The sequence below is a fragment of the Sus scrofa genome, chromosome X (assembly GCF_000003025.6).
Source record: "Sus scrofa isolate TJ Tabasco breed Duroc chromosome X, Sscrofa11.1, whole genome shotgun sequence".
Lineage (NCBI taxonomy): Eukaryota > Metazoa > Chordata > Mammalia > Artiodactyla > Suidae > Sus > Sus scrofa.
Window position 1 is genome coordinate 43,992,356 of NC_010461.5, and position 205,377 is coordinate 44,197,732.

The following is a 205,377-nucleotide window of genomic DNA, read 5'->3' on the forward strand; positions in this document are numbered from 1 at the left end:
GACTAGAACTGAGGCAACACTCCTTTTTAGCCCAGTATTGACTTTTCTTTTCTTTTCTTTTCTTTTTTTTTTTTTGTCTATTCTAGGGCCGCACTCACGGCATATGGAGGTTCCCAGGCTAGGGGTCTAATTGGAGCTGTAGCTGCCAGCCTATGCCAGAGCCACAGCGGCTCAGGATCCATGCCGCATCTGTGACCTACACCACAGCTCTTAACCCACTGAGCAAGGCCAGGGATAGAACCTGAAACCTCATGGTTCCTAGTTGGATTTGTTAACCACTGAGCCACGACAGGAACTCCCAGTATTGACTTTTCTGATTCTTGTCCTGGCAGTTGCTGACTGTCCTGAGGTGCTGGTGGCTGTGTCATTTAAGCATGCTAATATATTACAATGAGTGTGTAGTGAAGCTCAAGGTCTACTGGAAGTCAGATCTTCCACCACCTTGGGCCTAGTTCTTGTTTTTCTCTTTGCAGCTTCCTCCTGAAACTTAGATAGGAACACTTGGTTTCCTTCGAGGAAGGGGCAAGGGTATATAATTCTGGGGCATCTACCTTGGTAACAGATATCCAGTTGCCCCAGTACCATTTGTTAAAAATAACTGTACTTTCTCCACTTAATTACCTTGGCATCCTCATTGGAGATTAATTGGCTGTTAATGTGAGAGTTTATTTCTGGACTCTCAGTTATCTTCTATTTACCTGTATGTCTGTCCTTATGCCAGTATCATATTTTGATGATTCTAGCTTTTTAGTAAGTTTTGAAATCAAGAAATGGGAGTTCTCCAACTTTGTTTCTCTTTTTAAAATACTGTTTTCTTTTCTTTTCTTTTTCTGTCTTTTTGCCTTTTCTAGGGTCATTCCCTTGGCATATGGAGGTTCCCAGGTTAGGGGTCTAATTGGAGCTGTAACCTCCAGCCTATACCACAGCCACAGCAACTCGGGATCCAAGCCGCGTCTGTGACCTACACCACAGCTCACAGCAATGCCAGACCCTTAACCCCCTGGGCAAGGCCAGGGATTGAACCCGTATCCTCATGGTTCCTAGTTGGATCTGTTAATCACCAAGCCACGATAGGAACTCCTTAAAACATTGTTTTGACTATATTCTGGGTCCTTTGCATTTCTATGTGAATTACAGCATTAGTTGATTTCTGAAAAGAAAGTTGAGATTTTAATTGGGATTGCATTGAATTCGTTGGTTAATTTGGGGAAAATTGCCATCTTAACCATATTAAAGCTTCTAGTCTATGAATATGTGTTTTGTGCTGGTTTCAGCCTGTTCATAACCAGTGTTTTCACTGGACCTTCCCTGTGGTTATTTTTATGATTGCAAGATGCCCTCAGCAATAACCATCAGTATTTGAAAGAGACAAAGTTTTTTGTTTACAGGTCCTGGAAAATACACAGCACACCTGGGGCAGGATCAAGGGTCAGGAGAGAGTGAGCAAATGAGCAAGCCTGGGGTTCTCCTTTTATTGAAGCTGAGGGTGGGAACCTAGGGTTTCTGGGTCCCACTCATTATTGGTGAATTTAAAATACAAGAGTGGAATTTGAAGCTAGAGAGGAGAAAAAGCAAGCAGCCCAAATGGTCAGTTAGCAAAGTCTATCAAGATCACTAAAACAAAGGAGTAGGAACTGGGGTGGGAGTGGCTAGCAGTGTGACTTTTGAGATAGCCACCTTTGAACTGGTGCCTCTTTAAAGTGGTTATCTGGGCAATCAAGGCTTAAGTCAGATCCTTGCATTACAAAAAAGAGAGAATCCAACTGGAATGTCTTACCCTACAACATGGTATGTCTTTCCATTTATTTAAGTCTTTTCAACAATGTGTTATAGTTATTAGAGTATAAGTTTTATATTTCTATTGCTACAAGTATATTGTTATAAGTATTGTAATAATACTTATAAATATGGTAATAATATTTATATAACATACTTATAATACTTATATAACTTATACATATTGTATGTATAAGTATAACTATCATAACTACCTATTTATAAGTATTATAATAATACTTATTATTCCTAAGTATTTTGTTTATTTTTTTAATGGAGCCATCAGTCTTGATCACTTTCAATTCCTTTCTTATAACTTTCAATTATGGCCTTGTAAGAAGGTGACTTATTAAGTCTTGTGAATTTTACATCTCAGATATTTCTTGAGTTGGCATTCTTATCATAATCTCTTCTACCACGGCCCAGGTTTGAGGTCTCCTCTATTGCCTAGATTACTCTAGTACTTTCCTAACTGGTTTACCTATCTTCAATCTTGTTTCCATCAAATTCACCTTCCAGGGAGTTCCTCTTGTGGCACAGCGGAAATGAATCCGACTAGGAACCATGAGGATACAAGTTTGATCCCTAGCCTCACTCAGTGGGTTAAGGACCTGGTGTTGCTGTGAGCTATGGTATAGGTCATAGACATGGCTCAGATCTGGCATTGCTGTGGTGCGGCCAGTGGCTACAGCTTGGATTCGACCCCTAGCCTGGGAACCTCCATATGCCTCGAGTGTGGCCCTAAAAAAAAAAAAAAAAATTCACCTTCCATATAACCTCCAGAATGATTTATTTAAAATTCTAGATTACAGTACTAGGTAAGATGGTTAAGTACTTGCTACTCTTTGTCTGTCCCTGAACACAATCTAAAACCTGGACAGAATTCATGGCACAGATCTTTGAGGATTCTGAAAAGAAAATAGCTGCCTGGAGATGGATGAACACCAGAATTTGAGGAACTGGCAAACCAGTGGTGAGTTTCCCACTCCCCCCACCTCATTTCCCAACCTGCACTTAGTGTATTTGGACATCTGGAAGTGAGTACTGTAGTACAGGCAGAGAACTCCAGGAGAAGCCCTCTAGTTCTTGCTTGAGAAGTGAGGGGGGCAGAGATCCAACATTTTAAGAAATTTCTCTTCTCTCACATCCCAACCCCCAGGCAATCATGCAGTGGCAGCAACAGTGGCAACATGAGAGCCTTCGGGAACCAATACTCTTGGAGAGGGGAAACCTTAGTAATTGTCTGGTGGAGCTGTGGGCCACAAGAGCGCCCAGCCACACACTGTTGCTTTTTTGTCTCTGTCTTCCTACTGCTTGTTTCCCAGATGTGGTCCAGTTGCAGAAGTGAACAGTCTCCAACTGGAGGACTGGAAGTCCCAGGAATTGGGTAGCACTGAGGTAAATGTGGAGAGGTAAGGAGTTCAGGAAAATGACCTCGTGATTTTTTTTTTTTTAATAATGAGCTCCTGGATACCCACTAGTAACCTGTGCCTATTTTGATCATATCCCAGTTAGCGTACCAAAGAATGAAATGACAAACATCAAACATCCATCTAGATTCCATTCTGACCACTTGGTCTCCCTCCCTCTCTCTCTCTCCCATTCTCTCTCTCTCTCTCTCACACACACACACCAGACAGATCTGAATAATACTGCAAAAGCTTTGAAAACTGAACTGACATTGGACCAACAGAAGGCTGGTGGGAACATGTCGCCTGAGTCTAATCACACTGACTGCTAGAGCAAAAATATATATGTTTCCCATGTAATTCAAGCAAGACTTAGAGTTTTATAATGCTATATTGAAAATGTGCAGGACACACTCCAAGATTACCAGGCGTACAAAGAACCACAAATACTTCAACTTGCATGTTAAAAGACAGTGAATAAGCATCAACAACAAGAGGATGCGGATGTTGTGATTATCTGACAAAGACTTTAAGTCAGCTACTATTAAAAACTCAAGTGAATAGCACCAACACTCTTGGAACAAATGTTAAAATGCAAAGTCTAATCAGATAAGTTGAAGTTATAAAGAAGTAGCAACGAAGTGGATACTTCCGAATTGAACAATACAATAACTGAAATTAAAAAAAAAACTTACTGGATGGGCTTAATAGCAGAATTGAGATATTAGAGGAAAGAGTTAATAAACTTTAATGTAGATAAATGGAAATTATGTAATATGAACCACTGAGAAAAAAATATTAGAAACAAATGAACAGTGACTTAGGGGCACATGGGACAATGATAAAAGGCCTATCAGTCATGCCCTTGGAGGCCCAGGAGGAGAGGAGAAAGACAGCCGCACTGAAAAAAAAATCTGACACAATAATGGCTTGAAAAATTCCCAAGTTTGGTAAAGGACGCCAACCTATAGATTCAAGACAATGAGAAAGTCCCAACCAAGATAAGCCAAAAGAATCCCATTAGATCATAGGAAACCCAGCATCATAAGAACACCTCTGAAAAATAAAGATTAAGAAAAAAATCTTGAAAGCATTCAGAGAGAAATGATGCATTATGTACAGGGGAATAACAATTTGAATGACTGGCGATTTCTCAGTAGAAACTCTAAATCAGAAAGAAGCAACAATTTTTCAAGTGTTGAGAGATTTCTTAACTCAGAGAATCCACCAAAAAATATCCTTCAGGAATGAAGGAAGATTTAAAACACAATTTTGGGTGAAGGACAACTAAGAGAATTCATAGTAAGCAGACCTACTGAAAAGGAATTCCTAAAGAAATTTCTTCATATAGAAGTGAAATGATACCAGAAGGGAAAGTGGAACATTACAAATGAAGGAAGAATACAGGAGTGGTAAAAACTTGGGTAAATTTAATAGACTGTTTTTCTTCTCTTGAGGTGTTTTTTTTGTTTGTTTGTTTTTGTCTTTTGTCTTTTTAGGGCCGCACCCACAGCATATGGAGGTTCCCAGGCAAGAGATCAAGTCGGAGCTATAGCTGCCAGCATACGCCATAGCCACAGCAATGCCAGATCCAAGACCTATATCACAGCTCATGGCAACACTGGATCCTTAACCCACTAAGTGAGGCCAGGGATTGAACCTGCATTCTCATGGATCCTAGTTGGGTTTGTTAACCCCTGAGCCACGACGGGAACTCTGAGTTTTGATGGAAATCATGGAATCTACTAAAAAAAGAAGGAAAAAAAAAACCCTCCTAGAACTAACATGTTTGTTTAACAAGGTAATAGAACACAAAATCAATACATCAAAATCAATCACATTTCTGTACCTGGACAATGTAAAAGGAAATTAAAACTTTAAAAAGCCATTTATAGTAGGTCCTCAAAATGAAATGCTTTGGTTTAAGTCTAGTAATACAAAATCTTTGTGGTGGAAACTAGAAAATGCTGATGAAAGAAATCATGTAAACTGAGAAATGTGGTGTTCATGGAATGGAGGTGTCAACTGAGTAAAGATGTCACTTCTCCATTGATCTGTAATTTTACCTCCATACCACTCAAAATCCCAGTAGGATTTTTTTGGTAGATGTAGACAAAATGATTTTAAAATTTCATGGGCAAATGAACTAGAATAGCTAAGGCAGTTTTGAAAAAGAATAAAGTTGGAAGAATCACTCTAATTTGAAGATTTGCTAAAAAGCTATAAATATGAATATGGCATGGTTATTGAGGAAGAGAAAGAAAAATGCAATGGAGTCCAAACTTAGACCCACACAGTTATGGCTATTTGATTTTTACAGAAGGTGCAGAAACAATTAAATGATAAAAGCAGTCTTTTTTTTTTTTTTTCACTTCATGGTGTTGGAACAATTGGACATCCATATGCTAAAGAATGAACCTTCACCTAACCTCATTCATTGTACAAAAATTAATTCAACCTGAGTAACTGATCTAAAAACAAAACTATACAACCTTGAGAAGTCAACATAAAATCTTTGTGACCTGGGTTATTGGGCTTTCTGAGCAGCACCATTGACCTTTTGGACCTGATAATTCTTTGTTGTGGAAACTTTGCTGTGCATTGTAGGACATTTAGCAGCATCCCCAGCCTTTACTGTGAGAAACCAGTAGCACCATGCCCCTCAGGTTGTGACAACCAGAGCTGTATCCCGGGGACAAAGTCATCCCTGGTCAAGAACTGCTGAGTGGGAGAAAGAGTTTTATATATAACACACAAAAAAAGCATAATTCATAGAAGAAAGAAATGATGAATTGTTCTTTTGATAAAAATGTAGGAGTTCCTGTTGTGGCTCAGCAGTTAATGAACCTGACTAGTATCCATGAGGACGTGGGTTTGATCCCTGGCCTTGCTCCACTGGTTAAGGATCTGGTGTTGCCATGAGCTGTGGTGTAGGTTGCAGACACGGCTTGGATCCCGAGTCATTGTGACTGTGGCATAGGAGGGCGGCTGTAGCTCCGATTTGACCCCTAGCCTGGGAACCTCCATATGCCGCGGGTGTAGCCCTACAAAAGACAAAAGACCAAAAAAAAAAAATGTAAAACTGTTCCTCTGAAAGATATTGTTGAGAGAATGAAAAGCCAAACTGTGGACTAGCAGAAGATATTTTTAAATCATGTATCTGACAAAGAGCTTGAATCCAGGATTTATAAAGAATTCTGAGAACTCAATAAGGAGTAAATGAAAAACAATTACAAGAGAAAAGAATTTGAGCAGCCACCTCACCCAGGAGGTTTTAAGAATGACAAATAAGCACATGAAAAAACATTTAATATCATTAGCCATTAGAGAAATGCTATGGTGAGATGCCACTAAACACCCATTAGAATGGCTAAAATGAAAACTGAGTTCCAAGAGCTTGCAAAGATATGGAGCAAGTGGAACTTGCAAGCATGGCTGGTTTGGATGCAAAATGGTACAGCCACTCTGGAAAATAATTTGGAAGTTTATTGTCAAGTTAAACATGCATTTACCATACAATGCAGCAATCACACTCCTGGGCATTTATCCTAGAGAAGTGGATAGAGTAACCTGTAGATAAATGTTTATAGCAGCTTTATTCATAATTGCCCCAAACTGGAAACAACCGAAAATTCCTTCAGTGGGTGAATGAACTGGTAGATCAGTACAATGGAATATTATTTAGCAATAAGAAGGAACAAACTGTTGACTCACATAACAACTTGAAAGAATTTGAAAGGCATTATGCTGAGTTAAAGAAGCTTGTCTCAAAAGATTACATAGTCTATGACTTTCTTTCCTAAACTGTAGGGCTGGAAAACAGATCAGTGGTTAGAAGTAAAGTTAAGATGTGGCTATAAAGGAATGATACAAAGGAGATTTATGGGATAGTGGAAACTTCTGTATCCTATGGTGGTGGTTGTTACATGACTACCTATGTGTATGAAAATTCACTAAATTATATACCAAAAGAAAAAAAATGATTTTTTTTTGTGTCTTTTTAGGATTGCACCCGCGGCATATGGAGGTTCCCAAGCTAGGGGTCCAATCGGCGCTGTAGCCGCTGGCCTACACCACAGCCACAATGTCGGATCCAAGCCGTGTCTGCAACCTACACCACAGCTTATGGCAACACTGGATCCTTAACCCACTGAGCGAGGCCAGGGATGGAACCTGCGTCCTCATGGATACTAGTCAGATTCGTTTCTGCTGAGCCATGACGGAACTCCAAAAAAGCGATTTCGTCGTATGATAATTGAAAAAAGAGACAAATTCAATTCTGATGGTATTTTATTAGCTTACAGGATGTAGTCCAAACCTCTTAACAGGCATTACAGGGCCCACCCTGGTGGTAGCTCCTCAGCAACAGGGCTGTTTCCCTCATAAAGCCTAAGGATGTAGTTTTTACAGGAATAGACTTAAGTGTGGCCATGAAGGTCACAACTGTTTTGTCTCTTAAGAGGCAGTTTTTAAGTACAAGAAAGTCAAGGATTTAGAATACCCAAGTTCTCATGCTGGTGTAGCCTTTTGTGGAATTCTGGTTGAGTACAACCTCAGTGGCCTCCCCATTAAATGTGACTAATAACTGGCTCCCCTAGGGTCACTTTTAGTAGGGCAGAAATTGAACCACTTTGATCCCAGGCCTAACCAAGGGTTTTCTTTATATTTTTAAATTTTTTTCTGTTTTATAATGATTTTTAATTTTTTGATTCTAGCTGGTTTACAGTGTTCTGTCCATTTTCTACTGTATAGCATGGTGACCCAGTTACACATACATGTATACGTTTTTTTTCTCACATGACCATGCTCCAACATGAGTGACTAGTCCAAGTCTTTAATTGCTTGACTGTTGTGTTTAACTAAATTCTTTCTTGCCCCCCTTTGGCCACACAAGCAGCATGCAGACGTTCTGGGGCCACAGATTGAATTCGTGCTACTTCAGTGACAATGCTGGCTCCTTAATCCACTGAGCCACCAGGAAACTCCAAAATACGTGTCTTTTTTTTTTCTTTTTTTTTCTTGGCCATATCCATGGCATGTGGAAGTTCTCAGGCTAGGGATCAAATCTAGGCTACATCAGCTACCTGAGCTGCTGCAGTGACAATGCTGGATCCTTAACCTGCTGGGCCACAAGGGAACTCCCAGGTCTAGCCAGAACCCTCCTTCCCATTTGAACCCTTCTGGCTGGGAGAGGAGTATGTGATGTATGGTTTAGGGGAGCATATTGTATTGTTGAAAGCTTTTCAAGGTACTTTTTGCATTTATGCATCTATTCAGTAATCTGGGCTGTACTCTTCTACCTCACTTCATCTCTCTCGGAACTAATTCATTTCATTGGAATCTGGATCCTGCAAGAGAACCAGCTTCTAGAACAAGTACAGTGGCAAGTATTTCCCCACAGCATTGTCCCGAGTGGTTTTAGGTTTTAGAATATTTTTGTGGCAGCCGTTTTAGTGTTATGCTCACCCTGATGGAGAGTAGTGGTTTGTGCACCTGCTGCCCTCCCCAACCTGCCATCCCTAAACGCACGTGGCTTGTTTGGACCTTGGATAATCACCCACGCCCACTCTCCATTTCCATCACCATTCAACTCCTCCTGTGCGAATGTCAATGATGAGACACCCGTGTGGATTACATTTCTCCATTTATTAAAATACTTTAGGAAGCAAAACTTAGTAACTTTGAGGACTGGTGTTCCATTTCATGGGGAGGAGGAATAGGCACACTTTGTGGACCTTTTCTTTCTGCTTTTTTTTTTTTTTTCTGTTACACCATCAATACCACAGTTTCCTCCCCCAACCAGCCCCTGGCCCTGCTGCTTTTTTGCAGGGGCCTCCGAGGAAACCAAAAAAACAGAGAAAATAACATAGAATAAAGATTAGCAAACAGACGAAGGCAATTCCACAAACCATAAAGCCAATCAAGGTCCTTTACAGTATGGAAAGGTGCTAATGGGTTTGGTTGCTTTGGTATCAGTTTCTACTTATGAAACTAAAATTCTTCTATTTGTTTCCTGAGGGAAGTTGATGTTGATCCCAACTGTGTCTCCTGATGAACCTTTAACCTGATTTGTTAAGTTGACAATGCTTCCTTTTTTTTTCCTCCTTGCCCCTTTGGATACAACATCGGCCCTTTTTGGTGAGGGGACCGATAGCTGCTGACCCCCTGTGGTACTGACACCAAAAGCAGTTGATGACACTCCAAATCCACTGGTGTTCTCCTTCCCCAGTGTTCTTCTGGCTAGGAATTGCCCACTCAATCCATCCCTCAGGAAGTGCTCCAGAGATGCAACCAAACCCCGGAACGTTGGCTCCTGATGGCGTCTCTGTACATAATTGAGATGGACAGTGTGCGTCTGGTCCCACCACCCGAATAATTAAATTGTATTCCGGCAGGTAGTTCACCATGAAGTCCTGAAAGGAACTCATGCTTCCAGAGGCTGAGCCAACTCCCTTGAGAAAGAGATCACCACTTCCTGCTTTGTTTCCAAGCTAGTACGCGCAAGAACGGGCACTCAGTGAACGCTGTCTTCCTTATGGGGAAGCAACTGCTAACCAAGCAGGTTAGGAAGTAACCAAGTGATTTGGCAAGCCCACACTTGCTCCTGGGCCTTATCCCCTAGTAGGTCTGCTCTGTGAGTTGACTCCAGCCCCCAAATCCCAGTGGTTTCATGTACTATTATTCTGACTCAGGGTGGGGGGACAGAGTAGGTGAAGGGCAATCCCGATGGTACCACAGAGCAATAGCATTACAACGTACAAAGACGTATAGCAAGTCAGCAAAGCAAGCACAAGAGATGGAGTATAGTTTACTGTCATCAGTGATGAAAGTAATTACAAGACAGCTCTGCTTAGGCATTGCCAAGAAAAAGCTACCCTCTCCCAGGACTTCCTTTTGTTTCCTTAAATTTGCTCATTTGGAAATTTGTCATTTTGAAAAAAGGCTCTTCTGAGAAAAATGCAACTTGGTTCCCAACTCTGTGAGGGAGCGTGTGCGCAGCTGTTAACGTGTGTAGCCACGGAGGAGCCAAGCTGGGCTGCCATGGTGACCTCACTGATTTGATCTAATAGCTCTTCCTGGGAAGAAAGAGTAATGTAGAGAAAGCCAAAGACACAGCAACAGCATATTCCCCATTGAAATACGTACAGTAAGTTAACATATTCTGATGCTTAAATAAGTTTTAAATATTTTTTTTCTCTCAATGTTTTTTTTTTTTTTCCATGAGCCTTCTTCTCTAGTTGTAGAGCTAGGACTTTTTTTGTTTGTTTGGCACAGCAATCAGACGTCTGGGGACTATCCCCTTGTTTGTATTTTTCTCCTCACCCCTGCAGAGGTGGAACACAGGTGGCTGGTTGAAGTGGGCTAGGCTGGTGGAGTTCCAGAGTTGAGAACCAGTGCTTAGAGTCTGGATTGTGCACCTCAATGAACCAGCCATTGGACTGAATCAGGTAATTGAGCACGCTAAGTTTGTCTGAGAAGTGGGGAGAGGCCAGTTTTCTGGCTTGCTCTTGCTAAGTGGGATGGGACACTTACCCAAAGGTATCAGTTGAGGGTGGGTGGGGACAGAAGGCAGACTAGAGAGAACCACTGGAGAAATACTGGAGTTCAATTGGATTTGCCTGACTTGGGCACAGGCATTCAAAAAAAAAAGTGAATTGGGGTTTGGAGCAATTTTGGCCTGGTTTATTTTTGTGAGAAATTTGGAAGAACCATGGGAGAAGCAGAAGCTTTTGGCCTCCCTCTTCCCAGGCCCATGTTCTTGTCACTCTGGATGTCCCCCTGTACTCAAGGGAAAGGAGCAAGAAAGGGGATTCAAAGGTGATTTGGGGGGACTTAACCCAGAAGACGCAGGCCAAGATGGAGCTTGTGGGGAAGGGCCTAGGCTGCGACTTGATGGTCAGGCAGCCCCTAGCTCAGGCATCTAAGTCACAGAGCTCAAGGCCTGGTTGCTCCATATAGTCTTTATTGGGGAAGGGGACAGCACAGTTTGGGGCAGTTGCTGATGTAGAGTCCAGGACAGAGCAAAAAAGGCAGCATGCCAGCTTAGCCCCCTTCTCTAGGGCATTGGTGTTTTTGTTCCCTTTTCTGTAGCCTGGCTCAGAATTTTAAGGGGGCGTCAGAATCAGCTGGGCCATAGGTAGACCCCAGCCACTTCTAAGACGCTGAAAATGCACCAAAAGATTTGAAGCTCCACCAAGAACTAGGGCAGTTGGTAGAGGCCTATGTGTGTGGGGGTAATGGTGGGGTAGGGGGTGGGATCAGGGTGGGGAGGGATTCCTGGGTTAGCACAATAAATTATAGGGTCACTTAGAGGTCGAGTTGTATTTTCAGTTCTTAAAAATATATAGATATATATATAGAGATATCTATATATATATAGATATATATATACATATCTTTATATGTCTCTATACATAGCTATATTGCAGCACAGCGGCAAAACATTTAGTTAAAAAATCCAGCAAGAATGCAGGCAAACTCTCCATGGAGGCATGCAGGCTAGGATCAAGGCAGTAGGAGGGGAGCTTGTATGGTTGCCATAGGGGTGAGTTCCAATCAATGGGCCCACCCAGCCACCAGAGCACCACCTGGACGTGTGCAAAGACGTACATGCGCACATGGAAAAATATAAAGGGTTTGCAGAGAGAGAGTGGTCACAAGAAAAGATTTCACATGGTCACAGGCAAGTGGACAAGCCCCCAGGACCTAGTTCTCACCTTAATAAGCCAACTAGAAAAGACCTCCTGAAGTCAAAAGTTGCAAATTGGCAAGGATTGGGGGAGAAACACCACTAAGCCTGGCTGTCCTGACCCCTCTCCTAATCTCCCTGAGAGTATATCTTTCATTCATTCTCTAACATCAATAGTTTCTCTGTCAGAGAAAAACATTCCAAAATCCCTGAAAAGGTGAACTCCCTTGAATCCTTTGTAGATCCCAGGCCATTCACGAAAAGCTTATCTCAATTAAATATTGTAGTTGCTTAAGATGAGCAAAGAGAAGGAGAACTGAACAAGACAACTCAGAGCAAGAATCTTTGGCCAATGAGAAAATGTTAACCTCTAAGGAGACCTGATTGAGTCCAGGAAAAAATATTAGTGTAAAGAATTGGAGGATCTTTCTTGGTGGTGCTCATATTTGTTCTGAAATAATTTAGTCTTGCCTGTATTGAGGTTTTAAGAGTTTTTAGCAGAATCCTAAATGTTGTGAGTTCTCCTTCCATCTAGCCTTCAAGGACTATAGTTGAGATTCTGATGATGTTGGAAGATCATCATCTTTTGCTTCATCTCTGCGATGTCTGCGATGCCACAAATTACCTTTAGAGAAAAAAGCAAGGTTAGAAATAGTGTTGAGGTTAGCACATTGCCAGATGTCCAAATGTATGGATCCTAAAGAGAGCAGACAGAGTCCTTTAGGAGACAGACTGGTTTGTTCCTATTATGCCATCTCTGAACCATCTTAGGAAACCACCTGCCACCATGCGAGCCAAACACCAATGGCATGAGTTCTCAGAAGCTGATAATCCATGAAACTGCTTCAGCGTCTTCAGAAAGACTCTCATGCACCATGGTCTCCCACCTGGCAGATTCTTAGGGACTCAGACCCATTGGACCAAACCTGAGAAAACATAGTTTGGTCCTGGAGATTCTCTCTTGGCACCTGTGCAAACTCTCAGTTCCTCAAAAACAAAACTGTCGCCTTCCATCCGTCCCCCGCCCCCGCCCCCGCCATGTCCACTACTGTTCTCTCTCTCAAGCTTCTGAAGAAGGGGTGGAACCAAAATTTAAATAATGAAACAGAAAATTTGCATTTCCAGGGATCTATAACACATAAGGCTTAAGAATGTTTAGACAGGTCATGGAACCCTGTAGGGTCCCCAGCACGGACAATCCCAACCCATCTCAAATAGTGCTGCCTTTTGGAGCAGGACCAAAAGCTTGTAGCTGTATTAGACTGGGAGAGAGATCTAAGTTGGACTGTTTTGCCATACTTTATCAACCAAGGAAAGGAATGGGTCAAGCAGAAAGGTAACTACCTGTTCTCATTTTTCTCTTCGGCTGTTTCTATCACAACGACCACACAGCAAAGTTGCCTCGAAGGTTCTCTTCCTGTCAGTGTCCCTATCACTTTCTAACACACACCTTGTCCAAGAGACTACTTGGGATCACCTAAGGTTGGCTCCCAGCTGGCCACCTCCTCCATCACCTCCATCCCCGTGTGCATTTCTAATGGGAGCTTCAGGCCCTTGGGAGGTACCCAGGCTGCTCGGGGGACATCTTCACGATCTCTGTGTCTGTCAGGGAAACTTACCAATAAAACCCTGGATGCCTTGGCCTGATTTAGGCCTGTCTTCCTCTTCTGGCTTCTTCTTCCCCAATTTGGGGAACTTAACTTTCAATCTGAGGCTTCTACTGTCAGTGTCTGAAGATTTTTCCTGGCAAACCACAACAAGAGGAAGGTCGAAATGTTAACTGCCTAGTATTCAGAAACAAGTCCTAGAGGCCTGGCAAGGTGGTGAACAAGGACAGCTGTGGAAGCAGGCAGATCTGTTATCTATCCTGCTGTGGGAGTTACTCCTAATCACTAGTCCCAGGCCCCAGAAGGCATCTGATCTTTATACCAAGATCCTACAGAGTGCCAGATGCTCTGCTAAATGCCTGCCCCCCCACTGCCCTGCTGCCCTTTTAAGGCCACACCTGGGCACATGGGAGTTCCTGGGTGAGGGGTCAAAATGGAGCTGCAGCTGCCGGCCTACATCACAGCCACAGCAACACTGGATCTGAGCTGCATCTGTGACCTACACTGCAGCTCGTAGGAATGCTGGATCCTTAACCCACTGAGCAAGGCCAGGGATCAAACCCGCATCCTCACAGAGACTATATCAGGTTCTGAGTCCACTAAGCGACATTGGGAACTCCCTCCCCCTTTATTTCCCAGTCCACAGGTCACATACCTCCGGAATGAGGATGGAATTCATCCAGTCAATCTTGGATAGCTTTTCGAACTCCTTACTCATGGCATCCAGGGAAGTTTGCAGTGTGGCCTCATATTCGGCATTTCTCAGCTGGTGAAGACAGGAAAAAGAGTGAGTATCCAAGGCCGACCACCCTGCCTTCAAAGACTCTTGCTGTCTCCCCAACTCCTAGTCCCTGCTAGTGGCTGTGAGACCACAGGGTGCCAACCTATATCTCCTTTGGCCAACGGGGTCACTGGAAAGTATAGCCAGCTCTTTACCTTGTCAATAGGGACACCCAGGAGACAACTAGATAGTGATACTTTCCTTGGCACTGGGAATGCTCATAGTTTGGCAAGCATTAAGTTTGTACAACTTAACACTGAGTTGTACCCCTACAACTTAGGGTCCAGGATAAGGGTCCTACCCTTGACCCTCAAGTCCCTGGAGACATCTAAGTGCCCCCCACCACCAGTAATAGCTACCAATTCCTGAACATATACTATTTGTCAGGCACTGTGCATACGTGATTTCATTCCATCTTTTCAATAGCTTTAGAATACCTTACAAAGTATTACTGTTGTCATTTTATAGGCGAGAAGACAGACTCAAAGAAGCTCAAGATCATATGGCTAGACAGAAACCCAGATCTATTTAACTCTATACCCTACCCTCTATATCACACTGTCCCAGGAAGGCAGTGTGTGCTGGCTGGATACTGGGGGTGGGCATCTTTATGACACAGTTACTGTAAGTTAAAGGAAAGAGAGAGAGATTGGCTCAAATTTTCCCTTACTTGCAAAGGGGGTCTGCCTCTGAAGGCTGTGCTTTTATCCCCTTGCTATTCACTTTGAGTAATTGAGAAATAGTTCTAGATGGCTTGTCCCATGGGTTCAGGAAACAAAGTTTAATCATTTCCTGGTTACCCCCAGACCCGAAGGATGAACCCTATATGGTCCATGGAGTGTTAAAATATATTTTTCTGGGGCCATTTCCCTTGATAGTTTTTTTTGTAATTAAAAATATGTATTATGCAGGCAACATTGTTATAGCAAAAATCAAAAGGAAGAATTCAGTACTAATTCTATCTCCAACTCAGAAGAACCAAGTTCTAGACCAATAGCATAGATGAGACAGTTCATGTTCCACTGAACAGAAAGCTGGAAGAACAGATGTGTGCTGCTATTCTCATTCCTGACATGCTTTCCAGCCCACCTAACTTGGCTTCTTCTCTCCCCCCTGGCACGCACCCTACTTTCAGTCTGGTACTTTTGTGCCTCCTCCCTGTGCATGGGCCAGCCGTAAGTGGAACCTTGCCAACTGTCACAAATGGGCAGCAGGTGGAATGAGCAGGGGATGGGATCAGAGGTTATGATCAATCAGGATGGGATATGAGAGGGGAACGAGTCACGCAGGAGAAGTAATCTCTTGCTTTTGCCTTACAAGTAATGATTTAGGATAGTACAGAGTAGCTCAGATGCATAGAACATGTGTGTGCCCATGGTGGTGGGATGGGGAACAGTGGTGTCAGGTAGAAATGGCCATCTATTCAAGAGAAGGGGGAAAGGGGCAGGGAGTCCTTAGGGGCACACCAACCAGCGGAGCTCAAAAGGGATTTGGTAGTCAAACCCAAAGACACAGAGAAGAAAGAAGAATTGAGGGCCTTAGAGAATGATTCCTAATGATAACAGGAAAGGGATAAAATGGCTTTCTAATGACTTCCTATTTGGCAGCTAAAGACTTAGGCTCTGAGAAATAGTATGTGGGTGGGCCTGAGTCTCATGCTCTATTCTCTTGTCCTTCTGGCTCCACTGGAGACTTTGTCCAGGACTCTTCTCTGAGATAAGTGTGCAAACTAACTCAGAGGCCTTTGTTGTTCACTTCTTGGTTCCTGTTATAATATATCACTAAGCCAGTTTGCCAAATAAGGGAAGCGGGAGGTACTGGATGGTAGTTTCTTCATCAGAAGGCTGCATCCCACTCCCAACACTGAGCTCCCTACTGTCTTCCTCCTTTAAGGGGAAGAACAACAACATTCAGATGAAATAAGCCTTATGTCCAGGACACCTCTATGATATGGCCTTTCTGGGGACACATGGTCATTCTTAGCTGCCATGTGCACCCAGGTCTCATTTAGATGTGTGTGTGCGTGCACGTGTGCGTCAGGGGATCCTTACTGGGTTCTATATTAAGTGTGCTATGTGTTCATTTGGGGCTATTGGCTGGTACAAACCAATTTTCATGATCCCATGAGCCTTAAGAAAGCCTGAGTGGCAATGAGAGGCCAAGCTCCCATATTTCCTGCTGGCCAAATTGGCGAGGCCACAGAGCTCTGCCTATATATAGAAGGTACTTCTGTCACAGCCACCAAAGGCTTGAAAGACTCTAACCTGGGGCTCAGATGCTGGGACAGCCTGGCCTGATTGCTTTAGCCACTCTGCCACCTGTGCAGTGTGCCAATTAGATGTGCAAATGGAAAAGGGGAAGTGGATGCACTTCTTACAAAATCAACTCAGAGGCCCCTCTTCAAATAAGCCTTAATTAGACGAGAGGCAAGAACAGCACCTTCCTTGGGGCCTTAGTGGCGAATCTCAAAGTGGGGTGGTCACGATCAGTTGACTCATTAGAGCACACTCACCAGGTGAGCCGATGGGCTTTGCAATATGAGAGATAGCAACTCTTCCTGTGGCTCAAAAACTGAGCCTCAGTCCATTTTCCCTAACACTAATACAATCTACCACCATTCAGGCTGCTAGGCAGAGTGAGGCCCTTAACATGCAGTAGTTTAATCGTCACAATGACCTGGCGAGGTAGAGATTACTGTCCTTATTTTGTAGGTAGGGAAACTGAGACCCAGAGAGGTGTAGTTGCTAGCGTTGTGGATTCATTTGTGTCCCCTCCAAAAAGGTGTCTTGAAATAGGGTCAGTACCCTCAGTACCACAATTATTTGAAAATAGGGTCACTGCAGATGTAATCAGTTACTCAGATGAGACCATTGGCCTGGTCTGGACCCTGGAGTAGGGCAGGCCCTGATGCAGTATGACTGGTATCCTTTAAGGAGCTGGCCATATCAAGACAGGAAAGACACAAGGAGAGCAGTGTGTGAATACGGAGGACTGGAGTAATGCGTCTACAAGCCAAGGAACACATCAAAGATTGCCCGCAAGTCACCAGAAGCTAGGAGGAGGCAAGGAAGGATTTCCCTACAGGTTTCCAGAGGAACGTGGCCCTACTGACACCTTGATTTCAGGCTTCTAGTCTGCAGAATTGTGAGACAAGAAATTTAAGTTGTTTGAAGTTACCCAGATGTTAGCATTTTGTGACAGCAGCCTTAGGAAACGAATATAGTTGGTAAGTGACAGATTTGGGATTCAAACCCGGAGCCCCCCTGACCTTCCCCACTCTTCCATACTGTCTGTCTGCCAACATGGCAAGAGATGTATGTGGAAACTTGGGAGATGGAGAACTGCTCAAAAAAGCTCACCCTTTTCTTCTGAAACTGTATGAGGTATGATGACAACACCCTGCTTTTGTTTGGCCTGGTCTGGACCCAGGAGACATTTGTCAAAGGAGAAGGAGAGACTTTTCTTCAATGATAATGGTAGTCCCTATGGATTAGCATAACCTAGGACGTGACACAACCAATGACAATTCTGGGTGAGGATGACACAGCATGGACTGCCAGGTAAGCATCTGGCCAAAATGCTCCTACATGTCTCCCAATGCCCTGGAACCCAGCACAGCCCGTGACCACCTTCAGATGGGACACTTTGCCATCCCTCGTTCCCACCCCCTCCACTCACCAAGTTTTCATCCAAGAAAGCTTTGGTGTCATCGTAGAGCCCTTTAAGACTAAGTGTAACATCGACTGCGTCATTTCTGGTTAGCGTCTGAGAGGAGAAGAGAGGGGAAAAAAGGAAGGGAGAGAGCCAAGACAGGAGTTGTTGGTTAGTAAGCATGCAGCTGGCTTCTCTGCGGAGGTGAGCAGGCTAGCAGGACGTGGCTGTAGGTGAAAAAGTAATATTCGCAATATAGCACAACTAGTAGTACAGCATGGATGCCGACCAGTCAGAACTGATGCCAGCTGCGAACTACCAATGCAACTGTCTTGGTGTGTTCTATGTAGCGGCACAGTACAACCTGGCATTTGGCATCATTGCTGAGTGCTGGGGGTACAGGGAAATAAGAACTATGCAAACCACAGAGGCCACCTATGGCCACTAGGCCAAAGCCACCTTTCCCATGGTAGGTGGAGTTAGGCCTAACCATCTCTCCTCTTGAAACTCCGGGCCTTGAGCTCCAGTCCTCCTCCAACCCAGATCTGGCCCCAGATAAATAGGTAACCTACGTTTTAGGAGGCCCTGACCCTGTATGTGGCCCTTTGGTATTGTTTGCCTAGCACTAAAGTTACTTTTACTTTTTAAATTTTTAAATTTTTTCCATTATAGCTGGTTTACAGTGGTCTGTCAATTTTCTACCATACAGCAAAGTGACCTCATCACACATACGTATATACATTCTTTTTTCTCACATTATCCTCCATTGGGCTCCATCATAAGTGACTAGATATAGTTCCCAGTGCTATACAGCAGGATCTCATTGCTTACTTTTTAAAAGCATCACTTCAATCTTCTGCCAGTGGGTAAAGTCATGAGATGGCTCATTTAAATAGCAAGTATCCGCATCTGGACCTTTCCCTCAGGAGGGAAACCAAGGCAGCCTAGAGCTGAGGTTTCAATGACAAGTGTCACCTTGACAGGTTATACAGGGATCTACCTGGGATGAGGAAGGGCCAAAGCCAAGCTCCTCTCCATTCACAGGCTATTGCTCCTAGAGCCAGTGTTGTAGATAGCTCTCAGGCTGATGACATCTGCTGGGGGATTCTCCCAGTACCCACTCTGGACCTGTAACAGGTCAAGGAATACCTGCCTCCCTGTCTAACTCTATCCATCATTTTCCTGCCGTATCATTTGCCCAGTTTCTCTATCCAACCTCTGGCTCCCCTCCCTTCCCTTCTATTCCCTTTCCTATTTGGTTTGACTTCTTTCCCTCATCTGCCCCTCCCTCCCTTACCTCAATGGGAGTGCAGGAAGCTGCACCTGCCTCATTGGTGCTGTCTTGGCTGTAAAATATGTTGTTTAAGATGTTAGCACTGGCATTCACAGAATCCATGAGGACAGGCACATGCTGGTGGACCTTGCTTAGGTCAGTAAGTCTGTAATAAAGTAAGGACAGATAATTGAGCCTAGTGTTCTGAAGGACTTCTGGTCTGAGGTGCTGGGGAAGGTTGGGATTAAGGGTAAAAATGAAAGCCCTCGGTCCCCAAATTGGATTCTTTATTTTCTCCTGTTATTTCTACTCTCCTCTAGGGAGCCACCTGTGCCAGAAAATGTTTCTGCTCTTCTCTAGGTATCCACTTTTGTCTATCCTTATCTCACTTCAATTCGATCCTGGGTGCTTTGGGAGAGAGGGAGGCTAGAATAGAGGAGGGCAGCTGTCTCCAGGAACTCTAAGGCCTTCTGGACATTTGAGGGAAAGGATAAACATTTTTTTTTTTGGCCACACCTGTGGCACATGGAAACTTCTGGGCCAGAGATCGAATCTGAGTTGAAGCTCCAACCTATGCCACAGTTGCGGCCACACTGGATCCTTAACTCACTGCGCTGGGCCAGGGGTAGAACCTGTGCCACTGCAGAGACAACATGGATCCCTAATCTGCTGTGCCACAGTGGGAACTCCTAGGATGAACATTTTTAATCCTGTTGGGTCTGGGGCAGCAGGAGGAGATCACAATTCATCTCTGGGCCTAATGGGAGAGGTCCAAGCTGGGTTAGTGGTGACCACAAAGACTATTCTCTATCTGGATTTTCAGGGTCCCTGTCCATCTCCACCTTTCTGAGGCCAGGCTCTCCAGTAGCCAACAGACACAAATTGGCTTCTTCTCCCTATCCCTTCTTGGGATTTCCCCATCCGTATCTGGGTCAGTCCACTTACCTGCTGATGAGGTTTTCTGCAAGCTGAACTAAGCGCTGCATCTGGGCATACTCCTCATCAGAGAGGCTATCTTGAGATTCCTGGGAGTCCAGCTGGGGTTGAGAGGCAGCTTGGATTTCAGAGTGCTTGCACTCCCACATTTTCATTGAGTTCTCCAAGTCCTGGAGATGAAGACAGTGGCAGATCTTAATGACTGCCGTAGCCAAGAGGGCACGTGACAGATCTGAGACCGCAATTTGTGGGTACAGTGGGAAAAGGTGAAAGAGGGCCCCATCCATTCCTCCATACACCCATCTCCACACCAATACATCTGTCCAACATTTTATTCAATGCCTCTTTCATCCTAAGCACTTGTAGTTTTTGCTATTGCTGTGTTGTTGCTGTTATCATGCTAAGTCTTGGGACAACAAACTTGAATCAGACAGATGTCTGCCTTCCAGAAGCTCCCATATGAAGGCATTATGATCAGTTAAAACAGTGGAGTAGCTTTCATGCTCCCCTCTTTGCCAAATCTAGGCAATATGTTCTCATGGATTTTAGATCCATATTTAGACACATCATTAGAGCCATATTTAGAGACATATTTAGTTTAATTTTTTTCAGTTGTACAATGATCATCATAATCCAATTTTATAGGATTTCCATCCCACAACCCCAGGAGAGACATATTTAGTTTAATTTTGGAATCATGCTTCTGTCCTGTACTAGTTGTGTGACCTTTAGTAAAGGATCTAACCCCTCTGGTCCTCATTTTCCTCACCCGTAAAATGGGAATAAGTATATCTACCTCATAGGATTGTTGAGAGGACCTACTTGGAAGAATACATGTAATGTGCCCGACACAATGTAGGTAGTTTATAAACCAGCCATCCCATCCCTTCCCTATTGCTATTTCTATGGACTGTGCACAGGCTAGAGTGGAAGGAAGCCTCCAAGCACCGAGCATCTGATTGATAATGGCTCCTTGCTGGCTTTAGGTTAAAGGTTTAGCTGAGGTGGGTGACATTTGGGAATGGAATATTTTTAAGATACCCTAGAGGAACCTAAAGCCCATAGTCAATGAAACATCTCTTATTAAGGGAGCAGATTTCTCCATAACCACCTGAGGCCTTTAGCTCTCGGTGCAGTGGAGGGAGGAGGACAACTCTGTCAAAAACCACAGGAGAGGGTGTCTTGTCTCACTTTCTTGGACAGTAGCTTGCAAGTGACTCTATATATCAGCATGTCTGGGGGCACGTGTCTGCAAACGCAAGTTCCCAGGAACTGCCCATCCCCACTTGGATTCAGTGGGTCAGTGTGGGGCCTGGGAATGTTCATTTCTAAAAGGCATCCAAGGTGCCTCTGATATAAATGTCATGCAGACCTCCCTTTGAGGACTTTTGCTTGACTGGAAGTATTTAGTACTCAGGTGATAGATACAGATAAGATGGTAGAGGAACCCAAGTCAAGCCTTTCCCTTCTCACCCGATCTCTTGTTAGCATCTGGGCAGCATTCTTGTATCTAATCTTGATAAGGCCTGGCCTCTGAACCCAGGCCTCCCCGTCCACCTGCACTGGGATACCTTCTTCGCCATCAATGGTTATCATCACCTCGCGGCACTGCCAGAGAAGAGGAGGAGGGAGAATGGGGGAGAAAGAATGAGGCAATGTATAGACTACTCTGATGGCCTCACAGTCATGGTCAAAATGAATATCTGTAAAGGACTGGCAAAAATGTGAATTAGGTTATCCCAGGGAGGAAACCCATGTTTCCTGTGGGCTTTTTGCTCCTTTGGTCCCTACCATCTCTGTTTCTAACCTCGGCCAACACCTTGTTGCCCACCAGATTATCTGCTCTCCTCCACCCTGCCATTATTATTATTTTTTTGTCTTTTTAAGGCTGTAGCCTATGGAAGTTTTCAGGGTAGGGATCGAATTGGAGCTGCAGCTGCCAGCCTACATCCCAGCCCATAGCCCACAGCCACAGCAATGCGGGATCCGAGCAGCATCTGCTACCAATATCACAGTGCACAGCAATGCCAGATCCTTAACCCACTGAGCGAGGCCAGGGATCGAACCCGCGTCCTCATGGATAATAGTTGGGTTCATTACTGCTGAGCCACTACAGGAACTCCCACCCTGCCATTCTTATATCTGGTCAATTCTTGGGGCTAGCCCACATCCTGGGTTGTAGTCACAGAGCTCAAACCTTATCTGGTGCCCACCTGGCCTGTGCCTACCTGGGCAATGCGATGATGATGCAGGTTGATGATACGGGACATTGCCATCTGTACGGAACCAAAGATTGCCACTACCTCCAGCTTCCCATCATCTATCGCAGGAGCCTCATATTCCTGAGGAGGAAGAACTGGGTCACATATCTCACTCTTGAGAAACCACACCTTGTCTATTGCAAACAGGTATGCTTTGAAAGCTCCTGGTGAGAATTTTTCTAGCTCACGAAGAGCAGAGAAAATACTACATATTCAGAGGGGAAGGATGAAGTTAGGAAGCCAATTTGGGAAAAAGGCACTGAGATCAAAACTCAGCCCCTTTTGAGATCACAGCTCTCAACTGGTTCCCTCTCTGTCCAACCTAACATCGTAGATCCCCAAGGCCAGTCCCACTGGTCTCATATGGCCTTCCTTCTTGGGTGAGCTCAGAGGAAAGGAGTCACAGCCAATGTCCCAGGAGATTTTATTGACAGACCTCCTTAGAGAAAAGAGCATGGTCTAGGAAACCTTTCAAGGATCTGTTAGGCCTGAGGAAAGAAGATCCAAGGCCCAGGTAACATCTAAGAATTGATCTGATCCTGAGTTTCGGGATTGATTCTTGTGCTCTGGGGTGGTAATTGCCTTTTTTTAAAAACCTGATCATATAGTTTCTGCTAATAAAGGTTCCCAGCCCACCTCCTCTTCTTCTATGCTCTAATCAGTTCAGTTCTCTTTTCTAATAGACTTTAGAGGGGTCAAGCCTGTCTCCCTCTCTGTTCCCTGTTCCATACTCACTGTTGTTGCTGTGCTGCTTCCCCAAAAGTTGACGCCTCCGGCATAGCTGGTAATGTTGAGCACTACAATGCCTTGCAGGTTTGGCAAGGAGATGGCTTCTCCATCACACTGAAAGAAAAGAGTAACCCTTATTGGCTGGTGCTTTAGATACCAAAGTGAAGAGACATTTACAGAGATGGGGGCAGGGCTCTGTCCTCTCTTTATACTATCATTATCTTCTCCATAAAATGGAAATCTATCTTTATGCCTTCCTCCCATGAACTGGGTGTGAGGATCAGAGTTAAAGCTTGGGAAGAACCAAGGATATAGAGGAAAGTTGATTCCCAAGGTCATGATATTTCCTTTCTTCATGCCCAGGAAGGATCGCTCTCTTTTCCACTCACCTCCAGGTGCACTCGTTCTTCCAGTTTCCTGTAAGAGCGCTGAAAGAGTTCCTTGCTTCCCAGAAGGCCATACCACATCTTGTTCTTAAGGCGGCTGCTACAGGGAGGAGATAAGGGTAGAGAAAAGTAGTCAGTGGGCAAGTAGTATAAAGATACATGGATGAAGAAAAGTAAGAGGAGACATCAAGGGTCTTATAGGGAGGAATCATGTTCAATGGTAACTGGACGCAAGAGGGAATGTAGGATATTGTAACTGGTATTCTCATAAAAACACCAGCTACAATGGGTTCCTGGGTCTCCCTGAGGCCTCAGCATCCCATTGATTTGTCACTTTTACTTGCTGCTGATATTGGTTTAGGCTTGGAAGAGACAGGCTATACATAGAAAGTAAGACTCATAAAAAGCTGTGAGCATAACTGGCTGGTACACACCAGCAACCCTGGCAAGTGCCACTCTAGGAGCTCAAGATTTCAGCTGCTTGGAATCCATTTCATTTGAAACATGTGACTCTTAGACTGTAATTTCTTTGAAGCATAACTTTTCTGGCATGGCAGAGGGATTTTCCATGACCTATATGTCAGACAAAATTCAATGCTATAGAAAAGAGCTAAGCTTACTGGGCAGATTGTAGAGGAGGAGGAGCCACCAGTGGAGAGAATATGGGACAGACAAAGATGTCAGGAGACTTGTGGTGGAGGTGGGAAGGACAAGGTCCTGCTTACTGTGCAGTCTGATAAAAATAGGCTAAAATACTTAAAATCACTAGAAAGGCTAGATAGTTAACTGTGAGCTTTTAATTTTTTTGTAATTTTTTAAAAGTCTAGTTGATTTATCATGTTGTGCCAATTTCTGCTGTACAGCAAAGTGACTCAGCCATACATTTATATACATTATTTTTTATATTATTTTCCATCATGGTCTGTTCCAGGAGGTTGGATATAGTTCCCTGTACTACACAGCAGGACCTTGTTGCTTATCCATTCTAAATGTAGTAGTTTGCATCTTTTAACCCCAAATTCCAAGTCCATCCCTCTCAACTATGAGCTTTTAAAGTAGAGCCACAGAAATGAGCCACCACAGGACATGAGTTTTGAAATGTAAGAAGGCTAGCACAAAATTATTTGGACTCTGCTTTAAACTGTAAGTTTTTGGGACACATTAGTTTCCTTATCTATGAAACTAGTTTAGTTATATGGAAATGCAAAATACCTAGAACAACCAAGACAATTCTGAAGTAAGAACAGAGTTGGAAAACTTTCATCTCCCAATTTCAAAACTATAAAGCTACAGTTATCAAGGCAGTGTGGTACATACATAGGATAGACCCACAGACCAATGCAACAGAAGTGAGAGTCTGGGAAAAAACCCTTACATTTATAGCCAATTGATTGTCAACAAAGGTGCCAACACAATTCATTGGAGGAAAGGATAGTTTTTAAAAATGGCACTGTAGTAAATGGATATCCATGTGCAAAGAGACAAACTTAGATTCTTACCTAATTCTATACATAAAAAATTAACTCAAAGCAGATCACAGACTTAAATGCAAGAGCAAAAACAACAAACATTTTAGAAGAAAATATAGCAAAATTTTAAGACCTTGGAGTAGGCAAATATTTCTTAGATGTGGCATCAAAAACGTGGTCCATTAAAAAAAGGGACTGAAATTCAAAAGTTTTCTATTTTACCATTAAAAAATGAAAAGACAAGCAACTGGGAAACTCTTTGCAAAACGCATATTTGATAAAGTAGTTGCTACTCAGTCCAGGCCTGCTCTGAGAGAGGAGTTCTGGTGGCATGTGGCGGGGGTGGTGGTGGTAGTGGTGGGTAGAAGGTGTGCCTCTTTTTATTTGTAGGCCAACACTAGATAGAATGAAATCAGTAGGTGAGGGGAACCAGGTTAGGAATACTAAGAACCAGTAGGGCAATCTTTGATATTTTACAGCCTTGCCAAGCAAAAACAGACCTGAAACCACCACTGGGACCTTGGCAGGTTCTCAGAGACAGAACAAAGATAGGTAATTTGCCAAATCAATTCACTGTAACCTGTTTTTGTTAACAGTAACACAGTTAGTTATGTTTACATAGCAGTCCACAGGTCAAGACTAGGAAGGCAGCTCCAAGTTCAGGATGCTAGTGCAGAGTCATCACACATCCAGTCAACATATGGGGCCAACTATCCCACTAGGCTAACCTTGGACCAATGTTTTTTACTTCCAAAAGATGAACCTCTTTCTGTTGCTTGTCTTTGAGGTAAGGGATGTAGGGATATATGCATGTATTGCAATTGTGTGTCTGCATGTAGGGAGGGGAGTTTCTTCTCCTTACTTGTATTGTCCTGGATGTTCATCTCTTCTGGTGTTGAATTCCAGAGAAATTTTAGCATCTAGTCCAATTCCAAAGTAGTTGTTCATGACACACCTTTCTTTGAAGCGTCTGAAAGTAGCCAAAGGAAAGAAGAGAATAGGCATTGGTGCAGGAAAGAAGTACTGTTATTACTGGGCTGCAGACTTTATCTGCATGATCAAAAACCATTGAGGAAAGGCCTCTACGTTAGGCACACGGCTAAATGTTCTTGAGAGGCAAATGTAGAAGTCCTATTTATGTTAACAACTAGCTTATTAGCTGTAAGAGAGGATACCCCCCCCATCTTTGGGAGTATTCAGTGGGATTGGGACTCATAATAAAGAAGTCACCTTTTGAGACTCTCAGATATGAGTGGCCAATATTTTCCCCACAATAAACGGAAATAAGAGTCATTGGCTTATTCCCATAAATAACTTAAATACCTCAGATAAAAATATATGATGAGATTGGATTGTGACAATCATTGTACAACTATAAATGTAATAAATTCACTGAGTAATTATATATATGTGTATATATATATATATATATATATATATATATATATGATGAGAATAAAGTCTGCACTACTATTTTCAGAGATGTATGAACTCCTCTGTAGTATTTTCACATCAAAGGGCAAAGTAACCATACATCTAATGGGACAATAAAACTGATAAATGAGGGTAGATATTTATACAACAAAAAAAGCCAAGCAGTTTTTTGATTCTTCTGCGTCCATCTGGGGTGTCAACATCAAAACCAGCATTGTGCTAAAGCCAGTTCATACCAGCTTATGTAAGCTGATTATGCCCATCACTTCCCAACTCTGCACACATTATATCAGTAACTTGAAATAGGCCATGATGGGAGGGTTTATACCAGGAACAAATCAGGGCTTCCTCCCGCCAGGAAAGCTGGTTGTTAAACATTTTTCAGCATACCATTGATCAAAGCTCATTAGGTAGGTCTATTGAGGCCTCAGATATGAACTTAAAATCAATGGTAAAGTAGAGGGGAGTGGGGGTTGGGATAAGAATAAATGGGAAGTATAGGAAACTTAAATACTTGCTAGCTATGTTTTTCTTTTGAGAAACTGAAAATAGGTACAGTTTAGCTACTTAATCCCAGATTTTTAAAAAATTCCTTACTAAACTGACCCTACATCTCTCGCATGAGATTTGCCTCCCTTGACCATAGTCTAGAAATTGGGGTTTCTCTAACTGATGTAACTGATCTTCTTCATGGAACTCAAAATGAATCAATGGGGTGGAACTTGGCTACTGGGGATATTCTAAAGAGGTAAGGCTACTGAGATGGATGTCTTTAGATTTGCTACCTAGTTCCCTAAATGTCCACTTACTTCTTAGCAACTCCAATCATTTACTGGTAAAGGCAACAGTGAAAAACAGGTCCTTTGAAATGACAATAACATTTATAATAACTAAAAATAAATAGTTATAACACATAGTATGTAACTATGGGTGCCAAACACTTCTCAATGCAAATACTTTGCATATATTAACTCAATAAATGCAGTAAACCTATGTGGCAAGTTCTACAATGACCTCCATTTATACAAGAGGACACTGCGGTTTTGGTTGAATTACTTGCGTAAGGTTATACAACTAGTAAGTAGAGTCAGCAGTTGGTTCTGGGTATCCTTAGAATATTCTCTCAATTAGAGAAAGGAAGAAGCCATGAAGAGGTGATAGGCCTGAATACTTACATCATTTCAGGTGTAAAATATAAGTGTTCCAAATTGAGGTTTTCTAGGTCTTCACTTTTGAGAGAAGATATAGAAGACAAAGTACCAAGACGAGAACCTAGACACAAAAGATATCACGTTGGTGTCAGATACAAACAAAAAGCCCTTCCTCCCACTTGCATTTCACCCTACTTTCTCCATTGGAGCAGAGTCAACCTCAGTGACTTTCTCCTAGATAATATTTATGGTTCTCGTTCCAAAGAGGGATCATTTTGGATGGACAGGAACTTCCACTGAGAGACTAGTTAGGCTGGGCTACTTGCTTGCTGGCAGTGAAACAGCTTCACATCTTGGGTTTCATCATGCCAGCCTTTTCAAAGTACCTAGTGGGGTCATTACTTCTGGACATGGGCATGGGATCCTATAGTGTGAGGTTTCTGGAGAAGGCGCGATATCTTCTGCAGAGCAGGACTATGGCTCAAGGAAGATGGATAAAAATACACATTTATTCTCTGGGAACTAGAAGACAGAGCAGAGGTGAAGCTTAGACTAAGAGGAGAAGAAAAGGATCCTTACGGTGTCTTGGGCTCATCTGGTTAATATCTTCTGAGTCATCTTCCAGGAAGAAAGTTGAACTAAAGTTCTTAACTGATATCGTCTGTCGGCTTTGTTCATCAAGAACTATAGAGAAAAAGCAGAAGGGAGGGAAGGAAAGGGAGGAAGGAAGAGAGTGAGGAAAGGAGGGAGGGAGAATTGGTCACATTTCTTGAGCAATTCTTAGTTAATTTCAGTGTGTGGGGCGACAACAGAGACTCTCATTTGATCATCACCTCTCCGTATTGCCCACTCCTCATATCCATGCCCAAGCTTTCTCAATTTTACTTGATATTCTTTTCCTGTTATCCAGTAAATGTGGCTATGAGTAGAAGCTCTGGGCCAGGGGTAGGGGGAATAGGGTGGGAAACCTTCTCTTTTACCTCCATTCTCACCTATTTGTTAATTCATTTACTCACATGACCTTTGTTCTAAACTTAACCCTCTAGGACCATGCCATTCCTCCACTCAAATGTCTGATAAATACCCAGAATATTTGAGGAGTTGCCTTCCTTTCACCAGCTTATATATTGAATAGCTCAGATGCTCAGCCTATGCTAAAGCTCACAGGTTCAATCCCTATTCTACCTGGGGTGTGCCTTTCTTTGTCCCAAGGCCACAAGCTGCACTTTTTTTTTTCTTTTTAGGGCCATACCCTTGGCATATGGAGGTTCCCAGGCTAGGGGTCCAGTTGGAGCTACAGCCACTGGCCTATGCAATAGCCACAGCAATGCAGGATCTGAGCTGAGCCAAGTCTTTGACCCATACCACAGCCCATGGCAATGCTGTTTCCTCGACCCACTGAACGAGACCAGGGATAGAACCCACAACCTCATGGTTCCTAGTTGGATTCGTTTCTGCTGCGCCATGATGGGAACTCCACACAAGCTGCACTTCTGACTTATGTACTGATGGAGCAGACAGGGTTAGTTTTAACAGGTTTATGGCCATGTTAGATTGGTGTGATCTCTTCTACTTGGAAATTACCTGCACAAATAAAGGCAAACTGGCTGTTTAATGATTTCGCAAAGCAGAAGAGATATTTCCTTTCTTTCTTAGAAACTTGGCTGAGGTTTTACCTAAAGGTAGCAAGGCAGGAGAAGGTACCATAGCTTAAAATCAAAGGCCAGCCAAAGGGACTTCCTTGCTATGTGAACTTTTGCTCAATTCCAATAGCTCAGGTAGAACACACTTGCTGTTACACCATTTTCTGATCTGTGCTTCAAAGAAGCATTGTGGAGAAGAAGTGGGAACCAAAATGTTAACATAAGAAGCTGGAGGAGTTGAAGGAGTTTTCATACTGAGTTGGAAGCTTGCAGATTGTCATAAGTTATGGGAAATGGCAATCAATGCCAGAGCTGACAGGACCATTTTCAGGGCCCTTGTAACTGATTAATACTGTGTAAGACATGCAGAGATAAACACTATTTTCTTTCTAAAATCATCATAGGCTTAGTGGTTGGAAGGGAACAGGAGCAGGTGGAAAAAAGTTCCATGTCTGGAGGTGGAAGTTGACGGAGCTTTGAGCTAAGCCACTTAGCAGCTGTAATTATTTAGGATGAGTGTTAGTTCCAAAAATAAATAGGTAGCAAGAGTTGAGTGCCTGGGAGGCAGAAGAAGTCAAAGGGGCAGCTTATCGGGCTGAGGCTTTTCAAATCAGTAAAGTCAGAAGATTGATTTTGGATGCTTTATGAATACAGGATCTAGTTAAATTTTGGTAGTAGTGTCAAATAGCAGACCCAGAGTGAGGGAGAGGAGTATACCATCCACAGGAACCTTCTCTTTCCTCTACCTCAATTGCCACAACCCTGGGACCCTTACCTTGTTCAACTTGGAATATGATGAGTTTCAAGGACTTCTGGAGATTCTGGGCCTTTGTGGCCAGCTCCATCTTGCACTTGGCTATGTGGTCAATTTGTGGGACGAAGGGCTTTCCATCTGCTGTGGCACTGTCTGCATATGCTGTACTACTCTTCTCAACTGCTGCATCTTCAGCAAGGATATCAATCAGGACACTGAGCTTGTCATACATTAAGTCGCTCTATGTGGGGAAGGAGACAGGGCATTGTTATGAGGGATTCATGCTCGAAAGGACAGAATGAGGAGTCAGATGGTATGGAGAGAGGTGGGGAGGAGTTAATAGTTGGCAGGGAACATTGACCATAGAAAGCTGTATGTGGGGAGATGAAAGTTTAGGGTAAGAACTACTTGGGTAGATGTAATAAGATAACCAAAGGGTGTTAAGGGTTCAAAGAGACATTTGTTTGTGAGCAGCTGCAGGCATCAATGCATGTTGCCTAGTCTTTTTCATGTCACAGTGGCCTGTAAGATGATGTGTAATATGGCAAAATTGAGGAAAGATAAACATTTCTGGATTGGTGGTTTCATGGGCTTGCTCCTATGGATGTGGATATGGTTCTGGATGTGTGCCTGGTGTCTGCCTTTGTCTGTGTGGATGTTTGCGGGGGTGTAGTGTGTGATTATGGCTTGATTCCCAGCTCCATCACTTACTAGTTTGTGAGTGGAGGCAAGTACCTTAATCTCTTTGCATTTTTATATTCTAGGGTAATTGTGAAGATTAAATAAGTCATACATTTTAAGTGCTTAGAACAGTGCCTGGCACAGAGTAAGTGTCATGTTAAGTATTAGCTATTATTGTTACTATTGTTGTTATAGAGGCGAATGTGGGTATATTTCTAGCATGTAGTTGTATATATTTTGGAGCATGTTCTGGTATACAGCCATGTTCATGCATGCTTGGTGCACACCGTCTAGATGTGGACAGATGCTTGGCATATACTTTGGTACATGGTACATGGATAAGTATGTATAGTGCCACCCTTCATTTGGTGAAGGGTGAAAAGTTTTGCACCACAAAGAGTACAAGAGAAAAGAATGGAAACTTACTTTCAAAATCACAGACTCTATTGCTGTATTGTTCTGTTTTATCCGGCTCCAGGCCTTTACGATATCAACCACAAAATCTTCCACTGCTGAGCACAGGAATCTGGAAAGATAAGATAGATGGCACAATGTAACATGGACCATGAGGTCCAGAGCCCTTCTCTCATTATGTTAGTTTCTATATTCCTCCTCTTCCTTTTCCCTCTCTCTTTCTTGATCTCTCCTCTCTCCCTTTCCTTCTCTCCCTACTCCCTCTCCCCTCTTTGTTTATTCTGATTCTTCATGTGCATATGGTGAAATATGCTAATATTAAAGAGAGTTTAAATAGCATTTCTTAGCCCAAATTCTGAATTTCTGGAAAACAATTCAGTTGGTTCAGCTTGGGTCAAGATTTCATCCTAGGTCAAATCAGCTATGGTTCAAAGATCCAGCTAATTTAGTAGAGACAAATGACTTTGGAACTGTAGGGAGTGTTTCTCAAAAGAGAATGTGATATACTTGGTGAGAACCCACCAGAGTCCCAGGAGGAATGAATGACCCACGTATTTAGAGGGGGAGATTGTGTTGCTCAGGCTATGAGAAAGCAGCTGTAGTAGGTACTACAGAGAGTTATCTAGGAATCAGATGGAAATCTATCTTTGAAATTTTGTCTTTTTGGAATAGGAGGAACCTTCACCCCAATCTCATCTTTTTTCCCCCTAAACTTTCCATTCAAGAAGTTTTAGTTGGGAGAAACTCTACTTGGAGAGGTAAACATGCTTTCCTTGGACATAACCCCCAACATATTAAAATGAGCCCCATATCTGCCTAAGAAATGGCTCATGAGGGGCAAAAACACCCCAAAGATTGAGAGCCAAAAGAATACTGACCTGGTTGCGATGATCATCTCTGTCGGATACTTGGCCTTCAGGATTTTGTTCAACTCAGTGGTTGCAGATTCTAAGTGTTGGATGGCAGCAGCCTAGGGGGGAAAAGGAGTATTGAGACCTAGAATCTTAGCGCTTTGATAGGGTGCTACCCATCCTCACCCTTTCATCTCCTACTGATGCTCTACCTGCAACTCAACTACCTCTCTGAAAATAACCACAATTAAAGAATTATTGTTGAAGAACTCCACAGATAATCTTAGATCTGTGGTCATTCTAAAAATAAGAGGTGCATATTGTTTCCTCTATGAAACTAAACACTCAAAAATTGATATGAAGGAGAAACTGTTTGTTCCATGTTTCAAATGAACAAACAAATTCATATTATATAGCTAGTAAATAATAAATCTGGGATTCAAACCCACATCTTTCCAACCAAAGTGTCACCTCTTATATATAAAATTAAAAATAATAATAGGATCCACTTATATAGCACTTACTATGTGCCAGGCTCTTTTCTCAGATGTGTGTGTGTGTGTGTGTGTGTGTGTGTGTGTGTGTGTATTTTAAAGTAATCCTTTAAAAAATTCTATGAAATAAGAACTATTATCCCCACTTCACAGAAATGAAAACTGAGGCATAGGAAAGGGAGAGCTGATGAGTGGCAGAACTAGGATTTGATTTCAGGTAGTCTGGATCTTTCTTTTCTTTTTAGGGCTGCCCCTGCAGCATATGGAAGTTCCCAGGCTAGGGGTTGAATGGAAGCTGCAGCTGCCAGCCCACACCACAGCCATGGCAACGCCAGATCCAATCTGCATCTGCAAACTATGCCACAGCTCACGGTAACACCAGATCCTTCACCCACTGAGCAAGTCCAGGGATCGAACCCACATCCTCATGGATACTAGTTGGGTTCTTATCCCATTGAGCTATAAGGGGAACTCCTAGTCTGGCTCTTAAGTCTGCTCTCCTAACCACAACTTATATGCATCCCTCTCCATCGCCCCCTATATTCAAACATCTACCAATTCCTGATGATCCTATCTCTTCAATAGGTTTTAAATATGTCCACCCACTTCTCCTTATCTCTATTACCACTTCACTAGTCCAGATCACCATCATCTTTTGTCTATACAATTACAGAACTGCCTATCTTTTTTTCCTTGTCTCTAGTCTTTGTTCCTTCAATTGTTTCTCCACATACCATGGGGATATTCTGCTTAAAACCTTTCTATTAGCTAGCAAACTAGATAGATGGATAGAAATGTGATTAAGAAAGTATAGTAAAATATTAATGGTAGAAAATATCAGTTAAAATTTCCTACTGTTTAAACATTTCATAATGGAATAAGAAAAATCCTCATGTATTTCTCATTGCTCTTAGGACAAAAGTTCAAACTTTTTTGGGGAAGAGATCAAGGTGGTGGATTAGGAGGACATAGAACTCATTTCCCCCCATGGTCACATCAAAAGTACATCTAAAATGTGGAGAAATTATCACAGAAAACTAAGTGGATACTGACAAAGAATTTTCAAAAACCGAGGCTGTAAGAAAGATGCACACAGAATTGAGTAGGAAGGGAAGAGAAGCAATCAGTTTGGAACCTGTGTCCCTGGGAGGAGACATAGAAGAGGGATGGGATTAAAAAGGCAGAAGCCTTTTTGGGGAGTGAGCAGTTCAAGCCACGTAATGGGCACCACAGCCCTTGGATCTGACACCAAACGACAAGTCCCCTTAGCTGGTTAGATTACCAGTGGGACTAATAGGAGGGCTGTAAGAAACCTAGACTCAGAGAGACTCAAATCAAGATGGTAGAGTATGAGAATATGAAACTCACTTTACCCCACGAACACATCAATATGTGCAACAGTTCTCTTTGAATACTAATAGGAAACTGGCAGAAAAACTCCTGTACAACCAAGACTGTAAGAAAGATGCGCTTGGAATCAGATAAGAAGGGAAGAGAACCAATGAAGTTGGGACCTGTTCCCCTAGGAGGAGACTCAGAGGAAAAGACAAACACCCACCCTGGGGAGTGAATAGCTTGAGCCACATATTGAGCACCCCAGCCCTGGGGTCGAACGCAGGGAATATAAGCCCTCTTGGCTGGTTGGAGAGCCGGTGGGATTCAGGAGGGCTGAGAAGCCTGACTATGCTCATGGAGAACCTGTGAATGTTAGCTAGCCTCCAAAGCAGGGCAGAAAGCGTGGATTAAAATACCCAGCTGGATGACTGGTCTCCTGTGATGACTCTGGTGTGTGCCCCAGCCTGAGCCAAACAAATGCTCCAACACCAGTTGCTTCACATAGAGCTCCACATTGGACTGAGGGCTGCCACAAGCAAGGAAGAAGCTTGGCTGTAAGATGCTATGATATAATCTATAGTGGAAAAAATCTGAAAAAGAATATATGTATATATCTGAATATATATAAAGAATATATTTTTATATATTCTGAATATATATAGAATATTTCTCTATATATCTGAATCACTTTGCTGTACACCTGAAACACTGTAAATCAGCTGTACTTAAATTTTTAAAAAGATGCTACAGTGGATCAAATCCTGAGTGGCATCCAAGCAGGGAAGGGGTGGCCATTACTGGCAATTGCACATATCAGAGGCAGACCAGATCTCTGATGGCAGCCAGACCACCACAGCTCATGCCTTGACCCCCCCGCCATGAACACCCACCCCAGCCTCTTTTGCTCCAGTACTGCTCTGCTCAGGTAAGGGTACCAGTGCTGGGAGAGGGAAGAGCACACACTTAAATGCATCAAGCAGATCTGACCTGAGCTTTAGGGCTTTTGATCCAGCAACTCAGGACTTGATCCTACTCCCAATAGGGCAGTGATGTCCACTGAGCAGAGGGAAAGCCCTGAATCACACTTGGCTCTGCCCTAGCACCTCTATCTCCAGCCTCACCTCCTACCAAGGTTTTACCTACCAGCACACCTGAAGAAAGGTGATTTTTACTCATATCACATCTAGATCTACCACAAAGCCACTGGGTACAAGCAGACTGCATAGGAACACTCCTACATAAGGACATCCCTTCAAGACCAGCATAGGTATTGACCTAATTTCATAGAGATAGAGAAAGATAAGCAAAATGAAAAGACAGGGGCCTTTGTCTCAATTGAAAGAGAGAGCGAAAAGCCCTGGAAAAACAATGAATGAAACGGAAATAATTTACTAGATAAAAATTTTAAAGCATTAGTAATAAGAAAGATAACTGAATTAGGGGAAAAATAGATGAACGCAGTGAGAGATTTAACAAGGAACTAGCAAATATAAAAGAACCAGTCAGAACTGAAAAATACAATAACTGAAAAAACACACTGGACGGAATTAACAGTGGACTAGGTGATACAGAAAAACACATAAGAGATCTGGAAGATAGAAAATGGAAATCACACAATCAGAATAGCAAAATCTATATATATATATTTCATATAATATTGGTCCCAGAAGAAGAGAGAGAGAAGGTGGTTGAAAATGTTTTAAATGAAATTATAGCTGAAAAGTTCCCATACCTAAGAAAGAAACAGATATCCAGATATAGGAAGTACAGAAGGTCCCAAATAAGATGAACCCAAACGGACCCATACCAAGACCCATCATAATTAAAGTGTCAAAAGTTAAAGAGAGGATTCTAAATGTAGCAAGGAAAAATAGTTAGTTACAAGGGGACCCCTGTAAGACCATCAGTTGATTTCTCTATAGAAACATTGTAGGCCAAAAGGGAGTGGCAAGATATATTCAAAATCTTGAAAGGGAAAAACCTGTAATGTAGGATACTCCACCCAGCAAGATTATCATTTAGAATAGGAGAGAGAAAGAACTTCTTAGACAAGCAGAAACTAAAATAAATGAGCAATACTAAACCTACTCTAAAAGAAATATTAAAGGGTCTTCTCTAAATAAAAAAGAAGAATCCATAGAAAAGGAAAATTCCCAAATAGGAAAGGCAAATATATAATAAGGATTTATGATAATTTAAATAAACAAGCACATAGATTAAAAGAAGAAAAAATGTAAAATCAATTATAAAGACAACAGTAAAGGGATAAGCATGAAGATATAAAATATGACTTAAAAAATAAAATGTTGGGGGGAGTAAAAATGTAGATCTTTTAGAATGTGTTTAAATTTAAATGACTATCAGATTAAATAAAGTAGATATAATTATGGGTCAACATATTTGAACCCCATGGAAACCACAGATCAAAAACCTTCAAAAGATAAACAAAAACCAAAAAGAAAGGAAATCAAGCATATTACTAAAGAAAATTGTTAAACTACAACACGAGAAACAAAAAAGAATAAACAGAGAACTACAAAAACAACTGGAAAGCAAGTAATAAAATGGCAGTTAAGTACATACCTATCAATAATTACTTTAAATGTCAGTAGACTAAATGTTCCAATCAGAAGACAGTGGGCTGACCAGATTAAAAAAGTCAGACCCTTCAATATGCTGCCTAAAAGGGAATCTATTCAGAGCTAAACACACATGGAATAAAGGTGAGGGGATAGAAAAAGATAATTAATGAAAACAAAAATGACAAAGTAGGGGTTAGCGATATTCATATAGGACAATATAGACTTTAAAATGAAGGCTATAATAAAAGACAAAGACAGAGAAGGGTATTATATAATGATAAAGGGATCAATACAAGAAGAAAATATTACACTTGTTAACATATATGCACCCCAAACAATAAGGTCCTACTATATAGCATGGAACTATATCAAATCTCCTGGGACAGAACATGATGGAAAATAATATCCTAAGAATGTATTTATGTATGAGTGAGTCATTTGCTGTAAAGCATAAATTGGCAGAACACTGTAAATCAACTATACTTTAATTAAAAAATATACACCCAATATAGGAGCACCTAAATATATAAAGCAAATACTGACAGACATAAAGGGAGAATTTGACAATAATACAATAATAGTAGAGGATTGTAACACTCCTCTGACGTCAATGGATATATCATCCAGACAGATAATAAGAAAATAGTGGACTTAAATGACACAATAGACTAGTTGGACATAATAGATATCTACAGGACATTCCATTCCCAAACAACAGGATACACATTCTTTTCAAGTGCATATGGAACGTTTTCCAGGATAGATCACATGCTCACATGCTAGGCAGTAAAAAAGCCTCAACAAATTTAAGAGGATAGAAATTATATCAAGTATTTTTGCATGTGTGTGACCAAAACAGTATGAAACTAAAAATCAACTACAGAAAGAAAAATAGGAAAAACATAAACACGTGGAGGCTAAACAACATGTTACTATAAAACTAATGGGACAATGATGAAATCAAAGAGGAAATCAGAAAATACCTCAAGAAAAATGAAAATACAAATATAACTTTCCAAAATCTATGGGATGCAGCAAAAGCAGTTCTAAGAGGGGAGTTCGTACCAATACAGGCCTTCCTCAAGAAACAAGAAAAATCTTAAAAAAACAAGAGTTAGAAAAAGAAGAACCTACTACCTAAAAGAGTTAGAAAAGAACAAATAAAGCCCACAGTCAGCAGAAGGAAGGAAATGATAATATCAGAGAGAAAATAAATAAAATAGAGACAGAAAAAGCAATAGAAAAGATCAGTGAAACCAAGAGCTAGTTCTTTGAAAAGATAAATAAAATTGACAAAACTTAAGCCAGGCTTACCAAGGAGAAATGAGAGAGGACCCAAATAAACAAAGTAAGAGATGAAAGAGGAGAAATAAAAGCCAATACTACAGAGATACAAAAAAAAAAAAATCAGATTATGAGCAGTTATATGCCAATGTATTGGAAAACTAGAAAAAATGAACACATTTCTAGAAAAATTCAGACTCAGTCAAGAAGAAACAGGAGTTCTCTGGTGGCCTAGCAGTTAAGAATTGAGTGTGGTCACTGCTGTCACTCAGGTTTGATCCTGGCCTGGGAACTTCTGCATGCTATGGGTACAAATAACCAAAACAAACGAAAAACAACAACAACAAAAACCCCAGACAATTTGAACAGACTGATCACTACTACTAAAGTTGAATTTGTAATAAAAAAAACTTCCAGCAAACAACAGTCCAGGACCAGACAGCTTCAGAGAGGAATTCTAACAAACATGTAAAGAAGAGCTAATACTGATCCTTCTTAAACTATTCTCAAAAATCGAAGAGGAAAGAACACTCCCAAATTTATTCTAAAAAACCGCCATTACCATGATACCAAAACCAGACAAAGAAGCTACTGAAAATTTATAGGCCAATATCTTTGATGAATATAAATGCAAAAATCCTTAAAATATTAACAAACTGAATCCAACAATATGTAAAAAGGATATACACTAAGATCAACTTGGATTTATTCCAGGGTCATGAGGGTAGATCATATTAATTGATTTGGCTACAAATCAATTAATATGATACATGAGTTTAATGAAAGGAAGGATAAAAATCATGTGATCATCTCAATAGATGCATAAAAAGCATTTGACAAATTTCAACATCCATTATAAAAATTCTCACCCAAAGTGGGTATAATAGAGGGAATATATGTCAACATAATTAAGGCCATTATGATAAACCTATAGCCAATATCATACCAACAGTGAAAAGCTGAAAGTCTTCCCACTAAATTTAAGAACAAGACAAAGATGCTAACTCTCAGAAAGTTCTAGCCACAGCTTTCAGAGAAGTACAAGAAATAAAAGGCATTCATTTTGGAAGAGGTAAAACTGTCACTATTTGCTGATGAAATGATCTTTATATAGAGAACTCCAAAGTCTCCATCCCCAAATATTAGGGCTAATAAATGAATTCACCAAGGTTGAAGAATACAAGATTAATATGCCAAAATCTGTTGCATTTCTATACACTCATAATGAGCTATCAGAAAAAGACAGCAAGAAAGCAATCCTGTTTAAAATCACATAAAAAAATACCTAGGAATAGACTTAACTAAGGAGGTGAAAGACCTATAATCTGAACAGCGTAAAACATTGATGAAAGAAACTGACGATGACTCAAAGAAATGGTAAGATATCCCATGCTCTTAGATTGGAAGAATTAATATTGTTAAAAATGGCCATTCTACCCAAAGTAATCTACAGATTTAATACACTCCCTATCAAAATACCTATGATATTTTTCATAGAACTAGAAAATAAAAACCCATATAGAACCACAAAAGACTGAAATTGCCAAAGCCATCTTGAGAAAAAGAACAAAACTAGAGGTATAACCCTCCTGAGACTTCAGAATATACTACAAAGCAATAGTAATCAAAACATCATGGTATTGGCAGAAAAACAGACACATAGATCGATGGAGCAGAAACGGAACTGGAAATAAACCTATGCACCTATGGTCAATTAATTTATGACAAAGGAGGCAAGAATATAATGGAGAAAATACAGTCTCTTCATCAAGTGGTACTGGGAAAACTGGATGGCTACATGTAAAACAATGTGACTAGAACATTCCCACAGACCATATACAAAAATAAATTCAAAAAGTGGTTCAGGAGTTCCCATCATGGCTCAGTGGATAATGAATCCGACTAGGAACCATGAGGTTGCAGGTTCGATCCCTGGCCTTGCTCAGTGGGTTAAGGATCTGGTATTGCCAGGAGCTGTGGTGTAGGTTGCAGATGTGGCTCAGATCCCACATTGCTGTGGCTCTGGCATAGGCCAGAAACTACAGCTCTGATTAGACCCCTAGCCTGAGAACCTCCATATGCCATGGGTGTGGCCCTAGAAAAGACAACAACAACAACGAAGCCAAAAAAGTGGTTCAAAGACCTAAATGTAAGACATAACACCATAAAACTCCTAGAAAAGGACATAATCAGACAACCCTTTGACAAAAATCATATTTTTTGGGTCAGTCTTCTAAGGAAAAGGAAATAAAAACAAAAATAGATAGGACCTAATTAAACTTAAAAGCCTTTGCATAGCAAAGGAATCCATTAATAGGATAAAAAAATTATGAAAGTGGAGAAAATATTTGTAAATCATGTGGCTGACAAAGGGTTAATATACAAAATATACAAGCAGGTCATACCACTCAATATCAAAAAAAGAAACAACCCAATCAAAAACTGAGAAGAGTTAAATAGACATTGTCCTGAGGAAGACATAAATATGGTTAACAGGAACAGGAAAAGATGCTCAACATTGATAATTATTAAAGAAATGCAAATCAATACAACAATGAGCGATCACCTCACATCTGTCAGAATGGATATCACCAAAAAGTCTATAAATAAGAAATGGTGGTGAGAATATGGAGAAAAGGAACTCTAGTAAACTGTTGGTGGGAATGTAAATTTGTGTGGCCACTACGGAAAACAGCATTTCCTCAAAAAACTAAAATAGAACTACCATATGATCTAGCAATTCTACTCCTGGTTATATATCCAGAAAAAAAAAAATGGAAACGCTAATTCAAAAAGATATATACATCCTAGTTTTCATAGCAGCACTATTTAAAATAGCCAAGACATGGAAGCAACCTAAGTGCCTATCAACATATGATTGGATTAAGACAAACACACACACACACACACACACACACACGGGAATATTAGCTATTAAAAAGAATGAAATCTTCCCATTTGGAGCAATGTGGATGGACCTAGAGAATATTATGCTTAGTTAAATATATCAGACAAAGAAAAAATACTGTATGATATCACATATTTAGAATCTAAAAATATATAAATGGATATATATATATACATATATATGAATGGAAACAGACTTACAGATGATAGGAAGCAAACTTGTGCTTACCAAAGGAGAGAGGGAGAAATTAGAGATACGGGATTAACAGGTAGAAAATACTATATATAAAATAGACAAGCAACAAGGATATACTGTATAGTACATGGAATTACACACATTATCTTGTAATGCCTATAATAGAGTATAATTGCAAAAATACTGAATCACTATGCCATACACCTGAAACTAATATAATATTGTAAACCAATTATATAATTTTTTTTTTCTTAAAGAAGTGGGTATCTAAAGGAAAGGAAAAATCCCACTAGTCCAGGCAAATACATGGTAAATGCTAAGGAATAACCACTTAAATAAGCTAGTACAAAGAGTAAAAGAAGAAAAATTGTAAAATCAACTATAAATACCATAGTCAGTAAAGGGATAAACATGAAGATGTAAAATGTGACATCAAAATACAAAGTATGGGAGAAGAGAGTAAAAATGTAGCTCTTTTAGAATGTGTTTGAACTTAAAGGGCTATCTGTTTAAAACAAATAGTTATCATTATAGGTGAACATATATGAACCCCATAGTAACCAAAAATCAAAACTCTATAATAGATTTACACACAAAAAAGAGAAAGGAATAAAAAAAATAACACTATAGTCATCAAATCAAAGGGAAGAAAAAATATAAAGGAATAAATAAGAATGACAATCCCCCAAAACAGTCTTCAATTTCACTGCTGGGTATATATTCAAAGAAAATGAAAACACTAATTTGAAAAGGTAAGTGCACCCCAATGATCATAGCAGAGCAATTTACAATAGCTAAGATATGGAAGCAACCTAAGTGTTCATCAATAGATGAGTGGATAAAGATGTGGTGTATGAGTACACACACATACACAATGGAATACTACTCAGCTGCCATTTGCCACAATGTGGATGGACCCTGAGGGTATTATGCTTAGTGAAATAAGTCAGAATAAGACAAAGACTCTATTTTATCACTTATATGTGAATTGTGAAAAAATTAATTTATATTTAAAAAACAGAAACAGACTCACAGGTGTAGAGAACAAACTAGTGACTAGCAGTGTAGAAGGATGAGGAGGGGCAAGATAGGGGTATTGGACTCAAAGATACAAAGCACTATGTATAAAATAAATAAGAAAGTTGGATATATTGTACAGCAAACAAATAAACATAGACTCCTCTAGTGCAGAGCACATATACACTTGCTTATTCTTGAGACAAGGCAGAAAAAAGCAGATTGAAACTGAATGAGACTCTGAATGATGTCCTGCAACCACTCTGGCACAGGCCCAGCCTGAGCCAAGTGCCCATTCTACCCTACCTACTTCACAATAGCTGTTCTACACTAGGGTTAGAGCTGATGTGGCTGAAGAGAGTGCTCAGATGTGAGGTACTATACCAAGACAAATGAAAATGGAAATACAATTTTACAAAACCTATGGGATGCAGCAAAAGAAGTTCTAAGAGGAGTTCATACCAATAAATGCCTTCCTCAAGATAAGAAAAATCTTGAATAAATAACTTATCCTACAACTCAAAAGAGTTAGAAAAAGAACAAAGCCTAAAGTCAACAGAAGGAAGGAAACAATAATATTAAAGTGGAAATAAATAAGAGATCCAAAAAACAATAGAAAAGATCAATGAAACCAAGAGCTGGTTCTTGGAAAAGATAAGTAAAATTGACAAACCTTTAGCCAGGCTCACCAAGAAGAAAAGAAAGAGGACCCAAATTAAATAAGAAATGAAAGAGGAGACATAACAACCAATACCAAAAAGATACAAAAAGTCATAAAATATACAATGAACAGTTATATGCCAATGATTTGGAAAACCTAAAAGAAATAGACACATTTCTAGAAACGTAATCTTCCAAGACTGAATCAGGAAAAAATAGACAGTCTGAACAGACAGATGACAAATTCAACTTCACTGATAGTAGTGAAGTTGAATTTGTAATAAAAAAATACTCCCAGTAGACCAAGGTCCATGACTGGGTGGCTTCACAGGGGGGTTATACCAAACATATAAAGAAGAGCTAATATATATATTCAAACTAGTCCCAAAAATTGAAGAGGAAGGAACACCTCCAAATTCATTCTATGAGGACACTATTATACTGATAACAAAACTAGACAAAGACACCATGAAGAAAGAAAATTACACACCAATCTTTGATGAATATATATGCAAAAATCCTCAAAAATATTAGCAAACTGAATCCAATAATATATAATCATATACCATGATTAAGTTGGATTTATTCTAGGGATGAAAAGATGGTTTAGTAGTCATAAATCAATCAATGTGATACACCATATTAAAAAAAGCCAGGGAAAAAATCACATGACCCTCTCTATGGATGCAAAAAAATCATGTGACAAAATTAAATACCCATTTATGATAAAAACTCCCATCAAAGTGGGTATAGAGGGAATATATCTCAACATAAATTAAGGCCATTATGACAAACCCACAGACAACATCATACTCAGTGGTGAAAAGCTGAAAACCTTTTCTCTAAAATTAGGAACAAGAGGAGTTCTTGCTGTGGTGCAGTGGGTTAAAAATCCGACTGCAGCAGTTTGGGTTCAATCCCCAACCCAGTGCAGTAGATTAAAGGATTTGGAGTTGCCACAGCTGTGGCGTAAGTCACAGCTGCAGCTTGGATTCAGTCTCTGGCCTGGGAACTTCCATATGCTACAGTTGCAGCCATTAAAAATAAATAAATAAATAATATAATAAAATCAGGAAGAAGACATGGATACCCACTCTTGATACTTCTATTTAACATATTATTGGAATTCCTGGCTATGAGAATCAGAGAAGAAAAAAAAATAAAAGGCATCCAAATTGGAAAGGAAGGAGTAAAACTGTCACAATTTGCAGATGACATGATACTATATATAGAGAACTCTAAATTGTCTACCAAAAAGCTATTAGAATTAATAAAGTAATTCAGTAAAGTTGTAGGGTACAAGATTAGTATACAGAAATCTGTTGCTTTCCTATACACTAATAATGAACTATCAGAAAAAGACAGCAAGAAAACAATCCTGCTTAAAAATCACATCAAAAAGAATAAAATACCTAGGAATAAACTTAACCAAAGGAGGTGAAAGACCTATACTCTGAAAATGATAAAACCTTATTGAAGGAAATTGAGGATGATACAATGAAATGGAAGGATATCCCATGTTTATGGATTGGAATAATTAATACTGTTTAAAATATCCCTAGTACTTGAAGTAATCTATAGACTTAATGAAATCTCTGTGAAAATACCCAGGATGTCTTTCACAGAACTAGAAAAAAATAATGCTAAAATTTATATGGAACCACAAAAGAACCAGAATTGCCAAAGCCATCTTGAGGGAAAAGAATAGAGTGGAAAGTATCACACTCCTTGACTTAAGACTATACTACAAAGCTACAGTCATCAAACAGCATGGTACTCGCACAAAATAGAAACAGAAATCAATGGAATAGAACAGGGAGTTCAGAAATAAACCCTCACTCTTGTGGCCAGTTAATACACAACAAAGGAAGCAAGAATATACAATGGAGAGAATATTGTCTCTTCCATAAATGGTATTGGGAATACTGGACAGCCACATGTAAAAGAATAAATTCAAAATGGAATAAAGACTTAAATGTGAGACCTGAAACCATAAAAATCCTAGAAGAGAACATAGGCTGTATAATCTTTTCATAAATTGTAGCATTATTTTTTGGATCTGCCTCAAGTCAAAAGAAACAAAATTAACAAATGGGGTCTAATTTAACTTAAAGATTTTTGCACAGCAAAGGAAACTTGACAAAATGAAAAGACAGAACCTACTGAATGAGAGAAAATATTCATATATGGTATGACCAATAAGGGGTTAATACCCAAAATATATAAACAGCCCATACAACTCAATATCAAAAAAGGACATGCAGGGAGTTCCTGCCATGGCTCAGTGGTTAATGAATCTGACTAGCATCCATGAGGACTCAGGTTTGATCCCTGGCCTTGCTCAGTGGGTTAAGGATCTGGTGTTGCCATGAGTGGTGCAGGTCACAGATACAGCTCAGATCCTGTGTTGCTATGGCTGTGGCATAGGACGGCAGCTATGGCTCAGATTCAACCCCTGGCCTGGGAACCTCCCTAAACAGCAAAAAAAAAAAAAAAAAAAAAAAAAAAAAAGCCAAACATGAAAATGAAATCCCTATGAAAATTAAATACTGATTAAAAATGGGCAGAAGGTCTGAATAGATGTTTTTCCAAAAAAGATATACAGATGGACAACAGGCACATGAAAAGATGCTCATCATCACTAATCATTAGATAAATGCAAATCAAAACCACAATGAGATACTACTTCACACCTGTCAGAATAGCTATCATCAAAAAGAGCTATAAGTATTTGTGAGGATTTTGAGAAAAGGGAACTCATAATAGACTGTTGCTGGGAATGTAAATTGGTTTAGGCACTATAGAAACAGTATGAAACAGTATGAAAGTTTCTCAAAAAACCAAAATTGGAACTACCATATGACTCAGAAATTCCACTCCTAGGAATGTATCTGAAGAAATGAAAGCACTTATGGGAAAGATACATGTACCCCAGTGTTATTAGCAACATTATTTACAATGACCAAAATATGGAAGCAACCTATATATATGTCAATAGATGAATGGATAAAGATGTAGTGCGTGTATTTGTGTGTGTATACACTTAGTGGGATATTATTCAGCCATAGAAAGAAAGAAATTCTGCTATTTGCAACAATGTGGATGGATCTAGAGGGTATTATGCTTAGTGAAATAAGTCTAAAATTATGTTGTGAGCCACATGGGAAGTCCAAATAAGTCTAAAATAAAAAGACAAATACTCTACGTTATCACTTATGTGTAGTATTTAAAAAATAAAAAAGATAAAAAATTTAAAAAGGATGAATATTATAAAAACAGAAATGGATTCAGAGATATAGAGAACACACTGGTGCTTACCAGTGGGGAGAGGGAAGGTGAGAAAGGCACGTTAGGGGTGTGGGATTAAGAGATATAAATTACTCTGTATAAAATAAAAAAGCCATAACGATATGTTGTATAGCACAGGGAAATGTAGCTATTATTTTGTAATTACTTAAAGTTTAAATAACAAAAAATATTGAATCACTATGTTGTATACCTAAGAGTAATACCGTAAATCAACTACACTTAAATTTTCTTAAAAAAGTTTAAACTTCCTGCTATAGTTTACCAAGCCCTTTCTGGCCTGGCCCCTGATTACTTTTCCAACCTCATCTTTGGTTACTTCCCCTATATACACACTCCCTGGCCCCTATGCCTTAGGCATTATGAATGCATTTATGTTCTATGACTATTCCATGCTCTCCTTTTCCTTTGTAACAACACATACTGTTCCATCTAGAACAGGCTTCTTCTTACTTATCCTGATTAACTCCCTCTGGTCCTGGAATCTCTTTTGAAATGACTCTTCTGAGAAGTTTTCCATGATCTCCACCAGACCGAGTTAGGTATACCTGCTGAGTCTTCCTATTCTCCTCTATTTCCTTATGTGCTAACACTCATACTACTTTAGTAAACTATTTTTCTAGCACTGCAAGTTGACTATGGGCTCTATGACAGTATGGACTGTGTCATTCTTCTTTATCAATTTAGCATAAGAATGGCTCCTCAAACAGTATCTCATGCATTATAGTTAATCTATAGTTTCCATATATATATTATGAGTGAATGAACAAGTAAATGGCTGACTGAATTATCTCCCCAATACCTAACACATTTTTTGGTAAATAACTGCTGATTGAAATGTCCTCATTCCTCAGTGACCTCATCCTCATCAAGCCTATGGAAAATACAAAAGTTTCTCTCTGGGTTTTGCCTATTATTTCAATGTGTAATAAAGACGTCGGGGAATTCCTTTGTGGCTTAGAGGTTTAAGGATCTGGTATCCCTGCAGCGGCTTGGGTTGCTGCTGTGGCGTGGGTTCAACCCCTGGCCAGGGAGCTTCCAGATGCTATGGGCATGGCCAAAAAATAAAGATGTTGGTCTGAATTGTAGCTAAGTAGTAGTTACCTCAAATCGGGGTACATCCATTTCAACTTGTCCTCTTAGCAATGGGGTTTGTCTGGGAGTCTCACGGATCATTACACTCCATCTGAAATAAAGTTTAAAGACAGATATTTAGGGCTCTGTTTCTTCAGTGGCTGGCATCAATGATTCATATGTCATGAAAGAGGTCAAAATGTTTATGTGGTGAGCAGTGATGAGTTATAGGGGATGCCCAAGTTATCTCAGGTCACCTGACTGCAAGGTATTCCCCAAGAGGGTCCTCTGCCTCATGACTTTTCAAGGCAATGTGATGGGAGGATTCCCACCATGGGGTTCTCAGAGAGCAGTGCTTCTCAAGGAGTGGTAACTAGCAAGATCACCTGAGGTGCTTTTGTAAAATGCATATACCAAGGCCATACCCAAGACCTACTAAATAAAAGCATTTGTGGTAGGGCCCAGCTTGGTACCTTGAAAAAGCTCCCCGGGATATCCTTATGAGCAGCCACAAATCAAATAATATGCCCCCACATAGAAAGTCTTTCTTCTCAGAAGATTGGAGGGCAATAATCTCTCTTCCCTGGGGCACAGATAATCTAGGCCAATTGTTTAAGAGCCCCCCCCCTTTTGGAGTTTCTTTGAGAACCCAATGAAACTGTAGAATAATTTCTCTACTATCCTAGAACAGAAAGATGGAAACTTTCCCAAGGAAAAAATATGCAGACATAGATAATTAGCTATGCAATTTGAAGGAGCTTTATGGAACACTTGAAATTTACCAGTGGGGGCTCCTGCTCTAGGATCTTTTAAGTTTGAGGAGGGGCTTCGGTGATGTTTATAGGCTACATTGTAGACCCTGGCTTCTTAATAGACAAGGTCCCCCAAATATCCCTGCACTGAAGCCAGAAAGGCAGTGAGGCTCTGTGAGGGAGTTTAGAACATTCCTGATTGAGATGACATAAGTGGGAGTAACTGGCATGGGACTGGAAAGCCACAACAACCTGATCTTTCAGCCACTCACCTGTCTAGAATCCTCACGCTAGCTTGCTCCACTCTGTTGAGGATGTTCAGAGGTGACTTGTTTCTGTTCCAGAACGCACCCCAGCCTAGGACACGGGCCAGATCATTACCGGTTCCAAGCGGGATGACTGCCAGCTGACACTGCAAGAACAAAAACCAGACATCCTTTTCAGACAATCCTACCAAGATGCACCCATAAAAGAAACAAGGGGGCGCTATTTGGGAAAGAATAAGGTCTCAAAGCCAGTGGCAATAAGGGACTCATGATTTTAGGAAGCATAATAGGAAGATGTTTGAAACTGAGTGAAATTTTTCTCTAAGGAGTTGGGTCCCACTCTTGGCAATACAGAATCAACTCAGTAAGGGGAAAAGTTGCTGGGATATGTCAACCTGTATAGCCATGCTTATAAAGGAGAAATACGGCCACACATTTCTATCTAAGCTGGGCCCAGGAGGTGAGGTGCCTCAAGTAGACAAAGCTATTGCAGCCAGAAGAGCAGGAGGCTCCTTGCATAGGGGGTAAGGTAAAAAAACATTTTTGCTACTCTTGAGACTCAGGGAAGAAAACCAGTGGCCTCAGGAGGGCTAGGAAATTGGGGGCTGAATGCTGCCTGATGCCACTTTTTTTTTGGCTTGCTTTCCTCCCCTTTAAATATTCACTTTGGGGCTTGGGGGATAGAGCACTGCTCATCTTTTCCTGCTAACTTCCTCACTTCTCCTTTCCACAGATAGAACACCAGAAAATGGTATAGGTGTGCAGGCTTAGATCGGGAATCTACCAGTCAGGTTGACTATGAAACCAGTGGGAAATGGATATTTTCCAAAGGAGATTAAAGCCCAGGGACCTCTTGGGATAAGTAGCTCCACACCCCTAGTCTCTCTAGCAATGGGTAAATTAAGTCAGCTAGAGACTCACCCGTTCATTTAATTCAAAGGCATCAATCAGAGACAGGACCCAGCTCACGCTGCCATCGCCACCACAAACCACGATGCGAAAACGAGCAAAGTTCTTGAACATGCAGAGCCTGGAAAGGAAGAGGTGGAAAGGGAGTTATTTCATGAACTGATGAATTTTATAACTTCCCTACAATATGCCAGGAGCTAAGGACCGCTGCTTCTGCACCCTACTATCAGGCTACCTGGCATCTTTCCCTTAACTGGAGCTCTCTGTGTACCTAAGATCACAGGCAATCTGGAGATCAGGCCTTCCCTCAACCCACACTCTTCTTTGCCCAACCATGTTCTGAAAGCTACTAGTCAGCCAAATCTATTTGTTGAGGCCCAGAAGAATGCTTTGCACAGTTGCCAGGGCTGAACAGTCAGATGGGCCCCAAAGAAAACAGGCCTGTAGTAGAAACATATCTATTTGGCCTCAGGAAAAATTGAGTGACAGGAAAGGTAGAGGGCAATATCCACTTGCCTCCTCCTCTGAAGTCAGGAGACACAGTTTTTACTTCTTCTAATCAGAAAAGGTGAAACCAATCTGAGGGCAGGACATAGGCTTGGAAGAATTTCTGGGAGAGGGCTAAAAGTCCTCTAACCAGCCAACTCAAAATGCTCTGGATTTGTATTTGTGTCCTAACTTGAGATCATAGATCTTTCCTGCCCAGATACGACAACTAATTCTAGGAAGCCTATTCTAGTCTAGAATATATATGGAGCCGGGGGTCCCTTCTATATACTCAACTATATTATATCCCTTAACCAAGGCTTACCCGGCTTCTGGTCCACCCTTCGACAGGTCAAACACTTGAGACGGGTTGAGGTATTGCTTGAATTTCCGGAGGAAGACGATCCCCTGGTGATCGCCGCTTTTTGAGTTGATGAAGATGAGAAGGGGGCATGAACAGGCTGAAGACCAATCAAGATTCCAGAAGTCTGAAGATACTACTAATTGGCCTAATATATGCACACAACAGAGAAAAAAGGGAAAAAAAGCAAAGGGCCGTTGAGATGGAAGCAAAATACACCTTAACATCAAATTTTGCAGACTTTGTAAAAAGCAGCTTTATTGAGGCATCACTGATATCCAAAGAACTGCACATATTTAACGTGTACAATTTAATGAGTTTAGACATAGTCAAATACCCATGATATCACACCACAAAGTAATAGAAGTCCAACACTTCCCACAGCTCCCTTGTACCTCTGATACAGGAAGAGAGGGGAAGTCGGGATGCAGCCCCAAGGAACTTTTATTTTAAAAAAAGCCAACAAAAGCTGGTCTTTGGCCCAGCTGCTGCCAGGCAACCAATATTTGCTGAGCAACTACTACATGCCAATCATCATGTGAGATACTGCTAGGTGTCTAGCTCTTGCCCTCAAGCTGGGGAGACAGATTCATACACAAGAGTATATTGGAACACAAGAACAAGAAAATTGCCACCATAACCAGAGATCAATAAAATCTCAAGGGGAAACTGAGGAAGGAGAAGGCTGAGAGCCTAGGAGGAGGATCAGCATGCCAACTAGTCCTTTCTCTGCCAGAGATAGCTCGGTTCTCACACTGAGAAGATATCAGGTCTGGAGAGATGAGGAGGAAAGACTGTCTTTCAGCCAGGAGCTAATGACAGAACATATCAATGTAGGGTAAAGTTTGGAGCTTTAATCACTCCTCTAAGGCTCTGGCAGAGCAATCTAAGTCATCACACCAACTTCCAGAGGAAACAAGTCTACAGGGAGATTGTCTGGACAGGAGAGAAGCTTTTAATAATCCCCAACACTGAAGTTCCCCATAGAGAAGTGGAGTTACAGCAGTCTAAATTGCCAAAGCCTGCCAGCTCATGCCGAGTCGTAGGGCCTGTTGGCAGGGAGACAGGCAGTGAGCAATGGTCTCATAGGAGATGCTAGGCAAATTGTAAGCCCCCCAAACCTCTAAGCTTGTGGCTTGCCAGAGATGCCCCAGCAAAAATAAATTCAAAGGAGAAAAAGCATATGGCTAGCTCCTGAGTGGTGTGGGATGGGGGTGGGGGGGGAGGTGGGTAAAAATGTCCCATTTATTGTAGCCTGGGTGAAAGGGAGCCTCAAGGAAGACTGCTGACTTAAGCAGATTTTGTGGCTGTTTTGCCTGGAAAAATCTAAAGCAGGCTTCCTCTGTGGGCCAATTTCTACTCATTGGCCATTAGAGCTTGAAGGTATCCTGAGCCAGCTAGCCTGTTATGTACCAAACTCTCAGGGCTTGCCAGGGTTCAGTGCTACAAGCGGAGTCTGCTCTGTCCTTTCAGTAGCATAACTTGGAAGTAGTTACTCTCCCTGATCATGTTACCCTGTTCTAACATTTTCTTTTTCTTTCTTTTTCTTTTTTTTACAAAAGGTAACCTATTAACACAATGGTAGTTAAGACATTTGTTCATTCACTCAACAAATATGTATTGAGGGCATTCTCTGTGCCTTTTTCTGTCCTTGTTATGTCCTATCTGTCACTGACAAGATAGAAACAATATTTACTCTTATGGAACTTATATTCTAATGGAGTGATACATACCATAGCAAATAAACATAGAAAATAATGCGCTATGAAGAAAGATAAGGCAAGAAAGGGGGATGGAGACTGAAGGGGGTGTTATTTTAGATAGGGTATTCAGGGATGGCTTCTCTGGGGGAGATATTTGAGATGAGATGGGAATGAAGTGAGCAATGCAGATATCTGGGGGAAAAGTTTTCTGGGAGGAGCAGGAGGGAGAATAAGAAGTCACCTAGACAAAGTGGACTACATGGGATGTCTGGGGACAGTGAAGAGAAGAGCATGGCAGCTGTGGAGTGAGAGAGGGAGAGAGTGATAGGACATGAGATCAGAGAGGTGACAGGGACCAGATAAAATAAGATGTTAGAGGAAGCAGTTCAAACTGTTCAGTATGGAATTGAAACCTTAGGGGTTAGGTCTTCAGATACATGAAGAAAATAGTCAAAAGATGGTATCTTTTTATGTGCTTGTTCCCCTACCAACCAACAGCATAGGCCTCAAGTCATGGCCTGGACAGTTTTACCTCTCCTTTGTCTTAGAACCTGATTCTGCTTGTGTTTCCCTTCCTTACTAAAGGGATCATCCTTGCTGGAATATAGCAATGTTAGGCAGATTCCTAACCAGGTAAGTGATTCTGCCCATAGCATTGCTTTTGAATGGGCTGATGTTAATTGTAAGGGAATGTCCTGTACTATTCAAATTGTTGCTTAAATTGCTAAGCAATTCAAACAAAAACAGAGAAGGCCAGCTTTTCAACTTTGAAGCTGGAGGGAAAGCCACTGAATGACAGAATCAAGATTGAAAAATGACCTTAACAAGCAGCTGGGTCAAAGTCAACAAACTGAAAAAGGGATAAATGTGAATCTTGGCCTTTAGGCTCAAAGACATAAATTGCAGCAGAACAGGACAGTAGGAACTTGCTTTGGCAGCATCAAGTGTGAAAAGGGCTTAGGGGATTTACTTGACTTTAAGCTCCAGATGAGTCAAAAGCCCAAAAGAGCCTTTCAAAAAAGAAGCTCATTCTTCTTTGAGCTATATTAATATAATCACAGTACCCAAAACCAAGGAGCCAGCAGTCCCTCTCAAATTGTTGGGTTCATACCACAGAAGGATGTTGAATTAGCATAAGGTTGTATTTTAAAATCTTCTTTTACAAATGTTAACTCATTTAACCATCATAATGCACCAACTTTTACTCTCTGTTGGCAGAAAACAAATGATACATGAGGCACAGAGAATTAAGTAACTTGCCCAAGGTCACAGAGTTAGTAAATAATGCTCACAGGACTAATAGCATCAGTATCATCTGGGGACTTGTTAGAAATGCAAATTCTTGTACTCTACCCAGATCTACTGACTCAAAAACTCAGGAGGAGGGGTAGGGCCTAGAATCCTGTGTTTTAACATACTCCTAAATGAATACGATGCATTCTCAGATTTGACAAATACTTCATTATACTGTTTTTCTTCCATATGAATCAGGGTTGCTGTCTTAGTCATATCTTATTTTCTACATTGCTCATCACTGAGCCTTAAATATAGGCAGCATTCAGTAAATGTTTTAATGAATTCACATAACAATCTTGACTTGCATATACTATGTATCCAGGTTTGAGTTAAGTGCTGGAGATACAGAGAGCTCAGTCTGGAGTGGGAGACATACATGTGTGTTAAGTCCTCTGAGATATGTGTTCTGAGTTTATAGCAAAGGAAATAATTTATTTGTCTGAAGAACTGGGGACAGGTAACTACAGAAACTTCCAAACTAGAGATAATGTTTGACTTTGTTTTCATCCTATAGGATGAGAAAAGAAACTTACCAAACAGACTGGGTAAGAAAAAGGGTAATTAGAAGACATTCTCAGAAATTAGTTTTTTGACTGAACATATAATAATGAATGGATGAGTGCTACTCAACAATGGAATCTGATTCCTCAGAAAGTCATCAGATGGATGTTTCCACCGTGGATGCTAAAGAAGGGATTTCCTAGCTTGGCCAGAGGGGTTGGGCCAGATCATCTTTAATGACATCATCTCTGAGATTGATGGGACTTCCCAACAGGGAATCTATCCATTAAAGAGCATATTTTCCTATACCAAAAAGCTAGAAAGTGTCAAGAAGATATGGAGGTTTTAAAAGACATTCCTAAGACATGACAGGCCAAGTAAAGCATGATAGAAAGAAGGGCTCTAAAGAGTAAGGTTCGGTTGGATCAGGATTGCTGATGACTAGGATGAAAGGCTAGTGATGACTAGGATGAAAGGCTAAAAGCTAACTTGTGGGGAACTGTAAGAGACACTACTCAAAAGAATTGCTTAACACAGGTGCTTCTAATCTATAATATGTCAGTGGTGGAAAGCAAAAGAAAGTAGTAATGCTATTAGTTGGCCATCTATAACAAGAATAAGAAATTACATAGGATGGGAAAAATAAATTTAAAACCCCCACTTTCATAAGGACAGGAAGCACAGAACTTGTTGGGCCAATTGCAAAGAAGTGACAGCCCCTCAACAGATATTTGGGGTGATTTGTGAGATGCTGAGGTGGCCATCCTTCAGTTTGCCCAAAGACATCTTCCCTAGGTCACTGTGGGATGAGCAAAGTCTCAGATTCAAGATTTGTTGACTTTTATTAGCTGCCTGAGTATGCTTGGCTGACTAGTTTGCTACTTTTTCTCTACTGTCAACTCTATCTTCCCCCAGTCCCTTATTTCTCCTGGCCAACCAGGTATCTCTTATTTACCAAGTCATCTCTCTCATCACCTCCTTAGTCAACTTTGTGGTAGGTGACTCTACATGGATAAATATTTGAGTAGATCTGAGAATAATATATGCATGCATCTCTGAGTAAGGGATATGTCTGTGCATGTCATTATGGGGACATATGAGTATGCTTTCCTGCAGAAAACTGTGAGTGGTACATTCCATGCACCAATGTCTGTCTGTATCTGTGTTGGTGTTGGGAAATGAACTGTGAAAGATTAGATTGGCTTAGAGTGGATGTACATGTATGTGAACACATGTACACATGTTCTATGTCTAGTTCTAAAACAGTTGTAATGGCTATAGGAATCCTTGCCTTATTCTATTCTCTGACTAAGAAAACTGTATACTCTTCTTTATGTTCCTTTCTTTGTTCCTAGATAATGCTGGCTTTTCCTTGGCAAAGAAGTAGGCAGCAAGCAATGAGAATTATTTCATGGATTAGCTAGTGTCCAAAAATCATTAAAAAGCTGAAATCAATCCTGATCATTTGGAAACAATTGTGACAGAGGCTACAGAGAACATGTGCACATACATATACACCATAAACATCAATATCCACCATTCCAAAGGTCCAAAGAAAAACATGAGCTCTCTCTAAACATATGCACATTTGTACTCCCATAAATGTTTAACTTGTTGACCATATTAATTTAATTGCAGTCCTTTTCCCCAGGCTTTGCACATTCCCTCCCTCCCTAATGTATTTTTGAGGTTAAAGTTTAGCTACTCACCATCACCTTTGGGGTCGCTGAGGGCAGTGGGAGGAATGACTGATGATCGATGACTTCCGAACCAGCATTCCTTGGAAAACCGTCTCCTGCAGTCATCATGCACCTGGAATGACACGAGAAGAAAGAAAAAACATGAGTGGGACAGGAAGCAGATAACATAGATCAGTATTTTTTCCAATTCTAAAATTTAAGTACTCAGTATTCAAAACTCCCTGGGTGCCATACACATACCCCTGACTCAACCTCTCTCCATCTCAAGCCTGCACCATCCCTGAAATGTACCCTCTGAACTCTGTTCCTTTCAAAGGTGGTTTTCAGAATATACTCATCACAGGCACTGAGTAGATGCCAATCCTAGGGAACGATTTTAGTGGCCTACAGAATGGGAAGTTTACTTGCAGTATAAGAGTGTTAATCCTGATAATATATTATTATACTTCAATCCTTACAACAACTGTGTGTGGTAGGGAAGACATTATTAAGTTCATTTTCAAAATGAGGAAACCAAAGTTTGGAGATGTAAAGGATATTGCTCAAGGTCAAACAACTGGGAAGTGAAAAAGCTGAGACTCTGCTGCCTTCTGCATTAATGCCATACTTCCCAGATTTATGATATCTTCAAGCACCAATTCCTGGAAAATTACAGAGTTCCTAGAGGACATGAACCTGGCCTAATTATATGAAAGCATTTAAAAGAGATCCAGAGGACAGCCAGCATTGTCTTCTTATTGTGATATACTTGAGATACACATTATATTAGTTTCAGGTGTACAACATAATGATTTGGTATTTGTATATATTATGTATGACTGCCACAAAAAAAATCTAGTTAACATTCATCGCTATACAGTTACATTTTTTTTCTCATGTTGAGAACTTTTAAGATTTACTTTCTTAAAGGACCCAAACATAATGCTAAAGGAATACATCAAAACACAAGGAAAGAAACCAAGAGAAGAACAGAGAAGAACTACAAAAACAACCAGAAAAAATTAACAAAATAGCAATAGGCAAATACCTATCAATAATCACTTTAAATTTAAATGGTCTAATGCTCCAATAAGAAGACGTAGAGTGGATGAGTGGGTACAAAAACATGGTCCCTATATATGCTGCCTACAAGAAACTCACTTCAGATCTAAAGACACATGCAGACTGAAAGTGAGAGGATAAAAAAGAGTATTTGATACAAATGGAAATTAAAAGAAAGCTGTGGTAGCAATACCTTATATCAGACAGATAGACTTTAAAACAGAGATTGTTAAAAAAAAAGGAAGGACATTAAATCATGATATAAGAGTCAATAATAGGACATAACACTTGTAAACATTTATGCACTGAACAGAGGAGTAACTAAATATATAAAGTAAATATTAACAAAAATAATTGAATAGGCAGAAATAAAATATTTGTAGGGAACTTTATATCCCTCTTAAATTAATGAATAGGTCATCCAGACCCCCCCCAAATCAATGAGGAAACACTGGCCTTAAAAACACATTAGAAAAGATTACTTTAATAGGTATATATAGAACATTCTATCAAAATTCAGTAGAATATATATTCTTTCCACGGGCATATGGAACATTCTCCAGATACATCACACGTTAGGCCACAAAAGAAGTCTCATTAAATATAAGAAGACTGAAATCATATTAAGTGTTTTTTTATGACAACAACACTATGAAACTAGAAATTAACTACAAGAAGAAAACTGGGGAAGAAATATTAACACGTGGAGACTAAACAACATGCTGTGAAACAACCAATGAGTGAATGAAGAAACTGAAATATACCTTGAGACAAATGAAAATGGAAACACAACTGTTCAAATTCTATGGGACACAGCAAAAGCGGACTTAAGAGGAAAATTCATACCAATACAGGCCTACCTCAAGGAACAAAAATCTCAATTAAAGAATCCAAATGTACATTTAAAGGAACTATAAAAAGAAGAAGAATCAAAGCCCAAAGTTAGTAGAAGGATAAAGTAATAGATCACACAGGAAATAAATGAAATAAAGACTAAAAATTACAAAATTTCAATGAAAGTAAGAGTTGGTTCTTTGAAAGGATGAACAAAATCAATAATAGTTTAGCCGATTTCATTAAGAAAAATAAATAGAATCAGAAATGAAAGAGCAAAATTTACAACTGATACAATAGAAATACAAAGGATCATAAGAAAATACTATAAAAATTATATGCCAACAAATTAAATGACTAAGAAATGAATAATTTTATAGATCATGTAATCTTCCAATACTGAATCATGAAGAAATAGAAAATCTGAGTAGATTGATTACTAGTAATGAAAATTGAATCAGTAAGCAAAAAGCCCCCCAAACAAAAGTCAAGGTCCAGGTGGATTCACCAGTGAATTCGACCAAATATTTAAAGAAGAGTTAACACCTATCATTTTCCAATTATTCCAAAAATGAGGACAAAGAAATACTCCCAAAGTCATTCTACCAAGGCCATCATTACCCTTATACCAAAACCAGACAAAAATACTAATAAAAGAAAATTACAGGCCAATACCTTTGATAAATATAGATGAAAAAATGCTCAACAAAATATTAGCCAACCAAATTAACAATACATTAAAAGAATCATACACCACATACAAGTAAGATTCATTTTAGAGATGCAAAGATGTTTTAACATCTAGAAACCAACCAAGGTCATGTACAAAATTAACAAAAGGAAGGATAAAAATCACATGATCATCTCAACAGATGCAGAAAAAGCATTTTACAAAATTCAAGCATTTTATGAGAAAAATGAGAAAAACTTAACAAAGTATGTTTAGAGAGAATATACCTCAACATAACAAAAAGCCACATACGACAAAATCACAGCTAACATCATACTCAATGGTGAAAACCTGAAAGCTTTTTTTTAAATATTAGGAATGAGACAAGGATGCCCTCTTATGCCACTTTTATTCAACATGGTATTGAAAGTCCTAGCCACAGCAGTGAGGCATGAAAGAGAAATAAGCATAAAGATCAGAAAGGAAGAAGTAAAGCAATCACAATTTTCTGATGACATAGTGCTATATATATAAAACACCAAAGACTCCACCAAAAATCTATTTGAGCTAATTAATGATTTCAGAAATTTGCAGATACAGAATACACAGAAACCTGTTACATTTCTGTACACTAATGATGAATTATCAGAAAGAGAAATGAAGAAAACAATCCCATTTATATTTGTGTCAAAACAATAAACAATACCTGGACATTAATTTAAATAAGGAGGTAAAAGACCTGTAGCCTCAAAATGATAAGAAACTTATTAAAGAAATTGAAGACAACACACTAAAAAAATGGAATATGCCATGCTCATGCACTGGAAGATTCAACATGGCTAAAATGTCCATATTACACAAAGCAATCAACAGGTTCAATGCAATTTCTATCAATATACCAATGGTGTTATTCACAGAACTAGGAAAAAATAAATATAATTTTTGATGAAAACACAAAAGAGTCCTAATAGCAAAAGCAATCTAGAGACAGAAGAACAAAACTAGAGGTGTCATACTCCCATACTTGAAACTATACCACAAACTTACAGAATTCAAAACAGTGTGATACTGGCACGAAAACAAGGCTTATAGATCAATGGATCAGAACAGGAAGTCCAGAACGAAATCCACAATCATATATTCAATTAATGAATGATAAAGGAGACAAGAATATACAATGGGAAAGATAGCCCCTTCAATAAAACTTGACAGCTATATACAAAAGAATGAAACTGGGCCCCTTCCATATACTTATATAAAAATAAACTAAAAATGGGTTAGAGACTTAAATATAAGGCCTGAAACCATAAAACTAGCAAAAAACATAAGAAGGGCACATGCCCAGGACTATATGGGGAGGGCTTTAGCTGTGCTGAGAAGCTGAATATGGGTCTATATGCTCCTTATTTACTCCAATGTTCTTTGCATATTGCTGTGCACTTCAGACTAAAGTGAAGATAAAGAAATTGCAGAAAAGATGGCAGGGTAGAAGGACCTTGACCTCACTTCCTCTCACAAGAATACTGAAATCACAATTAACTTCTGAATGACTATTAATAAAAAAGATTAGAATCTACCAAAAAAAGATATTCTGCATCCAAAGACATATAGAAGAAACCACAAGACAGTAGGAGTGGTGTACTCACTATATAATCAATCCCATACAACCCAGGTAGGTGGCCCACAAACAAGAGAATAATTATATCACAGAAGTTCTCCAATAGGAATGAGAGCTTTGAGTCCCAGCCAGGCTCCCCAGCCTAGGGGTCCAGTATCAAGAAGAGGGGCCCCCAGAGCTTTTGGATTTGAAGGACAGCAGGACTGGATTACAGAATCTCCATAGGACTGGGGTAAACAGACTCTGCTCTTGGAGGGTGCACACAAGGTCTTGAACATACTAGGTCCCAGGGCAAAAGCAGTGACTCCATATGAGCCTGATCCAGAGCTACATACTGGTCTTTGAAGGTCTCCTAGGGAGGTGGGGGTGGCCATGCCTGTCTCTGTGCTCATAAAAGCTGGTGGCAAACATAGTTGGGACCTATGTGAACTCTGGCTGGAGACAGACATCTTGGATCCTAGGTTCTGAGACCTGGCCCAACCCAACAGCTTGTAGGCTCCAGTGCTGGGATGCCTCAGGCCAAACTACCAACAGGGCAGGAACACAGCCCCACCTGTCAGCAGACAGGATACCTAAAGAATTCTTGAGCTCATAGCCATCTCTATACATGCCTCTTGATATAGCCATGCCCACCAGGGGGTCAAGACTCAGCTCTACCCACCAGTAGGCAGGCACTGGCCCCTCCCATCAGGAAGCCTACACAACCTTTAGACAATCCTCACCAACCAGGGGGAAGACACCAGAAGCATGAAAACTACCATCCTGCAGCCTGCAGAACTGAGTCTGCAAACATAGGTCAGAACCTCCCCTGGGACCAGATGCTGCCTGGCCCATGGGTGATGAAAAGGTAGAGCACTTCTGGTACACATAGGATATCCCCTATAGAAGGGGACTTCTAGGAGGTCAAGAAATGTAACTAAGCTACCACATATATAAAAATACAAATGGAGGGAGTTCCCATCATGGCACAGTGGTTAGCGAATCCAATTAGGAACCATGAGGCTGCGGGTTTGATCCCTGGCCTTGCTCAGTGGGTTAAGGATCTGGCATTGCCATGAGCTGTGGTGTAGGTCACAGACACGGCTTGGATCCCATGTTGCTGTGGCTCTGGTGTAGGCCGGTGGCTACAGCTCTGATTGGACCCCTAGCATGGGAACATCCACATGCCGTGAGAGTGGCCCAAGAAATGGCAAAAAAAAAAAAGACCAAAAAAAAATACAAATGGAAATTAAAAAAAAAATTGAGATGGGAAAGGAATATATTTCAGATGAAGGAACAAGATAAAACCCCAGAAGAACAACTAAGTGAATTTGGGATGGGCAAACTACCAGAGAATGAATTCAGAGTAATGATCAAAAAGATGATCCAAGAATTTGGGAAAGATACAGATGCACAGAATGAGAAGTTACAAGTTTTTAAGCAAAGAGTTAAGAAATATAAAGAACAACCAGAGTTGAAGAATACAATTACAAATGAAAAATACACTAGAAGGGATAAGTAGCAGGATAAATGAGGGAGAAGAATGAGTCCAGTGAGCTGGAAGAGTAATGAAAATCATTGCTGCAGAACAGAATAAATAAAAAATAATGAAAAGATGACAGTTTGAGACCTCTAGGATAACAACGAATACAACACCATTCTCATTATAGGGGTCCCAGAAGAAGAGGGAGAGAAAGGGCCTGAGAAAATATTTGAAGAGATAATAATTGTATGTAAAGTTCCCTAATATGGGAAAGAAAACAGTTACCCAAGTCTAGGAAGTGCAGAATGTCCCAATAGGATAACCCAAGGAGGAATAAGCCAAGACACACAGTAATCAAACTGATGAAAGTTAAAGACAAAGAGAAAATATTAAAAGCAACAAATAACAAACAAGGGAATCAACAAAACCTCATGGAAACTGTGAACCAAAAATATATAATATATTCACACACAAAAAAAGAAAAAGGAATCCAAACCCAACACTAGAGACAGTCATCAAATCACAAGAGAAGAAAACAAAAGAGGAAAGGAAGAAAAAGACCTATAAAAACTATTCAAAAGCAAATGACAAAATGGCAGTAAGAACATACATATTGATAATTGCCTTAAATGTAAACAAATTAAATCCTCTAATAAAGGCATAGATTGGCCAAATGGATACAAGAAAAACATCCATATATTTGCTGTCTACAAGAGACCCATTTCAGATCTAGAGACACATGGAGACTGAAAGTGAGGGGTGGAAAAAGGTATTTCATGCAAATGGAAATCAAAAGAAAGGTGGAGTAGCAATACTCATATCAGACAAAACAGACTTTAAAATTAATAATGTTACAAGAGGCAAAGAATAACACTACTTGATCAAGAGATCAATCCAAGAAGATATAAAAATTATAAATATATATGCACCTAACATAGGAGCATCACAATATATAAGGCAAATGCAAACAAGCATAAAAGGAGAAATTAGCAGTAACACAGTAATAGGGGAGAGACTTTAACACCCCACTTACACCAATGGACATCAATGTCATCCAGACATAAAATTGACAAGGAAACACAGGCCTTAAATAACACATTAGCGCAAATGGACTTAATTGATATTTATAGAGCATTCCATATGAAATCAGCAGAATACACATTCTTTTCAAGTACACATGGAACATTCTCCAGGATAGATCACATGCTGGGCCACAAAGAAAGCCTCAGTAAATTTAAGAAAACTGAAATTATATCAACCATCTTTTCCAACCACAACACTGTGAAAATAGAAATCAATTACAAGAAAAAACTGCAAAAGACACAAATACGTGGAGGCTAAACAATATGCTACTGAAGAAATCAAAGAGGAAATAAAAAAACTAGAGACAAATGACAATAAAAACCACAATGATCCAAAACCTATAGGATGCAGCAAAAGCAGTTCTGAAAGGGACATTTATAGCAATACAAGCTTACCTCAGGAAACAAAAACTCAAACAACCTAACCTTATGCCTAAAGCAACTTGAGAAAGAAGAACAAGCAAAACCCAAAGTTCATAGAAGGAAAGAAATCATGAAGATCAGAGTAGAAATAAATGAAATGGAGATGAAGAAAACAATAGAAAAGATCAATAAAACTAAAAGCTGGTTCTTTGCAAAGATAAACAAAATTGATAAACCTTTAGTCAGACTCATCAAGAAAAAAAAGGGAGAGGGCCCAAATCAATAACATTAGAAATGAAAAGGGAGAAGTTATAACCAACACCACAGAAATACAAAGGAACACAAGAGACTACTATAAGCAATTGCATGCCAATAAAATGGACAACCTAGAAGAAATAGACAAATTCTTACAAAGGCACAATCTCCCAAGACTGAATTGGGAAGAAATATGAATAGGCCCGTTACAGCTACCAAAGTAGAATCTGTGACTAAAAAACGAACAAGGAAAAGTCCAGGACCAGAGGTTTTCAAAGGCCAATTGTATCCAACATTTAAAGAAGAGATAACACCTATTCTTCTGAAACTATTAAAAAAAATTGCACAGGAAAGAACAAATCCAACCTATTCTATGAGGTTACTATGACTGTGACAGCAAAAATAAAGATGCCTCAAAAAAAAAAAAAAGAGAGAAAATTTAAGGCTAATCACTGATGAAACTAGAGGCAAAAATTTTCCATAAAATACTAGCAAACTGACTCCAATAATATATTAAAAGGATCATATGACATGATAAAGTGGGACTTATTCCAGGGATGAATGCAAGGATTTTTCAAATCTACAAATCAATCAGTGTGGTATATATCACAGTAACAAATTGAAGAATAAAAATCATACGATCATCTTAACAGATGCAGAAAAAGCTTTCGGAAAAAAAAAAAAAAAAGGAGTTCCCATCGTGGCGCAGTGGTTAACGAATCTGACTGGGAACCATGAGGTTGCGGGTTCGGTCCCTGGCCTTGCTCAGTGGGTTAACGATCCGGCGTAGCCGTGAGCTGTGGTGTAGGTTGCAGACGCGGCTCAGATCCCGCGTTGCTATGGCTCTGGCGTAGGCCAGTGGCTACAGCTCCGATTTGACCCCTAGCGTGGGAACCTCCATATGCCGCGAGAGCGGCCCAAAGAAATAGCAAAAAAAAAAAAAAAAAAAAAAAAAAAAAGAAAAAAAGAAAAAGCTTTCGATAAAATTCAACATCCATTTATGATAAAAAAAAAAAACTCCAGAAAGTGAGCATAGAGATAACCTATTACAACATAATGAAGACCATATATGACAGACCCATATAAATGGTGAAAAGCTGAAAGCATTTCCTCTAAGGTCAGGAACAAGATAAGGATGTCCACTCTACCACTTTTTAAAATTAATTAATTAATTAACTTATCACTCTTGTGGCATGTGGAAATTCTGGGGCCAGGGATCAAACCTGTGCCACAGTGGTGAATCAAGCTACAGTAGTGACAATGCCAGATACTTATTCTGCTGAGCCTCAGGGAGCTCTGCTCCCCACTTTTACTTATCAAAGTTTTGCAAGTACTAGCCATAACAATCAGAGAAGAGAAGGAAATAAAAGGGATCTATATTAGAGAAGAAGTAAAACTGTGACTGTTTGCAGATGACATGACACTATACATAGAAAATCCTACAGATGTTAGAAGAACACCACTAGAGTTTATCAATGAATTTGGTAAACTCTCAGGATACGAAATTAATACCCAGAAATCTGCTGCATTTCTGTACACTAACAACAAAAGATGAGAAAGAGAAGTTAAGGAAACAATCCTATTTACCATCACATTAAAAATAATAAAATACCTAGGAATAAACCTAAGGAGGCAAAACACCTGTACTATGAAAATTGTAAGATGCTGATGAATGAAATCAAAGATGACAAAAAACAGATGCAAAAATACACTGTGTTCTTAGATTGGAAGAATCAATATTGTTAAAATGACTATAATACCCAAGGCAATCTACAGATTCAATGCAATCCCTATCAAATTGCATTTCTATATACTAACAATGAAAGAATAGAAAGAGAAATTAGGGAAACCACCCCATTTACCACTGTATCAAAAAGAGCAAAATACCTAGGAATCAACCTATCTAGAGACAAGATTTGTAGTCTGAAAACTATGGGACACTTATAAAAGAAATCAAACAGCACAAATAGATGGAAAAATATACCGTGATTTTGGATTGGAAGAATCAATATAGTCAAAATGACAATACTACCCAAGGCAATCTCCTGATTCAATGCAATTCCTATCAAATTACCAATAACATTCTTTATGGAACTGAAACAAAATATTTTAAAATTTGTATGGAAATACAAAAGACCTCAAATAGCCAAAGCAATGTTGAAAAGAAAAAATGAACTGGAGGAATCAGGCTCCCTGACTTCAGACTACTACAAAGCTACAGTCATGGCAACAGTATGGTATTAATACAAAAACAGAAATATAGATAATGGAACAGGATAGAAAGCTCAGAAATAAACCCAAGTACCTATGGAAAACTAACCTATGACAAAGGAGGCAAGAATATACAGTGGAGAAAAGATAGTCTTTTCAATACGTGGTGCTGGGAAAACTGGATAGTTACATGTAAAATAATGAAATTAGAACATTCTCTAACACCATATACAAAAATAAACTCAAAATGGATTAAAGACCTAAATGTAAGGCCAGATGTTATAAAACTCCTAGAGGAAAACCTAGGCAGAATGCTCTTTGGCAGTAAATCACACAACATCTTGTTTGACCCACTTCTTAGAATAAAGACAATAAAGATGCAAATAAACCAGTGGGACCAAATTCAACTCAAAAGCTTCTGCACAGCAAAGAAAATCATTTAAAAAATGAAAAGACAACCTAGAGAATGGGAGAAAATTTTTGCAAGTGACTCAACTGACAAAGGTTTAATCTCCAAAATATACAAACAACTCATACAACTAACAATAACAACAAAAACACAAATGGAGTTTCCATTGTGGCTCAGTGGAAATGAATCTGACTAATATCCATGAGGACACAGGTTTGATCCTTGGGCTCACTCAGTGGGTTAAGGATCTGGTGTTGCCGTGTGTTGAGGTGTAGGTTGCAGATGTGGCTCGGATCTGGCACTGCTGTGGCTGTGGCATAGACCAGTGGCTACAGCTCTGATTACGATCTGACCCCAACCTGGAAACCTCCATATGCTTCAGGTGCAGCCCTAAAAAGACAAAAACAAACAAACAAAACCCAACAAACAACTCAAGTTAAAAATGGGCAGAAGACCTAAATAGATATTTCTCCAAAGAAGACATACAGATGGCCAGAAAGCACATGAACAAAAATGCTCAACATCACTAATTATCAGAGAAATGCAAATCAAAACAACAATTAGGTACTACCTCACACCAGTCAGAGTGGCCATCATTAACAGGTCAACAAACAACAAATGCTAGAGAGGATGTGGAGAAAAGGGAACCTTCCCTCACTCTTGGTGGGAATGTAAATTGGTACAACCACTATGGAAAACAGTATGGAAATACATCAGAAAACTAAATATAGAACTACTGTACAACCCAGCAATCCCACTCTTGGGCCTATATACAGAAAAACTTTTATTGAAAAAGATACATGCACCTGCATGTTCACTGCTGTACTATTCACAATAGCCAAGACATGGAAACAACCTAAATGTCCATCAACAGACAAATGGATTAGAAAGATGTAGCACATATATAGAATGGAATACTACTTAGATATAAAAAGGACAAATTAATGCCATTTGCAGCAACATGGATGAAACCAGAGACTCTCATACTCAGTGAAGTAAATCAGAAAGAGAAAGACAGATACCATATGATATCACTTATATGAGGACTCTAAAATATGGCAGAACGATCTATTTTCAAAACAGAAAAGATCATGGACATGTAGGACAGACTTCTGTTTGCCATATGGTAGGGGGAGGGAGTGGGATGAATTGGGAGTCTGGGGTTAGTAGATGAAAACTGTTGCATTTGGAGTGGATGGGCAATGGGATGCTGCTATATAGCACAGAGTTCTATATACCTAAGCACGTGTGATGAAACATGATGGAGGATAATGTGAGAAAAAGAATGTACATATATGTATGACTGTGTCACTTTGCTGTACAGCAGAAATTGACAGAACATTGTAAATCAATCATAATAAAAATTTTAAAAAATTACCAATGGAATTTTTCACAGAACTAGAGCAAAAGCATTTTTAAATTTTAATAAGAACACAAAAGACCCTGAATCTTGAGAAAGAAAAATAGAGGTACTGGAATCACCCTGAAACTGACAAAGGATTAATTTCCAAAATATACAAATAGCTCATGCAAATCAATGTCAAGAAAATAATAATCCAATTAAAAAATGGGCAGAAGATCTATATATTTCTCTAAAGAAGACAAACAGATGACCAAGAGCCACATGAAAAGATACTAAATATCACTAATTATTAGAGAAATGCAAATGAAAACTTCACCAGTCAGAATGGCCATCATTGGAAAGTCTACAAATAATAAATGCTGGAGAGGGCTTGGAGAAAAATGGAACCCTCTACACTGTTAGTGGGAATGTAAATTGGCACAGTCACTATGAAGAACAGTATGGAGGTTCTCAAAAAACTAAAACTACAGCTACTATATGATCATTCAATCCCACTTCTGGGCATATATCCAGAGAAAACCATAATTCAAAAAGATATATGCACCTCAATGTTTACTGTGGCACTATTTATAACAGACAAGACATGGAAGTAACTTAAATGTTCATCAGCAGAGTAATGGATAAAGAAGATGTGGTATACAATCATATTCACATACATACACACACAAAATATGAAATAATGCCATTTGCAGAAAAATAGATGGACCTAGAGATTACCATACTAAGTGAAGTAAGACAGACAGAGAAATACAAATATCATATGATAGCACTTATATGTGGAATCTAAAGAAAATACAAATGAACTTATTTCCAAAACAGAAAATTTTTTCCAGGCATAGAAGACAAACTCATGGTTACCAAAGAGGAAAAGGGAGTTTGAGCAATGAATTAGAAGTTTTAGATTAACATATGCACTATTATATATAAAATAGATAACCAATGAGGACCTACTGTATAGCACAGGGAACTCTACTCAATATTTTGTAATCACATGGACTTGGAGAATAGACTTGTGGTTTTCTAGGGGGAGGGGAGGGGGAGGGAGTAGGATGGATTGGGAGCTTGGGGTTAATAGATGCAAACTATTGCTTTTGGAATGGATTAGCAATGAGATCCTGCTGTGTAGCACTGAGAACAATGTCTAGTCACTTATGATGGAGCATAATAATGTGAGAAAAAAGAATATATACCTGTATGTGTAACTGGGTCATCATGATGTACAGTAGAAAAAAAATTGTATTGGGTAAATAACAATAAAAAATATTTTGTAATCACCTATAGGGGAAAAGTATCTAAAATCAGATATATATATAGATAGATAGATAAAATGCACTGTTCTATATATATGAAACTAACATGGCATTGTAAATCAACTGTATTTCAAATAAAAAAATAAAACACACACAGGGAGTTCCCTTGTGGCTCAGCAGGTTAAGGATATGGAATTTTCACTGCCAGTCGCTGCTGTGGTGTTAGTTTGATCCCTGGCCTGGGAACTTCCACATGCTGCAGGGGTAACCAAAAAGGAAGAAACACATAGACAAAAAATAAAAGGAAACATAAACAGTAAGCTCTTTGATATATTTTTTGTATATATTTCCTCAGGCAAGTGCAAAAAAAGCAAAAATAAGCAAGTGGACTACATAACAAAAAGGCTTTTGCACAAGGAAAACACCAACTAAACAAAAAGACAACCTACTGAATGGGTGAAGATATCTGCAAATGAAATATCCAATAAACAGTTGATATGAAAATATATAAAGAACTCATACAACTCGGTATTTTTTTAAAAACCTGGTTAAATTTGGGCAGAGGACCTGAATAGACATTTTCCAATGAAGACATACATATGGCCCATAGGCACTTGGAAAAGTGTTCAACATCACTAATCATCAGTGAAATGCAAATCAAAACCACAATGGGATATCACCACACATCTGGAAGATGACTGTTGTCAAAAAGACAAGAAATAATAAGTGCTGTGAGGATGTGGAGAGAAGGGAACCCTTGTGCACTTACTGGTAGGAATGTAAATTGGTGTAGCCAACATGGAAAACAGTACGGAAGTTCTTCAAAAAACTAAAAATAGAACTACCATATAATTTGGCATTTCCATTACTGGGTATTTGTCCAAAGAAAAGGAAAACACTAATTCAAAAAGATATACGTTTTCCTATGTTCAATGCAATATAATAGCGAAGATATGGAAGCACTCAAGCATCCATCCATAGATTAATGGATAAAGAAGATTCAGTGTATATAAACAATGCAATAATACTCAGCCATAAAAAAGAATGAAATACTGTCATTTGTGGCAACATAGATGGACCTGGAGGGTATTACACAAAGTGAAAATAAGGCAGAGAAAAAAAATACTGTATTATTTCACTTATATGTGGAATCTGAAAAACCAAAAAATCACAAACATAAAAGAGAAACGGACTCATATGTACAAACTGGTGGTTGCCAGAGCAGAAAGGGTTGGGGGGATGAGTGAAATAGATGAAGGGGATTAAGAGGTATAAACTTCTAGCTGTAAAATAAATTACAGGAATGTAACACACATAGGGAATATATAGTCAGTCAATAATACTATAACAGCTTTTTATGGTGATTGTGGTAACTGCTCTTATTATAATAATCATTTCATAATTTATAAAAATATTTAGTAAATATGTTGCACACATGAAACTAATATAGTACTGTATGTGAATTATTAAAGCGAATTTTTTTAAGTACCAAAGGAATACAAAAACTACTCACTTGGCAACTTTCAAATACGCAATACAGCATTATTAACTGCAGTCATTATGCTCTACATTACATTCCCAGAACTTGTTTATTTTACAGCTGGAAGTCTGTACCTTCTGACTCTCTTCACCCATTTTGTCTACCCTGCTCCCATGTGTTACAACCACCAAACTGTTAATCTCTATTTAGGAGCTTGATTTTGGTTTTCTCTTTTTAGATTCCACATATACGTGAGATAATATAGTAATTTGCCTCTTCTGACTTACTTCACTTAGCCTACTATCCTCAAGGTTCTCCATGTTGCCAAAAATGGCAAGATTTTATTTTTTTATGGCTGAATAATATTACATTTTTTATATATACCATATCTTCTTCATAGATTCATCCATCAGTGGAAATTTATGCTGTTTGCCTATCTTGCCTATTAGAAATATTTCTGCAGCAAACATGGAAGTACATATATCTTTTTGAGTTAGTGTTTTTGTTTTCTGCAGATACATACCCAGAAGTGGGACTGCTGGATTATATGGTAGTTCTGTGGGGTTTTTTTTGTCTTTTTTTAGGGCCATACCTGTAGCATAATGAGGCTCCCAGGCTAGGGGTTGAATTGGAACTGCAGCTACCAGCCTATGCCATGGCCACAGCAACACAGGATCAGAGCTATATCTGTGACCTGCGGCAGAGCTCATGGCAACACCAGATCCTTAACGCACTGAGTGAGGCAAGGGATAAAACCCTCATCTTCATGGATACTGGTTGGATTTGTTACCACTGAACCACAGTGGGAACTCCTGTTTTCAATTTTTTGAAGAAACTTCATACTTTTTTCCATAGTGTTATACGAATTTATGTTATTACCAACAGTCCACATGGGTTCCCTTTTCTTCATATCCTTGTTAACAATTGTAACTTCTTCTTTAGATAATAATCATTCTAACAGGTATCAGGTGATAGCTCATTCTGGCTTTGGTTTGCATGTCTCTGATGATTAGTGCTGTGAAGCATGTCTTCATGTACCTGTTAGCCATCTGTATGTCTTCATTGGAAAAATATCTATTCAAATCCTCTGCCCATGTTAATTGGATCATTTGTTTTTTTTGCTATGGAGTTGTATGGATTTCCTCTTTTTTGGGGGGTCTTTATGGGCCACAGTTGGGGCCTATGGAAGCTCCCAGGCTAGGGGTTGAATCAGAGCTGTAGTCGTTGGCCTACACCAGAGCCACAGCAACACAGGATCCAAGATGCATCTGCAATATACACCACAGCAACACTGGATCCTTAACCCATTGAGTTAGGCCAGGGATCAAACCTGCATCCTTATGGATGCTAGTCAGGTTTGTTACCACTGAGTCACAACAGGAACTACAAGTTGGATGGATTTTTAATATATTTTAAATATCAACCTCTTATCAGATATATGATTTGCAAATATTTTCTATCAAACAGTAGGTTGCCTTTTTCATTTTCTTGATGGTTCTTTGCTCTGCAGAACCTCTTCATTCATTGTAGTCCTACTTATTTATTTTTGCTCCTGTTCCCTTTGTTTTGGTGTCAAATTTTAAAAAATCATCACTAACATTAATGTCAAGGAGTTTACTGTCCATGTTTTCTTCTAGCAGTTTTATGGTTTCAGGTCTTATACTCAATTCTTTAATGTATATTCAATTAATTAATTTTTTTGTCTTTTTGGGGTGGCACCCATGGCATATGGAGGTTCCCAGGCTAGGGGTTGAATTGGAGCTGTAGCTACCAGCCTATGCCACAGCCACAGCAATGCCAGATCCCAGCCACATCTGTGATCTACACCACGGCTCGTGGCAATGCCAGATCCTTAACCCACTGAGCAAAGCCAGGGATCAAACCTGTGTCCTCATGGATGCTAGCCAGATTTATTTCCACTTAGCCATGATAGGAACTCCTTGAATTAATTTATGTTTATGTCATACAATAGCAGTACAGTTTCATTCTTTTACATGTGGCCATCTGGTATTCCCAGAACCATTTAAGAAAGTGTCCTTTCCCCGATGTATATTCTTGGCTCCTTTATATTCAATAACTTGGCCATATATGCATGGGTTTATTTCTGGGCTCTTTATTCTCTTCAAGTGATCTATATATCTGTTTTTAATACTGTATTGATTACTACAGCTTTGACATATAGTTTGAAATTGGGGCCCATGATGCCTCAAGTTTAGTTCTTCTTTCTCAAGATTCCTTTGGCTATTTTTTTTTCTTTTTAGGGCCACACATGCAGTATATGGAAGTTCCCAGCTAGGGATCAAATAGGAGCTACAGGTGTCAGCCTATACCACCTCCACAGCAATGCAGGATCTGAGCCGAATCTGTGACCTACACCACAGCTCATGGCAACTGCTGGATCCTTAACCCGCTGAATGAGGCTGGGCATCAAACATACATCCTCATGGATATTAATCAGGTTTGTTTCCACTGAGCCACCACAGAAACTCCTGCTTTGGGTACTTGTGGACTTTAATAGTACCATAAAAATTTTAGGAATGTTTATTTTGGTAAAAAATCGTCCTTGGAATTTTGATAGGGATTACATTAAATCTATAGATTACTTTGTGTATAAGGTCCATTTTCGCAATATTCTCCAATTCATGAGAATGAAATATTTTTCCACTTAATTTCTTTCATCAATGTCTATAGTACAGGTTTCCACTTCTTTGGTTATATTTATTCCTAGGTATTTTATCGTTTTTGATGTGATTGTAAATGGAACTATTTTCTAAATTTGATGTTCTGATAGTTTACTATTGGTGTAGAGAAATACAGATTTTTTTGTATGTTGATTTTGAATACAACAACTTTAATGATTTTTTAAATTAATGCTAACACTTTTTTGTTGGAGTATTTATGGTTTTTTATATATAATATGTCATCAACAGTCAGAAGTGATCAAGATGGCAGAGAAGTAAGACCCTGAGCTCAACTCTTTGAACAGGCACACCAAAAATTACAACTGTTTATGGAGCAATTATTGATGAGAAAGACTGTAAGACTAGCATGAAAGTTTTACAATTAAAGATATAATGAAGGAACTACAACAAGATGGATAGGGGAGTGGAGACACAATATAGTCAAGACCCATATTCCTGTGTGGGTGACCCACAAATGGGAGGCTAATTACAACAGTAGAGGTTCTCCCCAAGGACTGAGAGGTCCAAGCCCCTCAGTGGGCTCCCAAGCCCAGGGATACTGTACCAGGAAGACAAGCCCCAAGAAAGTCTGTCTTTGATGTCCAGCAGGGGTTACATTCGGGAGGGCCAGAGGAATGTGGGGAAAAGAGACTCTACTATTAACGGGTGGATCACAAAATCATACATGCTCTGGGAACCAAGTCAGAGCAGTAATTTGGAAGCATACTGGGTCAAACCCACCTCCTCATCTTAGAGAGCAGCCAGAAAGGGGCAACTGAAGCTCATGCTGAGGACAGAGACACTAGCAGAACCCAGTTTTGAGAGCTCATTCTACCACATGGACATTGGTGTTGGTAAGGGCCATTCTAGAATTTTTCCTCCAGCTTATTAGCACAGGGACCCAGCCCCAACTGCCAGCCTCTTGGCACCAGTACTGATGCACCTCAGAAGAAATAGCTAGCTAGGCATGGACACAACCCCACCCAAAAGCAGAAGGGCCTCATTAAGATTCCCGGAGCCCACAGCCACTCTGTGACCTAGGCATTTCATCAGAGGGCCAAGGACCCAGCCCCATACACTACTGCACTGTACCTGTACACAGGGCCCCCTGGGAGCCCCCACAGCCAGCCAGGGACTCAGTTCCACCCACAAGTGGATCAGTACCAACTCCAGGAACACCAGGGTCTTGCATCCTGAAACCTCAGAACTGACCTATCCATCAGTGGGTACACACCAGCCCCAGGACACCCTGCCCTGGCCCTGCCCAACATCAGGTCAACACACCAACTCTGAGACCCCCAAGATCCTGCAGCCAGAGACCTTGAGACACAGGACATGAATCTATCCAACAATGAACTGACACTAGTCCCAGAATCCCTTGGGTCTCAGCCCTGCCCACCAGCATACCAACACCAGGTCCAAGACACCCTAGACCCTTCAGACAGTCACTCTGGGATCCAGGTCCACTCATCAGCTCACTGATATCAGCTTTGGAATGCTTCAAATTTGCAACTAGCTGTGTCTGGAAGGAGCCCTTCCCACCAGCAAGCCAACACTGGACCAAGGACCATTGACCCCTCAACCAACTTCCAAAGAACCCAGCTCTTCCAACTAGTGATATAGCACCAGCCCCAACACCCCATTCCCCCATGGATTGATAGCCAGCTGCTTCATGACCTGGCCCCACCCACCTGTAGCTGGCAGCCTCCACACAAAGTGGGGCCTGGAAACCAACCGGACTGGGGCCCAACAAGCTTGCCAGATTACCCACAGTAGTCATCCCACCACAACAGAAGGACCCATGCAGCTCACAAAGGGGACATCCCTAGAACATATGGCTCTGGTGACCAGAGCAGAGTACACTGCTGGAACACATGGGATGTCTCCTATAAAAGACCACTTCTCTAAGGTCAGGAAATATAACCAAGTTATAAATACATAGAAATAAAAATAGTAAATTCAGCAAAATGAGGTGAAAGAGGAACATGTTCCAAATGAAGGATAAGATAAAATCCAGGGAGAAGATCCAAGTTGAGGTAAGCAATCTACCCAATAAAGAGTTCAAGGTAATGATTGTAAAGATGCTCAAAGAACTCAGGAAAAGATTAGACGAACAGAGTGAGAAGTTAGAAGTATTCAACAAAGAGTTACACAATATAGAGAAGAATCAAGCAGAGATGAAGAAAACTACAATAACTGAAATTAAGAAATACACTAGAAGGGGAGTTCCCTTCATGGCTCAGCAGAAATGAAACTGACTAGTAACCATGAGGACACAGGTTTGATCCCTGGTCTTGCTCAGTGGGTTAAGGATCCTCCATTGCTATGAGCTGTGGTGTAGGTTGCAAACGTAGCTCAGATCTGACATTGCTGTGGCATAGGCAGGTGGCTTCAGCTCCAATTCGACCCCTAGCATGGGAACTTCCATATTCCATGAGTGTGGCCCTCAAAAGACAAAAAAATGATAACACACTAGAAGGAACCAGTAGTAGATTAAGTGATATAGAGGAATAGATCAGTAAGCTGGAGACTGAGTAGTGGAAATTACTGAAGCTGAACAGAATAAAGAAAAAAGAATAATAAGAAATGAGGAGAGTTTAAGAAACCTCTGAAACAACATCAAGCATAATAACATTAAAATTATTGGTGTCTCAGAAGAAAGGGAGAGAGAGAAAGGGGCAGAGAATATTTGAAGATATAATAGCTGAAACTTCTAGTTTGGGAAAGGAAACAAACATCTAAGTCTAGTATTCAGAAGAGAGCTCCAAGATAAATTAACAAAAAGAGGATCACAACAATATACATTGTAATCAAAATGGAAAAGTTAAGCAGCAAGGGAGAAGCAACAACTTATGTACAAGAGTACTCCCATAAGTCTATCAACTGACTTTTTAGCAGAAACTCTGCAGGCCAGAAGGGAGTGGCACATTATGTTTAAAGTGATGAAAGTGGGAAACCTAAAACCAAGAATATTCTGTCTGCCAAGATTTTATTCAGATTTTATGGAATGACCAAAAGGGCTGCAAATAAGCAAAAGTTAAAAGAGTTCAGCCTCACCAAAACATTTTTATGAGAAATGTTGAAAGAACTTCTATAAGCAGAAAAGAAATGGCCACAACTAGAGATACAAAAATCATAAAAGGAAAAATCTCATTGGTAAAGGCAATATATAGTAAAGATAGTAAATCAATGCATATAAAGGTAATAGGAAGGTTAAAAGACAAAAGTGGGAAAGTCATCTATATGCACAATAAACATTTAAGGGATACACAAAAGAAAAGATGTAAAATATGATGTCAAAAACAGTAAAGTTGAAGGAAAATTCAGCATTGCTAAAATGCATTTGAGCCTGAGAGATCAGAAACTTAAAATCACATATATACTGCTAGATCTAAACCTCATGATGCACTAAAAATCTGTAAGAGATATACACACAAAAAAGAGAAAAGAATCCAAATATAACACCAAAGATAGTCTTCAAATTACAAGGGATGGGAGCAAAAGAAGAAAAAAGGAACAAAAAGAACTACAAAAACAACTCTAAAACAATTAACAAAATATCAATAAGCACATACCAATCAATAATCACCTTAAATATAAATGGACTAAATGCTCCAAATAGAATACATAGAGTGGTTGAAGGGATACAAATACAAGGCCCATATATGTGCTGCCCACAAGAAACTCACTTTAGATCTAAAGACATACACAGACTGAAAGTAAGATAATAGAAAAGGATATTCAAGGCAAATGAAATTGAAAGAAAGCCAGGGTAGCAATACTTATATCAATTGGCAAAATGGTTTACAACAGACTGTGACAAGAGACAAAGAAGGACATCACATAATGATATAGGGATCGATCCAAGAAGAAGATATAACAATTGTAAATATATATATATACACCCAAGAGAAGCAATAAATACATAAAGCAAATATTAATAGACATAAGGGGAGAAATTTACAGTAACACAATAATAGGAGGGGAATTTAACAACCCACTTACATCAATGGACAGATCATCCATATAGAAAATCAATAAAGAAACACCGTCCTTAACACATCAGATGAAACGGACTTAATATATATAGAAAATTCCATCTAAGAGCAGGAGAATATAAATTATTTTCAGGCACACATGGAAAATTCTCCACAACAGATCGCATCCTAGGCCACAAAAGAAGTCTTGGTAAATTAAAAAAAACTGGAATCATATCAAATATCTTTACCAACCACAATGCTATGAGACTAGAAATCAACTAAAAGAAAAACCTGCATATTATATAGACATGTGGAAGCTAAACATCATGCCACTAAACAGCCAGTGGATCAAAGAAGAAATCAACAGTGTAGGAGAGTTCCTTCTATAGGATTCCTACAATGTTGAGGAAATAAAAATACCTGGAGACAAATGAAGATGAAAAAACAAAAAAACAATGAACCAGTATTTATGTTAAACTCTTTTTTTTTTTTTTTTTTTTTGGTTTTTAGGGCTGCACTTGTGGCATATGGAGGTTTCCAGGCCAAGGGTCTAATTGGAGCTACAGCTGCCAGCCTACATCACAGCCATAGCAACACCATGTCTGCAACCTACACCACAGCTCACAGCAATGCCAGATCTTTAACCCACAGAGCGAGGCCAGGGATTGAACTCGCACCCTCATGGTTCCTAGTCAGGTTTGTTTCCACTGCACCATGACGGGAACTCCAGGTCCAGTATTTTTGAAGATAAAAACACAGTGATCCAAAATCTATGGTATGCAGCAAAGAGGGAAGTTTATAGCAGTACAAGGCTACCCCAGGAAACAGGAAAAACTTCATATAAACATTCTAACATCACAATTAAAGTAACTAAAAAGAGAAAAAAACACACCCCAAAATTTGAAGAAGGAAATGATAAATATCAGGGAAGAAATAAATGAAATAGAGACAAAATGGAAAAGATCAATGAATCTAAGAGCTGTTTCTTTGGAAAGATAAAATTGATAAGCCTTGGAGTTCCTGTCATGGCTCAGTGGTTAACAAACCTAACCAGCATCCATGAGGACATGGGTTTGATTCCTGGCCTTACTCAGTGGGTTAAGGATCTGGCATTGCCATGGGCTATGGTGTAGGTCACAGATATGGCTCAGATCCCATGTTGCTGTGGCTTTGGCATAGGCTGGTGGCTACAGCTGTGATTTGATTCCTAGCCTGGGAACCTCTATATGCCACTGGTGCAGCCCTAAAAGACAAAAACAAACAAACAAACCAACAACAGAAGGCCTTGAACTAGGACATTTTAAAAAAATTGATAAGCCTTTAGCCAGAATCATCAAGAAAAAAAGAAAGCATTTTTTTGCAAAGATTTTCTCCTATTCTGTGGTTTGTATTTTCATTTTTTGATGGTTTCCTTTGCTGTGCAAAAGCTTTTGAGTTCAATTAGATACAACTGGTTTATTTTTGTTTTTATTTATATTATTCTAGGAGGAGGAGCAAATTAGATGTTGCTGTGATTTATGTCAAAGAGCATTCTGCCTAGGTTTTCCTCTAGGAGTTTTATAGTTTCTGGCCCTACATTCAAGCATTCAATCCGTTTTGAGTTTATTTTTGTGTATGGTGTTAGAGAATGTTCTAATTTCATTCTTTTACATTTAAGTATCCAGTTTTCCCAGCACCACTTATTGAAGAGACTATCTTTTCTCCACTGTATGTTCTTGCCTCTTTTGTCATAGGTTACTTTGCTATAGGTGCTTGGGTTTATTTGTGGGCTTTCTATCCTGTTCCATTGATCTATGTGTTTGTTTTTGTGCCAGTACCATACTGTTGCCATGACTTTAGCTTTGTAGTATAGTCTGAAGTCAGGGAGCATGATTCCTTCAGTTCTGTTTCACTTTTCCAATATTGCTTTGGCTATTTGTGGTCATTTGTGATTCCATACAAATTTTAAATGATTTTGTCCTAGTTCTGTGAATAATGTCATTGGTAATTTGATAGGGCTTACATCGAATCTGTAGATTGCCTTGGGTAGTATAGTCATTTTGATAATTTTGATTCTTCCAATCCAAGAGTATGGTATATCTTTCCATCTGTGTCATCTTTGATTTCTTTCATCAGTGTCTTATTGCTTTCAGAGTACAAGTTTTTTGTCTCTTTAGATAGGTTGATTCCTAGGTATTTTATTCTTTTTGATGTGATGGTAAGTGGGATGGTTCCCCTAATTTCTCTTTCTGATCTTTCACTGTTACTATATAGAAATACAATTGATTTCTGGGCCTGATCTTCAAAATATACAAACAACTCAACAGCAAGAGAACAACTCAATCAAAAAAATGGGCAGAAGACCAAAATAGACATTTCTCCAAAGAAGACATACAGATGGCCAGAAAGCACATGAACAAAATGCTCACCATCACTAATTATTAGATAAATTCAAATAAAAGCTATAATCAGGATCACTTTACACTGGTCAGAATGGCCATGATTAATAAGTCTACAAATAACAAATGCTAGAGAGGGTTTGGAGAAAAGGGAACCTTCCTACACTGTTGGTGGGAATGTAAATTGGTACAACCACTATGGAAAATAATATGGCGGTACTTCAGAAAAGTAAATATAGAACTACCATATGATCTAGCAATTCCACTCCTGGGCACAGAGCTGGACAAAATTATTACTAAAAAAGAAACATGTACTTCTATGTTCATTGCAGCACTATGCATAATAGCAAAGACATGAAAACAACCTAAATGTCCATGTACAGATGAATGGATTAATAAGATGTGGCACATATATACAAGGGAATATTACTCAGCCTTAAAAAAGAACAAAATAGGAGTTCCCGTCGTGGTGCAGTGGTTAACGAATCTGACTAGGAATCATGAGGGTGCGGGTTCGGTCCCTGCCCTTGCTCAGTGGGTTAAGGATCCGGCATTTCCGTGAACTGTGGTGTAGGTCACAGATGCGGCTCGGATCCTGCATTGCTGTGGCTCTGGCATAGGCCGGTGGCTACAGCTCTGATTAGATCCCTAGCCTGGGAACCTCCATATGCCGTGGGAGTGGCCCAAGAAATGGCAAAAAGACAAAAAAAAAAAAAAAAAAAAAGAACAAAATAATGCCATTTGCAACAACATCGATGCAACTGGAGACTCTTATACTAAGTGACGGAATTCAGAAAGGGAAAGACAAATATCATATGGTAACACTTATATGTGGAGTCTTCAAATATGGCACAAATGAACCTATCCTCAAAACAGAAACAGACTCATGGACATAGAGAACAGACTTGTGGTTGTCAAGGGGGAGGGGTGTGGAGTAGGATGGATTGGGAGTTTGGGGTTGGCAGATGCAAACTATTACATTTAGAATGGATAAGCAATGAGGTTCTACTGTACAGCACAGAGAACTATATACAGTCTCTTGGGATAAAACCTGATAAAAATAGTTATGAGAAAAAGAATGTATATATATGTATGACTGGGTCACTATGCTGTACAATAGAAATTGATGCATTATAAATCAACTGTACTCTAATAAAAATAAACTTTAAAAAATGAAAAAAAGAGAGGACCCAAATAGATAAAATCAGAAATGAAAAAGAATTTATGAATTATACCACAGAAATACAGAGGATCATAAGAGATCCCTATGAACAGCTATATGATAATAACATAGACAATGTAGAAGAGATATACAAATTCCTAGAAATGTACAATCTACAAAGGCTGAACGAGGAAGAAATAGAAAATATGAACAGACAAATTATGAGTAATGAAAGTAATTAATGAAACAACTTTCAACAAATCAAAGTCCAGGACCACAGAGATTCATGGGTGAATTCTACCAAACATTTAGAGAAGAGATAAACCTATACTTTTTTCAAACTATTCTTTAAAAATTGAAGAGAGGAGGAACACTCCCAAATTCATTCTATGAGGCCACTATTACCCTGATACCAAAACCCATCATAAACATTACAAAAAGAAAATGACAGACCAATATATTTGATGCAAAAACCCTCAACAAAATATTAACAAACAAAATCTAACAATATATAAAAGGATCATATGTCATGATAAAGTTGGATTCATTCCAGGGTCACAAATCAATCAATGTTATTATCATATCAACAAAAAGAAAGACAAAAACCATATGACTGTCTCAATAGATGTATAAAAATATTTGACAAATTCAACATAAAAAATCTCATCTAAGTGGTTATAGAGGGAACATATCAACATAATAAATGCCATTTACAACAACCCTACAACCAACATAATATGCAACAGAGAAAATATGAAAACCTTCCTGTTAAATGCAGGAATAAGATGGGGATACCCATTCTCACAGCTTCTATTTAACATAGTATTAGAAGTCCTGGACACAGCAACGAGACAAGAAAAAGAAATAAAAGTTATCCAAACTGGAATGTCAATGTCATTATTTGTAGATGACAAGATACACTATACAGAGAACACTAAAATCTCTGTACAAAAACAATTAGAATAAATGATTTCACAAGGTGCCAGTATACGGAATTAATACACAGAAATCTGTTGCATATCTCTACATTCATAATGAAAAAGCAGAAAGAGAAAGTAAAAAAAAAAACTCATTTAAAGTCACATAAAAATACTTAGGAATAGGAGTTCCCGTCGTGGCTCAGTGGTTAACGAATCCGACTAGGAACCATGAGGTTGTGGGTTCGGTCCCTGCCCTTGCTCAGTGGGTTAACGATCCGGCGTTGCCGTGAGCTGTGGTGTAGGTTGCAGACGTGGCTCGGATCCCGAGTTGCTGTGGCTCTGGCGTAGGCCGGTGGCTACAGCTCCGATTCAACCCCTAGCCTGGGAACCTCCATATGCCACGGGAGCGGCCCAAGAAATAGCAACAACAACAACAACAACAAAAGACAAAAAAAAAATACTTAGGAATAGAGTTTACCAGGGAGGTGAAACATAGTCTGAAAACTATAAAATTATGATATAGGAAATTGAGGATGAGTCAAAGAAGTGGAAAGCTATCACTTACTCTTGGAATTGAAGAACCATTACTGAAAAAATGGCCTTACTAGCCAAAGCAATCTACAGATTTAATGCAATCTGTATCAAAATCTCCATGATATTTTATGGAACTAGAACAAATAATCCTAAAATTTATATGGAAACACAAAAGATTCAGAATTACCAAAGCAACTCTGAGAAAAAAGAACAAAGCTGGAGGTATAACCCTTTCAGCCTTCAGACTGTACTACAAGGCTATATAATAATAATAATAATAATAACAATAATAATAATAATAATAATAATGTGTGGTAGTGATACAAAAACATTATAGATCAATGGAACAGAATAGAGAGCCCATTAATAATCCCCCCCACACATAGTCAATTAATCTATGATAAAGGAGGCAAGAATATAAAATGGAGAAAAGAGTGTCTCTTAAGTGATGCTGAGCAAACTGGAAAGCTACATGGAAAATAATGAAATTAGAACATTCCCTCAAATCATAGAAAAAAATACACTCAAAAGGTTTAAAGACCTAAATGTAAGACATGACACCATAAAACTCTTAGAAGAGAACATAGACAAAATATTCCTTGACATAAATCATAACATATTTTCTTAGATCATTCTCCCAAGGCAAAAGAAATAATAGAAAAAATAAACAGGACCTAATCAAACTTAAAATCTTTTGCACAGCAAAGGAAATCATCAGAAAAATGAAAAGACAACCTATGGCATGGGTGAAAATATTTGCAAATGATGTGACTGAGAAGGGGTTAATATCCAATACATACAAACAGCTTATACAACTGAATATTAAAAAAACAAACAACCCAATCAAAGTTGGGAGGAAGATCTAGAAAGATATTTTTCCAAAGAAGAAATACGGATGGCTAGCAGGCACATGAAAAGATGCTCAATATCACTAATTATTAGGGAAATACAAATTAAAACTATAATGAGGTATCTCTTCACACCAGTAATAATGGCTATCATCAAATGGTCTACAAATATTAGACATGGAGAGGATGTAGAGAACTTCCCAAGCTATTGATGGGAATGTAAGCTGGTACAGTCACTATGGAAAACAATATGGAAGTTCTGTTTTAAAAACCCTAAAACTAGAAGTACCATACGATCCAGCATTTATATTCTTGGGTATATATCTGGAAAAAACAAAAAAATCTAATTTGCAAAGATACATGCACCCCAATGTTAATAGCAATACTATTTACAATAGCAAAGATATAGAAGAAAACCAAGTGCCCATCAACAAATGACTGGCTTAAGAAGATGTGATATATATACACAATGAATTATTACTCATCCGTAAAAAATAAAATATTGCAATTTGCAGCAGTGTGGATGAACCTAGAGAATATTATGCTTAGTGAAATAAATCAGAGAAAAACAAATACCATATGATATCACTCTTACGTGGAATCTAAAAAATAATACAAATGTATCTATATATAAAACAGAAACTGATTCACATACATAGAAAACAAACTTATGGTTTTCAAAGGGGTGAGGAATTAGGGGAGGGACAAATTAGGAATATGGGATTAACAGATAAAAAGTACTATACATAACAGAGGTAATAATTTACTTTATAGCACAATGAATTATATATGATATCTTATAAAAACATATAATAGAATATAATCTACCAAAAATAGAATCATTATGATATACACTTGAAACTAATACAATGTTGTAAATCAACTATACTTCAATTAAAAAATAAAGAAAAAGACTAAAAAATGTGTAGATGAGGATGTGAAGAAATCAAAACCTTTAGAATGGAATATTATTATCCATAAAATGGAATAAAGTACTACATTCATTCTTATAACATGGATAGACATTGAAATCATTAAGTTAAATTAAAGCAGCAGTCACGAAAGGCCACTATTGTATGATTTCATTTATATGAAATGTCCAAAACATGCAAATCTTGAGACAAAATGTAGACTAGTCAGAGACTACAAGGAGGGGTCTTGGGAACTAACTGGCAATGGGTACATGGTTTCTTTTGGCAGTGATGAAAATGCTCTAAATTTGATTGTGGTGATGATTGTACAACACTGTGATATATTAAAAAAAACTGAATGTACACTTTAAATGGGTCAATTGTGTGGCATGTGAGTTATATTTCAATAAAGATGTTAAAATTTAAAAAATCCTAAACAAAGTATTAGCAAGCCAAATTCAACAATGCATTGTTAAAAGGATCATACATCAACATCAAGTGAGGTTTATCCCAGGGATGTAAGGATGATTCAATATCTGCAAATCAATCAATGTGATACATCATATTAACAAACTGAACAATAAAAATTATATGATCATCTTGATAGCTGTTTTAAAAGCTTTTGACAAAATTTAACAGCAATTTATGATAAAAACTCTTCAGATAGTGGGCATAGAGGGAACATACCTTAGCACAATAAAGGTCATATATTACAAGTCCACAGCTAGCATCATATTCAATGTGAAAATCTGACAGTACTTTCTCTGAGATCAAGAACAAGACAAGGAATTCCACTCTCGCCTCTTTTACTCAACATGATATTGGAAGTCCTAGCCATAGCAATCAAAGAAAAAGAAAGAAAAGGAATCCAAATTGGAAAGGAAGATGTAAAACTGTCACTGTTTCTATGTATAGTATGACATGATACTATACAGAGAAAGCCCTAAAGATGCCTTGAAAACACTACTAGAACTCATCAATGAACTTAGCAAAGTTGCAGGATACAAAATTAAGATACAGAAATCTGTTGCATTTCTATACAATTGCAACAAACTATGAGAAAGAGATACTAAGAAAACAATCCTATTTATAATAGCACAAAAGAATAAAATACCTAAGAATAAATCTAATGAGTAAAGACCTTTACTTGGAAAACTGTAAGACAGTGATGAAAGAAATTGAAGATGACACAAACAGAAAGATATACCATGTTCACAGACTGGAAAAATTAATAATGTTAAAATGACCACATAACCCAAGGCAATCTATAGATTCTATGCAACCTTTATCAAAATATCAATGCCATTTAACACAAAAATAGAACAAATAATTCTAAAATCTGTGTGGAAACACGAAAGACCTGAAATAGCCACAACAATCTTGAAAAAGAAGAACAAAGCTAGAGGTATCACCTTCCATGATTTCAAATCATACTACAAAGCTACAGTAATCAAAACAGATTGGTACTGTTACAAAAACCCATAGATCAATGGAATCAAAAATATATGAAATGAATGCACATATTATTTTGGCGTTTGATCTATGACAAAGTAGGCAAGAATATACAATGAAGAAAAGACAGCCTCTTCAATAAGCAGTGTTGGGTAGCCTTGGCAGCTACATGTAAAAGAAGCAAATTAGACTACTCTATTATACCATGCTCAAAAATAAATTCAAAATGGATTAAAGCCTTGGATGTAGGACCTGAAACCTCAAAACTTCTAGAAGTAAACATAGGCTGTAAGCTCTTTGATGTTGGTCTTAGCAAAATTTTTTTTGCATATGTCTGCTCAGGCAAAGAAATCAAAAGCAACAGTAAACAAATGGGACTTAATTAAACTAAAAAGCTTCTGCACTATGAGGGATACTATCAACAAAACAAAATGACCACCTACTGAATGTTAGAGAATACTTGCAAACAATATATCCAATAAGGGTTTAATACTCAAACTATACAAATAACTCATACAACTCAACATCATAAAAAAAGTGATTAAAAAGTGGGCAGAGGATTCAAATGGACATTTTTTTTCCAAAGAAGACATACAGATGAACAACAGGAACATGAAGAGATGCTCAGCATCACTAATCATCACGGAAATTCAAGTAAAAACCATAATGAGACATTGCCTCAAAACTGTCATGGCTTTTAAAAAAATACAATATATAACAGGTGTTTATGAGTACGTTGAGAAAAGGGCACTGTAGGTAGGAATGTACATTGGTGCAGCTACTACGGAAAACAGTATGGAGATGCCTAAAAATAGTAAAAATAGAACTCCAATATGATCAAGCAATACCACTCCTGGGTATTTATCTGATGAAAACAAAAGCACTAATCAGAACTATTGCCTTTGGAATGGATAAGTAATGAGATCCTGCTGTATAGCACTGGGAACTATATCTAGTCACTTATGATGGAATATGATTGAGGTTAATGTGAGAAAATGAATGTATGTATGTACGTACGACTGGGTCACTTTGCTGTACAGTAGAAAATTGACTGTAAACCAACCATAAAGGAAAAAATTGTTTAAAAAAAGAAAAGCCATATGCACCACAATGTTCATTGCAGCATTATTTTCAATATCCAAGATGTGAAAGCCACCTAAGTTGCCCATCCATAGATGAGTTGATATAGAATATGTGATATAGATACACAGTGGATTATTACTCAGCCACCAAAAAGAATGAAATCTTGTCATTTATGATATCATGGATGGACCTGGAGATGATTATGCTAAATGAAGTAAGCCAAACAGTGAAAGACAATACTATATGACTGCAATTATATGGAGAATCTAAAAAAGAAAACAAATGAACAAACCTAACAAAAAAAATAGAATTATAGATACAGGGGACAGACAGGATGCCAGATAGGGGTGGTGGGTGGAGGAAAGAAACAGGTGAGGGAGATTAACAAACTTCAAGTTGCAAAATAAATGAGTCATGGGTATGAAATGTATAGTGTAGGGAATATAGTAAAAAACTATGTCATATCTTTGCATAGTGACATATTGTAACTATACTTATTGTGGTGATCATTTTGAAATATAAGTATTGAATCACTATGTTAGGTAAGATGAAATAACAGTGTTATAGGTCATTATACTTCAAAAACAAACAATCCACAAACTCATAGAAAAGTATTCAGAACTGTGGTGACCAGAGGTAGAGAGTGGATGAGGGGTAATTGGATAAAGGAAGTCAAAAGGTACAAACTTCTCATTATAATATAAAAAGTACTAGGGATGTAATATACACATAATAAATATAATTAACACTGCTCTATGTTATATATGAAAATTCTTAAGAGGGTAAATCTAAATTATCTCATTATCTTCCTTGGAGAAATCAGGTCCTTTGCCCATTTTTCCATTGGGTTGTTGGCTTTTTTGCTGTTGAGTTGTATAAATTGCTTGTATGTTCTAGAGATTAAGCCCTTGTCAGTTGCATCATTTGACACTATTGTCTCCCATTCTGTAAATTGTCTTTTTGTTTTCTTTTTGTTTCCTTTGCTGTGCAAAAGCTTGTCAGTTTGATTAGGTCCCATGGGTTTATTTTTGCTCTAATTTCTATTGCTTTGGGAGACTGACCTGAGAAAACATTTGTAAGGTTGATGTCAGAGAATGTTTTGCCTATGTTCTCTTCCAGGAGTTTGATGGTGTCTTGTCTTATATTTAAGTCTTTCAGCCATTTTGAGTTTATTTTGGTACATGGTATGAGGGTGTGTTCTAGTTTCATTGCTTTGCATGCAGCTGTCCAGGTTTCCCAGCAATGCTTGCTGAATAGACTTTCTTTTTCCCATTTTATGTTCTTGCCTCCCTTGTCAAAGATTAATTGACCATAGGTGTCAGGGTTTATTTCTGGGTTCTCTATTCGATTCCATTGGTCTGTCTGTCTGTTTTGGTACCAGTACCACACTGTTTTGATGACTGTGGCTTTGTAGTATTTCTTGAAGTCTGGGAGAGTTATGCCTCCTGCTTGGTTTTTGTTTCTCAGGATTGCTTTGGCGATTCTGGGTCTTTTGTGGTTCCATATAAAGTTTCGGATGGTTTGTTCTAGTTCTGTGAAAAATGTCCTGTGTAATTTGATAGGGGTTGCATTGAATCTGAATATTGCTTTGGGTAGTATGGCCATTTTTACCATATTAATTTTTCCAACTCAGGAAGATGGAATATCTTTCCATTTCTTTGAATCATCTTTAATTTCCTTAATTAATGTTTTATAGTATTTGGCATATAAGTCCTTTACCTCCTTGGTCAGGTATATTCCCAGGTATTTGATTTTTTTGTGGTGCAATTTTAAAGGGTATTGTATTTCTGTATTCCTTTATACAGATGGCCAACAAGCACATGAAAAAATGCTCAAAATCCCTGATTATTAGAGAAATGCAAATGAAAACTACCATGAGATACCACCTCACACCAGTTAGAATGGCCATCATTAATAAGTCCACAAATAACAAGTGCTGGAGGGGCTGTGGAGAAAAGAGAACCCTCCTGCACAGTTGGTGGGAATGTAAGCTGGTACAGCCACTATGGAGAAAAGTATGGAGGCACCTTAGAAATCTATACATAGAACTATCATATGATCCAGCAATCCCACTCTTGGGCATATATCCAGACAAAACTTTCCTTAAAAAAGACACATGCACCCGCATGTCCATTGCAGCTCTATTCACAATAGGCAAGAGCTGGAAACAATCCAAATGTCCATCAACAGACAGTTGGATTAGGAAGATGTGGTATACATACAAGGGAATATTACTCAGCTTTAAAAAAAGAATGAAATATTGCCATCTGCAGCAACATGGATGGGACTAGAGACTCTCACACTGAGTGAAATAAGGCAGAAAGAGACAAAGAAATACCATTTGATAGCATTCATATCTGGTATCTAATACACAGCACAAATGAACCTTTCCACAGAAAAGAAAATCACAGACTTGGAGAATAGACTTGTGGCTGCCTAGGGGGGAGGAGGAGGGAGTGGGAAGGATTGGGAGCTTGGGGTCAACAGATGCAAACTATTGTTGTGGGATGGATTTACAATGAGATCCTGCTGTGTAGCACTGAGAACTATGTCTAGATACTTACAACGCAGCACAACAATGGGAGAAAAAATTGTGTATACATGTATGTGTAACTGGGTCCCCATGCTGTACAGTGGGGCAAAAAAAAAAGTGTGTTGGGGGAAATAACAATAAAAAATAAATTAAAAAAATAAGAAATTATCTCATTATGAGGAAAATGTTTTTTTATTTAATTTTGTATCTATGTGAGATAATGGATGCTCCCTAAATTGATTTTGATAATCATTTCATGATGTATGTAAGTCTAATCATTACAATGTACACCTTAATCTTATACTGTGCTGTATGTCAATTATATCTCAATAAACCAGGAAGAAAAAAATAAAAAATCATTTTCGGATTTTGGTGCATTTTGTTTCTTTTTCTTGCCTAATTGTGGCTAGGACTTCCAATACTATGCTGAATAAAAGTGGTGAGAATGGGCATGCTTGTCTTGTTCCTGATCTGAGAGGGAAAGTTTTCAGCTTTTCACCATCAAGTGTGATAATAGTTGTGGGCTTGTCATACATTGCCTTTATTATACTGAGGTACGTTTCCTCTGTACTCACTTTGTTGAGAGTTTTTATCATAAATTAATGTTGTCAAATGCTTTTTCTGCATCTATTGAGACAATCATATGATTTTTATCTTTCATTGTACTAATGTATTGCATCACATTGTTTTATGTGCAGGTGTTGAACCATCCTTACATCCTTGGAAAAAAATCTCAATTGAACATGGTATATGATCCTTTCCATGTATTGTTGAATTCAGTTTGTTAATATTTTGTTAAGTATGTTTGGATCCTTATTCATCTGGGGCATTGGTCTGTAATTTTCTTGTAGCATCCTTGTCTAGTTTTGGTGTCTGGGTAAATCTGACCTGGTAAAATGGGTTTAGAAGTGCTCCTTAGCATTGAGAACTTTGTCTAGATACTCATGTTGCAACAGAAGAAAGGGTGGGGGAAAAATGTAATTGTAATATATACATGTAAGGATAACCTGACCCCCTTGCTATACAGTGGGAAAATAAAAAAAAATTATTAAAAAAAAGGCAAGACACACACACACATACACACACACAAAAGAAGTGCTCCTTCCTCTTTAATTTTTTGGAAGAGTTTCTGGGAAACATTGGTATATGTTCTTCTTTGAATGTTTGGTAGAATTCAACAGCCAAGCCACCTGTTCCTGGACTTTTGTTTGTTGGGAAATTTTTTGTTACTGATCTAGTCCGGCTTGTAATCAGTCTGTGAAGATTTTCTGTTTCTTCATGATTCAGTCTTGGTAGGTTGTATGTTTTTAGAATTTGTCTACCTTTTAGGTTTCTAGTTAGTTGAGTAGTTCATAGTTAGTTGAGTAGTTCCCAGTATTCTTTTATGATCTTTTATTTCTTTGATATTGGTGGCAAAGTCACCTCTTGCCATTCTGTTTTTATTTATTTGAATCCTTTCTTATTTCCTTGGTATGTCTAGCTAATATTTGTCAGTTTTGTTTATTTTAGTTTCACTGATCTTTTCTGTTTTCTCTTTAGTCTCTATTGCATTAATTAATTGATTTTTGTCTTTTGAGGGCCATATCCATGGCATATGGAAGTTCCCAAGCTAGGGGTTGAATCTGAGCTGCAGCTTCCAGCCTTCGCCACAGCCACAGCAACACAGGATCTCAGCTGTGTCTGGGACCTATAGCACAACTCATGGCAATGCTGTATCCTTAACCCACTGAGCAAGGGCAGGGATTGAACCTGCATCTTCATGGGTACTAGCCAGGTTTGTTAACTGCTGAGCCACGATGGGAACTCCTATTGTATTTATTTCAATTCTGATATTTGTTATGTCCTCCCTTCTACTAACTTTGAGCTCCATATTTTCTTTTTCCTAGTTCCTTGAGGTGTAAAATTAGGTTGTTTGAAAAATTTCTTCTTTATTGATGTAGGCATTTATCATGATGAAGTTCCCTCTTAAAACTGATTCTGTTGCATGCCATATGTTTTAGTATGTTGTTTTTCCATTTTCATTTGTCTTGAGCTGTAGTGTTTTTATCTTTTTGATTTTTGACCCATTGGTCATTCAGTAGCATGCTGTTTAATCTCCATATATTTGTGAATTTTCCGGTTTTCTTCCTTTAATTGATTTGTAGTTTCATGCTATTGTGATCAGAAAGGATGATGTAATTTCAGTTTTTTAAAATTCATCAGGACTTAGTTGTGGCCTTGGAGAATGTTCCATGTGTACTTGAGGAGAATATGAATTCCATTGCTTTTGGATGAAATGTTTTGTATATATCTGTTAAGTTCATTTGCTATGTCATTTAAAGCCAATGTTTCCTTATTGACTTTCTTTCTAGATGATTGATCCATTAATGAAAATGGGATATTAAAGTCCCCTACTCTTTTTTTTTTTTTTTTTTGTCTTTTTGCCTTTTTCTTGAGCAGCTCCTGCGGCATATGGAGGTTCCCAGGCTAGAGGTCTAATCGGAGCTGTAGCCGCTGGCCTACGCCAGAGCCACAGCAACACGGGATCTGAGCTGCGTCTGCAACCCACACCACAGCTCACGGCAATGCCAGATCCTTAACCCACTGAGCAAGGCCAGGGATCGAATCCACAACCTCATGGTTCCTAGTCAGATTTGTTAACCACTGCGCCACGATGGGAACTCTGAAAGTCCCCTACTCTTAATATATTGCTATTTCTTCCTTTAGGTCTGTTAATGTTTACTTTATAATTTATTTTATAATTTAGGTGCTGCTATGTTAAGTACATGAATACTTACAAATATTACATCCTTTTGTGAAATTGTCCTATTATTCTATGATGACCATTTTTGTCTCTTATTACAATCATTGTTCTAGAGTTTTTGTCTAAGTACAGATGCCCCTGCTTTCTTTTAAATTTGTGCAAAAGAGATCCTTTCATCCTTTCATGTTCAGTATCTGTTTCCTTATATCTAAGGTGAGTCTCTTGTAGGGAGTATATAGATCAGACTTGTTATTCTACCCATTCAGCCACTTAGTCTCTTGATTGGAGAGTTTAGGCCACTTACACTTAAAGTAATTATTGATAGGCATGTGGTTATTTCCAATCTGTTAATTATTTGCTGGCTGTTTTTGTATTTCCACTCTTCTTCCCTCACTCTATTCCTTCGTAATTTGATAACTTTCTGTAGTGGTGTGCTTAGATTCCTTTATCTTTTATGTATCTACAATAGATTTTTGCTTTATAGTTACCATGAAATTTATGCTTAAGAACGTATTTATAAGTCTATTTTATGTTGAAAATTACTTAAATTTAAATGATTTCTAAAAGCTACACATTTTTTACTCTCCCCCTACAACTTTTTGTTTTTGATTCTACAATTTACCTTTTTATTTTGTGTATCACTTAGCAAATCAGTGTTGTTAGTGCTATTTTTATTACTTTTTTCTTTTAACCGCATACTAGTCTTATAAGTGATTAATGTACTACCTTTATAACATTAGATTAGTCTGAATTTTGCTATATATTTACCTTAACCAATGAGTTTTATACTTTATTTTCATGTTGGTGCCCTTTCATTTCAGCTTAAATAAGTCCCTTTAATATTTCTTGTAACGCCAGTATAGTGGTGATGAACTCTAACTTTTGCTTGTCTAGAAAATTATCTTTTTTCAATTCTAAAGTATAGCTTGTCTGGTAGAGCATACTTGGTTGGAAATTTATTTCTTTCAGCACTTTGAATATATTGTGCTATTCCATCCTGGCCTGTAAACTCTGTACTGAAATATCTGCTGATAGTCTTATGGATGTTCCCTTGTACATAACAAATTGCTTTTCTCTTGTTACATTTATAATTCTCTCCTTGTCTTTAACTTTTGACATTTTAATTACAGTGTATCTTTTTAAAAATGATTTTCATTTTTTCCATCATAGCTGGTTTACCGTGTTCTGTCAATTTTCTACTGTATAGTGAGGTGACCCAGTCACACATACATATATACATTTTTTTCCTCACATTATCATGGTCCATCATTAGTGACTAGATATAGTTTCCAGTGCTATACAGCAGGATCTCATTGCTTATCCATTCCAAAGGCAATATTTTGCATCTATTAACCCCAAATTCCCAGTCCATCCCACTCCCTCTCCCTCCCCTTTGGCAATGACAAATCTGTTTTCCAAGTCCATGATTTTCTTTTCTGTGGAAAGGTTCATTTGTGCCATATATTAGATTCCAGATATAAGTTATATCATATGGTATTTGTCCTTCTCTTTCTGACTTACTTCATGTAGTGTGAGAGTCTCTGGTTTTATCCATGTTGCTGCAAATGGCATTATTTTGTACTTTTTTATGGCTGAGTAGTATTCCATTGTGTATATATACCACATCTTCTTAATCCATTCACTAATTACAGTGTATCTTGATGTGGGTCTCTGGGATCCGCTTATCTGGAACTCTCTGGGTCAATGGATCTAGGTGTATGCTTCCTTCCTCCAGTTAGGAAAGTTTTCAGCTATCATTTCTTCAAATAAATTTTCTGCCACGTTATCTTTCTGTTCTCCTGTGACCCCTATAATATGAATGTTAGTCTATTTGATGTTGTCTCATAAATACCTTAAGTTATCTTCACCTTTTATCAGTCTTTTTTCTTTTTGCTTCTGATTGGATGAGTTCCATTGCCCTGAGTTCTCTTATCTTTTCTATTGTTTCATCTGTTCTGCTGCTGAAACACTCTAGTGTATTTTTCACTTCAGTTATTGTAGTCTTCAGCTCTATGGCTTTTTTTTTTTTTGTCTTTTTGCTATTTCTTGGGCCGCTCCCACGGCATATGGAGGTTCCCAGGCTAGGGGTCGAATCGGAGCTGTAGCCACAGGCCTACGCCAGAGCCACAGCAACGCGGGATCCAAGCCACGTCTGCAACCTACACCATAGCTCACGGCAACGCCAGATCGTCAACCCACTAAGCAAGGGCAGGACCGAACCCGCAACCTCATGGTTCCTAGTCGGATTCGTTAACTACTGCGCCATGATGGGAACTCCCAGCTCTCTGACTCTTGTTTGGTACTTTCTTTTCTTTTTTTTTTTGTCTTTTTGCTATTTATTGGGCCGCTCCCACGGCATATGGAGTTTCCCAGGCTAGGGGTTGAATCGGAGCTGTAGCTGCCGGCCTACGCCAGAGCCACAGCAATGCTGGATCCAAGCCGCGTCTACAACCTACACCACAGCTCAGGGCAACGCTGGATCGTTAACCCACTGAGCAAGGGCAGGGACTGAACCTGCAACCTCATGGTTCCTAGTCAGATTCATTAACCACTGCGCCACGATGGGAACTCCTGTTTGGTACTTTCTTATAATTTCTACCTCTGTTAAAATTCTCACTCTGTTAATACATTCTTCTTTTCAGCATGGTGAGCATCTTCACAGCTGCTATTTTGAACTCTATCAGGTAAATAACTTGTCTCTGTTTCATTAGGACTTTTTCTGAGGTTTTTACCTTTTTCTTTCATTTGGAACATATTCCTATTTCTTCATTTTCCTTGACTTTCTATGTTGGTTTTTAGCATTAGATAAAACAGCTATCTCTTGAGGGAGTGGCCTTAAAAGGGATGAATCTTACCATTCAACCCTCCCCTAGCTCTTGGTTGTTTTTCAAGCTTTTGTGATTGTCCATGCAGCCTATTTTATTTTAGTGCCTCCCAGTAGTTGAAGGTGTCCCAACATCAGTGTCCCAAAGGGGAGGATCTCAATCAGTAGCTAGATTCAGGTTAATTGGTAGCTAAACCTTTTAGAGTATGCAAGTATATATAAAATCTGTGAGGCTGAATGTTTAAGTTCTACTGGCCACCAGAATTGGATGACCTAGAAGTGTCCTCTGTGTGGCAGTTGCAAAAACTGGGGTGTCAGATGAGTGTTCAGATTCCTTTCCAGTAGCTATGCATGACCTGTTGTACATCAGAGGGAGAGCACAATGCTATCATACACCATCCTCTGAAAGCATCTCAGTAGGCCCTTCGATGTGTGTGAAATCAGAGGCATGCCCTTAAGGCCAAAGCTCCAGGACAAACAAATAGGCCTCTTTCACAGAAAGACTGGGATTGTGTTTCAATCTACTGTCTATGCTGTGCCCTTGGGGTGGGTGGTTGTTGGTCAAGAACTCTCTGTTATATTCCCATAGGACCCAAAAATGCAAGCTCTGCTAGACACAAGAGCCAGGAGATCAAGGGACATCCCCTAGAAAGCAGCCACAAAAGAGCAGAGCATAAGATGTGGGTAATAGTTCTCCTCCAGGAGATACTGGCATGCTGGATCATGACAGAAGAACATAAAATAGTACCTGCCTTCTGAGATCTCTGGAAAGGATTAGAGTTGGCTCTTAGATGTATGCTTAATTAAAAGCCTATTCCTCAGGCTGCAATGAAGAAGATAAGCTAATTGGCCTCTTTTTCAGAAAGATTGGGCTCCTTGGACTGTTGCCTCTTGCTGTGCCCTGGGGGTGATAGCTATAGGAAATCTTTCTTCATTTGTTACAATTCTCAGGGACCTGTGAGCATAAGCCCTGCTGGCCATCAGATCCAGTTGGTCTCTAGAGGTGTACCCTGGGGGCTTGTGCAAAAATCAGGGCACCTGATGGGGTACAAGACCCTTTCCAGGAGGTAATGGTGAACTGGAGCAAAGTAGAAGGACAGCACAAAGATGATGCTGACTGGCTGAAGCTAGGAAGAGAGAACCAGAATCTTCTAAGAACGAGCTCATGCTTTAGTTTCATATTGTCTAGAATGATCAGTTTTAAGGAAGTATCTAAAACACTAGAAAGTCTAGATCAGGGTTTCTCAACATTTTCACCATTGATATTTTTGGGCTAACTAGTTCTTTGAGCTGTCCTATGTGTTGTACAAAGTTTAGTAGAATCCCAAACCTCTACTCACTAGAGTCTGCAGCACACTCTTTCCCCTGAGACAATAAAAAAATGTCTCCAAGCAAGGAGATCAGCCAAGATGGTGAAGTAAAAAGACCCTGAGCTCACCTTCTCTCACTGGAACACCAAAATTACAACTATTTACAGAACAACCATCCATGAAAAAGGACCAGAATTTACCAGAAAAGATCTTCTACAACTAAAGATATAAAGAAGGAACAACAACGAGATGGGTAGGAAGGAAGTCAAATCCGACACCCCTGAGTAGCCAACCAACAAACAGAAATTTTAGAGTTCCTTCCATAGAAGAAAGGGGTCTGAGCCCCACATGAGGCTCCCCAGCCTGGGGGCCCTCTTCTGGGAATACAAGTCCCCAGAATGTTTGTCTTTGAAGGTCAGCAGGGCTTACTTTTGATAGTGCCTGAGGGCTGTGGGAAATAGAGGCTCCACTCTTAAAAGGCACACACAAAATCTCACATGTTCCAGGACCTGAGGCAGAAATAGTAATTTGAAAGGAGCCTGGGTCAGACCTAACTTCTGATTTTAGAGAGTCTCATGGAGAGGCAGGAGGCAACTGGAGCTCATTCTGGAGATATAGACAATGGTGGCAGCCATTTTGGGGAGCTTACTCTACCATGTGGACGTGAGTTAGCAAGCACCATTTTGTAATCATCCCTCCATCTTTCTAGCCTTAGGATGCAGCCCCACCCCCCACCCATAAGTACTGGAGCCCTATACACCAGCAAACATGTTGCCTTAAGATCTGTTGAGCCCACAGCCACTACTTGACATAGCCCTATCCACCAGAGTGTCCAGTACCTCTTCCCACATACAAGCATGAAGGTAATGGACCTGGGACCCTCAAAGCCCTATAGCAAGAGACCCAAGACCCTGCTCCACCCACCAGTTTGCAAGCACCTGCTCCTGAATGCCTGGCCCCACCCACCAGTGAGCCTGTTCCAGTCTCAGGAACAGCATCACTCACCAATGGGAGGACAACAGCCACAGCCTGCAGATTCAGCTCACCCAACAGTAGGGTAGCACAATCCCTGGGACTAGAGAGGCCATGGCTCAGCCACCAGCAGGCCAACACAAGCCTCAGGACATCATAGGCCCTGTAGCCAGTTTTCAGGACTTGGCTTTTCCCACTAGTTTGATGCCACTAGCCAGAAGACCTGGCTTCAATCACCAGTGGGCAGGCACAAGCTTCAGGATCTCTTGGAACACAACACTGACCACCAGTGAGCCAGCACTTGCCCCAGGGTTCCCTGGTGTTCTGCAGCCAGCTGCCTAGTGACTTGGGCTCACCAACCCACAGCTTGCAGCATCAATACATTGCAAGACCTGAAAACCAACCAGACCAGGGCCAGCCATGCCTACCGGACCACCCATAGTAGTCATCCTACCATAACAGAAGGATCCATGCATCCCACATAGGGGGAACCTCTAGAGCTCTGGTGACAAGAGGGAAGCACACTGTTGGAACACATAGAATGTCTCTTACAAAAGGTCACTTCTCCAAGGTTGGGAAACATAAACAACTTACCAGATACATAAAAATACAAACAGAAACTTAGGCAAAATGAAGTGACAGAGGGACATGTTCCAAATAAAGGAACAAGATAAAACCCCAGCAGAAGAACTAAGTGAAGTGGAGATGGGCAATCAACCCAAGAAAGAGTTTAGGATAGTGATCATGAAGGTGATCAAAGAACTCAGGAAAAGAATGGATGCATAGAGTGAGAAGTTAGAAGTTTTTGACAAAGAGCTGGAAAACACAAAGAACAACAAAGAGAGATGAAGAATACAATAACTGAAATAAAAAATACACTAGAAGGAATCAACTATAGACTAAATGATACAGAGGAATGGACCAGTGAGCTGGAAGACAGAGTAGTGGAACTCACTGATGTTGAACAAAAAAGAAAAAAAAAGTGAGGACAGTTTAAGAGAACTTTGGGACAACATCAAGAGTATGAAGAGTCACCTTGTAGGGGTTCCAGAAGGACAAGAGAGAGAGGGGCTGAGAACATAATTGAAGACATAATAGCTGAAAACTTCCCTAACATGGGAAAGTAAGCAGACATCCAAATCCAGGAAATGCAGAGTCCCATACAAGAGTAAACCAAAGAGGAATGCACCAAGACACATTGTAATTAGAATGGAAAAAATGGAGATAAAGAGAGACTATTAAAAGTAGCAAGGGAAAAGTGGAGTTCCCATCGTGGATCAGTGGAAATGAATCTGACTAGCATCCATGAGGATGCAGGTTTGATTCCTGGCCTCACTCAGTGGGTTAAGGATCTGGCATTGCTGTGAACTGTGGTGTAGTTCACAGACATGGCTCAGATCTGGCATTGCTGTGGCTGTGGCATAGGCCAGCAGCTACACCTCTGATTTGACACCTAGTCTGGGAACATCCATATGCTGCAGGTGCAACCCTAAAAAGACAAGAAAGAAAGAAAGAGAGAGAGAGAATAAAAGCAACAAATTACATAGAAGGGAAATCCCATAAGGCTGTCAGCTAACTTTCGAGCAGAAACTTCACAGGCCAGAAGGAAGTGATATACTTAAAGCTATTAAAGTGAAAAACATACAACCAAGACAAAGCACTTGTTTAAAATTGATGGAGAGATCAAAATCTATACAGACAAGCAAAAGCTAAAAGAATTCAGCACCACCAAACATGTCTTACAAGAAATGTTTAAGGGACTTATGTAAGTTAAAAATAAAAGTCCACAGCTAGAAACATGAAAATTACAAAAAGAAAAAGCTCATTGATGAAGGTAAATATATAGCAAAGGTATAAAATCAACCACATGCAAAATTAGTAGGGAGGTTAAAAGATGAAAGAAATTAAACCATCTATATCCACAATAAACAGTTGAGGATTACACAAAATAATTAGATATAAAATATGATGTCAAAAACAGTAATTGTGAGGGGAGGAGAGTACAAATGCAGAGTTGTTAAAATACATTTGAAATTAATAGATCAGTAACTTAAAACAATCAATTATATATATTGTTTGCTATATTTAAACCTCATGGAAACCACAAACAAAAAAAATCTATAATAGATACATATACAAAAAAGAGAAAGGAAACCAAACATGACACTTAAGAGTCATCAAACCACAAGGGAGGAGAACAAGGGAAGAACACGAAAGTACCATAAAAACAACCAGAAACAATTAAGAAAATGGGAAAATAAGTATATATCCATCAATATTTACTTTCAGTGTAAAAGGACTCAATGCTCCAATCAATAGATATTGAATGCTGAATGGATACAAAAAAGAGACCCACATATATATTGCCTATAAGAGACTCACTTCCAATCTAAAGACACACACATACTTGAAATTTAGGGTATAGGAAAAGTTACTCCATGTAAATGGAAACAAAAAGAAAGCAGGGTAGGAATAGTTATGTCAGACAAAAAGACTTTGAAGCAAAAACTATTACAAGAGAGAAAGAAGGAAATTATATAATGATAACGGGGTCAATCCAATCATTTATAATGATTACAAATATGTATTTATATGCACCTAACACAGGAGCACATAAGTGCTTAAAGCAAATATTAAAAGGCATAAAGGGAGAAACTGACAATGATACAATAAATAGGAGGGGACTTTAATACCCCACTTACATCAATAAAGAGTAAACACTAACCTTAAGTGACATGTTAGACAAAATGGAATACATTATATATACACACATACATATGAATATATAAACATATGTGTGTATGTGTGTGTGTGTATGATATTCCATCCAAAAGCAGCAGGATACACATATTTTAGAGTGTGCATGGAATATTCTCCAGGATAGATCACATGCTAGGCCACAAAGCATGCTTCAGTAAGTGTAAGAAAATTAAAATCATATCAGGAGTCATTTCTGACCACAAAGCTATGAAACTAGAAATCAACTACCAAAAAAATAAAAACCTTTATGTCTTTTGTTTTAAAGTCTATTTTGTCTGATATGAGTGTTGCGACTCCTGCTTTTCTGTCATGTCTATTGGCGTGAAATATTTTTCCCCACCCTTTCACTTTCAATCTATATGTATCCTTTGTCCTAAGGTGAGTTTCTTGTAGGCAGCATATTGAAGGTTTTTGTCTTTTTATCCACTCAGCTGCTCTGTGTATTTTGATTGGGGCGTTGTAAAAATGGCCATACTACCCAAAGCAATCTACAGATTCAATGCAATCCCTATCAAATTACACAGGACATTTTTCACAGAACTAGAACAAACCATCCGAAACTTTATATGGAAACACAAAAGACCCAGAATCGCCAAAGCAATCCTGAGAAACAAAAACCAAGCAGGAGGCATAACTCTCCCAGACTTCAAGAAATACTACAAAGCCACAGTCATCAAAACAGTGTGGTACTGGTACCAAAACAGACAGACAGACCAATGGAACCGAATAGAGAACCCAGAAATAAACCCTGACACCTATGGTCAATTAATCTTTGACAAGGGAGGCAAGAACATAAAATGGGAAAAAGAAAGTCTATTCAGCAAGCATTGCTGGGAAACCTGGACAGCTGCATGCAAAGCAATGAAACTAGAACACACCCTCATACCATGTACCAAAATAAACTCAAAATGGCTGAAAGACTTAAATATACGACAGGACACCATCAAACTCCTAGAAGAAAACATAGGCAAAACACTCTCTGACATCAACATCATGAATATTTTCTCAAGTCAGTCTCCCAAAGCAATAGAAATTAGAGCAAAAATAAACCCATGGGACCTCATTAAACTGAAAAGCTTTTGAACAGCAAAGGAAACCCAAAAGAAAACAAAAAGATAACTTTCAGAATGGGAGAAAATAGTTTCAAATGATGCAACCGACAAGGGCTTAATCTCTAGAATATATAAACAGCTTATACAACCCAACAGCAAAAAAGCCAATCAATCAATGGAAAAATGGGCAAAAGACCTGAATAGACATTTCTCCAAAGAAGATATACAGATGGCCAACAAACACATGAAAAAATGCTCAACATCGTTGATTATAAGAGAAATGCAAATCAAAACTACCATGAGATACCACCTCACACCAGTCAGAATGGCCATCATTCATAAATCCACAAATAACAAGTGCTGGAGGGGCTGTGGAGAAAAGGGAACCCTCCTGCACTGTTGGTGGGAATGTCAACTGGTACAGCCACTATGGAGAACAGTTTGGAGATACCTTAGAAATCTATACATAGAACTTCCATATGACCCCACAATCCCACTCTTGGGCATCTATCTGGACAAAACTCTACTTAAAAGAGACACATGCACCCGCATGTTCATTGCAGCACTATTCACAATAGCCAGGACATGGAAACAACCCAAATGTCCATCCACAGAGGATTGGATTCGGAAGAGGTGGTATATATACACAATGGAATACGACTCAGTCATAAAAAAGAAGGATATAATGCCATTTGCAGCAACATGGATGGAACTAGAGGATCTCATCCTGAGTGAAATGAGCCAGAAAGACAAAGACAAACACCATATGATATCACTTATAACTGGAATCTAATATCCAGCACAAATGAACATCTCCTCAGAAAAGAAAATCATGGACTTGGAGAAAAGACTTGTGGCTGCCTGATGGGAGAGGGAGGGAGTGGGAGGGATTGGGAGCTTGGGCTTATCAGACACAACTTAGAATAGATTTACAAGGAGATCCTGCTGAGTAGCATTGAGAACTATGTCTAGATACTCATGTTGCAACAGAACAAAGGGTGAGGGAAAAAAATGTAATTGTAATGTATACATGTAAGGATAACTTGATCCCCTTGCTGTACAGTGGGAAAATAAAAAAAAAAATAAAATGTTAATTCACAAAAAAACCTGGAAAAACAGAAACAGGTGGCAGCTAAACAATGTGCTACTAAACAATCAATCAATCACTAAAAATATAAAAGAGGAAATCAAAAAATACCTGGAGACAAATGAAAATGAAAACACAACAATCCAAAATCTAAGGGACACAGCAAAAGCAGTTCTAAAAAGGAAGTTTATAATGATACAAGATTACCTCTTGAAACAAGAAAAATCCTGAAGTTCCCATCATGGCTCAGGGGAAATGAATCCGACTAATATCCATGAGAATGCACTTTCCATCCTGGGCCTTGCTCAGTGGGTTAAAGATCCAGCATTGCCATGAGATGTGGTGTAGGTCACAGATGCAGTTCAGATCTGGTATTGCTGTGGCTGGTGGCTGCGGCTCTGATTTGACCCCTAGCCTGGGATCCTCCATATACCATGAGTGTGGCCCTAAAAAGCAAAAAAGAAAGAAAAATCTCAAATAAAGAACCTAACCTTACAAGTAAAGGAAGTAAGAAAAGAATAAACAGCCCTAAAGTTAGTAGAACAAAATTCATAAAGATCAGCCAAAATAAAGGAAATAGAGACTAAAATGCAATAGAAACAATTGATGAAACTAAGGGTTAGTTCTTTCAAAAGATAAACAAAAATTGATAACCCTTAGCCAGACTCATCAGGAAAAAAAGAGACAAGACAAAAACATACAGAATCAAAAATGAAAAAGGAGAAATTACAACTGACACCACAAAATGCAAGGGATCATAACAGATTTTGCCAATTTATATGCCAATAAAATGGACAACATAGAAGAAATGGACAAACTCATAGAAATTTACCATCTCCCAATACTGAACTAGGAACAACTGGAAAATATGAACAGATAAATTACAACTACTAACACTGAATCTGTGATTTAAAAACTCCCAACAAACAAAAGTCTAGGACCAGATGGCTTCACAGGTGAATTCTGCCAAACATTTAAAGAAGAGTTAACACTTATCTCAAACTCTTCCCAAAAACTGTAGAGTAAGAAACACTTCTGAATTCATCCTATAAGGCCAGATTCACCCTGATACTACAACCAGACAAAGATATCACAAAAAAAGAAAATTGTGGGAGTTCCCGTCATGGTGCAGTGGTTAACGAATCTGACTAGGAACCATGAGGTTGCGGGTTTGGTCCCTGCCCTTGCTCAGTGGGTTGACAATCCAGCATTGCCGTGAGCTGTGGTGTAGGTCACAGACGCGGCTCGGATCCCGCATTGCTGTGGCTCTGGCGTAGGCCGGAGGCTACAACTCCAATTCGACCCCGAGCCTGGGAACCTCCACATGCCGTGGGAGCGGCCCAAGAAATAGCAAAAAGACAAAATAAAAAAAAGAAAGAAAGAAAAGAAAATCGTAGGCCGATATCATTAATGAACATAGACACAAAAATCCTCAACAAAATACTAGTAAATTGAATCCAACAATACATTAAAAGGATCATATACCATGATCAAGTGATATTTATCTCAAGGATGCAAGGATTTTTCAATGTCCACAAATCAATAAATGTGGTATATCACAGTAACAAATTGAAGAATAAAAAAACATATGATCATCCCAATAGATGCAGAAAAAGCTTTTGACAAAATTCTACATCTATTTGTGATAAAAACTCTCCAGAAAGTGTGTATAGAGGGAATATATCTCAACATAATGAAGACCTATATAACAATCCCACAGCTAACATCATACTTAACAGTGGTGAAAAGCTGAAAGCATTTTCTCTATGAACAGACAATATAGACAATAAAGCTCACTCTCCCCAATTTTATTCAATATAGTATTGGAAATCCTGGCCACAGCAATTAGACAAGAAAAAGAAATAGAAGAACTCAAAATTGGAAAGGAAGATTTATAGTACCATGTCACTGTTTGCAAATACATAGAAAACTTAAGATGCCACCAAAAAACTACTAGAGCTCATCAATGAATTTGGTAAAGTTATAGGACACAAAGTTAATATACATAAATCTGTTGCATTTCTATCCACTAACAATGAACTATTGGCAAAAAAATTAAGGAAACAATCCCATTTATAACCACATCAAAAAGAATCAAATATCTAGGAGTAAACCTACTTAATGAAGTAAATGAATTATACTCAGAAAATGATACTGATGAAAGGCAGCACAGATGGAAAGATGTACCTTTTTCATGGACTGGAAGGCTTAATATTGTTAAAATGAGCATACTACCCAAGTCAATCTATAGATTCAATGCAATCTCTATCAAAACACTAATGGCATTTTTCCAGGACTAGAATAAATAATTCTAAAATTTGTATGGAAATGCAAAAGAACTTGATTAGCCAAAACAAACTTGAGATAGAAGAACGGAGCTGGAGGTATCACACTCTCTATCTTTAGATCTTAGTACAAAGCAGCTGTAATCAAAACAATATGGTATTGGCACTAAAATAGACACTTAGAGCAATGGAATAGAAGAGCCCAGAAATAAATCCACACACGTATGGTCAATTAATCTATAAAAAGAGGCAAGAATATACAATGGAGAAAAGACAGTCTCTTCAATAAATGGTGCTGGGATAGTTGGACAGCTACATGTAGAAGAATTAAATTAGAACATTTTTTTTCACACCATATAAAAATAAATGCAAAATGGTTTAAAGACCTAAATTTAAGACCTAAAACCATAAAACTCCTAGAAGAAAATATAGGCAGAACACTCTTTGCCATTTGTTGTAGCAATATTTTTGGATCTACCTCCTCAGGAAAAGAAATAAAAGCAAAATGAATAGGAACCAGTTAAACTAAAATGCTTTTGCACAACAAAGGAAACTGTCAACAAAATAAAAAGACAACCTAAGAAATGAGAGAAAATATTTGCAAATGGTATGAAAGATAAAGTGCTAATATTCAAAATATATAAACAGCTCATACAACTCAGTATCAAAAAAATCCACAAACAATCCAATTTAAAAATGGGCAAAAGACCTAAATAGAATTTTTTCCACAGAAGACATACAGATAGCCAATAGGCACATGGAAAGATGCTCAATATCACTAACTATCATGGAAATGTATATCAAAATCACAACCATATCACGTCATACCTGTCAGAATCATTATCATAAAAGACCACAAACAATAAATGTTGGCAAGGATGTGGAGAAAAGGGAACCTCTTACGTTGCTGGTGAGAATGTAACTTGGTGCAGTCACTATGAAAAACAGTATGGAGGTTCTTAAAAAGACTAAAAATAGAGCTACCAAATGATCCAGCAATTCTACTCCTGAGTATGTATCAGAAGAAAACAAAAATGCTAATTCAAAAAGATAAATGCACCCCAATATTCATAGTAGCATTCTTTGTGATAGTGAAGATATAGAAGCAAGCAATAGTGAAGATATAGAAGCAACCTATAGAAGTAGTAGGAATACTACTACTGCTACTACACAATGGACTACTACTCAGCCGTAAGAAAAAATGAAAAACTGGCATCTGCAACAACATGGATGGACCTGGAGGGTATTTTGATTAGTTCAATAGGTCATATAGAAAAACACAAATACTGTATGCTGTCACTTATATGTGGAATCTAAAAAATAAAAGAAACTAGCGAACAAAAAAGAAACAGATATAGAACAAACTAGTGTTTACCAGTAGGAAGAAGGAAGGGATCATGGATAACATAGGGGGAAGGGGTTAAGAGATACAAACTGTAATGTATAAAATAAATAAGCTACAAGGATATATTGTACAGCACAGAAAATATAGACAATATTTTATAATATATATAAATATAGTATAATCTTTAAAAATTGTTAATCACTGTGTTGTACACCTGAAATATACATATGATAAATCAACTACATCTCAATAAATAAAAATTCCATCAGAATACCATTGGATTAAAAAAAACTCCAGACATTGTCAAATGTCTCTCCTGGGGGGAGAAAAATACTTCCAGTTGAGAACCACTGGTTTAAAGGGATGGTAATATTGTAATTAAGAGCACAGTTTTTTAGAATTATGTATGAATCAAGACTCTTTTGTTTATTGGCAGCATCACCTTGAGCAAATCACTTAACTTTTCTAAATTTCACTTTCCTCTTCTGTAAATGGGGACAATGAGGCCTGGTTTAGGGTTGTTGTAAAGATTAAATGAGATCATGTATATAAACCACTCAATATATAGTGGCAATAATAACGTGATAATATTATTAATCACTATTAATTAACAATGATTACAATATCCCAGGAAATAGTGAATGAGGAAAGGAGAAAGTTTCTTAAATGTAGACTCAGAACTAATTTTTAAATTGCCCATATTGTCACAAGAAATTTCAGCTCTTCCCATTTGCTAGTAGACCTCACTGTTTAAGCCTATCAAAGATAAGAGGGAGTATTAAATCTTATTAAATCTTTCTCTCAAAGACTCCATAGCCAATTCTGGAAAGGCAGGATACTGAGCTCTATACTATGCAATCTGTATAATCTATTTGGGGGTAAGGGTCTCTGAGACGTCTATCTGTGTGTAGGCACAATTAAGCTCCAACCCACCCCTTCTCTAGAAATCTACTTCTCTAAATATCAAGGAGATGAGAAGAGTCTTACCGTAGAATTACACCAGAGACACCGGAAATCTTGAAGTCTCTGGTAACTGCCACAGTTCTCATGACATACTGCACATTGAGAACTGGCAGATATGTTTCCTTCTACCCACTGATGAGGCATAGTTTTCTGAAGGGTAAAAAGAGACAAGAGGTAGAAGTTAGAGATTTGAAGAGAGGAAAGGCCAGCTGAAATAACCATACCACCCCATGGAGGACACTAGGTAACCCCAAGGAACCTTTCTACCATTCTGCCCTCCCTACTCCAATGTTAGTGACCAATGACAGATGGGAGTAGGGGAGGGCTTCCATTCCTCTAGATTTGTTGGATCATGAGCCTGGATCAAGAAGCCTACTTGGGATGTCTGGAAACAGAAGAAGTCTTCCCTCCCCTGTATGTCCTGGCTAAAGGGGAGATGGAAAAGTGTGATTATGAGAAAGCATGGCTGGTACTCACTACTTCATCTGCGGGCATGAGGAGGTCATCAGTAATGGATAAAGTATTCCATTTGCAATCTTTGCTTGCTCTTAAAGCACATAGTCTGTGAGACTTGACTTTGCACACTGTGAAAAGAGGGGAAAAAATATGGATGTGAATCTGGTGACAGTGAAGATTCTGCTTCCTTCCCTAAGCTGCTCTTAAAGTTAGTACTCTCTAATCTTTCCTTCCCCTGCCAGCTTCTAACCACTTCTGATTCTAATTCCAAAGGCTTGTTTCTGTATAATTCAGCTTTTTAAAATTCTTCCTGGTTAAATTTTCTACTATCCAACCTAAATGGAAATTGATCATAAGAATGAGGTGATTTTCATTTTCCCAACTCTGTGACTTAATTATTATCTCATTCTCCTAGGCCCAATCCTCCCTTTTGATTCATGAGAATTCCCCCTCAAACCAGTCTCTGCTCATTTCCTTTCCTCAGTTTGTGAAGTGCCAGGGTTAACTTTACACTAGAGTTGGTGACCTAGTTTGAGTCAGTGATACTAAAGCTACATAAGCTCCTTCTTCCCTATCTTCACCCACTGAGCTTCACTTCCTAAAGAAATCAGAGAGGTACCTTCACAGATGATAACATTTCGAGAAAAGGCAGGAATGCTTCCCCGACAAACATTGCAGTGCTGGGTTCTGGAACTGTGGCTGGAGTACCAGTAGTGCATTCCAACAAGAAAAGGATTGTTTTCTGCTGCAGGTATCTAAAATAAATCAAAAAGAAGAAAGAATAGAAAGTTAAGCACAGAGGTGGATTAGGGAAGGCCAGAAAATCTGCTGCTAAAGTTGAAATGGCCAGCTATATAAGGTGTCAGAACATGTGAAGAAGAATCAAATTTGGAGCCAATGCCTAACAAATCTCCCACCTTTGTTTTTTTTTTTTTTTCTCCAGTGGTTTTAGAAAGGGAAAAAATAATGGGGATGGTAAATCCCAGAATAGAAACTGAAGGCAGGATTGAGGATCTTTATACTACTTGGCTAAACCACTGCATTGGTTTAGCTTAAGAAAAATTAGTTCTGTCAGTCTTGGCCTTGGCTCTCTTTGAGAAGTCAGCAAAAGGAGGTGATGAGTAGGAAGTTCAGTGATATCCAAGTCCTCTGGCCAGGCAAAAATGGAGGAGGCAGGGCTCTCACTCTGGGCTAAGGAATGCTTGTCAGTCTTTAGATACCTCCTGGAGATACACATTACCCTTCTTAGGCTTACTGCTGCCAGATGAGAAGAGCATTGCATTGCTAGGACAACAGTTGCATTTCAGAGGCTTCTGGCCCAATCATTCTTTTCAGAATATCATGCTATGCCTACAGCAGTTTCCTGGTTAGTTCATTTAATTCATTCGAAGTTTATTAAATATTTACTGAATAACTACTATGTGATTGGAACTTTTCAAGGCACTGGGGTATAGTGAAGAACAAGACAAGGTCGCTGCCCTCATGGAATGGCATTCTGTTTTGGGTTCTCTTTCATGATATTGAATTTGACATTTACTATTACTCCGCCTGTAATTGCTGCATTGGTTTATCACAGCCTAACTCTAATGATTGTAGGGCAGGCACAACATATACCAGCAACAAGTTTGGGGCTTAAGAGGAGAAGGGGAAGGGTGGGCACCAAAACCTCCCAAATTTGTTCTGGTTGTGCATTCCACAGGACACTTGCACCTTTTCTATAATTCCTGTAAATGTCTGATCTCTTCCTTCTTTGCCTTTCTCTAGAATATAGACATGGGTGTACAAATTCAGCCTTTTATTCTTGATGTTATAATTGCTTGGGTGTGTAAAGGCATAAGAATTTAAAATGAAATATATATTCTCCCTGACACTAGATGATCATGGTCCATTAGAAAGGAGAGAGTGAGAAAATACTGTTGAGAGATGTGGAAAATTTAGTATTCAACCTTGATCAGTTTATAGGAATTAGTCATATAAAACATAGCCTGTACATGGTACTCTCTAATCCTTCCTTCCCACTATGACATGCTATTTATGTGCTAAGCTCCTATTGGATTAACCAGAAAGCTTCTGGAAGAAAAGCTATTTTGATGAGCTAAAGGCTCACCTGGGATGAGATCACTTAGTGACTGCATTATTTTTTTGCATACTGAAACCTTGGAAAAGTTCCAAGATCAGAGTAGAGTGGAAATTCCAAAGAAGTGACATAGTCTTGGCTTTGGCACACTGAGCAAACAGCACTTTTTTTACTTCTCAAGCTACTAGATTATAACTCTACAAGTACCTTCCTTCCAACCTCCTTCTCTCTTCTAATAATTGCTAAGAGCTACTCTGTGTCATTTATAAAGGCACTAGATACAGAGATGAATGATCCATAGTTCTTGCCATCAAGGAGCTCATAGTCTACTGTAGGAGACAACTTCCTAAAAGATGATTCTAGTATAGAGTGACAAGTGAGCTCTTCCACAATGTTCAAGATTCTATGGGACAAATGGAAGAAATGAAGAACTCTGCCTGGGTAGAATATTGAATTTCATGGTCCAATTACCTACAGAATGTAAAAATATATAAAATGGACATTGTTTTGGTTCAGCAGTGGAGATGTGCATCCTATTGTATAAGGAAACTTTGATGCATACAACCCTGGATGAGTATGTGTTGCCTGCTGAATTGTTTCCTTGTCAAAATATGTTCAAGTATTTGGTACCTGTGAATGTACTGTTGTGTGAAAATAGGATGTTTATATATGTTATCAATTTAAGATGTGGTTATAATGGATTAGAGTAGGCCCTAACTAATCCAGTGACTGGTGTCCTTATAAGAAAAGGGAAATTTGGACACAGACACAAGAAAGAACATCATGTGATGATAGAGGCAGAGATTGGAATGGTGTGTCTACAAAACAAGGAATGCCAACAAGTGCCTGAAATCACCAGAAGCCAAGTAGAGGCAAAAGATTCTCTTCTACAGCCTTCGTGGTCCTGCTGATACATTGATTTTGAACTTCTAGACCTCAGAACTGTGAGGGAATAAGCTTCTTAATTCGCCTAGTTTGTAGGTTTGCTATGGTAGTCATGAGAAACTAACACAGTATGTCTTTACAGTCCTTTCTAGTAGTTGACAGATTAAAAATCAACTTTGAAGATAGATGAAGAACTGTGGTATATACAAACATTGATTTCTGAAAGCTAAGGAAGGCAGTCTGACCTAAGGCTTTCAGTGATGGCTGTTGGGGTCTGTGTTTGATTTTTTTATGTTCTCTACAACACTTAGGTTAATACATTCATGCAGAGACCATTGCTCTAATAGGATTCTTTAACTATTCTAGGGCAGCTAAGGCTGTTTTCTTCACATCCTGGATCCCTTTCAGCATAATCCAGAACACAGACAGGTGCATTAATTCTTTATCTATTCATTAAAGGAGATCCTATCAGTTCAGGTGTTTTGTAAATTCTAAAGTACTATCCAAATGTGAGGATTTAATATTAAGAATTTGTGAAGTGTGTAAAATCATCAGATGAAACATCCCATAAAGCACAAAATCTTCTAAAGATACATTTCCTTAAAAGAATCTTGTTTGGAAAACTTATGGTCTCCGGAGGAGACAGTTTGGGGGGTGGGGGGATGTGCTTGGGCTGTGAGATGGAAATACTGTGAAATCAGATTGTTATGATCATTATACAACTACAGATGTGATAAATTCATTTGAAAAATAAAAAAAATTAAAAAAAGAATCTTGTTTGGGATGGTTTATGTGATGAAAGGCTGTGTTCAGATAAAACAAAATTAATGGTTTGTGTTATAGCTTGAACTCAACTTCTTTTTATATCATGGTTTTGGTTACTATAGAATGTTAGGAGAGAGGACAAGATGGCGGAGGAGTAGGGGGACACGCTCGCCCTCTCCCACAAACACAACAAAAAAAGCACATCTACAGAAGAAATGACTCGCACAGAACAACAACCAATCGCTGGCAGAGGAACCTAATCTCCAATAACGGCAAGAAATTCGTGACATTATTGGGCAGAACGGGAGAAAAGAGGAGAGTGAGAGAAGGTGAATCCGAGCGGGACGGGCGCTCCCGAAAGGGAACTGCGGAGGGGAAAGGGATCCCGCACCCTGGAAAGTCACCTACCGGGCGAAAGATCAAACGAACCGGAGGAATCTCCAGATGCAGAGAAGAGTGTAGCAGTAAGTTGGAGTACGGAAAAACGATCAAGAACCCAACGGACCATCTGAACTACGGGCACAGTCACCAAAAATTGAGACGCCTGGGTGGGGGCTGGGCACCGAATCCTCGGCTCCAGAGGTTAGTCCCCGGGAAAGGGCCGGGGGACGCCTGGGTGGGGGCTGGGCACCGAGACCTCAGCTCTGAAGGTTGGTCCCCGAGAGGGGGCCGGGGACGCCTGGGTTGGGGCTGGGCACCGAGACCTCGCCTCCGAAGGTTAGTCCCCAAGAAAGGGCCGGGGGACGCCTGGGGGGGGGCTGGGCACCGAGACCTCGGCTCCAGAGATTAGTCCCCGGGCTAGGGGGCGGGGAAGAGCGGAAACTGCTTGGGAGGTCTCTAAACCATTTGACGGGGCAGAGACTGCCTGGGAGACTAGAAAACAAAGCTGTCGCAGAGGAAGGGAGCAATACTCTAGGGGCGGGGAAGGGGAAAGCCGCCTCAGAGGGAACCTGGGAGAAGAGCCTGGTCTGCGCCAGTGCTGGGGAGGGGAGAGAAGAAGGGGTGGGTCCCCATAGAATACCCCCCACGCCACAACAAGCTTACAGGCCCGCTAGCTAGCAGAAAGCTGTGCTTCCCAGTGCATTCCCTCCCCCCACCCCCACCACCCCTACGCTCTCGCCGAACCTGGGGCTGCCTGCCATCCAGGAGGGCTGGCCTCAACAATTGCCTGAAGCCTACCACCGCAGGGGCTCTCCCTGCACAGGCCTGCTTGCCCTTTGGAGGGGCTACACTTCCACAGAGCAGCACCAAACACCACCAGCCCCCTAAAAAAGGCCTGCAGCCCAGAAAAGCTAGAACAAGCCTAGCCAGGCCGTGAATAGATCGACCTAATTCTCTGACGGTTTTTCTGAGACGGGCTCCCCCGGGGAGGAGCCTCTTGAGTCTCCAAGGGCCTTGCTACACGCCCAAGACCCTAGGGGGTGCTAAGACCTAGTGGACCAGCTGCATAGGACTGCCAGCTCCAGGCAGGACCCCCTGCAGCCCAGAAAAGCTGCAACAAGCCTGGCCGAATCGGGAAAAGATCTCAGACGGTCTTTCGGAGTCGGGCTGTCCTGGGGAGGAGCCTCTTGAGTCTCCAAGGGCCCTGCTACCCGCCCAAGACCCCAAGGGGTGCTGAGACCTAGTGGACCAGCTGCATAGGACTGCCAGCTCCAGGCAGGACCCCCTGCAGCCCAGAAAAGCTGCAACAAGCCTGGCGGAATCGGGAAAAGATCTCAGACGGTCTTTCTGAGTCGGGCTGTCCTGGGGAGGAGCCTCTTGAGCCTCCAAGGGCCCTGCTACCCGCCCAAGACCCCAGGGGGTGCTGAGACCTAGTGGACCAGCTGCATAGGACTGCCAGCTCCAGGCAGGACCCCCTGCAGCCCAGAAAAGCTGCAACAAGCCTGGCCGACTTGGGAAAAGATCTCAGACGGTCTTTCTGAGTCGGGCTGTTCTGGGGAGGAGCCTCTTGAGTCTCCAAAGGCCCTGCTACCCGCCCAAGACCCCAAGGGGTGCTGAGACCTAGTGGACCAGCTGCATAGGACTGCCAGCTCCAGGCAGGACCCCCTGCAGCCCAGAAAAGCTGCAACAAGCCTGGCGGAATCGGGAAAAGATCTCAGACGGTCTTTCTGAGTCGGGCTGCCCTGGGGAGGAACCTCTTGAGTCTCCAAGGGCCCTGCTACCCGCCCAAGACCCCAGGGGGTGCTGAGAACCAAGTGAAATCTGCTACCATCGTGGGGTGGACCTCCCAGTCCTGTCTGCCCTCAGGAAGTCCTCCTTTGCTTCAAAGAAACACTGTTAGTCCCATCAACACTCCAGAAAAGCCACACTGCCTCAAAAAAAGATTGACCAACAACGACAGCCCTCAGGAAATATTCCAGGGCAGTGACAAGGCAAACACTACCCGATAACAGAGAGTACAACTCCCTCAGGAGAAAGAAGACAACAAGCAAGATGAAGAAGCTGAGAAACCACCCCCAGTCAAACCAACAGGAGAACTCACCTAAAACAGTCAACAATGAAACTGATCTCTGCAGTCTGACAGACCTGGAGTTCAAAAGAGAAATAGTGAAAATACTGAAGGAATTAAGAGAAGATATGAACAGCAATGCAGATACCCTCAGAAAGGAGCTAGAAAATATAAGGAGGAGCCAAGAAAAACTAGAACATTCATTTGCAGAGATGCAAACTGAACTAGGGGCAGTAAAAACCAGAATGAATAATGCAGAAGAACGAATCAGTGATATGGAAGATAGAATAATGGAAATCACTCAATCTGGTCAACAGACAGAAAACCGAATCAAAAAACTGGAAAGCAATATAAGAGACCTATGGGATAATATAAAACGGGCCAATCTACGCATAATAGGAATTCCAGAAGGAGTAGAAAAAGATAAAGGAATGGAAAATATATTTGAAGAAATTATCGCTGGAAACTTCCCAAATCTAAAGGATACTGGATTCAAGATACAAGAAGCACAGAGGGCCCCAAACAAACTGAACCCAAACAGACCCACACCAAGACACATCATAATAAAAATGGCAAAAGTTAGTGATAAAGAGAGGATCCTAAAGGCAGCAAGAGAAAAACAGAATGTTACCTACAAGGGAACCCCCATAAGAATATCAGCTGATTTCTCTACAGAAACACTACAGGCCAGGAGGGAATGGCAAGAGATATTTAAAGTGCTCAAAGGAAAAAATATGCAACCTAGAATACTTTATCCAGCAAGAATATCATTTAAAATAGAAGGGGAAATAAAAATTTTTCCCAACAAACAAAAACTTAAAGAATACAGCAACACAAAACCCAGGTTAAAGGAAATATTGAAAGGGCTTCTCTAAACCAAAAAGAAAGGAAGGAAAGGGAAGAAAAAAGAAAAGAAAAAAAAAAAAAAAGAAGAAGAAGAAGAAGAGGAAGAACTAGGACTGAGGAAGATACAATCAGAGAGCAGTCACTCAAATAAGCCAGCATACAGATTTAATCATGAACATGCTTCAAACAAAATAAAATTAAAAAGAAAAAAATAAAAGAGTCATCAAAACCATAAAATGTGGGCAAGGGATGTTAGGAGGTAAATAATCCTTTTTGTTTGTATGTATGTCTCTCTTCTTAATTTTAATATAATAATGAAGTGTTTGAACTTACAGGACCATCAGGCTAAAACACACAATTATGGGAAGGGGTTAGCATACTTAAAAAACAGGGCAACCACAAGCCAAAACCAAATATTGCATTTGCAAAAAATGAAAAAAAAAATACACTCAAGCAGATAATAACAGGAGACCATCCAACCAAAAAAAAAAAAAAAAGAAGAATGGAGAACCATAGAATCAACTGGAACACGAGGATCAAATGGCAATAAATAATCATCTATCAATTATCACCTTAAATGTCAATGGACTGAATGCCCCAATCAAAAGACACAGAATGGCTGAGTGGATAAAACGGCAAAAACCTTCAATATGCTGCCTACAAGAAACTCACCTTAGGACAAAAGATACATATAGATTGAAAGTGAAAGGCTGGGGAAAAGTATTTCATGCCAATAGACATGACAGAAAAGCAGGAGTTGCAACGCTCATATCAGACAAAATAGACTTTAAAACAAAAGACATAAAGAAAGACAAAGAAGGACACTATTTAATGATTAAGGGATCCATCCAAGGAGAGGATGTTACTATCATCAACATATATGCCCCAAACATAGGAGCACCCAGATACATACAACAAATATTAACAGACATAAAGGGAGATATTGATGAGAATACAATCATAGTAGGAGACCTAAATACCCCCCTCACATCAATGGACAGATCCTCTAGACAGAAAACCAATAAAGCAACAGAGATCCTAAAGGAAACAATAGAAAAGTTAGACTTAATTGATATCTTCAGGACACTACATCCAAAAAAATCAGAATACACATTCTTCTCAAATGCTCATGGAACATTCTCAAGAATCGACCACATATTGGGACATAAAGCGAATCTCAATAAATTTAGGAGCATAGAAATTATCTCAAGTATCTTCTCTGACCACAATGCCATGAAATTAGAAATCAACCATGGGAAAAGGAAAGAGAAAAAACCTACTCCATGGAGACTAAACAACATGCTACTAAAAAACCAATGGGTCAATGAGGAAATCAAGAAGGAAATTAAAAACTATCTTGAAACAAATGATAATGAAGACATAACCTCTCAAAATCTATGGGATGCTGCGAAAGCAGTGCTCAGAGGGAAATTTATAGCAATCCAGGCCTTTCTCAAAAAAGAAGAAAGATCCCAAATTGACAACTTAACCCTCCACCTAAATGAATTAGAAAAAGAAGAACAAAGAAGTCCTAAAGTCAGCAGAAGGAAGGAAATTGTAAAGATCAAAGAAGAAATCAATAAAATAGAGACTCAAAAAACAATAGAGAAAATTAATAAAACCAAGAGCTGGTTCTTTGAAAAGGTGAACAAAATTGATAAACCCCTGGCCAGACTCACTAAAAAGAGGAGAGAAAGAACCCAAATCACCAAAATTATAAATGAAAAAGGAGAAATCACAACGGATACAGCAGAAATACAAAAAACCATAAGAGAATACTATGAACAACTATATGGCAATAAGTTTGACAATCTGGAAGAAATGGACAATTTTCTAGAATCTTACAGCCTGCCAAAACTGAATCAAGCAGAAACAGACCAACTGAACAGACCAATCACTAGAAATGAAATTGAAGAGGTCATAAAATCACTCCCTACAAATAAAAGCCCAGGACCAGATGGCTTCACAGGTGAATTCTATCAAACATATAAAGAGGAATTGGTGCCCATCCTCCTTAAACTCTTTCAAAAGGTTGAAGAAGAAGGAATACTCCCAAAGACATTCTATGAGGCCACCATCACCCTCATTCCAAAACCAGGCAGAGATACCACCAAAAAAGAAAACTATCGCCCAATATCATTGATGAATATAGATGCAAAACTTCTCAACAAAATCTTAGCCAACCGAATCCAACAACATATCAAAAAAATTATACACCATGACCAGGTTGGGTTCATCCCAGGTTCACAAGGATGGTTCAACATACGCAAATCAATCAACATCATACACCACATTAACAAAAAAAAAGTCAAAAATCATATGATCATCTCAATAGATGCAGAAAAAGCATTTGACAAAGTTCAACATCCATTCATGATCAAGACCCTCGCCAAAGTGGGTATAGAGGGAACATTCCTGAATATAATCAAAGCCATTTATGATAAACCCACAGCAAATATAATCCTCAATGGGGAAAAACTGAAAGCCTTCTCACTCAAATCTGGAACAAGACAGGGATGCCCACTCTCACCACTGCTCTTCAACATAGTTTTGGAAGTCTTAGCCACAGCAATTAGACAAACAAAAGAAATCAAAGGCATCCATATAGGAAGAGAAGAGATCAAACTGTCACTGTATGCAGATGACATGATTCTATACCTAGAAAACCCTAAGGACTCAACCCCAAAACTCCTTGAACTGATTAATAAATTCAGCAAAGTGGCAGGATATAAGATTAACATTCAGAAGTCAGTTGCATTTCTGTATACCAGCAATGAAGCATTAGAAAAGGAATACAAAAATACGATACCTTTTAAAATTGTACCTCACAAAATCAAATACCTCGGAATACACCTAACCAAAGAGGTAAAGGACCTATATGCCGAGAACTATAAAACCTTAATCAAAGAAATCAAAGAAGATGTAAAAAAATGGAAAGATATTCCATGTTCCTGGATTGGAAAAATCAATATTGTGAAAATGGCCATCCTACCCAAAGCAATCTACAGATTCAATGCAATCCCTATCAAATTACCCATGACATTTTTCACAGAACTAGAACAAACAATCCAAACATTTATATGGAACAACAAAAGACCCAGAATCGCCAAAGCAATCCTGAGAAACAAAAACCAAGCAGGAGGCATAACTCTCCCAGACTTCAAGAAATACTACAAAGCCACAGTCATCAAAACAGTGTGGTACTGGTATCAAAACAGACAGACAGACCAATGGAACAGAATAGAGAATCTGGAAATTAACCCTGACACCTATGGTCAATTAATCTTTGACAAGGGAGGCAAGAACATCAAATGGGAAAAGGAAAGTCTATTCAGCAAGCATTGCTGGGAAACCTGGACAGCTGTATGCAAAGCAATGAAACTAGAACACACCCTCACACCATGCACAAAAATAAACTCCAAATGGCTGAAAGACTTAAATATACGACAGGACACCATCAAACTCCTAGAAGAAAACATAGGCAAAACACTCTCTGACATCAACATCATGAATATTTTCTCAGGTCAGTCTCCCAAAGCAATAGAAACTAGAGCAAAAATAAACCCATGGGACCTCATCAAACTGAAAAGCTTTTGCACAGCAAAGGAAACCCAAAAGAAAACAAAAAGACAACTTACAGAATGGGAGAAAATAGTTTCAAATGATGCAACTGACAAGGGCTTAATCTCTAGAATATACAAGCAACTTATACAACTCAACAGCAAAAAAACCAATCAATCAATGGAAAAATGGGCAAAAGACCTGAATAGACATTTCTCCAAAGAAGATATACAGATGGCCAACAAACACATGAAAAAATGCTCAACATCGCTGATTATAAGAGAAATGCAAATCAAAACTACCATGAGATACCACCTCACACCAGTCAGAATGGCCATCATTAATAAATCCACAAATAACAAGTGCTGGAGGGGCTGTGGAGAAAAGGGAACCCTCCTGCACTGTTGGTGGGAATGTAAACTGGTACAGCCACTATGGAGAACAGTTTGGAGATACCTTAGAAATCTATACATAGAACTTCCATATGACCCTGCAATCCCACTCTTGGGCATCTATCCGGACAAAGCTCTACTTAAAAGAGACACATGCACCCGCATGTTCATTGCAGCACTATTCACAATAGCCAGGACATGGAAACAATCCAAATGTCCATCGACAGAGGATTGGATTCGGAAGATGTGGTATATATACACGATGGAATACTACTCAGCCATTAAAAAGGATGACATCATGCCATTTGCAGCAACATGGATGGAACTAGAGAATCTCATACTGAGTGAAATGAGCCAGAAAGACAAAGACAAATACCATATGACATCACTTATAACTGGAATCTAATATCCAGCACAAATGAACATCTCCTCAGAAAAGAAAATCAATCATGGACTTGGAGAAGAGACTTGTGGTTGCCTGATGGGAGGGGGAGGGAGTGGGAGGGATCGGGAGCTTGGGCTTATCAGTCACAACGTAGAATAGATTTACAAGGAGATCCCGCTGAATAGCATTGAGAACTATGTCTAGATACTCATGTTGCAACAGAAGAAATGGTGGGGGGAAAAACTGTAATTGTAATGTATACATGTAAGGATAACCTGACCCCCTTGCTGTACAGTGGGAAAATAAAATAAAATTTAATAAAAAAAAAAAAAAAAAAAAAAAAAAAAAAAAAAAAAAGAATGTTAGGTCCTCCCAGGTTGGCTATTGGTAGGGTGACCACATTATCCAAATCAGGACACTATGAACAGTGAAAGGGGAACTATTAGTACATAATTATGCTTGGACAATAAATGTAAGCTCTGTTCTTCTTGAGCAAAGCACTAGCCGTGGAGATGCTATGCATGAGCTAGAGAGTCTTTTAGCCAACTTGAATCTATTGGTTGATCTATACAGCCTAGTTGTCTGGCTTAGTACTACTTAGTTGCCTATCAAACTACTCCATAAAAACAAGGGGTAGAGAATAGAGGAGGGGAAAAAAGATAATAAATTAGGCAGAATTTAAGATTTCCTTCCAAAAGCATGGATTAGGAGTTAGGTGATCTAAGATCCCAATTCTGCCACAATAAATTATGCAATTGCAGGTAAGGCAACTGAACTCCTCTGAGGTTCAATTTTCTCACCTACTTAATGAAATCTTAGAATCATAAGCTTTTCAACTTAAAAGGAATGCTGAAATTCACATAGCCTACCCAGCAGAAAACTAATTTGCCTTTTTTAAAAGTAAATTTAAAAAATTGAGGTATATTTGAGAATTAAAAATGGTATGTATTTAATTTAATGATTTGATATACATATATATTGTAAAATAATCACCACATTCAAACTAATTCACATATCTATCACCTCAGAGAGTTACCACTTTTTTCCTTCTTTGTGTGTATGTGTGTGTGTTAAGCATACTTAAGATCTTCCCTCCTAGCAAATTCTAGTATAAAATAAATGATTGTTTAAAAAATGGTCAGAAGATCTGAATAGATATTTCTCCAGACAGTCAGATGGACAAAAAACACATGAAAAGATGCTCAACATCACTAATTATTACAGAAATGCAAATCAAAACTACATTGAGGTATCACCTCACACAGGTCAGAATGACCATCATCAAAAAATCTACAAACAATAAATGTTGGAGAGAGTGTGAGAAAAGGGAACCCTCCTACATTGTTGGTGGGAATGTAAGCTGGTGCAATCACTATGGATAACAATATGAAGGTTCCTTAAAAAGCTATATATAGAACTATCAGATGATCCAGCAATCCCACTCCTCGGCATCTATCTGGAAAAAACCATAATTCGAAAAGATACACGCACCCCAACGTTCATTGCAGCACTATTTACAATAGCCAAGACATGAAAGCAACCTAAGTGTTCATCAACAGAAGAATGGATAAAGAAGATGTGGTGCATGCATACAATGGAATACTGCTCGGCCATAAAAATAATGAAATAATGCCATTTGCAGCAACATGCATAGACATAGAAATTATCATACTAAGTGAAATAAGTCAAAGACATATATGAGATCACATATATGTGGAATCTGATAAAAATTATACCAAGTAACTTATTCACAAAACAGATTCAAAGATTTCCAAACCAAACTTGCATTTACCAAAATGGGAAATGTTGGGGGGAGGGATAAAGTGGGATAATTGACATATCCACACTACTGTATATGGAATGGATGAGTAACAAGAACCTACTGTATAGCACAGGGAAATCTACCCATACTCTGTGGTGACCTATATGGGAAAATAATCTGAAAAGGAATGGATATACATCTATGTATAGCTAATTCAATTTGCTATACACTTGAAACTGACACAACAATGTAAGTCAACTATACTCCAATAAAATTAACAAAACAATACAAAATGATTGTTACTTATGGTCACATTATTGTACATTAGATCTCCAGAACATATTCCTCCTGCATAACTGAAACTTTGTATCTCTTAACTAATATCTCCTCATTTCCCAATTTCCTCAGCACTTGGTAACCAGCATTCTATTCTCTGCTACTATGAGTTCAACTATTTTAGATTCCACATATAAATGAGAACATGCAGTATTGTCTTTCCATGTCTGGCGTATTTAATTCAGTAAAATGTCCTTGAGGTCCATTCACATTGTTGCAACTGGCAAGACTTCCTACTTTTTTAAGGCTGACTAATATTCATATATATATATATTTTCTTTATTCATTATATATTTTCTAATATTCATATATATATATTTTCTTTATTCATTAATCCACTAAGGGACCCTTAGGTTGTTTCCATATCTTGTCTATTGTGAATAGTGCTGAAACAAACATGGGAGTGAAGATATTACTTTGATATCCTGATATCATTTCCTTTCTATATATACTCAGAAGCAAGATGCTGGAACATAAGGCAGTTACATTTTTAATATTTTGAGAAACCTCAATACTAATTTCTATAATGGCTGGGCCAATTTATACTACCACCAGAAGTGCACAAACTTTCTCATTTCTCCACATTCTTGCCAGCACTCGTTATCTTTTTTCTTTTTTAAAACTGATATATAGTTGACTTATGATATTGTGCTAATTTCAGGTATATAGCAAAGTGATTTGGTTATATATATATTTTTTTTCAGATTATTTTCCATACTTAATTTCTAATTTGGGGGACTTTAAGTTCTTTTTCTTGCCCAAATGCTCTAGTTAGGGTTTCTAGTACTGTGTTGAAAACAAGTGGTGAACTGGCAGCCCCAGGCACCTCAGAGGTCTGCAAAGAAGAGGGTGCTGCAACCAAACACCACCTTTTGTTGCTCTCACTCCCCTGGGAATGCACCCACCCTGCTGCTGCCACTGCCAAACGCTCTGGGCACCACCTACACCTTCATGATCACTGTTACTTCCTAGGGCCATGCAACTAAGGGCAGCCTGCACCACCTTCCATGGTACCTTGCCACTGTCAAGGGACCAGCAATTAGGCACTAGCTACTAGCCCTGCCCATTGCCTCCATTTCCATGGAAGCATGTAAAATACCCTAAAAATAAAAAGTAAGCCCAAACAAAATACCCAGGGGCACTCATGCACATGAACAGGCCTCCAAGACAGAATAAGAAAAATATAAGCAAAATGAAAAAGCTCAGGAGAATTCACATGAAGGAGCAAACAATGAAACAGACCTCTGCATTCTAATAGACACCGAGTTCAAAAAGGAGATAGTGAAAATACTGAAGGAATTAAGAGCAGATATGAATAGTCATGCAGATTACTTTAGAGAGGAACTAGAAAATATAAGGAGGATCCAAGAAAATTAGAAAATTCACTTGCAGAGACACAAGCTGAGTTAAAGGCAGTGAAGAGCAGAATGAATACTGCAAAGGAATGGATTAGTGACTTGGAAGATAGAATAATGGAAATCACCCAATCAGGACAGCAGACAGAAAACCAAATGAAAAAACATGAAAGCAATATAAGAGATCTATGGGATAATATAAAGTGGGCCAATCTATGCATAATAGGGATTCCAGAAGGAGAAGAAAAAGAAAAGAAATTGAAAATATATTTGAAGAAACTATAGTTGAAAACTCTCCAAATCTAAAGGAAATAGATATCAAGATACAGGAAGCACAGAGAGCCCTCAACAAGTTGAACCCAAACAGGCCCACACCAAGACATATTATAATAAAAATGACAAAAGTTAAAGATAAAGAGAGGATTCTAAAGGCAGCAAGAGAAACACAGACTTAATTATAAGGGAACCCCCACAAGGCTATCAGAAACACTACAAGCCAGAAGAGAGTAGCAAGATATATTCAAAGTTCTAAAAGGGAAAAATGTGCAGACTGGAATACTCTACCTAGCAAGAATATCATTTAAATTAGAAGGAGAAATAAAGATTTTCTTCAACAAACTAAAACTAAAAGATTACATCAATACTAAGCTCATTCTAAAAGAAATGCTGAAAGGGCTCCTCTAAATAAAAAATAAGTAAGAAGAAATAGAATGGAGGAAATTATGATTGGAAAGCAATCACTTAAATAAGCCAGTATACAGATCTAAAAGGGAAAAAAAACTATTGTAAAAGTGACAATAAACACAAGAAATAGCAAAAGGACAAACACAAAGATGTTAAAAAAGGCACTTCAAAATCATAAAATGTGGGGAAGGAAAGTAAGAAAATCTAGACTCTTTAAGAATGTGTTTGAGCCTATATTCCTATAAGGCTAAAGCAAGCAGATACAGGAAGGGGTTAACATACTTGAAAAACAGGGCAACCACAAATCGAAACCAAATATTACATTCACAAAAACTAAAAAGAAGAGGACAACAGCATAAAATGAAAGGAATCATCCAACCAAAAAAAGAAAGGAACAAAGGAGAAACATAGAATCAACTGGAAAACAAGGTTTAAAATGGCAATAAAATTGACAGAACACTGTAAACCAGCTATAATGGAAAAAATAAAAATCATTATACATAAAAAACCAAAACATTACAACCAGAAAAAATGGCAGTAAATACATATCTATCAATAATTACCTTAAATGTCAATGGACTAAATGCTCCAATCAAAAGACACAGAGTGGCAGACTGCATAAAAAAGCAAAAACCTACAATCTGCTGTCTACAAGAGACTCATCTTAGGGCAAAGGACACATATAGATTGAAAGTGAGGGGATGAAAAAAGATATTTCATGTGAATGGAAAAGACAGGAAAGCGGGAGCTGCAATCCTCAAATCAGACAAAATAGACTTTAAAACAAAGGCCAAAAAGAAAGACAAAGAAGGACAGTATTTAATGATAAAAAGATCCATTCAAGAAGAGGATATTACAACCATCAATATATAAGCCCTGAATATAGGAGCACCCAGATACATACAACAAATACTAAGAGACATAAAAGGAGAAATTAGTGGGAATACAATAATAGTAGGAAACTTTAACACCCCAGTTACATCAATGGACAGATACTCTAGACAGAAAATCAATAAGGCAACAGAAATCCTAAATGACACAATAGAAAAGTTAGACTTCATTGACATTTTCAGGACATTACATCCAAGAGATCAGAATATATATTCTTTTCAAGTGCACATGGAACATTCTCAATGATTGACCACATACTGGGGAACAAAACTAACCTCAACAAATTTAAGAGTATAGAAATTATTTCAAGTATCTTCTCTGACCACAATGGCATGAAACTAGAAATCAGGAAAGGAAATGAGAAAAAACTGACTACATGGAGACTAAACAACATGCTACTAAAAACCAGTGGGTCAATGAGGAAATCAGAAGGGAAATTAAAAAAACACCTTGGTGTTCCCGTCATGGCTCAGTGGAAACAAGTCTGACTAGCATCCATGAGGACTCAGGTTCAATCCCTGGCTTCACTCAGTGCGTTAAGGATCTGGCATTGCTATGACCTGTGGTGTAGGTTGCAGATGAGGTTTGGATCCTGCGTTGCTGTGGCTGTGCTGTAGGCCAGTGGCTACAGCTCCGATTTGACCCCTTGCCGGGAAACCTCCATATGCTGCGGGTGTGGCCCTAAAAAGACAAACAGAAAAAAAAAACCTTGAGACAAATGATAATGAAAACACAACCATTCAAAATCTATGGGATCCTGCAAAAGCAGTGTTTAGAGGGAAATTCATAGAGATACAGGCCTTCCTCAAAAAAAAGAAGAAAAATCTCAAATCAACAGCTTAACACACCACCTCGAAGAATTAGAAAAACAAAACCTGAAGTCAGCAGACGGAAGGAAATCATAAAGATCAGAGAGGAAATCAATAAAATAGAGATTTGAAAAGAGCGGTGAGAGTAGACATTCTTGCCTTGTACTAAATCTTAGAAGGCAAGTTTTCAGTTTTCCCCCATTGATTATGATGTTATCTATGAGATTTTCATATATGGCCTTTATTGTGTTGAGGTAAGGTCCTTATATACCTATTTTGTTGAAAGGCTCGATAATGAATGGGGATTGAACTTTGTCAAATGCTTTTTTTGCATCTATTGAGATTATCATGTGTTTTTATTTCTTTCATTTTGTTAAGATATTGTTTATGTATATTGAAACATTGTTGCTTCCTCTGGGATAAATCCCTCTTGGTTATGGTGTATAATCCTTTTAATATGCTATTGAATTCAGTTTGCTAGTATTTCATTAAGGATTTTTGCATCTATGTTCATTAAGGATACTAGTCTGTAGCTTTCTTTCTTTTAGTTATCTTTGCCTGGTTTTGGTAGCAGAGTGATACTGGCTTCATAAAATGAGTTTGGAAGTGTTCCCTTGACTTCTATTTTTTGGAAGAGTTTAAAAAGGGACTAGTATTATTTCTTCATTGAATATTTGGTAGAATTCACTCTAAAACCATAAGATCCTGGGCTCTTCTTTGTTGGAAGATTTTTTCATTGCTGATTCAACCTCCCTAGTTGTTATTGGTCTATTGTGGTTTTCTATTTTTTTCTGAGTTATAGTAGTATGTATGTATGTTTCTAGGGATTTATCTGTTTCTAGGTTATTTAGTTTATTTATAATAATTCCCTTATGACCCTCTTTGTTTCTGAGGCATATTGTATAATGTCTTCTCTTTCACTTATGATTTTATTTGAATCTTTTCTAAGAGTTTGTCAATCTTGTTCACATTTTATATAATTATCTTTAGTTTTGTTGACTTTTTAAATTTTTCCCCTATTTTATTTAGTTCTGCTCTGATCTTCATCATTTCCTTTTTCTGCTAACTTTTGGGCTTATTTTGTTGTTTTTTCAGTTTCTTGATGTGTAAAGTTAAGTAAGTTAAGTTGTTTAATATCTTTTTTATTTGTTTTTAAGGGCCATACCTGTGGCATATGAAGGTTTTCAGGCTAGGAGCTGAATCAGAGCTGCAGCTGCTGGACCACACCACAGCCACAGCAACATGAGATCCAAGCCGCATCTGTTATAACTGCTTTTGCTGCATTTCTATGTTTTGTTAGGTTGTGTTTTCATTCTTGTTTTTTTCAAGATGCTTCTTAGGGCCATACCCGTGGCATATGGATGTTCCCAGACAGGGGTTAAACCAGAGCTGTAGCTGCCAGCCTACACCACAGCCACAGCAATGTTGGATCTGAGAGCCGAGTCTGTGACCTATGCCAGGGCTCATAGCAACACCGGATCCTCAACCCACTGAGTGAGGCCAGGGATTGAACCTGAGCCCTCATGAATACTAGTTGGGTTCATTATTGTTGAGCCACAATGGGAACTCCTCAAGATACTTTTAAAATTCCCCTTGTATTTCCTCTTTGACCTAATGGTTGTTCAGAGTGTACTATTTAGTTTCCATGTATTTGTGAATATTTTTATTTTCTTGCTGTTATTGATTTATATTTCATTCTGTCAGAAGAGATATTTGGAATGATTTCCATTTTCTTAAATTTATTATAACTTGTTTTGTGACCTAGCATGTTATCTTTCCTGGAGGATGTTCTATGTGCCTTTGAGAAGAATATGTCTTCTGCTGTTGGATGGAAATTTCTGTATATGTCAGGTCAATATTGTTCTTCAAGTCAATTGTTTCTGTATTGATTTTCTGCCTGCATGCTCTATCCATTATTTTAAGTGGGGTACTGAAACCCCTATTGCTGTCAATTCCTGCCTTCAAATCTGCCATTGTTTGTTTCATATAGTTAGGTACTCTGATGTTGGGTGCATATATATTTATAATTGTTATATTTTCCTGTTGAATTGACCCTATTATCACTGTATAATGTCTCTTGTTTCTGGAGGAAGTTTTAGACCTAGAAAAGCCCAGGATCTGATGGTTTTACGAGTGAATTCTACCAAATATTCAATGAAGAAATAATACTAGTCCCTTTTTAAGCTCTTCCAAAAAATAGAAGTCAAGGGAACACTTCCAAACTCATTTTACGAAGTCAGTATCACTCTGCTACCAAAACCAGGCAAAGATAACCAAAAGAAAAGAAAGCTACAGACTAGTATCCTTAATGAACATAGATGCAAAAATCCTCAATGTTTTTCTGATGTAAGCATAGTCACTCCCGTTTTTTTTTTTTTTTTTTTTTTTTTTTTTTTTTTTGGTTACCATTTGCATCCAATATCTTTTTCTATCCCTTCACTTTCAGACTATGATGTCTTTAATTCTAAAGTGAGTGTTTTGTAGAAAGAGTATTGCTGATCTGTTTTTAGCAATACAGCCACTCTATGCATTTTGATTGATGAGTTTAATCATTTACATTTAAGGTAATTATTGATAAGTGAGGGTTTAGTATTGCCATTTTGATCAATGCTTTCTGTATGTCTTGCCATTATTTTGATCCTCTCTTCCTCTGTTGCTGTCTTTTTTTGTTATGTGATTTTTTTAATAGTGATCTGCTTTGGTTTTCTTTCCTATATCATTCATGTACCTATTATAGATGTTTTGGTGTGTGTGTGTGTATGCATGTGTGTGGTTTGCTCGAGGCCTGCATAAAATATCTTGTAGTTATAACCTTCTATTTTAAGTTCTCAACAACTTAAATTCTATAGCATATAAAAATACTTCTACTCCTCCCACCACCACTTATACTTTATGTTCTTGTGGTCAGAGTTTATACTATATATATATATATATATATATAGTATCCATTAATGAAGTTCTCTACTAACTTTTTTTTTTGTCTTTTGTTGTTGTTGTTGTTGTTGCTATTTCTTGGGCCGCTCCCACGGCATATGGAGGTTCCCAGGCCAGGGGTTGAATCGGAGCTGTAGCCACCGGCCTACGCCAGAGCCACAGCAACGCAGGATCTGAGCCGCGTCTGCAACCTACACCACAGCTCACGGCAACGCCGGATCGTTAACCCACTGAGCAAGGGCAAGGACCGAACCCGCAATCTCATGGTTCCTAGTCGGATTCGTTAACCACTGTGCCACGACAGGAACTCCTCTACTAACTTTTATATTAGAGATAAAAGTAATTCATGCACTATTATCATTAATGAAACACTTTAGGCAGATGAAAGGTTTGAGCCTGGGAGACTTAAAGTAAGAACAAAAAGGAGAAAATTGGAAATAAGGAGCTGCTTAGAAGACTAGATTATAAGGTTGGCTCTTTCTAATGAATTTTAATGGTACCAATGACTATGAGAACAGGAACCAGGAGTTCCTGTTGTGGTGCAGTGGAAATGAATCCAACTAGGAACCAGGAAGTTGTGGGTTCGATCCCTGGTCTTGCTCAGTGGGGTAAGGATCTGGTGTTGCTGTGAGCTGTGGTGTAGGTTGCAGACGTGGCTTGGATCTGGTGTTGCTGTGGCTCTGGTGTAGGCTGGCAGCTACAGCTCTGATTAGACCCCTAGCCTGGGACCCTCCATATGCTGCAGGTGCATCCCTAAAAAGACAAGAGAGAGAGAGAGAGAGAGAGAGAGAGCGAGCGCACGCGAGAGAGAACAGGAATCAACCTTAAAATTCATCTAGACTCCAGATTCTAGATTCTAGATTCTAAAGCATCATTAGATCAAGTCAAGTAGCCCTTATTTAAATGCTTTCAAAGGTGGAGAACTAAATTTATTGCAAAAGAGTACATTCAAAGGTCCTAAAGCTCTAAATTATAGAAAGCTCCCCCCAAGTCTTTGGCATACTAGAAGAACTTTCTAACATTCAATATGAGCCTTAAGAATGTCATCAGCTGTCTCTTGAGGTAGAAAGCTCCCTGTCACTGGAAGTAATTAAAGCAAATGATTTAAATAATTGTTTCTGAAAATGTTGTATAGAAAATCAATTTTTCATAGTGATATCAGCAAGATAGCAGACTAGAAGTTCCCAATGCTTTCCCCCTCCCTCACAAAAAGAACAAATAAACAAATACATTCCAACTAGAATAGCTCTGAGATAGTTCCAGAATACAACAAAGAAGCTGAAGAAACTCTGTGGAGCACAGAGACATGATAGTCACATAGAAAAGTACAGTAAGCAGTTTAACTTTAATGCCCCATGCCCCAATCTGGAAGAACTTGGGGCCAAGAAGAATCCCCTTGGCCTGACCCCCAAAAGGGAAAGGGGGAGCATAAGGACTCTAGCACTCCTCATCAAGGCTGTGGACACAAGCAGCTTTCACCATAGAGGTTCCTTGAATTCTTTATTGATGTTGAATCCAGCTGATGGAGCTACCTGGAGCCCATGCTGCTGTGCCCACCCCAAGAAAGAGCTACTACAGCACTGTCTCTCCACCTCAATCCCAAAGAAGTTACCACTAGTGCACAATAGTGGGGAAGTGCTGCCTCATGCCTCCATTCCCCAAAGCTAGCACCACTGAATCCTGCACACCCCCCGCCAGAGCCACAACCCCCCTCTCCTGCAACTATGTACATACCCTGCACCCCCGCTCTATGGCTTCTCAGCACATACTCAGGCCTCATGCACTAAGGCTACCATCATGATGAATAGACCTGCCCACCAGTTCCAGGTACCAAAGTTGTTCTAGATGCCCCTGAGCTCCAACTCTGGTATCATGGCCATTCTGCAGGTGCCCACACCCCAGGTACCAACACCATTGCCACCACAAATACATCTGTACCCCTGATCCTGGCACCATTGCTACTACATGTGTGTCTGTGTGCTGGACCCAGCTGAAAAGGATCCTCTTAGCAATGACTTCCTCTTGTGGAGGAAAAGGACAACAGTAGGACCAAGCAATCTTCACTGCCAAGGAACTCAATAGCCCTTACCTTCACTGTGGAAATCCACAGCTCTGGTCACTGAGGTCCCCTGCAGCCTATGCCAATGCTGACCTCAGCTGATAGAACGCTACAAGTACTATGTCTCTGAAGGTGCTGCATGCTTGGGAGCTGGTGCTCTTACACCTACCTATAGCTAAAAATCTTTACCCCTAAAGACAGTTTATAAAGGCTTGAAGAGATTACTGCTCCCTCAAATATGCAGACATCAACACAAGGCTATCACAAACACACACACAAAAATCAAGGAAACATGACACCACCAAAGATTATAGTAATTTTCTAGTAACTGGCCTCAAAGAAATAGAGATTTATGAATTTCCTGGAAATGAATTCAAAATAATTGTTTTAAGGAAGCTCAGTAAGCTGCAAGAGAACACAGGTGGACAACTCAATGAAAACAGGAAAACAATACATGAACAAAATGACAAGTTTCAATAAAAAGACAGAATTCATAAAGAAGAACAAAAGAGAAATCTGGAGCTGAAGACAATGAATGAAATGAAAAATACAAAAGGGAATTTCAACAGCAGACTTGATCAAGCTGAAGAAAGAAACTGTAAACAGGTCATTTGAAATTGTCTAGTCAGAGAAGAAAAAAAAACGAAAAAGTGTGAAGGAAAGCAAACCTATATACACATTACAGGAGACCCAGAGGGAGGAGAGAGAGAGAAAAAAGGGGGAAGAAAGCTATTTAAAGAAATAATGGTTAAAAACTTCCCAAATCTTGAGAGGGAAATGGTCATACAGATTCATGAAGCTCAAAAATCTCGAAACAGTGGGAAGGATCGGGAGCTTGGGGTTATCAGATACAACTTAGAATAGATTTACAAGGAGATCCTGCTGAGTAGCATTGATAACTATGTCTAGATACTCATATTGCAACAGAACAAAGGGTGGGGAAAAATGTGTACATGTAAGAGTAACTTGATCCCTATGCTGTAGCTGTACAGTGGGAAAAAAAAAAAATCTTGAAACAATATCAACCCAAAGATTATATGGAGACACACTATAATCAGATTGTTAAAAGTCAAGGCCAAAGAGAGAATTTTGAAAGCATCAAGAGAAAATCATTCAAAGAGATACATGCCCCCATATGTTCATAGCAGCACTATTCACAATATCCAAGACATGGAGACAACCTAAATATCCATCAACAGATGAATGGATTAAGATGTGGTACATATGTACAATGGAATACTACTAAGCCAGAAAAAGAACTAAATAATGCCATTTGCAGCAACATGGATGCAAATAGAGATTCTCATACTAAGTAAAGGAAGTCAGAAAGAGAAAGACAAATATATCACTTATATGCAGAATCTAAAATATGGCACAAATGAGCTTATTTACAAAAGAGAAACAGAACCATAGACATGGAGAACAGACTTATGATTGCCAAGGGGGGAGGGGGAAGGGAGGGGGATGGACTGGGAGTTTGCAGTTAGTAGATACAAACTATTACATTTAGAATGGATGGGCAATGGGGTCCTGCTGTATAGCACAGAGAACTATACCCAGTCTCTTGGGTTAGAACATGATGAAAGATAATATAAGAAAGGGAATGTGTGTGTGTGTGTGTGTGTGTGTGTATAAATAAATGACTGGGTCACTTTGCTATACAGCAGAAATTGGTACAACATTGTAAATCAACTACACTTTTAAAAAAAATTGGAGTTCCCATTGTGGTGCAGTGGTTAACGAATCTGACTAGGAACCATGAGGTTGCAGGTTTGATCTCTGGCCTTGCTCAGTGGGTTAAGGATCCAGCGTTGCCGTGAGCCGTGGTGTAGGTCACAGACGCGGCTCAGATCCCGCGTTGCTGTGGCTCTGGCGTAGGCCGGCGGCTACAACTCCGATTAGACCCCTAACCTGGGAACCTCCATATGCCGTGGGAGCAGCCCTCGAAAAGGCAAAAAAAAGACCAAAAAAAATTTTTTTTGATTATAAAAACAATAAAGAAGAAAATCAGCTCATCACATATAAGTGAACCCCCCGGAGACTATAAGCAGTTTTTTCAACAGAAACCTTACAGGCCAGGAAAGAGTGAGATGATGTGATCCAAGTACTGAAAGGAAAAACATTACATCTGAGAATACTATACCTGGCAAAGTTATCCTTTAAAATGAAAGACAGGAGTTCCCGTTGTGGCGCAGTGGTTAACGAATCTGACTAGGAACCATGAGGTTGCGGGTTCGGTTCCTGCCCTTGCTCAGTGGGTTAAGGATCCGGCGTTGCAGTGAGCTGTGGTGTAGGTTGCAGACGCGGCTCAGATCCCGCGTTGCTGTGGCTCTGGCATAGGCCGGTGGCTACAGCTCCGATTCAACCCCTAGCCTGGGAATCTCCATATGCCGCGGGAGCGGCCCAAGAAATAGCAACAACAACAACAACAAAAAGACAAAAAGACAAAAGACAAAAAAAAAAATAGAAAAATAAATAAATAAATAAAATGAAAGACAGATAAAGTCTTTCCAAGGCAAACAAAAACTAAGGGAGTTTGTCACCACTAGACTTGCCTTACAAGAAACCCTTAAGGGAGTTCTTCAAATTGAAAGAAAAACATGCTAAACAGCAACATGAAATTATATGAAAGCATAAATCTCATGGGTAAAGGTAAATATATCGACATATACAGATCAATGAAATTCTTCTCCACTCTTTATCCTGGCATTGATAATCCTCCACAATTAGGCCCAACCCACCTCTTCAGACATGCTTAAACTTTCCCAAACTCTTCTTGTCAAATGTAGTCCTCCCCCTTTCACTCTATTCCAGAAAGGTTCTGTTTTCTGTTACTCAGCCTTTGCTTATACAAATTACCCTGCTCCGGACTTCCTCCTTCCCCTAATCCCCTGCCACCAATAAAATCCTATTCATCTTCCAAGGTCAGTCTCATATCTCTTCTCTATTAACTCTACCCAGGGGACTCTAGCCCATACTTATTTCTTCCTCCCCTGAAGTCTCCTACTGTCTGTTTCATTTATCTGGCAATCAATCATGCACTGCCTTGTAACATCTCTGAAAACTTGTCTTAAATACTGTCATTTAACTATTTCATTTGTATATATTTTATTCCCCCAACTACCTAGAAAGCTCATCGAGGCCAGGAGCCAAGGCTATACTTTCTTTTCAACTCTCTATGGAACAAAACTGGGGGCCCAGTAGGGGCTCACTCCTTAATATGTACTGACTGATTTTCAATAGGTTACCCCATTACTTATTAGTGACTTTAATAGACCGCTAAGTCCATGATTAATCTTCTTTTACCCCAGGTCAGGTGACAATTAGAGATAAGGTGCATATAAGAGAAGGCATTTTTGACTCTTTAAGCCTCAAGCAAGAAAAATTGCTAAGATGCGGGTGGTAAGATATTTTACTATTGGCTAAAACTGCTCCTTAATAGATTTGGGGTCCTTGGAGAAGCTCCACAGAGATTGTAATTATAATCTGAAATGCACAACTCTCTCAAGAGAGTTAATAGGTAGATTTTTTCCCCCTTTTTAGTTTGTGCTGGGTAGTCAACATGAAGGCGTTCAATTCATTTGAGTCAGGAATGGCGCAAAAATACTCTGATAGCTTCTTTAGGAGTTCTTGCATTCCTGGACTAATAATTAAAATTCAAAATATTCTATGTGGCCTTTTATGCCAAATTGAAATTGAGAATGCCTCCAGTTTGGATAGTGATAAGCCAAAGGAAGGAAAGGGATTGGTTCACAGAGGTGAAGATAGGAGGGGAGCATGGAACTAACAATTTTTTGTGGCAACTTCTAATGCTGAGCCATAGTGACCTAATTGGGGGTGAGTAGGAGGGATGGGATATGCTTCTCCATTAGAAAAAAGAAGAAAATAACGAAGGAGTGAAATGCTGAGTGCTACTTCATGTAAAGACCACCATTAGATTCTAAGCAGAGACTGTCTCAATTGAGCATTTACAATGTGGGCCTGGGAGAGGTCTTAATGATATGTGGAAAGGTACCTAGTCCCCAGTTCAGTCAACTTGTCATGTACTTATAGCCATGCATAGCAGAATGTACAGTTATGAGAGTAAGTGGTCAAAAGGCTGGGAAGTTCTAGGGGAGTGAGGACAGATGGTTTTTCTCCATGGCATTGTCTTTACTTTTAAAACCCATTATTACTCATTATTTTACACTGCTCCACCCTAAATGCCTATAACAATCCTCTACCCTTTGCTAGTTATTTAAGAAATCAGATTCTTTTTTTAAAATTAAAGTATAGTTGATTTACAATGTCGTGCCAATTTCTGCTATATGGCAAAGTGACCAAGTCACTTTTACATATATGTATATATATATACTTTTTCTCGTATAATTCCCCATCACGTTCTAACCCAAGAGACTGGATATAGTTGTCTGTGCTATACAGCAGGACCCCACTGCCCATCTGATCTAAATGTAATAGTTTGCATCTACTAACCCCAAACTCCCAGTCCATCCCACTCCTTCCCTCCTCCCCCTTGGCAACCACAAGTCTGTTCTCTAAAGACATCAGGTTCTGTTTAGGAGTTGATTCATCTTCCCCTTTATCTCCAAGGCCTTCACAGCAGAACTTTGCTTTAGGATGAACCATGTATCATTCCCTTTCTAAACTCTGGCTCCAAGATTACCTTCAGATTCATTTGTCCATTCAACAAATATTTAGTGAGTTTCTACTATGTGCCAGACACTGCTCTAAGTAAATAAATGACAAAATCCCTCCCCTCTTGAAATTTATATAACTTCTAAGTGTGGTATGTCTGTAGAAGATTGAGGTGAGGGAATAGCCAAGAGTTTGAATGGTGGCACCACTTGTTGCAGGGAGCAGTGACCAGGGGTTTGGTATTGCTAAGGAGGAAAGGAACCCTGCCAAGCTTTGGAGAGCCCTGCTCTTTGTTCTTCCCTCAACATTTCCTTTGTTGTGGACGGTAAACAGAGAGGCAGAATGGCATGATGGTTAAGGACATAAGCTCAGGAGTCATACAGCTTGGGTCCAAATCTTGGCTTTGCTACTAAGTAGTTATTTCATCTTGATGTAGTTCTTTCTCCTTTGTGAGCCTCAATTTTCTTAGCTGCTGTTACTGTAATCACTCATCAGACCCAAGTCAAGACTGCTGACTGCGGCTATGATAACATAGGAACATCTAAGTTAGCTGTTCACCTTGGGTGCCTCATCCATTGAGCATACAGTGACATCTGCATATCAAGTGGATGTGTACAGAAGTATCCAAGCCACATACTCACCAAGGTTTGAGTCCAAGTGAGTGAATTACTCCTATTTATAAACAGGCTTCCTAATGATATGCATCCATTGTTCCTCACCAGATGGTATCTACTTCCATTTTCTTATTTCCATGTTTGAAAGGCAGCTTAACTAATGCAATCAATTGTTTACCCATGAGAGTTGTGTGAGTTCTGTGCTATTTCCCTTACCTTACGAATTTCTCCCTGTTGCACAGTTTTTATTACGTTAATCCATTCTTCCATGTCTTTTCGGTTGGGTGCAGCTAGCGTAACTTTTCGCTGTGGTGTGATCACCTACACAAAAAGTCACATCGTTAGCCGGTTCCAACTCCAAAACTTTGCCCCAAACAGATCCTTTGACCTCTCCAAGAAACTAGACAGGTCTACCAAGCACAACCCAAACCACTTCTTGAATATAAGACAAAAATTCCCAGAGCCACTCACAGTCCCTTAGATAACCACCCCAAATAATGATAATGATAAACACTTTAATAGCACTTACTATGTGCCAAGCATTGATCTATTGTACTGTACCTATGTTATTTATTTCAATCTTCACTACAACTCCATGATATGGGCATTATTATTTTTCTCACTTCATAGTCAGGATATTTTTCCATGGCAAAGGAAGTTAAAGACTTGCCCAGGGCCACCTAGCAGGTAAAATGCTAAGGCAGAATTCAAATCCAGATTCTTTGGTTCCAAAACACTTGCTCTTAGACACTACATCATGTACCCATTTGCTATTCAGATGAGGTTGTCTGAAAATCCTACTTGCTTACTGCTGCCCTACTACTTGAAAATAGTAAAGGGCATAGTTTTCATTAGGGTGTGCCTCTTTCTGATTGAGAGGACAGTGAGAATGGAGTGAGGAAACAAAACGTCCAGGTTTTTTTTTTTTCTTTCTTATGGTCAGAAACAATCTGAAGAGAACGCTCTCTTAATCCTGCTTGGTGCAAGAACCTTGCAGGAACAATGAGAAAGCAATGCTGATGGTCTAGCAGAGGGAGACCATGGTCAGAACTTCATCTTTTCCCAAAGGGCAGGAGGGAGCATGGATAGCTACAGCAGCAGTCATTGCTTATTTCACTGACCCTACTTGCTTTCACTACCAGCCCCATCCCCATCCCCAAATCTTGGGGCTCGAGCTCTCCACACCAACCAATAAGTTCTTTCTTCTTGTTCATGATTCTGTGCTAAATGACAATAGGAACAGGGGCAATTGTGACAACAGCCACTCCTTTGGTCCAAAATTATTCTTGTGGGGGGTTGATGAACAGTGCCTCTGTGTTCTAATCTAAGGGGCAACCTGGCCCTTGGAATTTCTTTGTAGGATGGAGACCTAAAACATTAGCTTGTGTGCTCATCACCCAAAGACTCAGCTTTTTTGGGCCTGGGTCAACAGAACCCTCAGCTTTATCCTGGGTGGTACGATGTGTGAGAGGAAGAGAGTAGGGTCTTCCTCTTATATACAACTGCTCTCCTTTCAAAGGATTATGGACCAGCCATGGAATCAGGGTATTGGGTCCACAGCTCAGTTGTCTGCTAAGTACCACCCACCACCTCCCTGAAGAGGAACCCTAGTCTTTATAACCCACCCCTGCGCCTGGGAAAAGACATTTCTAGGAGGAGGTGGGTAAGAGAATTCCTGGGCCAATGGACTTACTATTTTTCCCACTTCATAGTCAGGACATTTTTCCATGGCAAAGGAAGTTAAAGACTTGCCCAGGGCTACCTAGCAGGTAAAATGCTAAGGCAGAATTCAAATCCAGATTCTTTGGTTCCAAAACACTTGCTCTTAGATTTACTTGAAACACTTGGATTTACTTGAATGACCAAAGCCTTATGACATTTCAGCAGTGACAAGCCCTTGAATACTTCCCTAGGAAATTCTCTGCCCTCTTTGAGGTACACTCATCAGTAATCTTAGCATAGGGTAGCTTTCACTTTGGATTTAGATTCTTATCTACTTCATCAAAGGAGGGAATGTCATGTAGCTCGATTATCCTAATATATTCTACGACATATTAGCAGTCTCTTGAAACCCTCCCGATGATACTCTTTTAAATTATCTTCACTGGGAGAACTGATTTTTGTAATAGTCACTCTGCGACACCTCAAAATCAGCTCAGATCTGTATCAGGCTACTAATAGGGAACAAGGCCATCACTTTTTTAGCCTGTAGAAAATATTCCCATGAATGATCATTAGCACCCATTTGCAATGCTACTTCAAATGGATTTCCATACACATTTTGGGATCAAAGGAGACTTGGGAAATCTGAACCCCAAAGAGGCTACACATGGGTATGGCAACCCCTCTTCCCAGATAGCTCCCACCCCTGCCTATTCAGTCACTCCTAATCTTACTTACGCAAAAACTGTGGCAAAGGTTTCTGCAACTGCTTTCTGCCAAGGCAACTTGAGACAGATCAATAGTTTCAAAACGTGCAAACTGGAAAGGTATAAGAGGGAGAGGGAAAAGGAACCATCTGGTTAATGAGGCAAAGAGACACTAAAGGTAAACACACATACACAGGCACACTAACAGGCATTTTCAGCAGTCATGATCCCATTATTTCTTTGGCTTGAGTGCTGGGATTTATCAACATCATGGTTTTTATTGATATATCATGTGACAGACAAAAATCAAACAAACTAAACCAAAACACAACTCTTCCCAATATTTTTATGTGGATTTATAGGAAGGCCTAGAAAGTTCAGGATTATTCAAAATTAGAGGTTTATGCTGGAGAAGATAATGGGATATGGTCCGGATAGTGGCCTAGTGGAGCAGATAAGGGTTATCCAACTTAATGCTTGCCAACATGTTACTTGTTGGCCCATCTCCCCACAAAACATTTCCTAGTATCCACCCCTTAATCCATTAACCCAATTGAATCCCAATATATATATGATATATATAAGCTATATACATATAATCTTATGTATATTCTCTTACCGCAGGATGATGTGCAAAGCAGAGCCTTTGTCCTCGAACCAGAAAATATCTAAGCTTCCATCTCTTGAAGGAGTTACAGTTCTTCAGCAGAGGTCCTTCCTTCAATATTTTCTGAAAGATAGAAGCAGAGCGTTGAGTAATTAGGTCAGTTTGCAAGACCATACCATTTGTCTATTCAGTTGAGAAGATCAAATATCTGGAAAGCTCTATCTCTGTCACATATCTGAGAAAAGGCCTGAGGGTCAGGCAAGAACACAAGGAAGTTAGTTCAATCGGTAAAGGCATGGGTTAGCCTAGGATAACACAGTCAGGATGATGTAGACACTAAGTTTCTTAGGGTACATGGCCCAAGAACCATGCAGAACATCTCCATTGGTGGTGGGAAGTGAGGAGGAGGGAAAGACAAGAATACATTCCTAGAAAAGAACAAATGGTAGGGGAAGAGGCTGAGTTCAGTAAAGACAGATTTTCTGGATATCTCCAGGTTGTGGGTCTTCAACAAGCCCTTTCTATTTGCTATTTTAGCATGTTCTTTTTATTTATTTATTTATTTATTTATTTATTTATTTATTTATTTATTCATTCATTCATTTATTTAAGGGCTGTACCCACAGCATATGGAAGTTCCCAGGCTAGGGGTCGAATTGGAGCTATAGCTGCCAGCCTGCTCCATAGCCACAGTAACACCAGATTGGAGCCATGTCTGTGACCTACACCACAGCTCACAGCAACACCAGATCCTTAACCCACTGAGCAAGGCTAGGGATCGAACCTGCGTCCTCATGGATACTAGTAAGATTCATTTCTACTGCGCCATGACAGCAACTCCTAGCATGTTCTTTTTAGAATATTAAATTGGATCACATCCCTTCCCTGCTCACAAGCCTGCAATAGCTTTCTAACACTTTAAGAACCAAATCCAAAGTCTTTACCATAGCCTTCAAGGGATTCATGATTTAGTGAAAGCAAAAAGGGCACCAAAAAGGAATTGCCTTCTGATCACTTTCTTTACCTCTTTCACAGTCTGACCAAACTGATTTTTCAGTAGCTAGTCAAACAGATTGTCTCTAACCAAGCATAGAGTCTACTTACCATTGTTACCATTGAGGACATCCTCAGTTACATTTATAGGCTACAAATCAACATGCAAGACTATACCATCTGGGAGAAGTACTCACACCCACCAAGCTGGAACCAAACACATGCTGAATGGATGAAGAGACAGACTTAGTTTAAGTCATCAAATCAAAGCTTTACTATGAATTTATCTATCATCTAAGTTACAAAATCACCATTTGGTGGTTGTAGAGGTGTTTTGTTTGGCCTGCCTAGTGTATTTCAAGGTTTTTAATCACTTGATAATATTTAAAAGGGAGAATATTTCAAATAAAAATCCAAGTTTCCTGTTTGTTTGTTTGTTTTAAACATCAGGGGAGTTCCCCTTGTGGCTCAGTGGTAACAAACCCAAATAGTATCCTTGAGGATGCAGGTTCAATCCCTGGCCTCGCTCACTGGGTTAAGGATCCCGCATTGCTGTGAGCTGTGGTGTAGGTTGCAGGCATGACTCAGATCCTGCGTTGCTGTGGCTGTGGTGTAGGCCTACAGCTGTAGCTCCGATTTGACCCCAAGCCTGAGAACTTCCATATGCTATGGGTGTGGCCCACTGCTCCACCAAAAAAAAAAAAAAAAGAAAAAAGAAAAAAAAATTCAGAACATCTGGTAACAGTGGACCTATCTTCTCACATGGCAACAATCTGCTGGTACAGAGTAGTAGATGCTTCCTTCAGATGGGGCACTTGACTCCAGCAGGTTATTTAAGATTGGGACCCCATCTAAATAATCCTTTGCTACCCTCATTCTCTCAAATATACACACATCTATTACACTATCTGTTCAATTCTCTAACCAATAAGTTAGTACTAATGGACAGAACCTCTGTATGTCAATGGAAAAGTCAGTTCGCAGCGATCAAAAATTACCTGAATCGTCTTGATAACTTATGGGAGTTTCAAGGTTATTGTACCACTTTTGAGATGTTTACAAAAGAATGGTGCCAAGGAATCAAGCAAGAGAGATCAATAAGATCTTGTGGGAAGGGGGGGAAATTGGCATGGAGAGTGAGAAATCACACTTAAATTGCTGAAATTGAGCCATCTATGAGAAAACAACTCTTGTGTAAGCACTGTGATTACATCACCCTTTCCTTTCTCTACTCAGATGGTCTCTCAATTTTGTCTTCTTTATCCTAACCATCTCAACTTTATGCCATATATTCTTCCACAATAAGTATTCATGATACCTAGGCAGTCATATTTATCCCTTTCTGCTAAAGACTTAAGTTGAAAATGTTAACTGCTCCAACTTTCTATAATTGAAGCCACACCCACTACTTCTGCCCCTTTCCCAAGTTATTCTTTGTCAATTACTCAGTGCTTCTGTTGTTTTTATTTTATCATATATCATGTCCCTTGTAATAGCTCATTTACAGTTTTTGGCTGGATACTTTCCCCTTCCCTCCATTTTTCAGTTTAAAACCTTAACTTCGACTGCTTTTTATTACCCCTGCTGTCATACCCAGCTCTCTTCTCCTCCTGTTCCTTTCAGAGGTGGGATGATGGGCTTGCAATGATGAAACAAGGAGAGGAATTTGCTTCTCCAGAAGATTCCCAGAACCCTGGGCCTTCTGGTTCCTCCAAGAAATTCCCATACCCTGGTAATTTGACACACTAAAATAAGTAGAATTCAGCTTCTTCTCCCCAGCTACTTCCTTTCATCAACCCTTAGTAATGGTCACTATTTAATTCCCCTTCCTGGTACTTAAGAAATGTTCTCTTTCCTTTCCTTACTTGTGCCCTGATAATTAATGATATCCTGTTATCCATCTAAGGACACAGCAAATCATCAAAACCTAATTAATTAATTAGTTAATCCATTAATCTGAGGACACAGCAAATCATCAAAACCTTCAGTTCTCATTCCATGAACACAACATTAATCACAGCCAAAAAAGAAAAGAAAGACCTCATGGTGCATCTATCATTGGATGGGCTGCTTCATTTGTATCTTCTGGGCTCCTCCATCTTTTGCTAGGCCCTTTGCAGGGACACTCCCTGTCTCAAAGATATGGATAGTGGGAAGAAAGGGGGAGGAAAATACATGAAATTATCTGAGATGAGAGAACCATTTGAAAGAGCCTTGGGAGCTTCATGTTCATTGCCCCAAATGTTTACCTTCTAGTTCAAATGAGAGGTTCCACAAAGATAGTGACTATCTACTCACACATCTTGTCATTGGGTACACTAGCCAAATCACAATTATCTCCTCTCTGCCCCATGATATTAAACTGGTCTGAATGCACTAGCTTTAAGTGTATGGCTATCTACTCAATGCTCATAAAAGACTAGATGGTAACAGAAGAGTCAGTAACCTAGCAGGGGAACTAGCGAGCCCAAGCCCAGATGCTGCTAGGTTCTAGGTGATTATGATTGAATGTGACTGGTGTTACTAGTTCATCCCATTCTTCAAGACAAGCTGGCAATCTAGGAGAAAGTTTGTGTGAAGTTTTATAATATGGAAATACTAGCTACTAATTAAAACAAACAAAAAACTTGTGAGGGCCAAATGAAACATGTATAAGGGCAAAATCAGCCACAGTCAACAGGTTTGCAATTTCTGAACTATAACTACTGTCACTTTCTCTAGAGGACAAAGTGAATGAGTAGTTGGTATTCCTGGTATCAGAGGCGGTTACAGTATATGAGTTTGGAGTTTATGTGTGAGGATCCTGTACATATGAGATATATATTTCCAAGTTGGGAACAGATAAACGTTTATATGACTTACGTACAGTAGGAAGAAAGTTTAGAAGACCATGCAAGAGTTTCTTAAGTTTTGAACATAGGTTCTGTATTGGCAACTCCGAACATCTACAAATCTCCAAACCTGGTTTGGAGAAGGTAAAGTTCCTATGGTTTCTATCACTTTAAACTCTGTCCCCCTTTGGGAGACGTTTCTAAATAAACCATGGTTTAACTACAAAACAAAAACCAAAACCCCAAAAAACCAGTAAGCAGCCCCTGGAAGCCAGTTTGAACAAGCAGAAGCTAAAAAAAAAAAAATCAATCAATGGGTTACTTCAAGTCAATATTAAGTATGTGGATGCAAACGAACCTTTACCTACATAGAGCCACTAAACTTAACAAGGACATGAGACAAAAATTGGAGGAAACAAACAGGTCAAGAAATACATACTGCAAAGCGAGGCATTGGTACAGGAGCCCTTGCCTATCCTTCAAGAGGATTTTCACTGTGCTTTGCAGTTTCTGGTTTCTTGCAGGTAACATCATTTCATTGACCCCTTGCCACAACCATGTGGAGCGTAACTTCCAATTTCCAGATGGGGAGTTTTTTTTTTTTTTTAAGTGACTGAATTAGAATAACTAGAAGGGTAGGAAGATTCACATATATACAGCACTTTACAATGGATAAAGTGCTTTTATTTTTGTTATTGAATTTTCTGAAGTAGGTAGTGAAAGGCATCTAACTCAATTCTGTCCTATGAAAGACACTCTGAACTTCGGTTCCAAGTAGCTTGCCCATGTATCTTTATTTTTAAGACTTTATCAAGATGTTTGGAATTTTCCTTCTCAAGTAAGACCATCGATGGTCAACATTTTTAAGATTTTGCAGCATCTTGGGGCTCCAATATTTGTCAGAAGACTGCATCTCCAACGTTATTATGGAAGGCAATGAAGAACGGGATTCTATATGGGAATTTTTTTTTACAATTTATTTTTATTTTTTGTCTTTTTAGGGCTGCACCATGGCATATAGAAGTTCCCAGCCTAGGGGTCAAATCAGACCTATAGCCGCTGGCCTATGCCACAGCCATGCCAGATCTGAGCCACGTCTGTGACCTACACCACAGCTTACGGCAACGCTGGGTCCTTAACCCACTGAGTGAGGCCAGGGATCAAACCTGCGTCCTCATGGATGCTAGTCAGATTCGTTTCTGCTGAGCCATGATGGGAACTCCGGGAATTTTTTTTTTTTGTGTGGCCACATTTATAGGCACACAGTGATTTCATAAAATGGGGCACAACTATAATCCTCAGTCCAAGCTACCACATTCCTGTGGCAATATGTGTAATGCTGCAGGTAGGAAGAAGTTAGGAAGAGTTATTGGACCCTTGTACACACTGAAATGCCATGTGACCCACCCAATGCCCCTTAAACCAGAATATGTTGCAGGCAGGCCTCCTAGTCTTTCCCGAAGGTTCTACTTGACATTAAAATCCAAATAGCACTGATGTCTCTACACTTTTTTTCTTTTTTTTTGGCTGCAGCATGCAGTGGCTTGACACGGAATCTCAGTTCCCAGACCAGTGACTGAACCTGAGCCACAGCAGTGAAAGTGCCGAGTCCTAACCACTAGACTACCAGGGAACTCCCCTGACACCTCTACTTTTAAACTCTCAAGGCTGAATGTTTTGCAGTGGGAGTGAGCGTGGTGCTGAGTTCAATCACCACAGACATCAGGTGGTTTCATTCAAATCCAAGAGCACAGGATTTATTGAGGCATAGGTAACTAGGGTCCTGAGTATAGTGTTCCCACAAAATGTCTTTGCCTAAAGTGTGGTAGCCCTTGCCTAGACAGCTAGACTTTGGAAAGCTCTGCTTCAGTTCCCTTTTGAGTTCTCTTTAATGAGCCGATCCCCAAATTCATTATTCCCAGAAACTCCCGCACTCTGGCACTGACGATCTCTTTCCCTCAATGCTTTACAACTCAGCTGGTACAAATTAATTGCCAACAGTGATGGTAAGCATTTCCCTTGCTCCATATTTATAAAATATCTCAGTAGGGTCTGTAAAAACAGCCCAATTGCCTACATATAATTAACACCTGCCTGCTGCTTATTTGGGAAAGGGCAAGTATAGCCGCTTCTATGACCTTTTCCTGTGCGCCTTCCAAATCCCTGAAGCTTCTACTATCTGCTGTGTCTGTTTTTCTGTGGCTCAGCAGGTTTTTGATGGATGAGGCTTTGGAGGATTCTTTCACCCTGTCCTAGCAAAAGGAGCCGTGATTACACGGCCAAACTGAATTCCACCCCCACCCAATCAAAAAGTAGGCGAGCATCATGTCATACACCACTACCTGGTATTAGCTGGCTGCTCTTCTGTTTGACTTTCTCATGCTGCTCTCAGGAGGGAGGCTGGATCAAGTTGGGATGAGCACGTTTATCACTCCTGCAGTGAAAACTGGACTTCCACTAGGAGCACGGCTGGGGAAGCCAGCTCTCTGTCTACAACTCCTTCAGTCCAAAACCTGGAACATTTATCCTCTTTGCTTTGGGGGAGGGGGTAATGGGAAGAAAGCCATTTCCTAACACTGGCCTGCCAAAGTCGATTCAGAGCAACAATGTTTGATTTGGTTAAAATGCAACTCCGGGGGCGCTTTAGGCTTTAAGAAAGGCCAGGCCCGCTGCTTCACTGAAAGCTTTACATTCCCCAGGGGCCTATTGACATAGCAGGAGTCAGACAGGCTGGCTCCAGCACTTACTAGCTGTGTGACCTTGGGCAAATCGCTTAACCTCTCTGAGCCTTGATTTCCTTGTCCTGTCAGATGAGAATACCTTGCCGAGCATGTGGCCTGCCAACCACTCTGAGTGTGAGCCCCTTGTGGATTGTGGAGGCAGGTGCTACACCCATCCATCTACTGTGAGCTCCCTCCCTAGTACTAGCAAGCCCAGCTGGATAAGGGCCGAAGCAGAAGAATGGGAAAAAGAGTGACTAATTGGCCCAGTTTTTCCAGGACTTTTAGTGCGACATCCATGAGAGTCATAAGCAAACTGAGACTCATTGGTCACCATAGTGCTCAGGAGCCAGATCTTCCTACTGCTCAGATCTGCAAGGACCATAGCTGTAAATCTCTCTCACTGCTTCCTGTGCTAAGCAGGAACTGTTGAGGCTCAGCCACGTCCCTGCTCTCTATTAGTGAAATAAAGGCAGTTGAAAATGATGCGTTTTTCTCTGAAAAGGGAAAAACTAACCAAGTTCTTCCATACCATTCAAAAGGTATTTTATACACATGCACAAATAAATACACACATATATGCTTTCTTCTTCACATAAATTGTAACATTCTAACAATATTTTGTTTCTTGCTTTCTACACTTAATATATCATGGAGCCCTTTCAATATTGGTACATACTGAGCTGCCTCATTTCTTCTTACGATTGCATAGCATTCCATGGTATGGATGTAATATGATTTATTTAAGCAGTTCCCTATTGGTAGACAGTGGTTTAAAATCTTATTCTATTACAGACAATACTGCAATGACTCTCTGTATACACATGTCATTTTGCTTTGGTATGAGTACATTGATAAGATAAATATCAAGGGTTGGTGACTTTAAAACTAGTCCACTGGAACCACAAAGCCTAAAAACCTTTGTCTTCTCAAATCCCTCATTTTTCTTTTTCTATTATTGGAATTTCCTAGGAATGGTAAGGACCATTAATTGATTGCGGACTGGGGAGGAGGTGAGCAATTTAGACCCAGGCTGACAAAGTGCAGAGAGCAGTAACCTGGCTCTTGGTAACTGCCCTGGGAATAGCAGCAGCCACAAAGGGGGAAAGAGCTTGGCTGAGTCCTTCCAGATCTACACACAGGTTCAAATGCTGGTTTTGTTTGAAAAATCCATGTTACTGTTAGGAGAGACCACTCGTAACTTGTTCAGGGTTGGGGATCCGAGCTTTGGTTTGCGCTCTTGCCACAAAACTACCTTTCAACTTTCAGACCTAACCTGACCTTAGCAATGAGTAATCTCTCTCCCCACTCCTGTTAAAGATAATGAAAATAAGGCCCCAAGGGGGGCTACACTTACCCAAGTCAAACAGCAAATTAGTGTCCAAACTGGGACTGGGCTTCTGGCCACTCGATTTCAGTAGTGTAGGGAATCCTCGCTGACCTCCTGAATGTGAGTGGAGGTGCCCTATAACTATAGCCATTGAATTTGCTCTATATTGGCAGCACCTCCAGGAACATGTGCAGAGTTTTGGGGGGCTTCAATGGAAGAGCATGGAAAGGCGTGGGAGGAGACCAGCAGGAACATGGCCTGGCTCCAAGAGTGGGATCAAGAGGACAGACGGGGTCAGAGCTTTGGAAGTTTAGACGAGTGGCTTATGGGAAGGCTTCCTGCAAAAGGTTGGTTTTGCTCTGCAAATACAGGGAGGACAAAGGGTGTCAACTAGGGGAAGGAGGATTTTGTTTTCTTTTGCCTCACCTGCCAGGGCTCAAACCAGTAACCAGAGCCACTAGAGTGACAACGCCAGATCCTTAACCTGCCGAGCCATCTGGGAACTCCAGAAGGAGGACTGTTTTTGAGGCTTGGGAGAACAAAAAGCTTGTTAGCAGGAAATCCAGTGAAAGGAGTGGTATAAGCAGAAGCCTATTGAAAGACCCCTATTGCTACAGCAGCACTTGCTGCTACCTAGAAGCAGAAGTTCTGTGGTCACACAAAGACCCCAAAAGAAAGATACCAGGGAATTTTAGACTCTTGGTCTTCAACTTAACCAAGCTCAACAGAGGCCAGGACATCAATTATCTTACCTAGTACCACTGACTTACAAAGAATGACACAGCACTCCTGCTTCCAAATGCTTTCTTGCCCACCTTTTCATCTGATCAGCAGCAGCCAGAGACAGATGGGTTCCTTTAGCATGCTGTGGATGTTTCCTCTCTCGGGGACACTCCCCCCACTGCTTCTAGCTCTTGGGTCCCATCACCAAGCCACATGCCTTCTTTATCCTAACCACCTTCTATGAGACCAAGTGGCTTCTCTTCTGACTCTGGTGATGTCCTCAATAGAAGGAGCGAGGGCAGCATCTTCTAAGTTTCTCTTCAATCATCCCTGTCCAGAGGAATAAAGTTGTTTCTGGCTGACAAATGTCTGCTATTTGCCCTTATTTCCATGCCTTATCTCATGTACCACCCACATAAAGAGTCCTGTGAAGGAGGTGGAGAAGTTGAGGATTAGAGGGGTTAAAGGAGTAGTTCCAAGTCACAGTGACTGGCAGAGCCGGGGTTTAAAACCAGTCTGTTTGATTCTACTGCCTGTCCCCCCCAAATCCTGAGCATCTCTAGGATAATGGTCATCATGATCTGGCCTGGGTGTCAGATCCAATTTAGGGATTATTTCAGTCCACTCATTTCTTCACCTAGCAGGAAAAGACCTGCCAGTAGTGCCTGCAGATTTCCCACTAGTTTACCTGAAGGAGACCATGTACTGCAAATGATTTCAAAAATGTGAAAGGAAAAAAAATGTTTTTTTTTTTTTTTGAGAAGTGCCTGAAATGTCATAGTCCCATATTTTGCATATTTTGATCCTTTGTAACAGTATGCTGGACCATGTCTCAGAGCTCCAAAGCCCGGGGATTTCAGCCTTTAGGGATATTTTTAAATGCTTGCAACCTAAAGCCAAAGGAACCTTGCAAATAGGCAAATATGTAGCTCATCTGGCTACAACTCACTCAAAGAGCAAAGCGATGAAGATTCAATTGTTGCTTCTTGTGCATTGGCCTTTAAAAACACCTCTTTCCAATTATGGTTTCAAATGCCTCTAATAACATGGGAGCAGTGAGCCCATATCAACTAACCACTTGTACTTGAAGATTTGGGGAGATTGCCTGATTGCCAAACTGGCCCCATGCAGACAGCCATCTGAAGATGTGCACAGGACCTCCAGATACATTCACTAACAGATCTCTGGGGATGGAGTGGTTAGATCATACAGAGGGGATGTGTGAGTTTTCATTTTATTTTTTCCTCAGCTTTGTGAAGTGGTGTTGACAAGAATCATAAGGTTGGTAGTCAGAAGCAGATGCTAGAATCAGTTGGTTCTGCTTGCTTCTTGCAGAAATAGTAGTCTAGGGAAAATGAAATTCACTCACTCACTGGTGGTTGTATGTTGAGGGGATGGAAGGCACCTGCATGCACATGTGTGCTTGCCCACTTAGCCCTATCAGTGTTAGGGGAGAGCAGGAGCAAAATCTTGGGTAAGGGCAGCTCAGGGGTGGAATTGGCTTGGGGGTAGGGTGAGAGACAGACCCATGAGAGATTCCACCCAACCCTTAAAGCTGTAGCTAGGCTTGCTGCTTCTGAGCAGAGGACTGTTCCTGGCTGCGTAAAATTGCCTCAAGTGGAAGCAGGAGGTATGGTGGTTTGATACCCCACCAAACATGGAGGGAAAATGGAGGAAAGAGCTCTGGTTGCAGTATAAGTCAAGGAAGCGACTGTTGTGGGTCTTGGTTACAGAGAAATTACTGGCCAAGTAACAAAGTTGAAAAGCTATGCCAGTTGGTAAAAGGGACAAGTTTCCTGGAGGAGGAGGAAAAGGAGTAGAAGCAAGAGCAGGAGGGGGAGTAATAGTATGAATTACTAAGAGTTGGTGAGTCTTTACTATGTGGGAAGCACTGTGTTAAATCATGTTACATGGGGTATCTCATTATCTCATTTGAGCTCAATAACAATGCTAAGAATTAGGTGTCATAACAAGCCTCATTTTATAGATTGAGAAACTGAGGCTTAGGGAGACTAGGTATCTTCCCTAAGAGTTAATAAATGGCAGAGCTAAGATCTCTCTTGGAGTTTTACAGGACATAGAAGACCAGTTATTCCTTCACCGAAAGAAAAAAAGTAGGTTTAAATCAATATATTCTATCTTTTGTCAACTGATAGAAGGAGGCAGGATGCTGAAGGGAGATTGGTGGTATGAATCACGGCTATTTGATTCAGTTTTGTTTTTAATATTAAATGCCAGAGTAATTAAGATAATAGCAATTGTTTGGTTTATACAGCACATTATCAGCTAGATAAAGATCTTGAGGATTCTCACTTAACTCTGGAAAAGAAACTGTGAGGAGTCAGCGAAGTAGTCCATAATACTATGGACTTTTTTTTTTTTTCCAAATAAAAAAAGCTATGCCAGTTGGTAAAAGGGACAAGCTTCCGCCCCCCATCCCATCTCATCATAGCTCAACAGTTAACGAACCCAACTAGTATCCATGAGGATTCGGGTTCAATCCCTGGCCTTGCTCAGTGGGTTAGGGATCTGGCATTTCCGTGAGTTGTGGTGTAGGTCACACACGCAGCTCAGATCCACGTGGCTGTGGCTGTGGCTGTGGCCAGCAGCTGTAGCTCCGATTGGAGAACCTAGCCTGGGAACCTACATATGCCACGGGTGCAGCCCTAAAAAGACAAGAAAAAAAAGAAGAAGAAGAAGAAGTCTATGGCTCAAAGAAGAGGTCTATGGTCACTACGTGGTAAACCTTCTCTGGCTTCATGACTTCTGGTACCAGGTTCTTTTCATTGTATCTCTGCACTTTATGTTTCCTGTGTGGTTTGATATTTTAATTAATAGTCTGCATTTTCAAAGCTCAGTTTCCCTTTTCTGCCATCCAGCAATATAATTCTCTGCCATCACTGCTGGTAAAGAAGTATGGTCACAGTCAAGTGTGCCACTGGCAGGTATCCTTGTGGTTAATGAAGGTAACACCATGCTGGACCCAAAGGGAAATTCTTCTCTGATCTGGATACTTCCTAGTAGCCATAATGAAAAATTAACTTCGCTGTGCAACTACTGCACAAAAAGCAGTAGGATCTTACCAGGAAAGACTGAGAACACTGCTGTTACTGTTCCCCTCCCTTCCCAGGGGCTGCTTCCCACAGCTTGTTCAGATGCTTTACCACAAGACCTACTGCTACTCTTTTCATAGCTCTGGACCTTCATTTATTTCCCCATTGAAACACCACCCAGATCTGCCTCCTTTTCCAATTTCTCCCTGCAGGCAAACGCCTGGTAAAACTACACCCCACTCTCCACCAGGCTATGTTTAAGAGATTAAGATTGCTCAACTCCTAAAAGGCTACTAACTACAGTAATCAAATTCTAACACCCACTGGCCAGGACTTAGAGCAAGGCTGAATTTTACTTTCTAGATTTTGTGCTGCTCAACTCAGGGCTGTACTCATAACATATGGAAGTTCCCAGGCTAGGGGTCGAACTGGAGCTACAGCTGCCAGTCTATGCCACAGCCACAGCCACGCCACATTCGAGCTGTGTCTACAACCTACACTACAGCTCATGGCAACACCAGGTCCTTAACCCACTGAGCAGGATCAGGGATCGAACCCATATCCTCATGGATGCTGATTGGGTTGGTTACCACTGAGCCACAATGGGAACCCTGTGTTGCTCAACTCTGGAAAGCTTATCCAGAAAGGGACACCAGAAAGGTATAAAGGCACTAAGGGAGAGAGAAAGAGAGGAGAAGAAAGAGATTGGTGGTATTATAAATCCAGAGAGGTTGAGTATAAAAGGAATAAGATTAGGCTGAGCACGGAGGGGTGGTGGTAAACACCCACAGACTTGTAGATGACAGAAGATGCTCATTTCCCCACCAGTGATGAATAGGATTCTCACTGGTCCTGGAACCATCCCTCAACCATCATGGGGCTCTGAGGTTGTGCTCTAATCAATATGTACAACTCTCTGTTCTAAGTTGCTGGGGAGAAGGAAGTGCTGACTAAAATGGGAAGAGGGTCACCAACTGAGATTTGGGAGACAGCTAGACCTGATTCACACAAAATAATCAGTAGGCAAAATTGTCCTCTGTGGGGGGGGAAGGGGGACTGTCCTTTAATTGGAAACAGGGCCTAAAATCTAGGATTACCTATGAAAGAGAAGGAGGGTGTTTCCTCTGTGGAGAGACTGTGTTCAACCCCGGCTCAGTGCAGTGGGTTAAGGAATTACCTCTCGGTAGGGATGGAGAGAAGGGAACAGAGAGAAGTAGAGAGTCCTTAGCTATCTATGTTTCCTTTCTTTTTTTCCCCCCTTTTTCGGCCTTTCCCACAGCATATGGAAGTTCCCCAGGGATTGAATCTGACCTATGGCACAGCTGCAGCAATGCCGGGTCCTTAACCCACCGTGCTGGGTCAGAGATCAAACCAGCAATGCCACAGACAAGCCAGATCATTAACACACTGTGCCACAGTGGGACCTCCTATTTTATTTCTTTAAAAAAAATCTAGCTGAAGCAAGTATCATATAATATGATTTCATAAATCTGGGTGCAATGTCCATGGGTATCTGTTGTATTTGAAATATTTAATTAAAATATCTTTAAAGAAAAAGAAAAAAAGAATCCGGCATTGCCATAGTTGCAGTATAGGTTGCAGCTGCAGCTCAGATTCAATCCCTGGCCTGTGAACTTCCATATGCTGTGGGTGTGGCCATTAAAAAAAAAAAAGGAAGGAGCAGAGGAGGTGGCAGACTCACTAATAGCAATATACATACACCAAAATTGATCCCCAGAAAAATATGGAGACACAGCTAACCCCTTTTGCTCCTCATAACGTGGTTAAAAAGTACTCACAGGCATAAGTCTACTATCCACACCTTTTCTGAAATGTCCACTATGGTTAGTCATCCTGCTAAGCAAGTTGTTTCCCTGAGTGCTAATACCCACAACAATACTGCAAGGTAATAATTATTAGCTGCATATTACAGATAAGGCTTGGAAGTTCAGAATGGTCCACTAACTTTTCCAAGATCACACACAATGACAAAGAGGAGTGATTTTGAACTCAAATCTCTCTGATTCTAAGGCCTACACATATTTCTATTCATTATACCATACACCTAGCCTCCATCTGTCATGGAAAGTGAGTGTTGGTTTGGGGTGAGAGAGAGGGTGGATATTTGCAAAACCACAGGAAATCTAAATGATCCAACTTGTGAGTTTTCACAGAAACATTTGTACATGGGTGTAGTATGGGCAGCAATATGGCACCAGAGAAAGACATTGGGCTTAATGGATTATGAGTTTGGGCTCCGGCACTAAACTGCTACATAAGCAAGTCATGCCACTTCCCCAAGCTGCCATTTCCTTGCTAAAAACTGCAGATAAAGGTGCTAAAATTTGGCATGTGATTCATCAAGGGAAGACCAAGACGTTAACAGAACAAAACTATTAAAGTTGCTTAGGTCTATTGCCATACAGTAGGCCTCCCACCAAATTAAAGATGGCATAAAAGAATAGGCTCTGGGCCCAGGAATGGAAATTATTTCAAAACTGAGCAGGTCAGGAAGGCAAACTTCAGCATAAAGTTCTCTTGGTAAATCACAAATATGGGTCACAGCTGAGTTATGTCTGACAGGGACAATGCCCAGAGTGCCACAACTTAGCCATAGTGGGTACTTGATAAGTGTTTATAAAATGAAGTTGGGTGGGGTAAAATATACCTAGGGAGGACAATGAAAAAGCATGTTCTCAAATGTTCAGAGATCCGTATCCTATCAGTTGGTTCATAAAAGCCACTTGCTGTTGTAGGGAACACATGAAAATCCTTATATTTCCAAGCACATATGTTTAGGCAAAAGCCAATCTGGTACAGAAAAAGGAGTGTAGATTTTGGAATCAGATAAACCTAGATTTAAAACTCAGCTCCAATGTGGTACATACACACAATGGAATATTGCTCAGCCATTAAAAGGAACAAAATACCGGCATTTTTAGCAACATGGATGGACCTAGAAATTATCATGCTAAGTGAAGTCAGTCATACAATGAGACATCAACATCAAATGCTTTCACTGACATGTGGAATCTGAAAAAAGGATAGAATGAAGAACTTCTTTGCAGAACAGATACTCACAGACTTTGAAAAACTTATGGTTTCCAAAGGAGACAGTTTGGGGGTGGGGGGATGCGCTGGGGGTGTGGGATGGAAATCCTATAAAATTGGATTGTGATGATCATTGTACAACTATAAATGTGATAAATTCATTGGATAATAATAATAATAAAGAAACCCATTTGAGAGTTCGGGGTTTTTCAGCACCAGCTGTCCTGCACTCCTTGCTTGGCACCCTGAAATAAAGGCTGCACTTTCCTTCACCAAATAAATAAATAAATAAATAAAACTCAGCTCCAAAACTGAGATGCGTTTCCTTGGGAAAGTAACTCAGCATTTTTATCTGCAAAAACACATATAATGATACTCAACTCTTCTTTCTTTTGCTTTTTAGGGCCATACCGTGGCATATAGAAGTTCCCAGGCTAGGGGTCAAATGGGAGCTGCAGCTGCCGGCCTACACCACAGCCACAGAAATGCAGAATTGGAGACATATCAGCGACCTCTACCATAGCCCATGGTAATGCCAGATCCTTAACCCACTGAGTGAGGCCAGGGAGTGGACCTGCATCCTCATGGATACTAGTCAGGTTCTTAATCTGCTGAGCCACAATGGGAACTCTGATACTCACTCCTAATAAAGATCAAGGGCATACACGAAAGTGCTTAGTACCAAGTAGAAATTCAATACATATTTCTTCTTTCCTTCTGTGGATATGGTAGCAATGTTTTTTGACCCCTAAATTGGACCATAAGACTTATCAAGTTTAAGTGTACATGTGGCTGAAATGGGCTTTTGGAGGATTAATTTGAAATCAGTATTTGCCCCAAAATTTGGAGCACAATTTACATACTAATAATTTAAGATCAGTGGGTCTTGTAATACCAGCAGTTAATGTGATCTTGATTTTTGTGGATTAGTCCATGCAAGCACAGACTCTCTCCTTCCCATGAGCAGCAGAACAGGGATTGCTGAGAAAGGAAACAAAGACCATAAATAGAAAAAACAAATTTAAGTCTAGAGAAGAATCTGTGCTTGCTGTCCCCATAAAGATACTCGTAATGCTTGGGACTTACCCCCCCTCCCTGAAAAAAAAAAAAAAACAACCTAGAACATCAGAAGAGCTTCTGACTGTAGGTGTGAATATTTAAGGTAAAAGAAATGTTCTGTTCAAGGCTGGAAGAGAAACTAGTGTGAGAACAAGTGGTGATTAGAACAGTTAGGATTAGTGAACCTGGGAGTTTGTATCTCTTTAAACTTAGCACATAGACATTTCAAATCTAATCCTCTCTAACGTTTACACGTTAAAACAGCGAGGCAATTTTTGAAGGACAAAAAGCTTAGCTGAGCTGAAAACATCCTCTTCTGTTATATTCCATTAGCCACACTATGGGAAAAACAGTTCCAAGAGCTGCTATAATCTGCTATATCTAAAGTACCACCACTTACCTGGTGGCATTTTATTCTACTGATAGTATTCCTAGTTCTAGGCCAATTATCTAGGAGGAAATCATTGGCTTTTAGAGGCCTAATCTTGCAAACTTAAAACTAGTTAAATGAAATAAAGGTAAATAGCACAAGGCCATTTTCCCCACATAAATAACTAAAATCAGGATTTCATCATACCAACTGACTAGATCTTTTACAACTTTACTGGGTAGAACCCAGAAGTCTGCAACTATCCACAAAACAGCTTCTGCCATGTACCATGTACTTACCCTAAAGCAAAAATTCCAACCCCTTCTTATTCTACTTTGCCATTTCATGTGTCTTGGGCTTCCATGGGAAGTCTAAATGTACAGCTATACAGTGCAAACTGGCAAATGTATCTCTGCATTTTATCTGTGTTCCTTTCAAAAGCTTAAGATGGTTAGAGTGGACTTCATGGTCAACAAATCCATCTCCTTGCCCATGGCTATGTGATGACTATATACTCAAGCTATCCCCTCCAAATAGCTATTCCTACTTTTCTTAAAAGTTCATTCTTCTCCCTTTTACCCTTGATCTAGAGAAAGGAGATGCTCATTCTTCTTAGCTCTCAATTTTGCAGGAAGAGTTGAAGATTTGCTCTACTAACATGAGACCAGTGGAAAACCAAGAGCATTTTCACACACAGAAGTGAGTGTAGAGTATGTGGAGATTCCCCATGCCAATGAACTCTCTCCGGTTATTACAGAGAAATGAGCTCTCCCTGTGGCTTTCCTGACGGGCAGAGCTTCCACTTTGGTGTTCCCAACTGATGGGCATTTTGATTTCTCTAGGTCTTTTTTTTTTTTTTTTTTGTCTTTTGTCTTTTTTGTTGTTGTTGTTGCTATTTCTTGGGCCGCTCCTGCGGCATATGGAGGTTCCCAGACTAGGGGTTGAATCGGAGCTGTAGCCACCGGCCTACGCCAGAGCCACAGCAACGCGGAATCCGAGCCACGTCTGCAACCTACACCACAGCTCACGGCAACGCCGGATCGTTAACCCACTGAGCAAGGGCAGGGATCGAACCCGCAACCTCATGGTTCCTAGTCGGATTCGTTAACCACTGCGCCACGACGGGAACTCCTGATTTCTCTAGGTCTTTCTCACTTGAATACATGCAAAGACTCTTTTCCAGGCTCATGATTCACTGAATATTTTTTAGCCAGGAGTAGCAACTTATGAAATGGAAAATAACAAGGGAAATGTGAACTAAAAATCTAATAAACATTGAGTAAGTGTGAAAGGAGACAATATTTCTCCCTGATGTATAAAGAACACACATATCATCTTCCCCTCATTCAAGGACTTAGAGGGGCCTTGGGATGCCCTATGGTCTATCTCAGTTTCCTGGTTTAGTCCCACATATGAATGTCCTCCCAATAGCATATTCAAAGGCAAGAGGACATATTGATTGATGGCTTGAAGCTAGGATGGGTATATGGATATGTGGATGAAGGAAGGTTAGTTCTGGAGTGGATAGGAGAATCAAAGAGAGAAGATGGTAATTACAGGAAAAGGTGTCAGTGGAGGGATTTTAGGAAGGCAGAATTAAGTGTGTAAAACCTTTTGCTGTATGGAAAAATGTTTCAAGCATACATTTTATAGGAAGCTTAAAATATTTTATATGTGCTGCCCAATTTATCCTTACATCTCACAAAGGCAATGAGGAAGTAAGTTATCATCTTCATAATTCATTGCATCAATAGGTACACTTAGTGCTTTTCCTTCTCCAAGTTTAAAGTGCAGTAAAATGTCATATCTTCTCAATAGCATCTATTTCTAAGAATGCAAAATTGTGTTATAGACCATGTTCATTTTGTATTATCACCACTTGCATGCTTTATTCAGAATATGTGTGTAGATATATATTAGTTTGGGTATAAACCTTTTAGTAAACTGATAAATATAAGTAAAAATGATAGCATTCTCCTGGGCCCAAATGCTTTCGGGGTCTCACTGACAATTTAACAAACCATCTTGAGAAACTTTACTGATAACACTCTTTATTCTCTTCTTGAGTTCTGAATTCTAATGTAACCTACAGCCCCCAAAGAGGCTTCTTGAATCAAAATGTTTAATTAGTTGCCTCAAAATAATTGTCACTAGGCCATTTCTCCACATCGTAAACAGCCAAGAGCAACTAAGAGCTAAGAAATAAGAAAATACACATTTTTCAAGTCTCAAGAAGATATTCTGTACTCTGCATGAACCTAAGATACAATCTATTGCCATCTATTTTCTGAATGGAATATGAAGTCACTCAGGCTTATGTAAGCCTATTTAAGCAAAAGCATAAAACCTTTTCTAAAAGCCAAATATAAATGTATTTTAATTAGCTATACCACAACAGAGAACTGATTACTGCAAAATCCGAAACAAACAATCCTTTCAAATTTGTCAATTACAGTTTAACAATGGACTGTCAAATTCTGGGTTTGGCTGTGTTGGGTATCTCCCATTTCCACCATCACATCCCTACACCCAAGAATTAACATATTTTTACTTGAGAAGCTGTGCTTTTAAAAATATATTATGCTCTATTTTGGCACAAAAAGACAAAATTATGTTAACACACAGGAGTTAATTGCCTTACATATAAAATAAACTATACAGCACTAAAATGTTACTCTTGTTTTTTTTGCATGTTGAAATAGGAGTTCCCATCGTGGTGAAGTGGAAACAAATCCGACTAGAAACCATGAGGTTGGGGGTTCAATCCCTGACCTCACTCAGTGGGTTAAGGATATGGTGTTGCCGTGAGCTGTGGAGTAGGTCAAAGATGTGGCTTGGATCCCGCATTGCTGTGGCCGGCAGCTGTAGCTCCAATTAAACCCCTAGCCTGAGGACCTCCATGTGCTGCAGGTGCAGCCCTGAAAAAAAAAATTGAAATAAATACAGATTCACAGGAAGGTGCAAAGAAATGTACAGGATGGTCCTGTATACCATTTACCCATCCTTCCCCAATATTAACATCTTGGATAACCATAGTACAATATCAAAAGCAGGAGACTAACATTGGTACAATCCATAGAACTTATTGGGGTTTCACCAGTTATACCAGAACCCATTTTATATGTGTATGTATGTGTGCGTGTGTACCTCTATGCAATTTTATCACATGTGTAGCTTTGAGTAAACATCATGCCGATCAAGATGTAGAACTGTATGTACTATCATCACAATACCCCCTCATGTTATGCCTTTATAGCCACATTTACTTCCTACTACCTCTGCTCCCTCCTGTCTTTAACCTGTGGTGTCCACAAATCTGTTCTCCATCTGTATAATGTTATTCATACATGGAATCATTCAGTATATATGCTCTTAAGACTGGCTTTTTTTATGCAGGTTAGTTCCCTTGAGCTTCATCAAAGTTGTATTACTGAGTAGTATTCTGCGGTATGCATGTACCACAATTTGTTTCATTCATCCACTGAAAGACATCTGGGTAGTTCCCAATACTTGGCTATTCTGAATAAAGCTGCTATGAACATATGTGTACACATTTTTGTGTGAAAATAAGTTTTCATTTCTCTGGAATATATGCCCAAGTGTGCAATCCCTGGGCCATGTGGTAAATCTATTTTTAGTTTAAAAAGAAACTGCCAAACTATTTTTCAGAGTGCCTGTACCATTTTACATTCCTACCAGCAATGTATATGAATGATCCAGTTTCTCTGCATCCTCTCTTGTACTTGGTGGTGTCACTACTATTTTACTTTATGGGTGTGTAGTGACATCTTACTATGGCCTTAATTTGCATTTCCCTAATGGCTAATGATAGTGAACATCTTTTCATATACTTATTTGCCATCTGTATATTCTCTTGGATGAAGTGTCTGTGTGTGTCTTTTGTCCACTTTCTAATTGGATATTTTGGTTTTAAAATGTTGACTTTTTAGAGTTATTTATATATTCTAAAAAGTCCTCCGTTAGATAAATGACTTGAAAATATTTTCTCAGTCTATAACATGCCTTTTCATCCTCTTAACAAGGTCTTTCACAGAGCAATAGTTTTACATTTTGATGGTGTCCAGTTTATCAGTTTTCACTTTCATGGATCATGCTTTTGGTATCATATCATGTGTCTATTATATAACACTTTTGGAAAAATATTCCCCATGACTTTCTTCTGTCTTTCATGCCTTTGGAAGCTTTCGTGTGTGTGTGTGTTTGTGTATACATGCTGACTGGCCTGACCAGGAGAATTGGAACTTATTACTTGTTCATAATTCCTTTTTTTTTTTAAATGGCTATACCCACAGGCATATGAAAGTTCCCAGGCCAGGGACTGAATCTGAGCCTTAGCTGTGGCAACGCTGGATCCTTTAACCCATTGCACCTGGTTGGGGAGCAAACCATGCCTCCACAGGGACCCGAGCTGCTGCAGTTGGATTCTTAACCTACTCCGCCACAGCCGGAACTCCTTGTTCATAATTTCTAATGTATATGTACTACTATGAGGCTCCTGGAGCTGAATATAATGCTACAAAATATGTTACCTAGTGAGAGCTTATTTACCAAGCTTAATATGAGTAGGTGATAAATAGCTCATAAAATTAGAATTCCTCTTTGAATCACACTGTCTTCCATTTAGAAAAAATAGAGAAGCGTGACTAGTATATAGACAATGTGGTATAAATCTGTGAAATTTCTACCTTGAAAATTATGTGGTCAGACTTAGGCAAAAAATCTAAGATCTAAAATTCTTCATACAGTGCAGGGGTATGAATGCCTAGACCCATCCTACCTCCAGAACTTCCCACAGAATCAACTGAGGCCTTTGTTATAACTACACTGCAATTTAACTTCTCTCTCCCATACATACCAAAGCAGAGGGCACTCCCCCGGTGAACTTCCTGCACATGAATCTTCATTTCAGTGTGCTTCTCAGGGAACTCAACCTAACACACCAGGTGCCAGCAGTGGTTTGAGGAAGAAGACTCTAAAAAGATTTTGGCAGTACATTACCTGGCAAACAGAACCCTATCACTGATGGACTTAAGCTGGCACCATCAGAGAGTTTACAGTGTTTGTTCTCCCCTCAAGGGTTCCTACCTCTCTTTGGACAAAGGAACCCATTTTATGTCAAAGGAGATGTGACAGTGGGCACATCACCATAGAGGCCACTGGTCCTATTACATACTGTACCATCTAGAAGCTGCTAGCCTGACAGTGCAATGGAATGGCCTTTTGAAGATACAATTGAGGCACTGGCTTGGAGATTAAAACCTGCAAAGATGGCACAGCAGGCAGCCTCCAAGGTGATCCTCAATGATCCCTGCCTCATGTCGTTCATACCTTTGTGTGATTTTCCCCCTCGAGTGCGGCCTTGACTGGCTTCTAAGGAATAGATTACGGGATATCATTTCCAAGATTAAGTTATAAAAAGACTGTGACTTCTGGGAGTTCCCGTGGTGGCTCAGCGGAAATGAATCTGACTAGTATCCATAAGGATGCGGGTTCCATCCCCGGCCTCACTTGGTGAGTCAGGGATCCAGTGTTGCCAAGAGCTGTGGTGTAGGTCGCAGATGTGGCTTGGATCCCACATTGCTGTGGCTGTGGCTGTGGCTGTGGTGTAGGCCAGCAGCCACTGCTCTGATTCAGCCTCTAGCCTGGGAACTTCCATATGCTGAAGGTGTGGCCCTAAAAAGCAAAAAAAAAAAAAAAAAAAAAATCCAACTTTGACTTGTGTTTTGTGCTTTCCTCACTGTCTCTTGGATTGATTGTTCTGAAGCCAGCTGCCATAATGTGGGGCAGCTCTGTGGAGAGGCCCAGGTGCTGAGAGACTGAGGCATACCAACAACTGAGAGAGTGAGCTTGGAAGGATTTTCCCCATTTGAGCCTTAAAGTGAGGCTGCTTGCCTCTGTCAACAGCTTGGCAGCACTCATAAAAGATCTTGAGTCAGAGGTACCTAGCTAAACTACACCTATATTCCTGACCCACAGGAACTGAGATGATATTTGTCATTGGAGCTTTGTTATGTAGCATTAGATAACTAAAATGGGTAGATTGCCCTTCTAGGAACCAAGGGTAGAATTGAAAAGCTTCCATCATTTCCAGGAACCCACTTGGGGAATGAGCTTCTCATCCCTCCAGGCCCTGGGGATTTAGGGGTTCTTCCTCTCAAAAGAAGGATACATCCATGAGTGACAAAGGAAGATACCCATTAAACTTCATAGCTTAAAGTTATTTTGGGGTCAGCTTGCCAAGAGATCAGCAGGTAAAGAAAAGTTATGTGGCAGAGGTACTTGACTTTAGTCATCAGGAGATAGGCCAGGGAAAAATATATCTGTAACCAGGTAATCCGTGGGGGCATTGCTTGGTACTTGCTTGCCCAGTTTTGACAGGAAATCAACAAATGGAGCTACTAGTTGTAGGGCTCAGGGCTCAGACCCTCTTGGATATTAGACCTAGTTGAAGTCATCTAGACCAGCAGAAGTGCAGTTGGTAGTGAGGGAACTCTAGAGTGGGGAGGAGAAAAAAAGGATAGCAGCTGTGGCCTAGAAACCCCCTGTGAAGGCAGAGTCTATGGTTTATCCACTAACCTTCTTTCAAGAAGAGACCAACCAGAGTCTGAAGCTATTTGCAGGGTGACTTCTCTGAAGCAGGTATATCTGACCGGTAGAAGGGTGAACTGCAGAGGATACTGTGGCTCACCACCTCGAATCCTCTCCTCAGCAGAGGCGCTCCTCTCCCCAGCTGCTGGCTGTGTGGGCTGAGCTAAGACCCTCCCCTGAAATTGCCCTCAGCTGAAGAGAATGTCTCACCCATGATCATGCATTCCCTCCTCCCCTACCTGGGGCAATAAGGTAACTGGTCAACTTGAGGGTTTGAAAGTCTGGCCCCCTGGCCTCTAGGAATATTTTAGCTCCTGAGTATCCCACAGGCTCTCCAGAGGACTTCGTTGCAAAAGTGTCTTGTTCAATTCCTTTGTCTGCCCAATCCTACCCTTTACTTCCTCACAAATGTTGATCCCAAGGGCAGGTCCCAATAAGTTTCCCGTATTCATCTTTTCCCTCTGTTTCCTATAGAACCTCAGATGAACATGCTAGTTGCTGAACAGATGAATAAATGGTTACTTATTAAAAAAATAAAATTCTTTAGCTTCTAGGAGAAGCAGAAATTGAGAGCTGAGGGCTACTGTACAACAAATTCTAGACATACTTACTTTAGTAAGACGCCAACATGAATCAAAATTTAGTAAACTGGAACTCAGAGCAGGACATTGGTTACATATAAGGACAGTCGGATTCCATGAGTTTATATCACCAAGCAACAACTAGTCATTATCAGCTGCTGAAACTCAACTTGGTGTAAGGTAGGGCTAGATTTCTGATATCTTGCTTTAGTTTGTACCACTATTTGACAACTTCCAGTTATTTGCGCAATAACCCTTTGAGATCAGGGCAAACAGAGAGTCCAAGTGACTTACTCAGATTACCAGTGGGAAATTCTTTCAGAGTCAAGAATGAGGGGGCAGTAACCCAGCTTTTCTGTATTCTTTTTGGAAATCCTTCAGGACATAAATGCTGTTTTCTTCCACAAGAGTGACTTAAATGTGATCTAAAAATAACAAGTACTGAATAAACCACCTCTACCTCCGTCTGATAGGGATGGAGTAGGATAGTTACACAAGTAGTTGTAGAAGCCCCAGTAAGGGACCATAGGTACAGAGGGAAACCAGGGGAACTTTGGGAGATCACTGTAAGTTAATAATTGCTCAAGAAAGCCATCAAAACAAGGCAGGCTTGCTTAACTAGTGGAGGCGCAAATACGCCTCAGGTCATTGGGTGGTGGGTGGGGTGAGGTCTGCTTTCAGGTTCAGACCAAGGGCAGGAAGAATTTAGGGACCACCCTTCTGCTGATTTGAATAAGCACTATGACAGTCTTAGTTTGACCTTATAGGGTCAAATACTCTCTTACGGGATACCAAGGAGGAGCTACTACTCAAAGCAAGAGAAAGAGGTGGTCTTTTCCCACCCCCACTCCCCCTGGGTGATAAAAGTATAGCTCACCTAATCCTTGAGGCAGAACCTCTTTGCCTGCCCATTTGCATCTCTCACAAGCATCTTAACAAATCTATTTCTTTTCTATCACTTTGTCTCTCACTGAATTCCTTCTGTGCTGAGGCACAAAGAACCTGAACCTCAGTAAGTCCAGGTACCAAGCGAATGATTCTAAAAACTGTGGGTTCAAGTCCCAGTCTATGTTTAGGCTGGGTTCGAGTCCTGGAACATGGGTTCAATTCCCAATCTGGGTTCTGGCTAGGTTCAAGTCATATGTGCTGTCAGGTTCAGGTCCACTCCCAGGTAAACAAAGTAGAAAATTTGGAACCCTTAAGCAAAAACATCAGCAAAGGTCTTTTGACCCTTGGTTAAATGCAAAATAAATAGATCTCCAGCCACCTGGATAACTCAAATGCAAGAGCTATTTGTGTGGGATTTCCAAATATTGAAAGAGACATTAGGCATCTGACAGGGGCTATATCTTTTTTGGTGTTGTCCTTTTTAACATTTTACCAAACCTCCTTTCTCTCTTTCCAGCCTATCCCCAGTACCTCCATTTTGTAGGATCTAGTCCCAATATCTTTCCCTAGATAACAAATGGCTGATCTGATATTGGGCTGTTTGAGCTTCTGGGAACTCCTCAGAGTTCTGATTGGAATTGGTCCTTTTTGTAATCTGCCCGGTCTGCTTAGGGACATCTGGAGGTGGGAAGTTCTTTCTAAACAAATTGCTCCATTAAGTCTCCTGAGAATGCCCCTCACAGGACTTGCCTTAAAAATACAATGCTAGACTCCTACACAAAACACTAACTCACACTGGTAGGAAGAGAAGCACACATACATCAGCAGGGGCAAATCCATATGAATGCGCATAAGTATACAGCAAGCCACAAATGGACTCAATAATGCATAGAGGAGGTACATTAGGGGGTGGTGAACTTCAAAATAGATTCTCCTGTACTTCTTAGGGTCTGTAAAGTCTGTATAGCTATCAAGGGCTCATAATGAACACTGGATGATCATGCTCCCTTAATAGTGGTGACTCAGAAGATCAGGCGCCTACTATGAGTCACTGTGGAAGATGCCCCAACAGTAAACCAAGCTGTATTCCACAAAAGCTCCATCCTGCCCCTTGACATGCAACTCCCCCTGCAGGATTTGTTACAAATAATCGTCTTCACTGCCCCATTGGATGGCAGGGACCTGTGAAAATGGGAGGGATAGGGAGATGCCTCTGTGTCCACCCTAACAGTTACCAGGATATTAGAATGAACTGATCAGTACCTTTACCTAAAATGATTTTTGGGCCCGTCTTCCTGGAGCAGGGGCAGGGTAAGGCAGAGGTCACTGTTGTCAGCCCACAGCATCAGCAGCCTGCCCGCACTAGCTTTGTTTCTCATAAAGAATATCAACTTCCTTCTTTGTTGAGGTCACCACTGCACTGCTGCTGCTGGGCAGGAAGTCCATGCTCTGGAGCATGAGTAACATGCTAGACCACATGGGGACATTAAAACCCGGGAACCACATGCTCCTTAGGATGGCAGCCCAGGGAGTGGTCAGAAGGGGGAAATAACAGCATCTGAGCTATTACCCGCTTGAGCCTCCTCTATGCCCTAACTCTTCCATGTTTCCCCTCCTCAAGCAGAAGCTGGTAAAGACCTGCCCAAAGGTGACAACCTACCCAAATGCCCCACCAATAGCAATCCCACGAAGTAAGTGTCTGTTGTGGTGGAAGCCTTGATTAAAACAGCTAAGATGAAGTTCAACACCAATAGGACTAGAAGACACTGAGGAAAGAGAAGGCTAACTACTACTTGAATTATTTGCTTTTCCTCCCCTCACCCAAGAATTAGAAAGAAGCCACATGCCAGAGAACAGATATTCTAAGCTGCCTCTGAGCAAAGAATTCAGTGGGCCATGCATATACCTCAGTTACCAGGCTCTCTAAAGAGAAAAACACCAATAAAGCACTTTGGCCATACCAGCTGAGCTGGCTTACAACTATCCCGGTGCTACCGTTTCATCACAGAACTCCCAGCTACACTACTTTAACTTTTTCTATAAAATATCCCCTGACAACCAAGAGTCAGTTTCTAGGATTGACTTTAGCCTAGAAAGAATGACTAGGTTTGTGCGGTGTTTTTTTCTTTCTTTTTCTCCCACTCTCTGCCTCCCCTAAATCATAGAAAATTTATATAATCAGCCTTCTGAGATGTGGGTTTGAAAAACAAGGCATATACAGTTGTTTTTCCTGCTGTAAAGTGGCACACAGGTGAGAATAATGACTAATCATGTATATGCATGGCTGTAAATAATTAGTGTGGGGGCAATATCATCCGCATTCTACACACAAACCCTATCCTTGAGGCCAGCCATATCCACTACTCATGCCAGGTGTTTTTCATATGTTTGCAACTAGGATTCAGATTTGTAATGGAAAATATCAATATGTAAAAGGATATTCTGAGAATTCCTGACTAGAATGGCTTGTAGATATACTCTCATTTGCTAGGAGTCCAAGGTCAAGTTATGCTATGTTTCAGTGTGTCTTGGAAGCTTCTCTTTGTCCTCTAGGCTTCTAACTAACTCACCTCATCACACACTGGTTGTTGAATTTCCAGCTTCCATTCATAATCCACAGAGTGCCAACTCAGGGGAGTTGAGGTGTAATGGGAAGTCAGATGTTGCTGCTCTAACTTTTTGATCCTGGCTCCTTGTTCCATTGGTGGGACTTAAGTGGTAGCTTTCCACTGAGTGTCATCTATGGATAGAACTTGATCCTGTTGCAGGATGACACAGAAGCCGGGTTTGCTTCATGTGCACCTGTACCGTCACTTATAATCATTTGCCCATCTTCTGAGGTGTGTGCTTAGCAAACACAACCATTTAACCACAGCAGTATCTAAATGACTATCCTTGGAATTCAAAAATTCTTTTAAACTTCTGAGTCTAAGAATTTCCCAGAAGATAAGAGATGTGCTCTGCCATGAGCCTCCTCCTTAAAATCCCAAGGCTACTTGGCACCATGGATTAAATACTTAAATCTTTCTTATTTCACCTCGAGATGGAGTTGGTTATACATATCATTCACTTTGAAGGGCCTTAGGATCTTGGAGACCTTGTCAAAGCAGCCAAACTTGATAGTAGAGCTCAGGTCTCTCAATAGAAAATGTTGTAATATCAGTGCATAAATATATTTGTTCCTTCCACTTCTTTTCATAGATATAAATCCATGCATCAGAGATTATGTCTGCCATGTTTGCTATGGTACAACCTCAAATTACAAAGCAATACAAGGAAAATGTAGTTGTTAGTATTCTTTGGTGCAGCTCCAGAACAACTCTTATCAAAAGGGCTGGGGTAATGGCAACACAAAATAATTTTCTTCTTTTTCTAGGTGAAAAATGATAAAGAGAGCTTTGAAATCTAATGGCATTTATCTAGTCCTCTATCTAAATGGGAAATGTCATTTAGACATTGAATGAGTACCTCTCTTAACTCCCTTAAAAATATCCCTAGGAGTTCCCATTGTGGCTCAATGGAAATAAATCTGACTAGCATCCATGAGGACACAGGTTCGATCCCTGGCCTCGCTCAGTGGGTTAAGGATCCGGCATTGTCTTGAGCTGTGGTGTAGGTCACAGAGGCAGTTCAGATCCTGCATTGCTGTGGCTGTGGCATAGACTGGCAGCTGTAGCTCTGATTCAACCCCTAGCCTGGGAAGCTCCATATTCTGCAGGTGTGGCCCTAAAAAGACAAGAGTCTCCAAGAGAAGAAAAAGCCTCTTTTAGGACTTAGGTTTCTGTAATAACTTCTTCCACAGTTGGAATAAAGTTAACACTAGACTTTGCAAATTTTCATTCCTTCGTCATGAAAGTTCATCATCTTTGATGAGGAAGTTCTTCATCATCCTTGATGTTTGAAGGACAATCAAATAAGTGTTACTGACATTCTTGCTGGAGGCCAGCACAAATTAAATTTGTGTCAACTCTATGAACCCTGGGGATCGATCTACCTATCATCTATCTATCTATCTATCTCTAATATAACTCTATCTATCTATCTAATCTAATCTATATCTAATTTAGTTATCTTGGTCTCTATCTACCTATCTAATATCTATCTACCTATCACCTCTTTCTAATCTAGCTATCTCTATATACCTATCTAATCCATCTCTATTTTATCTATCTAATCCAGCTATGTTTATATATAATCTATGTATATCTAATCTAGCTATTTATATCTATCCATCTCTTTCTTTTTTTTTTTTTTGTCTTTCTGCCATTTTCTTGGGCCGCTCCCGCGGCATATGGAGGTTCCCAGACTAGGGGTCGAATTGGAGCTGTAGCCACCGGCCTACGCCAGAGCCACAGCAACGCGGGATCCGAGCCGCGTCTGCAACCTACACCACAGCTCACGGCAACGCTGGATCCCTAACCCACTGAGCAAGGGCAGGGATCGAATCCGCAACCTCATGGTTCCTAGTCGGGTTCGTTAAACCACTGCACCACGACGGGAACTCCTCTTTCTTTTTTTTTAAAAAGCCACACCTGTGGCATTTGGAGGTTCCCAGGCTAGGGGTCAAATCAGAGCTGTAGCCATTGGCCTACACCATAACCACAGCAATGACAGATCTGAGCCGCATCTGCCACCTACACCACAGCTCACGGCAACGCTGGATCCTTCACCCACTGAGCGAGGCCAGGGATTGAACCAGTGTCCTCATGGATATTAGATTCGTGTCTGCTGAGCCACAATAGGAACACTTATCCATCTTTTTCTAATCTAGCTATAGCTATATCTAGTCATCTATCTAATATAGCTATCTATATTTATATCTATCTATACCATCTATCTATCTCTATCTAATCGCTCTCTCTGCAGCCAGCCTGCAGAGATAGGGTGTGCAGCTGCATAATTTTTCTCCTGTAGCTCTTCAGGGGTTCCTTCACTCACACATAAAATTGCTTTCATATTAAAATTGCTGCTTTTCTGGGAAAAAAAAGTCATGAGAAATATTGGTAGCTCAGATGTCAGGAAGGATTGAAATAATTATTAACTAAAAACTTAGAATTCTACAATTAATTAATATGAATGAAGTACCTGCTCCCTACCAATAAATTATGGCAAGAAGAGAGAACCTATTATGAAAGGAGTCAGAGATGCAATTACTAAGTGTTCAAAAATACTTGTTGCATTGAATTGCAAGCCTCTCTCTTGACATGTCCCTTTAACCATAAGAAAACAGCAGTAAGAAAAGGGGATCCATGACTCTGATGTTAAGATGCATTGTTAAGAAGCAATGATAGCCATCCTTATTGTTCCCACATTTTCCTTATTCTCTGTGGAGCACTTACCCTTTTTTAAAGGGAAGGGGGGCAGAGACAGTGAGCAAGTATAGTACTTTCTTGACATGAAACCAGTGTCTTTCATATCATAGCAGCTACCATTTTTTAAAGAACCAACCAGATACCAGGCACTGGACTAGACAACCGATATGCCATTGATCCTTGGAGTAACCACACAAAGTAGGAATTATTCATCTCATATGATAAATGAGGAAAAGGAGACTAAGAGAGATGAGTGAGGGTCTTTGCTCAAGGTCACAGAGCTAGGAAATGATTGAGCTGCAATCATTTTTCAACCCAAATGTGTCTGACTGTGAAGCTCACTATGGTTACACTGCAGCTCCCATGGTTAGCCTCACATATTGCCTCTGCAGGTAGAAGCCGATCTTAACTCCATTTTATACCCAGGGACATGAAGGCATAGGACAGGACAGAGAAATATTATTCCAAAGAGTCTAAAACATTTTCCCTTCCACACAATCCAGCCTTCGAAGGGGAGAAAGGGAATAGAGAATGAGCCTTCCTCTACCTTAGAAAAATCTCCATCCAGGGATATCAATTGTAGTGACATACAACCCCGCAGGAGGTGGCATGCAAGATGAGCCAACTTGCTGTGGCAACACCACATTGTGGCAGAGATGAAAGGGGAACACAGACCTGAGCTGTGCCTATTAAAAAACAGTAGTAGGCAGGCAGAAATCCGTGCTTTAACCCTATCTCAATACTTTACTTGTTTTTAATGAACTAATTCCACTGTGTATTGATGTCACAGTCATTTTTGAAGCTGTGCAAAGTGCTTTACAGAATTTGTAAGGCTTTAAAATACCTTTGAGCCTAGAATTTTAAAGTGCTTTCCAGATATTACATGGTAGGAAGTATGCTTATTTATCAATGGATAAATAAAAAGTGAGAGGTTAAAGGATTTACCTCAAATCACAAAGGCACAGCTAGGAATAGAATCAGCCTCTTAAATCTTAATTCTGGGCCCAAGCCTCTAGACAGGTGTGTTTTTGATCTCTTAATAATTATAGACCCTTTTGAGAATTCTGATCTCAAGTCCCAAACTACTTACACAATGAATCATAATTATAAGCATCCAAAAAAAACACTTTTTTTAAAGAAAACAAGCATTACAACCACCTTAAAACCATGTCTCATCCTAAGCCTATGGATTTGGTTAATTTTAAAGAAGGTAATTAGTCCTGAAATAAAGGCAGGTGACCCTTGTTATCCTACTTTATTTAGAGGAACATACGTCATTTCTGGACTCAAGAAGGCTGCTTTGAAAATCTCGTACTAAACTAGACTGACATGGATTGGGGACCAGTTTTGGAGTCAGGAGCCTCGGGCTTGATTCTTGACTCTGACTGTCCTTTAGCCTTATTTTTCTCATCTGCACAATGGGATGAAACCAATACCACGTACAGCATTGGGCTAAGAATTCAAGGACACAGGACACGGGACATACAGGAGCATTTTAGAAGGCTGTAGAGTATGATACACACATCAAGCAGTAGTCTAGAGGGACCACTACATTTTATGGCTGTAACATACCTGATTGAGAAGGGGCTCTGAAGGCTCAGTTTGAAACTCCAATATTATAAGCATACTGAGAAACTAATTAGGAACAGTGTTCCTTACATGCATGACAAGGCATTCCAAAGGTGTGCCAAACAGGTACATACAGGCAGCAAAAGTGAGGCTTAAAAATGTTCTTGGACACCGACAATTAAATATAGATGCTGCTTGGTGCTGAAACTGGACCTGTATGAGATGTGTGGGGGAATCAGTTTCCTTCTTAGACAAGGGCACTGTCCGTCATGACCTGAAGCTCTCATGTCAGAGAAAGATGCATAGAAGTGGGCAGGCCAGGAATGAAACAAAAGCCTCCTAGACCCTCAGAGGGCACCAGGAAAGATTCCAGACAGAGTCTGAGCAGAGGGTGAGTTGCAAAGCAGAAAAAAAATGAGAAATTATTAATGACTTATGCTATATTTCCTGACCATTTCCTTTTCTCCTCACCCATCTGACCCCATTCGCTCATCTTACCACGATTTTCTATTTCATTTCTGTCTATACCCCCCAAACTTCACATCCTCTGGTCTCCAAAAGATACCTAGTGTTTTCTCACTTTGGTTTCTTTGCTTATACTGTTTTGTTCGCCTAGAATTCCCTTCTTATCACTCCTCCCAGAATCTCCATTCAAATAAGAAAAATTCCGGAATGCCCTTTTACTCATCTCTGAGCCCAAGTCTACCCCATCCGCTAGGCGCCAATCAGTATCTCCTTTGAACTCAGAGTTTCTCTCGCAGCCGTTACCATTTTCTACTTGGGGTTGTAGTTATTGGTCTACTTGCTCTTGTTTTCTTTACTTGGCTATAATTTCCTTCAGGTAATTTACAGTTATGGGCACAGTGCCTGACACAGAGCAGGTGTTCAAGAAATGATTTTAGATGCATGCATGAATGAATGAATGAATGATCATTATTACTTTCAATAAGCAGGCCACCATTACGCCTCACGTGGATTTTTGCAACAGCTTAAGTAATCTCCCTGCCTCCCATCTTGTCCTCCAATCTATCCCTCTCACTGTCACAATATATATCTCATAATAATTACTTTTGTTATGTTACTCTCCTACTCAAGAACCTTAAATAATATCCTACGTACGGAATAAAGTCCAACTCCTTCTTTCTCTCCAAACTCTGATAGCAGTTGAATAGAGTCCTTGCTGCCCCAAGTCTTTGTGTATGTTGCTCCCAGATCTGAGTTCAATTGATCTCACCTCCATAAGGAAACCCTCCCTAACTATTCTATTCCTTATTGCTCCTCTTTCATAATTCTGTAGCATTACTCTCTGACCTACACATGCTATAGCCTAATCATATATTTTTTTTAGTATTGTTGCGTACCTATCTCTGGTGTACATGTTTTGTTTTCCAAGTGAGATGGCAGACTTTGCAGACTTCACTGCAATCTACTTTTTTTTTTTTTTTTGGACTTTTTAGGGCCATACCTGCGGCGTATGGAAGTTCCCAGGCTAGGGGTCGAATGAGAGCTGCAGCTGCTGGTCTACACTACAGCTCTCGGCAATGCCAGATCCTGAACCTGCTGAGCGAGGCCAGGGATTGAATCGAGTCCTCATGGATTCTAGTCCCTATCAGGTTCATTACCACTGAATCATGATGGGAACTCCTCTGCATCCACTCTTGTTCTTTCCACACCAACAAGCCAAGGGCTGGGGTTCTACCAGGCCTTCAGTTTACACTTTCAAACATTTGTCCACATATTCCCTGATTATTCCGTCAGGCCTTCCCTTTGTTTCCTCCACCATCTCCTACTCATTTAAGGGGTTTATTATTTAGTTCATATGTAAAAGACACAATTTACCTAGTAAGAATAGTTTTCTTTAAGAAAACTCAACATTTTCAGAGCAAATATTATACTACCCTAAGTACATCTTAGCTTGCTGCCTTTGGAGATATCTTCATATATTTTATATTTATATACATATATGTAAAACTACATTTTTATAATATATATTATGTAATATATATAATATATACAATATAATTATATCTTTAATATATATTATTAATATGCAATTAATATAATATCAATATATTATGTTATATGACTGTTCTGTTATTTCTTATAAATTCAACAGTTCTTAAGTGCCTGCTATGTGTAAAGAGCTTTAAAATAGAATATTTGATATAGAGAACAATATATTCTTTAACACAAGAGAAATGTTCTCATGCTCCTCCTATCAATAACTAGATAACTATTAGCCTCACTTACTAGTTTTCCCAAACACAGTATATTCCTAGGCTTACAAATAGAGATTTGGGTAATAAGAGAAAAGCTACTTGCATTCTATCCCAGGGCAACACACATTAACAATATCTCTTCTCTTTTCAAGACCATTCAGAGGATGTTTTTCGCAACGATGAGAAAACATTTAAAGGAGAGGACAGAAAAGTTGTTGAAAAAATTACTCGGGCTCAACACTTTCAAAGAAAATGTCCCTTAGAAAAATTACACATTCTATTCTTTCTCCCTTCTTGTTCAATACCTCAACTTTGAAATCAATATTTTTTCTCTGCCTATTTTCTCGAACATTATTTGTCCATGTACATCTCTCTTCCATTATCCGATTCTATTGATTTTGTTCATTGCTTTCAATTAGACTAGTATGTGGGGAGGACAACAAACTTTTTCCACCCTGCCTAAACAAAAACATACATACTTTGGTCCTTTAACTCTTTAGGTTATCACCTTTCTTTATCACTGTCTTAAGCTTAGGCCTCACCAACACCCTCAAACCAAAATTTCCAAAACTGTACTCATGATCTTCCTCTGGCTATTACCTGAGCCTGATCTTGCTCCTGTGTTATCATTTTAACAACTCCAGGCTAGAAAGTTCAGGGTCACATTCCATTCTTCTCTTTCCCCACCATCCACATACATTCAGTTACAAACCAAATCCCATCAGCATCTCTTCTGTCCACTACTTCTCATACTGATTGCCTCAGGTCCTCAATATCTCTTGCCTAGACTCATGCCCCTTTCTCTAGAGTCTTCCTGTCTAACTCATCATATTGACAGTTTTCTTAAACCTAAACCTAGTCATGTTCCTTTCAGTCAAAAACCTTCTATGATTCTCCACTGCTTATGGAATAGAACACGTGGTTCCTCACCTGGCATTCAAGGCCCTCAGCAATTTAGCTCCCAACTAACTTTTCCCACCTTTCTTCCTGATGCACTAAATGTTCCAAACCTATCCAGGTTTTGTGGGACTCTCACAGCATCGCCCTTTCTACTTCTTCCTCATCTATGCTTAAGATATTCCTTCTGCCTTCTGTCTTGTCCCATGTTTGCCTATCAAAGTTCTACTTAATCTTCAGGCACAGTTCAGATCTCACCATCCTCAAATAACCTTTCAAGAGTGAGTGGCTTCCAGTAACTACCTAGCAGAGCTCTTGGTCACTTGTATGCCTTAAGAAAGGTTTGTTGAATTGAACTCATCTAAGAGCATGTAAACTTTAGAGAATTTATTGCCTTGCAGAGTGAACAGGCTGAAAATAGGTTAAATAGGAGAGCTGGGCAAGAGTCTCCTCCTTTATATGCTTCAATGTCCAGCTAAGTCTCTATCAGTATGTGTGTGTGCCTACCTACAATGCTATTCAGCTATTGAAGTATATATACTTGGGTATATTCCTAGGAGTGGATGGAGTAATGTGTACCCATGGATGTTGCCTGCCCATGATTGTGGCCCCTATGAATTCCTGGTTCAAACCCCTGTCACAGTTCTCTGTTTTAAAATGATGCTCACAGCTAACAGAGTGGTGGAGTGGAAGCATGCTGGGCCCATAAAATGATACTTAGGTTAAATGTGATATGAAATAAAATAGGAACTAGGAACTTTTAGAAATCAGTTCTGAGCATATGGTTTACAGGCTTCTAGGGACTTGCTAAGGGAGCCACTGTATTTATTTATTTATTTTAAATTAAATTAATTTTGTTATTAGGGTATATTTGATTTACAGTGTTAAGTCAATTTCTGCTGTACAGCAAAGTGACCCAGCAAAGTGACCCAGTCATATATATATATATATATATATACCACATTCTTCTTCCTTTTTTTTTGCTTTTTAGGGTCATACCTGTGGCATATGGAAGTTCCCAGGCTAGGGGTCAAATTGGAGCTGCAGCTGCAGGCCTACACCACAGCCACAGCAAAGCCAGATCTGAGCTGTGTCTGTGACCTGCACTATAGCTCACGGCCACACCAGATCCTTACCCCACTAAGTGAGGCCGGGGATCAAACCCACATCCTCGTGGATACTAGTTGGGTTAGTTACCGCTGAGACACAATGGGAACTCCCTATTCTTTTTTTTATATTATCGTCCATCATGTTCTATCCCAAGAGATTGGATATAGTTCCCTGTGCTGTACAGTAGGGCCTTATTGCTTATGCATTCTAAATGTAATTGTTTGTGTCCCTACCAACCCCAAACTCCCAGTGCATCCCACTCCCTCCCCCCTGACCCTTGGCAACCACAAGTCTTTTCTCTGTGTCTTTGAGTCTGTTTCTGTTTTATAAATAGCTTAATTTGTATCATAGTTTAGATTCCACATCTAAGTGATATATTACCACAATTTTTGACAAATTTCAAAAGCCTTTGTATTTAAATATAAGGAATTAGTATCAGGATCAGCCCATAAGACACCTTTGGGCATATCAGGAAAAGGCACTATTTGCTAAAGATATTTTACTTCTATTTATCAGAAAATTGTCATATTACACTTGACCCTTGAACAACATGACTTTGTGCACGTTCGCTTACATGTGGATTTTTTTCAATAGTAAATACTACAGTATCACATGATTTGTGGTTAGTTGAATCCATGCATGCCGAATCTTGGCTATGGAGGAAGCACATATAGAGGGGAAGCCCAGACATGGAGGGGTGACTATAAATTATATGTAGATTTTCGACTGTGTGGAAAGTTGGTGCCCTTAACACCAGAGTTGTTCAGGAGTTCCTGTTGTGGCACAGTGGTTAACGAATCCGACTAGGAACCATGAGGTGGCGGGTTCGGTCCCTGGCCTTGCTCAGTGGGTTAAGGATCCAGTGTTGCCATGAGCTGTGGTGTAGGTTGCAGACGCAGCTCGGATCCTGCGTTGCTGTGGCTGTGGTGTAGGCTGGCAGCTACAGCTCTGATTGGACCCCTGGCCTGGGAACCTCCATATGCTGCAGGAAGCAGCCCTAGAAAAGGCAAAAAGACAAAAAAAAAAAAAAAAAAAAAAAAACACAAAACAAAAAACACCAGAGTTGTTCAGGAGGGTCAACTGATTTTGTTAGCATGAGGCACTTGACTGCCATCTGCAGGAAAGTTGTTAGAATATCTGTCTGTCTGTCTATCTATCTATCTATATCTATGATGTCTACTTTTTGAAAGGTGTCCCCTTACACCAGGAAGCCTCATATAGTGTACAACCTGCACAACTTTATGTGGTGATCCTGCCAAGTAGCTATTCTAGAAAGGGTAGAAGTTTTCGATCTCATTTAATAGAAAAAGTTCCTTCTGCTTAGAAATAAGATGGGCATTAGAGTTTCCTGCTGTCTAAGTGTTCATATTCTCTTTTCTAAACAGACCATTTGCAAGCTCAGGGTGCTGATCTGATCAGAGGCATTGGTGAAACAAGTTAAGGCTTTTCCTATAACTAGTAGAAAGCTATTTTGGATAAAACTTGGACTTCCAAGAGGATATCAATGCTTAGTTGTTGCTTATTATTCCTCATTAGAAAGGGAAAACCTCAGAATAGTCATATTGACACCTAGCTCCAAAGTCAGGTGCCAGATACAGGAGAAATTTGACACCAAGATAATGAGTCAGAAGCCTTTCAATTACAGTGAAAAGAATACCAGAAATAGATTAAATTCTGATTAACAGTTAAGATTAGTGAAAAGCATCAAGTGGTACTTAGTTATGTGTTTAACCCTGCTCTCTATATATTATAATGAGGTATAATGTTCTTTAGTGATGCTATAGTTGAGTATTTTAATAAATTTGCATGTTTTTAAAAGAACTGACTAGATAACTTGTTGTTCTCATTTTGATCAAGATTAACTGCGTATATCACCAAAGACTAGTAATTCAAGTCCACGCGATCAATACCCAGCTCTTACTAATGTGTAGGGTCCCTCTGTGTGAATTAGAAAAAAACTACATTCCTCTGGGAGGATATGAGGCAGCTCTGCCTATGATCATCTACTGGTAATGAAGCTAAGTCCAGTTTTTGAGGGGTGAATGAATATATTAAAACTTATCTGCATACCTAAAAATAGAAAATGATGATAGCAAATATCATGGTGCATATACACACGACACTAAAATAAGATAGCTTTTGCATATTTCTTATTTTTGAAATATGTTTTCTTTTTTCTTTCTTTTTTAGGGCCACATCTGAGGCATATGGAAGTTTTCAGGCTAGGGATTGAATTGGAGCTGCAGCTGCCTGCCTGCGATGCAGCCACAGCAACACCAGATCCGAGCCATGTCTGCGACCTACACCACAGCTCACAGCAACGCCAGATCCTTAACCCACTGGGCGAGGCCAGGGATCGAACCTGCAGCCTCATGGTTCCTGGTCGGATTCATTTCCACTGTGCCATGATGGGAACCCCTGAAATATGTGTTTTAAATCTAATTTCTTTTTTTCCCAAGTGAATCTATATTTATTTCATATATGAATCCTTCTATCAACTACAACAGCCTGCTTTAACTACTTCTTTTTTTTTTTTTTATTTTCCCACTGTACAGCAAGGGGATCAAGTTATCCTTACATGTATACATTACAATTACATTTTTTCCCCACCCTTTGTTCTGTTGCAACATGAGTATCTATACATAGTTCTCAATGCTACTCAGCAGGATCTCCTTGTAAATCTATTCTAAGTTGTGTCTTATTCGCCCTTCATGATATTTTTCAAAGTAGTTCAGCCGCCATGTATTGAGGGGTAGACAGCACGTTACGCCCTAAGGGATACTCAGGCTGATCATCTCAGTATATGGAAACCAACGAGAAGCAGAAATGTGACTAGACTGGCACAGGATCCCAGAGGAAGGGTAACTAGCTCAGGTGAGATACCAGTGAACATTTGCTGGAGGAGACTGCTGAGCTGAGCTGAGTCGGATGCACATTATTGGCTTTGATTAAGAGACATAAAAGCTAAGGAGTTCCCTGATGGCTCAGCTGGTTAAGGATCTGTCCTTGTCACTGCTGTGGCATGGGTTTGATCCCTGGCCCGGGAACTTCCACATGCCATGGGCGTGGCCCCCCAAAAGAGACACAAAAGCTAAGCCACAGAAAGATTAAGCATTCACTCCATATCACACAGCTATGTAAAGTGGAATCATGACTAGAACCAATGTGAGGTAACTCCCAATCCAAGAAGGAGTCCAAACTATTAAACTGCTGGCTACAAGGTACCCTTTGGACTTATTTCAGAACTAAGTTTTATTTGAAATAGGATTTTATTTGGGAAAGTTCCATACTTCTATGCCTCACAGACACATACAGGCATTAGAATATTAGAAACATTCAGGCACACCAAAATAATCCAAGCCTGCAGCCTTCTAGGACAGCTAATTAACACCTATACCACAATCCTGGCAACCTTTAGTTCTTCATTTTGTGGTTGCTGCAGCTTGCTACAGGGAAGATGTATTGCATAAAAATGAGGCATTAGCTCAAACTTCCTCGGATACCAACTTTAAGAGGCCTGAGTCATTCAAATTGTTCCCCAAAGTTCTTCAACCACCAAAGGCAGCAAACAAAAGCTGGTAATTAAATGTGCAATTAGGGTTTATTATAACTAGCATATATTAGTTTAAAGTCTCACTCGCCACTGCTTTGAATTGGTTTTGTCCTGTTTTTTATGTGTGCTTAATTGTCCTATTTTATATGTAATTAATTTTGTAGGATAGTTTATATCCTTTTTGGATGTAGGCAGAGTGAGAATTCTAAATAAATAATAACAATAGATTAAATTTATGTAGAATTGGCTCTTTTATGTGCTGCCTGTACACTTTATAGTACACTGGGGCCCCTAACAAAATTAATGCCTATAGTATATTTATGCCCATTTTATAGGTCTTGGAACAATTTTGCTGTTTTAAATTATTAGAGAAGCTTACAGCTATATATTGGCCTTTACTACATATTTTTAGTTACATCTAAAACTTACTTGGTGTGGTATCCTTGGTAAGGAACACAATCCCCAACAATAAAAATGTTCCTACAAGTAAAGATAAGTGTACATTATGACAATCCGCTTTATAAGATAGTTGTAATACATTCCTGGCGTGGGTGAGGAAGGAGGAACTCTCTAGAATGACCGTGTTTCCAGGAAAGTCTTATCTACTTTTTGGAATAATTAATGCCCAATTTTAAACTCTGACTTGCTTCAGTGTTGCTGCATCACCAGCATCCTTGCTGAGAAGCCAGTAGTAAATAGAAAGTGCAAACTCACTTTCCTATTAACATAAAACAAAGAATTGGGAAGGTATGTCAGTTACAAACCGAAATTAGCAGAGGGGAGGACTAGTGACATACTTCTCCTTAAATATTAGGCTTGCATTTAATTTCATTGAGAAAAACAGAAAAAGATTCTACTGCTAAAAAGGTTTTGAAAACACTGGACCGGCTGATCTCTAAAGTTCCCTTTCAGGACAGTCTATGGGTCTATAATACTGAAGATAAAAGGTTTCACTGGGTTCCCATCATGGTTTCTTACCTTTGCTGTAGAAAACTATGATATGAAATTGGAAACATATCAAAGAGAAAGCAGATCAGACTCTTACAAAAGTGGAATGTGGTCAAAGGAGGCCTCAAACAGTACAAAAGGCACACTAAATAATGTAGTTATTTTCTTCCATTTTTAGCTTTAGTAGTTTAATTTGGAATTTGGCATACAAGGAAATGGAAAGTTAGATAGTGTTTAATTATATGCCCCATCAGCCAACCCTATGCTTCAGCCATTATTTTTACGAATCAACAAGCCCTCCAATGGTAATACTTGTCAGTTAGGATGGTATATATACAATTTTGTAGGTTGCCTTCAAAGTTTCAATAGGACTGTTCCCTATCTGCTTCATTTTCCACGAGATTTCAATCTGTATGCTATAGTTTTATCTAACTGGCCTTTTCTCTAACTCCATAAAATAAGGCCTCACTCTCTCCTGTCTGTAGGCCCTGGCCTTCCCTGCTCAATTCAAGCATAACCACACTTCTACCTTATATTTCCACTGTCATTGCTTAATTTAATTCCACTTTTCTCTAGGTTTGAGGAAAGATATATTGTTCCTATTGACATCTTTCCCCTAAATTTCTTGTATCAAAGTGAATTTGCTATCAGTTAATCCCTTATATCTGAATCTAATCCATCCCTGAAAGCTGGCTGGATAGTGAATTTTGGATAGTGGGAAATTTTATCCCATTCTTCTCAATTGGAAAAGTGATCAGACCTTCCCATTCCATCTTCAAAGACCCCCAACCAATTTCCTCAAATATCACTAAAATACTCTAAAAGACTTCCAAATATATATCATATTATAAAGTATCTAAAACACCAATGACCTAATTATGGAACAGTTAATGAACTAATTGGCAGATATATTTATGTGTGGATGCCATATTATACTGGATACAAGGATACAAAAAAAAAGTAAAGAAAAGGAAGCTTTCAAGCTGCCTGGGGATGTCTACCTTTGTTTTTCACCATTAGAAGAAAACACTTTTTCTTTTTTTTTTTTTTCAAAAACTTTTAAAAGTTTAGTTCTGATGGTGGGAAGGCAAAAAAAGGCTTTTTCAAGAACCAGACAGAAGACTCACTACTGAGAAGCAATGTAACAGGAAAACCATGAAGAGAGCCACTGAACGGTTGCTTTGATTCCATGTGAAACCAAAGTGAAGCCAAAAACAAACAAAAATGTCCTGGAGATCTTGTCACTAAGTTGAGTAAATTAAAGCAAAGGACACCCTGGCAACATCAAAATTATCATTTTAATTAGTCTTAAGCGTCGAGCTGATTAAGGTGAGGGAGAAAGGGACAACAATATCCAAATTATGGGTAAGAGAAAAGTTATGTTCTACTCAAGCCTGGCAGGGGGGAAATTGTCACAGTAAGCATTAATTGAGGTTAGTGAGAAGGGCACCAACTTGTTAATTTTCTGAAATCAATAATCTTGTTTTGTAGCCTCATTTACTTTCCTCTCTGCTGTTTATGCTTAGCTATTTCAACAAAGCTGTATCACATTTTCCTTTCAAACTGCCAGGGAGAGGTACAGTGATGTAAGTAAACCATGAAATAATACATTAAAGGTAGATAATAGGTCAAAATGACACTTATTAAGGGAAAGTTAACAATCAAGGTAATTCTAAAATGGGATGCAGAGCCCACTGTTGGATTTGGGGTTTGGAGGATGGTGGTGTGATGCTGAAGCCACTTCAGGAGAATGAAGACTCAACTGACAAAGCCCCGGGTTAATGAAAATTTTCCTGGTTTCAAGTGTCTCTACCTGCAGCCAAGGAGATTAACAAATTTTACTCAGCAGGTATCTTTCATTTCCTACCTCAAGCTGCAAAATCCCAGAAGAGAACGGAGACATTAGCTGCAGGAGAAAGCAAATGAATGAACATCCAGAATTCTGAATGTTCTTAGTTGAGCCCTGCAAGCAGTGCTTCTGGCACTCTCCTATTCCTGGAGGCAGGGGTGCCGGGCTCAGTCCCCAAGTCCATTGCCTCTTACTTCAGAAGAACTCTGCAAAGCTCTGGGTGGGAGTATCAGGCCTATCTCTTAGAATCCCACAGTATCACATGCCTTGCTCTGTGCTGCTATGAGGGAAACAAGGCAATGGGAATCCCTGTCCTCTGGGGCCAATATCTCTTTTACAGGCTCTTTAAACAGCAAATGCCTGTAATGCTTCGGAAGAGGAAAATCCCCAAGTGCTAGAGACAAGGCTGAAGATTCTGATCTTAATACTGAATTACGCTCACCTTTTAAATTACCAATTCAACCTCGGTTGGATTGTATACAGTTTATTAACTCTCTCAATTTTCTACCACATTTGGTTAATGAAAGCTGGATTAATTGAATAGTCTATCTCCTAATAATTGTTGATAATGTCCTCACACATAGGTATTTCCCTTCTGGGTAAGAGGCACCCAGAAGAGCCTGATTCTGTAACTTGGTGTTAAAGGGACAAAGCCATGAGTCCATTTTTTATATATGGCTAAAAGTGACCCAATAGAGTCTCAGAAATTTAGATTTTCCTTTGGGGAATTTAACAGTGGGAAGAAAGTGGATTTTGTTCTGGGTCTCCTTCTCCAAACCCAAGTCACGAAGGCTAGCTGGACAATTGAAATCTAGGTGACCAAGAACATGCAATTTGTAAATGTGAGCTGAAACTACTATTTATATATGGGACATTTGTGTAGATATAACAATTGCATCTACATAAAATATATGCTGTCATTGCTTTACACTGCCAGTACATTCCTGAACAGTTATATTTCAAGTGCATCATATAGGTGTTTGACTAGATGAACTTTAAGCTAAAATTAATGTTTCCTAGCAGCACTATTTACAATAGCCAAGAAATGAAAACAACCTAAGTGTCCATTGACAGATGAATGGACAAAGAAGATACTATACAGAGAGAGTAGAAGATGCTATATATACAATGGAATATTACTCAGCCATAAAAAAGAATGAAATAATGCCATTTGTAGTAACATAGATGGACCCAGAGATTATCATACCAAGCAAAGTAAGAAAGAGAAAAACAAATTTTGTATATTACTTATATGTGGAATATAAAATACAACACAAATGAACATACCTACAGAACAGAAATAGACTTATAGAGAAAAGACTTGTGGTTACCAGCTGGGTGTGGGAGGAGGGAAGGATTGGGAGTTTGGGATTAGTAGATGCAAACTTATATATAAAGGGTGGATAAACAAGATCCTACCATATAGCACAGGGAACTATATTCAATATCCTCAGTTGTATATATATAACTGAGTCAATTTGCTGTAGAGCAGAAATTAACATAACATTGTCGATCAACTATACTTCAACAAATTTTTAAAATAAATAAAATTCATGTGTTTCCTAAATCTAATGCGGAACAACGCACACCATCTAGTAATTAAGTGGAGGTGGTGACTGGGGCAGGGGGAAGCCTGAGACACAAATGCACATTTCCTAAAGTCTTACTATTGTAGACTATAAGCATATAGTCAGAGAAAATAAATGCAAAAAATCAAAATATTAACAGTAATTAACTCATGAATGGTGGGATACTATATAATTTTTATTTACTTTTAGGATGCTTTCTTGATTTTCCACATTCTCTGAAATTTGCATATATTCCTTTATTTTATTATATTACACTTTTCTTTAGGAAAAGGGATGCTGAGAGAATTGACTGAGTGAATGCCTCAGTAAAACACATCTGATAAAACAAATAATCACCCCCTGTACGTGTGTTTTGGTAATTGGGTCCCTCATTGCCCAGTGTTGTTTAAAGGAAGGCTCATCTATGTGATTTTTGCCCACCGTGGAATCTTCAGCGCAAAGTATATAGGACATAGCGCAGGCAGTCAACTTACTTTTTAAATAAGTAAGTGAATTTAAAAATCTGGAAAACATTGAGTCTTAGCCTCTGCTTGCTTATAAATCTGACTTGCAGACTTTATGTCTATGAGAGTGGAGCCCTTTGTCACTCTATGAGAAGAGATATTTAAGACAACCACTGTAAGAAACACATTATTGAGTTGACTAAGGTCCTTCTCTGCTAGGTAGGGGTGTGGGTCTAATTTGCAAGTTAATAGCAAGAGTGTCATTGCTTTAAAGTTCATCAACTCTTGAGTTTCTATAATATTAGAGAGGAAGGATGATGCAGCTAATCTCCAAATCATTTCTGTTTGGTTTGGAAAAGAGGTATATGATTTTTTTTCCTCAGAAAGTTGGTCTTCCTAATTCTGTTTTCCATGGACAAGGGTTTGCCTTTCCTGAGTGCACAGCCTGACTGACTGGTGGGAAAGGTAACCAGAAACGGGCTGGGGGCAGAGGGAAGCCAGCCTGGGATTAAACATTGACTACCCTTTAGCCTCAGGTGCTAAATTTAAGGTTCACTGGTCCTGCTCTAGAATGATATTACCTTTTCTTTGTATAATACTTTCTAGTCTTTAGAATGGGGTGGGTGGAGAGGGTACTTTTTCTTAAAAGACAGGCCTTTTTTTCCTCTTACTTTTAAAAAGCCTCTAAATTCTTATAGCACAGGGATATCTACTCAATAGTCTGTGATAACCTATATGGGAAGGGATGTGTGTATAACTGAGTCACTTTGCGGTACAGCAGAAATTAGCACAACATTGTAAATCACCTACAATAAAAGTTAAAAAAAAATCTCTTTAAAGGAATAGAGTTCAACAGTGTTGGTGAGATTATGGCCAATTTGCCTTAGGAGGGTTTCTCTTTTCCTCTTAAAATTCTTTTTCTTCCCCTTTTGTGTGTGGCGAAAAATAAAGCCTATTGATTTTAGTGATGTTGAAGAGTCTTAGGAGTGAAGGATTTTTCTTCACAAAAAATCTCTGGGGAAAGGGCTCCTTGCTTTCAGTAGAGTTAGAGGTAGCATCTCTCTTCAGGTCTGGAGGATTTTAATTTTTTAAGAATTAGGTTTTGTGGCGAGGAGCTATAAGGGCCACTGGCTTTAATGAGGTTGGGGAGCCCTTCTCCGGAGGATTTTTCTTTCTTTCCTTTTCTTTAATATAAATTTGTTAGAAGAAATAAGATTGGGAACATCTCTCTTTGAAAGAATTTCTTGTTCTTTCCTTTTATCAAAAAAAATAAATAAACACTTGAAGACTGGAAGATAGATAAGGTACCTGACTTTGAGGGAGACTGGGTGCATCTCCCTTTGAAGAAACTTTAGAAAGAGATTCTGTGGTTCTTTTTTCCCCCTCCTTTTTGTGGGGGTGGACTGGGTTGATTATTAGGAGTAATATCCATTATTTTCAGTAAGGCATTGGTTTCACCTTCCCTGAGGAGAATTTCTTTCTTTTAAAAATTATCCCTTAATGTATTTTCTTCTTCCTCCTGTTTCCCCCCTCCCTCCCTTGCCCTCTACCCCCTTCTGTTCCTCCCTTCCTTTCCCTCCCCTTCCCCCACCCCCCCCCCCACTTTTTTGGTTTGGAGAAAAAGTGTTCAGGGACTTTGGTGAGTTTGGAGGCATCTTCAATCCTTAAAAAGGAGGTTTCCTTTTAAAGATATCTTATTCGTTTTCTTCCTTCTTTCCCCTCTCTAATTCTAAATGTATTTACTTATTTTGAGAAAAGGGGGCTTTATAGAGATTGGAGACATCTTTCCGTCAGAGGACTTTCTTGGGTTTATTTCTGTTTCTCTCCTACCTTCCCCTTCCAAATTTAAAATTTACTATATTAAATACAGCTTTTGGGTTTGGATGAATTGGTTTGGATGAATTCAGATTAGAAGGATTTCCTTTTATTTCTTTCTCCTTAAAAATTGTTTTGCGTTTGTTTTTGTTGTATTTTGGCAGAAAAGTTCTTGTGTCTTTGAGAAGTTGGAGTGATTCTCTTTTTAGAAGATCGGGTTTTCATTTAATTAATATTATCCCCTCCACCAATATACACACCTTACCATTCTTAATTTTCTTTTAAATCTTAAAGAAATTGTATTATGAAATAACATTCATGTGCTTTGGTGAGGATGGGGCATCTCCCTTTGTGGGGGAGGGGGTACTTTTTTTGTTTCCTTTTTTTTTCCTTTTATGAGATTGAAAATTCAGGAGATTTGGTAAGATCAGGGATACTACGCTTTAATGCCTCTTTCTGTTAAATAAAAATGTTTGAGTGTATCTGGAGTGGAGGGATTAGTAAGTTTCATTGACTTTGATGATTTTGAAAGTATACGCCCTTGAAAAGATTTCCTTTTTTGTTTATTTTTCCCAAAGGAAAAAAAATGGGGGGGTGAATAAAAGTTATTTTTCTTGGTGATGTTGGAGGCCCTTAAGCGGATCCTCTCTCTTAAAATTTCTTTTTTCCCCCCTTATTTATTCATCTGTTCCTTCCTTTGTTTATTTGTGGGAAAGTAGCAGGTTTGTTATCATATAGTTGGAGGAGTGATCTCTTTCTTTTATTTTTTAAATTGAGATATAATTCACATACCATAAAATTCACCATTTTAAAGCATGCAAGTCAGTGGGTTTTTGTGTATTCACAAGGTTGTGCAAACATTACCACTATCTAATTTCAGAACATTCTTATCATCCCCCAAAGAAACCCTGTACCCTTTAGCTATCCCCCACACTTGCCCTCCCAGCTCCTTCCTGCTCCTGGCAACCACTAATCTACTTTCTGTCTCTAAGAATTTGCCTATTTTGGACATTTCATATAGTTGGAAGAAGTAACTGTAGGGACCTTTGGTGAGATTGGTGGACATTTGGAAGATTTATTTTTGTTCCCGTAATTTTTGTGAGAGATTGGGCATTGGCAAATAAAGTTTACAAATTTCAAGAAAATGTTAAGGTTAAAAATCCTGTTTACCTTGAGATGACTTCCCATTCTTTTCATTGAACAAATTCTCTTGGGGATATAAGTTCCATGGGCTTTGGCCAGGGTAAGGAGCACCTCCCTCTAGAATTTTTTTTCTTAAAATAATTTTCAGGGGAAGGATAAGTTTCATTATCTGGGGTCACTCTCCCTTTCCCTTTTTTAAAAAAAATTTGTGAATTTGTTTTTCTATTTTGAGAATAAGGTTTATTTGCTTTGGTGAGGGTGGGGGCATCTCCCTTTAGGAATAGTTGCTTTCTTTTTGAAATGCTTTAAGTTATTTCTTTTCCACTGAGAGAATTACAGTTAGCAGTCAGTGGGCTTTGGAAAGGTTGGGAACCGAAGCCCTAGCAGAATTTCTATTTATTTTCCTTCCAAAAAAAGGGCTTCTTTGGGAGTAATAGGTTCAGGGTCTTGCACCTCTTCTTCCTTCTCAGGCTCCTGTTCTATGATGGCCCCTCTGGGAGCATCAGATAGGGAACAACACTCACTGCTTTGGAAAAAAAAAATCAAGGCTAATGGCATGTCAGCTTAAAGATTGTTCTTAGACAAATGAGGATCCAATGTGTCACAGAAAGCCACATCTTGGCTATTTTTAAAAATCTGCAATAGATAAATTAATAGGTATATCCTATTAGGTGTCAAGTTCTATTTTTGTTCTCTCCCACCCTGCTGCCTTTTTCAGGGGAATAGAAGAGTTAATAAGGCAGAGGAAAGCATTCTGCAAACTGTAAAGTGCCATACTGGCAGTAGGAATTATATAATCCTTATTATAACACCCCTGAATGCTTCCCTGGCCTCTGTGGATTTATCCCCTTCCTTGGAAGCACACTGGATGACTGATGGCTCAGCCTTGCTTTGGGGGCTGTCGATCTGCAGAAGTCCCAGTTGGAGATTTTAGTAAACATATAAGAACTGTATTCTCAGAAAAGAAAGACCACTGGCCAAAAATCTCATTATCTTTTTTAGAACATCCTGCAGCAAATATTCAGGAGCTCTCAGAATATACCAAATAAATCAGAGAGTACCATCAAAAGCTGGCAAGGAGGGGGAAAAGAATCTTAGAGGAAAGAAAGTAATTCCATCCTGACCTTCAACAGGTTAAACATTTGACTCTACAATCCTGAAGCTGTTTATAATCACTGCAGAAATTCCATTCACTTAGGAAAAAAATTTATTACCCCTGAAACCAACAACATCACCATTAGGCGGCTGCTGCCGGGACTTCAGGGGATAAGGACAATTTCCAAATCTTTTTTTTTTTAATTGTTAGTAATTTGCTTCTTAATTATGGTTCCGACATCCATTCTGAAAATGGAAAGATTGACTGCATTTCCTTAAGGGCTATATATTCCAGGCTATTTAAATAAGCATTTACTTCTCACTCTGAAACGAGTGAGAAAGCGCTTTTATTCATTCACAGCAGCAGTCTCTACGTCATTGCAGAAAATGGACTTGATAGGTTTCAAGCCTCAGCAAGTGTTTATTGAGCAAACGTAGGGAGGGCTGAATCATGTTAGGCATTGGGGGGGGAGAGACAGTATCCACCTTTGAGAAGCTCAGGCGTAGGTGAGTTAATACAACATTCCGGCAAGCATTACCAGATGTCAAATAAGCAAATGCTCGCTACTTTGCAGGAAAACGTGGGCAAACAATATCAGGAAACTGTTCTGTTATGGTTTGGAGTATAAGGGTAATTGCTGTGTAGTCATTAGGACGGAAGGATACACAGACCCCTCCCCACCTCAGAAATAAAAGACACAAATGTGTATTTCTTTTCAGATTTTCATCCATCACCTGTATGGTGTGATTATAACTTCAGAGCTGGACAGAACCCAATGACTAAAAATATAAACTGTCTTTCTTCAACCACAGCTGAGGGGAGAGAAGCAAATAGGGTCCACGTGGAAGCCCCGCTCCCCCCAAGAGAGTCATACTATTGTTAAAGAACCAATTCACACGTCTTTACTTACACTTGCTGCCACCAGGTGGGAGACCACGGCTCATTTCCTGGAAATTAAACCATTTCAGAAAGGAAAGAAATAGACAGGTTTGGATCATAAACTGTTATCCTGGTAGCTATTCAGAAAGAAAACAGGAGCCCCTTATCTCAGCTCCTACCCTCATGCTTGTCACAGATTTGCAACCAGCTGGTTCTGAAACCCCCAAAGAGAGCAGACCACACACTGGAAGATATACTGCAGTATGGGTTGGCAAAGTTATCTGGGGGAAATCTGCAGTCACATTCAAACCCTCGGTTTTGCTCATTTTCTCCTTTGACTTAGGCTAGTTTCATGCTACTGGTACTGACTGTGCTGTATTTACCACGTAGGATTTCCTTGTACCATGAGAGCTATAGCTCGTTTTGATCTCTCAGATTGTGTGTACATGAATGTGTGTGTGTGTGTGTGTGTGTGTGTGTGTGTGTGTGTGTGAGAGAGAGAGAGAGAGAGAGAGAGAGAGAGAGAGAGAGAGAGAGAGAGATTCCCCAAGCTTGCCTCAAGGAGGCAGTGTCTGAGAACAATGCAACCCTAGCTAAGATGGCAACCTGTTAGGTTGCAAGTCATCTGGTTATGGGCGCTATTTGCCTGAGGAGAATGCAGCAGAGATTGGTCCTATCACTGAAGATCAGATGGTCTCATCTGCACCAGAGAGCGATTGCATAGCAACACCTAGGGTGTGGAGAAGGGTTGTGCTCCCAGCAGTTTTAGCATTTCCCCAGATCTTTGCATCCTTCAAAAATCCTCTAAAGCCATTGACGGGTTCATTTACATGGCCGTCTTCACAGATGGTCAGGGTTCTTAAACAAGAAGATGCTAAGTGAACAAATGACCAGCTCTATTTGGCAAAATCAAACCAGGGGGAGGTGGTCCCCCTGGCAAGGCTGCCAAGTGCGTGGGGATCAGTTGGCCAGCACACCTGAATGGATACTATGTAGAAGAAGCTAACCCTCCTTATTTGTTGGGTAACAGACATTTTGTTGTCCAGGTGGTAAGAGATGCTTTCCCACTGTCACAGGGCTCATCCCTAGAACTCCTGGCCTTCAGTCAGTCATCCGGAGGCCAAAGAGGCCATATATTCGCTGACCATACTGGTAATTAAGCCCCCGGGGGTCAGTTCTCAATCGAGTTCTCAGAATCTCACTTAAGAAGGCCATAAGTCAGGTGATCCCTGCTGGTCTCCCTCTCACCAGCTTGACAAAAACTTGCAGAGCCAGGAGCAAGCACCTGATTAGGGTGATTTCCCAGGTCTAGCTGCCCTCACCCTATCCCTTCTGGAGGTTACTGCAGGGAAGGGCTGCTGCAGGAGAGGGGGGGAGAGCCAACCCCTGGTGAGAGCTGGGGTTGTTGGATTAAAAAAAAAATTGTCTTAGTCTCCTAGAGTCCTATTCTATTTCTTTTGAAGCCTCTGCACTTTTTTTTTTCCCCTGTGAAACTTTACCCTTTAGCTTTCTTCTTTTTTGGTCATTTATCATTGCAGTTATTTTGCAAATTCAAGCCTCATAAGTCAGGAAGCAACCAGCGCTTCCATTTCCATTTTGAGACGCTAACCTCTGCCCCCTTCCCCTACATTCTACAAGTGTGCACTCCAGAGCAGAAGGAATCCAGAGCCTTATCCCTATGCCTGCTAGGCAGCAGGATCAATGTGCATTGTTGGTGTGGTGTGCTATTTCTTTGTTTCTGTGTTTTGTTTTTCTTTGGGGGCAAGCTAAATGAAGGTGTATGTGTGCATCATAACGATTTTCACAATCTTGTGGAACGAAGTTTAGGAAAAACGAAGAGTAGGGGGAGCACAGAGAAGACAAGAAAGACAAATTCCTTCTGAAGGGCAGACAGGGTTTCAAGGGTCCAAGGCAAACACGAAAACCTTCTTCTCTCCTAGTCCCCCTCCCCCTGCGCCCTGAGCGGCTGTCCGAGGATCCTCCGCTGGTCTCCTGGTTAAGCGCAACGTTTACGAAGGCATCTCTGAAGACTGGAAGAGATGGGGGTTCCCATTCACACGCTCTCAAATACCAACTCCTATTTTCGTGTCTCTAAACCGGGACTCCTGTACCAATCCAACTGGCACTGGTGCGGGATGCCAGTCACCCGCTTGTGACGCGGCCCATCACTGTACCACTGTGTTTGCACCTACCTGCCAGGAAATCCTGCAGACAGATGGAATGGTGGCTTCGACACACGCATGCTCTCCCCCTCCTCCCCTGCGAACCCTGTCCTTCCCCTGCAGTGCGCGTGGGCGTCGCCCAACCCCTCATCCCCACCCGGAGTATCAGCGCCCAGCAGCCCGCAGAGGCGCTGGCCACCCCCCACCCCCCGGAGCGCTGCCAGTTAGTTGCACCTTAGCTGAAGACCCCCTCCCCAGTGGCAAGGAGGGGGCCAAGCAGACTGTTGCGGCTCCGCAGCTTGGGCCTCTGCGGCAGTGACCGCGGCTAAGAGGTGTGTCCCACCGCCCTCGCGCAACCCCATCCCTGTGTACCCTGGGCCAGCCCCAAACACCTCGCTAGGTCTCTTGCACTCCCTGGTCCATCTTCCTCTTCTTTTTCAAGATACAGGCGCTCACCGCACTGTCACTTCTCTGAGGGAAAACTGCTCCGGCTCCCAACCAGTGCCATCGCCTCTGTTTCTAGCCCCAAACAGCCCAATCTCACTTCCACATGTTGCTTCCCGCCTCCGAACCGCTTCTCATTCCCCCGGGCTCCCCCATTCCCGCATCTTTCCGCATCTTTGCTAGCGGGTGGTAGCCAAATGGGATGCGAAGGGTGCCCAGAGTCCCGAGAGCTGGATAGACCTCCGGCCTCGACTGGCTTCTTTCCATCCTGCCCCGCGGGGGTCTTTTTTTTCTTACCTTTATACTGGACAGCAGCACTGGCGTTCGGGGCGATGGAGAGGTCTTTAGACCCCTCTCTGGAGCGACCACTGGGCACTGTAATAGACGTGGTGCTGGGCTCGGCTCCGGACGGGACACTTGAGCCGGCTCAGGGCAGAACTTTGTGGCTGGTTCTGTGGCTGGTTCTGGGGCCGGCCCGGGGGCCGGTTCTACGGCTGGTACTGGGATCGGCTCTGGGGCCGGATCTGGGGCTGGTTCTGGGGCCGGCTCGGGGACCGGTTCTGGGGCTGGTTCTGGGGCCGGCTCGGGGGCCGGTTCCGTGGCTGGTTCTGAGATCGATTCTACATCTAGTTCTGGGGCTGGTTCTGGGGTTGGCTCTAGGGCCGGTTCTGTCTCTGGTTCTGGGATCGGTTCTGTGTCTAGTTCTGTAGCTGGTTCTGGGGTCGCCTCCGGACCGGGTTCTGGAGCAGGCTCTGGACAGAACTGCGGTGCGGGTTCTGGCGAAGGCGCGTGGAGCAGCGGAGGAACCCGCGCCGGCGGTGGCGGCGGCGGCTGCGGCGGCGGCCACGGCGGTGGCGGCTCCGGAGACTCTGCGGGCTGCTCTCCATCCTGAGGCGGGGCAGTGCCCTGGGCCGCCGCAGCTCCGCGGTCCATGGCCGCACACCGCCTCAGGTCCCGGCAGCCGGCGCCCCTAAATTCGGAGGGCTAAAGTACCCTCGGGCGCCCCGCCCACCCCAGTTCGACAACCCCTTGCAGGGTGCCAAACTTTCCCCCGCCCCGTTCCATGGCTGGCTTCGCTCTGAGGTCTAACCCGGGGGCGCTCGGCGTCTCCCAGTGCTGGAACACGCCCCTCGGTGAGCGCACACCTCTTCGTAAGCAGCCACGGGTCCGATGGGCGGGAAGCAGAGGGGCTTGCGAACGCGGACTGGACAGAGCGCTTGATGACCTCCTAGCGACGTGCGGGGGGGGGAAGGGGGGTACAAAAAGGGGAGGGGGAGTGGGGAGGCGTGGGGGGGCGGTTGGAGCCCGGCCGCGTTTAACCCTTTAGTGACGCGAATACAAAAAAAAAAAAAAAAAAAAAAAAGCTAGAGGCGAACTTGAGGGTCTTTGCAACCCCCTCCTAACCACTCAGCTGTGAGCTGCTGCTCAGAACAGCTTCCATCCTGTGCCTGCTCTCTCTCACCTCAGCAGCAGGTGAACCTAGCCTCGGACCAACATCTTGCCCCCCATCTCCAAGCCTCTGTGGGCAAGTAATCCTTTTTTCTAACCCGGGAAAAGAAATTAAGCGGCAAGGGGTTGGGGTGTGTATGTATCTCTGTATGCCTCTGTGTGTGTTCGATCCTTTGGGTTGAAGTAAAATGTGTGTGTGTGTGTGTGTGTGTGTGTGTGTGTGTGTGTGTGTGTGCGCGCGCGCTCAATCCTTTAGATTGAAGTAAAATTTGTTCCCCCTCTCAGTTTTTGCATTTCTGAGCTTGGCCAGATCCGAGATGTTTGCCATTGGGTTCAGGGTTTGGGGGTGTGCTTCGGGAAAGGTGTGTGACGAGGGTGGGCGAGAGCCCTGGCTTTCCGCAGCCTGCAGATGTAGCCCCGAGAGCGAGGCAAGAGTGCCCGGGTAGCGGCGGCTGGGCTGCGCGCTCCGGAGCGGAGGCTGCCGGTGTCTCCGCAGCGATCCTGGCGTCTGTCTGGCTCGCCTTTGCCATGGGAGACTGCCTTTTGCTTTTAGCTGGACTTCCCAAGCATCAGGAGGACTTTTTAGCGAACTTGTTAATGTGTGTGTGTGTATCTTGGGCTAGGGGGAAATTCACTGCAACACCCATACCTTTTTCACCTCATGATACCTCGGAAGCACCCTGACATTAGGGATTAAAGACTCTCTTGCGAAGAGAACTGCCGGTCTCTGTCGCAGCACCCTTCCCACCACATTGGGAGACTTTAAATCTCTCTTGATTGTTAGTCACGTACAGACCATCACCTCAGTCAGACCTAGACTTTAGACGCCAATGTACTGCAAAATTGCAATTTTGCAATTGAGAAGACCACCCGTTAAGCCACTGCTGTGTGTGTGTGTGGGGGGGAATGGGGGAGGAGCACCTATAAACCTAATTTGAAATTTGACAAGTGAATTTATCTCCGACACACATAATGCTGCAGTTGTGGGTGGCAGCCCTCCTTCTGCAGCCCCTCCTTTCACCCTCTCTTCCCAGACCATATCCTCCACCAATCCTTCTTCTTTTGCCAACTGACACTGACCCATCTAGAATTTTCTAGAACCTGCGGCATTTTTCTGTTCCCTACGCCACATCCCAACAGTAAATAACAGGGCAGAAGACAGTTTAACCTAGCCCCCTCCAAAGACCAGAATTTCTGATGAGATCTACATTTCCCAGATCCTCACTGCAGCGTCACAGCCTAAGCCCACTCTTCTGGAGAAGGGTTACATTGCTTGGCAGCTACTAAGCTTTTTCAGAGACCATCCTTAACCTCTGGGGCTGGGGAACACGGGCGGTGGGGGGGTGGGGGAGGGAGGTGAGCCCCTCACTGATGGCAGGCCTCCTTCCAGTAAACCCACACAGGGGGCCCATCCTCTTCATCCTCCTTGGGGTTTTTCTCCTCTTTTTTATCCCACATGCAAGCGGCCAAGCTTCTTTTAACCCTAAGGGGTTAGGACTGTCACATACAGATGCCAGATCTGACCAGCCAGTAAGCCTATGCTTGGAGCTCACATCTCAGGCTTTCAGATTTTGGTGAAATCTCAGTCCTTAGAAGGGACCATAACCTCACATTTAAAGCTTATTTTCACTAAACCCTGGCATCTTGGTTAGAAGGCCTGAAAATGGTAGCATCACTGAGTAGAATGGCCTCTTGGTTTAGAAAGTCATGGGATGGAGTTTGGCATAAACCAGGGTGTCATCAAGCAGGACACCACCAGGGGACAACTTGGAGCTATTGCTTTATATATGTTCATTGATACTCATGTCTATAATTCTGTGCTTAATCACAGGGAATCCAAAATGTATGATGTAAACTCTTACTGCAAGGTCAGTTTGACGGTGAATGTTAAAATAGTTGTTTTTGCATGGCTTTTGCTCTATTAGGGTGGGTTACTAAAGAGACATGACTGGACTGTATTATGATTAAATTAATTAAAAAATTCTCAGTACATCACAAGCTGCCTTATTGCCCTAAGTTACAAAAAGGTTTTGTTTTGCCTTTTAGTCTCTCCTCAGCCCAGCGTTGAACACAATGCTTTACCTGGGACCATGGGGGTGGGGCGAGGGAGGGAGAAGGGAGAGGATGGTTGATGGGTGTCTGACTTGGGGAAACACTTTTGCTGTATCTTACCTTCCTCTTCCCCACAGTCTACTGGTCTCTTAATAGCTTTACTTAAATACTTGTTGTATTTTCCTCAAAACTTAAGCCAGGGCTCAGGTCATAGTAAGGATTCAGGAAATGTTTGCTAAATGGATGATTCATTGTAGGTTACCGGTTAGGGTGTCTTTTTTGTTTCTGCATTGCTTTTAAACAGTGTTTGATATTTCAGATGATTGATGATCTCCTAAGAGGCTCTTTTCTAATTGAACGATACTGACATAAGGACCAAGAGCTACATAAGAATAAGAATGATGACCATCTCCACAGAGGTGTGGGTGGACGTGGTTCTGGACATCCCAGAGCAGATATGGTCCCTAACCTGGAACTTTGGGGCATGTTATGTTACCCAATAGGGCTGGATGAAGGACAGATCAGTACAGTGGGCTCATATCTTTGAGTATATAATGGGCTACCTCACCCCCACCCCCAGTATTTATCCTAATCCACCTAAAATAAAGTCCATCCAAGTTGGGACAGAGATCCTTTGATTTCAGGCATGTTAGGAGTTCTGAAGAGGCAAAGGAGAGAAAACCCAAGAAATGTGGCAAAATTAAAGCTCTTATCTTTCTTTTCCTTTCATTTTATTTTCATTATTGAATGAGAGTGTGACACTGCAGAGCTAGAGTGCAAGCTCTTTTTCCCTCGACCAATAGCTTCAATTTTCCTAAACCCTCCCTTTTAGAGCAATTTAGGGAGGAAATAGGTGCCTCTCCTGAGTCTTAGCAGCTGGCAGCCTCCCCCACTTCTGCCACCTTGGCAATGTGCAAAGCCAAAATAGCAACCTTTATAATACTCTACCAAATAAAATAAAGAGATGGGGTGAAGAACAACATTTACTGGGCAAGGTAGAGGATTCAGACAATTAATTTTGATGGGCTTAATATGCTAACCTGTAGCCTTCCCTTGCTCTTGTCTCCTAGGATTTAATTGATACAGGATCGGGAGTTAAAAAGTTAATACCTTCTATTCATATAATGCCTTTGCTTTTTAAAGTATGTTCACATGTATTATCTCACTTGAGCCTCACAACAAATGTGTGAAGCAGAGCAAGTCTGGACTTCTGTCCCACACCCCCATTCCCTAACCTTTTACAGATGAGAAAACAGAAGTCCATTGAGATTAAGTGATATGTCTTAGGTCACAAAGATAATTAGTGGTGGAACAGACGTTTAGAACTTGTGTCACTCAACTCCCAGAGCTTAGCGCTGAGTTGGGGATTGCTGCGTAAATCTGCTCCATTGCAAAGTGGGAAGCCTGCCTTAATGCCCTTCTATTTCTCAAGCCTGTAAGAGGAGCAGTCATTCTGCCATTCTTACCCTGAGGTTTCTCAGCACTCACTCTTTCTCTGGGTGGTAGTTAATGATCTGTAACAAAGCTCACCCCCTAGGAGGTCCCTGTTTAGAGGAACCTTTTTGAATATGTATGTAATATAATAGTCCACCCAGAGTATACTTATTTTATTGGTTCTGTTCTTATATTTTCTTAAAGTGAAGCACTCCACAGTTAAAACACATTTACTGCCAGTCTGAGGTATATATAGCCCTTTTCGGTGCCATTGGGAAGGAGAAGATGGGGCAGAAATATTAGACATTATTCCTTTCCTTGACAATTTTTAGAACTTGGTAGTTAAGGCAAATAGAGGTGAAAACCAATCTGAACACAGGTGTCAGTTTATGTTCATGACGCCAAACTTCGTACTTGTTTGTGGGGGGTGTGACAGTGAGAACAAAGTGTTAGTGTAGAAAGGAAATTGCAAAGGCAGTCGGGAACTCTGGCTTCAGGTTAAGTTCCTTTCACTAAACTCACGGCATGACCTTATACATATCATTTAATATCTTTGGGCTTCAGGTTTTCTCATCTGAAAAATGGGGGTGGGGGAGTAAAGTTGAACTTGATCAGCTAGCTTTAAATTCTGTTCTAGCACAAACTATCAGTGACACTGTGAGTGAATCAGGTAAAGCTTCTTGGAAGGGCACAGGCTTGACGTGAGTCTTAATGATGCAGTTAATATGGATTAGCAAGAAGGAAGTGGAAAGGAGAGGAGCAAGAATTGTAAACCTGGTGGTGAAAATACTCCAGGCTGGTTGAGGTAGGAGGACCATAGCAAGGATTGGTGAGAGATAAGGTTAGAGCAGAATAAGTGGTAGGAAGAAGGGAAGATGTAAAAGGTATTGAATGTTAGACTGAAGGGTTTGAAGATTTGATTTTGAAGGTAACTGGGAGCCAAAGAAGATTGAGTATGGGGTGGTGACAGGTAAAATGGTAAAACTAGGGAGAAAAATGATCCTTCACTGTGTACTGTGTTCTGGAAGCATTTACAAATCTACTTTGTTCCCCTTGAGCTGGTGTCCAGTTATTTCAGGGTCATTTGTGAAATCATGATTCTTGACTTTTGTTGCAACCTCTGGTTTCACATCTGCATTACCAAGGCTGCTGGTCCAACCTGCTTAACCACCTGCCTATACCTTTGGGTTATTTGCCTTCCATGGATTCAACATGCTAATGAAATTCATAATTTGAAATTCTAATTGATAATATATGACCGGCAGAATGGAGAAGGTGAGAGAAAAGTATTCTTAGGCAGGCAGGAGTGGGATGGTTGTGGACCTGAAGCAGATTAAGAGATTGAGGACAATTTGAAGGAGAATAAGAAAAAATGGATCTTTGCAAAATTTTTGACTTACTATGGCTTAGATATGGGGGAGAGCTGATGACAAACAACCATCCAGTAAAGAACTTTCAAGGACCTAGACTGAGCTTGAAGTAATGAGAGAAAACAGATTGCTCTAATGCCATAAAAAAAGTAGTGGTAGAATTTGGTGTGACAGTGCACAGGTGTGTGAGGGGTGTAGGGTGGGGGTAGGGGAGAGTGTTGAGCTCATAGTATTCCTAAAGTGATAGTGTTTAGAAAGCGTGGAAAAGATTGTGTCTTAGAAATGGCAATAATAGAGGCAGGCAGAAAACTGCATTACTCATTCTCAATATTTGAATGTGTGTGTGTCTTTATCCAAAAGTGAAAAAATTTCTTTTTTTCTTTTTTTTTTTTAGGGCTGTACCTGTGGCATATAGATGTTCCCAGGCTAAGGGTTGAATCAGAGCTGCAGCTGCTAGTCTACATCACAGTCATAGCAATGCCAGATCCGAGCTGCATCTGTGACCTACACCCCAGCTCTCTGCAACGCCAGATCCTTAACGCACTGCGTGAGGTCAGGGATCGAACCTGCATCCTCGTGGGTACTAGTTGAGTTCATAACCTGATGAGCCACATTGGGACCCCCCCCCCAAAAAAAAAGATTCTTTCAGTAAGGATTGTTCTTGCACAAAATTACTTTAGTACCCTACCACCCTCCACAAACACCAACCTGGTGATGAGGGGTGGTGGAGGAGGGAGAAACAGATAGGGAAAGGAAATTAAGAAAAAGAGAGATGGATAGGTAGAATTGCTGTGATGAAAAGAGCTGGTGAGTAAGGGAGCTTTCCTTTCTTCCAAAGAATTACCTACCATGTTCTTAGGTGCCTCTTTTTCTCTTCCATTACTTAGAGTTAGCTCAAAATGCACAATTCACTGGCTCTGTGGGAAGAGGGAATTTCAGGGAAGTGTCTTTATACAATTGAAGTGACTTGCAAGGACAAGGTGTCACTTAACTTGGTTGTCTTGGATGGAGATTAAAGCATTAAAAAAGACATTTCCAGAAACCCCCTGTCACCTTTTAGTTTTAAGTCCCTATCCTCTAGTTGTAACATTTCGGGTCATTGGCATTTCTGGTAGGTTTTATCCCCTTTAACCACATTCCAAATGCCAGAATGAGGCTGAGTTACCTCTCCTTTTTCTCCCTGCAATAACAAGGCCCTTTCCCAGCTGGGTCTTAGAGTCTTAATTTGGCCCTAGACCAAAATTTCAGCTGCCTGACAATTTTTCCTAACCAGGTTTTTTGGGATTGCTTCATTCATTCTTTCTACATGTAATTATTGAACATCTACTATGTGTTAGGTAGGCACTTACTTGAATGCTGAGGATTCACAAGTAAATAAGACAGATATCATCTCTGCTCAAATAGCATTTATGGGGTAGAGGCTGGGGAAATAGAGACATTAAACGGACAAGCAAAAACATAAAATGAATGTTTTAGAAATGATAAATGCCTTGAAGAAAACAAACAAGATGTGGTAGAAAGTTTCTAGAGGGTTACTTTGGTCAATATTTTTACTCATTTGTTTAATCCTATAATGTATGCAAAATAGTTTGGGATTACATCACCAATATGACTATCAACAAACATACTAAATAAAATTCAAGATTTTTTCCACTAACTTTTGAATTGGAAAGTTATCAATTCTACAGAAAAGTTGCAAGAATAAAACCACGAAACCATACATTTTTCATTATATAGTTGTTAACATTTTTTCCACATTTACTTGATATCTATAAACTACTCCCACCCCTGCTTTGAATCATACGAAAGTTAGTTGCAGACATTATCACATTCCACCCATAGGCACATGAAAAGATGCTCATCACTAATTAGTAGAGATGCAAATCAAAACTACAGTGAGGTACCACCTCACACCAGTCAGAATGGCCATCATTAATAAGTCTGCAAATAACAAATGCAAGAGAGTGTGTGAAGAAAGGGAACCTTCTTATACTGTTGGTGGGAATGTAAGTTGGTACAACCACTATGGAAAACAGTATGGAGGGTTCCTTAGAAAACTAAACATAGAACTACCATACAATCCAGCAATCCCACTCCTGGGCCTATATCCACACAAAACTATAATTAAAAAAGATTCAAAAAAGATACATGCACCCCCAAGTTCATTGCAGCATTATTCACAGTATCTAAGACATGGAGACAATCTAAATGTTCATCAACAGATGAATGGATTAAGATGTGGTACATATATATAATGGAATACTACTCAGCCATAAAAATGAAATAATGCCATTTGGAGCAACATGGATAAAACTAGAGATTCTCATACTAAGTGAAGGAAGTCAGAAAGAGAGATTCAAATACCATGTGATATCACTTATATGTGGAATCTAAAATATGGCACAAATGAACCTATCTACAAAATAGAAACAGAGAAAAGACTTGTGGTTGCCAAGGGGAAGGGAGAGGGATTGGGCTGGGCTGGGAATTTGGGGTTAGTACATGCAAACTATTACATTTAGGATGATAAGCAATGAAGTCCTACTGTATAGCACAAGGAATTATATCCAGTCTCTTGGGTTAGAACATGATGGAAGACAGCACGAGGAAAAGAATGTGTATGTGTGTGTATTATATATGACTGGGTCAGTTTGCTGTACAGCAGAAGTTGGCATAACATTGTAAATCAACTATGCTTTAATAAAAATTTTTAAATAAAATAAGAAATCCTTGTAATACACAATATAATTACCATATTCAGTAAATTTTAATGACTTAATATTATCTAATATACAAAATATATTAAAAATTTTCCAATTGTCCCAATAATGCTCTGTATAGCTTTTAAAAATAGAGAGCAAAGTCATAAATTGCATGTAGTTGTTGTCTCTTTAGTCTTCTTTAATATAGACTATTTAATCCCTGTTTTTATTTGTCTTTCATGACACTGATATTTTTTTTAATGGCTGCACTCATGGCATATGAAAGTTCCTAGGCCAGGGATTGAATCCGAACTGTAGCTGCGACCTACACAGCAGCAGTGGCAACACCAGATCTTTTAACTCACTGTGCCAAGCTGGGATCAAATCTGTACCTCTGCAGCGACCTGAGCTGCTGCAGTCAGATTCTTGACCCACTCAGCCACAGCAGGCATTCCAACACTGATATTTTTGAAGACTCCAGGTCAGTGGACTTTTAGACTGTCCCTCAATTGGGGTTTGTCTGATTGTGGAAGGCATCTCTAAAGATGCAACTTTCAGGTGAGTCCTGAATGAAAATAGGATCCAGCCAAGCAAAGATCTGTGTGGACTAGGCAGAGGGAACAACAAGCACAAAGGCTTTGAGATGGGGTCAAGCTTGTTGTGTTTGAGGAAAAGAAAGCAGACCAGAGAGGCTGGAGTGAAGGTATTGGGGGGCAGGGAAGTGGTATGAGTTGAAGCAAGATAGGCATGACTCAGATCATGATGAGCCATGCGTGTCATGGGAAAGAATTAGGATTTTATTCCAATTGCAATGGTAAACTGCTAGGACTTTTAAGCAATTTGGTGACATGATCTGATTTGAATTTTCTTTTAAAAGTAGTTTTTATTTTCTACAACTTTTATATGTATTTGAAAGAAACAAAGTTCTTTGGCACAGCTGTCAGTGTGCCCTTCCCCCATTATCTACTCCCTAGAGGCAACTACTTTGAACTCCTTTAGCCAAATAACGTACAAAGCTAATACATAATTTCCAGATTAAAGCATTCTTTGGAAAAGGACAGTTTAGCTCATCATCACCAACAGCCCTCGTGCACACACAAACATGAATTTCCCATTTCACCACTCTCCTGGTACGGTTATGTCTTAATTTGATTATATCCATATTCAGTGTTTACATTATCATTACTATGGAAATCATATTAACAGCAGAGTTATGTAGCATGCTATGATTACCTTTCCTTTCTTGCACATCTGTTTGTTTTTAATGGAGCTGGTAATTGTCTTGTTTATTCAATTTCTTAATTTTCCCTATACTTAACATTACTTCATCTATAACCTGTTCTCCAATTGACTAAATCTCCTAATATGTGAAGATTGAAAGCATTGAGAACATTGGCTTTTCTGTCAATTTCATCTTCTGGAAGACGTCCTTTTGAATTTCTCCAACACGACGTAATTGCTCTCTAGATCTGTGACACTGCACTTGTCCTGTGATATCTCTAATAGCTTTAAAGACATTGCTGCATTGTCTTCTAGTTCCTAACTTTTGAAAAACCTGAAGTCATTCTTATGTCTGATCTATTGTAAGTTACTTTAATTTTTTTTTCTGTGGAAGTTGTTAAATTCTTTGTTTTGCCTTTGGTGTGCAATGTCACACTGATACACCCTAGTGCCTGTCTATTTTCTTCCATTATGCTGGGCATTTTTTTAAAAATGTTTTTATTTTTAATTTATTTTTTTGCTTTTTAGGGCTGCCTGTGGCATATGGAAGTTCACAGGCTAAGGACTGATTTGGAGTTGGAGCTGCCAGCCTACATCACAGCCACAGCAGCGCAGGATCTGCGACCTACACCACAGCTCATGGCAATGCCAGATCCTTAATCCACTGAGCGAGGCCAGGATCAAACCTCATGGTTCCTAGTAGGATTCATTTCTGCTGAACCACTATGGCTATGCTGGGCATTTTGTGGGCCCTTTAAATCTTAAAACTGTCTTTTAAATCTGATAAATTTTCTTTATTTTTTTAAATTAAAAAATTGTATTGGAATATAGTTGACTTACAATGTTGTGTTAGTTTCAGGTGTACAGCAAAGTGAAGCAGTTATACATATATCCATTCTTTTTCAGATCCTTTTCCCATGTAGGTTATTGCAAAGTATTGAGTAGAGTTCCCTGTGCTATAGAGTAGTTCCTTATTATTTATCTATTTCATATATAGCAGTGTGTATATGTTAAACCTAAACTCCTAATTTATCCTCCCCCTCAATGTTTCCCCTTTGGTAATCGAAAGTTTGGTTTCCAAATCTTTGAGTTAGTTTCTGTTTTATAAATAAGTTCCTTTGTATAATTTTTATTACATTACACATATTAGTGATATCATATGATATTTGTCTTTCTGACTTACTTTGATTAGTATGAAAATTCTCTAGATCCATCCATGTTCTCATAAATTTTCTTCAATTATTTATTTCATGTTTTTCTTTCCAGTTTTTCTAACTTTTTTTCCCCTGGAAGTCATATCATTCTTATGTTGGACTGTCAGGATTCATCCTGTAATTTGCTTATATTTTATTTTCTATTCTGCTTCTCTTTGTCAATTTGCTCTACCTCTAGGATATTTCCTCAGTTTTATCTTCCAACTTTTCTACAATACTACAATGCAATTCTGACACTAAGTTCCTGGAGTTAGCACAGAATTCATTGGTTAGATACACAGTTCTCAACAAGATTGCCCTCCTTTCATATGCCAGCCACAAATGCAGGGGTACCCAGGTGACTCACATTTCTGTCAAACTGACTACAAACATAGGGTTTCCCAGAACTCCCTCAGATTTGGTAATTCTCTAGAACCACTCATAGAATTCAAGAAGGTGCTATGCTTACAATTCTATTTTTATTATAAAGGATTCAGATCAGGACTAGTCAAATGAGGGGATCCATAGGATGAGGTCTGGGAGGGAACCCCAAAGTGGGGCTTCCATACTCTAACACCTGCCCCCAACCCCATGGGATCAGAATGTATCACTTTCCTGGCACATCACTGTATTTCCAACTAGGAAGCTCACCTGAACTTTGGTGTCTGGAGGTTTTATTGTGGTTTCATTATGTAGACACTTTTGATTGAATTATTGAACTCAATCTCTAGCTCCTCCCTCCATCCCCGATATCAAGTTGGACTTATATAAGCTGCCTCAAAGCCCTATCTCTCTAATCACTTGGTTCGGTCTTTCCAGCATGGCTAGCTCCCAGCCTGAAACTATCTAGGGGGTGGAGCTTCCAAACCCTTGGAATTTCTTGAGTGATAGGAGTGTCTTTGTTATTCATGGTAGACCTCAGAGACTGTACCTGAATTTATGCTAATGAGGTGAGTGATGGTGTGCCCCTAGTTTCAGGATGGGAGCTGGCCATGCTGGAAAATCAATACGTAAACATCTTAATTTTTCTCTTTTCCATAAAGTACCTCTGCCTCAACTGTGTTTGTTCAATGTTTTCTCAGTCCAAAGACGTCCCTGCTGCCCCATTTCACTCTCTCCCGAGAATAAACTCCACATCTTGTGGGGAGAAGGGCAGAGACAATCACCCAACCGTTGAAAGTTGTAGAGATGGATCTTGGGTTCTAACTGCTTAGTATAAATTTCAAGCAATAGTCTCCTTTTCAGCCTCACTTTCACCCTCACTTACAGAAGTACTGGTACCACCACTTGCTGAGCCTTTGGAGGTTCTTTGTTTTCACTTGTGTTAGCTTATCAACTTTCCCCACTGAAAGTTTTGGATTCAATTTCCTCAGGTCTGCTAAGTCAGTTTTACTGTACTTCTACTTTCTAGCTTTAAAAATTGTATTTTTTTATCATGTCTCCATAAATTATTGTCATTTTAGTGCATTTTCCAAAGGAGTGGAGGTAAATGCACGTGTTCAATTTTTTATGGTCAATGGGATGTCATAATTTACATGTTAAGATTGCACTGATCTTTTTGTGAAAAATAATCTGTGAGAGAGGAATACGAGAAGTTAGGATAATAATTAGGTAGGCAATCAAGACATATTTAAGAGGAAAAATAAATAGAGGTTTAGAGAGAAAAATAAATAGAGAGAGAGAGAAAGAGTGGGAAAGAGAGAGGTCACTCATGACTCTGAAGCTCGTGTAGCAGGATGGATGGTGCGTTTCATCTATTTCTTGATTCACTGTTCACTGTCAGGTTATTTTCCAGGACTGCTATCAACTCACTTGTCTTCTCTCACTACCACAATTGATGTCATCATAAAACTGACTCAGAGCAAACCTAACATTGCCAGGAACACAGTTACCATGATAAGGAAAACCTTAATTTAAACAATACCACCAGCAGCAAAAACAACTACAAAAACATCTCCCATTTATGGAGCGATTACTATAAGTCATGCTAAGCCCTTTCCATATATTATTTTGTTTAATTTCCCCAACAGCCCTGTGAGGTAGATACCAACTACAGTTCATTACCATTGAATACTTCAGGTGGATACTTTCTAAATAAATTCAGTTCTGGAGAGAATAATTTTCATTACAAATTGCGTCAGGGTCTCTGGAAGTGTTAGAAGAGCATTGCACTAGCCTACATCATTCCTACTCATTTGCTATACACTCCAAACCTGGAGTAGGAGACATCTGCTCTTTATCCATATTGCCTACCCCTCCCATTAACCACTTCCTCCTGTTCTTTCCTTGCCTTTCTTCCCTTTTTTTTTTTTTGAAAGGATCTGCCCCTTTATTTATTTATTTACTTATTTTTTTTTTTTGTCTTTTCTGGGGCCGAACCTTTCTTTCCTTTTAAAATCCTCTCTTATGCATTATTCCAACTGCAACCTTATTCTACTCCATAATTTCTTCTTCATAGATTAGTGGCTTGAAGTGGAGATGACAAGAACTTTGTTCAATCTGCAAACTTTAGTTAAAATTTTGGGAATAAAAGGTATAAGAATGGAAATGTCTTAAATTGTTCACATGAACATAGCCTAGAGGAAGACAAACAAGGGGATCAGTGAGAAATGATTTTAATGCAACTTGAAACTTTCCCTAAGCTTTCTGAGGAATAGAATTGGGGAAACTGGGAGCAGACAGTATGCACTAAATTAACTCATCACCAACTACGTGGGGTTGTAACCCTTGAGGGAAGCCCAAGAGGATGTCTTAGCTTGAGTTGCCATAGCAAAATGCCATAGACTGGGTGGCTTAATCAATAGAAATTTATTTCTCGCAGTTCTGTAGGCTAAAAGTCTGGATAAGATGGTTGGGCTCTGGTGAGAGTTCTCTTCCTGGCTTGTGGATAGCTACTTTCTTACTGTGTCCTCATATGGTGATGAGAAGAAGAGAGCAAGCTCTCTGGCGTCTCTTCTTTGAAGGGCATTAATTTCTCCACCCTCATGACCTCTTCTAAACCCGATTACCTCCCAGAGACCCTCATTTCCAAATACCATCACATTAGGGGTTAGGGCTTCAGCCTATGAATTTTGCTGAGACAAAAGGATCGAACTCAGCCAGGATCCTCACTGAACCTTCCCCCTAGTATTAATCAATACAGTGAAAACATAGAACACTGACAACAAAGTCATTCAGCAAAAATAGGTGAAATTTGCATGGAAGACCATTTTTTTTTCTAGGTACCATTAGCTGCGGCAGTGCTTGTAGGGATGACTCACTATTTGCCTTTAACCATTTTCTTTCTGCTGAGTTCCGGGTGGGTTTTTACTCCTTCTCTGTAAATCTCTTTCTTCTGTGCTATATTAAGCTTCATCAAGACATACTTCTGGTATGACGATGATAAAAGAGGCGACTAGATTGACTGAGTACATACTGAAATATCATAGACTTTCCTCCCTTGATAAAGGTTCCTTTTTGTGTGACTAGTGAAGGTGGGTGAGTGTAAGTCAGAGGATAGAGTTCTTAAAAGAGATTTGACTTCTTTGGAGACAAGAATGACGAGGAAAGATTTTGTAGTCTTGACGACATCACACGTGTGCTCTCTCTCCTCCATGGAAACCAAAACGTGTGAATGAGACTGAAGAAGTCAGCTAATCCTCACTCCCCCCCCCTCCACTTCCACCTCCACCACTAGCCTTAAGGGTTAGTATTTTTCTTCTTCAGGGCTGAGAAAGAATGTACTAAAGAATAGAAAGGAATATCACAGTGCCATAAGTAACTAAGTAACTTAGTTTTCTGGTTGTTGTAGTTCTGCTTGGTTATTTTTGCTGTTATAAAATTTTCCATTATTGCCCCAGGCACCTTTAGAATAGAGATTGTATAGCCATTGACTCTGAACCCAGATGCTTGTGTTCCAACTAATTCATGGGTCTCAATGCATGCATGCAAATCTGGAGAGTTGCTTTATTATGGTCCTTTTTTTTGGTTTAGTGCCTTTCTATGCAGCCAACCATATTTACCCTTTTACCAAACATCTATTGAGCATCTACTATGTGCCAGAGAGTGTAACAGATACTGAAGGTGTAAAGGCACATAAGATACAATTTTCTGCCTTTGATGCACCTACAGCTCTACAGACAGATCTCTCTTTAAGATAAAGCAATGAACAGGGACTTCCATTGTGGCGCAGCAGAAACAAACCCGACGGACACAGGTTTGATCTCTGGCCTTGCTCAGTGGATTAAGGATCCAGCATGGCTGTGAGTTGTGGAGTAGGTTGCAGATGTGGCTCAGATTCCGCATTGCTGTGGCTGAGGTATGGGCCAGCAGGTGTAGCTCTGATTTGACACCAAGCCGGAACTTCCATATGACATGGGTGCGGCCCTAAAAAGCAATAAATAAATAAATAAATAAATAAATAAATACATAAATAAATAAATAAACAAAGCCATGCACAAATCACTGAAATATAGAGGGATAATTGTGATGATTAGATGCCTGGACAAAATGCTAACTCAGAAGAGTAGTAGTCTATCTTTGCTCAAAGGGAACCAGGGAAGTGTTCACAAAGGAGGTGACATTTGAGTTATGTTTCAAAGAAGGAGGAAAGACGAAAAGTCATTCCAGGCATAAGCAACAGTATTTGCAAAGGCACAAAAATGTAAAGGGGCATAGAGTGTTCAAGAATATGCAAGATGTTCAGTTTGACTGAAGAAATATCAGGTGATCTTGCTAGAAAGGGAAATTAGACTGATTATGAAGGACCTCCCTAAAGAACTTGGATTTGGCATTGAATGGTTTAGGGCAGAAGCTTGACACAACATTATTGACAATGGACAAAGTTTGCTCCAACAACCAGTATGCTGACACCTTGGTCTTGAACTTCTAGTCTCCAGAAATGTGAGAAAATAAATTTCAATTGTTTAGGCAAAAAAAAAAAAAAAAAGTTCACTCCAACAACTATATGGAGGACCTTTTGGAAGGAAATGAGAGGCTGATTAGGAGGCTGTCCCAAAAATCCAAGTGAGAGGTGATAAGGGTTTGAGGAAAGTCAGTGACAGTGGAAACAATGAGGAGGGAATATGATTAAAAGACAATTCTAAAGATGATTACAATAGTATTTTGTGGCCAATTGAATGTGGTTACCAGAGAGAAGAAAAAGTTTGGTGTGACTGCTAGATTTCCAATCTAGGTGGCTTGATAGATGGCAAGGCCATTAATAGAGATCAGTTGAAGAGATCCAGTAGATACTTGAACATATGGGTCTAGAGTAGAGGAGAGATGAGTAGGTTGGAGATAAAGATGTATGTAAATGTGGTAGTTGTAGTGGATATGATTTCCCTGGGAAAGTTTCAGACATATGAAAAGGGCATTGAGAATAGGACCTCTAGAAATAGCAACCTTTAAGGAATAGGCACAGGAAGGGAAGTTGTTGAAGGAAGAGAATGAATAATCAGAGAGATAGAAGGAAAACCTGGAGAGATGAAAGGTCTGGTCCCCAGTGTCAAATACTACATAGAGGTCAAGAAAGATGATGATAGGAGCCAGGCCCACTTGATTCAGTGCTTGGGTTATAGGCAACCTTAAAGTTTGCATATTCAGAGGAACTTCGGCAGAAACAGCTGAAGTGGGCTGAGACACAAATGAGAGGGAAGGAAGTGGAGACAGAATTTATCCTTTTGCTTTTATTTTGAAATATGAATTTATAAACATTCCGATAACAACAAACCTTGCCCTGAGGGTTTGTTGTACACTGAGGTACAATGATTAGCAACAGATGATTTTTATCTGTATCTAATATTTAGTGTTTCTTCTTGTATATTGTGCTATGGTTTATCTAATATACATATAAATAAAGATACATATATGAGGGTGTCTTTTGTATCTGATAGTGTAAGCAATCAATTACAGCTTAGGAGCTCCCATCTAGAAAGTAAGGCCCACAGACCTACTGTCTCCTTTGGTTTTGGAAAATCTCCTATCTGCCTTAAAACAGCCCCAGCCCCAGCCTAGAGGGGATGTCTTGTAGGGTATGAATTATTCCTGGAAGCAACTGAATTTGTGCATGCTGAGAATACTCCTTTCTGTGTGCCTTTCCTGGGCATAAAGTCTTCTCTGCAACTCAAGGTTAGGGAGCACTTTTGAATCTCTCAGAGATCCGCAAGGCAATTATGAAGACTAAACTCTGAAATCCATGGAGGCACCATCTTAGACAATGGCACTTAATCCTTTTCTCTAGCACACTGGGGGTGGGGGTGGGGGGTGGTCTAACTTGTACTATCAGTAATAGTAAATCACTGATAGCCAAGAAGAGAGGTAATAATGATGGACCACTTTTATTAAATAGCCAGATATTGTACTCAACATTTTATATCAATTAAGTAAATTACTGCATCTCCAGGATATAGGTATGGAAACTAAATCAGAGAGATTGGGTGACTTATCCTGATAGACTCCTCCTTTAAGAAATGCGGTGATAGCAAAAAAAAAAAAAAAAAAAAAAAAAGGAGTTCCCGTCGTGGCGCAGTGGTTAACGAATCCGACTAGGAACCATGAGGTTGCGGGTTCGATCCCTGCCCTTGCTCAGGGGGTTAACGATCCGGCGTTGCCGTGAGCTGTGGTGTAGGTTGCAGACATGGCTCGGATCCCGCGTTGCTGTGGCTCTGGCGTAGGCCGGTGGCTGCAGCTCCGATTAGACCCCTAGCCTGGGAACCTCCATATGCCACGGGAGCGGCCCAAGAAATAGCAAAAGAAAAAAAAAAAAGGAAATGTGGTGGTGAAGTAAGAGAGAACGTGAAAGGAACAGTTACAGAGAAAGCAGGTTTCTTTTCCCATTTAACTGAATTTTTATCTGAACCCTGTCCTTTTCTTTAATGTAGGCTGTCTGCTTGGCCCAGTGTTGGGGAAACATGGTGAAGGAATTAGAGATGAAAATGGCAGGTTCCCTAACTTTGAGGTACAAATGGACAATTTGATGAGGCAAGAAATAGAAATATAGAAAAGCAAAGACTAGGCGGTGCTTTTAAAGCTAGGTTGTAAGGCAGTTGCTTGGAACTTGGAGTGTATTTTATATCAGGAACTTGCTAATGCTGAGCACTTTTATTTATTTTTTATTTCTTTGTCTTTTTAGGGCCACACCTACAGCATATGGAAGTTCCCAGGCTAGGGATCAAATTGGAGTTGTAGTTGCTGGCCTACGCCACACCACCAGCAATGCCAGATCCAAGCTGTGTCTGCAACCCACATCACAGCTCATGGCAAAGCCAGATCCTTAACTCACTGA

At 40.0% G+C, this 205,377-nt stretch overlaps 1 protein-coding gene across 1 annotated transcript; it reads right to left on the reverse strand.

Annotated features, from left to right (window-relative positions):
• Nucleotides 8,817-187,787, reverse strand: DGKK (diacylglycerol kinase kappa). Its single transcript, XM_013990902.2, has 28 exons — nucleotides 186,990-187,787; nucleotides 135,469-135,579; nucleotides 134,881-134,961; nucleotides 132,697-132,801; nucleotides 105,661-105,796; nucleotides 105,063-105,169; nucleotides 104,610-104,735; nucleotides 54,734-54,836; nucleotides 49,489-49,672; nucleotides 48,690-48,798; nucleotides 47,775-47,914; nucleotides 46,781-46,862; nucleotides 31,923-32,014; nucleotides 31,057-31,156; nucleotides 29,971-30,190; nucleotides 28,132-28,236; nucleotides 27,577-27,673; nucleotides 25,830-25,937; nucleotides 23,502-23,598; nucleotides 23,119-23,226; nucleotides 22,351-22,464; nucleotides 21,596-21,730; nucleotides 20,132-20,292; nucleotides 19,211-19,352; nucleotides 17,941-18,027; nucleotides 14,137-14,247; nucleotides 13,494-13,617; nucleotides 8,817-12,499 (listed from the first exon to the last, which is right to left on the reverse strand). The coding sequence occupies exons 1-28, from the start codon at nucleotides 187,623-187,625 to the stop codon at nucleotides 12,420-12,422; spliced, it is 3,801 nt and encodes a 1,266-aa protein (XP_013846356.1). The 5' UTR covers nucleotides 187,626-187,787; the 3' UTR covers nucleotides 8,817-12,419.

Bases quoted from the DNA above. Each gene is read 5' to 3' on its own strand.
- DGKK (XM_013990902.2), bottom strand. From the start codon at position 187,625: ATGGACCGCGGAGCTGCGGCGGCCCAGGGCACTGCCCCGCCTCAGGAT. The intron at 105,170-105,660 runs GTACCTCTCTGA...CTCTTTTCACAG, and splicing joins AAATGTTATCATCTGTGAAG to TGTGCAAAGTCAAGTCTCAC. The intron at 13,618-14,136 runs GTATGTGACCTG...GTGGTTTGCCAG, and splicing joins ATTCCATCCTCATTCCGGAG to GAAAAATCTTCAGACACTGA.